The sequence below is a fragment of the Gasterosteus aculeatus genome, chromosome 11 (genome assembly GCF_964276395.1).
Source record: "Gasterosteus aculeatus chromosome 11, fGasAcu3.hap1.1, whole genome shotgun sequence".
Classification (NCBI taxonomy): Eukaryota; Metazoa; Chordata; class Actinopteri; order Perciformes; family Gasterosteidae; genus Gasterosteus; species Gasterosteus aculeatus.
The window spans coordinates 5,400,140-5,623,069 of NC_135699.1; the positions used below are offsets into that span (position 1 = coordinate 5,400,140).

General features: G+C 47.2%; 17 protein-coding genes, 1 long non-coding RNA gene and 1 other non-coding gene across 45 annotated transcripts in view; 10 read left to right on the forward strand and 9 right to left on the reverse strand.

The window, feature by feature from the left end:
* Nucleotides 1–1,276: 1,276 nt before the first annotated feature.
* grb2b (growth factor receptor-bound protein 2b) lies at nucleotides 1,277–23,299 on the forward strand. Of its 2 annotated transcripts, none has more exons than XM_040190749.2 (6): nucleotides 1,277–1,808; nucleotides 3,178–3,433; nucleotides 17,628–17,725; nucleotides 19,924–20,046; nucleotides 20,491–20,659; nucleotides 21,097–23,299. In XM_040190749.2, exons 2-6 carry the CDS (start codon nucleotides 3,356–3,358, stop codon nucleotides 21,280–21,282), a joined length of 654 nt encoding a protein of 217 aa, XP_040046683.1. In that variant the 5' UTR covers nucleotides 1,277–1,808; nucleotides 3,178–3,355; the 3' UTR covers nucleotides 21,283–23,299. The 2 variants fall into 2 exon arrangements, with proteins under 2 accessions (XP_040046683.1, XP_040046685.1); XM_040190751.2 differs by lacking the exon at nucleotides 1,277–1,808 and adding an exon at nucleotides 2,886–3,060.
* A 1,912-nt stretch (nucleotides 23,300–25,211) lies between these two features.
* Nucleotides 25,212–25,293, reverse strand: trnas-aga (transfer RNA serine (anticodon AGA)). Its single transcript has one exon. It is a non-coding gene; the product is annotated as a tRNA-Ser (tRNA).
* Nucleotides 25,294–25,628: 335 nt separating this feature from the next.
* Nucleotides 25,629–48,204, forward strand: bptf (bromodomain PHD finger transcription factor). Of its 6 annotated transcripts, none has more exons than XM_040190497.2 (32): nucleotides 25,666–26,492; nucleotides 27,530–28,352; nucleotides 28,874–29,094; nucleotides 30,239–30,427; nucleotides 31,327–31,503; nucleotides 32,565–32,720; nucleotides 32,830–32,897; nucleotides 33,202–33,554; nucleotides 34,302–34,433; nucleotides 34,792–34,921; nucleotides 35,256–35,391; nucleotides 35,500–35,793; nucleotides 35,876–37,340; nucleotides 37,560–37,684; nucleotides 37,907–38,035; nucleotides 38,191–38,341; nucleotides 38,420–38,543; nucleotides 39,185–39,428; nucleotides 39,888–40,058; nucleotides 40,388–40,521; nucleotides 40,633–40,708; nucleotides 40,808–40,989; nucleotides 41,133–42,093; nucleotides 42,209–43,584; nucleotides 43,671–43,753; nucleotides 43,894–44,119; nucleotides 44,223–44,749; nucleotides 44,833–45,009; nucleotides 45,108–45,300; nucleotides 45,811–45,895; nucleotides 45,984–46,170; nucleotides 46,594–48,204. In XM_040190497.2, the coding sequence occupies exons 1-32, from the start codon at nucleotides 25,982–25,984 to the stop codon at nucleotides 46,607–46,609; spliced, it is 9,822 nt and encodes a 3,273-aa protein (XP_040046431.2). In that variant the 5' UTR covers nucleotides 25,666–25,981; the 3' UTR covers nucleotides 46,610–48,204. The 6 variants fall into 6 exon arrangements, with proteins under 6 accessions (XP_077940721.1, XP_040046433.2, XP_040046431.2 ...); XM_040190496.2 differs by having other exon boundaries at nucleotides 47,442–48,204; XM_078084595.1 differs by lacking the exon at nucleotides 39,888–40,058 and having other exon boundaries at nucleotides 25,629–26,492.
* Nucleotides 48,205–48,514: 310 nt separating this feature from the next.
* Nucleotides 48,515–51,956, forward strand: kpna2 (karyopherin alpha 2 (RAG cohort 1, importin alpha 1)). The gene is made up of 11 exons (XM_040190505.2): nucleotides 48,515–48,884; nucleotides 49,109–49,224; nucleotides 49,322–49,462; nucleotides 49,751–49,839; nucleotides 49,925–50,193; nucleotides 50,286–50,380; nucleotides 50,497–50,760; nucleotides 50,862–51,095; nucleotides 51,203–51,385; nucleotides 51,495–51,644; nucleotides 51,726–51,956. Exons 1-11 carry the CDS (start codon nucleotides 48,767–48,769, stop codon nucleotides 51,813–51,815), a joined length of 1,749 nt encoding a protein of 582 aa, XP_040046439.2. The 5' UTR covers nucleotides 48,515–48,766; the 3' UTR covers nucleotides 51,816–51,956.
* A 621-nt stretch (nucleotides 51,957–52,577) lies between these two features.
* Nucleotides 52,578–91,288, forward strand: smurf2 (SMAD specific E3 ubiquitin protein ligase 2). 2 transcript variants are annotated; one of them, XM_040190501.2, is made up of 19 exons: nucleotides 52,578–53,103; nucleotides 67,222–67,260; nucleotides 68,221–68,329; nucleotides 71,423–71,562; nucleotides 74,999–75,064; nucleotides 75,400–75,484; nucleotides 75,690–75,773; nucleotides 76,723–76,937; nucleotides 78,105–78,189; nucleotides 79,109–79,267; nucleotides 79,362–79,415; nucleotides 83,375–83,576; nucleotides 84,815–84,918; nucleotides 85,173–85,287; nucleotides 85,600–85,778; nucleotides 87,586–87,844; nucleotides 87,968–88,169; nucleotides 88,402–88,477; nucleotides 89,197–91,288. In XM_040190501.2, exons 1-19 carry the CDS (start codon nucleotides 53,052–53,054, stop codon nucleotides 89,294–89,296), a joined length of 2,325 nt encoding a protein of 774 aa, XP_040046435.1. In that variant the 5' UTR covers nucleotides 52,578–53,051; the 3' UTR covers nucleotides 89,297–91,288. The 2 variants fall into 2 exon arrangements, with proteins under 2 accessions (XP_040046435.1, XP_040046436.1); XM_040190502.2 differs by having other exon boundaries at nucleotides 52,654–53,103; nucleotides 71,423–71,556.
* Nucleotides 91,289–92,655: 1,367 nt separating this feature from the next.
* Nucleotides 92,656–98,773, forward strand: ddx5 (DEAD (Asp-Glu-Ala-Asp) box helicase 5). Of its 2 annotated transcripts, none has more exons than XM_040190503.2 (13): nucleotides 92,656–92,902; nucleotides 93,571–93,754; nucleotides 93,879–93,975; nucleotides 94,052–94,185; nucleotides 94,380–94,445; nucleotides 94,792–94,933; nucleotides 95,017–95,177; nucleotides 95,608–95,780; nucleotides 95,873–95,983; nucleotides 96,085–96,146; nucleotides 96,229–96,288; nucleotides 97,572–97,793; nucleotides 98,019–98,773. In XM_040190503.2, exons 1-13 carry the CDS (start codon nucleotides 92,856–92,858, stop codon nucleotides 98,432–98,434), a joined length of 1,875 nt encoding a protein of 624 aa, XP_040046437.1. In that variant the 5' UTR covers nucleotides 92,656–92,855; the 3' UTR covers nucleotides 98,435–98,773. The 2 variants fall into 2 exon arrangements, with proteins under 2 accessions (XP_040046437.1, XP_040046438.1); XM_040190504.2 differs by having other exon boundaries at nucleotides 92,666–92,902; nucleotides 97,572–97,806.
* A 709-nt stretch (nucleotides 98,774–99,482) lies between these two features.
* Nucleotides 99,483–113,107, forward strand: evplb (envoplakin b). Its single transcript, XM_078084597.1, has 23 exons — nucleotides 99,483–99,753; nucleotides 100,116–101,805; nucleotides 103,497–103,596; nucleotides 103,990–104,144; nucleotides 104,328–104,451; nucleotides 104,544–104,675; nucleotides 104,765–104,806; nucleotides 104,891–105,052; nucleotides 105,217–105,324; nucleotides 105,440–105,535; nucleotides 105,623–105,733; nucleotides 106,493–106,639; nucleotides 106,744–106,898; nucleotides 106,979–107,076; nucleotides 107,202–107,374; nucleotides 107,642–107,820; nucleotides 107,922–108,060; nucleotides 108,196–108,389; nucleotides 108,482–108,632; nucleotides 108,728–108,811; nucleotides 108,900–109,037; nucleotides 109,135–109,227; nucleotides 109,354–113,107. Exons 2-23 carry the CDS (start codon nucleotides 101,765–101,767, stop codon nucleotides 112,834–112,836), a joined length of 6,105 nt encoding a protein of 2,034 aa, XP_077940723.1. The 5' UTR covers nucleotides 99,483–99,753; nucleotides 100,116–101,764; the 3' UTR covers nucleotides 112,837–113,107.
* Nucleotides 113,108–115,738: 2,631 nt separating this feature from the next.
* On the reverse strand, nucleotides 115,739–117,721 carry LOC120827539 (serotonin N-acetyltransferase). Its single transcript, XM_040190506.2, has 4 exons — nucleotides 117,562–117,721; nucleotides 116,874–117,136; nucleotides 116,395–116,549; nucleotides 115,739–116,315 (listed from the first exon to the last, which is right to left on the reverse strand). Exons 2-4 carry the CDS (start codon nucleotides 117,025–117,027, stop codon nucleotides 115,947–115,949), a joined length of 678 nt encoding a protein of 225 aa, XP_040046440.1. The 5' UTR covers nucleotides 117,028–117,136; nucleotides 117,562–117,721; the 3' UTR covers nucleotides 115,739–115,946.
* A 10,750-nt stretch (nucleotides 117,722–128,471) lies between these two features.
* LOC120827814 (myosin-10) lies at nucleotides 128,472–166,554 on the reverse strand. Of its 3 annotated transcripts, none has more exons than XM_078084598.1 (42): nucleotides 166,161–166,554; nucleotides 165,104–165,491; nucleotides 160,688–160,844; nucleotides 149,371–149,398; nucleotides 147,518–147,620; nucleotides 147,129–147,161; nucleotides 145,159–145,251; nucleotides 144,501–144,564; nucleotides 144,263–144,361; nucleotides 143,695–143,838; nucleotides 143,480–143,575; nucleotides 143,028–143,146; nucleotides 142,673–142,825; nucleotides 142,336–142,509; nucleotides 141,924–142,097; nucleotides 140,787–140,901; nucleotides 138,246–138,439; nucleotides 138,004–138,125; nucleotides 137,739–137,808; nucleotides 137,351–137,511; nucleotides 137,151–137,259; nucleotides 136,891–137,022; nucleotides 136,582–136,788; nucleotides 136,349–136,486; nucleotides 136,016–136,139; nucleotides 135,700–135,871; nucleotides 134,903–135,115; nucleotides 134,664–134,808; nucleotides 134,379–134,585; nucleotides 133,872–133,976; nucleotides 133,627–133,779; nucleotides 133,291–133,539; nucleotides 132,972–133,184; nucleotides 132,679–132,891; nucleotides 132,417–132,578; nucleotides 132,210–132,338; nucleotides 131,741–131,829; nucleotides 131,231–131,354; nucleotides 130,909–131,117; nucleotides 130,688–130,796; nucleotides 130,385–130,557; nucleotides 128,472–130,038 (listed from the first exon to the last, which is right to left on the reverse strand). In XM_078084598.1, exons 2-42 carry the CDS (start codon nucleotides 165,446–165,448, stop codon nucleotides 129,885–129,887), a joined length of 5,973 nt encoding a protein of 1,990 aa, XP_077940724.1. In that variant the 5' UTR covers nucleotides 165,449–165,491; nucleotides 166,161–166,554; the 3' UTR covers nucleotides 128,472–129,884. The 3 variants fall into 3 exon arrangements, with proteins under 3 accessions (XP_077940724.1, XP_077940725.1, XP_040046858.2); XM_078084599.1 differs by having other exon boundaries at nucleotides 147,129–147,158; nucleotides 166,161–166,513; XM_040190924.2 differs by lacking the exon at nucleotides 166,161–166,554 and adding an exon at nucleotides 165,678–165,769.
* On the forward strand, nucleotides 129,954–138,228 carry LOC120827815 (uncharacterized). Its single transcript, XR_005713451.2, has 3 exons — nucleotides 129,954–130,065; nucleotides 137,752–137,892; nucleotides 137,986–138,228. It is a non-coding gene; the product is annotated as an uncharacterized LOC120827815 (long non-coding RNA).
* A 276-nt stretch (nucleotides 166,555–166,830) lies between the features above and the next one.
* ddx47 (DEAD (Asp-Glu-Ala-Asp) box polypeptide 47) lies at nucleotides 166,831–172,396 on the reverse strand. Its single transcript, XM_040190826.2, has 12 exons — nucleotides 172,181–172,396; nucleotides 171,905–171,998; nucleotides 171,359–171,547; nucleotides 171,202–171,273; nucleotides 170,921–171,039; nucleotides 170,534–170,605; nucleotides 170,290–170,406; nucleotides 170,069–170,215; nucleotides 169,400–169,537; nucleotides 168,814–168,884; nucleotides 168,574–168,703; nucleotides 166,831–167,162 (listed from the first exon to the last, which is right to left on the reverse strand). The coding sequence occupies exons 1-12, from the start codon at nucleotides 172,310–172,312 to the stop codon at nucleotides 166,953–166,955; spliced, it is 1,491 nt and encodes a 496-aa protein (XP_040046760.2). The 5' UTR covers nucleotides 172,313–172,396; the 3' UTR covers nucleotides 166,831–166,952.
* Nucleotides 172,397–172,558: 162 nt separating this feature from the next.
* Nucleotides 172,559–178,415, reverse strand: wbp11 (WW domain binding protein 11). Its single transcript, XM_040190825.2, has 12 exons — nucleotides 178,185–178,415; nucleotides 177,413–177,499; nucleotides 177,255–177,286; nucleotides 177,066–177,159; nucleotides 176,660–176,856; nucleotides 176,311–176,444; nucleotides 175,935–176,092; nucleotides 175,563–175,799; nucleotides 175,350–175,484; nucleotides 174,967–175,254; nucleotides 173,941–174,126; nucleotides 172,559–173,700 (listed from the first exon to the last, which is right to left on the reverse strand). The coding sequence occupies exons 2-12, from the start codon at nucleotides 177,474–177,476 to the stop codon at nucleotides 173,066–173,068; spliced, it is 2,160 nt and encodes a 719-aa protein (XP_040046759.2). The 5' UTR covers nucleotides 177,477–177,499; nucleotides 178,185–178,415; the 3' UTR covers nucleotides 172,559–173,065.
* A 1,062-nt stretch (nucleotides 178,416–179,477) lies between these two features.
* LOC120827732 (uncharacterized) lies at nucleotides 179,478–181,969 on the forward strand. The gene is made up of 3 exons (XM_040190827.2): nucleotides 179,478–179,815; nucleotides 180,427–180,559; nucleotides 180,855–181,969. The coding sequence occupies exons 1-3, from the start codon at nucleotides 179,751–179,753 to the stop codon at nucleotides 181,452–181,454; spliced, it is 798 nt and encodes a 265-aa protein (XP_040046761.1). The 5' UTR covers nucleotides 179,478–179,750; the 3' UTR covers nucleotides 181,455–181,969.
* Nucleotides 181,970–185,334: 3,365 nt separating this feature from the next.
* LOC120828364 (pleckstrin homology domain-containing family F member 2) lies at nucleotides 185,335–186,875 on the reverse strand. The gene is made up of 2 exons (XM_040191902.2): nucleotides 186,586–186,875; nucleotides 185,335–186,216 (listed from the first exon to the last, which is right to left on the reverse strand). Exons 1-2 carry the CDS (start codon nucleotides 186,821–186,823, stop codon nucleotides 185,648–185,650), a joined length of 807 nt encoding a protein of 268 aa, XP_040047836.2. The 5' UTR covers nucleotides 186,824–186,875; the 3' UTR covers nucleotides 185,335–185,647.
* Nucleotides 186,876–187,657: 782 nt separating this feature from the next.
* bglap (bone gamma-carboxyglutamate (gla) protein) lies at nucleotides 187,658–188,811 on the reverse strand. Its single transcript, XM_040191903.2, is given in 5 exon segments — nucleotides 187,658–187,904; nucleotides 187,995–188,079; nucleotides 188,326–188,367; nucleotides 188,627–188,735; nucleotides 188,737–188,811. Coding segments are annotated over 5 exon segments (399 nt in total). The 5' UTR covers nucleotides 188,797–188,811; the 3' UTR covers nucleotides 187,658–187,801.
* Nucleotides 188,812–191,239: 2,428 nt separating this feature from the next.
* Nucleotides 191,240–193,535, reverse strand: mgp (matrix Gla protein). Of its 2 annotated transcripts, none has more exons than XM_040191905.2 (5): nucleotides 193,350–193,535; nucleotides 192,267–192,364; nucleotides 192,126–192,155; nucleotides 191,847–191,952; nucleotides 191,240–191,724 (listed from the first exon to the last, which is right to left on the reverse strand). In XM_040191905.2, exons 2-5 carry the CDS (start codon nucleotides 192,325–192,327, stop codon nucleotides 191,568–191,570), a joined length of 354 nt encoding a protein of 117 aa, XP_040047839.2. In that variant the 5' UTR covers nucleotides 192,328–192,364; nucleotides 193,350–193,535; the 3' UTR covers nucleotides 191,240–191,567. The 2 variants fall into 2 exon arrangements, with proteins under 2 accessions (XP_040047839.2, XP_040047838.2); XM_040191904.2 differs by having other exon boundaries at nucleotides 192,267–192,361; nucleotides 193,350–193,533.
* An 11,313-nt stretch (nucleotides 193,536–204,848) lies between these two features.
* Nucleotides 204,849–207,144, forward strand: pde6hb (phosphodiesterase 6H, cGMP-specific, cone, gamma, paralog b). The gene is made up of 3 exons (XM_040192051.2): nucleotides 204,849–204,977; nucleotides 205,983–206,140; nucleotides 206,233–207,144. Exons 2-3 carry the CDS (start codon nucleotides 205,998–206,000, stop codon nucleotides 206,348–206,350), a joined length of 261 nt encoding a protein of 86 aa, XP_040047985.1. The 5' UTR covers nucleotides 204,849–204,977; nucleotides 205,983–205,997; the 3' UTR covers nucleotides 206,351–207,144.
* A 2,076-nt stretch (nucleotides 207,145–209,220) lies between these two features.
* Nucleotides 209,221–213,164, forward strand: LOC120828260 (G-protein coupled receptor family C group 5 member D). 4 transcript variants are annotated; one of them, XM_040191736.2, is made up of 4 exons: nucleotides 209,221–209,715; nucleotides 210,330–211,520; nucleotides 212,165–212,217; nucleotides 212,429–213,164. In XM_040191736.2, the coding sequence occupies exons 2-4, from the start codon at nucleotides 210,401–210,403 to the stop codon at nucleotides 212,501–212,503; spliced, it is 1,248 nt and encodes a 415-aa protein (XP_040047670.2). In that variant the 5' UTR covers nucleotides 209,221–209,715; nucleotides 210,330–210,400; the 3' UTR covers nucleotides 212,504–213,164. The 4 variants fall into 4 exon arrangements, with proteins under 4 accessions (XP_040047670.2, XP_040047669.2, XP_040047671.2 ...); XM_040191735.2 differs by having other exon boundaries at nucleotides 209,286–209,722; XM_040191737.2 differs by having other exon boundaries at nucleotides 209,466–209,722; nucleotides 210,352–211,520.
* A 656-nt stretch (nucleotides 213,165–213,820) lies between these two features.
* LOC120828264 (RNA binding protein fox-1 homolog 2) overlaps nucleotides 213,821–222,930 on the reverse strand; it is a 34,512-nt gene continuing 25,402 nt past the window's right edge. For 4 of the 13 annotated variants that reach the window (XM_078084606.1, XM_078084602.1, XM_078084607.1 and 1 more), the window contains 7 exons: nucleotides 221,069–221,156; nucleotides 220,491–220,547; nucleotides 220,046–220,193; nucleotides 219,154–219,196; nucleotides 217,374–217,477; nucleotides 217,008–217,083; nucleotides 213,821–216,801 (listed from right to left, as the gene is read on the reverse strand). In XM_078084606.1, coding sequence (XP_077940732.1) covers nucleotides 216,757–216,801; nucleotides 217,008–217,083; nucleotides 217,374–217,477; nucleotides 219,154–219,196; nucleotides 220,046–220,193; nucleotides 220,491–220,547; nucleotides 221,069–221,156 — 561 coding nt within the window. In that variant the 3' untranslated portion in view covers nucleotides 213,821–216,756. Of the gene's footprint in view, nucleotides 216,802–217,007; nucleotides 217,084–217,373; nucleotides 217,478–218,726; nucleotides 218,770–219,153; nucleotides 219,197–220,045; nucleotides 220,230–220,490; nucleotides 220,548–221,068; nucleotides 221,157–222,930 lie in introns of all 13 variants that reach the window. The other 9 variants (XM_078084604.1, XM_078084600.1, XM_078084605.1 and 6 more) reach the window with 5 other exon arrangements.

Below are 222,930 nucleotides of genomic sequence, written 5' to 3' on the forward strand. Positions count from 1 at the left end.
AAGCTAGAATTTGAATCACTTGACTCCGCATGAGCCATGGATGTTTGTCTTTAATTCTGTCAGAAGCATGCATCTTTATTGCTTGTGTGAAAGTTTAAACATTATATTTTATGGATTGATTTAATTCACAACAGCTTGTTATAAAACCAAGCATGCACTTAAAACACTTTAACGAGAGGATTTTCTATATATTGTTTCTTTTTCCACCCATATGTCGCTTATTGAAACTTTTATATCAGATATACAAAAAAACATAAATAGATACATCGATTATGTAAGGGGATATAACGTGAATTCCATGTAATGCCAGTTTTATTCCCCCCCTCTGTTCTTCTCAAGGTGATGGGGTTACTTGGCGTTTATGATAGCAGAGAAGCAGAGTCCTCCCACTGTGGAAAGCTGAGAATAACAGTGTTTAAGTCAAAGAATTCTGCCATGACGGATGTTTCTGGTTGAAATGAAGCTGTAGCGTACATTCAGTCCTGTAGATAATAGTTGAATGGTTTATTCCTCATACATCTACGGATCACTCCTCCGTCATTGTTTGTGGAGATCACCTGGTCTCTTCTCTCCAATGAGCACAATGAAACAACGTGAGTGGTCGGGATTGTGAACGGTTATAGTGTTAAAATAAATTAAGCTTTGTTTGAAACCTCGTCGAGAACTCTTCACTCGTTTGCCTCGATGGCCTCTCAGGCATGTTAAGACTCTTTGGAAGTCCATCCCAAAAAGCATTGGGTGATCTTTCTCTAAACTAATATCAATAATAATAGGCTACTAATAACAATATTGATGGTTATAACACTTACACAAGTTATCCAACAATGTAACGTACAACTGGTGATGAGATAGTAAAAGGATGATACAATTATCATTTTTAAATGTAGTTGATTTTTCTTTAAGTATTATATTACTTAAAGATATATCTCTATAGTCATGTCATGTACACACCGCTGTTACTCCTGTCCACCAGGAGGCAGCATGGCCTCGTGTTCACGTGTCTCTGTGGCGACGGAAATAAGGGTGAGAATTAGTAGCAGATGTCCAACAAACAAAAAAAGAAGAAAACTGAAAAAGACGAACTTATGTTGGTAAAAGTAGTGGCTTCTTTAGATGGATGGCAGCTAACACACGCAAGGAAGAGACGTGTAAAACAGGCGCAGCTCGTTCGCCGTCAGCACAGTGACTGTATTTAGAATATGAATCCAGAATCTGTCCTTGATGTGATTAGTTTAGAAAGCTGGTGGTGTACAGTTTCACGATGCCCACTTTCTTTCTGATTGAAGCCATCAATCTGATAGCGCCAACCTTGTCCTGCCAAATGTCTTTATTTTCATCTTAACTCAATATTTAATATGGATTGTTTGTGTGTAATTGAATTATCTCAAGATAGATAGATATTCCATAGACAGATAGTTAGTCTGTAGATAAATAGACAGTTCATAGATAGATGAATGGATGACATGAAGAAGCTGCATGCTACTAATATGTAGTATGCCTCTATTAAGTAACTTAAAATAATCACATTAAATAATTCAAAGCGACCCAGCGCAGCGGTTGTGTGGCGGACTGACGGGGAGGAGCTCCAGTCACGACAGCGCCGTGGAAGGAAGCGGAAATCAGCGTCGCTACCCGTAAGCTAGCAGCTACAGGCTCCTCGGACGGGGTGGAAGCGACGCCGCGCGCGCACACACACACACTCACACACACCGTCCGTTGCCTCCGAAGAGGAAGCAGGGAGTGGGTAACTACACGACGGGGTTTCTGTTTGTCACGGGGACGGCGTCAAAAACGGAATATCTCGAGTGGTGAGTGTCCCCTTTGCGGGTTCCCTTCGCGTAAAAGTTGCGTGCTGTTTTCCTCCCACGGCGCAGGCTAACGGCGGCTGACGTTTAGTCAAGTTCAGTTGCGTTAGCCGGGCTAACTGCGCCGCTAAGCTAGCAGCAACAGCTCTCGCTACCAGAGGAGAAGAGGGGGGGGGGGGGGGGGTGTTTTCTTCCCCCTTTTCACGTTTGCCAACGTGAAGCCAGCCCGTAAAGGCCCCGGGCTTTAACGAACACCGCCCGCTGGCTTTAAACGGTAAACGCCGGGTGGCCGAGCAGCTTCACCGTCGGGGCGAACTAACCCGGGGGGGAGTTCGGTATTCACACCCGCAGCGCAGTTATTGTTGTCCGGCCGTTAGCCGGCATGCTAGCCGCGTAGCGCAGGGCGCCGGCTGCTCGCTGGAACGGAATCGATCCTCCTCGCAAACCCGCGTGAAAACGGCGGATACCGCCTGTTAATACTACAAAAATGGCACATTGGTGTGCGTTGAAATCGGAACCAGCTTTGTCAGCGAAGAAACCGGAGCGGGTTATGAATCGGAGAGGGTCGCTGGAGGCTGCTGCCCTCCTCTCCCTTTCTTTGTCGTAACTATCGTCGCTCCTGTCACCGGAGGGGTCGAGGTGTTGACAGCGTGTGTGGCCGTAAACAACGACTCGCATCTCGGGGCTTAACCTGGCCGTTACCGACCGATGTCTCTCCTAGCAAAGAGTACCTTGTGTGTGCTGTGCAGCTCGCAGGTTAACCGATTATTGGTGACGAGACGAGACCCCCCCGGGTCCAAATAGCAAAATCAACAACTCACAATCTGAAAGTTTGCCTTTCTCTTTAGGATAGTTTGCCACACGCGTGTCCCTCTTTGTTTTGGCACCAGTTGAATGGCCTCGTTAGTGAGAACCCATCAGAGCTGCTCAACTTAATGAGATAACGTAGCCTCATCCATTTAACTCAGCAACCGTGGGTTTAGCCGGTGTATCACTGCCTGCTCTGCTTAAGTGGGCTACCGACTTATTCCTGGGTGTTTGGCTGCCGTGATCCTCTTTGGGAATGTCCATTAATTACAGTGAACAGACTACAACACCAGGATCGTACCTTTTCCACAAAGAGTCGCCAGATGTGGGGTCGAGGCTGTCCGCTTCATCACATCACACTGACTACGAAATAACTGTATCACGACTCCGATGAGTCGACTTGACAACAGTCGACAACATGAAGGAAACGTTACGTTCACATTTCAATGTAATCCTGAGAATCCGATCGGACCAAATTCATCATTAATTTGTATTCTTGCCACCTTAATTTCCTTATTCCGTTTATTCCATTGTATTCTTGTCCCACCCGGTTTATTTTTTGCAGGTACCATACTGTGACCTTTATGTGAGGTCCAAGCCCTAAAGGAGCGGGTCATAGACGGGAGGAGAGACTCGGAGGAAAGCATCTGGCCACGCAAGCCCGGGATACGAGTTTTTATTTTTTAATTAAGCCCCTCCCCCCCACCCCCCCACAAGTCAACCACAGCCGAGAGGGTGTCACCATGGAGGCCATCGCCAAATACGATTTCACAGCTACTGCTGAAGATGAGCTTAGTTTCAAGCGTGGGGAAGTCCTCAAGGTAAGTGAAGTCAACCCGCTTCCGTCGCGGCCTGTGTTTATATAGTTAAATTAAACACAAAAAGAATGTCTGTAGCATGAAGCTACAGTGTTACGTGTGATCAGTATGTTTTATGTCATTTATACTTAACATGTTCATACACTTTCTCGCCAGGTGCGTCTGTCAAAAGTAAACACACAAACAAGAAAAAGAACAGGATACGTGCTGTGACCTAAAATCCCAGACATGATGTTACACACAACCATTACCTGCCAACGTGGCAACAGAACAGCGCAATGTTAGTCCTCGATGTTGTGGCTCATTGTGTGGTATTATTCTAATGGACCAATGCTTGTGTAAAAGGCCCAGTGATTTCTTTTCTTTTTTTTTATTCCATTATGAACCATCTGTAAAGTGCTCTCTGTTGAACCCCCAGCTCGTCCAGATCCTCGGGCATGAGAAGCTTATTCAAAGCCCCCATGCTTTCTGGTTGCCTGAAAAGCCTTTTTGTCATCCTGACCTTGATTAGATAGCCAAGATATTAGAAGCCATTTCCCCTGTGCAGTGGTACCTTTTAGATTTAACTGCAATCACCATGATCTCTCTGTCCGGCGTCACAGCGACAATGCGAGCGGAACCAAAAGGCAGAAAAACGCTTCATAGTTTATTCTGGAAATGTGTGTTGCTAAATAGAAGTGTAACGTTAAATATGGATATTGCGTGACTCGGGGATCTCTTTCTTCCTCCTTTGGTGTGATGGTCCTTCCTTAGTATTTATAAGTAAAAAAAGGAACGCTGCTCTTCAGCTTTTGGCTGACTGGCACACAAAGAATAATTAAGAAAAAACTAAATTCTCCAACAAAGCTTGTGCTGCAGCTGGTAATCAGGCCCTGTGCTTCTCTGTCCGTGTTGGCTGTTGTGTAGCTGATGGATGTAATATACTGTGTGTGTTTTTATTTATGTGCAGCTGTCCTGAATGAGTTGACTGTTCTATCAGGGATGAGTGCTGCTTTTTGCTGAATAAGAGATTTGAGCGGGGAGCTTTGGAAAGATTTCTTATCTCACCAGGGGGGCAGAGAGAGAGAGAGAGAGAGTGTGTGAGAAAGAGGAAGAGGGAGCGAGTCAGCTCTGGAAACACTGAGAGCTAAGTCTGAGTACTTATTAAATTTGCATGGTAGAAGAGGAAGCACTGTACTTTTCCCCTAATTTCCACAAGCAGTGGAAAAGCTCAAGCCAGATGGCAGAGTTCCACCCAAATGTAACGTTAATGGGAAATCCCACAAAATCTCCTCCCTAATTGACCGGGTTAATGGAGAGATGTGCCTATTGGTTCCCGGCTAATTAAGACTAAACTGCATTGTATTCTGTGACTTGTGTTTAATACGATCTTGTTTTTAAAAAACACTGATCTCAGTTTGTGTAGACAAGTGATTCATTAAGAAAATAATCAACCGATTAATCAAGAACAAAAGTTAACACTAGTTGCAGTCCTAGACCAACAACGGATAACTCAAACTCAATTATTTGTCAGGATTATCTGATGAATGAAGCTGTACTTTTGGATTCAGCAAAAACAATGGAATCTCATTCATTTCGTAATTACCCAGACATACGGATCCTTTCCTCTTCTCTGCCGACCTCAACGGTTGCAGTTCATGTAAATGGGTGAAGACGTTGGGTATTTCACCCGGCAGCAGCCTGACACGCTGCAGGAGCACAGCTGTAAGAGCACATCTGTAAGAGCTACAGAAACAGCTCAAGTCATTTCTGGGCAGAGGCTGTGAAATGGGGAAGGAACGCCTCGAGCGCGGTGCACATCTCTCTTGAGCTCAATGGTTGGCTGCTCTGCCCACAGGACCTAGTTCGCTTTTTGAGACGGAATGAATTGGGCCCGATGTTTGTCGGACCCCCCTCCGCCCCGCCCCCCTGCCCCTCTTCTTTCATCCTGTTTTTGTTCCTCCTCACAGTAGTCATATGCACCAACCCCCCACTCCCCTCAGGTTAAGTTAAGAGAAACAGGATGGAACAAGCTCCTCTCACTCTAAGATATGCTCTGGCACAGGTTGACCCGAGCCACACCTTATTTAATGTGTAAAATATATATATATATATATAATTAAGGTTCCGTGTTTGCTGACATAACCGCTGTCCAAAGAATAGTAATACAAAACTAAAGCTCCGTTTTGCGTCCCGTCCTGACTGGCGCAGCGTGCCTGTACACAAGGAGCAGTGGTACATCTCTAAAGAACACTTTTCCCCGGGCGCAGTGTGTTGCGATGGCAATACTAAACAGTTCTGCTCGCCGGACAAAGGGGCCCTCTCATGAGAGCGCAAGCCCGTGAACGTAGCGCTCTCTCTACGTCTCCCCCGTCGTGTCCGGTGTCACCGGGCGACAGTGGCCGCGTCGCTAACTCCACGTCCGCTTTAATCCGCCATTCCACGACCTCTCGGCTCTCACTGCGGGGGGCCGACGATGTGGAGCGGTCGCCAGCGTTGCGTTTGCTGTTCGGCAGCGTTTGGTTCTGACATCCGGCCGATCGCCACGCTGCCGGCTTCCCTCCTCGTCTCGATAGCTTTTCCGAAATACCTTTTTATTTTAAATCATCGGTAGTGCTGGTAGCAGTGCTCCACTGGTCTGCCGCTGAGGGGATCAAAAGGTTGTTTCGGGGACATGAAATCCTGCTGTGTCAAACTCTTTCAGAATCCACTGTGCGCTGGCTGGCCTTTATTGCTGCAGAGGAGCATTTAAGAACAGGATGTGCCGGTTTGGTTCAGTACGAAGTATGTTCGTGTCGTATCAGAACTTTCTCCATCACAACTTTTTCTTTTGTGGAATGTGTGCGGATACTAAACATTTTCCCCCCTATTGATGATTGATGAGGTTTTTGTTTTGCTTGTCTTATTCTTTTGTCTTGATTTGAAAATGATTAATCCTTTTTTTCTTAATATGTTAGGAACTTTCATTCACTGTCTATTAATAGATCTATTGGTGCTGTTCGGTACATACAATAAGATTTCCATACGGTATGAATTCCTTATGTACCGTTCATACTGATGTTACGCCGTGAGAACTGATGTTGCTCTATCGGTGGGCGTCGCCCAGCGGTCGGAGCTACTTGTCTTACCCGTGTTGACATTGAGTCATGGTTAAAACTGACAATGAATAACCAACACTCTTTAACTGGGTAAAACACCTCGACACAGCTTGGTGCTTGTGAAACATAAACAATTTGTAACACTAAATGTACATTTATCAAAATGAACGCGCCAAACTGCATGCTGGGTGCAGCTCACAACAAGAAGTAACTCATGAAAACACGGGAAAGAGCGAAACAGGAGGAAAGAGGAGAGACCAGAGATGCACCAACACGACTTGTGCCCAAGAGAGGAGCTGCGTCTGTTTGGAGGGTTTTTGGTTTTGGAAAATCCGACGTTGTGTTGGATCAGAAAACGATTTATTGTAAAGTCTGTCGAGCCTCTGGTGGCTCTAGCAGCACATACCGCCAGAATCTTTCTAAATACCGTGATATGGATTTTTGGCCTAATTTCAGTGCAAGGACCCAGTACATTGCATCCATTAGAGGAAAGGAAGCCTGAGTTGTGCGATGGAGGTGTGTTGTAAGCAGCTTTCGCAACTGTCATTAGTGAGACACCCCGAGCCGCTGACTCACACAGCGGCTTGACCAGACCACTCACATGTGCAGACTTGAGTCACACACAGAGACGTTTAGGGCTCCGGGTTGCCAGTTCTCGAGCGCCATGGCCGTTTAAACGTTTCATGAAATGCATCTCCTCCTGCGTGTCTACATTTTGCTTTTCGTTCTTTTATCAGCAAAAGGCACACCGAGCGGTTCCAACGGCCTTCCTGTTTTTATCTTTACAGGCGTCTTCAAGTACTGTTTTCAACTAGTGTGAAGGCGGAGTTGGATTTCTGTAACAGAAAATTGAAAAGCATCAAAGCGTGTAGCTGAATGTAAAAATCTCTTACAGGGAAAACAGGCAGCGTGTGGGCCCATCGCAAATTTACATAACGCAGACGAGCCCGGATTCACAGAATGATCTCCTGTCATGCATGTAAAAACAAAAAAGGGGAACCTGGTTAGATCTTTCTCTAAATTTAGCTGTGTACTGTGAGATTCACAGTTTTGTGTTCCCTTACTAATGCAGCACAAGAACGCTTTTCTCATGACCTGTAGTGTTCTAAACGCTCAGCGTGACACTGTGAACAATCAATGTAAGTCATTGGTCCTCACGGCGCCGTGTCTCGGCTCACGTATCACATGAGCGAGTTAATCGAGATTGAAGTTTTCTGAAGGAACCATTCGTTTTTTTTTTAAAAAGGCCTCGCAGTCTGACACGTCTAATTTTTTCTGTGTTAGAAAGCAGATCCGGCCCTGAGCACCGTACACTTGTTTTAATTTCCTCCTCCAATAAATAAAGATTAACAGGAGACTGGGGGCAGAGTTAGCTCCTATCAACGGATCTTTGAACTGTGGCCACGTGGCGTGACCTAAGATCTGCCTCCTCCCCCTCGTCCACGCGCTTGGATCATTTGTTAGTTGAGCTCTGTTCAGGTCCGACCTCTGCGTCAAACTTCCATTGCGGCCTCTAATGAAACGGAGGGCCATAAAACCCTTATTCCAAGTCGCCCCAGGAGCAGAATGAGCGCCCGCCAATAGATTACCGATTGAGCCTTTGTGGAGCACGAAGACGCTCTAAGCCTTTTCTTACACTGAACATATCGAGTAATTTGTCAGAAAAAACCCCCCCTCTGAGACCGGAGGAAGAGGTCTCCGGGGTTTTGGGGAAATGAAACTGCTGCAAACAAATGCAACCTACAATTTGATATTTTAGCGTGTGCATATTGCGGTATTCACTATATTGTCCCGTCCTGCTGCCCCAAATGTTTTAACCCTTTTCAAATTGCGCTCAAGGTGTCTGTCCAACTTCCAGCGTGTCCTCCTGTCTGCTGTGCTTCTGGTGCTGATGTCACAGTTTGGCTGTTTTCACATCCTGTTTGAGTCTTCCAAGAGCCAGCAAGTTCCTGTATCTCCCCGGCAAACTTGAGCTAAACTCTACCGCGTGCTCCCACCACAGAAGCACGCAAGCCGGGTCCTTCCCCAAAGCAGAGGTCCCAGTGGTGGCTCTGCTTGCACAAGAACTGCAGCGAATTGATTCTTGCCTCCAAGAACTTGATATATTTAAGTCTCCTTGTGACGGACTTCCTGTTTTCACTCCATATGAAGGAAAATGGAGCTTTTAGCCAGTTGCTTGGACACTTCCTCTCCTGATTGATGGTCCCCTCAGCGCCTATCAGTGCTCCGGGTATTGATTTCCTTTGCCCCATCCACCGGAGCACTGAGGAGAGGAAGAGCTGGATCAGAGCTGCCCTGAGATGCCGGATTGTTTTTAAACAAATCCTAAACCTCAAACTCATAATCCCTTCATTAGAGTCTGAGATCCAAATCCCACTATTGGATTTTTTCATTTTCTGTAATTCTTTCCTGAACACTATTAAGGTCGCCTCCAGCTACTTTTCCCCCCGGCATGGGAACGTCAGCACAACCGTCAACAAGTAGGCCGTGACATTAACGCTGTAAGCTCCGCACTGAGGTTAGGAAGAATGCTAACGCTAACGCTAGCATGTCAGCGGGAAGAAAAGAAGAAGAAATGACGCACAGAGCGGTGCACCGATGCTGAGCGATCTACCGCCGCCTATCACATGACACTGGGCTTTAATTAAGGACTGCGTCTCAGGGGGACGAGGACATTTCTCTATGTCTATGCCCCTTTTTTCTCACTTAAACAGTGTGACCTGTTTTTATGAAGCGCAGCCACAGAACACGTCTGAATTAAAGTTATGCTCCGTGCCACACAAGTCGGGCAACAACAAGTACAGCATTTCAGGCAGGTGTTGCCCTTGTGTACACAATCAGGATATGAGTGGTTTTTCTTTGTTTTTATAAAAGCAAAGCAGCAGTAGCAGCCATGAAGACTAGCACGACGGGGCAGGAGCGGTGACGCCACCACCGGCATGCTGCGGCTCGCAGGGCCAATGGACGGGGCTGCGGAAACTGCAAATATTGCCACAGATCGGTAATGGAGGAGAGTGTGTTTGCACGCTTCTACCTAAAACCTTTCTCCCTTCTCAGCCGCCGTGCCGTGTTGCCGCCTCGACGCGCCTTCGTGCCGGCGACTTCCCGGCAGCTGCCGAGGTGTAATACGTGGTCACTCAGGCCCGGTTCCCTAGAATTGACTCACAGGCGCTTTTGCTGACTGGGTTTGGTGGCCGTCGTTTTCCCGTCCTGTAAGACGTGATTCATCACACTACAGACGGGTAATTACTTTTATGAGGAATTTAAGAGGGGCAATAGGTAGCGGGTAGGTTTTATACTGCGACCCTGCTCACGCCTCGTCGATGGAGAGATTTCGCAGTCACACTTTTTGAATCCCGCCGTGCTAAAGTGACGCTGTACTATTTTACACAACACACTTAGTGTTATATTGTGCTGAGTTTCGGTTGCGGGGGGCATGCGTATGAAACCGATGCATTTGCATTTGTGGCACGTTCAAGTTCGCTGTACTGAACCTGTGAGATGGGGTTTTTATAACCTGGTTGAATATTTATACTGAATATTTGACTAATTTATCACAGAGGCGCTGCATGCAGTTCTGTTTCAGTTCTTTGTTCATGCGCCGAAAGCCGAGCCAGGATCTTGTTTTTTGTTTTTAACTTTCTAAAACCCAAACTGAACCATGTCGAGCGGGATGTTGGGGCACCGCCGGAAAGAGACCTGCTGTTATCTGTGTGATGGTTTTTACACACAATCAAAGCTGAACGCTTCTCGAAGCAAAACTTTTATCTCTCCTCCGTGTTGCCACCAACGCTTTCTGCACACGTTCAACATTATTTCTGACTTTTTTGAGAAATAAAAAGGAAGCGGAAGAAGGAAGATGCAGGTCGGATGACTCATCAAATGTGAAACCCCATTTAAAAAAAACCAAAACTCATTTGTACGTGGGAATGAAAAGACAACTTTCTCCTTCAGTGGATTTGAAGTATCTCAGTCATTTAGCTAGCCAGATAGCGCAGATGGAGGACCGGGCAGTCCACAGAAAAGCTAGCCTGCCTGCGTCTTAGAAAGAGATGCCCTCATTTTATGTAATTTGCCCCTCAGGGGTTTTCCTAAGCTGATCACAAGGAGCCTGATTCTTCAAAGTGTTCCTCTGTCTGCTTCTTCTCTCTTGATCAGTCCTCCGTCACGATTTTATGCCTTTTTTCTTTTTTTTTTGTTCTTCCTCTCCTTCTGGTCCTCGTTCTTGCTGCTCTTCTCGGTATCGGCAGTGTTGAGTCAGAGAGCTGTAATTAGATCACACTCCCTCTCATCTCCGCATCACTCCCTCCTGATGTGCCGTTAAGTCACAGGCGGCTGTATTTAAACCCAGAAAGTTATCCGTTCTCTTTCTTGCGGCTCCACAGTAGATAGAAATACTGCAGTAACCGATAAGTTGTGTTTCTTCACTATACTCTGGAAAGGGGGGCGATCAACGTTTGTCTCAAACCGGCTTCAGATTTTGTGTGCGTTTTGGTTAATCTCTTCAACAACAGCTGGTAAAGCCTCGCGTTGGCATCCATCGGCGATAAGCCCATTCTTAGCGCCAAATAACTGCAGCGGTTTGTCTTTTAATACGCACACGCTTGTCCTAAGCTCTCACATCTGTTTCCTGCACTGACGACTTTGGTCGCTTTTTAAAAACTCAGGTCAGTAGTAGAAAGGGTCCTGAAGATGGCAAAGACTTGCTTCGTCCCATTTTATAATTCTTGATCACATATTTGTTTGATTCCTTTTGAAATGGCAGTGGTCCCTCAATGAAAGGCTGCTGTAGCACACGAGTGTTTTTACCTCATCGTTGGCCGTGACCGTCGCGATGATCACTTGTCTACCTCGTCTGAGGAGCACAGGGGAGCGCTGGGCGTCCAGCTGACCTCCCCTGTGTGGTCTCTGCAGCTACAGTCTCTCAGCCTTCACATGTGGCGATGGCTGGCAGCATTGTTTTAATTACAAGAGAGTTGCAAGCTTTAATTTACTAGAATCCAATGTAATCTCTACCCCGTTGTGTCTTTCTGCTTTCTCGCCTCCCGGATTCCAGCTCTGCAGCTCGCCGGCCGAGAGGAGAGCAGGTCAACCTCATTTTCAGTTTTATTTTACATCCTCAAAAGCGGTTTTGCTAAATCGAGCAGAGGGGGGTCAAATGCGGGTCTGACACCTGCCCTGAATGCGCCGGGGGCTGTTAAATCTGGCTTCCTGTTGACGTCCGACATCCCCGGGCAGCACGGTTACTCATCTTGAGGATAACGCCCTCAAAACTAGAATTGTTACACCAACAAAACTTTGTCCCTCCGGCCCCACATCATATCACGCCTCAACCACACACGCGCGGTGGGCTCTGACAAACGCACACCGATATCTTCAGACATCACCTGGTGGCTCATTGGTGTCGGCTGGAAATCAGCGTTTTAGGGCTCACCAAGCCGCCGCCGCCGCAGCGGTGTTACATTTAGCAGCTATTTTATATTTAGTCTTCAAACGTGATGCCTTTTATCTTTTACTAGCTTTACTATCACTCAATGTTCTTCTTAATTGTGTCTATTTTTAAAACCTTATTATTTGATGAAACGGCTGAAAGGTTGAATGATTAGAAGCGCAGCTTTGCAGTTAATCCGAATCCTCCCGTCTGTGCGCGTATCAGTCCGCACTGCCCAGCATGAAAATATGCGTTAATCCGCTACCTGAACCCAACGTGCAACCTTTACGCTTTACAGAAGGACAGCGAGAGGCGCAAAGCGAGGGGGCGAGAGAGTTTTTTTTAAACGTTTGTTTTTCCACTCAGGCGGTGCGCCTCACCAGCGGCCCGTGGGTCTGATTTAGATAACCGAGCTGCGTCCTGACGTCGTCTGGGTTGTCGCCCGGTGTGCAAATTGCCAGCTCGGTATCTGTTTTAATAACGTCGGCGTGCAGCGCCATCAGGCGTTGTTTCCCCCCCCTCTCCCTCCCCCGAGGTCTTGCTGAAGCTTTTAGCTCGTCTGCCTTTCTATCCGTCTGACCCTCCGCACTCTCAGATTATCTCCCGCTCCGGGGTAATCTCTGCTCCTGATTTAATGCAATCCCATGTAGACCGTGCACACGTGTGCTTTATTTTGCTTCTGTTTTTTTGTTTTTTGTTTTTTTAAGCGCCTCTGTGTTTGGTCTCCTTGCGTCCCGCCGCGCGCCCCGCCTCCGTCCCGTGCTATTCTGTTCTTAGCAATTCGGTGCTTATGCAATCGGGACTTCTTCGGGAGTGTGGTGATTTCCTTTTATCCTCGCACTTAGCGTTTAACAAAGGATTGTGACATTTAGGTGGTGGGGAAGGGATAGTCTGGATTAGAATCTAATCTCGTCAATCATCACTTACACTCGTTTGCTCCGCACTCGGTGTAAACATTAAGCGTTTTAAAAGTAAACATGGGATTACTTCCTGAGCGCCACAGAAAACGTGTATGGACCCAACAGCTTTTTGTTAGAATACAGAATAAATGAAGAGCGATCCCATTATGCTGCAGCGGTGTCGCCGATTAATCAAGTCTGAACTCTGCAGCCCGCTTTATCAGATGGACTTGCACGCCATATTGTACGATTTCATCATTTTAAAGAGACGTACTGAGTAGTTGTGGACCTGCATCCCTCTAGTGAGGGGGGTGTGTGTGTGTGTGTGTGTGTGTGTGTGTGTGTGTGTGTGTGTGTGTGTGTGTGTGTGTGTGTGTGTGTGTGTGTGTGTGTGTGTGTGTGTGTGTGTGTGTGTGTGTGTGTGTGTGTGTGTGTGTGTGTGTGTGTGTGTGTGTGTGTGTGTGTGTGTGTGTGTGTGTGTGTGTGTGTGTGCGTGCGTGCGTGCGTGCGTGCGTGCGTGCGTGCGTGCGTGCGTGTGTGTGTGCGGTGGCAGCTGTGGAGGAGATAATCCGCAGCCTGGACCAAAGCTTCGCAAATAGAAACTCCTCCAACTATTGTGGATTAAAGAGACAAAAAGAAATCTTTACAGAGGGGTGAGAGGGGAGGGGAATGCACACACAGGCAGACTTCAGGCCGACACAATGCTGCGGTTGTCTCCTCTACGGTTAAAAAAGAAGAAGAAAAAAACTGCCAGCCAAGCAAATATTTTGTTCTGCTTTTTCCGCCTGGCCTTCCATTCTTTTCGGTTTTAGAGCCACTGTAAGCATTCCAGTTCAAATGTTCACTCTGAAGGCACGTCGACGAGGACAGATTCTCTGTGAGGAGACGTGTCATCATCCGCTCTAATCTTCAGAATGAGTTTAGCAAAACAATACTTGGCAGGTCGGCTTTCCACCGTTAGGATGTTGCCAAAGTTTAAGTAGATTCTTAAAGCTTTCTGGCAGAGATTTGGTTAATTCACCGTAAAAGGCTAATTGTTGTTGCCTTTGAGTTACTGTACAGATTCAACAGATGAGATCTATGTATGTTTTTTCTTCCCATTTCATTTGCGTATGCCAGACTAAGCAGGGGCTGCTGGGATCGGCATCAATGTTTCACAGTAGTGTATTCAAGTGTGTCCATTAGTTCATTGCACCACAGTCGTGGAAATATTAATACAAGAGCCTGTTTTAATCACAACAACCAGCCTGACATAACGACGAGGGAAGTTTCTGATCGTCTTTTAGCTTTACTGCTGTTGAGTCAATGGTGTCTCTTTTTAGGGAAAGGAGATGTATGCAGTATTTATATCAGGAGTGGAAAACCCTCTCACTTAATGGCGTTCTACGAACACTTATTAATTATTAAGATGTATTACCCAACGTATTCTGCTTATTGACGACATGCTTTAACAGTTTCAGCTCTGGCAGTCGCCGTAGCTAACTTCAGTTTTCTTTGAACAGGCAGAGTAATCCTATTTTATTTTAGCAGATAACATAAATATATTTGCATTATTTGTCAATAGCTGTATACTACTGATACTACTAGACGTCTCAGTGGGGCTCACCGGTGCCAAACAGCTGTTCAGGTGGCCGGCGGTCCTTTTCCACGTCAATGAATGAACGCGTTTGCTCGGGAAGAAAATACAGTGAAACGGCCGGAATCATCCAGAATACTGCGATGTGTATTTTTGGCCGTACGTCTCACTCGATCACATATTTCCAGAGCGCATGAAAGAAACGGCTTGATGTCATTTTAGGCTGCGTTAAAGCCATTTCCTATTTTGTGTTGAGCTGGAAAAGGATGAGTTTGTTTCAGTGCTGCACTCGGCCCCGCTGTCAGCATCGGTGAGACCGGTCGAGCCACCACAACAACACAGCAGGACATGTGAGCATATGTCCCTCTGCTCAAAGGACGTGACCCCAATCTGCTGCACAGTTCTGGCCTGCACTCTATTATTGCAGGCTTGCAAACGGAAGGAAGGCCGAAACATTTAAAAAATAACAAGATTAAAAAAATCGGTACTTAAAATTGAGTAATGATAATTCCCCCTCTGCATCCCACATTGAAAGTTGGATTGGGATTTGCTGAGACAGTGACTCGGTAAATGTCTCTTCAGCATCTCTAGCATCTCATATAAGGTTGTGAGCGCAGCTCTATTATTAACCCTGGTTGTAGACAGGGTAATTATTTAAGGTTACTCCCGTTTGTAAAGAAAGCGACTGGTTGACATGTGTCTCCTCAACGATGATGAGACATGTTGGAGGGAGACGACGTATCAGGAGCATCATCCAGCAGCGCTCCCTTTCTGTTGCATTCACTTTATGACTTTAATCTCTACTTTCCTCTTGCAGGAAATGAAAATGAGAAATGTTCCTTACTTGACGCCAATCTGTCGGGACGAGTTTGTCCAGTCGATGGAGGTCAGAGGTCAGGGGGAAGCTCAACAGCGCTGCTGGAGCCGGGAGGATTTTTTTGAGTGGACGCCAGCCAACAAGTGGGCTTGATCCAAAGTCGTGAGGACGAAGCATAGTCTGATTGCTCGGTGACTTTTCCAGCTACAATATTGTACCAATGTGTGCGTTTTGTACGCATTGGTGTTTCCCCCTCGGCTCCAAGCAGTACGGTTTTATTTGTATATGTTCAATGTAAGCCATTTTTTGTACTTCTCCTGTCCAGTAGCTGTACGAGGTTCTCAAACCGAAGCCGTCCTATTGCTCTGGTCAATGCCCCAAGACTCCATTGACAAAAACATCTGCTCTGAAAAGTCCTTTCAATGCCACAGTCCACTGTGGTGTGTCGCCTCTACAGATACAGAGCAGCCCGGTCAGTCCACTCGTGTGGTTGCGACTTGTCTGCATTCGATGGTCTGCTATGAATTTTTCCACGCGACCCCCAGAGGGTTCGGCCTCACACCGCCGCTAGAGTGGCTGCAGACTCTTTGTCTCGTTAGCCTTCATATCCAATAGACTCCCACAAGGCCAGCTGTTGGTTCTTAAAGGTCGGCGTGCTGTGTCGACACGCGGCCCGGAGGCTGACGCTCTTTGTGTCACGTTGAAGAGCATCAACACACTCGCCAAATGCGGCTCGTCCCATTTCACACACATGCACTCAAATGTCTGCGCTAAACACATGCACATGTATCTAACAACCAGCCACCCACACACAGTCCTCATTTCAACCTACTTTTGTGTTTGGTCGCAGCCTCTCCCTAATCCAGTAATGCAGGTCTTGTGCAGGATCAGCATCTGGGGGGGGCAGGTCGGTGGCAGCTGGCATTCTGCAGGCTCACTGGAGCACAGAGACACTCACCCTGCACGGGGGCCGGTGGGACAGCTGGGGGGGGGGGGAGTGCATCCGCCCACAACGACCACTAAACCATATCATTTATAAAAATACGTTGTCTGTCAAATCTCAGCTGGATCGGGTCGTGTGCCAAATATGTGAGATTTTAAATTCATTCATTCGACGTGTGGTTGTGACGCTGTCCGTCTGACTGGAGGAGAGCGCCAGGAACGAAGCTCAGAGAATCACACGAGTGACGGCTCGCGTGTTTTTCCCTCTTCTGCTGCTTTTCAGTGGGTCCCCCTCCTCCTACCCCAGCGGATATTCAGTGGCCGAGACGATCAAGCAGCCTCCTCTCTGGTTTTGTGCGCAGTCATTCACACGGACGCTGCATGACTCAGTGCTGCTGCTTAGTTTTCCGCAGAAGTTTCTACTCGTCTGTAGTCGTTCCAACACAGATTTTGCATTCCTGTAAGGACCCTTCTTTGGATGATGGGTTTTGTCTTTCAAAGGAATAAATCATCCACAAAATGACTGCGGTTCACGAAGCAATCCCCTAACCCATCAGAATATAAGTTCTCCATTAAAAATGAGGATTGTCTAAATAAAGATGTAAAGAAAATAGTCACACTGTCTTTTTGGGAGGATAATTCCTGTAGTTAAAATCTGGCTCATGTTTCCCTCCACTACGATGTCTGTATTCATGGGAATTTCTTCTATTATAGATTCCCATATCGCCCCGTCTCTACCTCAATAATTCACTGTTTCCTTGACTTCTTGAAGGGGAAAAACAAGAATTCTCATTCCTCAAACCAAAATCCCAAACTGTGGATGACTTGGAGGAAATGAGGACCGTGTTTCAAAACTGCAAACATCAAAACACTGGCTTCTCACACATGCACTCTCACACGCATCATATTCCTTTATTCAGTGGTTTGCTCAGTCACAAACAAAAAGGAAACCATTTCAAGACGATTCCTCCGCTCCCGTCCCATTAACGGTGAGCAGAGGGAGTGTTTTGAAAAGTATGATTCCCCCTTTCTAGTTTTTCAATGGGTTCAAATAAGTAGCATAGCTTTTTTTTTTTCCACCGCTAGATGGGGAAACAAGTGACGAGTGGAACAACTGTCACGTTCCGTTTTATTTAATTTAGAGGAATCGGCTCAAGGTTAACGTCTCCCTGAGCCCGGACGCACACTGGCAGCGCCACACTGTCACAAACGCCGCTCGCACGCAGGCGCTTTATCGGTGCTTTTCTTCAATTCGATTGTTTTTTTTTTTGTAGTTGGCTAATGTTTACCGACCAGCTGTCACACACACACACACACACTCACTCTACGGGCACCGTGTTGAGTGAGAGGAAATGAAAGCTGCATTTAGGAGGTTGGCTGCTCTCCGTTGTTGACATTTGTGCGTGGCACTAACCACTCCTTGTTCCCCTCCTTTTTTTCTTTTGTCAACACCAGGTATTAAATGAAGAGTGCGACCAGAACTGGTACAAGGCAGAGCTAAATGGAAAAGATGGCTTCATTCCCAAGAATTACATAGAGATGAAAGCCCATCCGTAAGTATCCCGCACGCCGGTTTCTCCCTTTGTTTCTTTATGTAAATGTGTCCGTGGAAGTGCGCTGCAGACTGCACGCGAGATGCAAAGTGTTCCACTCCTCTTGTTTTTCGTGTGTGTGGCAGCAGGAACATTTCCTGTGGACCTGTCCTCTGTGTCAGATTCAGCTCTTTATTAATTGGCCCCAGGCCTCAAGCGCTAAATTGAATATTGACCATACAGCATCATTGTTGGGTTGCGATCAAATAGAACTTTTTTTTTTTTTGTTACTGTTGGCCTTGTTTTCCTTGTTTTTCTCTCCCCCCTGCTTCTCTTCTTCTGCCCTTTTGCGGCAGTGCAACAAAATGGAGTCCTGCCACTCTGTTTATGGTGATGGGTAATAACTATACAGCTGTGCCTCATCCATCGCCTTTTGCTCAGTCATCCTATTGACTGCAACGCTCTTTGCAAAATGTTGCATGCCATGTCGCAAATCATCGCGACTATTCGGTAAAAAATGATTGTCATTGTCTTTCTCAACCGGTTATTCTGAGACTGCGTATGTATCAGCCTTAGGGTCTCTCAGGGAGTTGTAGAATTGTCTTACTCGATGGGTAGATGGTGGATGCTGTGATTAGCGGACCGTGTGGCTCGAGACATAATTGAAATATTTAGGTACAAAAGCCGACGTCGTCACCACATTTAAGTCGTGAACTCCACTCCTCAAATCAATTACTACGCTATTATAACTCCTCAAGGTCTGAGGCTCCATCAAAGCGCCTGGCGCTCGTCCCGACCACATCAGAGAGGGAGCATGACAAGACTTTCGCTTTTAGAAGGCTGGGAATGTGCACAGCCTGGCATTTCTACACGAGATGTGATCTGTGGCAGGACAGCATGCCTTGTACCTGACGCTGCGCCCAATCTTTATTCCAGCACCTAAAAAATAAGGCCGCTGGGCGTGTGGGTTCCACCCAGCCGCACGCATGCACTCCTGAACACACACGTGGTAACCTGCTTTCTGCAAGTGCAGATAATGCTCCTGAGCTTTTATTGTGAAAGGGTTGACTACACTGCTGGATCCTAGGAAAAACTACAAATTATAGGCTGCACTGATGTGTGAGAGGTCGGCTAATGCTTGATGGGTCTCCGCTTTAAAGCGCCGGCCCACCCTGGTGCGCCATCGAGTTGCCCTTCTTACCGCCCAGCTATCGCCCAGGCATCGTTCGAGGCGCACCCGTCTTTGGGAATCACAGGAGCGCCTCGCCGAGAGAGATCGGTGCGATTACCTGGTGTCTGGGTTAAATATAGAATTGCAGTAAAAACTGCAGCGACCGGCTGGGAACAGTGGTGACGCTGATGAAGCGGGTGCCTCCTCCCCCCCCTTTGCTCGGCGACAACCCGGAAAAAGCACCAGGCACCCGACCGACGTGCACACGCAGCTGCAGCGTGCAGCACGGCTCTGAGTCCTCTGTTGGGTGGAGAGGCGGAGCAGGGGTGGGGGGGGGAGGTGTGGCTGCGTGCCGTGTCCTTGGGTCCTCTAATGGCCCCCCGCTTTCCCCAAAAAGCACGTGTCAGATCAAGAGGTGGCCGTTTCCTTCGTGTAGCAGCCGAGATGTCATCTTTTGTCTGACAGTACTTTTTAATTATTTATACAAGCTAAGAGCTTCTCCTTCTGCCGTGGTCTCCCATTTGTCCCCCCTCCACCCTCATTCTGCATCCGTCTTAATCACTCTCACTCCTCCTCTGTGTCGGGGAGTGTGAGCAGCACATATGCAACTAGAGATGAATGTTTGCTGCTTTAGAAGTGGCCATTTAAATGTATGGAAGGAGCGACTTTTGAAACGTCGTCTCGGACTCAAAGGTGAACTGAGTAGAAAGATTCAAAGGTCACTGAGCTCACAAAAACACGTTTCGGCAAGAATCTTTTCCGCTAATTTTGAATTTGACACAAATGTCTCAGAGGATGAAATGATAAAGTGACGGCATCGTATAACAGACTCTGCGGCGGAGGAAAGAGCCGCGTGTTGGTGCTCGCTGTCGTGTAGGAAATGACTAATGTACTTCCTGGTCTACGGGTTGACATTGAGCTGGATGGGACCGGCCGATCCAAGTGTCCCAGTGTCTTCTCCCTCCTTTGTCTCATACGCACACTGGTTCCTGTCTGAGGCTCCTTTGGGTCGGCTCGGTCCGTGCTCACGTGTACTTGTCCCCCACAGGTGGTTCTTTGGGAAGATCCCCCGCGCCAAAGCAGAGGAGATGCTAAACAAACAGAGGCACGACGGGGCCTTCCTCATCAGAGAGAGCGAGAGTGCGCCAGGAGACTTCTCCCTCTCCGTGAAGTGAGTAGCGCCGCGTTTTCTATAAATACCGCCCGCCGTCAAGCTCGCGGCAGCGGGCCGTTTCCTAAGCAGTGAGGTTCGGGTTCAACTGTTTCCATACTTGGTCCGTCTGAGTCATCCGCCTGCTTCCTCAATCTCGTGCAGACTCGGTGCCGCCCTCTGGTGGTTCAAGTTTGCCGGTTATGATTTGAATTGTGTGCTTTCGCCCTGCCACTACTTTGTGTTTTAGCTCGCGCACGCAGTTTCCTCTTTATTCATCTTCTTCCCAGAACACCTCAGTTCACAGCAGGTCACATGTTCCGTTGAAGCTAAGTTAGGGATCATAATTACAATTGTATTTAATCTATTTAATCAGCTGAATGTCTGAGATCTCTGTGCCCGTCTAACAGGCTGTTATTGTTAATACCCCCCCCCCCTCTTTTCCTCCCTGTGCCCTCCTTGCAGGTTTGGAAATGACGTCCAGCACTTCAAGGTTCTTCGTGACGGGGCTGGGAAGTATTTCCTCTGGGTGGTGAAGTTCAACTCCCTCAACGAGCTGGTGGACTACCACCGCTCCACCTCCGTCTCTCGCAATCAACAGATCTTTCTGCGAGACATCGAGCAGGTCCCACAGGTAAGAACGGACATCCCTAAGGGTGGTGGGGGGGTTGGGGGCGGCGTGGCTGTGTCGTGGTCTTTTGGGCCGGTCAAAGGGATGGTTCAGCTGTTTTTAAAGTGAGCTTGTATGAGGTACCGTACAACCTACAGTAGGTAGTAGATGCAGCCAGGAGCACCGACCCAAAGACCAAATAGCCGTCGTGTGTGTGCCAATTCCATCCCCGGCATATTCGGCTGAATTTGGATGCAGTGTTTCCTGTTTAGCTATTGGAAGGTGCACCTTGAAGGATTGTTGTACAGATCTCATGACATGACTCAGAAAGTCCTGTAAAAGTTGAATATCTCTATTGTTTTTCTGTCACACATATATAGTGTGTGTGTGTGTGTGTTATATATAGTCATCTGGTCATCACATGAGACCCTTGCTAACGCTCCCTCCTCTCGGCCCCCCAGCATCCCACGTACGTGCAGGCGCTCTTTGACTTCGACCCCCAGGAGGAAGGAGAGCTGGGCTTCCGACGCGGAGACTTCATCCAGGTTCTGGACAACTCCGACCCCAACTGGTGGAAAGGGGGCTGCCACGGCCAGACGGGCATGTTCCCCCGCAACTACGTCACGCCTGTCAATCGGAACATGTAAACAGTAAACAACACACCGTGTAAACGATGACAACAACCACAGAAGCAAAACAACACCACCATCGTCATCCTCATCGTCCTCGATCCCATCAGCCCCAAACAACAACAACAACAATCGCCCCCCTCCTCCCCCATCCAACCGCCCCACCTCGCCCTCCCACCAGAACAGGAGCAGACAGGAAGAACGCAAACGGCCAACAGAGAAATAGAAATAGAGAGAATGAGAGCAGGCGGGATAAATTGGGTGTAGTGGCGTCGCTGTGTCGGCTAAAATCATAAAAAAAACTTTTACTCGTGCCGAGTTTGTCGGCCGGCCCCCGAACGCCTCGGCTGAAGGACGTAGCGCTCTTTGAGGGAGATCTGAGCGCAGAGAAACTAAGAGTAGTGCACCACCTGTGAAGATAACCGACCGATGGTCCCACCGCTGCTTCTGTCTTCTGCTTAACTTCTTAACATTCTGCCCCTTCTTTTGTGGGGTCTTTGTTCTCTCCCTCCCCCACACTTTCTTTCTTTCGTTTTGTTTGTTTTGCCGCATGTTTTAATTACCTAAATGAAATGCCTACCGATAAGTCCTAACTCTGTTTTAAAGAAAAAAAAATGCACCAAAAAAAAGAACAAAAAAAGCTGAAGAAATTGTTTTAAAAATATACAAAAAAGAAGAGAGGAAAAAAAAGATGCAATCTACAGTACTGCAAGTTTCCATGTGTAAGATCCTTGGCACGAGAGCATTGTACATCAGCCCCCGGCTGTATAAATAAATCAACTATAGAGAGAATCCATTTTTTAAGAATATATATTATATATTTGTATGTGTTTGTCTGTTTTACCATCAGAAATTGTATTTTTTTTTTTCATTTGTAAATGATGTTTTCTTTCATAGTCTGGATAAGACATAGTAGCTCTAGGATATGCTGATTTATCTCCTTCTTTCTTTTCCTGAATCTATCTGGGGGCCCTCCAACAACGCAGCACGATATTTCAGCGGTCATAAATTCCATTGGAAGAGGCTTCTCTTGTCGGCGAGCGAAGGTGAAGTTAGTTCTCTGAGAGGAAACCGATCCCGTGAGGAAAGCTGTCGTATGACGCATCCCCGCGTGGAAGGTCAAGCCACCTGTTTTTTGTTCAAAGCCAATGTATTTATTGCAGCCATTTTACTTGGGCAGCGAATGTAGCTGACTCGAGTCCACAGACATTCACACGAGGGGAGCGAGGTCGGAGGACTGAACTACACGAAACGTGCGAAGGATTCCTGCGATGGCCTTCGTTCAGGAGAGGCGCCGCGTGTGTGTGTGTGTGTCTGTCTGTCTGCTTCTGGGGACACGTGCCGGTAGTCCACGTGAATATTCACGGGTGTCCGTCATGAGTACACGCCAACACGCGCACGCACGCCGCTCTCCTCCTCGCTATACCTGCACGTAGCAGAGAGGCCGAGTTCGGAGAATCGCGCCGTGTGCGAAAGTCACCGGTGCAGATTAACAGTTCAGAAAACCGAGAGATTCTTTTTATGCTCAAAGTTGAGGGATCAGCTTCAATGATGTAAACGTTGTTTTGTTTTTGTTTCTCTTCTGTCCAGTGTGGCATGTGGTCAAGCACTTTTCTGTTTTCTCTAAGCATTTTGATTTCTGGTTGTGTGTGTGTGTGTCCTTTGTTCAGTGTTTGTGTTGTCTTTGTGTTCTCTCTGGATAGTGCCTTTCTCTCTGGTGTTTCAGTGTCTCCGACCTGCTACTTTGAGCCCCCCCCTCCCAACCCCCACCCACGCCATTGGGGCCTGCCAGTCCTGCAGTGAGAAACAGTGTATATAAACCAACCCCTCCGATCCAACAATGACCCCCTCACCTCCCCCACTACATCAACCCGCCTCCACAGTTTATCCTCACCACCATGGAACTCTCCTTATTTAAGTGTCTCTCGCCTCGTCTTACCTAATGATACTGGGTTTCTTTTTGTTTTTGCTCTTTTTTATTTTATTTGTTTTTTTGTTTTGTTTTTTCAATTAATAAAATGCAATTATTATAAAATGAGAATTTGTTGTGGTTTATATTTAAGATACAGATTGACGTCCCTCATAGACGAGGAGATGGTGCGCACTTTCTGACCAGGGGTTGAGAAACAAACACAAACTTGGAAGGCATTTTTAGAAACGTTCTCAAAATAATGTTTCTGTTACTGTTGAACACTTTATGGTTTTCGCGTGCTCAAATTAAAAATAAAGGTATGGCGTTTCTGGGTCTGCAAATATAAGCCTGTTAAAATGTTTCATTTATAAGAGGGAAAATGGGTTATTTTCACTTTTAATATGTATTAATTTGCTAAACCTTTTGATGGATTACACTGTGATGGTCACGTGATTAATGAGCGCTTTTGGAGACTTGAGCAGCTCAGCTGTGATCACGAAAGCTGTAAACAAGAATAGAACACACACGTGTGAGGGGGAAAAAAACCGGACCACATCTTTTCTTTTCTCTGCGCATCTAATTTCAAATCGACCCGTGCGTCGATGTCCGCGCGCAACGGAAAAATCCATCCGGAGCGTCACAGCCGCGTCACTCATGAGGAATGCGCTGAAACACGCAGCACACACTCACACACGGAGGATCACGTGTGACCTCCTGACCCCGATGTGGCGGCAAAGCAGGGACCCCGTCCATGTGCTGCATGGACACATTTTGACGCGCATCGATGTCTGCGATGCACATACGGACTCTTCCAGACGTCGTTACATCTCCCACTTTCCAGCCCTCTGCGACGGAGAGAGGATGAGACTTACCAGCCACGTGACCTCTGATGTGCGCGTGTGAGAAACTATGTAAACGTGATACGCGTTACATAACCTGTGAGGCTGCTTTGTTCGCACATCGCACACGTTAGATGTGCAGACAAAGGACGGTAGACTTCCTCGTCCCTCCACAGTGAATCTGTCATATTCTGGTACAAGATAACGTCAAAGGCGTCATTTATGGTACACGACTGCCTCCTACTGGCTGATATCTGCACTACCTGGAAAACAGTAACCATGGTGTCAACTTAAAATGAATGTTCTTAATTTTCTTTTATAACCACATGAATCAGAGACCCAATATGGGAAACAAAGTGCATTATAAATCAGCGGTGGTCACATTTCCTGTTTCATGTTACTATATCATTAAGTAAAAACGACTTCTCAAACAATATATTTGCTTCAATGGAATGCTTGGTCTCCTTTATACAAATATCTGTGTATTATTTTTTATAAATACACAACATATTGTTTTCCACATTAGCTCATGTCTTCCTCTGTCACTCTTATTTCAGGGCAGCTTGTTTTAAAGAGAGCTTTTTAAACACAACATTCTGCCCCTGTGTCTTTATGGAAGAAAGGAACGGGGTATTATAGTAGTTGATATATTTTCCTCCGATGTAAATAATATTTGAATTGCCTGTCTGCGCAAGTGTGCAGTGTTCCAGTGCTTCAGTTTTGATGGATTATTTTGTCATGTAAATAAATGTGACTTGTGACTTTGCTCTTGTCATTGGGTTGATTACATTGATTTGACTAAATGCATTGTCCCTTAATTACGTGCAGTTAGTGTATTTGTAGGTGTCGAGCTTCATGTAACATTCTATTTCACTTTAAACGTTGCGGTGTTATGTGAATAAAAAAGCATAACTTGTAGCTGGGGCGTCATGATGAGGTTATTAGGTCATTCAACGGCAAAGAGGGCCCAGGTAGGAGGTGCACGGCCCGCTGCAAACCGCAGGGGGCGCTGTGACATTAGAGAACACAGTACAGTACTTCACATCATTACGATGGTTATTCATCCGCTTCCAGAAGAACGTCCTTACAAATCATTGCTGACATTTTGCCACTACAGCTCTGTAATAAATGGGTGGAAACTGCTTTGCTAAAATAATGTGTTAAACACCAACAGTTAGAACAGAATAAAAGTTTGACGTTGTCGGCAGGATTCGAACCTGCGCGGGAAGATCCCAATGGATTTCTAGTCCATCGCCTTAACCACTCGGCCACGACAACCGATGAAGATACTTTAAGCATCACAATATTTGACTTGTAAGGATCTTACAGTTTCGCACTGTATTATTGTTATAGGGAACACAGCTCAATAAGGGATCACTAGTGAGGAAAGTCCTGCGTAAAATTGAAACAAGTCAAGATATAAAGAATATTTATTTGTTATAATTGTATCTTGTTTGCATGGCATGATCTGCATTCATTTTCTCTGGTGTTTGCTCCCATTGCTGTTTCCAAGCCCGGAGAAGATGCTACGATCGACCACGATTCATTTCCTGCTAACGCTTCTTATTAAAACTGGAACTGCAGACATACTTCATACGTCAGGAAAAAAAACAGTTGACGCGGTGATATGATGTGAAACTAATTTGAAGTAATTGTCATTTCGCTCATTGTTGCCACAGAGCTGGAAGCAGGGGAACCACGTGACGTCTCTAGTGCGAAGCCTCCTGTTTGTTCAGCCAGAGAGGCAGAGAAGAAGAAAAATGGCGGCTCTAGGCGAACCCGAACGGGACGCCGGGCTAACGTTTTGAGCTTTGAAACCCTAAACAGACCCGAGGGCTCCACGGGGTTCCTGCGCCGTCGCGACCCTCACCGCTCCGGCTTTGTTGGGGGTGCCGATTTCGCTCGCGCTCGAGTCGGTTTAATCCACGCAAAAATTGGGATCGTAAAATAATATTTTTCGCCTATCATGAGAGGGAAAAGGGGCAGGCCGCCAAAACCGCTACAAACCGAGGACTCGTCCCCGGCTACGGCGCGGGGCTTGCGACCTCGGAGGAACCTGAAGCCCCGGTTCAGGGACAGCGGGGACGAGGACGCGGAGAGCCCTACGCGGGAGCCCACCAAGTCGGCGAAGAAGAGGAGAGCGGGAGCCGTCACGTCAACGCGGGGCAGGGGACGAGGTAGAGGCGGAGGCTGTGGAAGAGGAGGCAGAAGGGGCCGCGGAGGAAAGCGGGCGGCTGTGTGCAAAACCGTGGTGTACGACGACCACGAGAGCGACGAGGACGACGACGCCGTCAGTCTGCGGTCGGAGGAGGACGAGTTCGTCGAGGAGGAACCTCAGTCCGAGGAGGACGAGGCCCTCAAAGAGGAGTCCGATTGCCTTGACGATGATGTGCTGGACGAGGACGAGGAGGCGGATGATGCCAGCCACTGCACAGAGAGCAGCTTTCGGAGTCAGAGCACACACGCCAGCACCCCGGGTAAACACACGCCGTGATCGGGCCGGGGGCTCGGTGGTCGCGACGCCCAACGCCGGGGTTGGAAAACGCATCTCGAAATGCTGTTAATGACTGTTTTTAGATCCGTGCAGGAAGCAGTAAGGTTATTGTTCAAAATGGAGAATGCACACTGTATGGACACAGGCCGCAGTCTGCTCGTTAGTGCTACTGCAGGTGGATCGGTAGTTGTGCGGTGCTGTTCGGTGTCTTTGTGTCCATCGGCGTCCGTCCGCACATCGCGACAAATAATGCGCACATATTTAGAGAGTAGCCGCCAACCCCTCTTACTCGCAGTGACGTCCAGTTGCATTTAAGTTCACAACTTCGCTGCTAGCTTGCTAGCGTTAGCAAGTCAGATTAGCTCATGCTCGCGCTGTCACCCTGAGGTCCGGGCGCGAGACAACTGGACACTAAACGTTACGTTCCCATAGTTACCATCAACACCCGCTGCTTTATATATGTCACGGATATATGTAGTATTTTCTGACTGAAACTAATTCAAAACGAACACCAAAGCTAGCTAGCTAGCTAACCTAGCGCCTTGTTAGCACGTCTGTTTTATTTACACTTTGGCGGCTTTCATGTGAGTTTACCGGACAGATAAAGTCTCTAAAGTTCGGTTGAAGTGTCTCTGACTGTGTCACGCACAGAGAAGAGGTTATAACAAGTGGTCTGTCCAACATTTGCATTTAATAGTCTGCTGGACAGTTAATGTTTTGCTAGATGCTGCAGGATGAGGCAGCCTCATTGAGCCAATGGTGACAGTGGCCATGTGTTGAGCCACAGAAGCACACCAACTATGTTCTATTGTTGCTGGATTATGGAGATTTAACCAGCTGTGGGTTTGGGAATCACGCAAATAATGATTTAGAAATCGCCCTCTACACCGTATATGTAGTTACATGTTTCAAAAATATGCTTCCTAAAGATGGGATATCCTCATAAAGGCCTGACATCAGTACAGTATTTTGACTCTGTACCTCAAATTACTTCACTAATATAATATGTGTATCCTACAGGAAAGAAAAAAGTCCGGCCCCCCAGACCACGCACTCCCACCTTCGAGGAGAAGGAGATTCCTCCTCTCGAGCTTCCTGACACTTCCCAGGACCTGCTGGTGCCTAATGACGAGCTGCTCAACGCCGCCTCCATCTACGAGGTGCTGCGTAACTTCAGCACGGTGCTGCGTCTCTCCCCCTTCCGCTTCGAGGACTTCTGTGCAGCACTGGTCGGCCAGGAGCAGTGCACTTTGATAGCGGAGACCCATAACGCCCTCTTGAAGGTCATCCTACGCGAGGAGGACACCTCCAACACCACCTTCGGCCCCGCGGACCTCAAGGACAGCACCAACTCCACCCTGTACTTTATCGACGGCATGACGTGGCCCGAGGTGTTGCGGGCGTACTGCGAGAGCGACAGGGAGTACCATCACGTCCTGCCCTACCAGGAGGTGGATGAGTATCCCTACGGTCCGCTTGAAAGCAAGATCAAGGTGTTACAGTTTTTGGTGGACCAGTTCCTCGCCACCAACATCGCCCGCGAGGAGCTGATGTCCGACGGCAGCATGCAGTACGACGACCACTGCCGCGTGTGCCACCGCCTGGGCGAGCTGCTGTGCTGTGAGACCTGCTTCGCAGTCTACCACCTGGAGTGTGTGAAACCCCCGCTGGAGGAGGTTCCAGAGGACGAGTGGCAGTGTGAGATCTGTGTGGCGCACAAGGTGCCGGGTGTCACGGACAGTGTGACGGAGGTGCAGAAGAACAGGCCCTACATCCGTCAGGAGCCCATTGGATATGACCGGCATCAGAGGAAGTACTGGTTCCTCAACAGGAGGATTATTGTGTAAGTTCCACACGAATGACCTTCCTGTGAGAGCGTCTTCATTCCGTTAATTCGACATTGATAACTGACTTAATAACTATTGTGTTATTTACAAAATGCTACGATTTCCAAGGAAATCTAATTCCAAACACGCTAATCATTTTACACATGTAAAGAGAGTTGTCTTTGTATTACGTAACAATGAACATCAGGTTGACAATTGCCATATAGCAATCTCATCAAGCCTCATCGGACTGAATCATATTTAGGAAATCTGTGACCGTATATTATAAGTTCATTACCGGTTGTTTGAGTAATAGTTGTTAACCTCAATGCACCGTGGGAAATGTACTAATCATCTTACACAACATGGCACCATAGTCAGGAAGCAATAAAAAGTATAAACTATGTACTACAGACGGTTCCCTGTCCTTGACACAAAGTATGATCTTTGACCCCATTATTATTTGTATTGGTCAACAGTACCGCGGTTTGCTGCCGTGTTCAACAATCTCAGAGCATGTTCTGTTCTCACTCCGCAGGGAGGTGGACGGCGAGCAGGACAAGAGACAGATCTGGTACTACAGCACCAAGGCGCAGCTGCAGGAGCTCATGGAGCGCCTGGATCAGCAGTACTGGGAGACGGACCTCCATGCCACGCTGGAGGAGATGAAGGAAGAGGTGCAGGCCCACATGGCCATCACAGAGGACCTCACCAACAAAGCCCGCGGAAACAACAGATCCTACCTCTCTGCTGCCGACGGTACGCATAGAAATATGGATCTGGGATCGTGTCCTTAAGGGTTACCTTCTCAAACGGCGGCGTCAGGCCGCCCCGCTCGGCCGCGATGTCAGTTGAACCACTACAGTCAGCCGCTGCCTTTTGCTTTCCCGCTTCGCTCAGACATCCAGCAACTGTTTTTAGTGCCCTCGGAAAAGCTTTTAATTACCACGGCAGCCGTTTCCGTTGGTGTTTAACATGCGGCCCATATCTAGTTTTGAGTTCTCCTCGCGTGTCACCGAACTTACTGGCGCAGTGTTTTATTCGGTGGGGGGGTTACTTCTGGCATCCTGTTTCAATAGGTGTTCTCTAGCTGTTTTTAGCCGTCGTAGTGCTTTCTTCTCCTTTATCCTAAGTGATTGATTGTTTTTGTTATCTGTTAAGAGCAGGCTGCTGCCAGCGCCTCGCTCCTTCTATGTTTTTAAGATTGCTGTGACGCTTTACCTCTTTGTTCCACAAAAAACTCTGGTTGATGAACATGTTTAGATTATATCTGGAGATTTTGACCTTTTTGAGGAAACCGAAAATCCCTCTTGTTGTAACTTTCCTTTTGTTCACTGATTTATAGATATGCTAGCGCCTAAGGACAAGTTCTCGTTATGTCTGTTATTATATTTCTTGATTTATTTGTAACTTGTTAGGTAAACAGCCGCACTTTTTCGCTGGAACATGTTGGGCACCAGTTGCTGGTTAGAAGGTTTCTTTGACATTTTAGTGCGGAGAGCTGAATCGATTTAGTTAGTTTAGTTAATAACATGACATGACATGTGATAATAAACTGCTAATAAACATCAATTTGAAACTAAACTTTTTATCTTCTCACAATTTTGAAAAAGCAAATAAACGGAGATAATTCAAAATGAATGGGCCTAATTATTATTAATTAAGTAACCCTAATTATTTTTAATTACAGTGTTTGTTGGGGCTATTGGAGTTTACACTCATACTAGTTATTAGTATGAACTGTATCAATGAAAGAATTCAAACTCATTGACATGTAGAGCTAATTATTGTATTTGTCCTCATGTTTGTCTTTCTCCTTCGTTGTTTCTCGTTCAAACTTGGAAAGGCGGGCGCTTATTTTCTTACATTTGAAATAAATAAGTTCTCTTTTTTTCTTCTTCAGACGTGATTGTGGAGCAAATGAAGGTCCGGCGGGAATTGCAGGAAGCAAAGAGGCGACCTGAGGACCCGAAGCAGGAAGCGGGAGCGGGCTGTGTTAAGGCGGCGGGGGAGGACACCGCCGACGTCTCCTCGCCGCTGGACAGCGCAGAGCCCAAAGACACCGAGGACAAGGACAACGCCAGCTCAGCAGGTAAAAGACAACTTTACAGTGCAGCCGGAAATATTTCAGCGCTTCACTCTCTCTACATTTTGTTATGTTACAGAACTATAATATGTGCACAAGTATTCACAGCCTTCGCCGCGACACTCAAAAGTTGAGCCCAGCTGCATCCTGTTTCCACTGGTCATCCTTGAGATGTTTTCCCGGCTTGATTGGAGTCCACCCTGCCGCGTTCAGTTGACATGATTTAGGAAGGCACACACAAGTCCAAGGAACTGCCTGCAGACCGCAGAGTCAGAATTGTGTTGAGGCACAGATCTGGTGAAGGGCACACAGAAAATGTCTGCACTGTTGTGTGTGGCTTCAGGACAAGTGAGAGAATGTCCTTGAGTGGCCCGGCCAGAGCTCTGACTGAGCATCTCTGGAGAGATGTGAAAGTGGCCGTGCACCGACGCTCCCCAACTCACCTGATGGAACATGACATGTTCTGCAGAGACGAATGGGGGAAAAACAGCCCGGTGACAGGTGTCCCCAGCTCGTAGCATCACAGCGTAGAAGACTTGAGGCTGTAATTGTTGTCAAAAGGGCTTCAACAAAGTATTGAGAAAAGGCTGAATACTTATGACCATTTTATATTTTTGTAATAAATCATTTAAAAAAAGGATCAAGCTTTTTCCACTTTGACATTATGTGGAAAATTTGGAGGAAAAAGTAAATTTAATCCATTTTGAAATACGCCTGTAACACAACATGTGGAGAGAGAAGTTCTGTGAGTACTTTCCGGCTGCACTCCATATGCAGAGTTCTGTTCTACTCCACCCGCCATCCCCCTGATGTACCGTCTGAACAGAACACCCAGCAGCGCAGCGAGGACTCTCTGCTAGTTTGACCCCGTTGCTGCTGTCCGTCCTGTGTATGTCACACCACAGCCGCTGCGGCTCCCCCCGCTGCCGAGGACGGCGGCAGCGCGTCCGATCCCAGCACCGGCGACTCAGCCGCTGCCCCTGAAACGGAGCCCATCGGACCCAGCGGCGAGCCGCAGACCGCTCACCCAGGGAGCCAGGAGAGCGGGGAGACCCCTCCGGTGGCAAAGCAGGAGAGGACAGGTACCCTGAGCCGAAGACGCACTCGTGGTCCTCCCCGGCGCCACTTCGCCGGGCAGTAATCGCGTGCCATTCAACTCGCCGCTGCACTTCACGTGGGGCTGCGCGTCCATCTTCATCTGTCTGCTCGTCGGCACTAACCCGTAGCCCCGCCCTTTTCGCCCTGCTCATTGGCCTTGTTGGGTGGATGCATGTTCAGGCGGCACACATGTCAGTGTCTAGACGGCACGGGAAACCTAATCCGCTTCCAGGTCATTTTTTGATTGCCAGAATTGTTAGTGTTTGTTCTGTTTGGACTTCGAGATGATTGTAGGTGTTCCAGCGCTTCTATTTGTTGGCTTGTTTTCTCGTGCCTCTGCCCCGTGTGGGAGGCAGATATATTCTGTAAGACAGAGCCCAGTGTTTTCCCTGCCACCATAACAGCCCCTTTATCCGCATCTCAGTCTATTGAAGGCCTTTTTTCCCGCCATCTGCCTTCCTTGACCCGCTCTCAAGCATGACACTAAAGCTGTTGCATGCGGCGCTTCGGACACTTGCTGCATTCATTTCGTGTCTCGTGTTATGTGTTGTCCACCGCCCTTGAAAATACGCGTCTTTTTGCTAGACGACGTCCCTGGCAGCAGCTTGCACGGCGCGTCTGTCACAACCGCCTCCTTATTCTCAACGCAATTTGTGGGCATTTGGGTCGGTTCCTGCTGCTCAAACAAAAGGCCCGTCTGCCTGGAAGCCCCCCACCTGCTACCTCGTCAACAAAGGGCCGCATATACAGGACTCTCCCTCTCTCTCAACAACTCCAGTGCAGAGCTGCTGTGTTGATTTGGCCAGTGCAGCCAGTGCAGAGCTGGTTTTGCATTTTTGGAGCCTTGCCTGTGTGTAGATGGGTTTGGGTTTACAGGCCAAACTCCGCTAATGAAGCACTTACTCGTCCACCAAAGATTATATCCTGTTCATTCACACGGCGTCCATCTTTGCTCCAAGCACGTTGCTTGCAATTAATGTTGGGTTCACCCGTCTGTCCTGAAGATGTTTCTCCTTTACTGAGTCTTTCCAAACTCATCTCGTAGATGAAGCGGAGCCTACCAGCGAGGACAAGCGGCCGGACGTTTCCCAAGATCGAGCGGAGGCGAGCAGCGGCCAGGATCCAGGCCTCAGGAAACCAGAACAGCCCGACCCGGCTGATCGGTCCTCCCGCTCCTCTTTCACCAGCCAGGATGGGACAGGTAAACACGAGGCCCGTTGCTCCGGTGATAGGTGAACTTGCGCCGGCTCAAGAATTGGCGTCTCTCCCAGTCTCCGTTTGAAACCATTTGTGTCGTCTCTGAATGACAGATGAGTACACCAACAAGGTCCAGCCCGATCAGGAATCGAACAACCAGGCGTCCGCAGGCAGCAAAGAGGTGAGGCGTGTTTTTTTTCCAGCCGCAGTCTGGAACACGAGTGTTTTATTTTGTTGTTTTTATTTAAAAGAAATCAGTTTAAATACGAAATAAAAGTTGAGATCAACCTGTGTTCATAGCACCCTCTACCCTATTTAGGCAGTCAGTTCTTTATGTTGGCATAGATACTGCAACTAAAACCACTTAATACATCACAACGTGAATGTATGTTTCCCTTTTCCAGTGTTAACTGTCAAAAGTTCAGCACATCGCGTTCTTATGTCTCGTAGTTCCGTTGCGTGTAACGTTCCCTCTCCCCTGTCAGTCCTCTCCTGTGAGCTCCGAGGGCGAATCGTCGCGTCTCAGCTTCTTGAAAAGGGACCTGTCGGTGAATTTGAACAACCTGTTCAAGCTGGGTCAGGAGGGTAAATACAGGGTCTACCACAACCAGTACAGCACCAACGTCCTGGCCCTGAACAAACACCAGCACCGAGAGGACCACGACAAGAGGCGCCACCTGTCCCACAAGTTCAGCCTGACCACGGCGGCCGAGTTCAAGTGGAACGGCTCCATCTACGGCTCGCGGAGCCTGACCGTCTCCACCCTGCGTCTCACCATCATCCAGCTGGAGACCAATGTCCCCGGACCATTTATGCATCCGAACTGGGCGTCGCACAGGTACACCTCCTACCAAGTTAATCTGAAGCTCGACTTTATGATTTAGCCGCCAACTAAATATTTTAATAACGTATGCATTTGGTGAGTGATGCTTGCACTGATATGGTGAGACTTTTCTTTTAGCTTTGTGGTGCTTGTGGAAAAATATGCTTCCTTAAGCTGAGAGTATCAGTATCAGCTTGAGAAGGTTAGTTCAGTTTCTCCAAAAGACCTGGTTCCTCCAAAGGGTGAAGCTATCCCGGCTATGGCATCATATTTACCTCATGACAGCATCTTAATCCGGGCAACAAAGCCAAAGTTTGTTTCCCAAATTTTGAAAGCTATTCCTGCAAAGGTCCGTTGTGTGTGGTTAAGCGGTGAGGTCGCAGATTGCATTTGCGATATCCATCGTCTGAGAACTACGGAGGGCTTCAGGGAGCTTGGGGCTGCTGCAGAGACTGAAACATGGCAGCGTGACCCGCTCGTATGCAGAAACAAAGAGCTCATTCTAAGCCAACCAAATTCTTAGTTTCTGGGGATTATGCCCTAAAACAAACGCTAGGAATTGGTATTTAAATTCTACCAATGTACCCCCATCTCAGCCCACCAAGTCCTACATTTGCCTTATTTTAAGGATACAGATTTCATCTATTTTGTTTCTTGGAAACGCGATAATCTAGTTGAAGGTTCTAATATAACAAAGCGCTTGGGGGATAACAGCTGTTGTGCTGTTATTTCTTGTTTTAAACAGTTTGTCTCTTTTTCTAGGACCAACTGGAACAAAGCCGTGCAGATGTGCAGCAAGGCCAGGGAATTTGCTCTGGCATTGGCCATACTGGAGTGTGCCATCAAACCAGTGGTCATGTTGCCTGTGTGGAAAGATTCTCTTGGACACACAAGGTAACGCAGACTAATAGCACCAGTGTACCTTCTCAGTATACATGTTTCATTAAATATCAATAACCCAAACTTTGGTCAAAATGTCTCCAGACAATGCAGTATCTTAAAATAACATAATTAAATTCCTCCCTTAAAATAAAATACCAAATGGAAAAGTATTTCTTGGAAAAAGTACTAGAAAGGCCTTGGATATCCTTTTGTGATTGTCAGTATGAACCCTGGGGCCGAGCTCCTTCTCATGTTTCACTGCTCCAGTGAGAGTTGACCGAACAAGCAGTGAGCTCAATAATAACTTTCCTCTTTCAACGCTCCCCGTGCACCTTGCGTCATGTTAATAGCCTGTGTTTTCTCGCCTCAGGCTGCATCGCATGACGTCCATTGAGCGTGAGGAGAAGGAGAAGGGGAAAAAGCGCGAGAAAAAGCTGGAGGATGAAGAGACGCTGCAACAGGCCACTTGGGTGAAGTACACCATCCCCATCAAGCACCAGGTAAAACTACAGCGCCTCTCCCCTCCGGAGGCCACTGGAGGGGCCAGCGCTTCCCTAAATGCTCATTCAGATGTAGTCAGCTCTTTCACATTAACTAACCCCGACTTTCATCAATAACCTTTAGATAATAATCTGTTTTAGTAGTTTCTTTAGTTTAGCTAACTGTTTGAAGATGTCCCTCTTACTTGCTAATTGTTTGAACCTACTTTTTGCACACTAAATTCCACACACTCCCTGACCCGGGTCTACAAGTCTTTGATGATACTTTTCATGTGTGGTGGTTCTTCCGAGGCCTATTTCATTTTGGGCCTCCCTTCTGTGTTTTTCTACCAAGGTGTGGAAGCAGAAAGGGGAGGAGTACAGAGTGACAGGATATGGAGGCTGGAGTTGGGTCAGTAAGACTCACGTGCCGCGGTTTCTCCCAAAGCTCCCAGGGAACACAAACGTTAACTACCGCAAAGAGCTGGAGGGTAAGGGGCTAAAGTGACAATATTTCCTCAATAAATTCTCCTGCTGTTGACACAAACGGCTCATTTTATGATTTTCATTTTCTCCTCCTTCCCCGGCTGTCGTCGTAGCTAAAATGAGGAAGGAAAATGCAGCAGCTCGTACTAACAAACAGAAAAAGTTGGTGGAAAAAAAGAAGCGGGATGCTGAAAACGCACCGCATGAGGACAGTGAACAAGCATCGGCCACTGCTTCCTCTCAGGGAACTTCATCAGAGGACAACGGCAAACCTGCCACCCCGAAGGAGGAAGACCAACCGATGGAGGAGGAGGAGCAGGGAAAGAGGAAGGAAGAAGAGAAGAGTGATGATGAAAAATTGGAGGTTGATCCTGGCTCAGAAACTGCTGCTCCAAGTGGTGAGAGAGGTAAATCAGTGATTCCTGTTTTTTTCTTTTGGGCCGATGTGTGCTTCCATCATCCACTGACCTCTGTGACTCTTTGTCTTAGATAAAGCTGAAAACAATGACCCCTCCTCGCCCTCTGTGAGGGAAGAACCAATCGAGAACGTCGAACCGCCCAAGGATGAGGCGACCACTGCAAAGACCTACTATGATGTGGTGAACGTCAGCGAGGGCTTCCAGCTGCGGACGGCTTATAAGAAGAAGGTAAAGCCTTCCAAACTGGATGGGCTGTTAGAGCGGCGGGTAAAGCAGTTCACGCTGGAGGAGAAGCAGAGGCTCGAGCGGATGAGACAGGCTGCGCTGCTCTCCAAAACGCCCGCCACAAGGCCTACATCTGGAGTGAAGGCCGAAGGATCCGCGATGGGAAAACAGCAGCCAGCCGTGACCCCGTGTGTCAAAAAGGAGGAGGAGGGACTTCAAGTGAAAGACCATGTCGTTAAACAGCTCAACTTTGAGCCGGGGCAGACGGGGGTGAATGCCGACACGGATGTCAAATCGGAAACCAAGGAACCCGGCCAAAGCGAACGGGCCGAGGTCAATTCTGTGCTGGGGAACTGTGAGGAGACCGTAGCTCACAAAGAAGTGAACGGAGGACCCCCATCGGACCCTGAGCCCAACAGCAAGAACAATTGTATATCCGAGGCAATCGACGTTAAAGAGAAAACCCAGAAACCAGAGGTGGCTCGAGTGGGAGAGAATGCCATGAAACGTGGGTATGAGGAAATGGAGCAAAGTGGTGGACAGAGCTCGCAGGTGGACCAAAGCAAGACCGTGCAGGTGAACGGGAGGACTGGGGAGTCTGAGCCCAACTCGGACCCGGCCGGTCAGGACCACGGTGATCTCAAAGAGCCTGTCAAGTCTCTGATGAATGGAAACCTCTCGCAAAATGAGGTCTCCGACATATGTCACCCGCCTCCCCCAAAAGTCCCCAAATTGGAGAACCACATGAAAGGAGAGTGTCTCGGTAAGGCTGTGGATGTGGCCACGGACAGCGAGGCGACGCTACCCGCTAAGCTTCAATCCTCAAGCCCTTCTTGCCCGAACAGTAATCATGCCGACAATAACGGCAGTACCAAAGGCTTGAAGGCCTCGGACGAAAAGTCCGGTGCGGCGCCTCAAGTGGCATGCGGCGCAGCCTCCTCTGTCCCCGCCCACCCCAGCTCCAAGGCCGTCGTCCCTCAGAGGACAAAGCTTCCCATAGCCGAGCCCAAGACGCTCCCCTCACCCGGCTCCATGACGATTAGTAAGGAGTACACCACCAAAGAGCGGGTCAGCCTTCTCAGGTTCTCCAAATGCAAGAAGACCCGCTCGGGGACGGCCCTGCCGTCCTACCGCAAGTTTGTCACCAAGAGCAGCAAGAAGAGCATCTTCATCCTGCCAAACGACGACCTGAAGAGAATGGCGAGGAGGGCCGGCATCAGAGAGGTGCCCATCTTCAACTACAACGCCAAGCCCGCCCTGGACATATGGCCCTACCCTTCACCTCGGCCCACTTTTGGGATCACTTGGAGGTCGGTGACACAATTAGATATTTTTACACTGTTTGGGGAAAAAAAACATTTAGAACTGTCAATTAGTACATTCACAATAGCCACGTGTGAATCTTTTAATTACTTCAAACAATATTACGATTTGTATACTTCAACATCATATATATATATATATATATATATATATAATCTTTATTGTGCATGTAAATGGAGGTATTCGCTCTGTTACGACCCATTCAGGTACCGTCTGCAGACTGTGAGGTCGCTGGCGGGGGTCAGCCTGATGCTGAGGCTGCTGTGGGCCTGCCTGAGGTGGGACGACATGGCCGTGAAGCCCTCTGCTGCTGTAGGGACGACGCGGAAAGGTGAGGCAAAGCTCTCCACTGACATCTCACCTACTGATCGTTGACTGGCTTCGACTGAGCTTCTCTTTGGGCCTTTCATACCTTTCTTCTCCTTCTTATCAATATTACTATTTTAAAACATTGGCGTGTCCACCTTCCGGCGCTTGTCTGAGTGCCCGTAGTAATTAAAAAATGAATGGCTGCTATTTGAAAGATATTTGTGACAATACGTTTTGTTTTCAGAAACCACGGACACAGATGTCACCACAACAGAGATCATAAAACGGAGAGACGTGGGGCCTTACGGCATCCGCTCAGAGTACTGCATCAGGAAGATCATCTGTCCCCTCGGAAACAGAGACACTCCCAAAGGTAAAAACTAATGTTCCCGAAACAATGAAGGATGTGCAATGAAGAGTGCTGTTCTTTTTACCAAAAGGACCAGGATTGATTCTTGGAAGATTTCTAGCATTCGTTTGAAGTGTCTTTTATTATAACACAGTTGGTTTCTCTTTTCCTGTGAGTAGAAACCCCGACTCCACAGAGGAAAGGCCTGCGCTCAAGCGCCTTGAGGCCAAAGAAGCACGAGCCTGCCAAGCCCACTGGGCCCGTAGCGGTGGAGACTTGGGTGGCTGAAGAGGACCTGGAGCTGTGGGAGATCAGAGCTTTTGCCGAAAGGTGAGGAAGACGCCTCTCAGAAACACTGGGTTAATCTGATCGGGCCTTGGTTCACCCGTTTTTTTCTTGCTATTACAGACTCGAAAGGGAGAAGTCGCAGGGCATCGATCCCTCCAAGTCTGGCGGTAGCCTGAAGACAGCCGAGGAAGTCAAGGCCCATCTGGAGAATCAGCTGAAACAGGCCAGGCTTGCAGCCCAGCAGGTGAGTACACCTCTACACTGGGGCTGTCAAAATTACTCAAAAAGGACGTTCAAATATTCGCTTTAAAAAAAGACAGATATTCGAATATATTCGGTTGCGCATTAGACACGTCAATAACAGGACAAATTAATACAAGACATAACTACTTGTATGGGTAATTCATTTAAGTTTAAACCTATTTAACAACATATTACCTGCACAAAAATAAATAAATTATCTAACTGCCAAGACCGCAGATCTCTCTCTCTCGCACCACCGCGCTCTCTGCGCACATGAATGACAACAATAAACAAATGCAGATGCTGATCAAGAGTTTTGTGCAAGCAATTTAAGGTCGCAATTCTTGTCCCAAATACGTCAGGCTTCATTCAGTGATTCAGCACCGACAGCCGTCTAGCAGCCGTCTAGTCTATTTTATTCGTGCGATATACAGTCAGTAGTCAGGCGCGCGCCCACCCGCAGACAGTCACGCTGCTGTTTTTTTTTTTTTTTTTACATTCGAATAGTTGTTTTCAACTACTATTCGAATATATATTCGAATATAGAATATTCGTTGACAGCCCTACTGTACACACACAGTTATCTGTTCTTCCTGTTTAATTAGATGTGCTATTCTCTAAATGTCTGAAATGTTTTGACAGAAACGTCTGGAGCAGCAGAGACCCAGTACACCCGCCGGCGCTCTCACAACAACCACCACCTCGGCCAGCACTCCCAGCACGCCGGCGTCCATGGGCCAGAGGACCGGTCAGGTCACACCCGGAGCTAAGATGGTCCTGGCCTCCAAACTGGGCTCTCCGGTCTCCTTTCAGCAAGACAAGAACTTCCATCAGTCTTTTGCTTCCTGGATCAAGCAGGGTCAGAACAACAACAACAACAGCTCAGGTATGATTTGAATGATTCATAGCTCATTCTGATTTGAACCAGAAATCCTACATAAAATGTTGAGCGCGTTCTCATCCGTCATGTGGATGAGGAGGACAGAAAAACACATTTTGTCACAAGACACACTTTGATGTTTTTTCATTTTTTGTTTAAACATTGGCACAACTCTGCACAACTGTGTATCTTTTCCACATTAGTAACTGCAATAGGCCTGAATTAAATGACACTGGCTCGTGGTGTCCACTTTCCCCCCTGTTAGAGCTGAATCTTTCATTGCATTTTTTTAAATGGACACAGGAAAGCCTTTGTCTAATCCCAAATTTAAACAATAATCCCAATTTGAAAATACCAGCCACTTGGTTGACTGGAACTCTCCAGTGTACACCACAGCCGTTGGCTGGCTATGGCAGGGGTCCCCGTGGGTACGCGTGACCACAGGTGGCATGGTGTGTCTTGCAGCCTCTGTTGGCTCGGTGACCACCGAGGCTGGCGGCGGCATCGCCGCCTCCGCGCAAACCTTCCAGCTCGCTGGCAGCTCAGTGACGGTGGCTGGTCAGGTCCTCGCCGCCAAACTCCTGCTCGCCGCTAACAGCAAGATTGTCACGCTCAACATGCCCACCGCAGAAGGAGGTAGGGAGCACTGGTGTCATCATCCATTGCCGCTGGTTTGTGCGTACGCGTGCTAAATCCATTGGCGCTGAGCATGGATGATGTTTTTTTTTTTTTTTTTAAACACCGAAGAGCTTTCCTAACTTAAAATTGGGTTTCAGTTTTTATGTTTTATAATCATGTAGTTCTCCCATGAGATGGATTGTGATTTATTTTTTTACTATTGCTTTGGTGCTGTTCCCCACACACGGTGCATGCCTCGTGGCTTCTTGTCATCTTTAACCTGCGTCTCTCTGCATGTATCTCGTGTATATCTGCTTCTTTCCTTACGTAATCCTTCTTCTCGACAGGCGTAGTCCAGCAGAAAGTTGTAGGCATCTTTCCCTCCGGTCCCCCTGCAAACCTTAGGACGTACAGCACACTGCACCCTACGACTGGCAACCTCAACATCAGAGCCAGCACCTCCTCGACCACCCAGCAGCAGGTATTTTGCCTTTCCCCTCATCCTCTTCACTTTAGTCTTCAAGCTAGGGAAAATTAATTAATATTAATGGCAATCAGTAATGATCTGACCTTTTCGGCTCTTGTGTTCCAGGCCGTCACAGCAGGTGGTCAAATGCAGCCTGTCTCAACCCCCACCCCGTCTACCACCGGCACAGCAATGGCCAAAGGTACAGCCTTCGCTCAGCCAGGTGTTCTGTCTGACTGATCATTTCAAATGACTGTCTTCATTCTCTTTTGGCTGAACATTCTTACTCCTCACCCTCTAGGACAACCTCAGCCGGCTGCAACACAGGCGGGTCCTGCCTCTACACCTGTGACTGCGGCTCAGAGGGCAGCTGGTGCTGCTCCTGGACAGTCGCCTGTAGCTTCCTCCCAGCCCAACAGACCACAGCAGGGTCAAGTTAAACTCACTATGGCCCAGCTGATGCAGCTGACACAGGGTGCTCAGGTGAGGGCACATTCATTTTTCTCTAAATGTCCTTTACCTCCCCAATAAAAGATTTTCTTATCATATGATTTTAAGTCTTAAAATGTGTTGCGCTTCTCTGGTTAGCTAAAGACTTCTCTCTTTTTTTCCCCCCAACTCTACAGGGTGGAAACCCAGGTCTGACGGTGGTGATCCAGGGCCAGGGCCAAACCCAGGGACAGCTGCAGATCATCCCGCAAGGCGTAACCGTCATTCCTGTTCCCGGCCAGCAGCTAATGCAGGCGGCCATGCCCAACGGCCAGGTCCAGCGCTTCCTCTTCACTCCCATCTCCTCGTCCTCGTCAGCTGCCCCTGCAGCACCCGCTCAAGCCCCTCAACCCCAAACATCAACAGCGACTCAAGCCACGACCCCTGCGCAAGTCCAGACGACTCCCTCGGGCCCAGCGCCAACCCAAATGCCTGCTCCTGTACCCGCCCCTCTACTCGCCCCTGTACCTCCCCTGGCGCAAATGCCCAGCTTAGCTCCCACAGTCCCTGTGCAAACCCAAGTTACAGCCGCTGCCACCGCTGCACAATCTCAAATATCCACTCCCGTGCCCCCTCTGCCTCAGGTTGCAGCCCAGGCCTCGAGACAAGTTGTATCCTCCGCACCAGCCTCTGTTCCCGCACAACCACAAGTAGCACGATCTGTGCCTTCCCCGGCACAAAATTCGGCTTCAACCCCCACACAAACGCTCACTGCAGGCTCAGTCCCTGCTCAAGCCCCGGCTGCGGCATCCCTCCCGGGACATGTTACGCCTCAAGCCCAGATCCAGACCCATGCCTTCAGCCCCGCCCCTTCGTCTGCCCCGGTCTCAGTCATGCCAGTCGCCCAAGTTGGCGCCACCACAGCCGCCGCTGACTCTTCCCAAATGCCCACTTCTACCTCTCTCCCATCGCCGGTCCAAGTTCCGACGCCAGCTCCTGCTCCCGTCGTAGCTGTGGCGTCCTCCCATATCACTGTCCCGTCCCCGGCCAGAGCTCTCACCCAAATCCAGGCCACAGCCCTGATTCCCCCTCATGCTGCTGTGGCCAACGCTGTGGTCACACCAGTCACCGCCACCTTTACAACACCCTCAGTGCCAGGTAAAGAACCCAAAACAGCACCACACATCGCCAGCATCCTGTCTTTGTCCTTGTCTATATAAGAACGTTGACTCTTTATGCATTGCTTATTGGTACTTCTCTTTCCTTTTTGTAGCTCTGACGGAGCAGAGGGCAGCTCAGCCCCAGGTCTGGACTCCGTCCTCATCTCAAGCTCAGACTCCAGTTCAGCCAGCTCAGCAGGCTGCAGCTCCATTGCAGACACCCGTCCTGGCCACTGTACCCGCCTCTTCGTCAGCTTCCATGCATTCATCCCCCGTTACCCCTCTGCCTCAGGCGGCTCTTCCTCCTCCAGCTCCAGGGCACGTCCAGCACCCTACTGTGGTATCCGTGCAGCAGGTGTCTCAAATCCCAGTCTCTGCAGTGCAGGTTCGTATGGGATTACCAGTCTCTTCTGTCGTTACCGCGGTCAGACCTGCGCAGCCTCAGCTCCAGCCACAAACCCACGCTCAACTTCAGCCGCAGCGGCAGGCCCAGATCCGTGCACAGATTCAGGTCCAACAGACTGCTCACGGCCAAAGCCACCCGCAGGTCCGAGTTCAGCTTCAACCACAACAGCAACCAATCCAGGCCCAAGCGCCGCCCATTGCTCAAAATCAACCTCAGGTGCAGTTTGTGTCCCAAACCCCAAACCAAACGTTGCCCCAGCCCCAGGTCCAGCTTCAAACAAGGGTGCAGCCTCAGTACCATCCGCAGGTACAGGCTTCATTTCAAACACAGTCTCACGCCCTAACCCCAACTCAGCCCCAGGTCACAGCTCAGGCCCAAACTCCGCTACAGCCCCAGATTCAAACCCAACTCCATCCCCAAGTTCAGGTCCAGTTCCAGCAACAAAGCCACGTTCACCCACAACCACAGACCCTACAGCAAGCCCAGGTCCAAACCCAGCCCCAGTTTCAAGTCCAGTCTCAGCAGCTGGCGCAGGTACAGCAGCAGCTTCAGGTCCAACCCCAAGTCCAAGCTAAGCTCCAAGTCCAATTCCAGCCCCAGAGTCAAACTCAAGTTCAAACACAGCCTCAGCTTCAGGTCCAGTCTCCTATCAGGCATCAGCTTATCACCGTTCCAGGCCTCCAGCAGCCTGTCCAGCTGCTCTCGGCTCTGCCACCCCACGTTGCTGCTCAGATCCAAGCCCAGATCCAGGCACAGCAGCAGGGTGGCACGGTTCCCCAGCAGATCAAACTGCAGCTGCCAATCCAGATCCAGCAGACAGGGGGGCAAATCCAGGCCCACCAAATCCAGAACATGGTGACCATACAGACACCAGCAAGCGTCCAGGAGCAGCTCCAACGGTTACAGCAGCAGCAGCAACAACAGCAGCAGCAGCAACAACAACAACAACAACAACAACAGCAGCAGCAGCAGCAGCAGCAACAACAACAAAAACCAAAGAAGAAGAAACACCAGGATGTTAAAAGGGAACAAAAAGAGCAGAATCTGCAGGCCGTTAGCCCCGGGGATGGAATCCAAAAGCAGGTGAGACAAAAAGGGAAAACGTGAGTGATTTATTTCTGAAAGCATCTGAACACTTTTAATATTAACAAAAATGTTTTTGTTGTCAGGTGGCCGTGAAGCAGAACGCCGCGGCGGAGCAGCTGAAACAGAGGAAGAGCCTGGCTGCAGCGGAGCGAGAGGAGAACCAGAGGTCTGGGGCTTAATAAACACTGACATGTAGGGGATGTTGGGACGGCAGTGTCTCCGCTCTCGTGGTCCATGTGTCCTGAACTATAAATGTTTGCAATTGCCTCCCCCGTGAACGCCGATGACGCCCTCCTCTCTTTTCAGAATGATCGTGTGCAACCAGGTGATGAAGTTCATCCTCGACAAGATCGAGAAGGACGAGAAGCAGGCGGCGAAGAAGAAGAAGAAGGAGGAGGTGGTGGAGCAGAAACGCTCCAAGCAGAACGCCACCAAGCTGACGGCGCTGCTCTACAAGCACAAGGAGCAGCTGAAGGCGGAGATCCTGAAGAAGAGGGCCCTGCTGGACAAGGAGCTGCAGCTGCAAGTACAGGTTAGCGCTCGATCTGCCTCCAAGCGAGCGGTGTTGTAAGGTGCAGCGTTTGAGGACGTCAGCGACGCTGAGCATAACATAACATGTGTTGCCTCCTCCTCAGGAGGAGCTGAAGCGGGACCTGGCCAGACTACAAAAAGAGAAGGAGAAGGCCAGAGTGGCCATCACTCAGGCCGCTGCGGCGACAGTCAAGGCGGCCGCGTCTCACTCCTCCCATCCCTCTCACGCCACACATCCCTCTCACGGCCCCCGCGCGGCGACCTCGCCGTCCTCGTCCCACAAACGCAAGAGGGAAGAGGAGCGGGACAAAGAGCGGAGCAAAGACAGGGACAGACACCACGACAAGGACAAGCATCACAACAAGGACAAGAAGCGGGACAGAGACAAGGAACGAGACCGATGTAAGGACCGAGACAAAGAGAGAGACGGGGATCGGGAGAAGGAGCGCGAGCGGGACAGACATCGAGACAAAGACAATGACCATGACAAGGACCTAGACAGAGACAGAGAGATTCACGGAGATTCCATATCCAAACACAAGAAGAAGAAGAAGCTGTCTTCTACCTCAAAGGATCCCAAGAAGGACACCAAATTGTACTGCGTCTGCAAGACGGCCTACGACGAGTCAAAGTAAGTGATGACACACAAGATGCACGAGTGGCGCCACCGCGACAATTTAAGTGAGACACCCACTAACGGCCGTGTTCCCTCAGGTTCTACATCGGGTGCGACCTGTGCTCCAACTGGTTCCACGGCGCGTGCGTCGGCATCACAGAGAAGGAGGCCAAGAAGCTGGAGGACTTTGTGTGCAACGACTGCAAGCGCGGCCAGGAGGGAGCGAGCAACGAGGAGTTGTACTGCATCTGCCGGACGCCGTACGACGAATCGCAGTAAGGCGCCTCGCGCCCGCGGCGCGCCGTCCACGCCGCGCAATGCCAAGCGCTTGGTTAGCGCGCTAAACCGGGCCGTGTTCCACTCTCACCCACAGATTCTACATCGGCTGCGACCGCTGCCAGAACTGGTACCACGGGCGCTGCGTGGGCATCCTGCAGAGCGAGGCCACCCACATCGACGTGTACGTCTGCCCACAGTGTCAGTCGACGGAAGACGCCATGACGGTCCTCACGCCACTCACCGACAAGGACTACGAGGGGTTGAAAAGAATATTACGCTCGTTACAGGTATGGAACCGGTTGGTCAGGATGTCCATTATAAGTCAGAGAAAACAACAAGTGAATATCTGCTTGAACAATGAACGGTAAAGCAACTGGCTTTTTCATGTTACCCTGTTTTGTGTTTATGTGTAACTAGTAGTGGAACTTATGTGGGAAACAAAATCCGTCGGTTTTTAATCCTGCCATTTATAAAAATCCATCATACTTTTAACCATCGATGGTGGAGACTTGGTGTGTGTGAATGAAATTTAAAAGGATGTTGGCGGTAGTATCCTCTTTTTACAGCTTCCCCTCCCCTGTAATGATCTATGTAACCCAGCTGATATTTTAAACTGTTCTCATTGTTTTATAAAAGGTCCGGAACAGTGTAAAAATATATTAAATTCAGGATTTTATTATGCTACAGTTTTTGGGCTTGAGGCGTAACATGTCCCGGGAGGGATGGAGGGCTTGAGGAGGGACTGTTTTTCTGGGATTGAGAGTGTGTTCTGTAAGCGTTTTGTGTTGTTTCATCAGTCTCACAAAATGGCGTGGCCTTTCCTCGAACCCGTGGCTCCCAACGACGCGCCCGATTATTACCGCGTCATCAAGGAGCCAATGGGTAAGAACACATCACAGCCGCTGTTTGTTGAAGATTTTGTCCCGCCTCCTATTTAAAGAACAATCACGTGACTCTCTTTCCCTTGTAGACTTTTCCACAATGGAAACCCGCCTGCAGAAGCGGCATTACCACAAGCTCACCGAGTTTGTGGCCGACGTGACCAAAATCTTCGACAACTGTCGCTATTACAACCCCAACGACACGCCGTTCTTTCAGTGCGCCGAGCAGCTGGAAGCCTTCTTTGTACAGAAGCTCAAAGGTTTCAAAGCGAGCAGGTAAGGCAAGCCCCCACAGACCCCCCCCCCCCCTCACCCTGCTGTGCAGACTCTCCGGCTGTCCCAAGTTCCTCTCCGCGCTGTGAAGCTGCGACTTGGCTGTCATGTTGGTCGCTTTCTTGTTTTATGCAGCTTTGCAGCCCTTCATTCCCTTTTGTTTTATGCCACCAGCATGTGTAGCAGGTGTCATTTTCGCAGTAGAACGTGCGGCGCTCCATGTAGCGTAGAGAAGGCTTTAAACCGTCGCTGTTGCTTCGGCCGCACTAAAACCAACAGCTGTCAAGCTTTAAGACGTCACGTCCGATGTCTTCACAGAACGCCGTGTTACATCTACACCGTGTGTCATCTCGCATTTCTGTCTGTTCACTTGTTTGCTGCATGCCTTTTTGATTTATGCCATCCCATTTTTCTTCTTTCTTGCAGATTGTCAGATTCTTAAGTGGGCCAGTCTAGCTGGAGTCTGGACAGGATGCTGGGGTCTCTAGTAATAATGAAATGGGAACTTTCTATTTCCAGAACAGCAAAAAAAAAAAAATCTGTTGATAAAGAAAACAAAAACACCAATTGTGCTTTCATGTAAAATTCCACCCATTTAACATTTTTTGGTTACCATATTGACATTCAGTCCAATCCCAATGGCAGCCACATTGACATGCATTTACTGATGTATTTGAGGAACAAGCGTTCTCATCATTTCCTTTAAATCTGGCCCTTATTGGTCAGTCCATTGTGTTTTCAGTGAGGTTTTAAATACATTTTAGTTCCTAACTTGTATTTGATTTTCTGTCATGCATCGGAGTTGGATAGGATAAAGCAATGACCTTGCCTGAAATTACAAAAAAAACCATATAAAAAGCTGCATATTTTATTATTAGAGATATTTATGAGAAGTTCTGTATGTTACATCCATTGTTTCGTTTGTTTGAGCTGGTGTTAAGGTGGTTGTCTTGAATGTACATACTTTTTATCATGTACAGCGGTTGTAAGATTTATGTTTGAATGTTTTTACTAAGACTAATGAAGCAAATCCCTTTTTAGATAGTATTATTTTATGGGACTAAAAAAAATGTAATACACAGTTCCTCGCCTCACAAAGCAACCTCAGCTTGTAGTTGTTCCTTCCACTAATAATGGCATTCCCAGTGAATTACACCAACGCGGCTGCAGGACCATCTGCAGACATCTTTGCATCCACTGTCTTTTTGTCGAGATGTCGCAAACTGCGAAGACCTCTCAACTCCCTCCTCCTCCCCTCTCTCCGCATTCTGTAGGTCTCATAACAACAAGCTACAGTGCTCGTCAGCCTCTTAGGAAGCGCCGCACGTTGCTCAGACAAAATGCACTTGAACTGAACTGTAGCCGCGTGACTGCGTCCGCGCCGCCGACGGGCGGTGCAACCAGCACTGCTGCTCTCGCAGAGGTGTTCAGGCAGAGCCGCTCACTTCAGCGCTAAGGGACCTTTTTGTTTAGTTTAGTTTTTTTGGGGGGGACCTGTCGTCATCAAAGGGTACTGTACTGAGGCATTTCAGAACAAAGGTTTACCTCGCAGAAAAAAGACTCTTTATGCTTTCATATTTCCATGTTTATTCCATCACGTCCAATGAGAAATAGAAAATGAAGTAGAATGGAGTTTATCTGAGCATAATGTATCAATGGGTTCTCTTCGAAATTTTGGATATCACAGTGGAACTTTTTTTTTTTTTTTTTTTCCTTTCCCACTTCCCCTCATTGTTTAGTCTGAAGTGGCATGGAAGAGAGTTGTGCTAAATATCTGGACACCAGTAGTCTGCTTGGTTAAACTTCTATAACCTGAAACTATAGTAACATGCTGTTCTGAATGGATTGCTCTGCAGTAGTGGATGACTGAGAAGGATGAAGCAACATATTGGAAGGTCCTGCCCTGTTTGTAAAAAAAGAAAAAAAAGGAAAAAAGAAGAAAAAAAATGTAATTTTGACTTGATTTCTTTTTCTTTTTTTGTATTACATTCGAAGAAATATTGATGTATATGGAACTTAATAAAAATGAAATGTTTATTTTCCTTGTGTGTTTGTGGCAGGTGGAGATTCAACATATAATAACGCTTTAAAAACATAGATGTAAACTATGAGAAAGATTTGCGTGCGCGCGTGCAATTTGTTATCTTAAATCAATTTTTCATATTAATTGAAAAACGGCAGAAATATGTTGGTCTCTAAATATGATTATGCAATTTCCCTATGTTTGAAAACCGGGTTGCCAAAACATCATTGGATGAGGTGGTATAAATAAAAACTCTTTTATCTTGAAAAATATTTTTCAATATTCGATTCCAGGTGTGATGAAATTAAAACTTTGTGACATTCCAGAATAAATGAAAAGAAGACACATGGAACATTTGAAGCCATTTTTTTTAAGTGTTCATCACACCGAGCGCGGAATGCACCGATCCAGGAACAGCTCACCCCGCAGTCTATGGCTGAAAACGGTACAGAGCAGGCCGCAGCACCGACCCAGAGTCAGATTTAACCCAGCATAATCCCGCGCGAGGAGATATCGCGATGGTTCCGCGCGGTGACGACATTTCCTGCGTGTCCTGTGATTTTTTGAAACGGTCCAATGAACGGAGGCGGCCGGATGCTTTTGCTCGAACGGTCCAATCAGGTGGTTTTGTTGCAGGAATTTAAAGCTCCGTGCGGCATTTTCCGGATACCACATCCACTTGAGCGAGGATTAGGTAAGCGCGTGTCAAACGCCCGCACGGTCATACTCAAATTAACGCCGTGTTATTGAATTTGGCGGCGTTTTGACGGTTTTTCCCTGTTGGTGGTGACCGCATTGTGAACCTCGCTGAGCTGTTGGCAGGTTTATTTGAGCGTCAAAGCGACGGCGTGACGTGTTTGTCATCGGCGCGGGCTACTTGTACGTTAGCTAACATCTTAAAACCCTCTTTGTCCGCAGAAATAACTCCGCACGACACGAGGTTTCGCTGCCGCTTCGTCTCCTGGTCGCTTGAAACAATGTCTGAGAACGTGGAACGTCTGAACAAGTTCAAGAACAAAGGCAAAGATGCCAACGTGAGTACTTCGTTGCGTCATGGCGGCTTCGTGTGGCGCCAGTTGCACTTAAAAAAAAAAGGAAGTTAAAAGTTGACTTTGCCTCAAACGAACGCAGGAGCTGCGCCGCAGGAGGGTGGAGGTGAACGTGGAGCTCCGCAAGGCGAAGAAAGATGACCAGATGTTCAAGAGGAGAAATGTGTCTGCGTTTCCCGACGAGGCGACTTCTCCTCTACAGGAAAGGACTCAGAACTGCCTGGTATGCCTCCTTGTTTACATTTATTTTTGTTTGATTCTTTTGAACCGTTTATTTTACATAAAGGTGCACACCACTTACACATATAAAGCGTTGAGGCTTTTTATGGCTTCATCAGTGTATAAATAGACACCTGTGTTTTTTTTAAATCACAACATCTACTGGCCAGTGTTCAAGCAACACAGACCCCACCCTCAAAATACTTGGTTAAAACCAACTCCTAATATGTCTATCGGGGATATTTGGCCAGAACACGTTAGATAATCCAAACTCATTGTTCCCCTTCGGCAGGCCGCCAGACAGTGGACCGTTGAAGAGATCGTCTCTGGTGTGAACGGCAGCGACGTTGAGTCCCAGCTTCAGGCTACGCAGGCTGCCAGGTTAGTGACTATTTAATAACTAGCGCTATCTTAACTATTCACTACTCCCATGGTGACTGACTTTTACCGTACTGCCCGACTGCAGGAAGCTCCTGTCTCGTGACAAGAACCCCCCCATCAACCAGATGATCAGTGCCGGCCTGATCCCCAAGTTTGTCTCCTTCCTGGGGCTGGTCGACTGTCCTCCGATCCAGTTTGAGGCCTCGTGGGCTCTGACCAACATCGCCTCTGGGACATGTGACCAGACCGCTGCGGTGGTGGAGGGCGGGGCCATCCCCGCCTTCATCAGCCTGGTCACCTCGCAGCACCAGCACATCAGCGAGCAAGCGGTGTGGGCCCTTGGAAACATTGCAGGTAACTGGTGATGTTTGTTTATAGAATTTGTCTGGGTTTTCTCGCCACTACTTGGCTGGACGCAAAGTCCTGTAAATGCATTTGTCTTGTAGGTGACGGGTCGGCTCTCAGAGACCGGGTCATTAAACATGGCGCTGTGGCCCCTCTGCTCAGTCTGCTGGCAGTCCCTGACCTGTCTGCATTCAGTGTAAGCATCTCATTCATCCCCCCCTCTGCCCACTAGAGGGTGCTCCAACGCAACCAGCGTGCCGCCTCATCTCAAACTAACACCAGCCCATCTCCTCTACTTTATTTCCTTTGCAGACTGGCTACATGCGGAATGTCACATGGACGCTGTCTAACCTCTGTCGCAACAAGAACCCCTCCCCCCCTATGACCGCGGTACAACAGATCCTACCAGCTCTGGTTCGCCTGCTGCACCATGATGACCGGGAGGTGTTGGCCGACGCGTGTTGGGCAGTTTCCTACCTGACCGATGGCTCTAATGACCGCATCGAGGTGATGGTCCAGACTGGATTGATTCCTCGCCTGGTGAATCTGCTGGGCTTTGAAGAGCTGCCCGTCGTTGTACGTATACAATTCTTCCAGCATGTGCATCTGTGTGCCACATCTGTGGGTTCTTGCAGGCCAAAGAATGACATCCCCTCTTATCCCCCCCTCCCTCTCAGACGCCAGCGCTGCGTGCCATCGGCAACATTGTGACTGGCACAGATGAGCAGACCCAGGCGGTGCTGAATGCCGGGGCCCTGTCCATGTTCCCCCGGCTCCTGTGCCACAAGAAGGCCAACATTCAGAAGGAGGCCGCCTGGACTCTGTCCAACATCACAGCAGGGAAAGACGGCCAAATCCAGGAGGTCATCGACGCAGGCCTCGTACCTTACCTGGTCAACACACTGGTGGAGGTATGTTCGTCTTTGATTGTGTTTGCGCGTTAGCGAGTAAGTCAACACCATGTCAGTCTTAACGTTTTATGTCTGTGGCTCATCATTCTCTTGTCCTTTCTTTGCAGGGTGATTACAAAACTCAGAAGGAGGCAGTGTGGGCAGTTACAAACTTCACCAGTGGGGGCACCGTTGAGCAGGTGGTTTACCTCGTACAAGCCAATGTGCTTGAGCCTCTCCTGAATCTCCTCTCCTCTAAGGACAGTAAAATTGTTCTCGTCATCTTGGATGCCATTACAAATATCTTCATGGTGAGTACTTTCATGGAGGAATACAGATGTGCGTTATCTGTTTTGACGGCTTTGAGTGTAATGGTCCTTGCAGGGATTGAAATGAGTCTATTCTGTGTTTTCCTACCAGGCCGGGGACAAAATTGGAGAGTCAGACAAGCTGGGTCTAATGGTGGAAGAATGCGGCGGACTGGACAAGATTGAGGCGCTGCAGTCTCATGAGAATGAGATGATCTACAAAGCATCCCTCAATCTGATTGAGAAATACTTCTCTGACGAGGTAAGTCGCTTTTTTAAAAATAACTCATTAACTTTTTGTACGCGTTTTTTATTGCATACTTTTGTTTTCTGTTCATTAAAGGACGAGGTGGTGCAGAGTGTGGTTCCAGAAGCTACGGATGACGGTTATGCATTTAATATCAGTGAAAACCAGAACTCTTTCAACTTCTAGATTACCAGTCTAATACTTCTCAAGTTTACTGTCTGTTTCTACTGTTTGTCTTTTCTTCATGTAATTGTTCTTTTGTATGTATTGTACATACCTTTTAATGTGGAAAAATAACATGATTGTAAATAAAGTTGTCGGATCATGTGTTGTGTATATTTTTTATTTTTCCCTGTTAAGTCTACTTTATTGCTTCATTCAAAGTATATTCTAAACAAACAAGATAGTATTTTCAATGGCTTTGGATTTACAGGAGCATCTCTGTAAATCCAAACTTTGTCTTGATTTTTTTTATTTCCTTACTCAAATGTTTTTATAGTTGAGCTTTCTTGGTGAGTGAGCCCATCCAACTGATTTGTAGGCATTTTATGACTAGTAACCACCAATAATGTGCATGCAATAAACACAAAGCACTTTACCTTTTTGAGTAACCTTAATGCTTCATACCCGCAATAATGACATTGTCTTGGAAAACTGGTAAGTTTCAGAATGTGGACGTGCACTTTCTTTTAATGTCTGACAATTTCATATTCGTGGTGGCTCCTTTAGTATTAAACATGTTGGTTCACTGTCAGTATTACGGTTCAATCCACTGTAAATTAGTTGAATCTGATAGGCTCAATTTCCTTTTTATATTCCAAAGAGCCCACTATTGTGACCGGTGTCTGTCAGACTTCTCTAGCTTCTGTACTAAAAGTCCTAAATTGTCATCAAACATGTAAATCTGTACTTACTGAAGCCATCAAAGTGGAAAGCCCATCGCCAGCCCGAGGACAACACTGAGGCCAGTGTGTGAATAACCGAGGTGCCACATGTTGGAGACCCCCCTCCCCTATGACGTCGTGGTCACCGGACAGCTCCCAGCAGCAGCCTCCTGGAGCGGATCCTCACCGGAGGCTCAACAGTTCAGCTGTGCGCGCGCGGCGAGGAGGACCGAGGCTGCGCTCGAGGATGTGAAGACTGACCCCGCGTCGCAAGCGTCGCCCCGGCTGCCCGCCCTCCGAGTCTCCCCCCCGGGAGCTGCCAGTCGTAGTAAATGCACTTTGCTACGCTCGCGATTTCGTTATTTTTTTTTTTGTTTGTAATTGTGAGCGATCGCTATGGCAGTGCGGTTCACATCCGGGCCACAATGCCGTGACTCCATTATTGTCTAAAACTGGCGGAGAGCTTGATAAACCTTATTTTTTTTACTGCTAGCCACACATTTTTATTACGAGTGGTGGAGGCTGGAACCGGGAGGAGATGTCTAACCAAGGAGCCCGGCGGAACGGCCCTGTGAAGCTGCGACTAACAGGTAGCTAGCAATGCTTCTAACCCCCCAAGTATGTTCCTAGACAAACTAGCTAGGAGGATGCGTGTATTTGCTGGATGGGATCGTTCCCATGGGCCATGGAGTTGGCTTTCCGCCGGTTCTTCACCCTTGTGTTCCCACGATTTTGTCAATGGCAGCGATGCATTTTAAGTATTAGCGTTCATTATTTTCTCAGTACAAACTGATACCGGAGGACTGACCGACATACGCGGCTGATTTGGGATATTATGGTTCTTGGACATAGTCCCGACCCAGTGGCTGTCGCCAGTAACCACCACCAGCCATAACACGGGTCCCAAAGTATTCTAGCTAATGTATTGTGCTGCTCTGGCATTTTAAATAGTTGCTATAACTTTAAAGGGACCCAAACGCGTGATAACGTCTCGCACGTCCTCCCAAACCCACACACCATAGACACACAATGACAACACCAGAGAGCTCTCCCACTAACGCTGTCACGCCGCTGTGCCGACACACCGGCTCGGGCAAAGTTGGCTAGCCGACGTTAGCTTAGCCGGCTAGCGCCAAATGAAGCCTTGACGCGAGGAACCATCCTCGGTTGAGATGATGGTTCAGCTCCACAGGTCACCGGTCTGTGTCCCACAGCCGCCCGCTGACCGACAGACAGATGCCTCCTTTGATTGACATTGTGGTTCAAGCCGGTCTCCAATGAGTTGTGACTGCATCCTCTTTAAAAAAAGAACATTCTGCTCTGAGCTCAGACTTGTACAGCATTTTTCCTCCTCCCCAACTCAGCTGTTTGGACTGTGTCTTTTTAGATAAAAGCAGCACACACACAAGTTTAAACGGGAGCCCACTGTTTGACTGGGAGACAGCTGCACTTTTTCGATGTGTATCCAGAGACGGACCAGAAACCAATTCCAGGCATTTTCTTCTGTTTGGAGTGCTCACAAATATATAATTGAGCCAGTGCTGTTTCTGATATGATAAGTGGGAACGGCGAGGAGGGATGACGATGAGCTGGAGATGCGAGACGGCCAAGGACATTTATAAATATATATACATAGTCTGAAGTCGTTCATGGGACAATATGGAATAAGGTGAATTGTACAGAGGGAAAAAATAGGTACCCATCATTCGTGGGATTCATTTTACGTGATGTACAAAGCGTATTTGCAGTGCAAGTTGGAAGAGTAAAAGTTCGCAGCTTGTTGGTTTGCCATCGCCGCCGCCGTCTCCCAGTGGAATGCTGAGACAAACAGCGAGACCACAGACCACCTGCTCCAAAAATGACACAATTTCCCCCTGTGCACGATGTTCTCTCTGTACAGCAGGCTGATTAGACTGCTGCATGGGGAGCCATGGGCCCAGAGAGGGTCCTTGCCACATTGTAGTCCCACGTTGTCATCTGCAGTCGTGTGTCTTCTCTTCTTCTTTTTTTTTGACACCAGGCTGCAGATGAGTTTGTTTCCTGGCAGGATGTGAATGATGAGCTGCTACATTTAAACAGACCCGTGGCTGTTTGTGCTGTAAGCGTCTCTGAACTTGCTTACAACCCCCCCACACCCCCACACTCCCCTCTTGTCCATTTGCACCAGACGTTGCAGATGTTTGCCATCTATAAAACTGGAAAAACACGGCAAGCGGGCTGCTAAAACTAACACTCGGGGTGAAAATTGCCCCTTGACGACCCAAGACGTGTTTCCATTAGGCGGCTCGGCGGATCGCTCCGAAATGACGTGACACAAACAGCTAATGGCACGACACTCACCATCCGCCCGGCCACAAGTTGCATCATTGCGGCCCGGCTCGTTGCTTTTGGTCTAATCATTCGTGAGTCCCGTCGCACGCGGGCGTCATTCGCACCGCTTCCCGTGCAGCCGTAGATTTAACGGCGCCAGCTGAATGCCGAGTCACACCGCTCCCTCTCATCTGATCGCAGGAGTGGGAACGCGTCCTTTTCCATCCGTCACATCGGACTCCTTGAAAAGTCGAGTCATTGACGTTCTGTCAAGAGACGTGCGACGGAATAATATAATAGCTGATGGTTGATGGATTTTCTGCTCCGCTTTCGGATTCTTGACGTTTGTCTGCTCCTTTTTGTGTCTCAGTCAGGAGCTTACGTGTGACTCTGTTGAGCATGTGGTTTGCTCATCTGAATTCTTTGGCGCGGCGCAGACCAGCGAGGAGAGCTATCTCGGAGGGATTCCCCACAACTCCCCATTTGCATTCCCACCTCTTCCTCTGCGTCGGCCCGGTTCTTTCCGACTGTAAGCCTAAAGTAGACACCACCCTCGCGAACCAAGCTTCAAGGCGCTCACTGATTCTTTCTGTGTCCCTGGCCGTCTCTCTCTTTGTGTCGTTCTACAGGATCAGAGCAGGATTTCGTCTTTTTGTTTTTGATGAAATATTTCCTCTTCTTTCAGCTTGTTAGTGGACTGGCAGTTATATCGACACAGATGCTGCTTGAGAATAGAGCAGACTTATTTTGAAGATGCAACAAAGGCCCTGGGGGGGGGGTCACACTGGCCCCTGTGTGGGGCTTTCAGTGAAAGGCTTAGGTCTGTCAGCTTGGTCTGACTAGTCTACAGATTAAGGGTGGGAGGTGGGGGGGGTGTCTTTGGCTGATGGGAAATCAAAGAAGAAACCCCCCACAGCTGGGTACAGATGGGGCTTTGGTTCCTCCATGTGGTTCTCAGGCCGAGCCGTGGTTGTATGGAAGCGATTTGGGTTTTCAGACGGGATTCACGGTAAAACACAGCGGTGAACCTTTCGCTCCAGCAGCTCTCCACGGACGTGCGTTTGGAGCAAACGTTTTCGCTTTAACAAGATGTTAAAGAAAACGAGAGGAAAAAAACTGCGGGATCTTCTGTGTGTGAAGGATTCAATCATCGCCTTTTGTAGACATTTTCCTTCCCAGTCTTCTTTAATTTCAAACTGTTCAATCAATGAATTGACTGGCCGGAGTGGGCTTTCCTGTTGCTCCAGCTGCTGTCCCATGAGCAGAAAGCCCTATTGCGGTGTCTCCGCCTCACCCGCCGCCAGCAACAGCCCTGAGGAGACCAGATGTGGCAGGGGGAGAGCGGCTAGACCCGGACCCAACACTTGTGAGGAGCAGAACAGCCCAGACCCCCCTCTGATCCCCTTTGACACTCCCCTTTTGATAATAAAGTGAAGAAATCCAGTCACTCGGCGGGACGTCCCGCATGTTGCTCGTATTGCCGAGCTCCCAGGGGTTCTGTTGGTGTGGTTTGGTGAGCTTGGCTCTTCCGGCCTGAGCAGAGCTGCTTTGTAAACAACCGATGATATTTTCCGGTCCGTGCACATCCTGTTTCTGTTGGAGCCTGAGAGAATGCCCATCTCTCTGTTTACAGCAGGGTTCGCCCAACCAGGGCCACTTCGTCCAGAGGTTGTAGCTGTAATGATACATGAAAAAAATCCATTGAATCCACATGTTGAGTAAATAATGGTAAATGGTTGAAGGTGTTAGCTGAAAATGAACGGATGATTCAGGACTGCAGAATATGCAATCAGCTGGTCCCGTGAGAAGAGGAAGCTGGTTCTGACTCACCAGCGGCTGATGACTGAACCATTGTGATGGATTAATGCCAGCATTCAAAATGTGTAACATCAGTGCAATGAATTTCATCTAACTACAAATAAATACAGTGAGATACCAATTCCAACCTTTTGTTCTGTTGTTTCCAGCCTCCTGTTGCTCTAAAAGAGCAACCAAACGCCTTGCTTTTTTTCATCTGCGTTTTTTGTAGCCGGTACGCCAGAGGCCGTGGTAAATAAAAGATCCCAAAGAATTGAAGTTAGTACGGTGTATTCAGCCAGGACGCCTCCAGCAGGGCCGTCGGAGGGCAAAGACTGCAGCCGGCGAGTCTTTGGCTTTGGAGACGTGCTAATCCTCCCGGGTGGTTTGGGAAAGTCCTTCTTCAAAGGCCTGTTAACCTGTCTGCGGCGGTTAATGGGTCAGAACTGGATTAGCAGTGAGTGTGAGTGCGGGGAACTCATTCTTGTTATCCCATCTCACAACCTGGCAGTTCTTCGTGCGTCTCGGGCTCTTGTTATTTCTCGCCTATTTCCCAAACTACTTCCCAAACTGCCTTTGAAGTTACAAACTCCACCCGTGGCTACTTTTTTCTATATATATATATTCATTGCAGGCGACTGCATGCATATCCAATGTCTGGCTAGAACCCAGTTAGTCTGCAGTAAACCAAGGACATTTAAAGTTAGCGTGTATCGCATGATACGAAGAAAACCTGCACTGTGTGATAATGTGAAGGCTGCATATGGGAAAGGGTTCTGTAACCGCTATCATTGACTCCAGAGGGAGTTTCAAAAAGTCTTGAAAAACAAAGAGTCTGTGGGAGTGGAGTTTATCGGCCTGCTCAGACGTCGTTGTGATGTGCACCATCGAGTCCTTTGGTGTCAATGTAGTGGAAGGCACCCTCAAAAGTCACAGGGACTTTGCAGCAATGCCCAAACGCCGCGGAGAGGCGATTTTTCAAGCCGCGCTGGCTGCTCTGTGTGATTAGTATGTCAATATAAGGAGAAGTTGACTAGCAACAGACTAGTTTACTCTCTTCACACCTACTGTCCAAAGGCGCCACGACATCCAGTTGGAAGGTCAGCTCAACCTCCGGGTCCCACCATAGGTTCAAGGATTCTGTCCTGGTGTGCGTCCCTCCATGGATACGCCTCCCCAGACTGTCACTGACCCACCAAAAAGAAGCTGAACAATGTTGCAGGAAGCATAGCGTTCTCCTCGGCCTCTCCAGACCATTTCACGTCTATCACAGGTGCTCAGGGCGAACCTGCTCTTTTCTGTGAAGAGCACCAGTGGCAGACATGCCAATTCTGGTGTCACATATTTTTTGTGTGTGTATATTTTATTCTTGATGGAATGAAAGCTATGAGACCTTTGCGTCGCTCGGACGACGTACAGCAAATGGAGAGCTGGAGGTCGCCTATCAGAATGGGGCGGGTTTTGTTCCTTTCCTTTTCAACTCCCGAAAAGAATGCAAGAAATGGAGCCGCTTGAACCAGCTGGTCCTATAGAACTATTTTCTTTTGTTATCGTACTGGTCCCTTTTTCCTCTGATTCGCGGGTATTAGGCTGGTTTCCCCAGCTGGTCATTTATTTTATCGGGGGTGTCTATGATTATTGGCGTCTCCCAGCCGTGTGGCCGGGTGAGATCCCTCAGAAGGTTTTGCGCACAGTGCAATCGGCTCTGACAAATAACCCACATCCCGTGCGACGGTCGGTTCAACCGCTCGGTGCCGAGCCATCTGATGAAGGACGGTAACCTGAGAACAAGCCTCCGACGTGAGGCGCCCCGCTCCACAGCCGGACGAACACGGGTTGATGCAATTAACGCCAACTAACCTCAAACAGATGGAGGGGGTGCGAAAGCCGCAAGACGGCAACAGCTGACTGAAGGCGTCCCCATCCGTGCCTTGGCCCTGGCGTTTGAACAGCTCCTCCGGAGGAGACGAGATCGTAGGAGAGATGTTTATGTTCACACTGGATCACGTTTCAAATGGACAAGTCGGACAAATACACCACAGGATTCCCGACTAGTCCCAAAATATATATATATATATATATATGTATCTGACTGCACATGCATAGAGATGTGATATTTCAACACTCTTGGACCAAAGAATCCAAAATATGTCTGGGGGCCCGCGGGTAGTCCCTATCAATTGTAAGCAGGACATTCTTTAGGAAAACGATCCAGAAGTGTGAGAGCCAGACTGGTGACGGCTCTCACACTGTAATTTTCTGTTACTTCTTTCATTATTAGAGGCGCAGCGCTCAAAGTACTAATTAACTGCCCAGAGCTTAAGGCCACATCAGTGTTCTGGTGGAGATGAATTTTGATGCCACCTTGGTTTCCCACGCATGAATGAAGCCATTGTTCGGCCTTCAGATGAATTAAGAAACAAAGCTACGGCTTGTGATTTCTTTTTTTTTTTCTTTTTTATTCCATCTCAAAGGTCATGTTTGAAGGTCCATATTTTGGGTCAGTCCATATGTTAATACGGCATTTGGCAGATCCCACAGCTTTGATGACATTTGTCTGGACCCCCACGTTAAAAATAACCGCCCCCTGGCGAGCAGAGCTGTGAGAGATGATTTCATTGCAGCCAGGCTAAATTTGGGTCAGACGTGATGACGCGTGTCCTCCAGACGTGCTGTCATCTGATTTAAACATGAGCTGCAGCACGAAAGCCGTGTCCGTGTATAACCATGTGCACCTGCACATGGCGGCATTCTGGTCACGCTTCTTGATCAAGAGTCCAACATTTGGTTTGAGCGAGTTTTCAGTGCTGGTTCCTGTTGATCGTTGCCGAGGATGATGATGGAGGATGGCGCAGGAGAGGTTGTGGATATAAAAGCTTCATCTTTTAGCCGCCTGTTGTTCTAAACTACGTCCAGAACAACGGCTCATTGTGTTTAGTTCTTTTTCAATGACAAATGAGATAATTAGTCGGTTGACAGATCATCAATTCATAGTTCTTCAAGTTAAAGAAAAGTGAAGAAAAGATGCCAAACATTCTCAGCTAATTTGACGTTCTGCTGCCTTCTTTGGATTTTACACATTTGGTTGAACTTCAGACATTACGAGTTGTCTTTACGGTTGTGATGGTTAGAGTGAAGAACACATCAGCCGATATTTCTAAGGAATTTAACTGTATTGGCGTCCATACTCTCAGGAAACAGCTGCAGAAAGTGCAGCTGTGATCTCCGATTGCAGCAGGATTGCTTTCCTGATCCCCCAAAACGCCAAGGGGGGGGGACAGAACCGGGAGGTAATGATGTAACACACCGCCTCCACCTGAAGGAGTGAAATCATTCCTAGAAACGCCTCAGCGAAGAGCCATTACCGGCATGCCACTGGATTCCTGTCAAATAAGTTGGTGCTGTCCCAACATCCCCACCCCTTCTCCATCCAGGCCTTCCTCTGGTCTCCTCCATTACATCAGAGAGGGGCCGAACGGAGCAAAGAAGCTCAGGGAGTCGAGCAGCCACCGTAAAAAAAACACTCCGGGTCCCGGCCTGCGGCCATGCGAGCTTACCGAAGCGCCGACGTCTGCTCGACTTCGCTCGTCTGGACGACTCTCCGTTTGGAACGACGCGGCGCACAGAAGTTGAAAGAGAGGGCGAACGCCCTGCGGCAGGAATGCCGCGAGGAGTCGCCGCGAGGAGTCGCCGCCACAGCGCGGTTTCCCACTATTTGCCGGCCAAAAATAGTTGGGGTGGACTCGGCTATTATGCAATTACCTTGGAGTGTATCGCGCAGGGAAAAAGGTGACGTACGGTGGCTGAAATGTTCTCGCGCCGCAGCTGTTGCCAGCCCCTTTCCTTTCACGGGTGAATGTGTGTGATGAGTTTCCCCTCATGTGCTCAAACAAGGGAGATGAAGTCCTCACGTCACCTTGAGAGAATCTGTTGTATGAGTTGAGTTTGCATGATTTTGTTTTTATTGAAAGAGTCCAGATTAAATGACAGGTGTGTCCTGCAGACCGTGACCGGTAAAGGGTCACGTGTTTGGTCCCGCTTGAAAGATTTTTAATGATGTCATTATGGATGAGGCTGCTGATTGATCATATCATCATTGTCATATTGTTCATAAAATGGCACAAACATGTGCTTGTTGTTTTGTTCCTTTCACCAACAGTCCAAATATAATGTGTTATCCCGCAAGATCTCTACTTCACTAACCAAAGTATTTTTATTTCCCACATCATCATGCCATTTTGAGCATTATTTTCCATCTTTTTCGTCATATTAATGATCATGTCGTCCAACTCTGTCATCAATCGCGTGACCGCCGGGGCTCTAATCTAGTTTCGCAGATTCCACTCGACCGTCCCCCGGCTGTCCGTCCCGTCGGGGTTTGTCCCCGTTCAGCCCAGAGTCATCTGTCACCGAGCGCCATTGAATCTCCACCGTATGAAAGCGTATTTTGGCCGCGCCGCTGTAAACCAATCCCAAACTAAACCCAACTTCGCGGATGTGTCTTTCTCTTGGCCCGCCGCCCAGAGATCAGCGCCGTCGTCCTCGCCGGTCCGTGTGACCGCGTGTTTCTCGAGGACCCTCCTTGCTTCTCCAGCAGGAGCTGGTGATGGATGATGATAGATGGCTTCCCTCCAACGCCATGGAAGGGTGGGGGGGCAAGATGCGTGTCTTCTGTCCTCTTTTTTTTCCCTTTACGGTGAGTCTGTGCAACAGACGTCCCCCGACGTCCTTTAGCGCCAGTGTGTAACAGGAGTCCCGGGATCGTCTGTGTCCGTCGCGGGGATTGTTTGTTAATACGTTTTGCCGGTGGCTTCCTCCTCGCTCAGATTGCTCTTCCTCTTGTCGAGGACACGTGGGGGAAGGACATGGAGCATGTCTTTGAATGACTTTTTTTTTAACGTGGAAAGCAGGGATCAGTCCGGTCAGTTTGTTGAAATGTACCTTCTCTGTTTTCCTCTCACTAGGAAAATGATGCAGAAGGAGATTTCCTTACTCTTTTTTTTTCCATCTCTATTTTATGAATCCTGGAAATTGCAGGTCCCTTTAGAGTTATTTGAAGATTTTCCTGGCAGTTGGTAGTTCCAGGCTCACTCTGCCGCCAACGACTCTAATACCTGCGTTATGTGGCCAGAAGGAATCTTATCAGATTTTCATACTACATAAGTGAATTTGCTGAGATATAAAAAGCCCGAGATGGGGTGTCTACAAATCAATCTGCCCGAAACCACATTTCCACGGTTGGCCCGTGAAGAGTCGGACTCTGTTGAAATCCTACCCCGCTCCCTCACTGCATTCTGCCTGACTGCGGTTAAGGGCCGAGGCTAAGTGGTGTCGCCAGGTCTTTAAAAAGCATCCCACTTTTGTCATGAATGGGAGTAGCTCGCGCGGCAGCCTCTGTGGCTGACGCTCCGAAACCGGCCCTGTAACGACATGCAGTCGTAGCGCAGTCTGTTTGTGGCACCCGGGGACGACCAGCGAGACAGAGGGTTTTTTTTTCCAGGGGTTTGTTATTTGGTGTCAGCTTTCGTGAGATGGCGAGGGTTTTGCTGCACTTCCGCTCGCTTACATCGTCCCCGGAGACGGAAGGCGATATTAAAGCAACCGGAAGCTCAGTGTTTCCCACAGGACTGAGGCCCTTGGTTTCTTTGGGCATAGTTTGTTCATCTACAAATTGAAATTGAAAAGTGGGCCTAATTTCCTTCCTGTGCCGGACTGCTTGTCTGTAACGTTGCAGCGAAGCTCCAGCAGGAGCCTGCAGGACCAGACATCAGCAAGCGCGGCTGTCACGGCAGAAGGATCCGTGATTAGCAGGACGGTTAGAGTGGATCCGCCAGTACAGCCATCGGCACTTGTCATTCAAGGTCCCCCCCTCTAAGGTTTCAAGTCTCCCGGAGGTCGGGAAGGAGGAGGCCTTTTGTTTATAGGAGAACAATGCTGTGCATGAGACCGCACGGCCCCCGGGCCTGCAGTCAAAACAGGGCAGTCAGACGAGCCGTCAGACACGCAGAGGAAAGGTTGGGGGGCCTTGAGGGGGGGGGGAGTGTTCCCAGAAGATGTGTGTGTCAGACTGTCTGGCGGGTCGGGTCAGCGCACTCGACTGGAGGAACCAGGTGGACAGGAAGGGAGGTTCGGATCGGGGTCAACCTGAGCTGGCGGGGTTGAAGATTCCACGCAAGGAGAAGAGCGGCTGATACCCCCCCCCCCCTAATAATAGGTCACGTTTCCAGACAGATTTGACGAAAACAGACCCCCTCCACACCCCCTAAGCGATAGCTACCATGGCAACGTCCCCCACCCCCCCTCCCCTTCGCTCTAGACGTCACGTGACCTCTCCCTCCCCAGGTGTTTGGCTTGCGTCTGGGCTGACTTCATTGATTCGCCTGCACAGTGGGGCTCTTTGTGTGGTCGCTTGTGAGAAACCGGGTCTGTCCGTCCCCCCCCCAAACCCCCACCCCACAGGTGGAGAACTTTGCCCGTTAGTGTCTCGGCTTCTTCCTGCACGGACGGAGCGAAAAAAAACAGCTGAAAACCAGTAGTGATTTATAGAGGTTTTTTAGCTTTGTCTGCTGTCGTCAGGGGGGGGCAGTAATGTGGAAAGCCATTTGGCTAATAAAATGCAGACAGCACACAGACACACAAACACACAACACCCTTTGCTCCTTCTGTGAGCGGCCAGGTTTTATTTCCACTCAGTCAGCGACTAGTCTCCTAGTATTTGAATCGTTAAGTAGATGTGCGTTAAAAAGTCCCCCGTCCCCTTCTTCTGTGCTCCTGTTGAACTTTCGTGGCCGTTTTGCTCATTTATCCTATGAAGTTAACGTTAACAAGAGTCTTGTTTCTTTCTGAAAGTGTGTGGAAATAGCGGCGATATGGATGAGAACAACACAACCCTAACCCATTGACAAATTCAGGGAGCCTAAAATCTGACTGTAGATGGAGGCCCGTAATGCTGGTGCCTTTTGTTTATTGTCTTTATTTATTTTTTTCATGTCCACGGCCGTCTCAGAGCTGCAGGAGGCTGTGCGACTGGAATGAGAAACGCAGGCGACACAGAGAGACCCTTCTCTCGGCTTCGTCTCGATACTCGTTGTCGCTATGGCGACGGAGGATTTTAGATGGGCGGAGGTGATACACGCGGGGTAGGAGTGAGGGGGGGGGGATTTCTTTCCGGACTGTGTGTGAGTGTCTGTCGTTATTGTGACCGAGAAGGAGGAAGTTTGATAATATAAATATTTTTCGAGGCCTGTGGGATAAAATGATATTTCAGGACGTTACCGTAGACCGCAGTAAATTATAATTCAATTTCACTTCTAACATTGCTTATTGTTGATGTTGTCACGCTGTTTGTACTATGACACATTGTGCCCCGATATTAATTGTGAAAGATTTTGGAAAAATGGGTTTGTGCCGACGTGGTTCGAGCATCATTTTGCAGGGTTGATTGTGTGTGTGTGTCTTGACGTTGGTGTATCCCTTCCTTTTTTAAGGTATGGAGAGAGGGAGCACGTAATTACATTTGTCTGTGTGTGTGTGTTTGTGTGTGTGTGTGTGTGTCTTGTCCAATAACGACCAATAAAACACAAATGTACGATGCTGTCCTGTAGGTGCACGCTCGCCCTCTTCCATTTCCCAGGGAAGGCTTTTGGCACCGCAACCCCCTTTCCCATAATCATTTTGGTGCCTTCTGTGTGTGAGGCCATTAGTCAACCATTAATCTCCATCTATTGATGAAATTCTGAAAAGCTTTTGTATCAGGGAACAAAATGTAATGGACGTTAATTCATGTTGGGTCATGCTAGACTTGTCCTTTTGCTTTTGATTTAAATGTTTTCATCATCAGATAAAATAGACCCTTCTCCTTTCATTGTTTCTTTAACTTTCCGCTCTCCTGGCTGCGCGGCCTATGTTCAGATCATCAATTCAGATCATCCTGCTTTAAGTCAAAAACAACATCCTCAGTGAATTTCACAAGCTGGAGGTGCAATTGGGGATTTAGATTCATGCAGACCAATGGAGAAGAGAAGAGGAAGCAGCGACCTCCATCAAACCAAACAGTTTCACAGCAGGGGGACGTGGCGGCCCTCCACAACCCGCAGAATCAGCCGCTCGGCCTTGGGGAGTCAGAGGGGGGGAATCAGGGGAAGTGTACATTGTAAATCGCATCTCCACCGAGCAGGAACCTCAGTGCCGAGAAATGAAGCCCACAAGGTGTAAAGGGGGGGAGAACTGCAGTTCCTTAAAAGGCCACTTGAGGCTTGCTCCTAAAGCGAGTCGATCCCCGTATGCCCCCATGTTAAAATGCTCAACTTTACAGCAGAAATAAACACGTTAACAGCCTGGTACAAACCTATTTAGGATCTCTAGAGCTCATTTCCCCGCCCATGACGACTGTACGGGGGTGAAGACTACTTCTAAATTTGAGCATGGATATGATCTAAACTGTTTTCAGTCGTCGCATAACCCCCCCGGACTGTGGACTCTAAACTGAGCCACAGTTGAGCTCACGTAGCGCGTGTGAACCACCCTGCTGTAGTGCCTTCAATTAAACAGCTTGTATTCTTTGAGTGTCTTCCAGACGTAACGAACAATGTGACCTCCCCGAGCAAACGGATATTTTAGTCAGACTGCCACATAAAGCCGTCTCAGGAGGCCCACATACCTGCGGCTATCATGCCGCTGTGTGTTTTGTGTGCGTTTATAATGACACGGGTTTGTCCTTTTCAGAGGGTAAGGCTGCTGAGGTGGCGGCGCCAAGGTTTGCCTGCGACGCGCAAAGTCACAAACCAACGCTCCCACAGTGCTACATCATCATCATCATCATCATCTATGTATATCATCCTAGCATTTGTATAATGATGCTTTGTTTTCGGCGGCGGGTAACGACAGCCGCATCGTGACAGTTGGATCCTGAGCCTCAGCAACTCCTAATTGGCTTTCCCTGCCACCATTGTCCCCCTCCACCCCCCCCCCACACGTCCCGCTCCGGTGGGTTTCTCTCCATGTTCTGTCGCTGCTATCCGCCTCTTGTGGGAGCCAGGGAGCATAGTGCTCAATGTTTCCCCCCTCTTGAAGCACCATCAAGTCCCCGTTTTCTCAACATCACGAACGCATCGTAGAAAACTCAATGGCCGCCTGACACCTGTTGCCTTAATGTGCACGTGGAGGCGCACATGTTGTGCCTGATTATGAATTAGATAAGTGGAGTTGGAGTAGAGAATGAGTGGTCTTCTTTTTGTCCTCCCTTATCTCGTTTAATGGTGTTCCTTTGATTTAACACTCGTGTGTGTGTGTGTGTGTGTGTGTGTGTGTTCCACGCGGCTGAAACCGGTGATTTGTGTGTTTTACATTTTGCCCACACGTCTCTCATAGAGTCCGTCCTCTTCCCCCCACATGTTTCACGGTGAGCAAAACTTTGCGCTCAGACCTGAAGTGATCAGGATGATCTCTGACATGGTGTGTGTCTGAGTTTGTTTCTTATTGGAATGGAGGGTTGAATGTCCTAAGTCTGCCTCTATGGCTGTGCCTTCTCTGAGCTCTCTCCCCCTGCACAGGGTCGAACAACCGTTATTATTATTTCAACATTACCTAATGTTGATGTAGCTTGTTTTACACAACATAAAGGAAAGCATCAAAGCATCATTATCAAATATAGACACCACTTATCTTTGCTGCGGTCCATGAACTGACTCGTTGTTATGTCTGTACATCGAGCGCTGGAGCTCGACTAGCGCACCATTAAAGGTGTGAAAAGAGCTCTGGTGGCAGCATGACGCCTGTCACATGGCAGCATGACGCCTGTCACATGGCAGCATGACGCCTGTCACATGGCAGCTGCCATCTTCAGACAAGTCTGCTGTCATACAAACAAAGCCCTCCATGGCACGGCCAATGTTGTGTATGGGTGCAATTTGTTGGAAATATAATAAGACAATATTTTGGGAGTAGACTGATCTACTTCTGATTCACTGCTTATGAAAAGCTCTTAATATTTTTGGTGTAGTTACATTTAGATTCACTATGCTGAATAAGCTAAAAGTAAAATAGGAGAAACAATTCAAAAGTAGAAATAGACCAGATTAATTATATATTTTATTTCTGTTCTTTTTTAAATGAATACTCAGACTGTGACTGTAGCTCCAGACGTCCAGGTGTTGACGGAGCTTCTTTATCCGTCCACACATACACAGGGTGTACCGAGCCCCGCCTCATCACCACGGCAACCGCCTCCCTCATTAGGATCAATCCCAGGCTGCTTTTGGAAGTGGGAAGAGAGACCCAACCCCCCCTCTACCCTCTTCTCCCTAGCTCAAAGGCTACATTTTGAAATGACACTTTTTAGATTCAAGTATTTTTATAAGTGTGAATTTCTGTGAAGCTATAGCTAAGGAGTAGTTTACTTATTCTGGTTTGTGTTTTCTGCACCAAAGTTGGCTGTTTTTAATCCTACGTGATTTCTGAACGAGACCAATAATGTCCTGTAGCCAAACAATCACATCCCCACCACTTTTCTAACCTAAAATTCTCAAGTAAAAAAACAACTGCTTTTCATTTTAATGTTAAATTAACACTAAACTATTTCTTTCTTTCTCTCTCTTTTTCAGTCCTGTGTGCCAAAAACCTGGTGAAGAAGGACTTCTTCCGTAAGTATCTGAAAGTCACAACGGTTAATGATCAACTTGTGTTTGTGAGTATATGACACGCGATATGAAGTTGTGCCGCTGAATTTCTTGAACGGCACAATAGGATCCAACAACGATGGATGGTTTTGGAAGCAGGGATTTTGTCCACATTGTTACTTTAACTTCATTCAATTCATACATACTCAATGGTAACGTTTTGCAAAGAGTCATTAAGATGCACTGAATGCATTTTACATTGACGACATCCGTGTCATTGCAGCCACTTTGCATTAGAACACCCAGTTAATTTTCCCCACCAACGACTTTGTAACAGTCGTGTGTTGCGAGTGTTTGGGTGTGTTTGGGTCAGGCTGTCATGGTGAGCGAGCATGTAAAGGCCTTTTGCTCGCTCAGGTGGTTTCTGCGGTGCCCATTCCTGCCATTCCAGCGCGTTGGAGCTGAGCAAACACTCAGTGAGGGAGTTGCTGGAGAGCAGCACTGAAACCGTAGACATCTGTGTGAACTGCATCCATTATGTGCTCGTCTGTTTTGTCAATATGTAGAATAGTTTGGGTGAGTCATTTTGTGTCTAATAATGTAAAACGGCCCAAAGCAGACGCCTTTCCACAAAGCTGTAAGCCAGCTGTTGGCCAGCTGTTGGCCAGCGTCTGGAGGTTGGTATTCGTCCTGATAACCCAGTAATCATTCACTGACTAAGATCTTTCTTCGTTTTTCATTACAACAGATAAAATAAACAAGAGTTGTCTTTGGTAACCATTTTGTGGAAAGTGGCGAGGCGAATTAAGTTGTTTTACCGTGTGTTTAAAAGCACTACTAAGAGGCCAATTGTCCCGCGGCTGAACTACAGCGTTGGGGAGACCACCGCGTCGGTTGAATTCATCGCCATAGCACCACTGCGCTACGCTGTCATTTGATTTGTTGGATGTCGATGTGATTTTTCCCCCCTCTGTCTCCCCGCAGGCCTCCCTGATCCTTTTGCCAAAGTGGTTGTGGACGGCTCGGGGCAATGCCACTCCACAGACACTGTGAGGAACACACTCGACCCCAAGTGGAATCAACACTACGACCTGTGAGTCCCAGACACCAGCTCCTACCTCCCCGGAGCCTTAATCTGATCTAAACAGCAGTTTGAGGCCGCCACCCCTCCTGCTCGGGACCATTACTATGCTTTACAATTTTAACGTTGTTCTTTATTCAATCTCAATGAGTGAGCACACCAGGAAGCAGCGGGCTGTGCCATTAACAGCAACTAAACAGTAACAGATGTAAACAGCTCTTGCATCTGGCCTCTTGTCGATGTTATGTAATGATACAACTTCAGCACCAGCAACGACACTGTGACCGTCCCTGTGAGCCGTGTTCGGAGACACTGAAAAGCAATAGTATTTCCTCCCATCGACTGACACACTTGCATGTCCTGTTGCACTCACATTGCCCTTTTCCCCGGATGGTTTGTCCCTTAAAGGTAAAAAAAGGAGGATAAATAAAAGAGGCACGGTGCGTAAATGTAAATGAGAGAGTTTCCAGTATTCGCCCGGTGTTTATCCGACCGCCATGCGTAGCCAACGAGCGAGGCTGTTAAATTAGCAGCTCATGTCACATTTGACAAGAAGGGAAAAAGTCACGTGCGTATGGTCTGTGCGTATGGTCTGTGCGTATGGTCTGTGCGTCTGGTGTGTGCGTCTGGTGTGTGCGTCTGGAGTGTGCAAGGGGTCGATGGAGAGGAGAGCGCGGACTTGCGGCACCGATTTGTCCCGGCAGCGCCGCGGACTTAGCTGACTGCAGTCTATGTGCAAAGGGTCGGTGCTCCTTCGCCAGGTTAACGTCTTAGCGCCTCCTGCACCGTCTGTGGCAGCAGGACTCTCAGCCGATGTGTTTTATTAGAGGCTAGAAAGCCGTCTGGCCGGCTCACACTTGTTAACTGCAAACACCCGGCGTTCTGACTCCAGCGTGCTGCGTTAAAGCTGTTGGCAGGGACTCTTGTTTTTTCATTTTAATTGTGTATGATGATGTAAAAAGCGCGTTGCCGTGTGTGTTCGTGTGTCCGGGGGTCTAGCCACTCGCAGCCAGATAACTCGCCCGCGAACTGTGACCCTACAGCTTGGTTGCAGGATGCGGTCTGTCTGGCCGCCACGCCTCTCGTCCTGAATCACCAGCAACCACAGGATATGGTTGTAATTAATGAACCGTTGGCATAACAAAGACATACTTGTCAGTATTAATCGTTTTATGATTATAATTAATGTAATTATGTATTTTTTAGAGGAGCTTTACAGTGAGCGTATGGAGGCTCCCTTCAGCGGGCACTCAATTACTTTCAGCAAATTAGGAGTCCTCAAAATACATTGTACCTAACATATAGATATAAAATAATAATAAGATATTTACGCCCACACATCCACCCATTTACCTCACCATCTAAGCTGAATTGCTTTAGAAGTTCCCAGTTCAACAGAACCGCCAGTAATTGCTTCACTAGATCCTTAATGTCACTGTTTACTAGAATGACAGATCTTATGCTCCTCAATCAATTCAACAACATCAGCGCGCTGCGGTCCTGATAAGCCAACATCAGCGCCGGGTCTTCTCTTTGTTGCCGTAATGAACTGTTTTTCTTTTCCTTTGACCGTATGTTCTTGGCATGATAAAGCTGGTACAAACTGTGCCAAAGATGCCGCTCGTATGAATGCAGTCTGCCGTATAAAATGATGTATTTAAAAATCGCCCTTTTCCCCTTTTTATTGCAATTTTCCCATTGTCTCGTGCGCTTTGTGCATGTGCGTGTGTTCTATTGCCTATGACTGGTATTAAAAATGTTCGCCAGACTAATGAATTTTTACTGCGTGGAGGCCGATCCAGAGGACTGGGGTTTGGTTGCAATACTTCCCTCCCTTCACATCTGTCTGACTCTGCAGCGCTCGCTCACATCGCACCCCAGACAGGCGTTTGGCACGGACTCAAAATGTCCAGACGTCTTACTCACAGCCCCATTGTTTCATATCCCTTTTGGTAAGCAGCATGATAATTACAGTGGGATGCACTTCTGCGAACCGTTCAGAGGGTTCGTTTTTAGACTAAAGGAGGGAGGGGCCCCCCCCACAACCCTAGCAGATGTGCCACAACAGATTCACGTGGTGAGATGTTATTACACCCTTGTTCAAGAAGAAGAGGAGAGCATGGAGGAGGTAGGCATGTTTGTGTAGCCACAAAATCAACAAGACATGAGTCAAATCCAACAAGTTAATACTTTGTCCACACGCTTGTCACAGCGTAGCAAGCAACTTTAGTCCGCTCATTGTGTGTTACCCATTTTGCCATTAAAGCATGACGGAATTAGCACTCTAGCTAGCTGACTATGCACAACTAGCTACGATTAGTTACTGAAAATCCACATTGGCTCCGGCTTCCTGTCAGCTTGTTAGCACCGAGCATCTCAGCATGAGCATTAAGCGCAAAGCCGGCGTGTCTCTCATCCGCAGTGATTGACTGAGTGCTTCCTCTTGCCGAGCGACGCTTAGCCACGACGTCTTCAGTGAAGAACGTGGCCTCATGTAGGAAATCCCGTGATTATCCAGTCCATGTGAATACAGTATCGTTTGCAGTGTAGTCAACAAACTTCTCCTGAACAGCTTTAAGAATTATATTACAGCCCTCCATGTTCTACAGCATGATTGATGACTGTATTACCTTTTTCAATTAAGCTGGAATATCCAAAGCTTATCATTCATGCTCCTCATGTATTATATGTAGTATGATTCTAATTTAAAAAGCCTTTCCGCATGTTTTTTTGTCTTCCCATGGTTGCACCGTAGCTACATTTCACGTCATCTCCCCTAACTGCTTGTCTCTTTCTCCCGCTGTGCTACGAATAATGATTCACAGGGTCACAGTCTGCAGGTCTCTGTCTCATACGCAGACGCTCAGGTCAGATTCACAGGTTCACGCGCGCTGGCTGGAAAATCCCCCTCAGTCATCCCACTTTCCTTTTCCCCTTCCGCCTCCACGTCCCGTAATGGGTCACATGCTAAGCTCGGGAGACGTGCTGAGGACGACCTGAGCGAGACTCGTCAGCAGAGCTCTAAACCGCTTTAATATGATCAGCAATTATCTGTGAGCCATTATTGAATATTTCATCCTGTTTCCTCTGTGTCTTCCCTTTCAGATACATAGGAAAATCTGACTCCATCACCATCAGCGTGTGGAATCACAAGAAGATTCACAAGAAGCAAGGAGCCGGGTTCCTGGGCTGCGTCCGCCTCCTGTCCAACGCAATCAACCGCCTTAAAGACACCGGCTGTAAGTGTCAGTATTACTCCATTTCCTACTTACATTTTCAAATCTCTAAGCTGAATGGGATGGTCGCTGCTGATTAACAAAAGGAGCCACTTCCCCGCTGTTTATAAAAATATGAAAATCATTCAGTACGTCTGTCGAGCCTCTAGGATGCAAAGAGCGCATGTTGCCGATTAACCTTAAATCTATACTATTTAAACTATTGCTGATATTTATAATCTTTACATTCCGGCCACTGAAACGACAGCGAAGGCGGTGCATGCGATAGGGAGGGTGTGCTATGCAGCACAAGGTTGGCGGTTCGAATCCCGGCAGCTCCCTATGCCAAGTTGAAGTGTCCCTGAGCAAGACCCCTAACCCCCAATTACTCCACATAAAATGATGTCAAACCATGGGCGTTACGGATAAAAGTGACAGCTGCATGTATAGTAATGTCCTGTAAGTCAAAGTCATCATCGTATCTCATGAGATTCTCATATCTCATCATGATGACTTACAGGACCTGTTTTTCAGTGGCTGACGTGGGCTTCCATACATTAACCTACAACAGATGTAGATGGATTGTGATTCACTGCACTTGTATGTGTATTTCCACCACTTCATAAAATATATGTAACATGCAGTTGAAATACGGTAGTCTGCTATTATTGTAAATTGACAGCTTTAACTGTTTATTCTTGACAATGGCCGTTAATTTACAAGCAAGGGATGGAAATTTAACTGTATGTTACAGTTATTATAACATACTGTAAGATGCCGTTAGAAATGCACCGTAGATTTACATCAATCTGTTACAGTGTACATAACAACTATTATGAACTGAGCCGTCTGCACCCTGATGGTTTGGTAATAACACAGAAAGCGCTCCGTACTCCATGTGTACTTCTAAGCATCAAGTTTGTGTCCTACGACAATAAAAAGCCTAAATAGAAAAGTCTTACAATATAACACCGTAATCATCTTTTTTGAGACGACTGACTGTTTTACTCCAAAGCACTGTGTGTTATCGGGAGGCAAGTGCTTCACGTAAAAGCATTAAAAACATCCAAACGTCAAGCAAGGAGATTTAAACACAGTTAAGAACATTGAAACATAAAAGAAAAACAGTCGTAAAAAAAACCCCTACTAAACCCCCCAATGGTGAATTAAAGGCAGCAGCAAACATAGAAGTCTTTAATCTGGGTTTAAAGGAGCCGAGGGACTCAGCAGACCTGCAGCTTGCTGGGAGTTTGTTCCAGATATGTGGAGCATTAAAAATGAACGCTGCTTCTCCGTGTTTAGTTCCGACTCTGGGAACAGAAAGTAGACCCGTCCCAGACGACCTGCGGGTTCGTTTTAGCTTCATAAAGTATCAGCAGATCACAAATGTCCTCTGGCCCTGAACCATTCACTGCTTTATACACCAAGAGCAGGATTCTGAAGTCAACTGTCGAGGCTGATTCTGTATCTGTCTTGATACGGCTGTTATGGTCTGAATCCTTTATTACGCTTAGATTTCTGACTTGGTTCGTGGTTTTTAACATCCGTGATTGAAGCTGAGCGCTGACGTTCATCCTTGTTTCCAAAAACAATTACATCTTTGTTTAATTGGAGAGAGTTTTGGCACATCCTGTTGTTGACTTGTTCAATGTACTTTCACAGCCCTTGTATTGGATTGTATCGTACTGGTGTTGAAGCTCCAGACACGTTTTTACCTCAGATTCTCTTTCTAAAAATGAAATTCTTGTACCTCAGTTGCAGCACAGTTAATGTTGCCAAATTACACACAAGAGTTGTTTTTTCACTCAAGCAAACGTCAACTTTGTTGATTATTCTCTCTACTGGGTTGGAGAGTTTTGAATTATTAATTGCAGTAATTCAAGCCCTAATTGGAAAACGACGCTGTTATCCTTCAAGCTGGACGTGTTCCCGCTGCGTGATAAGAAGCAGACGTTCTGAACTCCACAGTGCTGCCGTCAGGCCTAATTGACAGAACATAGAGTAGCTCCTTTTGCAGTGTCCTGTCCCCCCTCACTCGATCTGACAGAGGCCAGACCCGTTTGTGTGAGAGGGGTCGACAAGAAGAGCCAATCGACATCGCCCTGCAATTACAGTAGAAATGTCTCATGTCAGAAGCTAACTGGATAAATGACGTGGAGGCTTTAGAAAGAGGCTCCCGCTGAAAGCGTGGCCAGACGGGCATAGCCTCGACCACGCGGGCGGCCCCGCGGCCTTCTGGGAAGGCGAGGGGAAGAATCCCGCCGCGCTTTCTCGAAGCCTCCTGACACTGTTGTCTCCCTGAAGCGACAGCTGCGAGCGGTTTGCGTCTGCACTTCCTCTCTCTCTCTCTCTCTCCTGGCCTCCTCCTCACCCCTCAGTGCTCCCCTTCAGTCTCCTCCGTAGGAACACACACATGCACGCACATAAAATACCATTGCGACTGACCTCCCTATATCTCCGTCTGCTGATCCAGACAACCGGTCATTTCAAGCAGACGTGCATAATTGTAGAGCTATTAAAGTGTAAGCGTAGATTTGTTGTGTTCGCTCTGTTTCTCCTCCCCCGTGACTATTTGTAATTCCTCTGTTTTTCCTGCGCATAGTTCCCCACCACGCGCCGTATAGAGAGGGCATTGGCTTCCCTAAAACCTTTGTGTAGAATTGAGTGTCGACGACTGTCGCATGTAGGCCTTACGACTGCGTTTGCATCTACTTGACACGTCTGCATACTTGTTCTGCATTTTCTGTTCTCTACGTGGCCGCTGACCTCCAGCCGGGCTTGTAGCGGTTTGGCCACCGCCTGTTTTGGTCCGTGTTTAGTCTAGACGGACATCCTGACCTGATCTGCATGACACCCAGACAACAGGGGGCAGATAGTGGCATCTCTCGTGTCTGCAGGCAACTTTTTTCTTTCCTTTTCCTACCAATCTCCTCCAATTCCTCCAATCTCCTCCTTCTTCCTCGCTCTCAAATTCCGCAGACTCTGGTTGAGACAAAGAGTTTCCAGACTTTGGCAGACGTTCATGTCCATGCTAAGACTGGGCAGAATAGTGCGGGCTTTGTACTGAAATTTGTCAAACGTTTGACCTCCTGCATTTGAACTGAAGCCGGCTGTGTAGCGATGCTCGGTGAGATTTTTACAGCCCGTGGCTGCTCCACGAACCAGACCATCTGCTCCAGACCACAGCCGAGCTGAGGTCTGCAGACGGAAGAATGAGGGCCGGATAATGAGGGAGAGAGGAATCGACTGAGTGATGTAAATGATACAGGGCATTTGGGCTTGTCCGGGAAGGTAAAGAAATACCTCCCGAAACATGCTCGCTTGCATGCAAATGTCTTGACACTGATGAATCCTTTTCGTCTGCTGCTCTTTCTCTCATCCTAATTCTCATTTCCTGTGTGTCCTGTGGTGTCGTCTCTTCTTTCCCTCTACGCTCCACCTCCTTCCGTCCTCTTTCTCTCCACAGACCAGAGACTGGACTTGAACAAGCTGAGTCCCAATGACAGTGACACAGTCAGAGGCCAGATAGTGGGTGAGTACAGGCGGGCGCGCCCGACCGAGGAGGCCTTTTCGGTCATCCTTTATGCTCTGACAGAGCTTGTATTGCTCATGGAGCCCCTGGTGTGCATCCACGTTCTAACAACGAGTCCTAACAGCAGGAAAAGATGAAAATGCAACTTTTAAACCTTTTTTTTCTTCCCTTTAACCAGACCCTCCAGGATAGCTCTGATAAAAATGTAGCGCCATTGGTGTTACTCATAAAGATCTATAGCTCCGTTATGTGCTCTGATGAAAGGTGAGCGCCTGCACTGTGATCTGCTGTCTAGTAATGCCGTGTGTGCATCTGTCCGCCATGTGTTGCTGCAGTGAGCCTGCAGTCCAGGGACCGGATAGGCTCCGGAGGCCCTGTGGTCGACTGCAGTCGGCTGTTTGACAACGATCTCCCCGATGGGTGAGCAGGATTTGGGGAGAGATTTTTTTTCTTTTCTTTTCTTTTCTTTTCTGAGAGACGGTTGCAATTCGTAAACAATGAACGCTGCCTTCGGGTGCATACGGAATGTGATATTTGGGGATGCGTGTGGTGGGGTGGGGCACCGGGACAGAGCGCTGCTCCGAGGTTCTGTGGCTGCTTAACCGTGTCTGTTCCCCGCTGGCAGCTGGGAGGAGAGGAGGACGGCGTCCGGGCGGATCCAGTACTTGAACCACATCACACGCACCACACAGTGGGAGAGGCCTACCAGGTGAGTACACTGTGCTGCCCGCAGACACTCTACCCCAAACAGGCCCCGACACCAGACCGCATCTCTGACCCCCAGTGCTCCCAAACTGGATTCGGCTCCTCAAAAAATAAAAAAGGTGGCAGACAGACTGCTGCAGACAGTGTTTAATGATGTGGACGAGCCGGAAATAAAGGCATCTCTTCCCCCACTCTGTCTGTGCCGCTCGTATTTAGCTTCCTTTTATCGCTTCTTCCCAAGCTTGACCTCAGGGCATTCTTAGTGCTTTTGTATTTGATGGTCTGTGCTGCCCTGAATGGATTTTCCAGTTAGCGCCTAAAGACTTCTTAAATGCTTCCCATTGATTTGCTGCCTTATGTTTATAGAGATGACTTTTTCCTTTTAAATCCTATTGTAAAAAAATAGTTTTTTCTCCTTAAAGCCTGCACACACCAGGGTCCTGACGACCTGACGAATACTTGCATGTACATCTTTCGCAATAAAACTACTACGACTACTACAACTACTACAGGGCAGCAATGCAACATTTGCAGCAGTTGTAGTGTTTTTTTTTCAATAAAAGGTTTAAATAAATTCAGCCAGCCAGAGGTCCAAATGCCAGGATCCTATTGACCCAGAGCAGCATCTGGCAGTCTGTCAGAGACAGTTTTTGTACAGCCAGAGCTACTGTCAGCTGTTTTAGTGAGTGGATTTCCGTCTGGTGAAAGCTTGTCTAAAGCTTGTATTGCAAGAAAAGGAGTGTATCTAGTAAGTTCTGCCTTTATCAATGTTGGAAGGAGTAAGTGCTGTGACCCTCTGGGATGTTGTCCATGTATTTGTTGATGCCTTTTGTTCACATAAAGCTCAGAAGAGCTCGTATATAGTGACGTGTAAATGAATCACATAAACAGAACCCGCGGTGTAAAGGTACCACTACATCACCTCGTCTTCCGTTCCCTCTCGCCCCTCTCAGGCCGGCGTCAGAGTACTCTAGCCCCGGCCGGCCGCTCAGCTGCATCGTGGACGAGAACACGCCCGTCAGCACCAACGGGGCCACGCCCACCGCAGTACCGCCGCCCATCAACGGTGAGCAGCGGGTCCCAGAGAGACGGGTCCGCTCCCAGAGACACCGCAACTACATGAGCAGAACCCACCTGCACACGCCCCCGGACCTGCCGGAGGGATATGGTGAGTGGAAAGCCAGCATTATACATCATGAACGTTCATCCTCTTCATCTGACGATGTATTTATTTGTTATTGCTTCTGCCCGCACTAGAGAAGGCGTTGTGTCCTCTATGAAAGACTGCAGCCGTGAATCGAGTCATTGTTGTGATGCCGCTGACACTGGGCTCAGTAAACCAGCTAATCTGTGTCCTCATTCAGTCCAGCGCTGCTGCGATGACGCTGCAGATCCTCACAAGGAGCCGGAAATACTGGCTCCACTTTAGACAATCTAATTGAATTGATCTGGCTGTTAAAGGCTGGCGGCAGCCATTCGCTTCCCCCGCCCCCACCCACCCATTCTGTCTGTTCTCCTGTCTGCACACAGTCCAACAATCAGATGCATTCATGTCAAAGCAAACAGACACACGCGCACAAGCTGCGGTTCTACGCACACCATCCCCAGGGAGTTGTGTTTATCCTCGCTGTGAAATCTGCTGTCGGATTTTGAGCCGGAGCCAGCGAGGCATATCTCTGCTCTCAGCCGCCCAGATTAGGGGGCTCCTAGCCGCTCTAAACTTGTCTGTCTGTCTCTCTCTGTCACTGTCTGTCTCTCCGTCTCTGTCCTCTGCTTTTCTTCATCGTCGGGCAGCTCGCTGCCAAAACCCGTCAGCGCCGCTGGTTCTCCTCATGTTAGGGAGGACGCCAGCCGAGAGATGTCGCCTCCGTGTGTCGAACATCCATCGTGCTCTCCGCTGGGGCTGCCCTGGGTTTGGGTCTGGAGGGCTTGTGTGTACATGCATGTTAAAGCGGGGCGGTGGGTCCAGAGGGACGCCAAAAGGAGCTCTTTGGCAGGCCGTCTCTCGGAAATATCTCTGTCAGGCGCTGAGGAATGAGCTCACCAACTCGAAAGTCTCTTCTCTCCTTCCCATGTTCTTCACCCTGCCGCTCCCCTCCTCCTCCTCCACCTCCCTCCCCCTCGGCTGCCCCTCCCCAGGCTGCCTCTCGGGATCTCTCCTCACAGACCGTCTCCAATCTCCATCTGCGTGATCTCCCATAAACACAATCCGTCTGCATGTGGCACGTGAATTAAACGTGAAAAATGTGACACAGAGGTTTAGGCAACAATGTTGTAATGTCCCATGATTGTATAACCAAATATTTACAGATCACTTGTTATGTCCCCGCTACAGAGCAGAGGACCACGCAGCAAGGCCAAGTGTACTTCCTCCACACTCAGACGGGTGTCAGCACGTGGCATGACCCCAGAGTGCCACGGTATGTCCAGCGCTCGGCCGACGTCTGCGTTGTGTTGCTTTGCTCCTTTCCCAGTCCACCGTACAAACTGTAAAATACATAAAACAACATTTTATAATAAAATGCACACATAAGAAATTGGACTGTCCACAGACGCTTAGTCCGGTTTTTGGTTTCCAGTCCCCTTGTAGTTTGCCGTAAACCTGCAACTGGTTTTGCGTCAACGGGGCTCAGAGCGACTCGCTCCTCCCCTCGGGCGCTCAGCGGCTTCGCTCTGGCACACTTGGCCAACGGCACACGGGTCTCAATCAGCAACACCGAAGGCCCGCGCGCAATCCCAAGTCAGGCATGCGTGTCCTATTTGCTGCCGCATTCCAAAGAAAACGCTCGCGCCCGCAAATGGACGTGTGCTTTACTGCATTCCAGGCGCTATCAATAAAACACGACTGATATCATAATACCTGGCCGCCGCTCGCATTCTAGAGACGATGTTTTTATTGCCCTTGATAGGAAGCCCTTGGTCACGCCACACCTCACCCGGTGCTCCTCGGACAGCTGCAACATTAGCAGGCGGCTTAGCTGCCGAGCTCTCATCGCTTCTCGAGGCTCTGGTCCCTTTTGGCTCGGACCCCCTGAAAGAGAGCAGCGAGCGCCAGCATCGCGGGCCCTGCTGTCATTTCTGGGCCTCAGTGTCTCCGCGGAGTCCAGCTGAAAGGGGTTGCAGGGCAGCAGTAAATAATCTAGATGGGAGTAGGAAGAAAAACAGAATAAAAGTGACTTTCTCAGACATCTCGGAATCCTGAGTCCAGTTAGTCAGTGCTTTTGGTATGGTTTCTACCTAAAATTTCATGTGTGTGCTTTGTCTCTTTCAAGCCGTCCCACCCTACGCTGCCTCTATTTTTCATGTATTTATGCGTTAATTGTGTTTGTTGCATTTCAGAGATCTGAGTAATGTGAACTGTGAGGAACTGGGTCCTCTGCCTCCTGGGTGGGAGATACGGAACACTGCCACCGGGAGGGTCTACTTTGTCGACCACAACAACCGAACCACGCAGTTCACAGACCCGCGCCTCTCCGCCAACCTGCATCTAGTCCTAAAGTGAGTTCTACCGCACCGCTAAACAAGTTCATCCTAAAAGACCAGTGTGTGAAAGCAGAGGAATTTATTTTCTGTCTCTGTTTTGCATCCGTAGTCCAAGTCCAAGCCCCAACGGTTCTCGCGGGGGGATCGAAAATCAGAATGTCAGGTAAGGGCGCGGGCCTCACGCCAGCAGACTGGAACACACACACAAGCACGTCCACAGGCTTCCTCCCTTTGCCTCCCTTCTCTGTTGTTGTTTAACAGCGGCATCCTGTGCCAAGGTGTGCTGACCACCTGTAAGGGTTCAGAGGAGCCAACGCACACAGAAACACACACACACACGCAGTGAACTCCCCCACAGCCCTTTTTTTCCCACACACAAGCTCTAAGTCCTCAGCCCCTGAGAGGTTTTGATCATAAAGACGTTTTAGCACACAATCCGTCACAAAGCCGGCCTTGGCCAGACATCACAAAGCTGAGTGGAAACCGAGCCGGCCGAGTCTGTGACCGAGGAGCGTCCTACCTCCAGGAAACGCCGCATAAATTCGATGCCCAAGTCAATGAATGAGCTTTGTATGCACGTATGTGTGTGTGTGTGTGCGTGTGGGTTCATGTGTTTCAGGTCATGCTGCCGTGCTTGGTACATGCCTGGGTTCACAGAGGCACATGTTCAGGGTCCGATCCCCCGTGCAGCTGTTCAAACACATAGTGTGCGGCGATAGCCGTAGAATTACCCATCGGCCGCTGCCCCACAAAGGTGGAGCTGTGTGCTGGTGCCTTGGTGGGCCTCCTCCGCCTGACCTCATTCCTCCTCCGTGCAGAGAGGGACGGAATGCATCGACAAGGAGATCGGGTTTCCTCCCCCCCCACCCACCCCTCCTCCTGTTCTGATGGATCAAAGAACGTGTTAGGGATTGTTGCATTCATCCGCAGCCCTCTGAAAAGTCTTATAAAAACGTAGCCTGGCACGCCACAATCGTTTTTAATTAAGGAATTTTGTCCAATAGCACAACTTTGCCCAGATGTTTGAAAATTTCTATTACAGATTAGTTCGTTCCGTGCTTTGTTTGCATTGAAGATATCCGCCCTGAGGTGTTACATTTGGACTGTAGAGCGCCGCACGTCTCCCGCTTATTCGAAAACGCCTTGGCCTGAGATTTGTGACGAGTAAGGTTTGTCCTTAGTCTTCCTCAATCCACTTTCATTACATTGACCCTGTAACAGAGGATAGAGCTGCCTTACCGCTAATATGATAGATATTGGAGTGACTTTCTGTCTCGTGACAAAACTCTGGAAAAGATATCAGCCATCATGGATTTCCATCAAGACATCTGCCTTTTATCAAGTCTGGGACTTTAGACATTTTCACCAGTCGTGTGCCGTCATCCCGCAAAAATGTGATATATATGTCCCTCAAAGTTTTAGTTTATGGCTTTTTTATATGCTAAAAACCCTGCCTTGGCACCCAGGCCAGGTTCTCTTTATATATTCCCCCTGAATTTTAGCTGACTGATCAAGGTCCCTTTTCAATGAGTAACTAAATCCTTGTCTGCTTTTAAAATGCGGCTGCAAGTCCGCCCCCCCACCAAACTGTTGCATGAGAGATAATGGCGTCATGTCCCAGACGTTTGTGAGTTGTTGCTAAGCGACTCTTCCCAGCGGTGAGCGTAACATGCACCAGAGTCGTGCTCATCACTCAGGACTCGGGAAGAGAAGACAACGCTCCGGAGCGCCAGAGAAAGAGCAGCAAAGCTGGAGCAGGAATCTTTTGATTTGTAGGTGAAAGTGCAGGGAGAGATGCTCCGTGCCTCCTCCGTCCTCTCCGTCTCTCCCACCCTCTGAGTTGTCTGCCGTGTTTCGGTGCGGTCGGGTGAGTCCCCACCCGCTGAGTCTAGTCTGCAGGAAATAAAGGGATGCGAGAGGAGGTCTCGAGTGTCCCGTGGGGCCCTGGTGAATTTCTGGGATGGCAGGAAGCGATTGAAAAAGCCCACGCTGGATTCTGCTGGGCAGACGCCAGAAACCACACTGCTCATTGTGGCAGAGGAGGATGTGAGGCATCGGGAGGACGGAGTGTGTTCGGTCGTGAAGTGAGCCGACCTAGAGAACAGAAGAGGTGGTTACGGTTCCCGCTGTGTTTGTTTTTGCTCGATTTTATTTTAACCTCGGTACCACTTTAGAGCGTTACGGCCTGCACATCCGAAGCATGTGTACGGCTCCCACTCGCCTCTGGAGTTTCCTGTTTATGACCCCCCCCCCCACCGGAGTGCAAAAGGCCACTGTGCAAGTAATGCTTTAGTGCCGACCCCATAAAGGCCCTTTTGATGCTCCGTGTGTGTTGGGCGCCTCCGAAACACAGCAGGCAGCAAAGAAAGGCGTATTCTTCATCCAATGGCAGAGAGACGGAGACCCCTCTCCTCTATAACAGCAGACGATGTTCACAGCCACACTGCTGATACTGTGATGAGTGAATGCGTCTTTCTTTCTTTCGTTTTACGCACTTATTCACTTCAATTTTCCAAAGAGTTTCTAATGAAGTGCATTCAAAATATACAGAGCAGAAACGACTGAAGAACAAGAACAAAAATCATTAAAACCCCAGCGTACACCAGCTGCTCATCAGCAAACAGCACACCGACACAGTTTGGGACCAGGTGGAGACAACGCTGGCGGAGACCCATAAAGCCAGAAGAGAGATAACATTGGACCCTCGTCCATCAACCATGAATGTTCATCTTACTCAGCAATTGAGGAAAACAAAAAGCAAAACAACTATTTGCAAAACAAATTCTCCATTTTTCAACCTTCAATGTTTATGTCGGTTGTGTTTTCACAACTTGTTTCTGCCGCCCCCGAGTGTCCAAAGAGAATCCCGCCAGATTGAACTGGTCAATTGCGTGAATTCCACTCCAGTCATACGCAAAGATGACGGCGAGTTTCCACTGTGATGGAAGTATGTAAAATACGGCAGAGTGATGTGGAAAAACCAATGCATAATATTTCTTTCTACAGTTAAACAGGTTTAAATCAGATTCTTATTTCTAATTTGTGGTTGAAACTGCAGCTTCTCTCTATCACAGTGCCTGCACTGTTCTCGCTCTCCGTCTCTAAAGACAAAAACTTTTGGACTTGGACAGTGTGCCTCCCCGAGGTCGCCTCGATGACCCTTCATTACCTCAAGTGTACACAATGAGTCAGGCAACACAGGATCTATTTGCAGAGAGTTATTTCCCTCAGTTCTCTTTTGCTGCTCCCCTGTGAGGAAAGACAAACCTTTTGTATAGCACAGTTCAACAACATAAAACCATTAAAAACATCATGCAAAAGAAAAGGAAATTTAAAAGCAATTAAGTAAGAACAGACAATAAAACAGCAAACAAAAATGCCGCCGAGGGACTCTGCCGACCTGGGAGTTTGTTCCAGATATGTGGAGCATTAAAATGAACGCTGCTTCTGCGTGTTTAGTTCTGACTCTGGGAACAGAAAGTAGACTCGTCCAAGACGACTTAAAGGTTTTTAACGGGTCATAAGCAGATCAGAAATCAGTACTTTGGCCCTGAACCATTCAGCAGGATCGAAGTTGATTGATTGTTGGACAGGAAGCCAGTGTAAAGACTTGAGAACTCACCATTGCAGTAGTCAAGTCTACTGAAGATCATCGTTTAAGTTTATCTAAATACAGTTAAGACCAATGTCCTTAAATACTTAATATATATATTAAGTGCTAACATGCGATAGAGATTGAGGTCTGAATCCATAACCACCACCACCTATATTTGTGGCCTGGTTTGTGGTTTTTAACATCAGTGATTGAAGCTCAGCGTTGACTTTCAATCCTTTTTACCAAAAACGATTACTTCTGTTTTATCTTTGTTTAATAGGAGAGAAGTTGTTTATTTGTTCAATGCATTTACTCAGCACTTGGTTTTATAGTCCTGGCTGTGTAGATGTGTGTGTCGTCTGCGTAATTACGATAGCATACTTTTTTTGTGCAAGCACTTTCTTTCTTTTCTCCCTGCTAAGCTTGTTTTTGTTTATTATTGGCACAAATTAACAGTTGCATCCTGTCTCTCTCTCTCTTTTTTCTTTCCCATGCTGCTCTATTCTGCCTCTCGCTTTCTCCGCCAGTCGTCAGAACCAGGTGAAGGATCAGGCCCAGCAGGCTCTGGTGTCCCCCGGTCATCTTCCAGAGGAGGCCGAGTGCCTCACAGTGCCCAAGTACAAGAGGGACCTTGTTCAGAAGCTCAAGATCCTCCGCCAGGAACTGTCCCAGCAGCAGCCTCAGGCGGGCCACTGCCGCATCGAGGTGTCCCGCGAGGAGATCTTTGAGGTGAGGATATGAAAGAAATGGGCTCGGTCATGTCGCCATTTCCTCTGCACGTCAACGGGGGGGGGGGGGGGGGGGGGGTATTAAATGGACAGATACTTTAAACCAAATGGAAATTCAGTCGTCACAGCCAGAGCGTGCATGAAAGTAATTGTATATCAAATGCGTTAACAAAACGGTAGAATATGGTTATTATCTAACATTTGCTCCATTGCACTTTTAATTGTGAAAAGTTATTTATTGACGCGCCCAGGTTATGTTCAAACCTTCTTTTTGTCCACTCCCTTAAAGTCCATTGCCTGTATATAATAGTTTGGCTGTGAGGATGATTTCTCTCTCACACAGTTATCTATGACGTGTGGTAGTCTGGTCAAAACCCAAAGCAGACTACCCTTTTTCTACAAACCACATTCTCTCCGCTGGAGCAGCAACACCTGCAACGGACTGCGTGACCCTCATGAAATATGCGCTGGAATGTGCTGGAACAGACATGTCCGTTAATCTCAGCAAAGACATTTTTGTTGGCTGATCCCAATGAGAGAGAGAGATGGAGCGAGAGAGAGAAAGAGGTGTTTTGGAGGAGATGGGGGGGGGGATTGAGGGGTTGAGGTTAAGCAAGACATAACTGCACAGCGTCTCCAGACCAGCTGAAGCATTACCTCATGGCTGAACAGGCGTGTGTGAGCTGGTGGACCGTCTGACTCGTCCCACTGTGTACTTTTCCGTGGAGATAAGACATTCCCGTTTTCTCCCATTGCACCTCGCCGCGTCTGTCGAGCGAGGCGGAACCTGGCTGTGTTATTACAGCCTTATGGATGGGTGGTTATAACTGCCCCTAATTCACTTTTAATGAACCCCACCCCCGACACTGAGCTGTCTGCACGTGGGTTGGACACTGATGGAGGCGGAGAGATCTCGGCGTCAGAAAACCAATTGGAGACGACTTCTCTGAGACGCCTCATTGCACCAGTCTCATTTCTGTCAAAACTGCTGCAGCAGAGCAACTGTTTTATTTACCTTCCAACTTTATTTTGAATAGCTTCTAACTTCTAGTCAACAGTGTGCCTATCCCTGTAACTAGTACCATTTCCCCAGAGCCAGGACCCCTCCCGTGTAAGCTAATAAAGATGGCTTCCCTTTGAGTTATTCTCCGTTGAGGGGCCACGCTGCAGCACCACAGCAGCACGAGTCCGGTGAACAGCCTTGTTGACGAGGCGCTTTGTTTTGCGTCCGCTCTGCAGGAGTCGTATCGCCAGGTGATGAAGATGAGGCCGAAGGACTTGTGGAAAAGGCTCATGGTGAAGTTCAGAGGGGAGGAGGGGCTCGATTACGGAGGAGTGGCCAGGTAAGAGGCCAGAGCAAAGGAAGAGCACCTAACATCAAACACACTGAGTCTGTAACCACCGGCCCTTTGCTCATGGCGGTCTGCCCCCTAGTGGAGGAAGAGAAAACCACATCTCTCCCCCCATTGCTTTTTTTTTCTGTTTCAGTATTATAAGCGTGTTGTAGACACCCCAGGTTGCATCCTCTGTATCCTGCAGTGTTGTTTCTCCCCTTGCCCCCCCCCTGCCTGACCTCTGTGTGCTGTGCTGCGTGCAGGGAGTGGCTCTATCTACTGTCGCACGAGATGCTGAACCCGTACTACGGCCTGTTCCAGTACTCCCGCGACGACATCTACACGCTGCAGATAAACCCAGACTCCGCCGTCAACCCCGTGAGTGGCAGCCACCCCTGAGACCTTCGCTTGCAACACTGATTGCTTAGTTCATTTCATCTCATCCGTGCTTGTCCGCGTAACGGACACGCCCTCGAGTCGACGGACGTGGATCTCGTGGACAGAATAATACGTGGGCGATGCATCTGTTGTGTTGGGACTGAGCTGCTGGCTTGTTCACCGCTTGTACGGTGTCGGGACGGTCGGCCAGTCAAAGGGGAATCTCAAGCGTTCTTTAAACAGTCCGTTTCCTTCGGTGACTCACCGCTGTCTGCTTCATTTGGAAACCAAAGATGTTTTGTCTACCTGCAGGAGCACTTGTCCTACTTTCACTTTGTTGGCCGTATCATGGGGATGGCGGTGTTCCACGGCCACTACATCGACGGAGGCTTTACTCTTCCCTTCTACAAACAGCTGCTGGGTAAACCCATCACTTTGGACGACATGGAGTCCGTTGACCCTGACCTCCACAACAGCCTCGTGTGGATCCTGTACGTACGACACATGTTTTATTCAATAGCAGCATTGATTTCTCTGTGTGGGGGGAAAAAAGCTGTGCTCTGCATCCCCGTCCACATGTGATATGTGTACAGCACAGAAGTCTTCCCTCTTTTACTGTGCACCAACTGATGATGCTGTTACCCACTGGAAAACCTCCCTCCTGCTCTTGGGTAACAGCGCCCCCCAGGGCCTGAGAATATTCCTTTCATCAGTGCTTCCTGAGCACATGTTGTCAGACCACGTGTAGCCGTGTGGCTTTAATTCCATTATGTTAAAGGGACAACTCAAACCCAAACTCACACATGCATATGTTAAACTGTTACCCGTGTTGCATTAATCAACCTACATTGTTTTGGTGAGAGCTGCTGAGTTTTGGAGATTCACTCCAACATTTTGGACTAACAGGTTCATTAATTAACACCGACAATTATTCTATTGCGCGTAATGCTGTTTTTAATTTTTTTTTTAATTTTGAAAGCCTCTCGCTCACTGACCATAAAGTCACATACAGACAAACTATGGGTCACAGAGGGGGGGGCGGGCAGTATTGGCCTGGGAGGGTTGTCATCGCGCTTCTCAGCCAATGAGGGCGCTCGGGGGGCGGGCCTAAAACTGCTGCCGCTCACAGAGAAGTGGCGGGGACAGTAAAATGGAGGAAGGTAGGAAACTAGTTTCATTTTAAATCGCTAAACGGCGCAGTTGATGGAACAAAGGTCATTTGTAACCAGCGACCCTGAGAGTGTGTGAGGTTTTTTGTGAAGAAAATTCTTCAAAAGAAATCCAGAACAAACATGGACTTCAAATACTAAAAGTTCCCCGCACAATAAATCCCATCAGTGTAACACTTGACCATATATTATTGATTGATAGACTATTAATAGAAGTGTTGATGATGCTCCCTCGTGAAATAGACATGTTTATGCCGGTACCTGTCCAGAAAAGGAAAACATATTTGTAAATGTTAACTTGCTTGATATGATGTTACGATCATAGAGGGTAAAACTTTTTCTATAGCAAACTAGATCAAAGATTAATGCAAATAGCTTTCATTTTATATTTTATTTATTACATTTATTAAAAAAAGAAATTGAACTCGAGTTTTACAAGTAATATTGTAACTGCTACTGTGCATAGGGAATACAGCTGTTTAAAAAGCACCGTATTTGTTTGCACAGGTAAGAGAGCACAGTACATACACAATTCATTGGGATCAAAATCTTTAATTGTTGACTAGCACTAAAAAAAATAATTCAAACGGCAAAGTGTCTTTCCATCAATCATGACCGGATTGAACCACGATAATGCACAGACCTCGTTGTAGCCATAGCCCGACCCTACGGCATAACCATCTCACCGCACAGAAGGAAGCAGCTTACTGCTCGCCCACCCAGCACCACCGAGGAAGCTAAAGTTACATGAGACAAAGAAAAAAGATCCTCCATGAAACTCGCTCTGTTGTTTATCATGAGTAGGTGGGTCGTGATTCACGGACACACACTACTATTGCGTTTTATAAAAGTATTCCTTTGCCGCTCTATGCACAGTACTACAAAATCCTGTTATATCGGAGAAGACCAAGATTACGGCCACTCGCACCAAAATAAATAGCACTACAGGTATGCATTTCTGATTGTTGGGTGAACTATTAATATCACATATTATGTTTTCAACTCGTATTTAACAAACAGGAGCTCATCTTTCTTTTGTTAGAATAAAGAGCCCTTTGTATTTATTAGTTTTTTTTCACCAATAGCGCCTTGTTGTCGTCCTCACACAATCAATCCAATATCTCTCCAGCGACAATGACATCACAGGTGTGCTGGACCACACCTTCTGCGTGGAGCACAACGCCTACGGAGAGATCATCCAGCATGAGCTCAAGCCCAACGGTAAGAGCATCCCCGTCAGCCAGGACACCAAGAAAGAGTACGTGCGGCTCTACGTCAACTGGCGCTTCCTGCGAGGCATCGAGGCCCAATTCCTGGCTCTGCAGAAGGGCTTCAATGAGGTCATCCCCCAACACCTGCTAAAGGCTTTCGATGAGAAGGAGCTCGAGGTAATTTCATTCATCGCCACGTCTATTTGTTTACACACACACGCGCGTCTAGATCGCGATCACAGTACATCGAGTCCGACTTCTTGTAACGGTTTGTGCGCGGCTTCTGTCCTCGACCCGTAGCTGATCGTATGTGGCCTGGGTAAAATCGACATCCACGACTGGAAGTCCAACACGCGCCTCAAGCACTGCACGGCAGAGAGCAACATCGTCAAATGGTTCTGGAAAGCCGTGGAGTCCTTCGACGAGGAGCGCAGAGCCCGCCTGCTGCAGTTCGTCACCGGCTCCTCCAGAGTTCCCCTGCAGGGCTTCAAGGCGCTCCAAGGTAGGAAGACAACTGTCCACGCACACACAGTCCTCCGCACCTCCCTTCAGTTAAAGGGTACAAAACAAGTGTTAGCGCAGTGTCAGCTGCACTTTGGGATTGTTTTGCTTCCCCGTGTCTCCGTGTTCCTCTGACTCGAGATGAACCCCGAGATGAAAAATAGAATAGACAAACGGTTTCTTCACAGCGATGTGGTCCACTTTTACTAAACCAATCGCCTTCATTTGTGCAGGTGCTGCTGGCCCCCGGCTCTTTACCATCCACCAGATCGATGCCAGCCCCAACAACTTGCCCAAAGCCCACACCTGGTGAGGAAACATTTTCAGACTGTTCACACGATGGAGTTAATAGCTGGTACACTAGAAACCGCTTGTCTGTCCGGCTCACTTTAAGCAGATATTCTTATATCCATTTTTTTGATCCTTTTGTTCCTTTCTCCAGCAGGTTATGTATTACCTGAATACAAGATAAACCAGCATCACTGACTTGCATTGATTTTGAATGTACAACTGCTGTCTCAAACATGTTTCAAATGACCACAGGGAATAGTGAATACAGTACAGCATATATATATATATATATATATATATATATATATATATATATATATATATATATAAAAACACTTACATATGCATCTTACTCTATTCTAGATTAGGATTAGACTACAGCCAGAAACAGCGACTTGGCTCCTGAATCAAAGCTTGTTTCTACATTTAAGACCTGAAAATACATGTTGGGCTTTCAATGCTCAACTGGTATTGGAATTCACAAACAAACAGAAGTAAAAAAAAAATTAAAAAAAAAGAAAGAATGAGATTTGAATGTATGAAAAGATCCCAAATGAACACTGTCTGCAGACTACCTAGTTTCCTTAAGCAAACTGTTTAAACAGGAATGATTCTGTCCTAATGTTATTGACCCATACTGTGTTATCATATTATTATGTTTAGAGATATGCAGCGGTGTACTGATTCCAGTCCTCCAACGTGACTTTAAAATCTGTCCCCCTCTTCGCCCCCCCCAGTTTTAACCGGATTGACATTCCTCCCTACGAGCACTACGACAAACTGTACGACAAGTTGCTCACCGCCATCGAGGAGACGTGCGGCTTCGCTGTAGAGTGAGTCCCCGACGCGCCCAGCAACGACCAGAAGCAACGCAGAAGCTCCGCCCCCCCCCCCCCCCCCCCCCCCACCACCACCACCACCACCACCAACCCCGGAGATCTGACGGGGGTTCTTTCACGGTAGCTTCACCCAGGGTCGCCCCCGGGGACGTGTAGCCGAGCTACGGGGGGGGACGCCGACCAGACAGTGTCATCGGACTGTTTTCCTTCTAGAGCCTCCAGCTCTCCTCCACGTCTGTTTTTTATTATTGAAAAGGATCTCTTCAGCTGCTAATAACTATTTACTAACCCGTGGAACCTGCAAAGTCGCTGGCTCTTCCCTTTTTTATACCCGAGGTTCACTTAAACACTAAAAAAAATAAAAAATTACAAAAACTAGACTGTACCCCATGTAGCAACGCTCCGTCCCCCCCAAGACGAACACAAGGACGGTCCACTCTGAAACGACATGAGGACACAAGGCCGCTCCGTCCGCCGGAGCGCCGGGTCATCAGGGGCTCCCACGACCACTTGAGAACACTCCACCTGGAATGCGCGTGCTGTCCGCTGCCTCGCCGGGCGCCACCGACGGGAGCACGCCGTTCCCACCGACCCGTTTCACGCGTTTGACAGTTGGCTTTGTTTGAAAATGTATGAATACATGAATGAATCGCTTGAAATGTGTTATTTTTATATAACATGGGGGGGGGGGAAATAAACAATACAATTCTATATAATATATATAATTTATTGCTGTGATATTCCCCGATCCAGTGTTTCAGAAAAAAACAAGTGTTGCCGGTTACATTTTAGAAGACAATTTGTGAAAGCAAAGTATGCGTGACTGATTTCTACACACACACACTGCAAAGAAAGATGTGTCTTAAAGGGCAAAACGATCTTTGACACACAAAGTCCTTTGAGTGCTTAAATCATTTCAGAATGAAGGAATCTTTTAAATTCTACTGATTTCATTCTGGAGCTGCGCCGATGTTTCCCCTTTTTGTAACACTGTCATTTGTAGCTGGGCTATATTAACGTCACTAGCGTGACACCTCCCACCTTTTTCTAATGGCATTCTGTTTCAGAAGTCCAAAGCTCCATCGTCATCCATTTCATGCCGCCTCCACTTTGTTGTTGAATAAAAGGAAAACCTCTACTACCTTCTAGCCATGTGGTGCTAAACAGCATTAACGCTCGTCTGATATTGGCAACCTCACTCATTGACTTACTACTGCTTAAAGTGCACACTACACTGCTCACTCCTGATTGTGGCCACGAACCACGTTCTCAGGAGACGTCACAATGACCGACGAAGAACGCATTCTGACCATTTGTCTTTCCTGAATGTTAAAGTGTGGTCGTTTTTTCAATAGTTTCGCCCAGCAGCTGACCACAAACATTCGGTAACGGTTGTTTAGGTTGGAAGGGCACCGAATGAGACGACTCACCCCCAACCCAGCCAGAGGGGGATTGTTTTCTACGATAATAATTCTTGAATGTTGCCTCTCCAGCAATCTATCAATCTCCATGACCGTGGACTGTTCTTAAACATTTATCTTTTTTCTTTTCTTCTTTTCTACGTTGACAAGTGCATGCGAAGGAAAGTGTCCTCAGATGGTGCTTTGTACAGTAACAAGATGTGGGTCAGACAACCTGTAATTAATCTCTAACTTAAGTGGGAAAAGAGGAAATGCACACAAGCAGTACGAGTCTGAGCAGACATTCATTGGACCCGGTGAGCCCGCTGACGCTCTACTGTCCGTTTCTACACTTCGCCGCTCAGCATCGCCCCGTAGCTGCCTCTCACGCAACAGCGCGTTACTACGTAAGTGAGTGCAGAGACGCTGCTCTGTTTTTATCGCATGATCCACTAGCAGGACTATATCGCTCATAGCTTACTGATGCAATTTGATGTATGTTAACACTATCATTTTGTAAGAGTATTTTATTTTTGTGTGTAATTAGTTCTAAATAAACTTGCCTTTGTCTAACAATGTGAGGCCTTGTACACGTGTATGTCCTGTGCTTTTTGCCCTCTTTTGTTGTTTCAAATTACACAAAAAGTTGTTTTTTATCTGAATTATTGCTTAGTGCTTAAACAAGTCCTTTGGTCACTTTAGATACATTTGTCTGGTGCCTGTTAGTACTGCGTCGACTGAAAGTAATTATCAATAGGGAGGACAATGGCAATACTCTTTATTTACACCTGATTGTCCCACGTCTCTGACCACCTGTGTCCTCATTGATACCACTCTGGATTAAGACATCTGGCCGATGGCTCACAGGAAAGGCAGAGAAAAGGCGTTTCAATGACAAAAGACTATGCTGAGGAAAAAATGGTTGTCAAGTACACTTTCTATTGTTTGTAGCTCTTCAACTGCATCATAATAGATTCTTGGGAATCGTCTGTCTTCTCTGGACAGACGATTTCTCTAGACTGGAAGGAAAGAAAGACTTCATCAGGTTAATAATGGTTCATTTATTGAGGGTGCCATTATCACTCCTATATAAGTATGTCGAATATGTAGATACATGTACATTACATTACATGTCATTTAGCTGACGCTTTTATCCAAAGCGACGTACAATAAGTACTGTAGCTGTACGAAATCCAAGTTTATGTATTTTTTCTTTACAAATGATTCGCACTTTATTAAATATATAGTCATGGTGTAATGCCGAAATCAGTTTGCGAGTAAAGTCCCTCACTTAAAGTGTCGTATTTTGGGTCGACCATTGAGTTCAGAGGCAGCAAGCTTGACTTATGTGAACAAAACGGCTTTCGATTTTTCCCTCAGACACTTGATGTCAGAATACACACCGGAAACCACTTTAATCTAGTCCTACACTTCTTTCAATTCGCCTGTAAACCCATTCAAAAAGAGGTTAATTGAACTTCACCAACACGGGCCCGATTTGGGGGGAAAATGTAAAAAATAAAAAAGTGGGTTTTTTCATGTATGGGTTGGTCCTGATTACGTCACTTACCGTAATAGATCGCCGCGTTGTTCGAGCCGGATTACCGGTTTCTGTCTCGTACATATCCTTCCACTTGATTTCGCCAACACTCGCTGAAAAATGATTCAAAAGGAATAACCACGATACAACATGAAATCCAAAAGAACGTGCAAAACATGTCGATACATCGATTGTGTAACATTAGTGATTTATTTTGGATAGGCTTTACGGTTACATAAATGCTGACGTGATTAAATAATAACTCACATGTGTTTTCTCTCTGTTGTAATTTAATTTAATTAAGAATATATCTATGTATGGATATATATAGATATAGATACATATATGTTGGCAATCCGTAATTAGTACTCACAGTAAGAGTTATAGTAAGATTAAAAGTACAGTTTCACCGGTCTGCAATGGGTCTATGTTTCCTCTGGGTAGAAACAGTATGGCGCATGGATACATAGGAAGTGGGACTTCCTCTTGCCATATATACCGGCCCTAATTTCTACCTTACCGGCATTACAGCACCACTGCCGGTCGAGGGTTTTTGTCGGCAGTCAAACCACAGAGAAGAGTATTTATCTTTTTTATTTATATAACTCGTTCGTAAAATGCCAGGATATTCCGACAGAGACCGCGGCAGGGATAGAGATAGAGGGTAAGTACCGCTTGTTTTGTTTTAAAAACGTTTCTTCCTCGTGTGTTTTTTTTATTTTTTATAAATGGCTGACAAGAAAAAATAACCGATTGGCGAAATAGTTCTCTATTACGGGAAAAATATGACTGGATATTGTCTGTTTAGTTTCAACCGGCGTCCTACCAATCTGAAAAGCCGTTGGTGTTCGTTAGCGAAACGAGTCGGTTTAACGGGCCCGTTGTCTCTGGCTCAAGGCCTACTTTGGCCTCGTGCCCCCGCGCAGTGGCTGGTCGCTAGCTTCAGGTTAGCATAGCCGCAAGTCGGCCTTCCACTGCCGCGGGTAACTCCCTCCAATACAGAAGATATAATGTACAGCCGACGTATAAACGACAGCCTGCATATTGTGTGTGTATATATATATTTCTTTTTATTACGCCGCACACGTGGCTTCAGGGCTACGCGACGTTGCCACAGCCGGCTAGTCGGCTTTTCGCCATGTGGCAGGCGGCATCAATGCGGATACAAAATGCCGGCTTTTTCCATTGTTCCTCTGCTGGTTGGAAAGTATATGGCAGCCGACGTAGTACATTTTAAGAGCGAATGACGCAGTTAGGAGCGACCTCTTTTTGTCAACATATTCGCGTTCTGGTGTTTTCTATAACTCGACTCGATGGTTAATTTAATTGCAGCTATGGTGGTAGTGGCGGACCCCCTCGCTTTGGAGGGAACCGTGGTGGCGGTGGAGGAGGTGGAGGAGGAAAGTTCGGCAATCCCGGCGAACGGCTGCGGAAGAAACAATGGAACCTCGACGAGCTCCCGAAGTTTGAGAAAAACTTCTACCAACAGCATCCAGATGTTGCCCGCAGGTCTCCGGTACGTAACGCTACCCGTCATGGTACATTAAAGCAACTGTTATGTAACATTAACACGGCCGGAAATGTGCTCGCCACGTGTCGGCGTCATACACCACCGAACTCACCCCTTCGTTCTCTTACAGCAAGACGTTGAAAACTATAGAAGGGCCAAAGTAATCACATTTAAGGGGAGAGACTGTCCAAACCCAATTGCCAAATTCCACGAGGCCGCCTTTCCATGTAAGTTGAAAATACCTTTTGAAATGTATGCAAAGGAGGCATGGTGCATCTTGATTAATTATTTCTCTTTCCTTAGCTTATGTGATGGATGTGATCAACAAATTGAACTGGACTGAACCGACACCCATTCAGGCTCAAGGCTGGCCCCTGGCCCTGAGTGGCAAGGACATGGTCGGCATTGCACAGACTGGTTCAGGCAAGACTCTTTCCGTAAGTAAACTTTTGTTCTCTAACAAATGCGTAAATGCGCCATAGATAAGTCTGCCTTTTTTATAGGCTGGCAGTGCATTTATGACCAAATGTAGAAGTGTGATGCTGGCATTGGCGTGTGTTTTTTACAATGGAAACCTACGGCATAGTGTACAACAAACGCACGTTGTTTGAATGTGTTTTTGTCCCTACAGTATTTGCTGCCTGCAATTGTGCACATCAACCACCAGCCTTTCCTGGAACGTGGAGATGGTCCAATCGTAAGTCCTCATTATTCAATATCACATTTTATCAAAGTGTAAAATTCCCCCTTCTAAAAAGCACTTTCTTTGTCTGGCCAGTGGCTCGGTGAGTTGTCGAAGAAGGGGATATTACTTCATCACTGTGGGTGAGATGGCAGCGTAACTGTGGCTGACTAATCTCAATCAGTGATGAGACAAACTTGTTAGAACACATTTACATTTCTACATTTGGGTTCAGTTTCTACAATTGAGTAAATAGTTTTGATTGCTGACAACCCATACTAAGTATCCGCCTTAGTTGCTGGAACTGAGTGATTGTAAAGCCTTTTGTGCTGACACGTTTATATTGTCCCCCTCCTGACAGTGCTTAGTGTTGGCGCCAACTCGTGAGCTCGCACAGCAGGTGCAACAGGTGGCTGCAGAATATGGCAGAGCTTCTCGCCTGAAGTCTACCTGTATTTATGGCGGCGCACCCAAGGGACCACAGATTCGTGACCTGGAAAGGGGTATTGTAATTTCCCCCTTTTGTTAATAAATCTTGAAAATGCGTCTGGAGAAATGAGTTCTCATGATTAATATTTGCTTGTAGGTGTGGAGATCTGCATTGCCACTCCAGGAAGGCTCATCGACTTCCTCGAGGCAGGAAAAACAAACCTCCGTCGCTGCACTTACCTCGTGCTGGACGAGGCAGACAGAATGCTTGACATGGGCTTTGAGCCGCAGATCCGGAAAATCGTTGACCAAATCAGGGTACATTTTGTTGTTTACTTTGGTACTTCACATGAATTTGTATCGACGTAAGATTCCCCCTTCTAAAAGCACTTTCTTTGTCTGGCCAGTGGCTCGGTGAGTTGTCGAAGAAGGGGATATTACTTCCTCACTGTGGGTGAGATGGCAGCATAACTGTGGCTGACCAATCTCAATCAGTGATGAGACAAACTCGTGTATATGAAACTATCGGTTTATTTCAGTCCTGAGAATAACCCCCTTTTAGTATGATTGCAACACATTAAGATATCCACCCATTTGCTTGTCAGGATCCTGACTTTTTTGCCTTGTACTGTGAGGGCATGGGTTTTGTAAAATTTAGCTAAACTATTTCAGTGGTTTACTTGGCATGTAAAGTTTAACTTTAATGCCAGGTTGGATTTGTTACCTGACGGCAATTTCTTTTTTGTAGCCTGACCGCCAGACTCTGATGTGGAGTGCCACTTGGCCCAAAGAGGTGCGTCAGCTGGCAGAGGACTTCCTGAAGGAGTACGTCCAGATCAATGTTGGGGCCCTGCAGCTCAGTGCTAACCACAACATTCTGCAAATTGTGGATGTCTGTAACGACGGCGAGAAAGAGAACAAGTAAGATTTGTTTAATGGCCTCACTAGAAGTAATGGTTCTTCGCTTCAGAATTTACCATAGACTGTGATTAACTTTAATTTTTTTGTTTCAGACTCATCCGTCTGCTTGAGGAAATCATGAGTGAGAAGGAGAACAAGACCATCATCTTTGTGGAGACAAAGAGGCGCTGTGATGATCTCACCAGGAGGATGAGAAGGGATGGGTAAGTGTTGCCATTAAAAATGTACTCCCCGCATGGCTGTCTTGTGCTGCCCTTACAGAAAAGTTGTCTGTTAAACTGACATGAACCTTTAATTCTTTTAGGTGGCCCGCTATGGGAATCCACGGGGATAAAAGCCAACAGGAAAGAGACTGGGTTCTCAACGGTAAGCCTGGATCACCAGTAGATCCAGTGAGTAAAGTGTTGTATAACTTTAACAAAATTATGTCCCTTATTTTTCCTTCTAGAGTTCAAATATGGAAAAGCTCCGATACTCATTGCTACAGATGTTGCCTCCAGAGGTCTAGGTCAGTATCCTCCCTGAACAGTCTTCTACTGTATTTCAAAAAGAAAGTGCATTTGCTTTCTTTAACTCTTCTGCTTCTTTCTGAGTTTCTCCCCTGACCTGAAGGCGCAGTCTGTATGGCAAGGCCTTGGCATGACAAGCCCAGGTCCCCAGAGGGGGAAGGAGGATTCTTGGAGGTGTCCTGACTGGCGAGGCGCGGGTCTCCCAGTTGTGCAGACATACAGAGGTGACCGGGCCCAGTGCAGCATAACGCGCTGGCCTGCCTAAAAAAGGGGGGGCGAGTTGAGGGCTGGCCACAGTTCCTCCCCCGCACATTCGTCTGTTCTCTGGCAATGGTTTTGACTGCTTCACACACACCCAGGCTCTGTAACTGTCCCAGCTCAAAGCCCAGCTACACTGTCTCCTATTGTCTTGCACGTATGTCTGCAAGCTATTTGAGCCATTTGGAAGGTGCTTTCTGTTGTGTTGACTCGTTGTAAAGCATGGGTGACGTTGCAGTTTCTAAACTTCTGTCTGAGGAGCAGTCTGTCAGATCGATCATACCTTCACCTCTGTAATGACATGGCTACTGGCGCTTTTGGTGACAGTGGGACATGCTAGTTGGACACACGGACAAAATCCAAGCTCACACTCCTCCCTCGCCTGCGTTTCAAAGTCATGTCGAGACCTGCCAACGAGAGACATTATGGTCAAGTGAACACTGGGTCTGGAGAACTCTTGCCGTGGGATGTACTCTTTGTGGGCATCCTGCAAATAGTTTCAGATCGACAGTTTTTTCTTTTTCCCCCACAAGAGACACTGTGCTTTATAGCGCGCATCTCGAGACTGTGACAAAGGGACGTTTACATACTAGTTCAAGCACACTAGGAGGCAGTAGTGTGCAGCCGTACTATATAGCGGCACCTGTCGGTCATTTGACAAAATGTGGGGCGTGTGCTGCAATGGGAATGGACTAGTGAATGCATACTCCAGAAAATGGTAAGACTTCTGATCCCATCTTTCTGAGGGTTGAAGAGAGGCGGGCCTTATTTTATCCCACTGGATTGGAAGCCAATGGAGTGTGCATTGTTCTCTTTTCCCACCGTAGTCTCCCCGGGGAGTAAATGTCTGCCTCTAGTTTTGACCAATGCTAGTATTTGTGGATTTTTTTCCAACCGTTCGTACCTCATGACCGCACTAACATGGCCTTTTTGTTTTTGATCTGGTTGTTGTGGTGGCGCTGGCGCACGTCTATGTGTGCTGTCCTCCTTTTCCTTTATGCCACACCGCAACACAATCTTTCAGATGTTGAAGATGTGAAATTTGTCATCAACTTTGACTACCCGAACAACTCTGAGGACTATATCCACCGCATTGGCCGAACAGCTCGTAGCCAAAAGACAGGCACAGCTTACACCTTCTTCACTCCGAACAACATGAGGCAGGCCAGCGACCTCATCTCTGTGCTCCGCGAGGCCAACCAGGCGATCAACCCCAAGCTCCTCCAAATGGCGGAAGACAGAGGAGGTAAATCTAATTGGTGAGATACAGAAACTGTGCTGTGAATTGCAGCCACACTCCTCTGCTGCTGTCCTTCTGTCTGTCCTGAGAAGTTGCTTGAATTTACCATTATGAACTTCTGTATCTCAAACTTTCTTTGCTTCTGCTTTCATTAACAAAAATATATGCAAACCAATTGCTGCTTTTATTTTATTTTTTAAATGTGTTCTTTTTTCCTTCCCCATTTTTCAGGTCGTTCAAGGGGAGGCAGAGGTGGTGATTATAGAGATGACCGTCGGGATAGGTATTCTGGACGGCGTGACTTTGGCGGTTTTAGGGATCGGGATAATGGCAGAGGGTTTGACAACGGACCAAATAAAGCCTTTGGCACAAATACGCAGAACGGAGGCTATGGGGCCAGCAGCACTAGCAGTGGAAACGGCTTCAGTGGAGGCAGCTACAATGGTAATGGACAGTCCACCTTTAATGCCCCGGCTGCAGCCTTCGGAGGCCAGAATTTCCAGGCCCAACAGTTTGCTCCCCCTAAGGGTGGTGCACAGACTGCTGCGATTCCCCCTTTCCCCTTCCCCCTCCCCCCCGCACCGGCTCCGCAGCAGCATCCTCCACCGCTGGTGCCGTACCCCATGCCTCCCCAGTTCTCTCAGTAAACGCACCACACACTTGAAAGAAGTAATTTATTGCTTTTTTGTCCGCTTTGTTCAACACCTATTACTGATTTTTATTTCTTTTTGTATTGTACACAACAGGGTTACAAACTTCAGCCTCTACCAAGCCTTTTTAAGATCTGCAGTGCAACAGTAGTGTTGCAGTTTTTTTTCCCCCAGAAAACTATTTAATTTGTTACATTCCCGCAGCAGTAATGTTTAGTTCTGTTTTGTACTAGGTAATTACAAATGTATTGGTTTTCATGTGTATCATTGAAAGTGATGTTAAGCTCCTAATTGGAAGTGCACTGCATGATCTTTCAAATAAAACATTAAAATAAATTTGCAATTTGTATTTTTTGATGTACCACACAGCCTCTTTATGATTGAAACTCTTCAGTTTCTGTCCAGCAGACGTCATCCAATGTTTGAAACATTTTAAGTCAGATTGCAATATGGAAATTGGAAACTGCTCAGGATTTGTTCTGTGGGAATAAAGTTGCAAGTCGTCTAAATAACTTGAGGGAGTTGTATCACCAGTTTTTTGTTTCCTAGTAACTGGATTGGTAACATGTTTTCCCTCATGCTGCGCCCTCACTGGTGAAGATCTCATACCTTTATGCTGTAATCCTCCCGTTGGCCAAAATTGCCCATTCACTTCGTACCACGTGTCTAGACTTTAGGTAATTAAAGTGCTTAATGAAAGGGCTTTGCTTCACCATGAGTGGATGGTATTAAATCTCCCAAATAAAAGCTTTAACACTGACCAAGATGTATTTGGTAATGTGTCTTCATTGGCAATAAATGGACGTGTGGTCCTGGAACAAGTGAACGTGAGCATGTACCCTCACTTTGTCAAACTACAATGTAGCTTTCATTTTCAAAAATTACTAGTTTAGAATGTATCTGTGTATGAAGTTGGAGTATTGTTCATATTCCTCTTTTGACCCCAGCTTGTGTACAAAGTAACCTGTTTTCCAAGCATTGTTATTCTGCTGTCTCAAGTATTTGCAGACACTCCCTTCAAAAGGTCTCCTCTGTATAAAAATTTGTTCAAAACCGTAACTAGAGGCGACCTGACTCACTCTGCCCCAAATGTGTGCCTCCCGATGGAAACCGCACCTGCAACACGCGTGTTCTCAAAGTCCTGTTCAGAGGTCATTGCCCGGCGATCAGAGATGGGATCCGCGGTGAACAGTACCTGCTGCTGAGGAGCGCCGTGGGCGCGGCTGGTCTGAGATGCTTTCAGCATATTTACGGACTTGCGGCCTGGAAGTATGTGGAGTGCTCGGCTGTGTACATACTCAAGAGCTCCTCGTTGCGTGAGTCAATCGCTTCTCTATATTTTTCCGCGTCCAAATATGTGACCACCACACCCTGCTGTTGACATAACTATTAAAATAAAACATGTTAAGCTCGTACTTTCATAGACGACTAAAGAGTGAGGAATGTAACACAACTGTTCATGAAACAACTTATTGCTTTTCGTTAATCTAATAGCTGACGAGAGACATTACATTGCACAAGAATTGTAAATTTGAAGAGCCATTGGTTCCTATTTCTGAACTTGTCCTGGATACTGAGCGGAATGCTTCACAATCATTTTGATTTGTTAATGTGAGTTAAACCTTGAAATAAGTGAACGGACATGGACTTTGTGATACTTTTGTGCGTGTGTGTGTAGTTTCACATCGTATCGCTGTGGCTCAGAGGTGGAGCTCGTCTGGTAATTGGATCCTCGCGGGGAGCCGACCTTGGACCAGGCAGCGAGCCCCTCACGCTTTGACGAGGCATCTGAGTCACATCCCGATAAGCAGTGAATGGGTGAGTGTGGACATGTTGTGTACAGAGTCATTTAAAGACCATAAGGCGCAACGTAAGTGCAATGCCATTTACCACTGTGGCTTTGTGTGCCCCCTCCGTTGTCTGTGTGAGGGCCTGATGACCAATATGCGTACAGAGGAACCGTAGGTTGTATTTGTAAGAATCAGAATTAGCTTTATTGGCCACATATGCGCAGACACGTGTACAAGAAAGTAGAACAGAGGCACAAACAATGAACTACAGTGTACAAATATAAATAAATATACAAAAGTGTCTGAATATAAAATGGACACAAAACACAATAATGAAACCGAGGCAATGGTGCGGTGTGAAATTCTCACTCTCTGGACAAAGGTCACGGTGTGGCGAGGAGGACCCTGTATATTCTTCAGCCTCCCCACTCAATCACCAGCACTATCTCCTGTTATCTTCTTCTTTTGTTCCCTCAGACCCGCCCTCTCCCCGCAGGTATGTGTGTGTTGGTTTGAGTAGTAACTCGTCTGGGTGTGCGTCAGACACACCCGCTGCAGCCATTGTCCTCCCTTAAAGGAGTCACATTGTTGGACTGGACCACCCACCTGTGCATGTACGTGTTCCGTGCCAACAATAACACACACACACACACCCTGGCAAGTTTAATGCACTGTAGGTTTACACACTGTCTTTGTTATCAGGTGCCTGTTTTGTTGAGACCTTGGCTTGGAAGCCACGCAGGTCATTTCATACGGTGTGTGTGTGTGTGTGTGTGTTAAGCGCTGTCAGGTGATAGTTATGATAGTTCCGCGTATTAATTAATTAATTGATTAATTAATCACAGTCCTGCCGCACCTGCCAAAAGTTTCATGCTGTGGAAAAACAAGTTACACCGTTTCCTCCGGTGCCTTTGGCCCGGACACTGTCACACTATGTCACCTTTCCAGTGCCGCAACTTGAACGTCGGCTGCGCCCAACTATCCAGTGCACATGTCACCGCGGCTGCTCGATGAGGACTCATACTCTCCGCTTTTTTGTTTTCATTCATAATTCTCCCTCGTCAATGTCAGTCATGTGCGTCACACCCAGGTCTTCGTTCGTGACACCTGAATGAACAGTCGGAGCTAACGCTGCCCGATGATGCTGACACACAGCCGCCCGGCGATGAAGCAGCGTCCTGCCAGGTCATGTGGGGCATGATGGAGGTGATAACAGAGCAGCAGCTGACTCAGATGTTGGAACCACTTCTGTGAGAAAATAACAAACACTACAGCAGGCAAATAAAGTGCAGGTAACTCAGAAAAAACCCTAGAAGGAACAGCTTCAAGAATAGTAAAGCCGGAGGGAGGAGAGCAGAACAGGTCGGCCCGCTCCTCCTCTGCCTTCGCCGAGGACACACCTGCTGGCCTGGGTGGAGCTGAGACAGGTGGACGCTCCTTAACTGGGACGGAGACGAGGGAGAGGAAAGAGGAGAGGAGAGAGTGAGGTTGGAAGAAGCGACGCTTGGACTCCGATTACGACAAACAGACCCTCAAGATGTCGAGCAAACAGGACATCAGTCCTGTAAAGATCAGCAAGTAAGTTCGCTGTGTGTGTGTGTGTGTGTGTGTCTGGTTTCCTATTCCTGTCCCTGGTCTTTCGCTGTGTTTTCTTCCTGAAGGGCAGAGCTGGAATCGGCTTCACGCTGCAGGCAGGCTGTTCTTTTGTACCATCAAACCATTTATGTTTGCGCGGTGTTTCATTTCACGAGTCAGGTGACACATGAAAAAAACCCAATGATCTTCGTGTGAGGAATCCACACATGTGCCTTTCATTCATTCATTCATTCTTACGTGTGGGAGCCTGGGCTTTGGAAGATGAATGAATGAGCCCTTTGCCACGATGCCTCGGGACATTATTGATTATCCCGTCGTCACCTTATTCGACTCCTTGACTCATGCACAACACTTTTTTTTGCTTTCTTTGTTTTCATCAAAATGTACTGCCTCACTAAATCTGTTTTCTTCGGTGAGTGTCGGGACTCTTTAAGCTGAACGATCACCCGGGTGCCTTTAGGGCTCCGATCCAACCGGGACGAGGTGGACAGAGTAGCTTGTTGTCATTGTTGTGCGGAGTTTGAGCTCAGGGGAGTGAGCTGCCTCTCACCGTCATCAATCACGTTTTTATGGAGTTTAACATGGCAATAAATGTGTGGACTTCTAGAGAGCTTGAAATGGTGCAACCTTCCCCTGGCTCCTCTGACTACAGTGACTAATCAGGTTGTTTATCACTGGAGGGAGTGGCAGGGCAGCGTCGCTCTGCTGCCGTAGAGCTGTTTGTCCTTCTAATGGACGTGAGTGAGTCAGTCAGCGCGGAACCTGGTGAATTATTCTTCATTATGGTTCAGTTTGAGTGGAGGAGGCAGTATTCAGCTGTACAAACGCACAGATAACACAAGGAGAAGTCAGTGAAGTCAAAGTACGTAGAAATAATCGGGAATGATGGTGTCAAACAGAGTCATACTCAGCAGATGCCACATGTAATTCTGTTATATATGCCTGTTGCATGTTAATGTCTGGGCAGCAAATATTGAACTGATGATTGCCTTTGTTATGGAAGGAGGAACAGTATCTGGCTAAATGTGAGGAGTCACATTCCATCATTGGGAGTAAAGAAAGCTCTGCTAGAAGTAATCTGCCCCTCCCACCAGCCATTATGCCCCAGCACACCTGTCAGCTGGAAGTCAATGCCACAGATAAGAGCTGAAAGCACTGACAGCATTCCTGACTGCTAATTAGAGGGGGGGACGTGTCCCTCGGGTCCTTATCGGGGCGTGTCTCAGTAAATAGTTGGCTCTAACGTGGCAGGAGGCGTGAACCTCACAAAGAGCACAAACAGGTCCTGAGTGACAAGTCGGGGAAGAGGAGCAACTTTTTCTGTCACTGCCGTGTCGAGTTCAACTGCAAAAGCATTTATTTTTTTTATATGCGCACACATCTCAAACTTAGTTACAGTAACTAACTGTGTTTACTACTGTACCTTTGTACAACTTTGAGGTACTTTATGTCTTGTTCAAATACTTTTTTTCATACATATATTCTCTTAATAAAAATAATTTAGATTCTCCCAAATTACCTGACTGAGTTCTACAGAATGAACTAAATACTAGCTTGAAGGTAGATTTGCCGGTGTACGTATTTAAGTACTAATGCAACCCAACTAAAGTAACAAAAGTACGTACATACATACTCTACTATTTTGACCATTAAATCTCTGCGTTGTTTCCCAGGAGTCAGGCCACCGACCTGGCTGTGGTGGTTGCTCGCATGCAGAATAATGCAGACCAGGTGGAGAAGAATATTCTGCAATCAGAGAAGCTGCTGGCTGTGGTAAGACGTCCATGTTGGACTTATGACGTCACTACGTTGACATTTGAATTTGTGAAAGCCGTCACTATATCGGTAAAACCTCAGAAAAAGACCCCAAAATCTATTATCTAGACCTTGTATTGATCGTATACTACAGAGTGGCAATCCGTTAATTTAAAATAAATGGTATTAAAACAGATTGAAATCACTACTAATGTAATCGGGTCATTAATTGGCATGTTCACCACATAGAGACATGGAACACGACGAGGTGATAAAAACACCAAAACCAGCCTAAATAGGACAGGATCCAATAGAACTAGCAAAGGCTTTTACTTATTTATTTTCTTGCTCCCGGAGATTAAAACACGCTTATAATCTGACCAACACAACATTCCTGTGGCGCCCCTGTAGGACACGGAGCGTGATGCGAAGGAGCAGACGCTCATCCACCAGAAGGCGAACGCAGAAAACCTGGCTCAGGCTGAGGGGCTGCTGAAGGACCTCTTCATGGACGTGGACAAGGCCAAGAGGCTGCAGCACCCGCAGGCCGCCGAGATAGAGAGAGAGTGAGTTCATTCTGTCACGCACAGACACACACGGGCATGCGTCCCGCCAGACACACCTAAAACTCGCTGTGTCGCATACCTTCAAGACAAGTCTGTCAGGGTCATTTTCCACATTCCCCATTTAGGCTCTCCACCCATCTACTAACCAATCGCGGAAATGATTATTTATTTTCTCCTTTTCAGTGTGATGAATCTCCACGACCGCTGGGTGAAGGACTGTGCCGTCTACAGGGAGCTCTACTCCCAGGTGCCCGTTCTGGATACGAAACCAAAGATCGACTGGGGTCCTCTGCTGGAACAAAAACTGGTCGGTTCAAGCTCCGGCGCTCTTTCGTTTTAGCATCTAATCATCCCAACGAGTCGTATATGTTCATTTTTCCGCCATTCCGTGATTTACAGAGACAGTTAAAGGCGGACAGATATGGTCCCAGCCTGACTGATGTAGAGAAGCAGATCGCAGCACACAACATCCTGCACCAGGAGATCGAGGCCTACAGCGCCCAGCTGCAGCCCAGCACCACCAATTCAAAGGTAGCAGCTCAAAACCACACACAATCGCACCACGCTGGACCTCCCCAGGATGAATCCTTCATCCCTTTCTCTCTGGTATTTGTTTGCAGGAGCAGTACGACGCCCTCAAAAAGAAACACGCCGAGCTTTACGTGAGTTGAGTTTGTCTTTGCGCCTGTTGGGTCACTTCCCCGGATGTGTTTATGTGACGTGCATGCACGCCGTGCGTTCTGCAGGAGAGCTCCCGGCGCAGACGCAGCGACCTGGCTTCTCTGTACGAGTACTTGCAGAGCTGCAGCAAGGAGCTGGTCTACCTGTCGGGCCAGCAGGACAGAATCATACAGAGAGACTGGACTGATCGCATGGTCGACCCCCCGGGCGTCCGCATGGAGTATGAGGTGAGGGCGTCCTGCTGGCGAAGCCGGTAGCGACTGATTTAAAATGGGCCCGCTCATCGTGCCGTCTTGGGATCAGAGGAAGTTCAAGCAGAGATGAGATACAGTATCTAATACTAAAACTTGACTGAACCTTTGTCATGTCTCCTACTTATGTTGTTAAACAGAAATTCAAAAGCAACGGACTCCTAGCACATGAGAGTGAGATCAACAAGCTGCAGGGGGAAGGAGATCATCTCGTTAAAACCAAACACCCTGGCAGCTCAACAATAATGGTACATCTTTCCACTGCTTCCGACACACATCTGTATTATAACTGTGATGAATCACCATGCAAAGTGCCATTTGACACCTTATGGTTACAGACTTTAACAGTGACTTTTTCGTCAGGCGCACAGAGATACTGTGCAAAATGAGTGGCAATCCTTCCTCAACTTGTGCATGGCACAGGAAACACACTTGGACAACGTTGAAGAGTACAAGAAGGTAGCGAGCCTCTTCCCCACCACACTGTGACAATATCTCTTTCACTAAATCAGACATCTCTTGAAAGTGACGATTTGTCCAATCCAGTTCCAGCTGGAAGCGGAGACATTGTCCGAGTCCCTGGAGAGGCTCAACTCCGCTATGCACCCAAAGTCGCTTGGTGAGAAGAGCAACCCTCATGTCCTGATGGCACTGGAGGTACAGCTTTTTTTCTAAAGTCAGGGTTTCTGTGCAGCTCTAGAAAGGATCAAATCTGGAAATGTTGTAACTTGCAGCAAAGCTGTGATCTGCGTGTGAAGAATCAGACGAGTTTGTGTAGAATGCTCAGAGAGCCAATCAGGCACTATATTGTTTGTTCTTTTATAGAAAAGAAAACAATAACTTATATTCACTTGGTGATTCGTAATGAGGACGCATGAAAAGGGATGAAAAACTGAATCAAGTACAGCTTTATTTACGTTTGTAAAAGTTCTAACAAATATAATGCAAACGGCAAAAAAAGAGTCACATCCAATCAAATGTCAAATCAAAAAAAAGAACAATTTGTTTGTAATATATACCCCAATATACATACACACAAATGTTCATAGCTCAGATTTGCATTTGTTCTCATCTTTGCATGCATATTCCTTCTTCTTTTTACTGACTCACTTAAATCTGGAAGCATTAATTATGCTGTCTTGAAATCCACCTAATTTCTTTATTTGGGAGCTCAAGTTCTCCCAATCAAGACTATCATTGCAACATACAAAGGGAAAGCTGGGAAAATGTCAATATTAGAGTATGATATATGAGATTTTATACATACAAATGTAATAGGTCTGGTCCATCTCACCATGCGTGTTTCAAAGAAATAACCGCTTCGTTCTTCACACGACTAGATCATGAATTAATGCTGAAGTTGGCATATCCTTGTTTGTTTGCGTTGCTCCTGTGCTAACTCAACAATACCCTCAGGGTGATGAACCGGCAATAAAGAGGAATGAGCAGCGCCTGGCTGCCCTCAGGGAGCTCAGCAGCAACGTCGCGCCACTGAAGTTACGCCGAATGAAGCCCACCAAGACCACCACTGCTCTGGCCCTGTGTGACTGGGCCAATGAAGAGGTCGGTGGTGATCAGTCGTAGGCAGCAGGCTTTGTTACAACAGCGTGATGAAAAACACTCTTGTTGTATCGTCTTTATTTCATCATCTTGTGCGTGTGGTGCAGGACACGGTGAGGCGGGGTGAGGTGCTAAGCCTGAAGTCCAACTCTGACAATAAGAACTGGGAGCTGCAGAGCAGCAGTGGGAAGACCAGAACCCTCCCCGGGGCCTGTTTCATGGTCCCTCCACCCGATGCTGAGGCGCTGGAGAAAGTAAACAGGTACGGAGCGCAAACTCACCACCTGCCCAAATGTCTGTGTGTGGATCTGAAGGAAACATTGTGTGTGTTTGTGTGTTCAGTCTGGACAAAGCGCTGACGGATCTAAAGAAGCGTAGATCTGCACTAATGGCCTCCTTGAAGAACTCCACGGTGGAGGTGGTCCGCCCTCAGAAAGCCGGTGAGGATCAAGAAATCCTCACAGGACAGCATTGTTTTTGGTTTTACTCGGCTACAAGACCACGAAAGAGATTTGGGCTCATCTAACGTTCTAATCGTAGAGTCGTTGTCTTTGCTCGTCCTCAGCCGCTGTTCAAAGTGCTGCAGACAGTCCCAGAGCTGCCGAGCTGGCCAGTGAATTAGACCGGCTCAACAAAGCCCTGGAACAGAGCGAAAAAGAAATCCTGCCTCGACTCCGAGCCCCACTGGACAACCACAACGCCGCCCAAGACCTGGCAGACAGACTGCAGGAGCACGAGGTGAACATGACACTATGATTAAATATGAAGGTTACAGTTTCGTACTCTTCTTCATCATCATCATCATCAATGCTGCTCCTCCACCGATGAAGAGCTACAGATAGAAATGAGTTAGTAACTAAATCTGTAAAAAAAATAAAAACATCTTTTCTCCTTTTTGACATATCAATGTCATTTTGTGTGCGCCCTACATATGCAAATAATCAACAAGGACTAAAGACGTCTTTCTCGAGGTGATCAGTAACGCCATGTGACTTTGTCCTCCAGAAATCTACCAAGACTGTGAGGAAGCTGGAGTCTGAGAAGTCTGCGATCCAGAGAGAGATGGAGCCTATTCTGGCCAAGAAACCTCTGGGACCCATTGCCTCCACACTGCCCCTCAAACTCAGCGCTGCCAACAACAAGATTGATAACATCAACACCCTCCTCAATCTTTATAGCAAAAAGTAAGTTTCTCTTTTCATCGGATTTTTCAATTATTTTTAAAGTATTATCTTCCCGTCATCTTTCCTGATATTACCTGCTATGTTTGTTTCCCGGTAACCAGAGCTACGGCCTCCATGTTCCTGGAGAAGCAGAAGCAGAATGTGGAAGGCATCGTCTCTGGGTTTGAGGGCATGCTTGCTAAAGATGGCGCCATTATGGATCAACCGAACTCCCTCCCGAGTCGCAACCAGCAACTGCAGGTGTTGTACTATATAATGAAACCGAAAACAATCACAGTCACAGTAATCATTTCAGGCTTATATGAGGGGATTCCCCGAAAGGGGTCCAAACCTTTAGATTTCTTTATCGTTGCTTTTGCTCCCTGTGCCAAACAGCTTACACTTAAGGATGTCGCCTCGAAAAAGGATGAGTTGAATAAATTAGGCAGAGAGTTGGAACTGACAGAGCAAGGGGCCAGATCCTTGCAGAAGAGTTTCAATGAGTATTGTCCAGACATCCGCCGCCAGGAGAATGAGGTGAAACGGCTGAGGAACCGTTACACAAATGTCAACAATCAGCTCCAAGACAGGTGAGTAAAACTAGATTCAGGAATGGTTGTCAATTGATTTTTTTTATTTCATTTTTTTACATAAAATTCTCGTTTTTGGTATTTGTCTTTAGGTCTGCTCTCATAAAGGAAGCAACCAATAAAAATCAAGATTTCCAGAATGCTGCTCAGTCACTAGATTTCTTCTTGGTAAATCTTCCCGACAATGCGATCAAACCTACAGACGATGTGGCGCAGATAACAGCCAAGCAAAACTCCCAGATGGTAAATAGATGGATTTCTATCCAAACAACAACCCGTCTCCAACCGTACACACAAACTGACTCACTTCCGCTTGGATTACTTGTCTTGTCAAATAGAAAGTGGTTGCCGACATCAAGAAGAAATCTGGGGATTTAGACCGTGTCAAGTACCTTTCCCAGGATCTGCAGGGTGTTTTGAATGTGAGTTCAAAGAATATGATTCTTCTCATTTACAGTCAATTAGGTATGCACTTCAGATCCTTTAAACTTAATATGCCGTTTCTTATAGGAGTATGCTGTTAAGTCAAACACTTACCGTGGCACTCTGAACGATGACAGTGATGATGTCGATCATGCTGATGACTATGATGAACCAGTCCTAAAGAAACGTCAACCCGCAACTATGGCTCAGGCTGTACAGAGTCAGGTACACTTATAGACAAACACAAAGTAAACTAAGAGCTCCAGGCAAATCTTTGACTTTGCTCTACAATTTCTGATGTTGCCGTCTGCTTACGTTACAGGAACAACAACTACTGAACCTTTTCTCTGAGGTGTCTGCAGAAAACAACCAGCTTCTCAGTCAGTTGGGCACAGCGAAGAACATTAAAGCCATGGTACAATATTAATGAATCCAAGCAACATCGAGAACTCTCAAGAATAGAATAATAACAATAATAGAATAATTCCCGGTGTTTCCTGCAAAAAATAATCCTCTTCTTTGTCCTTTTATTTTTGTGCAGAATCAAGAGAAAGTCAGTCAAGTAGTGGTCAACCAGCAGGTGCAGTTACAGAGCCAGAGAAAGGACCTGGAGGAGAGTGGTAGTCTTAAAAGGGAATTAAATGAGGAGGTTGACAGGCGCCTACATGCTGAAAAAGACCTGGAAACATACCGTAAAAGGTTTGTGTCTCTGAAGAATAGAAGAGGAGTGCAGAGGTTGGAGGAGAAGGAGGTGGTGCAATACTACCGTGACCCTAAGCTGGAAGTGGAAATAAAGTCCTTGAAAAGTCAAATCCAGGATGAAGCATCGAAAAGGTCAAGAAACAATTCAGAGATAGACATTATAAATGATAAGATTGTTAAAGTAGAAAAACAGCTGATGACTATCGAGCCAAAACTGGTGACCAAGCAGCTGACTGAATATGAGAGAGACCCACAGCTTGACAAAGAAGCCACCAAGATGAGAGATGAAATACGCAGGAGGAAACTAGAGCTCCAAACGAGAGATACTGAGGCCGTTCAAGTAAAAACTGAGCTCACGTTTCTGTCTCAGCAGAAACCAAGAATCAGGGAGACGGTTGTTAAGAAAGAAGTGGTGAGGCTTGAGAAGGATCCGGAGATGGTGAAGGCTGTTCTCACTTTACAAAATGGTATCTCGGAGGAGGAACTCCAGTGTCAGTCCCTAAACGATAGTATTTTTAGCACAAGGAGTCAGATAAACACACTGGAGAGGGTCATTCCCACAATCCAACCCAAGATAATCACCAAGATGGTGAAGCAAGTACAGCAAGACAAAGAAATGGTGGAAGAATCAAAGAAACTACAACTAGCCATAGAGGAGGAGAAAGATGAGAATTTGATCTTGATGAAGGAGCTGACCACCTTGCAACAACGTTACAATGAGGTGGACAAGCTCAAGGCTAAAGTCGAGGTCAAGGAGATCATCAATGAGATCTACAGAGTTGATCCAGAGACAGAAGTTGCGCTGGTGCGTCTGAAGAAAGAGCTGCAAGATTGTTGCCGTAACCGCGCAGACCTGGAGACAGACATGAAGACACTGATAGTGACTCTCACTACCCTGCGCGCTCAGAAACCCAAGGTGGAGTTCAAAGAGGTGACCCAGGAGGTGATCAAAGAAGAGAAGAGCCCGGAGGTCACCAGGGAATTGCAAAGGCTGAACAACCAAGTCTCCCGTCTGCTAGTCAACTATGAAACCACCCTGGAGCTGCTGACCCACTTACGTAAAGAACGAGACGAGCTGAAAGCTGAAAAATCCAAGGTGGAGATCAAGCTGGTCAATAGAGAGCTCATCAAATACGAGAATGACCCACTTGTCGAGAAAGAGGCTGACAGACTTCGGAGGAATGTAAGGGAAGAGATTCAACAACGTCGCAATGTGGAGGAGTGTGTCTTTGACCTCCAGAACCAGTACATTCTGCTTGAAAGGCAGAAGCCGGAGGAGAAGATTGTCATGCAGGAAATTGTGCGTCTTCAGAAAGACCCGAAGCAGTTACTGGAGCATGATAAGTTGAACAAGAACCTGGACGATGAAATAAAAAGCCGCAGAAACCTTGAATTAGAGGTCCGGCAGCTCAGAGGCCTTCTTCAAGATAAAGAACAGAGTGTGGCTCAGATGGACGATCGTCAGAAGAAGATTCAAGTTGAGTCAGAGCTAAGGCAGATCAAATCCCGCATTCTGGAACTGGAAAACTCTCCATTGCCTGTTGAGGAAAGGATTGTCGTTGAGGAGGTCCTGAAAGTGGAGAGGGATCATAATCTGGAAAAACTCACCGATGGTGTACGTATCGAGAGGGAGACTGAGATCAACAAAATCAGCAGTCTACAGAGAGAAATCCGCAACCTGAGGGTGAAGTTAGAAATTCTACAAAAGGAGAAGTCAATTGAGAAAGTTGTCTACAGAGAAGTTGTTCGCGTGGAGAAAGACCCGGCAGTGGAGGCTGAAAGGGAACATTTTAGAGAGCTCGTAACACAGGAGAGAAATCTGAGGCGTGACCAGGAGGACAACGTTCAGAGCATTCACCTCCGAATTACTCACCTGCAGTCATCGCAGTCGGTAACTTCTCACGAGGAGACCTCTCTCATCACCAACAGGGATGCTCTGCAGAGAGAGAGGGAGGATTTGCTCCGACAGTTCAAAATGCTGGAGTCCGAAAGACAGACCATCAGCATATCGTTCCAGCAACAGTCAAAGCTGATGAGTGAGAGAAACCAGAATGTACGGCAAAGGGGCATCAAAATGTCCACTGAGATACAGCGGCTGGAGAAGGAAATCCTCAACGAAAAGGACAGAGTACACCAGAGAAATGCACTCATCATGGAGCTGCAAGGCACCATCAAGAATGAGGAACACACTGAGACTCACACCAGGGAGACAAACCTTTCAACAAAGATCACCGTCATGGATCCAGAAACAGGTAGAGACATGTCTCCCTACGATGCCTACTTGCAGGGGCTAATCGATCGCAACCAATACATTCACCTCGCAGAGTTAGAGTGCGACTGGGAGGAAATGACTTCAACTGGTCCGGATGGGGACACAACGATTCTGCAGGATCGTAAAAGTGGGAAGCAGTACTCAGTCAAGGATGCTCTCAGGGATGGTCGCTTGACCCAGTATGACGTGACGCGCTACAAGGATGGGAAAATATCCATTTCTGAGTTCGCCCTCCTCGTTGCAGGGGAAACCAGAAAGCCCACCCTCCCCCCAATAAAGATCCCAAGATCACCCACCCCAGCCAGTCCCTTGAAGTCCATGTCCCCCTCCCTGAGGTCCTCCTATCCCAGCCTCAACGCTCAGCACAGTGGCAGTTTGAACAACCTCAGTTCTTCAGCAGGTGATGAGCATTTCCCAATCTCTGGCATCTTTGACACCACCACTGAAAGCCGCATGTCTGTGCGAAGTGCCCTGACCCGCAAACTCATTGATGCCGACACAGCTCTGAGGCTGCTGGAGGCGCAAGCAGCCTCCGGGGGAATTGTTGATCTCTCCAAGAAGGACAAACTGTCTGTCCACAGTGCAGCTGAACGCGGTCTCATCGACTCGGGTGACATGTACAAGCTTCTGAATGCCCAGAAGGCTTTCACCGGAGTTGAAGATCCCACGACCAAAAACCGTCTCGCGGTGGGACCGGCTGCACAGAAAGGGTACATTCCCAAGGAAAATGCCAGGAGGTACATGGAGGCGCAGTACCTGACCGGTGGGTTTGTGAATCCCTCACAGGCAGGCCGCCTAACTGTCAAAGAAGCTCTCGCCGGTAATATTATTGACAACACAACCGCTGAGGAGCTCCAAAATGAAGCATCCCACAGGAGAGAGCTGGTTGATCCCATTACTAAAGAGAAGATATCGTACAAGCAGGCGATGGATAGGTGTAAGAGAGACGTCAGCACAGGCCTCCTGCTGCTTCCTGCCGCCTCTACCGACGCCGCAACTGCCCCGTCCTACTCAAACTACCGTCTCAGCTCCTCCCACAACAGAATGTAGATGTGAATTTTAGGATGTTTTATTTGCTGCAGCCACTGGTGCTATGGGGTGTGACAGCGCAAAATGATCTACATATATATAAAAAATTACATTTTTTCAATTTATCTTGAGCTGAAAAGCACACTGAAAAACAAACTACTTTTTTGCTAAAGCTGTATATGTGGATCTGCTTATTTTCAATGATATTTTCGCGTTTGCGGTAAAACTGAGGGTAATATTAGTTTTATATGGTGTCTTGTTTTTTAGTGCTTATTAAAGTCAACAAGCCTCATTAATTTGTTCTGTCTTGTTAATTGAAATATCAACAGTGGAATTATTAAAACATGAATCTGCAGTTTTCGTGATAGGCAGTAAGCATTACCACTCATGCAACACTTTCAAAATTCAGCATTATCATGCAAATGTTAGCATTTAGCTCAAAGCACTGCTGTGTAGCCTGACGGAGCTGCTCGCATGTTTGTAGACGCTTGCTGTTAATATTAATATGGATATATACAATTCATGGCACATCTTCCCATTTGGAACCAAAACACAGTGAACCATCTACGGGATCTAATACTTGTGCTGTGCCTAATGTACAATGCTCGTAAACCCCTGCAAGTCATGTGCTTGGAAATTATGGATTAAGGATACAGATTAAAAGTATTTAATGTGTTATGGTAAACAAGGTCAAACCTTCGGTTCTGCAAACTTTCTGGGCTAATAAAAGACTTGGAAATGTAAAGTACTATACGACCGGGACTCACAGAGTGGACTTTTTTAGTAGGCATACGTATCAGTGAATGACCTCCGTAAAGGATCTTCCCAAATGGTCTGACAAAAAGAGGTAGACAGAGGTCCAAAATCCCTTTTTCCTGGCAAGGAGGAGATTCCACTGGTCGACCCCACAGTGGATTTTCCAGTAAACAGTGTTGATGCGGGAATATGTTTGAAGCCTCTCTGCCGGGATGTCTGAATGCCAGATTACCCGGTGACCGAAAGGACTTTGTGGGATTATTGCACATGAGCTTGTCTGGAGGCTGAAGTGGCCCCACTCTGCGTCGAGAGTCGGTAGTGGGGGTTGGGGCCAGAACGTACCACTAAGACTGGAACCAAAACCAAATCATTCTTCCCCAGTCAATCAACAGCAGAGTGATGTCAACGTACGTGTGATGATGTCATCCCGAATAACAAGCTTGCTAAACAGCCGAGAGTGCCCCAGCGCCACATACAGTACGTGGAAACAAAAGGGCCCATTTGCACAGGCCGCTAGCAGAGTGATGGTAATTGGCAGCTCCAGTTTGTTTCCATGGATTGTTATTGTCATAATACGAGACTGCAGTGCAGATGGTTTAGCCCCTGACAATAAAAATGTGCACATTTGTCGCTTATTCATTGTGCTTGTGAATGACGATGGCGAAGCCTCCTCAACGCCTGCCCTGCAATCATGCCGACGCAACATCAATCGGAATTTGAAGCACATTTAAAGCCTGACTCTATTTTCCCTCGTCATACATCAATGTGAAGGACAGATTGATGAAAAGAATATGTTGCGGGGTCAAGGAGACGCTTCATTTGCATGCTTTTATCAACATCAACGCAACACACACATCAACATTAGAACAGAAAGTATGACGTCGATCTGACAATCATCTAAAATACATTTATTAATATTTACTTATTAAAAGGATATTGCTCATCATCGGTTGAATACCTCTGCCAGAGGAAATAGACTCCAGCAGAGATTGCCCAGAAAGCCAACTGTTCAGAGATGCCAGCTGGCAGCATCAGCTTGAAACCAGCGATGCTGCAAGCCATCTTCATTCTGCAAATGTCTGCCTATAACTTCACTTAGATATTGCCGACATAAACCTCCTCTAAGTCTATTTGACAAGTGGGATTAACTAAATGAGTGTCAACCTGAGAGAGAATACAAAGTTAACGCGATGTCCACATACCTCCGAATACCAAGCTGGTGACATCTCTCGTGTTGGTGTACGATGCGTAAAAAGTGGTGAGCCTTGTTCCCGTGTTACTATTACATGTCAATGTTTGATTCAAACAATCATTTTGTCAGTTTATCTCTTGGCTTTAGCGACATGAAAATACATATATAACACATCAAGTCGACTTTAAAGTTGAATTATTTCCATGGTAAGGAAACAATCTTTGTTTTGTGTATTTGGCAATATATATTAGTTGCTGATAACATGAATAGTATTTGCGTCAGACTTCAAACATCTATCCTGCTTGACCAAGTGACTGAAGTTGTTGGTCATTCTTCCAGGTGACCACTAAGTTTGCCCTTCAGAGGAGCGGAGCTGCTCACCCGACACGTTAGTGGATTAGACAGTGACTGTGTCATGGATTAAAGTGCCGCTCAAGAGCACAAGGCTTCCCACTGGCTGACCTCCACATGTACAGTTCAGAACTGAAGACACTCAGAGGACATGGACGTGGAAGTGTTGCGAAGGAATCTCCGATTTGATAACCTCATCCTGTAAAAGTCTTATATTCTGGATCAGACGAAATCGAAATCCTAAATTCTTCGTTGTAAAAAATCTGTATAAAACATTTTATTGAAAACGTGATAATGTGGCAGATATAAACTGTAAAAAAACCGACAACAAAAACATCACAATACAAAGTCTGGATGTGCAGACTAACAGATGAATACCGGCCTCCTGTGTTTACAACACCTAAAGCCCCCTAATAAGAGCTGTGGTTGAGCAGCTAAAGCCTGGTTGCTGACGTCAGTCCATAGTTGTGTGGAGAGCCCAGAAAGGTGCTAAGCAGCTGCAGCTTACCGTCCAAACGTCCACAAGTACAACACAGCATCACTGTAAGTGACAGTAAACAAACTCCACTCCTCCCACAGGTGAGGGAAAAGCACAGGGTGAACAAAGTGGACTAATGAATCACATTTCAGTATAGCACGTTCTTGTTTTTATTGCACACAGCAAAGTAATGTCACAGACGCAGTTTGATATTAGAAGGGGAGAAAAAAAAAGGTTCCAATAAAACAATCAGCAGTCACTCAAGTAGAGAAAAACCCGACACACTCTCCACAGAGAACAACACTAATGCAAGACAGCCGCCTAAAAACACACGGACCGACATCCTGAGCTTGCTCATATGTCGACATGTCCGTCGGTCTTCGCCAGCGGCAGAGTCAAGGGATGCTGAGGGAAGCGGATCGCCTCGCTGTTGCGCCGCATGTACGCGTGGCCGCTGATCGGGTACCACATCTCCGTGAAGGTCAGGTTGGCCACGGTGATGGCGCAGCGGCCCAGCACCTTGAAGCCCGACTTGTGGTAGAAGGGAATGAGGAAGTCCTCGCACATGAGCACTGCGCGGCGCACGTTGGGCAGACAGCGCAGGTACTGCAGGTAGCGCCACATGAGAATGGGCCCTTTGCCCTGCTGCCGGAAGGTGCGGTGCACCGCGAGGATGTGGATGTGGACGGTGGAGCCGCGCGGCTTGTGGAGAATCAGCGCGTCCTGCAGCAAAGCGGTCACACATGGCGATTATCGCGGGCACGTATACGCGTGTGTGTGATATAGCATATCGGCGCCTTACTTCAGTGAGTCTGTCCTTGTCCCAGAGAGAGCCGATGATAAAAGCCACCAGCCGGCCCTCCTCGAACCAGCCCATGGACAGCTCTGGACACAGCGTGAGGAAATGACGCACCTCGTCCAGGTGTAGGGGACACTCACCTGACACGGAGATAAACGCTGGGAGAAAGGGGGGGAGAGACACCATGCCGAAACATTAAGTTGGCACTACTTTTCTGCACTCCAAATGGCCGAATACGCATTTATAAAAAAAATATTGAAAATAGATGTAAAATTACAGAAATCCAATGCGAATACAAGAGAAAATGCACAGCGAGTGAATTAAATGCAAAAAGTTATTAAGAGCTCTCGTATTCGATATCTCCACATGGTTTTACGCAGAGTTCTCCGTGCCGTTCACTCGGTGCAACTTGATAGCGGATTAATAGGCTGCTATTAGCGGACTTCTGCTTCGCTGCGTGACGGACGAGAGTCGCCGCTTACCTTCGCGCTCGATCTCGAAGACGCATATGGCATCCTGCGTGTTGAGCGGTCGGACTTCGCTGGCGGGGAGCGTGTGTCTCCTTTGCATGCCGGGGGAAACCGAAGGTGTAGCCTGCATTGGTTTCATGAAAGGCTGCGAGCCCACGACCGACATCACACGACTTTGCAACCCCCCCCCCCCCCTCCCCTCCCTTGACAAAAAAAAAAAAGATTCTCCTCCTGACGCTTTCTCTCCCGTTCGGCAGGATCAACTCGACCAGGCCCTGAAACGACAACTCAATGGTTTGTCTGCGTATTTATAGGACAGCTTCCCCGACTCTGACTGAGACCCACCAGCTCATTTGCATGTGAATATTTGATGTCAGTAGATAAATGAATGAATGAATGAAGGTCACAACTGCGTGGAGCCATTTACCAAACCCTGTAATTACCCGCGCCCATTGTTGCTGTTTGTTTTTTGTCTCGATAATAACCCTTTTCTATAGAAGCCGGGTTGCACGCGTGCGCTCATTCACAGTTTACAAAGGTTTTAAAAGTGAAGTGCGGCAAAATCACGAGCAACTGCTCAGCGCAATCGCCTAATTAAAAAGTAGCCTATGTATATTTCTCCCCAACCCTTCCTACTTAATTCATAAACATTATGTAAATAACAATTTCCCACACGCATGAAGGGTCCGGGGACACTTACCGCAGGATGTTGACTCCTGTGCTGGCGAGGTTCTGCGACTCTATACCTCGTTTCCTCCACCTCTATCTCACCTGCTCCACCGCACGTTCCTCCCTCGGTTATGAGGTGATTATTACTATGAGTCACATGATGAAGGATTAGACCTTCACAAGTTGTTTCCACAACTCGGCGCATTACCGACACGTTATATCCGCCCTGCCCGAGCACAGCGTGTGCACGAGTGTTTTCCACACAGTGACCTGTTTCCACTAAAGGTGTTATAATATCATAAGCGTGGGATTCAATTTGACAGCCTGGTCGGTCAATGAGAAGTTTATTTAAAATACAGATTCCCATGAATATATTAATCATCCGTTTTACTCTCACCACAATAATCAACCTTTACCTCACCAGGTAAGAGTCTCCTTGTCATCCACAAAAAGTATCTCATTTTGTCCCACATGGAAGGGACACGTTGGTGTGGCCCCGTTGACCCGTGGAGGAGGCTTCATTGAGCCAGATGACAGCTGTCCATCAGGACTGCCCAAACGCACGACTCATTTCAGCCCACAACCGCTGCGTTGGTAAAAAGTTAAGATCAATTAGTCCACTAGACACACGGTTGACAGAACCCAGAGTTTCCTGGTTCTCGGTGTTAGCTTAGCCTCGCTAGCAGCTGGTTCTGGAGCAGCGGGGCTCTCGTTGTGAGGTTGGTATCTTTGAATTGGCCTGATTTTGATTTGTTTCTAACAACCGTACTATTGTTTGTTAGCATGCTAATCGCGAGCTAAACTAAGTTAATTGCCAATTAGCCACCATGCTAGGTGGACCTGGGTTGTCGACACACAAATGCTATTTTAAGATAAATGCTTTTTTAATGTAGTGTTGGTTATTGTGAACAGTTTTACTCCTTATTCTGGTGAATATAATGTGTTTTTTGTTTACTAATAATGTACCAGTTTTTGTACTTCTACTGCAAAGTATCTGGCTCAGCTGGTTGCTATGACGTAGCTTAGCATGAGACACCTCACGTGGAGGACTTCATGTTTCTGTCTCATGTCCAGCAGAGAAGAGCTGACACGTAACCTCCTGGACAACTTGAGTATTTTCATCTGAAATGTTGAAATTTATTCCTTTTATGTTTGATGACCTCTGTCTATATGTAATTGTTATTTTTTTCCATGGTTTTACAGGTGTGCATTTCTCTAAATTGTTTTCATTAGACAAAATACTTAAAACGGACTACCATACGTTGTCTTTGGTCACTCCTTGTGGGCGAGTGGGGAGCACGGCCGTCCTCCAATCAGAGGGTTGTCGGTTCAATCCCAGGCTCTGCTAACCCACATGTCAATGTGTCCTTGGGCAAGACACTTAACCCAACATTGCTCCTGTAGCTGCAACTACAGTGTGTGAATGTTAGTTACTGATGGGCAGGTGTCACTGTGTGTGGTTCTCCTGTCATCAGTGTGTGAATGGGTGTGAATGGGTGAATGATGTCATGGAGTGTTAAAGAGCTTTCAGTGGTCAGAAGACTAGAAAAGCGCTATACAAGTACAGACCATTTACCATCTCCTCAGGCCCTGGAGAAAATGGCAGATGTGGTCCAGATGAGAGGAGGTGATGAATATGACCTCACAACAGCGCTTTATTTTTATTGGTAATCATTTTCCCATCTTTCATTGAAGATCATTGAAGATTAATGTACTTGTCCCCCAATACAGAATAAAGGTCATCTGATGAAGACAATGCACAGGTAAAAATATAGAAAGCCATTTCTGTTTCTTTTTTTTTTTTCATTTCCAGGGGAAATTTTACTTTTTTTGCTGTTTTTTTTTTGTCTGACAGCTGTTGCTGTTATGATGCATGGACACAAAATGATTATGGACATATTGGGTATTTCTTTGTCCATGAGTTCTTGGATGATCCTCCATCATATCTGTCTTATAGTCCGAACAACACCCATAGCTGTGCAGAGAGTTGTGAATGCATTGTGAATATTTCTTATGTCCATGTTCTCCTGGACACATATATATATATTGTATACAACTACATTTTTTGATGTTTAAATGTTTAGCTTTTTTGTTTTGTTTTCCAGTAATCTTTTTTCAACAGGTCATAACCACAAAATCAACTTCCCAAAATTTGATGGAAGACTAACCCTTCACCCCCTCGGATTTAAGAGGTTATTTAATTACATTTTAATGTGTTTTGATAGTGGTTGTTCAATCTCTAAATAAATGGCATAAAAATGAACTGCTCTTTTGTTTTATTTCTCCAGCATACACAACATTGCAGTATCAACACCACAGACAATGTATCACTATCATCATTTTCAGAATAATTGTCATATTGAGGTCTTTTCTGTCACAATGTATTTTTGTAATAGGGTGTAACACGGGCAGGTTCATAATCATTTTCAAAGTGTACATTGGTGTAGATAAGTCAACTTGGATACAATAACTCATATTTCAATATTCATACGGAAGCAAATTATTCTTACGAATAGAAAAACAATATTCAGGTACAGTTCAATTTTAATTTGTAATGCTTTAATGCATTCAGATATTTATTACAACCAACACATTGATGATTTAAAAACCTGCTTCCATGACTATAATAAATATAATTTAATATTGAAATTACATAAATTGCAATAACTTCACCTTTACTCAATAACTTAACCTTTTCATTTGGTTCATCTGTTGTCTTCAAAGGTTCTGTCCGTCCGCTCCACTGGGTCCGGTTCGTTCATTGGTCCGATGGGTGCGTGGACACGGCTGTAACCCACTCGTGGGTTCCAAGGACGCTCTGACTTGCCCTACTCCACCACACTGGTAAACTATTATCACAATAGTATCAATGCACTCATCGACACATTTGCTTTATTTGGTATGTTTTCATCTTCCTGTTTGTGAGTGGTGCTCCCATGAACGCGCTCACGTGAACGCCCCTCGCGCCAGGTGTTAATGAGGAGCGGATCGATCGGGAAGGTGGTATGTCGATGGTTTCCTTATTTGTTTCTTACCAGCCTTTATGTTTAATTAAAACAGCCTGGAAAGGATGTTGTAGACTTATTGCATATTGTAATGCCTCAGTGGAAAGATTTGATGATGTTTCATGTATTCTTTATAGCTTTAAATGCTTAATTGATGATCTAGGAAATTCATTTTCGTAAACGAACAGCTGCTGTTTGTTAAACCACTCGCATCTTTGTCTGTAGAATGTGGACCACTCCTTTTGATTTTAATGCAATTGTTCTATTAACTCCAATGTTAAGAAACCGTAACAAGCGTAGCTGTGAAACACGTTGGTGGACTTGTTGTAGTTTTCAGCTGCTGGCTCACATTCTGATCAACCGGGTTTTAAATAGATGAATCCAGCACTGCGGTCAACTCAGCAGACGCTTGAATCTTAGTGCACGTGTATGCTGATGTTTACGATATTTAACAAGTAACCGGAATAAAAGCAATTTAATCAAAGATTCTGGACAATGACTGAAGTATGTGTGTTCAGGACCATTCTGACAAAAAAGGAATACTTTTACTCTACGAAGTTAGATAATTATCCTGTTTCAACAGGACCATTTCTCAAAGTTTGAACTGCAATAAAAATACTTTTCTCGATAATTCCAGTCAAAGACTAACATACATATGTTAAGAACATCTGACCACTATTGTAAGAAAAGTGAAATATTTCCAATGTACAGATTGAGATTTCTTCAAAGTAAAAGCCTTTAATAAGCCTAGTCTTTATAAGTTTAAAAATACCCTATCTTTTGCATATTTGAAATAATCCCAGGCAAAGACCAATGTCCTCGTGTTAAGGACATCTCTGGCTACTGAGAAGTGTTTTTACTGTACAGATTGAGATTTCGCCAAAGTAAAAGCCCTATTTTTGCAAGTTCAAAAACACAATTTCTTGAAGTTTGAACTGCAATAAATGCAAATTTCTAAATAGTTCCAAGTCATTGCCCAGAATCTTGATTAAACAGCTTTCATTCCTTGTTTAATACCGTAAATGTCATCATATACGTGCACTAACATTCAAGCGTCTGCTGACTTGACTGCAGTCTGTTGTATCACTGTATCAGTTGGTCACTCCGCCATGTTTGGTTCGTGTACTCCACCTCTACGGCTACATGATGGCGCTAAAGAGAAACCTTTTTACTAAATGCTTGGGGCCCAGTGGGTTTCAGTGCAACTGTGTTTCTAAACTAAAGTGTTTCCCATCTTAAAACATATCTCACATTGATGGTTGCTGCATTTAAAATGATACTGAAGTGAAACTGATATAATCTAACTTTATAAAATGATTAATTAATTAGTACATTAATAATAATACATTATATCACATTGTTGAAACATTCATTTGTAAGACATATTTATGTACTTCAATATTGTAGCTGTCAGGAGGACTGTGAAATTGTATATTTTCTAAACGGATTGTTACGTCCTCTTCTAGGGTTGTCTAGGTGGCGCGTGGGGGGGACACAGGTCAGTCCGTTTATAATAAATAGAAACATTTTCAAGCATATGCAAACAGCTGACCAGACATTTCATGTCTGAAAAATAAACAATAATTCGTATGTGGAAATTATTTATTTATCAGGGCCTTTAGTCGGGCGAAAGCCCTATTGTGTTTCAAAGAATTCTTCTTATTTCTCCACTTTAATCACACTTTTGAGGCCTTTATCATATTCAAAAACTCTTGAATTTTGGCGTATGAATCAGAAGTGCGAAAAATGTAGATATTCTTTGGGTTGCGCATTTGGGGATAAAAAAATGTCTCTCTAGCGCCCCCTGGAAGTGCTCCCTCTGGGAAAATGTTTGCCCAGTTTCCCAGATTGCCTTGAAATTTTGCACACTGGTGCTCTTGGATATGCTCTACAAAAAAGTCAATCATGGTATGCAAATGCAACTTGCAAGATTTTCCGCCAATTTGAATTTTGTGAAAAACACGTTTTTGCGAACTCCTCCCAAACGCTGGGTCCAATTCTAACGAAAATTTCCGGAAATCATTATTGGGTAACTGCCAAGTTAAAAAGTTAAAAGCTTGTTTATATCTCATTGGGTTTCGAAGCTATGGACCAATGAAGGTTGTAGGGGGGTGTGGCCTAAAAGTGAAAGACCTATAACTTCCAAAGTAATTGGCTTGTTGTCACCAAATCTCTAGGATATGTTCACATTGAGTTTCTGAGCCTGCCCCTGATTTATTTCAGATCTGAACTCTAGGGGGCGCTGCAGTCGTTCTCTGAAATCTTGCTTGTTTTTTTTCAATTTCCATCGTATTTTGCAAATTGATCCTGACAACTGTGCGGGGAAAAGTTATAAAAATTTTCGTGAAACTACCAGGGCGTGGCTTGACGTTCATTTTGGTCGATTTTGGTCGATTTTCTTAAATAAATAAATAGACGTGACTCTAGGTCGTCTTCAACAAAAAATTGTTACTCCGCCTGTTGTTCTGCCGGTGAATTGCCTTTCACCGCCAGAACAACATTGAATTGCCTCTTTCCTTTTGAGTGTGAACGTTTGCTGACGTATATACATATATAGAAGGGGGGGTAGAGAGGATAGATAGGGTGGGTTAGAGAGGATAGATAGGGTGGGGGGGTACAGAAAGAAGAAGGGTACAGAGGATAGAAAGAGGTGGTGAGGTTGGGTGCCAACTGGAACCAAAAATGGTTCTTTGGAGTGATGCCAGCGGAACCATTTTTGGTTCCATATGTATGTGTGTGTTCCATCTAATAGATAGAATGGTTCTTAAGAAGGTGATGGTTCTGCATTCTAAAGAACCCTTTTTTTCCCACATGTCAATAGACTGTGGGCAAAGCCTATTTTGCCGCCGCCTTTCTCTGCTCTTGTCTTTCATTCTCTGTAATTCTTTCTGGCTGTTTTCTGTCCTCCTGGAAAAGAATCTCCTCTTTTGAGACGGATGTCCACCAGTTCTTCCTGTGCAGATGTCAATTGTTCAAGTTCCTTCAACTTGACCGTTAAGTCTTGAATTGTGTGTGTGTGAACGTTTGCTCCTGTGTCTGTAACTTGCTTTCCAAATCTTTGATTTCTTTTGTGAACGTTTGCTTCTGTTCATCCTTCTCGTTTTTCAAGGTTTGTACAAGCGTTTTTTTTATCCTTCAACTTGTCTTTTAAGTCTTTAATTTCTTGTGTGAACGTTGGATCCTGTGTCTGTAACTTGCCTTTCTCCTTCTCAGCGCTCATTTGTCTCAACTGCCATTCGTGCATATCCCTCTGTTCATCCGTCTTGTTTGACAAGGTTTTAACATTACTTCTGCCAGGTAGGAGCTTGTTCTTCAACTTAGATGTGTGTGGTTTCTCCAGATCGTTGAGTTGAGCCATACAGACGCTGTCTTCAGCATGGAGGTCCTTGTCGGTTTCGGACCGCTGTGTTAAATCAACCGCCTGCATGTTTATTGCTTTTTCAGTTTTGAAACGGTCGACATCGCATTGATTAGACGGTGTTAGCATTCCCCCATCAAAAACATTTCTGGCAGGCAGTAGAATGCTAGGAAATGTACTTCTGTTTCTTTTATACATTGCAATATCCTAGGGTACTAAAAATGTAGTGAGGAAAAATAATCCGTAATAATCAATAATCAGCACTTGAGGTCATGTGACGTGACATCAAAGCACTTCTGAGGCAATAACAACAGGCACATTAGAATGTGATGACATCACAGCTTTGCTCCTATGAGTTATGTCATAGAGGCGTCTCATGACTGGACTATAAGAAATACAAATTGTGAATGTGTGTGTGTGTGTGTGTGTGTGTATGTGTATATATGACAAAAACAAGATGGCGCTAGTGTACATGGCAAGCCGTCTGTCTCCGTTTCGTGTGCTTAGTTTATTGTTTCCTATCGCTCTATTTATCTGTACATTCTGTCAAGATGTCTCTGCTTTACTAGTTTATGATCGCCAAGCACTTATCAACATTCGACTATCTGCTGACTTATTGTCTGAAAGACATGTTTTGGGAGATCACTCGACCTCGAGGATTCCTCCTCTGCTGTCGGATATACCTGAGCACCTGCGCCGCTCACATGCTGCCCTTCCCCGTAAGAAACGCTACAGGCGACGGGGAAAGCGCGGAGGTGTGCTGGTCAGATGCAAGACTTACTTGGCGCTCACCTGTGTGACGTGCCCTGATGGACGCTAGGTTCCTGCTGCCGGGCGCTTGCTGGGGATGAGAGACCGCTGGCTTCGTCCCATTGTCCCTGGCCCACAGGTTATCTCTGAGGGCCACCTTCTCCTGACGGCACCACGGGCCGAGCCAGTACTTGGATCTTCTCCCAGGTATGCTCGGTTCCGCCGAGGTGGTGTGGATTTTTCTAACCTGCGCCCGCTAGATCGTGCGGCGCCTCCAGCCAGTGAGGATCAAACTTTTCGCCTTGCTTTGTTTAATATAGGTCGCTAGCCAACAAGACTTTTCTCCTCAATGACTTCTTCACTTCTCGTGAGTTGGATTTTATGTTCTTAACAGAAACCTGGCTTCGTGATGGCGAGCTCACGCCTTTTTCTGAACTTCTGCCTCCCCGATGTGGCTTCCTCCGCTCCCCTCGGACCACAGGTAGAGGTGGAGGATTGGCCGATGTGTTCAAGTGTGCTTTTCCATGTCGGGAGATTTCGTTTGACAGCTGCTCCAGCTTTGAGCTGCAGCTGTTTGAGGCACATCTTCCAGTGATTGTTTTATGTGCTGTGGTTTATCGACCTCCAAAGTTTAATAAGGATTTCATTCAGGACTTGCCTTGAAATATGATCGCTTTTTGATCGATGATCAATATACATGTTTGCTGCGAATCCAGACCGATGTCTAAGGATTTTCTTGATCTTATTGACTCTTTCAGTCTCACGCAGTCTGTTACTGGCCCGACCCACGAAAAAGGACATGCGTTGGACCTTGTACTGTCATATGGCTTAGATGTTGCCATTAGTGAAATATGCGACACATGCATTTCAGATCACCTACCTGATGTATTTACTATGGGGGTCCCCTGCTCGGACACTTTGTCTGTTTCCCCTGCGTGCTGTGTCCGTGCAATTAATCCTCAAACTGCCTCACGGTTTTTTGATGCTTTGAAAAACTCAGTGCTTTAAATCTTGGTGATTTTCTTAATGTGGAGGAACTCGTCAGCATCTTTGACTCTACTTGTACTGAGATACTGGACTCCACTGAGGGAGAAACGCATAAAACCTCTAAAGAACCTTTGCTGAATGAAAATACCCGCTCTCTCAGACGGGCTTGCAGAACAGCTGAGAGAAAGTGGGAGAAGGACAAACTCCAAGTGTCACTTCAAATTTTAAAAGATTTATTACATAAATACCAGGGAGCAGTTAAATCTGCTAAAACTCATTATTTATCTCCAGTGTTACTGGTTGCTAGTAACACCCAGAGGCCTCAGGTTCTTTTTAAAGTGTTTAACTCACTTATTAATCCTTGTGAAAATGACTGTGCTGTGCCATCCACATTGTTGTGTGAAAACTTCCTGAAACATTTCATAGATAAAATTGCTGGCCTGAGCTTTTCATCCCCTGTTTCTTCCAATGGCCCCTCTGTTACTTTTTCATGACCAGCTGTCTTTCAGCAGTTTGAGCCAGTTTCACTAAACCTTCTTTCTGACATAGTCAAACAGCTTCGTCCCGCTAACTGCCTACTGGATAGTATCCCTGCATGCTTACTTAAAGATGTTTTTAACACTCTTGGGTCCAGTATTTTATCCTTGGTTAACTCATCTCTCAGCTCAGGGTGTGTTCCAGCCGCTTTTAAACATGCTGTTGTGCAACCACTCTTAAAAAAGAAAAATCTGGATCCGTTAGTTTTGTCTAACTTTAGACCTATTTCTAAATGACCCTTTTTATCTAAGGTCTTGGAGAAGGTGTTTTTTAATCAACTTCAATCATTTTTAGATGATGAAAAGTTTCAGTCTGGCTTTAAGCCCCGCCACAGCACTAAAACTGCCCTTCTAAGAGTTTACAACGACCTCCTCTTAGCTGTCAATTCAGGAAATTCTGCTGTTTTAGTGCTCTTAGATTTGACTGCTGCCTTTGACACTGTCAACCACTCTATCCTTTTATCCCGACTCAAGCAAAGTGTTGGCATTACAGGTATAGCCTTAAAATGGTTTGAATCCTACTTGACAGATAGTTTTTCTGTCCACATTGGTAACTGCTCTTCATCTGTTGCCCCTCTGTCCTGTGGGGTCCCCCAAGGTTCCATTTTGGGACCAATGCTATTTTCTCTGTATATGCTGCCCGTAGGGTCCATTTTTAAAAAACACAACATCTCTTTCCATTGTTTTGCTGATGATGTACAAATTTACTTGCCTGTAAAAAAACAATAAGGACACTATCAAGCCGCTGTTAAACTGCTTGAGTGATCTCAAAGTATGGATGGATCAGAATTTTCTCTGTCTTAATGACAATAAGACCGAAGTTGTTGTGTTTGGACGTGATGAACATCTCAGTGCCTGTGTAGATACTCTCAGTATTTTAGGCTTAGTTCTGTTGTCAAAACTAGCTTGTTCCAGCTGAGACTCCTGGCTAAAGTCAAGCCCTACTTGCTACGCAAAGACTTTGAGAGAGTCATGCATGCATTCATTACTTCCCGCTTAGACTACTGCAACTCACTGTATGTTGGGTTGGATCAGTCATCCCTTCGTCGCTTGCAGTTAGTCCAGAACGCAGCAGCTCGACTTTTGACCAGGACTAAAAAACGCGACCACATTACACCGGCTTTGGCCACCCTCCACTGGCTTCCTGTTTGTTTCAGGATTGAATTTAAAATTGTATTAATTGTTTTTAAAAATTTAAATGGGTTGTCGCCTTCCTACTTGTCGGAGCTCTTACATGTCCACACACCTATCAAAGCACTGCGGTCGTCTAATCAGATGCTCCTCGATGTGCCTGGATCCAGGTTAAAAACCAGAGGTGACCGAACCTTTCAGTGGCTGCTCCAAACCTCTGGAATAGTTTACCTATTTACATTTATTTACAAATAAAAAGCTAATTGGACCAAAACCTCTCAAAACATACAACTCCTCCATCATTTCACATGTGATGAAACACATGTAAGAACAGCTCGGACCATTGCAACGTTCAAGTCCCTGCTTAAGACCCACTATTATTCATTGGCTTTTAATTCAACTTTTTAAAGGTGTGTATGTGTGTGTGTGTGTATGTGTATATATATGTATGTATGTGTGTGTATATATACATACATGTACACGTGTGTATGTGTGTGTGTATATATACATACACGTGTGTACGCGTGTGTATACGTGTACGCGTGTGTGTACGCGTGTGTGTACGTGTACGCGTGTGTGTACGTGTACGCGTGTGTGTACGTGTACGCGTGTGTGTACGCGTGTGTATACATGTATACGTGTGTGTGTACGCGTGTGTATACGTGTACGCGTGTGTATACGTGTACGCGTGTGTATACGTGTACGCGTGTGTGTACGCGTGTGTATACATGTATACGTGTGTGTGTACGCGTGTGTATACGTGTACGCGTGTGTATACGTGTACGCGTGTGTGTGTACGCGTGTGTATACATGTATACGTGTGTGTATACATGTATACGTGTGTGTATACATGTATACGTGTGTGTATACGTGTGTGTATACATGTATACGTGTGTGTATACGTGTGTGTATACATGTATACGTGTGTGTATACATGTATACGTGTGTGTATACATGTATACGTGTGTGTATACATGTATACGTGTGTGTGTGTATACGTGTGTGTGTATACGTGTATACGTGTGTGTGTATACGTGTGTGTATACGTGTGTGTGTATACGTGTGTGTGTATACGTGTATACGTGTGTGTATACGTGTGTGTGTATGTACACGTGTATGTATGTGGACACTTTCCTTAACATGTCTCTAGCAAATGAGTTGAAATACACTCGTCTGATCTTTAACAAGGAATTCTATTTCATGTTTATTGTCTTTCTTAAATCAAAATGTTGAAGTTACTATAGATGGCTTATGGATTTGTGTAAAAACTATGAAATATAGAAAGTAACAAATGACAGCACTACTACAGTTTTTCTGAAACAATGGCAGAAATGGTCAAACCTCCCAGGAACTAAACTATTCTATAATGCTGATTTATAAGAAAATAGCAATTTGAGATCCATTTAGTTTCCAGTCTTTGGAAAAATGTTAGTTTGTCATGGCAATCATGTTGGTTGATGCTGATTGGCATTATTCTGCCAATATGATTGCTGATAACTCATTCAACGTAATCATCAAGGACCAATTCCACAGCCTTTAATATATCATATGGCTCCTAATAACTCCAACTGTACATGTCATGATAATTAGCGTAGATACAGCTGATTAATGTGCAATATGGGCATTTTAAAAATGAATTTAAGGTATACTGTATACAATAGCAGAGATATAAATACAGTTTGTCTATTGGATTGCTTTTCAATGATAAGCCATAGCACCCATCTTACAAATACCCCGTGCGGTTTGACATGTCAATCATTGTGGTAACATAGAAACTGTAGCAGGTCATATACAAAGACAGCAAATGCATTTGCCACTAATGGCTCATTACAAACTTATTGAAGTTAGGCAGGGTCCAATATATGAACAGAATATGTTGCATAAATGGGGTTTGAGTTTAAAAAATGAGAAAAAAAAACAAAAGGCACAGAAGTAAGTAAAAGAAAAGGAGGGGGATCGCTGCTTTCAGCTCTCGCACCCAATAATTACAAGTCAATACAGACCTACTGTCATACATCATTAGAGAGGAGCAACGTATAGTAGCGCTGAGGCAAAATGGGCAGCTTACAGTAACTTCTATAATCATATGCAAGCAAACAATCCCAGCACAGGACTGGAGAAAGTAAAGCTGTAACTGCACAGTATTAACATAACAGATAAGCCGGGAACACGGTAAGGTTAATGCAATAATAATAATCAGTTTCTTTCCAATGTTACAACGGTATTGTTTTAGTATTTAGAATTGTAATCATTAGTTTTCCAATCTCTCTGGGTGGGTCGTTTTAGTTGACATATGCAGATGTGCATTTTTTTTAAAGGAAAGCCCTGATATTGGTGATGCAGTTTATACTCAACGTTTGATGGACGTCTATTGTACAGCCCTGCACCTTGAGAGAGGGGGGGATGTAAGGCAGAGCAGTGCTTCTCCCAACTTTAAGTGGCGCGGTAAAGAGCGTTGGGGGGGTCCCGCTGCTGGTGCGTGTTGAGGGTCAGGAGGAAGGAATACAGTTTGGCTGACGTCTGTGTGATGTGGGCAGTCCAAGCATTGCTGTCGGGACTGAGAGGCAGAAGTTGAGGCTTCTTCTTGCTACTCTGGCTGTGGCACCGGAGTCTCATTGGCATTTGTGTCGGTGGTTTTGTTTTCCACCTCCTCATCAGACAGGAGGTCCAAGGAAGTCCCCTCGACCGGAAGAGGGCGCCTGCCCGGCCGACTGGAGGAGAAGCTGATGGGCCCGCCGCGTCTGCAAGGGGACGGAACACAGCAAAAGGTTTCTACTAAATCCCACATTAGATCTGCTTCATTCAGTTGGTACATGGTCCTCCACAGGTGGTTCCACCTCTCCTGGCGTGATCTTAACTACACAAGCCATTGAGAATGGAAAAAGGCGTAACTTCCCCAACTAACAGTCAGAGAGATGCTGATCAACCGTGCAAACTACCGTCTCTCGGTTCTCTGGCTTCGACAGGCGAGCTGCAGTTTAAGTCCGAATGGCATCACTTCATTGTGACCTCAACCTTTTTTAACAACCAAATTCTGAGTACCAAGTACTCCTCTTCTAGCCGAAGGGGAAGGTTGTGGAGAAATACCTGAGGCGGTTCTTGAGTGTGTGAACCTCGCGGCTCAGGCCCTCGCTGGCCTCGGTGGCGTCGTCCAGCTCTCGCTGCAGTTTCCTGCGTGAGGCGTTGGCCCTCGTGGCCTCCTCCTCGGCCTCCTCCAGCTGACGCTTCAGCTGCTTCATGCGAGAGCTAGCCTTCTCCACCTGCACATACACGCACGCAACTGAGAGGTCAAAGGACATCGCCCTCCGGAGTTCCAGGCACAGTGATTGGTGTCTTTGTGGGGCCAAACTCTAATCTCATCTTGGTTAACGTCGACAGCGTCGGACATACTTGTTCTTTAAACTGGTCGGCGTGGCGGCGCTCATCCTCCACTTGCATGCAGATTTCTTTCAGCTTCTTCTCGGTCCTCCTCACGGTCTTGTTGGCTGCTGCTCGCTCCCTTCAGTTCAGCGTCACAGGTAAAAGCCCAGTAAATCATTTTCAATTGGTCTCATATTTTCTTTTCTTTCAACCGTCAGTTTAAACTAGGAGCCAATGCATGGAATTCTCACTTGGCTTCCTGCTCCAGCTGCTCCTCCAGCTGTCCTATCTTGGCCTCCAGGGCAGCGATGGAGGCCTTGAACCTGTTCTTCACAGAACCCTCCAGCTCGCCCAGCTTCGCCCGCAGCTCCTTGTTCTGACGCTCCAGTTGCTGACGAGCATTTTCACTCTTTTGACCGGTGCTGCGCTCCGCACTCAACTCGGTCGTCAGGGTGTCCACCTGAGGAAGAGGAGGAGGCGGAAAGGGACTTAATGCCATTGATCCATTTACAGGCAGTGAATAATTCTTACAAATGGACATGCGATATTAATAGGGCCGATAAAAGACCTCACCTGCATGGTGGTCTTTCTGAAGCGGTCGTTGAGGAGCTCCATGTTTCCCTGTTCCTCCTCCAGCTCTTCCTCCAGCTGGGCGATGCGAGCCTCCAGCCTTCTCTTCTCGTCCATCAGAGCCGACCTGACACACACACACACCGATAAGGAGTTAAAGAAAAAGAGCACGAGGACTCTTTGCAGGTGGAAGTTTCAAGATTTGGTTTATTAAATACTGGTCATAAGTTGAACTAGGGCTGGATTCAAATGATCCTTTCTACTTAGGAACGTGTGTCTCCCATCGCATCATAACTCCCTAGTAAAAGTGGAGTCGTCGGACTCTAAACACCGCTGTCTTTCCCTAACTCCTCATGGATTCTCCTAACCATCTTTCCTTGACTCGTTAGGCGGTAATTGCTTTACTATTTGAATCCAGCCAAAGTCTTCTAGAAGATGATCTAAAGGCCCGAGGAAGAGAAAGGTCTTGAAGTAATGTTTGCCTGTAAATATACATTTTACGATTTAACTTACTTTCCAGATGTGCTGTTTGAGATTTCATCTTGCAGCTCGTCCCGCTCCTGCTCCGCGTGGCGCCGGCCCCTCTCAGATGCTGCCAAGTCCTGTGGGGAAAAAGCGTCAAAGGTCTAAACACAAGTACTTGGTAGATCTTTGTGCTTTCTCGTAATGCCAAGCGTGTATCCTGAATATAGAGTAAATACATAGATCTATCAAACGTAAATGAACACGTTCCAACTAAACTAGTTGGAAGTGACGTGTCTGCACATCACTGTTCTATATCTACTCCTGTCATTAGTAGGACTTTTTCCAGCATTACTCTGCCTCAATATATTAATCATTTACATTGTACGCTGTTCATTCTGTACAGCTGGGAGAGGGAGCCTCCCTCTGTCGCTCTGCCTGAGGTTTGTTCCTATTTTTACATATAGAATAGAATATTGCCACAGATTTTGGGCTTTGCACAAAATGAATTAAATTGTACCTCATGAAGCTGTACAATCTCAGCCTCCAGACTCTTGAGTTTCTTCTCATTTTCCTTGGATATGGCGAAGATATCGTCCCTAGAAGCGCGGGCGTCTTCCAACTCCCGTTGGTAGTCCTTCATTTGGGCCTGCAGCAGAAGAGGTACGGCTTAGAATGACTGCTTGGTGTGGTGGATTGAATGCAAATTCAAACGTCAAATCTGCACCTGTAACTTGCGCAACTGTTTGATGGCTTCGTCCCGAGCCTTGTTGGCTCCTTCTATGTGACCCTCTATGTCCTTCAAATCCATCTCCAGCTTCTTTTTAGCAGCTACAGCCAAACCCCTCTGCTTCCTCTCGTCCTCCAACTCTGCCTCCATCTCTCGCACCTATTGGGCGGTTCGAGGGCCAGCACAAGTTCAAATTAGTGTGGCGGGGTTTTACTGTTGTTCCAGTGTTGTGAACTGAACTGGTTGTGTGATTCTGCACCTGTTTGACCAGCGCTCTCTTCTTCTCTTCGTTCTGGTCGTCCCGACCCTGGAGGTCTCTCTCATACTGGGCCTTCATGGCCTGCATGTTGACCTCCAGACGCAGCTTGGCGTCCTCTGTGCCCTGCAGCTCGTCCTCCAGCTCCTCCAGCTGAGTCTTCATCTCCTCCAGCTGCTGCTCCAGAGTACGCTTGGACTTCTCCAGCTCGTGGACCTGATGAGAAGATTGGTGAGAGGACTGATCAACTTGCCTGAGCGAATCCAAAAACATGTTTTATTGACCCGAGCGCTCACATTCTTGCCCACGTCGTCCTTGGAGCTCATCAGGTCTTCCATTTCAGCGCGAAGCTGCTTGTTAACCCTCTCCAGCTCCTCTTTGGCCTCCAGAGCCTCATCCAGAGCTCGGGTCATGGAGAGAGCTTTGGTCTCCTTCTCCCTGGCCTCTGCTTCAGCACGGTCTCGCTCTTCAGCGTAACGAGCCGAGATGCTCTTCTCCTCAGCCAGCATCTGCAGAGAGCGGATCAGTATTTTATGAACGTATCCATATTAAAAAACAAACAAATGCAAATTGAGCTTCCACACGGAGCGGATATCCCCAACAAAGCACGGCCACCTGGTCAAACTTCTTCTGTTTCTTCTCCAGGCCGGAGACTATCTGTCTCTGGTGATCCAGGTCTACAGTGAGATCGTCCAGCTCCTGCTGCAGGCGAGTCTTTGTCTTCTCCATCTTTTCAAAGCCGACGGTCTTCTCTTCTAGTCGCTGGCTGGCCAGTTCAAAGTCCTTCTGCAGTTTCTTCTTTGTCTCTTCCAGGCCTTCTATTGTTCCAACGTCGTCCTCCAGCTTCTTCTTGCTCTCTAACAGCTAAATAAAAAAAAAAAAATGTTCAGAATAAAAACCAATACGTTTTTTTTAAACGGGGTTTCCTGCAGCGGAGATCAGCTGTCCTACCTGAGCCTGTACGGTCAACATCTGTTTCTCTAGATTCTTGCGTGCCTCCTCATCCTCCTCCTGCTGCTCCTGGAGGGCGCTCCTCTCCTCCTCCAGCTGGCGTATGCGACTGCTGAGGTTTAGTTTCTGACGCGTCTCCTCCTGGAGCAGCTCCTGAAGTTTAGAACAGTATATTCCTGTGGTTAGTGTGGTTGACAGAATGCCCTGTGGATTGATGATGGCTGCTCACGCATGGTGCGTGTCACCTGTGTGTCTTGCAGCTGACTGTCTAGTCCAGCGACATCCTTGGCCATCTTGATTCCCTTCCTTTCTGAATCTTCCAGGATGGCAGACACATTGTCCAGCTCAGTCTGGATTGAGGGGTACAACACGTTATTAATCAGGTTTTTGTAGAATATTTTAATGTTACATTTTTTTAATGAATGGTCCAGCTTTGCCTGCAGCTTTTCACTTAAACTGCACAGTTAAAAAAATGAAATGAAGAGTTAAGAATCTAAATTATTTAAGTATGGCATTGAGGAGTGTCTATGCAAACACTTAATCCCTGGTCACACAATATCGCAGTAAACAGCCTTAGTGGCTTTATGCAAACACTGGAAAATAATGGAAAACAATGCCCATTTTGATGATTTATCTATATCTGGATCCTAATTACTTGTATCATGTTTTGATAGGGTACTAGATGAATAGTAATCATTAATTAATAACGACTACAGGGGCGAGATGCGCTGTGTTTAATCAAATATGTCCACCTGCAGTTTGTGCGCTCGCTCGGCCAGCTCTCCCTTGGCCCGCTCTCCCTCCGTGACTCTGGCCATGAACTCCTGCAGCTGGGCCTCCAGTTTCTTCCGCTTGTGTTCGGACTCGGCCTTTGCCTGCTGCAGGCCCTTGACCTCGCTGGCCAGCTCCTTGTTGGCACTGTCCTGGCTCAGCTTAGCTTTCTCCAAGTTGGCCTTGAACTACATGAACAACAAATATCAGGGCTGTGCCTTTCCCTTTGGTGGGTTGGTATTCCTGTGATTGGGGAGAGGCGTTACCCTCTTGGCCTGCTCCAGATTTTCGGACAGCTCCTCCAAGGCGGTGGAATGCCTCTGTCGCATCTCCTGGATCTGCGCTTCGTGGTTTTTAGTCTCCTCCTCGATTGCCTTCTTCAGCTCTGTAACCTCCTGTTCGCGCTTTGTCCTACAAAGAGTAGGTACAGAACAAAATGTTGACAGGATGAAAAACCATACGGCTAACGGTCTTTGTTGTTATTGTAAAATGCAGTGAGCAGAACCTTAATTCCTGCTGGGCAGCGGTTGTATCAAGAGTGTCCTCGAGTTCAGTCTTCAGGGCCTCGAGCTCTTCGCTCAAGTCCCGCTTGAGTTTCTCAGCTTTACTCCTGGACACTTTCTCTGACTCCAGGTCCTCCTGCAGCTCTGACAGCTGGGCCTGCAGCTCCCTCACCTGCTTCAGAGCGTTGTTCTTCTGGCCGACCTCGTCTTCACCCCTTGGAACAGATTCTCAGAGGTTGGGTACAGTACTGTCATGGTATGACATCCACACATTTGTTTTGGAGTGGATTGTACATGTATATCAGAAATACACAACGCATTTGCCATGTTCAACTTGTGTGTACAGTATATAACACAACACACTTTGGCCGTATCTGTGTAAAATCTCCACTGGGTGGCAGCAGCGAGTTGGATCGTTTTCTTTCAGGGATATTCAATGGACCTCTATGTTGTTAACATCTATTACCTTAATAAGTCTCACTGCTCATTAATACCACACAATGACCATGCAATGCAAACACATTCCAAAGCAGTGAAGACCAGTAAAGAAATGCAGGGTGTCAACTAAAAGCTCAAAGGCAAGTTTTTTCTTTTACAAGACTATAACATCACGGCTGTACACTTATTAAGGAGTGCTGTCAGTCCAATAAAATGCTCAATATAAAACAGGTGCAACCATTTTGTCCAGCTATGCGGCGCTTATCTCAGAGTGACTCAGCTCATGAAGCAGAATCTCTGACGCAATTTCAGATCTCTCAACATCTATATTCGGCCCACACAAATGTTATGCTACGCCTACCTGGCCACCATCATCTGCTGCTCATCATCTTTCTTCCCCAGCAGAGCTTTCAGCTCCTCAGCCTGGGCCTGCAGCTCCACGATCTGGTCCTGGAAGTCTGACGTCTCCCCTTCCAGCTTCCTCTTGGCCTTCTCCAGCTCCTGGCGGGTCTTCTCCTCCTTCTTCAGTCTCTCTAAATTAGAGAAAGAAAGATCTCGTGGTTTTATGAAGCACCAACTCGTGGTTTTATGAAGCACCAAGGGAGGTATTTGTTTTGATGGTTACTTTTTCACTTCACTATTCTATGAAAACTGTTTATTTTACATCGCTCCTTTACCCTCGAGGTCGACCATCATCATCTCCTGCTTGTTCTTGACCTTGCCCAGGTTCTTGGCCTTTTCTTCCTCTTCGGACAGCAACGAGGTCATCTCGTTGACTCGGTCGTCCAACAGCTTCTTTTCCTTAAGGATGGAAATGCAGGAAGGTTGGTGCACAGCCACCTTCTGAATTCAACATCAACATATTCTAACAATCTGAAACTTTTGCCTTTATTTCACCGCTCAGGTGAAGAGGTGAGACGCCCCTTCATCTTTTGTTCAAAATCAACTTTTAGCACCAACTCTTTTCCATCTGCTGAAATGTAGACCTGGAGATTTCCTCGCTATCTCACCTTGAGAAATTTGGAATTCTGGTCTTCTAGGAGCAAAATGTCCTCTTCAAATTTCTTCATTTTGGCCTCTGTTGTCACTTTCTCCAGCTGCAGCTTCTGCCTGGCAGCCTCCTCTTCATCCAGCTGTTCTTCCAGGTCCTACGCAAACAAGAATTTAAACGTAATAGTAAATCTATCTATGTCCAAGAGTGCAAACATTGTTTTTCAGTAACCTGTACGTCAATGGGACAAACCTGGATATGGGACTGCATCTTCTTCTTCTCGTTCTGCACGCCCTGATTCCTCTCCTCTTCTTCCTCCAGCCGGGACTCCAGGTCGTGAAGGATCTCTTCCAGCTCTTGCTTTTTGGAAGCCAGGCGGGCTCTCATCTCCTCAGCTTCTGCAAACAGCTCAGTCTCTGCCTGTAGCTGCTCTGCTAGAATGTTCTTCTCCTCAACCAACTACACATGAAACATGTTAAAACATTTAATTGAGAACCCCAAACAAAGGGTTGGTACGAGTCTAGTTGTGGTGTATATTGCATTGCTGCAGCCGTGACTGACCTGCTGGTGCTTCCTCTCCATCTCCACCAGCTCTCCCTCCACCTTGGTCTGCTTCTCCTTCACCTTGACCAGCTCCTCGTCTTTAGCCTGCATCTCCTCCTCCTGCCTGGTCACCTGCAGCAGAGGCTTCACCTGCGGGTACGAATTAACACGGACGTTTCAGAGAATTATCACTACTGAAGAGATCTGAGATTAGTGACCTTAGCGAGTCAAACAAATGGGATCTGTTGCTCAGATACTGTTGACATCCATGTAGACACCTTGGTGAAGAGTCTCCACCACTGCCAGTGACGAAGCTTCAAGTAGGCAGCGCAGTTCCTCTGGAGAACCTTTAGAGCACTGAGCTGCTGCTGCTTCTTTGCGAAAGCCCTGAAGCATTACAACGAGCGAGGACGAAGACAGAGTGAGACAAATGGACTTTTGTCCTTTTGGAGATTTGCAGTGGTAGATCGACCCTTACTTGCGCGCCAGATACCCCCTGCAGACGGCCTGGAAGTAAATAATGATGTCGGTGATCTTCAGGTCCCTCTCCTCCTCCAAGTGGGCCAGGACTCCGGCCCTGAAGAAAATCTTACTCTGGCCAATACGGAACAGGTTTCCGTCCAGCTCCAGGGCTTTGATCTGTGGGAGACAGGGAGACATTGAAGGAGGATGTATGGAAAAAGGACTACTGGGGGTAATAACAGCTTGGTGTAACTTATTGAGTAAATATTTCTCACATTTTTACTCTTCCTCTTAAATTAGATAAGTAATTGCCTTGTAATAAAATGACAAACAAAGGGGGCTGTTGTATGAAACGTGAGCCGTGTGACAGCAGTCGAGATCATTTCGCTCAGCCAAGTTCTTACCATCCTCTCACAGGCCTGCTTGCCGTCCATGAAACCCTTGGGAATGGCGTTAGGGGTGAGGATCTCATACCTGGAGCAGAGCAGAGAGGGTTTAGCAGAGACGAGGGGACACCGGAAGAATCATCCGCCTTTTATTAACGGCGAAAGGATACTGGTGCGTATGCAGGAGACACTTTAATACAAAACCTCTGTCATAATCTAAATAAGACTTCTTTTTGTCAAGTCAAATTGTGTCTGTGTGTCATAGAATAGTTGAGTGGATGACCTCTGCCTGAACTCCTGGAAGACGATGCGGTTGGGGAAGCCCTGTCTGCAGATGCGAATCCCCTCCAGTACCCCATTACACCTCAGCTGGTCCAGAACCAGGTGCGGGTCCAGTTTACCAGCCTGGAGCAGATGAAGGGGAACATTTAAATGTATGGGGTGAAGGTGCTGGATTGATCGTTAACAAAAATCCACCAGATATATAATAAACTGAACGTGGAGTGGAGCCCTTTGAGAACTCACTCTTTTCTCATGGTTGGGGATGATGCAGCGGACAAAGTTGGGGTTGGTGTTCCTCAGTGTGGCCATCAGCTTGGATAACTGCTCCTTGTACAGCTGTCCCACGGTGCGGAACATGCCCTTCTTGGTCTTGTAGGCGGCGCCAAACGCCGTCTCATTCATGCCTGCCACCTGGTCCAGACCCACGATTCTGTCGACTGGTGTTGACAAACGATATGAAGAGGACGCAGAGATCTTGTGATGCTGGTTTGACTGAATAATGTGGGAAGTACATCAGAGCAAAATGTCGTGCTGTTGACATGAATGTAGAAAAGAGAAAAGCCAATGACTTGTCAGTCTTTTATCTAAATCCAATGTGGAGACTCGGCAGGGCGGGTTGCCAATAAAGGCTGAAGTCTTCAACTGAGCAGGATTTGCTCTTTTCTTGTGTTGTGATAAAGCATGAAGACGGGCGATGGTGTCACACCAGCTGCAACTAGAGACCATCAGCTAGTTTAATTGACATAACATGAGCCTGTTTATCCCCCTAAACCTTAAACATTAGAATACTGCTCAAACATGAAAGCTACCAAACAATTTCTATCAACCGCTGGATCAAACCTGATATAGTGAAGTAACACAGTTAGCAGGTTTATTCTATTGACTTGTTTTCTTTGTTGGTTACAAATAAATCAAAACTAATAGCGTCAAAGGGAATTTTAAAGTTGCGTATCAACGTGAAAAACAAAAGGCGGCATGTGCTTAAATCACAAACAAAACCCGGTTAAGATCTGAACTTTTAAACCCGCAGCTGTCGATTGATGAGTTGGACCAGATATCTGTTGGCAGGTTCCCTCGGATATTCCATTCTCTCAGTTCATCTAAATACCAGAACTAAGTAAGCAACAACATAATTCAATTCGGGATCCTTCATCTGTACACGATCATCTGCCTGTTGAATGCATAAAGATGAAATAGTTTCTTGCCTCATAGAGGGGTGGGTTGCTTTTGACAGTTGCTTTGCACTGATCTCTATTTAGTAGATAGGGGATATTTTGCACTTCTAGGCGTGGTGACGCAATCGGTCCGGTTTCCTCACAGTAGCCCCTTTAGTGAGCCTAAAGACTTCCAAGATGTCCAAGCAAATTTGTTCTAAAAGTTCTGCTATCTCAAATTTTGAGAGATTTTATTTTCCAAAAGGAATGCCTTGTCTGGCAGAATGAGCAACAGTTATCTGATAATCAAGCATGACAGTAAGCCAACGGCACCCATGAACGAATGAAGTGTCTTGTAGTCTTTTTATAGCCATGCAAAGCCAGAGGAGATTTCTCGAAGGGGGTGCACAGTGCAGCCAGGACAGAACACGGCCACCAATGATCCCTCCAGCCCAGAAGATGAAGAGAAGCCAGTGGGACAATGATGGTAACTATGATTCACCTGGAGCTTCATGGAGCCCAGACACATTGTCATAGAAAGAGGCTCTCTGAAACGTCTGAATGTCTACAGAGACACGGACAGAGGAAGAAGACAGGACAGAGAGAGAGAAAAAGTGGGCTTGCAAGCACTTACACCCGCCATTCATACAACCGCTCACTAGCATTAATTTGCTTTAAAGAAAGGAAGACTGAACAGTTTATGCAGAACATTATATTATCAAGTGTTGGGGTTATCAAAGCTGAACATTTGTCAGGAGAAAGATTAGTCCAGAAAGTGGTATATAACCATATTGCTTTCCATTTAACCTGTCTGTGACTCCATAAAATGTCAAATAAAAATAATGACTGTGGAGGCTAACGGAAATATTAGGGGTGTAAAAACAGGAGCAATAAATCTGCCATTCAGCTCAGACAAATTAATGTTTTTGCTGGCAAAACTCATCCCACAAACCATTAAATGCACTGCTGAAAGAAACTCAGAACAGAGAATATATTTCATTTGACAAGAGTCTGTTTCTAGTGTGCTTCATACAGTCTACAGTGGCTCCGTAGGGCTTTATTTAGCTTATGCTTAGATTATTTACTGTGGTTATGATTAGCATGTTCACAGTCTTTGTTTTACAAAGCTAATGTTTTCTAATCCGCCCTAAACACAAAAGTGCAGCTAAGGCTGATGGGAATATTGTTGGGTTTGTAAGATAAATGGGGATAAAACAAAACAAAAGCATTTTGACCTAATTTACTAACTTACAGTTCACCCCAAAGGGAAAATGAACATTACAGCCACATTTCATGGGAATTTATTATGCAGCTGTTGAGAAATGTCTCGCCAAATAACCTTTCAGTGGCACAAAGGGATTCATCGTCTCTGCACCTGAACGCCACAACAAACTTTCATGGCAATCGATCCAATACTTGATAAGAGACATCAGCCCGTACGATAGAAGTGGGCAAACCAACTGGCCGACACGGTCAATGCTTTTAAATGCTTTCTTTTTGTCCCTACAATAATGCACTGATACGGATAAATGCATCTTTATTTACACCACAGACTAAATTGTTAATAACCCTCATTTAGCACAAAGATCAATAAGCTCCTTTACACCAAAAGAGATGGTAAGAGACTTACCGTCCTTCCAGAGCTCAGCCACAAACTTGTCGGTTGACTGGTGCAGCAGCGTGGCCACGTTGTCATTCAGGGGATCCATGTTCTTCATGAGCCATTCATCAGCCTTATAGTCCACCTGGAGAAACACCGTGTGTTCATCGCCAAACACATACAGGCGTAAAGTAAGTCTGCGTAAGATAACTATGTTAAAACAGGTGTGTTTATACACATGTTGTCGTGGGGATGGATTATTTGGGTCAATGTGGTTTGTGTGCTATGTGAACCAACAATAGACACGACGAGTGATAGAAGAGTTCAGGATTTAGGTGACTATTCGGACAAACAGAATAATCATTGTTGGGGTATACCTCGCGTTAAATTGCACTGAAATAAAGACATTATTTGCATATTTCTGAGGGACAGTGCAGTCCGGTGTATTTGGACCAATGTGGATGGCATTAGCCTCTATAACATGATGATGACTTTTACTTGGATGTGTTCCTCAAACATCAGAAAGCAGAACGTAATAAGAAATAGTTCAGACGGCCGGAAACCTGACATGAGGAATGTGAGAATTCCATGTGAGTTTAAGTCCCAATGTGAGGAAAAGCAAACTGGACTGTGTTTGCACTTCCTTTCCCCCTTTTCTGTGAGAAGGTTTATTTAGAGTTTATATATTTCTGATTTCAATTTAAAGCTCCAGGACTGATGCTTTTCACTGTGTCCATATCTACGCACAAGACGGAAAGAAGAGACAGGTAGACGTAGACCAACAACCAGCCCTCTAGGGACGATATCAGCTTGCATGCATCGACTGACAGGCGTCCTGCTTGGAATGCTGGAGAGTATCGCTTTCTCTTTACAGATGGCAGACCGCCGCGCTGAGGTGAAAGTTGAAAAAGCTTGACGTTATGTAACCGCCACGCACCAAGGCCTCAAATCGCACACCAATGTGAACCAGATGTGAGTTTCCTACAGCAGCAGTACGACAACAACTGGGCTATTGTTTTCAGGCAATGACCTGCTCGACTGGGCCTTCAAGGAAGCTAAATCTGTCCCTCCGAGAAAAGGCGTCCAAAAGGCAGAAGGTCCAACAAGGCCACGCTCCCAACGGAGCAGTCTGAATGCGATGCGGCGCCGTGGGCCTGGACGACGTACCTTTCCTGCGTAGTGAATGATGCAGAAGTCAGCTTTGTCCTTGAGCTGTCGCGGCCTCTGAAACTTGGTGTGGGTGCCCTGCTCCTGCAGCACCTTGTCTATAAAGGTCTTGTCCGTTGCCTTTGGAAACCAGCACTCCTCGTCCAGCAGGGCGAGGATACCAGGCGGGTTAGTCTGAGATGGAGAAAAAAGAAAAAAAAACTTGTTTAACACAGGTATTCGTAAGGAGACGCACCGACAGTTAAACAAACACAAACACACACACACACACACACACACACACACACACACACACACACACACACACACACACACACACACACACACACACACACACACACACACACACACACACACACACACACACACACACACACACACACACACACACACACAGAGGGGGAACACTGACCGGCCTCTCAATGAGGTCGATGCAGGGCTGCAGGTCCAGGCCGAAGTCGATGAAGCTCCACTCGATGCCCTCCCTCTGGTACTCCTCCTGCTCCAGGATGAACATGGTGTGGTTGAAGAGCTGCTGCAGCTTCTCGTTGGTGTAGTTGATGCACAGCTGCTCAAACGAGTTCAGCTGAAAGAAGGCGAGAAGCGGAAGATTGTGGGTCCTGGCGCCGTGTTTTCTCGTTTGGTCTTTAGATGCTTTAACAGAACCACTGGATACCGACAGTTAATAAAGAAACAAAGCTACAATTTACACAGTGCGGTTTGAGTCCCGTTAGTATCTAAATCAGCACCTCAAAGATCTCAAAGCCGGCGATATCCAGGATGCCGATGAAAGAGGCCCCCTGGCGTTTGGTCCGGTCCAGGGCCTTGTTGATGCGGTGGACCAGCCAGCGGAACAGACGCTCGTACGTGGCCTTGGCGAGGGCTTCAACGGCAAAGTCAGCCTGGGGAAACAACCAAAGAGGAGTAACTTTAAAAGACTATAATAAATAGCCCGCTAAGTGAGTGAAACGATATGTAAACTTTGTGTTGCTTCAATGTGCAAAAAGTGAGGTAAACTACAGACAGAACAGTATAAAAGCAAAGGTACGAATAAAGATGGAATAGACACATTACTGTCATTGATAGAGTTAAACAGCACCGTACCTGTTCTTTGGTCTGAGCCTTCTGTACGTAGTCCCGGCCCACCTTGATCCTCGGGGTGAGGATTGCTCTGGTGAACTCCATAACGTTCATTCCAAGCAGGTGACAGAGCTTCTGCGCCACTGGAAACACAAAGAAGCAGGAGGCTTGTTACATAAGGCTGGAAATTACATTCCATTTCATACAAAAACAGTTTAACTATTTACAGAATCTGATGGGATTAGGTTCAAATAATTAAAAAAAAAAAAAAATTACTGACAGAAACAATCCTGGATTCTGTTTTAACAAGTTCGGAGCCAAATTGTGGTCGTCCTAGACGGATGACAATCCAAACATTGCAATATACTTATGTATAATATACAGGGGGGACAACAGACATCATCATTTGCTGGATTTGTGAATAGTGCCTTCATGCGAGCGAGGAGGGGTGTGTGTGCTGCATGTTCCATGTTTACCGGTGTTCTCAGGCATGGAGGCCTGATCGGTGTTTCTCTCTTTCTTAAAGACAATGTTGCCAAACTGCAGCACTGCAGAGACCACCTTCAACATGCCTGCAAGGACACGATTTCAAGCATTTCAGCAGAGTTAGGTAATGGCACGGGAAGAGAGGAAACACATAAATTGAATCATAGAAAGCCTTTCAGGGCACATCTGGAAAACAGCTCCTCACAGACAATCTCGTCATGGGAGAAGCTCATGATGTGCATGGCATCCAGCGTCTCCTGGAAGTTATCCTTGTCCTGCTGGCCAGGAATGGTGATGTTACCATTTGACAAGAAACGATAGTTGTTGAAGCCTTCGAGGAGCAGGTCCGCTGCAACAAAAAAAACAACAACATTGTTAAGTAATTGAATGAGCATCCTCTTATCCGTTATATTTGTATACTTTCTGTCTATAGAGCGTATTAGGACCCGGATGCATGTTGATTTCACCCCAAAAGTCATTTATATTGTTAGACGGACTCAATTAAGTGAGGGAGAGATCCGGAGACCTTTTAAATCCACCGGTTCATAAAACACATACTCAATCTCGACACGTTCTGCATCATCATGAAACAATGTACTAACAAGCTTAATTTCTAGTTAACAAGGGTAAAAGATGAGTTGGCCGCCGCTAATTCACACCAGCTTCCTTTAGCCCTCTTTCTCGCCTGAGGCCAACTGGCACAGACTGGAGACCCGGCTGTCCCGGCTCGGGTGCTTTTGGATCATCCTGGTTGCTCTACACGCCACACTCACTTCGGAGGTGCTCCCCGGCTCCTGCCAGCAGGCGGTAGAAGATGTGGAAGGTCCTCTCATCTTTGGCCTGCCTGATGGCTCTCGACTTCTCCAGAAGGTCTGAGAGCAAAGGTTAAGGTAAAATGACAGCATGAAACAACAGGAAACCTCTACTCGGTCATTGTTGCAGGACACGCAGGTCGTTTTTTAGCCCTATTCGTGGCATCTGCTGCTTCAGCCGGTGTCAGAATAAGGATACAAGTTTCAATATTGGCCCCGACGATGTAGCCTGTGACGTCAAAGTTGACTCTGATGAACTTCCCCTGCAGAAAACAAGACACACGTTAAGGTTAAAACCCGTTATTGAACTGGCTGAGACTTCACAGGTTAGAAAACAAACGTCTTTGATATGCAAGTTTCATATGTTTAGTCTCTCATCCAGCACGTCGCATCTTAGTCACATCACGTTCTGTGCAGAAGACGCAGTGAGAGGATCCAGGTCAGCAGGTCAGACAGAATTTCAGGGATGCCTGTGGTTTCCCCGACAGTGAATGTGTGAGTATGTGTGTAGTGGTCTGGGACAGCATGTGATTCATTCAAGACATGGTGGTTAAGCTCGGCCACGCTGTTCAGTCACTGAAAAAGGAAACGCTTACAGCAACATTTTAAAGAAAGAACAACATATTAAAAGTGCAGCTTCAGTCAATTACAAAAATTGTAGATTGTTTAGGAAATTATTATTATTACAAGATATTTGACATTCTTTTGCTTTTTAACAGTTTCTTCAGATCAGATACTTTATATAAATAAGCCACAAAAAGCAGTTTTGGGTTTAGATAATTCACTTTTCTCTGTACACATCTGTTAAGTTGGTTAAATCAAAGATATGACCATATAAACTGGAAAGGTTAACTCACAAAGCGGGACGAGTTGTCATTCTTCACCGTCTTGGCATTGCCAAAAGATTCGAGGATGGGGTTGGCTTGCAGGAGCTGGCGTTCCAGCTCACCCTGTGGAGAAAGACAGAGCGGTAAGAAGCAAAGCACATAATCGCTTTTTGTTAATACAAAATGTCAGTCTGATAGAACATAGACAAGCTGGTCGGGCTTAGATAGAAAGTAAATATCCTTGTTAATATGCTAAACCAATCTCTCAAAGTCAGCAATGTATGGCGGCTCAGTTGGCTCCACTTTAGAGAACGGCAGCACAATGTGATCTTTGTCAGGGACTCAACAGGGCTAGTGGGCCGAGATTACGGAGCAGTCCGACGGAGCTCATGAAACCACAAAGGCAACACAGCGAGTGTGTTTCCACATATGCTCCGAGGTTGCGGTCGCTTTGGATTGATTAGTGAGAGCCTTCGTCCGGTCTGCACATTCCTATGGTTAAGATGATACACCCTATATATAAGAGGGCCGGGGGGTTAGGATGGCGTCCTCCCAAATCTGGAATCCTGGATAGAAATTTGGCTTTTGGAAATCCCCTCTAGCCCGGAAAACCTCAACGTGCTCGCCACATGACGCAACCCCCCCCAAGCAATAGACCCTACGGCACATCAGAGCCCGCTTTGAACGGACTCCGGGACGCTGCCCTGGGACTCCCGGTGACAAGAAAAACCGGACCACAGAGAAACACGGTTCCCGCACAGCAACGTCGCCGCTCCTCACACGTCCATCAGTCCCTCCGACTGGCAACGACGCACAAACCACACAGAATAAACAGGCGGTGCCATTTGTTTTTCTAACTGGGAGAAATGTGAAATATCTGGTTGCCTCTGTGTCTGCTTTACCTCCTCTACACCACCACCCCCCCCCCAGCCCCCCGCCTCCTCCTTCCAGACGTCTGTCCTCCACCTTATGCCTCTACATTCCTCTGGGCCTGCTCAGAGGAAGCCGTAATGCAACGCAGAGGGAAAGCAGCGATACGGTCAGTGAGGCCGGTGGTCAAAGCTACTGAATCGCGGTACGCTAAAGGGTTCAGCCAGATTGTGAGCGCTCAAAGCTGCAGGTCGTATGTTGCAGCGAAGACTTTGCTTCTACGGTTATAGGATGTAAGAGTGGGCACAGAAACAGAGCGTGACAGTCGTGAGATGGCGCAGAGCCCCAGTAGAGAAATAAATGTGAATACTAGAATAATATTATCACAGACAAGGCTATAGAAAGCACCAAAGTTATACAACTTAAACAGAGTTCTAGCTACACACACATGCATCTAGGTTACATCCCCAATGGAAAACCTGCGCCAATAGATGAAATACTTGATCCACTGCCTTCATGTTTCGTCACATGCTGTATAATACAACATATAAAATGTAAAATATGTTCACATTACTGAAATAAACGGGTGACTTTCTAGGGCCGATGAGTCATTTGTCCCCTTCTCTTCTCCATTTCTAGTACATTACCTCTATAAATAAACCCCACGTCTCATGTTTGCTGCAATGGACTTCACTGACCATCAACACTTCATAGCAAAGGTGGCACATTTTCCCTTTAATGCTTGAAAAGCCCTCTTTGGTGTGGTCTCTTCTTCTGCGTTTGACTGACACGGGCTCCTAATAAAACGTCTCAATTCCCAGCTGTCCAAATAAACCCAAAGCAACTGATAAAACAAAAGTGTTTTAGTATCATGCTTTAAGGGCAGATTCAGGGTGCTTCAAATAAACATGTGAAAAGACAAACAAAGGCCCCACGAGGACGAAAGCTTACATCAGGGCATGCATGCACGCACACACACACACACACACACACACACACACACACACACACACACACACACACACACACACACACACACACACACACACACACACACACACACACACACACACACACACACACACACACACACACACACTCTTTTTAAAGAAGCGGGAAGGTACACTTGCCTGGAGCTTGAATGCTTTGGGAGACTCGGGCTGCTTGTTATGGATAAACAAAACGCAAAGGTTAAAACTTGAAGCGCTTTATGTCACAGGAGCCTTCAGGCCTCCAGGAAGCTCGTGGAGCAGAGTAACAGTTTTTTGTACTGATTAAACAAAGGAAAAAGGTAAATCGTATGTTACTGAGCTAGGCTGTGTGTTACCCATGATGTCAAACTATTCCTTAAAGTCACAACAATGATGTGCAGAGTTACTTCACAAATACCAACACGCTCTTTCCGCTGTTCATTTAAGAGGTGAGGAGATGGACTGTCAGCAAGGGTAATTCCAATCTGACGCATAGCAGAGGAGAGGAGGGCACAGATTAGGAGAAGTGTAGGAAGTGGGGCTCTCACAGGAATGTTGTGGTCTTTGCGTCCTTTGTGCGAGGAGGCGACGTGGGCCAGGTACTGGATGACCTTCTTCGTGTTCTCCGTCTTGCCTGCTCCTGATTCACCTCTGAAAACAAAGAGGGGGGTGACGGCATGAATACACACCTGGACGGACGGGAGGCAGCAGAAGTGTGAGGGGAATAAAGGAGGACACTTCTAGCAAATAATGACATCACTCTTTGTGAGCAGTCGTTAAACCAAGAGCTGTGAGCAACAGTTATGAACCCTACGTAGCACAATTCGAAATAACTGGTGTAAGTTGCCCACAACATTGCATGGAACGGACAACTCACCAGGAAACCCCAACCAAAATAACCATAAATAACCGGATTAACCTTGAAACAAGGCGTAACCAAAGAGAAATGGAAGTGTTGGCTGTGTTGTTTTTTTTGGTTCCGTTTACTCCAAAGTTTCCAGGCTTTGCTTTTGGGCCGTCTCTAATGATAGCTGTTGTCCTGACAGAGCCAATCACCAGCTGCCGCAGTCGGGTCCCAGAGCCCAAATAAGCGCGGCCGGTCTGGAAACCAGGCCGGCAGCCCTGCATCCATCTTCATACTGGTGGCTTTAGTGTAGCCGGCTATTAGCTTTGAGACCACTGCAGTCTCAGCTGCCGCACTTGATGGGCGAGTCCTTTAAAGCCCAGCATACAGACATGGCATATATAGGTCAACGTAGATACACATCCCAGTTTGGCTTGATGTCTTCATAGTTTTAGTGTCAGAGTACCTTTCACTGACCGTCCCACAACATTTCTATAGGAAAGATGGGAAGGCGGAAGGTTTAAGGGCTGACGGTTTGCAGGACCCATTACTCTGAATACTGCTGCCTCACATCTTCTCACGACTCTTAAAACTCTTATTAGGGGGCCTTCTAGTACAGGTTCATACTACGTTTGACAATACAGTACAGTGGTGGGAGCCGGGCGTTCAAACCAGACATGTTATTGTGAGCACATCACCGCTTTTGTAATTCTATATATGCTATACTATATATGCTTGTGGTGTTTTAACTGCATTTTTGCAAGTTGATGCAGTATTTTTACTAGAGTTTGACCCGTAAAAAGCTTTTCCTTTGGAGGAAAAGTAGCATCTGACACGGTATCGGGACTGCGTGGTGGTACGTCTTCAATATCAAAGGTAAAGGCAGAAGAACAAAAGGAAAAGATGAGATGGGATCAAAGTGTATTGATCTCAACAGGGAAATTAATCATTAAAGCAGCCCGAGACAAGAAAAATCCACCTGATTGGTTCACCGTACTCTGGTCGACCACACTACCTATCAAAAAGTGACACTGGTAAAATGGCTCCACTGTCCAACAGGAGGTGTTGTGTCGGCATCGGCAGAGCCAACTAAAGCCACATCGAAAAAGAGTGTTGCACTTAATTGCTCTCTGCCAGAGACGACGAAGGCACGCCACCAAACCACACTCATAACTCCCTCAGCGGTGGGTAGAGCCGCTGCAGTGACCCAGCATCCGCAAAGAGCTATTTGAAACCGGTCTTTAAATAAAACAGCAGGACGATGGGAGCCGGCCGACTGACTCTGGGTGAGAGAAACAAGAAGGGAGGAGGAAGCCAGAACAACCAGGAAGACCATCAGAGGTGCTGATCCTGAGGCCTCCTTGTCTACACAGAACACAACCCGACTGAGGTGCAGCTGCGTAACCTTCATCTCCAAAGGGTGTCCTTTACCGGGCCATTGAGCGGCTTCATCAGCAGAACCGGTTACAAAGAACGGATCATCTGTCCGAGCAGAGAAATGACCTCAGGAGAGGCGAGCAGGACGAGTAATAGAAAGCTGAGGGGCGCGGTACTTACGTGCAAAGGATGGATTGGTCCTCACGATCTGTTTGGAGAAAACAGAAAAAACACAGTCAGCATTGATCCATATTCTCACTCTGCAACTATGAGAGACTGTATTTGGTCAAGCCATGACACAATTATTCTTACTGAAACTGGGCACAACAACAGACTGCATACAAGGATTGATATTAAGAAACAAAACTGACAATTATTTTCCCCCAAAACAATTGGAAACACTGAAATATTCCTCCAAGACTCCAAAGGCTCATTAATCCAGAGTGTCACAGCCACCAGCTCATTCCTCAGCCAGATGCCATGCTGAGTTATGACCATAAACCCACACCGAAGCTCTGACACCTTTCAACGCGGAGGGATTCAAGGAGGAGCGACGTCCAGATGACGGGATTAGTTACGCCAACTCAAGTGTGTGACCTCTCCACCCTGAAGGTCCCGCTGGGCACGACAAAGAACCAGGAAGACCAGAGCAGCGAGACGAGGGACACGTCTATCAGCTGACAGAAGCGGATTTAAAAGTGTTATGGTCTTGTAGAGGAGTTGTGTTCGTTCGGTGGAACCCCATCGCTTACTTATCCATTGTTTTCAGCTGTCTTGTCTTAACTCATCCTTTCAGGCTTAAGAGATGCAACAATGCAGCTTCAGCTGAAGACGAAAAATGTCTGTGATACATTTTTCATTCAAACATTTTCCCTTTGCAGCTCTTTAGATCGCCTCGTCCTCCATCATTCTTGAATAAAGCCGGTTCAGCAAAGACTACGATTACCTAGAACCCCTGATGGATTACATAAGTGCAAGAACCACACACTGGAAGGATGAAGCGCTCAGCGGTGGGCTTTGTCCCGGAATAACACATTTGTCTCCTATAACCCGTTAAATCACACCGTGTCGATGTGGGTCCGTTTGCACAGACGGCCAGACAGTCTCTAAGGTGTTTTCTTTCAACAAAGAAAACCTTGTGTTCCCTGCACTTGTGAACCTCCCTTGGGTGACAAAAGCTGGCGACAAAGGAGTTTGGCCCCGTCTATCTGTGTGTGTGTGTGTGTGTGTGTAGTCAGACGATGAAGGCAGACAGGCTCACACACAACTATGCAGGAATAAAACAAATGTATGTTCACTTATGCTGGATGAGGGCTGCTGAAATAACAGGAATGATGGATGAGCTGCCACCTTTGAATCGCAGGTCAAACTTTGATTGCTCTTCCTGTCCGTCCTTCACAGCCACATCAACCAGAAGCTCATCTTTTCACCTAATGCGGATTTTTGGAAGACGCCGGCCTCTAGCATCACTCCATGACATTGTGAGTACGGAAACCAAATACACACCAAGTGAGCGGCCTGTGATCAACTATACGTGATTAAAGAGGGCCGGTGTTCACGTCTGACCTCACGCTCCCCGAAATTACATCCCGACTGCAATCTGTTACAAATGGGAGATCGAAAACAAATGTGCAACCAATTGTGATGTAATAGTTATTTAAAGTGGCAGTCTGGACCTTTTGATGCGGCCCAAATGCCCATGTAGTTAGCTCATGTGTTGCTCTGAAGCCTTGATAAACACCATGGAGCAGATAAGGGGGAAGAACCCGCTGGTGCACATGCTCCATCTCTCTGGCAACAGCAGCGGCCATTTGTTTGGAGTTGTGGCAGCTTGAGCAATAATTGATGCCATGGATCGACCGGCAAATACAAAGGGAAGTTCAGAAGAATGCGTGTAGCGGCAGTGCACAGCGTGAAGATATCCCACGTATCATTATGAAGGAATCTCTGCTCAGTTTGTGAGAGAAGATGACCTCAACCCAATCGTGTTAATTGACCTGATCACTGACATGAAGCGGCTTATTGTTGTTTTCTTCATTGAGGCCAAAGTATGAAAATAAGGTTCGAGACGTGTGTGAGCAAGTGACATGTACACAGTCTGAAGTGGGCAAACAAACACACGGACACACACACACACACACACATATGCGTGTTGGGAATCGTACGTTGTTACATCTCATTGAGTTGTTCATATTTTCGTTACGGTTCACTTTCGCTCTAACGCGATCGGTGCTGTTTGAGTGTGTGTGAGTGTGTGAATCCATCTAATCCGCGCCCCCATCCTCGGCCCTCTTGGCAGCTGCCGCTTCCTCGATCACCACGGCAACTAACTGCCGGGTCATATTTACCCAGGGGGCCATGCCTGGCGTGGGCGAAAGTAGACGCAATCAAACTGGATGTGCTCTTCCTTTCCAGAAGCTCATCACTGCCGCGCTAAGTCTTCACACGCCCGTATGCGTCCCCCCCCCCCCTGCTGTCTCTGTTGACCTCATTTCCGTTTGCCTCCCGTGAAATGGTGGACAGCCCGATCGCACAGACCAGCAGAGAGCGGGAACTTACTGGGAGCAAAATCACTTCCCCACACCGACAGCTGTTTGCAATTTCATCACTTCCCCAGATCTTTTAGCGGCCCCGGTTATTTCCTCCTTAGCAACTCGCAGCCAATCACTTGGAATTTGTTAATACGAGGTGGAAATGAGTTGGCGCTATCAATCACCCACATTGTGCCGGACCACGGCTCTGTTTGAATACAAGATAAAAACAGCGAAGTGAAGTCCAGCGAGGGTGGAACACGTCACTCCTACCGAGCAGCGCGGCCCCTGAGGAGACCCTTATTCTCAGAGCTTGTTGCAGACGTTATGTCGAATGAATAAAGGCTGAAAACACATTACAACACCTGTTCACACAAACGTTAGACTCCCGTGTTAATCCACGGGCCCGCCGGGCTCCCCTTGCTGCTCATAATTTATCCCCCACGAGGATTAGAAAAAAGGAAAAGAAAACCCTCATTCTTCACATTCCAGAGCCCCCCGTCTCGCTCCATATCCACAAAAGCCCCGTTGGTCACAATAACCCCCCCATCATCGACCTCGTTCACCTTGGTATGGCCTCAGTATCGCTCTCATGACTCCCCCTGTCTCACCATTGTTCGGTTTTAATACCCATACATGTAATCTACTGTAAACTATTCACACATTCCTTCTGTGGCGTTTCCCATTCATATTAAAACACATGGTTTCTTATTAACGGATTAAAACCTCGTACCTCACGCTAGGGTAAAAGTAAAAATGTGGGGGGATTTTAGGTGTGATAGTCGAGTAGAGTGGTGGTGCTGGTGTAAAGACACACTTTTTAAATCAGAGTGAGGTATTCTCCGAGCTACACACACATTTTACACAAACTGAAGCACGGCTCACCGCCACGGTAGTGAACAGACAGAACCCTGCAATACGAACGGCACAGTCACAGTAATTCATTTTTTCCGCGGTTCTAACGAGTGAACGAAATGTCTCAGTTAAGCTGCGAGCTGAGAATGTTTGAGGATTCCTAAACTAAACCACCGAGACGTTCCCCTCGTCCTGCTGTTTGGACCGAACCCCGATGTTCAGATACATTCCGAGCACAAGCATCATAATTGAGTTCCATTTATTGCCAATGGTCCTCAGCGACGGGGCTCCGGCTACATGCGGTTCGACCCACTAATCGCCTTCCTTGTTACAAATTGCTGATTCAACGTCAAGTCCGTGCGTGTGGATCGGCCATCTGTCAAACAATCGTAACACTCACACGTATGCTCATTAATCTCATGCTTGTGATAATGATGAATGAAAGGAAAAGTTGACTACAGCGCTCACCCTCTCTCCTGTGAATGTAGTTTTCATTTAAGTAGAAAGGAACTCAGTGACCTCCCCATGTTCATGCAGACACGTTTCAAAGTATAGCGGAAAAAAATGGGAGTCAGCTTAAGGCATGATCTTTTCTTTTAGCCTTTTGGGGTCTCTGAAGCTGCACGTGACACATTTTTTCCACATTGGGGCTCCAGCTCTCACAGTTTGCTTCATAAAAGAAGTCGTAAAAATGCGCACAATGACAAATTCTAGCGTCATGGCAACCACTTCACACACACACAGGGAATCCTGAAGGGCCGCCGGCGAGCAGCCCTCTCGTGACCCGCTCGCTGCACGTGGTGGGATCCCTCACAAATACACAGCAACACTCATTCGTATGTATGCACAGCCGCTCCCTCCACGGTGGAAGATGCTGATTGTACCAACGCAAAGATAACAGACAACTGGAGGCCTGCTTTCCTCATCAAAGCCTGCGGCTGAGGGACACGGCCCAGAGCTACTCGAAAGCAGAGGGACAAAGCTCCAAGTGTGTGTGTGTGTGTGTGTGTGTGTGACAGAGCTCCTTCACATTCCCAGACAGTGGACGCAGCGGGAAGTGTTCTGGTCCGTGGACTCGCTGAACAATAGTAAGCGTCCATCATGAACTAAGACGCTAATTAAACACAGTTAAGCGGCTGGGTGAAGACGAGCAATGAGACGCATCCTCCAACAGCAGCAGTGATAAGATGAGCAGACGCGACACTCAGACACTCAGTGACTTTATCTGTGGAGACGGGAGGCTGAAGGCGGCCGTTACGTTTTAATTCATGGTACAATATTGCTCCTTGAGTGTCCCTTTAAATTGAACGCCGTTATTCCCTTTTCTCCAGGGTCCTCAGAAGGTGAGGCTGAAGTCATTATAATAGGAATAAATACGTTTTACCCCCACAGCATTAAATAGATGAGATATAAAGATGAGAATACACCGGCGGCGAAATCTCATTACAGTGAGCACAAAAATCTGCTAAAACCGTCGACTGTCGGCAGTAAAAAGTTTAATAATCAGTTTATTTATCAGCTGAGGCAAACAACTGCAATATTACCAGATGCTCCGGCTCGTAGACAAAACTCTTTCCAATGAGTACACTGTACTTTTCTATTGCAAGTGGCCATTTGCCACCACTGACTAAACAGCTCAACGGCATTAGTCACTGTAATGCTGCTGAGCCAGCTGCCGGAGAGGCATTCAGGAGCCTACCAGCAGAAGGGCAGACAGCCCCCCGTGTGTGTGTGTGTGTGTGTGTGTGTGTGTGTGTGTGTGTGTGTGTGTGTGTGTGTGTGTGTGTGTGTGTGTGTGTGTGCTGGAATTCATATGCCCCTACCTCCCCTCCCCTCCCCTCCTCACTGGGGCCTCTTGGGTGTGGAACAGGAGTTGTTTTCAGCAGGCTGCTATCGTAACTGATGGGGGGGGGGGGGGGGGGGGCAAGAGGTGGTTTGGGAAACAGCCCAGATTGAACGGTTTTGATGTCTATTACCTTGTGTCATCATAAGATGTAAATAACACACTCCACATTTGTGCCAGTCAGAAACAACGGAAGGAATCAACGGCGCTGACGATGTGAGCGAGCATTTACAGGCAGGGACCAATGGGTGGGGGGCCGCCCCAAATCCCACAGCCGGTCACAGGAAGCGCTTCTGGCACATGTGAATACTTCCCAGGACAGCGCCGAGCGTGCGTGGGGCACTTTAGGGATGTGGCCACCCAGACTGGACGGGAGGGGTGGGAAGGGACCAGATAGGGGAAGGCAAAGGGAAAATGGAGATAGCGGAGGGAAAGCTGCAAGTGGCAAAGCGGTGAAAACAGACGACAGACATGTGAGCTGAGGAGCTATAAATAACATCACGTCACCCGCCTCCAGATGAAAGTGTGCTTCGGTACTTCTGATTCAGTTCTGGGACAGAGACGTCAGCCGGCAGCCGAGATCACAGGCAGATATAGACCCTCATCATTTAGGGGGGGGGATGTGAATGTCCCCACCCTGTCGGAAGTGACAGCAGAGCGTGAGGGAGAACCTCAGGGCGTGTGGAGGGTATTGAGGAGATCCAACACACACACTCACAAAAATACAATGGCTGAACTTCCCCTTATGAGAGCGTTCTGGTCTTGTCTTTGTCTCTCTTTCAGACCACAGGAGCCTGGAGAAAGTCCAAGATGAATTAAAAAAAATGACATGTATTGTAATGAATTATATCAAAGGGAAAAAGAAGAAACGTACTTGCAAAAATATGGAACACAGCGGGATTTTAAATAAAAAACTGCACCCTGCTAATACACAACCACAAGAAGGAAAACATTCTTAGCCTAATCAGAGGATTCCTTGAAATCTAATATATACATTTCCCCGCATCAACTGCCTGTTGCCCCGGAGATACGTGAAAGGTACATGGCGGCACAGCGGAGACGACAGGGAGGAATGGAAACCCATGGCTCCACTGCCCAGGCGGGAGCAGGAGACACCTCAACGCAGCGTGACGGGCCGGACCATCTGTAGCTTGACACTGCTGTAGCGGAGGAGAAGCGGCCGGCGACAGGGAGACGTCATCTACCGGTGGGTCGACCGAGCACAGCGGTCCGGCTGGACAATGGACCAGCAGCTTGGAAATAGCGGGACCCAAAAAGCGGGGGGGTCTATTCTCTGCTCCCGGTGGGGGCATCGTTTATTAATACGGGAGAACAAAATTTATTTGTCCAAATAAAACAAATACGTGTTCTCTCCTCCTACACGTGAGAGTGACTTCGGGTTCAATCAACTCCTGTATGTGTAACATTCGTGGCAATAAGGGGCTTCTGATCCATCGCGGCACAAACCTGTACAGCCTGACGGACAAATGGATGTTTGCTGGTGTGAATGGTGAAATGGAGAAGAAGCATTTGTGCAGGCATTTCATTAACGTTCTGTACGGAACACGAGTTGTAGTGTTGCAGCACCACATCTGTCTGGGTAAAGAGGGAGTGGAGGAAGCCGCAGGACTTTTTATGGCGTCCGTCTGGATCCGACTGCTGTTAAGCAGCACTGACTGTTACCAGACGGCCTGCTGCCGTCGCACCTCATCACGTCCATCCGACTGTCAACAAGGGTTACCTGGTGAGCGTCACACTACCGCTGCTCAAGGGTCAGTGGCTGATTCTAGAGACCCATCAGGCCAGAGTTTTCCCCTCGATATGTGCAGGACCGTGGACGTCGGCGCCGCAGTTACGCACGGCTCCGTTTACGCTGCCGGAGCACGAGCGCTGCACAACAGCGCGCTTTCCAGGGGAGTATAAATAGGCCTCGTGCTGCTGGGTGTTGCCTTTAGGTCAATGAAAGGGGAGAGAAAGCAGTTGCGGCAGAGATATGGCAGTTTCTACCAAGAGGAAACCCGTACGAGTGGGATACTATAAATATATGAACTCATTTGAAATATTGGATAAAAGGTTACAGGGAAGTGAAACTTGTTCACTGCAACAACAACAACAAGTGGAAGTGATTCTATTTGCCGTCTTGGATAAGCAACAAAATTTACGCAATCGTGTTCGGTTTACAGACGCACAAACACACAGGCCATCAGTAGCTCATTAAACAGAGTGTCGGCGTTTTGGGTGTCAGTGAGAGGGGCCGGTCCGGTAACCCTATCCGAGGTGCCGAGGCTTCTGCTATCGATGCTACGAGTCCGTCATGGCAACACTCTCGAAGAACGAGGGCGACACAAGGCAGTACAGACACACAAACCTACCACGGCCGACTATCGACCGCAAACACACACAAAGTCACATGAAGCGGCTCGTACGCGGATGGATTGCAGTAAACTGGGTACCGAGTAGTTGTAATATCGAAAGAATGTTCACAAACATACGGCTGAAGAAAGCCAGGACTCTTCAGTCGCTTTCCATAAAACTGTCCCGTGCACACGCACGACTCCTGACAAACAGCTTCCCCGGTCGCTGACCCGTCCAGGTTGGCTCACACTGCACATGTGGGGAGGAACGTAACCATATATCAGACGTGGTGCATTATCCCCTAACAGAAATATGATTTCATCCTGCATGAACTCCACATGTGTCTGCCATTACAGATGTTGTCTGTGTGGTTCAGTCATGCAACCATCTTGTTTTAAAGCCCCCCCTCCATCGACCCTCCACACCTGTCTTGTCACCCCGCGTGTGCCCTTCAGGCCTCACTGCCCCAACCAGAGACCTCATTTCCTAAGGAAGAGCTCTTCAGCACCAGGCCTCCCCCATTCCCCACATGTCCACTCTCTCACAGAGCACCCTGGTCCCAGCCCCCATCAGACTGCACAAAGCCCCCATTGTGAGGCACAATGCGGGCCGCCCCCTCTGCTCCGTTTCCCCCGTGACTCTGTCCCGTCCGCCCCCTGTTACTTCTGCCGGACTCCATCGCTCTCCGCTATTCTTCTTCACCTTCCGTGCTCGTTTATTCTTCAGTCTCCATTACCAATCCTGTCGATTGTATCTGTAGCGGTCTGCGTGGCCCTCATCCGCCCCCCCATGTCTCTCCCAGCATGGCTCTCCATCTGGTCCCGGGGTTCCAAGACATTTCCCACTAGTCGGACTGCTGTGTTTCCTCCTCGACTCCCTTCTTGCTCTGCTGGTTAGGAGTCGTTTCATATCTACGGGGAGGCTGTGGTCCATGTGGTTCTCACCGCAGGGCTGTTTGTGTTATTTTAACATTTGTTTTAATTAGTGCTGGGCACGTATCGGTTATTAATGCCTCTTATAAGAATCAATGAACTATGCGAACATCAATGTAGCATTTTACATTTATAACCAATAACTACTGAACAGAGACTGATTATGCTGCTTCCGGACAGAAGCAAAGTAAAATGTTTCTGCTGGAACTTGGAAAAAGAAAACAGATTTATTAATGTTGCTTGCTGTTGCGTGCAAGGTGTCTGTTATAATGCAACTTACGCAAATAACACACTGGATAAAACGCTAATACCCAGACAGTGCCAATATATACACAGTTGGTTATTTGATTAAATTATTTTTTAAGTTGACATTTACAGGAAATATTGCAACGGCTACTGTGTAAAGGGAAAAAGCACCATTTATTAAAAAAGTGTCTGCACAAATAAAACTGAGCAATACACTACTTTTGGATTCATTATTTAATTTCACGATTAATTTTTGTGCCTGTTTCTTCAACTGATTATGAGGTCGGTGAAACATCTCAACACTGCAGAAATGCCTACGTCCCTCCACATGTAACGGGAATGGTATTTAATAAAGTGTTAACTAAAAAAACATCTGCTTTTGAATCTGGCAAAGCGAGCAAATACCAGAACACTTAGTGCACACAGGTCTCGTTTCATGATGCCCACGCCGAGAGGACCTGTGAAAGTCATAGTGGGAATACATCCAATTTGCACCCCATAAGTTTGTCATCGCCGTAAGTTAAGTAGAACAATTTAAACAGTTTAAATAGAAAAGTATACAGCGGGCAACCAACGTCACGCCAGCGTTGACCCGTCGCGGTTTACGGTCTCGGCGTTTTGAACCAAATGGGGCTCCTCTTCCTGGTCACAAACCCAGACTTTTAGCCCAATTTCACCTCAAGAATTTTTTTTAAAACTCGAAGTCACCGGTCCACCTCGGTTGGACCGGTGACTTCGGCTCGTGTTCCCAGAGTGAGCCGCATACAATCTTCACCGTCTCCTTACACCACAAGCCCGAAACACGCAGGAAATGTTTGCTATCCACACCGCGCTGTGAGAAATGAGTGGTTTTGCCTTCTATTCACTCATTTCTTTGAACGTGCTGTGCCAACAGGGCCATCCGTGTTTCTTCCAGAATCCTGCCCACGGGAGGGAAGACTGGCATTAAGCTTAAGATAAACCCCAATGCGGTATGTGCAATCTCGCTTTGTCAACTCAAGCCTCAAAATCAAAGATCATCATCAGTTCATGTCGCCCGTTGGAAGAGTGTGCACATGCATGAAACACCCTCGACTCATGTGAACAGAGAGGTCTGCTGCTTTGCCGTGTAGGTGGTATGTGCACGCCGATCTCTGGCATTCTCCCCATGACCAGTTTCTTCAGTGAGCTCTGACGCAGTAAGACTGCTGTCCGGAGCCACCTGCTTCACCCGTCTTCCTGGGAAACAGCCTCGTGAGCCGGGAAACTGACAATTAACTGAAGAAATGCTAAACATGCAAACACAAGTGCTTAAAAAGCAGAGAGCTGCTACACAGTGAGCCTTTTGGTAGTGACCGGCTGAGGGGTGAAAGAAGAGGTTAAACGGCATCCTGACATGAAGGAGTGATGAGAAGGGGGACATTCCACACACTGGTCCGCCAGGGTCTAATGGGGGGTGGCTATTTCGGTCGTGCACAACACGTAGACAGACACACGCACAGGTAACCATGGTGACACACCCCTGCTCGGGGTAATGGGCTGCTCGGTCGACTGTGACGATGACTCAGCTGGTGGAATTTAGCAGAGCGTGGTGTGGAAAGCTGCACAGCGATGACCTCATTCGAAAAAAAAAAAGAGGGGGTGGTGGTGGCACAGGAGAGATGTCCTAGCATCCCGGCCAACATCTCGCATTGTGATAATCGGGCGAGAGGAGTGTGTGCGCCCCATGCAAGTAAGATAAGTACAAGAAAAAGAGAAAAATCAATACATGTGACATTCGCAATACTACAAAAAATACAGAGCCAAAGGACGTGTTGGGAAACGGGCTATTTAAAGAATCAAATCGGGGAGAAACTGAGGCTGTTGTTTCAGGCTTTGACAGTGACGGCACACAGCAGGTTAGAGGATAGAGCTGTCCAAACACAGACAGCAATAAAGAATGTGCTTATAACAGCGGCTCTTCTACATCAGACACAATTAGTCGGATAGAAATATATATATATATATATATATATATATATGTGCGTATATAAATTACAATGAATCCACAACGGATTCACAAAGGAAAGTTTAAGGGTATAGCTGCATTATAATGTTCTTCTCTATAATGTTCTTTGAAAGCAAACACAACATCGTGATGGACGGCTGCACAAATCTGATGTTCTTGAATCGTGCCATCATTGTGAATTGAACTTGTGTGCTTTAAAAAGAAGTTGCGGGAGTTCAGAGAATGAATCTGTTCATGGTTTCGAAAGAAAATGGAAAACAGAGCCAGAGGGTTACATAAGAATAACACTGGCCAATAATACTGAAAGCAAGTTTAGCATGAAGTTCACACATCAACTCTTCTCCTATATGCCCAGCGTTTGCAGCGTGGATGATGATGATGAGCCTCTTGAGACCATTCAATTAGCAATCGACCAGATGGAAGACCTGTCCGATAAGTGAGTCTCCTACTTGACCCCTTCGCTCTCAGACGTAATCAACAATGTCACGTCCCATCTGACCTTGTGACCTTTCACACACTTCACACAGTAAGCTCCTTCGCTATGCAGCTGAACCGCACGCTGCCTGCTAGTGAGCTAAAAGGAACACACACACAGAAAAAAAGCACAACTGCACCCAACGATACCAGTGATGATGACAACTGAAAGGTTACCTAATCACGCTAATGATCCATGAGGTGGCATCATGAAACACTACAATCCACACCACAGATGATCAAGAGGAAAGGTTAAACCAACGCTGCCTCATACCTTGCAGCATGCAGCGGTACGCCGACTCGGAGATGGCGTAGATGTGCGGAGGCATCTCGTGCCTCTTCTTCCCTCTGTACATCTCAATGATGTTCTCCGAGTAGATGGGCAGGTTCTTGTAGGGGTTGATAACCACACAGAACAGGCCAGAGTACGTCTGCAATCAAACATACAAAACAGACAAACATGGTCAACAAAAACGAGTCGCCGCAGTTTAACATTTGAATTGTGATACATTGCATGAATATAAAAACACAGCTGCATGCCATGGCCATCTTTCAAATCCTGTTAGATAAACACACTGTAGGCAGAATCTGAAGGGGGAATCAAGTGAAAACACTCGCTGTTTAAATCTCCATGTCTGCATAACATCAGGGAGGTTAGACCTGCCATTAGCCACTTTTTAGGAGCTTACATCATCATAGAGGGCAGGCAGATACATAGAGACCAGACTGATTACAAAGTCTGACTAGAAACGAAATCAACAAAAAGATTCCTGATAAGAGTTCCAATGAATATTATGCAGACTTGTGTGGCAGCAATAGGCTTTCACTGCAAACCTTCAGCCCACCTCCCGCCTTGTGCGGTTGCATTTGGCCGTGTAATTAGAAAGATTTCCCCCCAGAGAGAGCGTGTGGTGCTAACGCTTCCCGACCGGGGCAGGAATGAGTGAGAAGCCCCAGCGGGCCGATGGTTCGCTCTCATTCTGCAGATGCTGTCGTGGCTTTGCAGAGAACACAGAGACGCTTACTTTGCTCATGGGCATGTTAGGCTAATCCTGGCCGGCGCTACTGGCCCCTCGGTGCGAACTTACGTTTAAGAGTGAACATTAAAAGAAGATGCAGAGTTCAAAGTTCAGAGCATTTTCATAGCAGCAAACATCCATTTGCTGTGTGTAGATGAATATAAACCGTTGTTGGATGAGGTTAACAATCGATTCAGGCCTCTTCTGACTGCTAGCGTGGCTCCTGGAGATCATAAAAGGCAAATGTTCTCTACAGGCTGCTAATGGTCTAATGAAGGGCTGAGCCTCTTTTTCAAAGAAGCTTCAAGTTTCAAAAGCGGTTCATCCCGTTAAACTAGGCAGCCAATAAATAGCATCATACCATAATAAAGTAGTAATGCAGTGATCTGTTCTTATGAAAGCATCAAAGACTGCGACACCTGCTTCATAATTAAAACTACGCCCAAGGCTGAGTCAGGCGCCGTGGGTGACTCAGCAGCCATCGACGGGATCACAAAGGGGCCCAGGGAGCAGACGGCAGGTTGGAACCGTTACATAACAGCTCAGGTAGGGCCATCCGTCAGCAGCTGATGCTCAGTACCGCTGATACGGATAAAAAGAATGCAGAAACAAGACGGCGGGGGAGGAGAGCGAGGCAGACGGGCTGACGGAGCTCCCTCGGGCCCGACCCAGCAGAGCAGCAACAAACAGTGGAGCGGGAGACAGACAGACAGACCGCTGAAATTCTAACTCTCTCCACTCTCTTTTTTTTGCCGAGTCCAATGAAAAATTGATTTCCCCCTTCATCCTGAAACTGGAGCCTCTATAAATAGGGGGTGTTCTGTTCTGCTCCGCCACATGCAGCACTGGGGCAGCTGGACCTTTGGACTGTCTCTGTCCACTCGGGGATTCACGGGGGGTCGTTGTAATTTGCTGCATCACGTCTCTGTACGCACGATGACGGCGATGCATGAAGTAGTCTCCGGCGCCCAAATGGATTTTATTATGAGAGTTTTATTTATTGGTGTTGCTTGAGAATTATAATCTCATCTCTAAATATAACAACAGTGATTGAAAGCGTCATTTGCGACTTGCCAGCTAGCGGGGCAGACGAACAACTCCACGCCCGCCGGGCCCAGTCCCGAGAAAGAGAAGGTGATATTTCCACTGTGAAATCAGATCCAAGGGAGGGGATGCCGTGGCCTAGTAACAGCTGAGCAACACAAGGGCAACAGCAGACACAACAGCCGCCCCCCCTCCCTCCACCCCCCCATCTGTCATCCCCGATCACCCGTACATGCACCTCTCCGGCGCCATCGATCCGCGAGGAGGAGAGGAGACCTCGGCCATTCCCGCTGGAGTGATTTGGTAACGAAGCTGGCGAATAGCTCCGACCGGGCTTTGAAATAGGATCGATGCGCTAAAATGCGCCGCGTTAAATCACGTTGACAGCAGCGGGACGCCCGCTGTTCTCCAGCTTTAACGAGTTGGACATTCTTGCTCCGTGAATTTCAGACCGCGGGGGCCACCGAGGCGTACGCGCTGCAGGGCAGTGGCTTCACACTGAAGTGCGGATCAGGAGCAGCTCTGGTTTCGTAAAACTTGTGGTGACAGTAAAAGCAAATGGACGGTCAAAGGTTACATCGGGGGGCCCCTGCAAATGAGACCACGTGTGGCTTTAACTTGTGTTGAAAGATTTGGGCAGGGAGACGGCACAAGTTGGCTTTGAATCACAGAAAATACCTAAAAATGGTAAAGTCCGGATTGAACAAAGAGGCCGAGGGCCTCGGCGCAGTGGCGTCCATGTCCTCATTGTCCGGGATCAGCGGCGGGAGACAGACGGACGGACGGCCTTATTTTTTGACGTGGAGGAATGCTGAGGCTTTCCAACAGCTGAGACTCACCCAGGGACACAAAGGGCCCGCTTGTGGCCCCGCAGCGCCGCTATTGGCCTGTGAGTCACCGCCGCGGCAGGCCGGGACCCTGAAGCTGCTGCACTACGCGAGTCGGGCTCAGCGGGGCCGACTGACGCCCCCCCCCCCGATGGAGGAAAGAGACACGGAAAGGAGCCGGTATCGCAAAGATGAATCGCTCATAGGCCAGAGGGTTGAAAAAGCAGCGGTGACCCGGTTTCAGAGCCAGACGTGGCTGTTGTTGTTGATAATTACTTTAATATATACATGTGTGTGTATGGGGAGGGGGGGTGGGGGGGGGGGGGGGTGATGGACAAAGAATCTTAACAGATGCTGATCAGTTTATCATTCAGACATGAAGTCTTTCCAACTGGGAACACAGCCTGGGGAGCCGTTATATTATGTCTGCAGTAGATGCAGCTGAGCTCTAGGGGGGTAAGTCAAATACGCTGGAAAACGTTTAGAACATGGCGGGGGGAGGAGAGGGGGAGTGAACAGGGAGATTCTCTCCCTGATAGAAAACCAACACTGTTGGACACATGTTTTCCATTTCTCGTTGCCAGGGGGGGTAAATGGAGAACCAGAAGAATGAAGGAACTGTGACACTCTGGTATTAAGAGAGAAAATGTTAACAGCACCTTTACCGAAGCGTTCTCGTCTTCTAGACCATACGAGTGAACTGAAACGCTCACATGTTCCACTTAAAAGCACGCGCTACGATCCGAACAGGCCGGGACACGGTTTCATCTGTCGGGTAAATCACAAGAGCTACGATTCCCTCTTTGGGTATCAACCAACCCACATTCTATTCCCGGAAAAACATCTCGCTAAATGGGTCAAGATCCCAACTGGGGCACGGCGGAGCAGCTCCATCAGTGGGGGAATTGGACAATGAGGGCAGCGGCGATGCGACGCCACGGACCGCCAACGGACGCCGGCCGTGACCAATGCACGTGTGCGGTTAAGAAACGAGGCGGTTAGCGGCCCGCAGGGACACGGGCGAATGCAAGGACGTGTTTGTTTGGGATTACGTTGTGACCACAGACACCGCAACTTTTACCGTCCTACTCTACAAGCTGAGCACATTTAAAAAACGTTATTCTAACACTGATTTACTGCGCGGTTGTCATGTGATCTGCGCTGTAGCTGCTGGCTCAGGGTCCACTTTTTAGACCGCGACAACGCTTCGGCACCTAAACAGCATTTTAAACAGCGTCTGAATTACTGAGCACGAAAAGACCGGATGGGATCCTAAGTTCTACGCAGTCGGACCGCCCCAAAGACGAGAGGGAGAGAAGTCAAGCGATCAAACGAGGTGCAGAAAGCAGCAGTGCTCACAGCGGAGGCCTTTGGCTTAGGTGAGGGGAAGCTATGGAGGGGGGGCAGGCAGGCAGGGGGGTAACAATCTGTAACCCAGAGGCTCCAGAGACAGACAATCAAGTGGAGGTGAAGGTCTGGCAATGGTTAGAAGACAAGTGAGGTCTGTCACGCACGCCGCGTGGCCATGTGTTCGGTCAGGGTTCATACAGAACAGCAAGAAGCTCAATGCCCCCTCTGTCCCCGAAACGAGGAATTGACGTATCAGATCTCCACTTTGACACCAGAGTGCGAAAGGCAGGCGGGTGTAAGTTAAGGCTCCTGTGCAGGCACGTCATTTTTTAAATTACAACAGCTAGGGGGGGGGGAATTCAATCAGACGACCCTAAAAATCTCTGTGTGGCAACTACACGGGTCACGAGAACACGGGTAACGGGAGGGATCCGGGCCGCAGTCACTCACGTATATGAGCCCAGAGTAGTAGCGGTCCTTCAGGTTGTGCAGCACGGACGCCTCGTTCAGGCAGGTGAGCTCGGCCATGTCCTCCACCTTGCTGAACTTGGGCGGGTTCATCTTCTGGATGTCGTCCTTGCTGATGGTCGCCTTCTTGCCATTCTCGGCCAGCTCCACCAGCACCTCCTCGCCGCGCTCCTCCCGGATGCTGGCCGCCTCGAAGCCGTTGCGCTCCGACGGGATCCACACCAGCTTCTTGGCGGTCCAGTCGGCCTGCGTGGCCGGGTTGTAGACCACGGCCCGGTCCACGAACAGGTACCGCTCCGGGTCCTCTTGCCCACTGCGATGAGACATCTTCTGGGAGGGGGGGGGGGGGTTACCAGAGCAACGTGGGCACCTGGAACAGACAGAGGTGCAGTGATCGGTACCTTAGAATCACAGGTCATGAATTATAAACACCCCCCAGGTGAGTAAGTATAGGACTCATGTCATGCAGAGGACCACGTGACGAGGACTACACGGCGACGCAAATTCAAACTTGGACCACGGCGGCTGTGAGCGTCGGCGTGACGCGGGTCCGCACCGTGGAAATAATGCGCAAGGTGCGCGAGCGTCGCTGCGCTCACGGCGGATGTAACGCGACGCGTCGTCGGTACCAAGATGCTGCGCGATGGAGAATCATCCGGCGCAGAGGACGAACGCAGACCCGCCGCTTCCCCCGCACATCTGCGGTATTAAATAAAGTATGAACTAATGACGTCATAACGCCAGCTCACGACCGTTAACTTTCAAGCTATTCAAAAGATATATTATATAATACACACACATAATACATTAGTAATACCAGCTGCAGCAATGTTCACTACGTTACTTTAATAACGTTCTAATCTGTTAACTCGTCTAGATGGAAAAAGGTCAACTAGGTTGCTGGCTTTTAAAAAGGGGTCTTAACTCACTGGCTAATGTTGCCGAGTCAACAGAAACACCTTCACCTTAGCCGTCATGCCCCCCCGGACCCCCCCCGGACCCCCTCACCGGTCCCGCAGGTTCATAACAGTTCACTTACCTGGTGTGTCGTTAGTCGGTGAAAGCAGCGGTCCGGTTCCTGTTCACGCAGCGGTCAGTGCGATCTCTCGCCCCTCTGCGTGCAAACCGGCTGCTCCTCACTGCTGAATGAAGCGGGGGGGGGGGGGGGGGGGGGGGGTCCTCCGGGTATGCGCCACATGCACAGTGCCACCTCCACGCTGGGGCCCCTCCTCAGCGGAGCGGACTGGACCGAAGCAGCTCCCCGCCGGACCGCGCAGATCGATACCGCCTCACCGTGACGACCCACTACATTCGGGGGGGGGTCGTGCATGTCACGATCTCTGCTAACTCACGGAGGATTTGAGCTTTTGAAAACATTTTCTATCGTGAAAACGTGCATCGCGCGCACCACCTGGACGCAGCGCAGACATAATTGGGCTTTTCCATCCTGCTCTGTGATTGGCTGATAGAAACCAGCCTTCCAAGTTGTGACCCAATTACATGCTTGCAATAGTTAATGATCATTAGTGCAACTGTTGATCACCTGAACCAAAACACTGTGCTCATCTTTTTACTTCCAAATGTTTTTGTTTTAAAAACTAAAACACGTGTCAGCAAAAACAACATCTCCGGCAATCATAACCACTCTTCACAAACGTTTTTTACAGTGTCATTTTATTACAAATGGAAGAAAGTCACAGAGGGGCAGGGAATGCATATGTTCTGTAATTAAATACCTCCTATACTAAATGCTGACATCATGATCAAGTTTTACAACAAAAACAAGAAAAGGCATCTTAGTTTTATGTACAATCGGTTTATGGAGGAGGCTTCAGCGTCCTCCCCTCCAGGCTGCTGCACCCCTCTTCTTCATCCCCCCAGCCCCTCCTCTGCCTCCTCCACCTCGTCCTCCACCTCGTCCTCCCCCACTTCCCTCCCCTCCTCTCACTTTCTTCCTCACACCGCTTGCTTGATCTGTGTCGTCCTGGTCTCCATCTCCACCTCTGGGTCTTTTCCTTTTGTCACCCTGCTCCTTCATTTCCTGTAGAAGAAAGGTTTTTGTAGCCCATGAATTTGGTATTTTTAATATAAAATAGGACTCACAGAAGCATTAGATGAACTCAAATACCCAATTATCAACATCACTTGTACTGTGTGTATGTTCATACCAATAAACCTTTGTGTGCCTTGTATCTATCCCTCACAATATAGATCATCCTATGCATCTTTGAGAGGACATACAAGTCATTGAACAGTATTGCAGCCATTGGGCCTCACTCGACAAATTTGTACTTAATTCTCACTTACGCAGTTTTCACAAAGATTCCGGCATTCACCAATGTTTTCTCATTTGGGATTTGTTCTTAGGTAAGAACAGAATTTACGCACTCTTAAGGCTGGTGCACGCTTCTGCATCTTTACACACCGTCGTGCCGACGCACTCGTTTCAATTCATGGTTCTAAAAGTCTTGCGTGTGTTGCAGAGCAATTCACCGGCAGAACAACAGGCGGAGTAACGTGTTTTGCTGAAGACGACCTAGAGTCACGTCTTTGTGTGTGGAAGTCATTGGTTTGTTTATCATAGACTTTATTGCCCCTGTGCATCGACACTGCTGCTTTTCATAGCATAAACTAGGCTTTACACACAATTGAGAGCTGACATGTTTGCGCAAAATAAGTAGTTAAACTGTTTTTGTCCATTCTAATTTAAAATGGAATATTTCTCTCCTTTATAATTTCGCAACTAATTATTTTACACATAATTATGTCTGACTGTTTTAATAAATACACACTACACTTTCACTTCTGCTGATTTGTAAAGCACTTTGCCATGGTGTATGAAGTGTGCTAGGCCTAAATAAATAGTATAAATTAACTAGCTTTGCTTTGCCTTCAATTCACATCATTTATGTTTGATTGATTCTAATTTCAGATCAAACCATTTCTTTTTTTACTTCATCGGTTCTGCGCCCTTCTCCGGATACAGCATTCACTGCGTGGGTAATCGGTTTTATTTATTTACCGCTTTGCAGCCACTCTTTCTTTGGGAGTCCCCACCCACTTTTTGACATTTCTCTGAGTGTGCACACGGCTCTGCCATCTCAGGCCCTTTTATGGCGATTAACGGTGTGTCAACCTATGCTAAATAGGACCAACGGGGCACGAGCCTTCAATGAAGGACATATGGGGTTCATCTGAGACCGCACCTGCGAACAATTCCGCTGTTTAGCAACACGTCGTGAATCACACGTAGACTTTTCTTAGGAACTTTCTCAAGAACAAATGTAAGAAGTAACGTAGGAAGATATTGGTGAATGAGACGCGTTGCTTCCCAGTGTGTCCTGAAGCGTTAGTTGACTACAGAGGGCCTATAAACAGACGTTTTGCACACTACACTGTCTTTCTATAGATCTGTTGACTTATGAAACACCTGGAAACAAGTCACGACTTACCATCCTGGCAAATCTCTGGGCCTCGCTCACCCTCTCCACCAGCATCATCACCTCCTCCTCCTGCGTTGGGAAGGCGGGAAGCTTCTTCCCAATGAGGGTTTCGATCCGCTGGAAAAGCTCCACGTCATATCTGAGGAAACCAAACGGGTGACCTCGATGCAATGAAGTACTACTGATTTCTTTTCCACTAATAAAATCTCAAGACATTAAAATGGTAGTGTGGCCACAGGCATTTCTTACTGAGTGACGAAAGTGATGGATTTCCCAGACCGCCCGGCTCTGGCTGTTCGTCCCACTCGGTGGATGTAGTCCTATGAGGGAAGACAGATCCAAAGATCCATTTACAATCCACCCAAACTCATTAAATCCAGTGCTGAACACCAGCGCCTAGGAGGCGGTATACCGCTGTGAATTTCTCACATACCAAAAGCACTATACAGGAGGAACAACGAGAGACCAGAGATGCACCAACACAACTTGTGCCCAAGAGAGAAGCTGTGTCTGTTTGGAGGGTTTTTGGTTTTGAAAAATCCGACGTCAGTTACGTTAGATCAGAAAATGATTCATGTTGAGCCCCTGGTAGCAACACTAGCAGCCACAAGAAGCTAACACGCTAACAAGCTAACACAATAACGAGCAAGCCGGCCCAATTACGAGCAAGTTGGCCAGCGAACAGCTGTTGTGGTAGCCGGCGGGGTCAATGAATTAATAGGTTTACTTGAAAAAGCAATACGGTCACGCACCGGGATACCGTCAAAATCTTTCTAAATAGCGTGATATGGATTTATGGCCGTACCGCGCAGCCCTACGGCCAGCACCCACGTACCTTGGAGTGGGTGGGGATGTCGTAGTTGATGACGCAGTCCACGTGAGGAATATCTAGCCCTCTGGACGCCACGTCGGTCGCCAGCAGCACCGATCGAGACTTGGACTTGAACTTGTTCAGCGCGCCGAGGCGTTTGTCCTGGAGGGAGGATCCAGAGTCAATTTGGCGTTCTGCCAAAAAGCTGATTGCAGTATGCGAGTATATGAACGCAGCATATAAAATGTGGTGCTTATAATTACAGTGAGCCAACAACTAGAATAATGGCCAGCAGAGTTTACATCCACGAATCAGTCCAAAGTGTCATCTTGTAATGTGACAATCAGCACAGGAATTATTGTGTTACTTATTATAATGGTAAATTTGTTATCTACAGAATGTCAGCTTCTACAATTCTGTGTAAAAACACGAAACTCATTTTGTTTTGCTGCAGAATGGAGGGGGCAGCTGTGCATTCTGTGCCTTTGCTGTTTAATGCTTACTGACAGCATTAATTGGGTTTGGAAGAAAAGACTCGGCATTAGCAACATTTTTGCAGATTTTTCTCAAATAACAGCAAGAACACAAATAGCTACTTGTTCATTGCACCATCAGCAGTGTAAATAAGTACCAACGTGTGCATAGATTTATTCAAGTTAAAGAAAAGCCAAGGTGTTTGTCCGACGGTCTAACCTGACTCATCTGGCCGTGAAGAGGGATCGCGGTGATGCCGAGGTTCCTTAACAGCAGCGCCACCCGCTGGGCATTGTTACACGTGCCGCAGAAAATCATGAAGGAGTTGCCGGCCAGCTCGTTCAGGATGGATACCAGGTAACAGTCCTGCCACAAACACACACTGTTAGAACCTGGTTGCGGTTTCAGACATTAAAACACGACGGGAGAAGCGGCCCTACCTTGTACTTGGATGGTATGAAAATATAATACTGCTGCAGTTTGTCCACGGTGGAGTATTTGGTGGACACGGCACACTTGACAGGATCTTTCAGAGCTGCTCGCTGCAGCTTCTGGACCTGAAACCAAATGAAAAAACGTCAAAAGTGGTGAAATGACCTGGTGTCAAACCAGAATTCCCGCCAGTCAGTAAAGTCGGGCTGTAACACCACGGGTCACATGCTGCACAGTGATGAATTTTTCTACCTTTTTGGTCATGGTGGCAGAGAACAAGTAGGTGTGCCGCTCTCTGGGAATCACCTTCAAGATTTTATCCACCTGGCAGAAAGAGAGGAAAAACGGTCTTGAATGGAACTCTTAATTAGCGCCTCTGGGTCACATTCCTCCACCAACCGGCCAAGTTGCAGTTTGTGTCATCGGTTCAACCATTCATGTCATAGTATGTCATAAATAGCATGTGACGTCTTGAGTTGTGGCAAACAAAAATGATTTCAAGGTTTTATGAGGTCACATGACTTCCAAATTCGAATCACTTCATCCGGTGACAGATTTAATCCAACCATTGTTTTTTTTCCCCTTTCAGATTAAAGTACAATTCCGGTGGAAACTGTGGCACCGACATAATTCACTCACCTCAGTCTCAAAGTCCATGTTCAGGATTCGGTCTGCTTCGTCCATGACCAAGAACTTCAGCCCTCGTAGGGAGAAGCCCTTAGTGTTCTCCATGTGGTCGATCAACCGACCGGGTGTGGCTGTCACACATTTGGTTCACATCATTAGATTAATAATTAAAACGGAAAATCTTCCGCTTCCATTGTTGAGCGTGACAAGCAGCACATCAGCGCAGAAAATCCAATATACGGAAATGCAGAGAATAACTGATTGACTGAGGACGGTTTGATTTTTGGTCTTACCAATAATAATGTGCGGTTTTTTAGCCAACACCATTGACTGGGACATCATATCGATTCCTCCGACTATGACAGCTGCAACACAGACAGGTTTTAGGCAACAGAACCTGGGAACGTCATCCGCCTTATAACAAGTTATTAACCTTGAATTGGCACTCACCGCACTTGACGCCGATGCTGGAGCCCAGGGCCTCGAACTGCTCCGCGATCTGAAACGCCAGCTCCCTGGTGGGGGTGAGGACGAGGCTGTGGAGCCTCTGGGGCGAAGCCAGCAGGGACTGCAGGATGGGCAGAGCGAAGGCCCCCGTCTTTCCAGAGCCAGTCTCTGCCAGGCCGATGATGTCTTTCCCTGCAGGTACAGATGTGATCTAGGTTATGCGCATTGACAAGTGGACCACAGCAACAACGCACAATTAAGTACACTTTCACACGAGTAACTGCATTTTAATTGAGGATTACCCCCTTCAACATGTATTTTTATATCTACTCCAATACTTTCCTGGGACAGTTTTATATACGCACATGTATTTGGAAGGACGCAGGGCTTTTACTTTGAAAGGAGTACTTATACACTGCTTTTACTTATGCAACACGTCCGAAAGCTTCTTCCACCACCACCACTAATATAGAGGTCATCCATGTGCCAAGTGGCTTCAACATAAACCTTTCCTGATGGAGACAGGACGAAGCCCCTGGGATCACTCACCTTGCAGGGCTACAGGAATCGCTTCTAACTGAATCTTTGTCGGAGTCTTCCATCCCAGCAGATCACACGCCTGACAGAGAACCTCCGTGACACCCTGTGGAAGGCGAAGACACGGCAAACACCTTTGAAAGCGGCCGACATGGTCTTTGACTCACGTTCGACGTAGTTTGGTAACGTTAGCAGGTATTCACGCAGCTAGCTCAGCTAGCACAGAATGCTACGCCGCTTGTTTAGGCGATGAAACGGCGTCACTTCGTCTCTGTGAGATGGACTTACCAACTCCTTGAAGGTCTTCACGGTCACCTCGTTTTCGCCGCCATCAAGCTGTTGGATAACATCCGTACTGCTCGAATCTTGAGGCGTTTCCTCTGTGTTTGGGTTCACGCTTTCCACAGCGTCGTCCGCCATGCTTTTCGCCTCAACGTGTACTCAAGAGCCGCAATGCGCAGATGCGGAAAACCGAGCTCGCGCCGCACTGGATGATGGGAAATGTTGTTCCAACACGGTGAAAGAAACGATCACGCACCAAAGGCACTCCGAAAATCTCCTGTAATATTAAATTACTTGATGTAAAGCCAACCGGCTTGTAGATTTACTAACATATGTGTATAACTACCATGTGTTGCATATATCGTCTCCACATCACACTGAAGCTTGAGGTAAAAAGTATTTATTTCGCAGTAGAGAAAATCGTTCAGACATTTGGACTTTTTGTCAGCGGCCGACAGACACTGCACACCTTTATTTCGATGTTCAACATGTTTCGGAGATGAAATAACAATCATACAAAATGCTTTGGCTGGAAGAAAAGACCAGTTGTAAGTAAAAGAAATGGACTGAAAATGGGGGACAAAAAGCACAAAAATCTCCGGCTGACAATGTTTTCATGGAGTAGTTTTAAGAATTTTGTCATAATTGCAGCCAAAATTATTTTTTACAAATTACAGATGTAATCAAATTTCTGATCAATCAAATTCACACACTCCATGACACAACAAATACAAATCATATGAAGAGGAGCATGGGGAGATCAATGCTGAGTCTAGCAGGTTCTTGTGTTACTGAAAACAAACTAATCTAGCTGACTGCCTTGAAGAAAGCTACCTCTAGAACTCTGCACGGATAACAAACACCCACTGAATGTCGGGCACAAACACCCTCTCAGAGGAGTCCCTCCATCTCCCTCATAAAGGCTTCATACATCTGGTCTTTAGTCTTCACGTTGGACTGAGACACGGCACCCATCTGGGCGTGGTGGACCAAGCCCATGGAAGCAGCTGTCGCCTGATGTTTCTGCCCGTGTCCGCCATCGTCTCCCCTCCGTCCGCCCCCTCGTTTCTCCAGGTGCCCGCCCGTTCCCCCGGCCATGCCTCCGCCCTTGTCCCTGCGCACCCTCAGTGCCGTGGGTACAAAGCGAGTAACCTCCGCCTTGGGATTGATGATCTGAGGTTTGGCAGAGATGGTGGCCCCGCCGGCGCCCGCAGCCAGGCCGCCTCCGCCTCCTGCGACGGAGGTGATGTTGGGCCGCTTTTCGATGGTGGCTGCGTGGTGGTGCCCGGGCGCCGTCCCTGGTGGAGGAGGCATCTGCATGATGCCCGGTCGCATGGACATTGACATGGACGGGGGCCCCATGTTGCCTTGTGACCCGTCCTGGTTGGGCCCCGAGCCTTTTTGTCGCTGGACGATGTTGGGAGGAGCACTGAGCACGTTAGCGTTGAGAGGTGGAGGGAAGAGGGAAAGCGGTGGGGCAAGTTGACGCGGGGGCCCTCCTGCTCTTGGGGGCGGAGGTGGAATACCTGCAAAATTTGTTTTAAAAGAGAAATGCATGACATTCCTCTTCACAACTCCACAGATTTGAAGTATACAAATAACTTTTTACGTCTTTTTGAGTTATACAATAAAATAATGAAATGTTTTCATCACGTTTAGTGAGTGTGTGTTGGTGCATACACAGAAATATGTACAGCATGAACCCAGGCGGTTCACATTGGGATTGGAAGTAGTACACAACCGTGCATGCTCGCACACATGCCTACCTGGTGGAGCAGGGGGAGGGAGTCTGGGAGGGGGTCCTCGCGGTGGGGGGCCTGGTGGGAGACCTGGAGGGGGGCCTGGCGGGGGTCCTGGGGGCCGACCCGGGGGAGGTCCAGGAGGCAGGAGACGAGGCATTGGACCCCTCATGCCTCCAGGCATACCAGGAGGCCTCAGGAACGGTGGAGCACCTGAAGACAGAACGCATCATCTAAAACAGTGTTTCTATAACTTTTTCTTCTGGAATATACTCCTTTAAAAAAAAAAAACCAAAAAACGTTGTGACGCAATTCACAAAAGGCCCTGTATCTTTGAATTGTGAGAACAGCAAAATTGATCGGACCATTTCTGCTGGCATTTAGCCAATTACCTTGAAAAAAAAGATATTGAAGATTTATGTATTGGAGAAATCCCAAATGTGTGTTTAATGTGTTTGTCATTAAATGGACATGTTAAATGTCTATATGAATAAGACCAAATAAATACACTAATGTAGAGTTGTAACTTCTTATTCAGTCTTTTAAGATAATCAAACACTAGCCTTTTATATGCGATCAGTGGTATAATATGACATTTTATTCATAAAATCTATCCAACGTGGTGGTGGCCAATGTGACCTGAAATTTAATCTCAATGGGTTTTTTTTGTTGTGAGGGTATTATTTCACGGTATTATAAAATTATAAATGGTTACTCCACTCAAAACAAGATCAAACTCTTCACTCAGTCAGCAATACTGGGAAACCCATCTTAAAAAATGGCTCTGAATAAGCAGGAAACTACGTGCAGAATGACGTAGTTCACTGGGTTTTAAATCTGTGTATATGCACGCGGTTTGTCACAGTAAAGCAGCTATTGCCAAATAAGGGTCCATGCCAAACGTGACACCAGCGACGTTGCTGAAACAAATCCTAATTAGCTCCTTCCTGAGTCCAAGGGGACTTTGTGCAGTTAAGAGTCAGATAGGTTAAGAGGTTTAGTCGAGTGTTGAGTTCAGAGCATCGCGTTCCAGCTAATAAACGTTAAACCAACCTGGTGGTGGACCTGGAGGCGGGCCAGAGGGTGGACCAGGAGGCCTCATTGGAGGAGCTGGGGGCGGGCCAAGGGGTGGAGGCCCAGTCATCGGCGGACCCTGCAGGTGTGGAGGCCCTTGCTGTCCCACCGGCCCAGACGGAGGGGGTAGGCGCTGATTAGCAATAAGGCGGGGCGGGGCTTCCCCCGGGGGTCCCCTGTCCTCGATGTCCGAGCTGTCAGATTCATCTGTGTATTCCTCCTCTACCTCTTCCTCCTCTTCTTCATCATCATCAGGTACTGACTGACCTGGAGACGGAAAAAAACAACAACAACACAACGGCACGTCATCAGAAACAGTAATTAAAGTCTGCTGGCGTAGCAAGTATGGAGCACTACTGCACCTGCCATCCTCAACATCATAGCCTGCAGTGGGGTAATGGCCTTGGTCTTCTTCACTATCCTCTTCTTCTTCTTCTTTCCTTCACGGATTGCTTCTGGCGGCATGTCAGCGAACCGCACACTGCGACCTACAGTAGCTAAACATGAGAACATTCATCAATAGATGAATAACTCAAAGCCAAAACGTTTTAAAGCAATTTTTAAAGAACACTCACCTGCATGTCTTTCTTTTCTGTCCCTATCCTCCTCCTTTTCCCTCTCATCATCGACCCTGTCCACACTCATTCTCAGGTCTCCGTCTCCTCCTTCCTCTTTCTCGTCTTCGCTGTCCTCCTCGGAGTCGCTTTCGTCGTAGTCCACATCATCCCGATCTCGGTCACTCTCGCTGCCGCTGTCGCGATCTCTTCCCAACTCCATCGGAGAGTCCTTTTCTAAACCGGGAATGGACGGCTCTGTGCAAGAAGACAACAAAGAGAATGAATGAGTAAGGGCCTCAGGCAAAAACACCATTCTGACAGCAAATATTTGTATTGATTTAAAGGAAAACCTGCATTCAGAAATGTTGTCATTAAGGGTTTGTGCGTTACCTGCGTCTGTGCCATGAGCCCGTCGAGCAGGGATGCCGTACAGGGCCAGAACCTGTGGAGGCGGGGGCCCAGGTGGGGGTCCAGGGGGCTTCCTTCCTGGAGGTAAGCGCGGCACACCTGGCACAGTTGCCAAAATCGGCCCAGACAGAAGGCTTTTACTGAGGGATGCAGAAAAACAGAATTCCCACATAGGTGAATGACCTTGGTGGCACAGCGCAACTCTGCAGCATCATTTTGGGCATAAGGTCGTCCCTGTGTTGATTGAGACCCTAAACTCATGTTCACTGAGGTAATAAATCAAGTGAGAAGTAGGACAATTTTTCCTCATACTCAAAACTGGCTTTATTAAGCTTTGTGTGCAGATGTTAATAACTACCCAAAAGTGACGTTTTTCTTCAGGATGGAGGGGGGCTGAGCTCCTGGCAGTGGGATGTCCTGGATGTGGATATTGGAGGGTGCATGAGGCATATCTGGTAGAGGGATACTGTCAACCTCCACTGACTCCGCATTCTGAAAAAGAGCACATAAAACCCAGGTTAGAAAATAGCATCACAAGGTGATGCCAAAAGAACGTGCTCATTCTTAGCAGTGGGCGAAGATTAAAACAAATCTATTTTAACACCTCTGGAGCGTCATGCCTGCCGCATGTTCAAACAAAAGAGTGTACAAATTCTGATCTGTAACAGGGAAGAAAAGGGAATCCAAACAAATATACATAAACACACCTTGACTGAATCAAAATAGAGAGCCAGCTGCCCTCGTTTGGTCTCATAGTCCAACTCAATCTTGCGTAGCTCCTTGTAGGTTTCGGGATTCTCCCTCTCGTAGAGACGGACGATGCGCTCAAACGTCTCGCGTAGCTTCTTCCTCTTGTCCCTCAGCACTTTCTCATTCAACAAGGGCTGCTGGACTGGGTTGAACTCTGTCGACGTTCCACAAAAGCAGAACATTTTAACAAAAACATCAACTTTGGGAATTGATGACCTTTTGTTATCGGTAAACGAACAAACAAAATATAAGGCCATCAGTCGAACTTTGCAGTTAGAATGATTAGGAACATTAGACTTATTTACAGACACGTCAGAAAGTCAGTTGGACAGAAACCTTTATATTTAAATGTAGCCCCCTCACCCATCTCATCCAGCTTCTCCATGTCTCTAATGATCTGTCTGGGGTCCTTCATCTTCAGAACAGCAGCTCGAACCATCATTCGCTGCTTCTTGTTCTATGAAAAATATTAAAAAAGGAAGCAACATTTTATTAACACCACCCCAGTGAAAGCGTAGGTCAAAAGTGGATTCGTTTGAAGACCATTCTTACCTTTTTTAACTCCCTTTTTCTGGCCTCCTTTCCTGAGAGAGAGAAGGGGAACAAGGGGTCGCTAGTTATTCCTCTGGGACTTGAAAACATTGAATTAATAGCTGTGCAGGCGTCATCCAGGAGGCCGGTACCCTCTGTTGGTTATGGTCGGTACTTACTGGCCTGGTCGGTCGGGTTCATGAACTTCCCACTCTTGGTGGAGGAGGTTGAACGTCTCCCCATCTTGCCGGTGCGTCTCCTTCACCCTGCCAAGTAATCGAATACCAGAAATGAAACCATTGAAAGAGAAAGTGCGTCCTAACTGTTGACTGGTACTACATGTAAAAAATGAGCAGAGCCGTCAGTGTCCACGGAGTAAATATAACCATCATCATGGTATATATTTAATCTCATTATCAACCCAAATAGGTTCCTCGAAACCAGATGAGCATCTTTGCGATGGCGGTCCGCTCCTTTGACTTTAATCACGTATGCAAACTCGTTACCTTTTCATTCCTTACATTTACATTGCTAAGACTTAAAACTGGTGCTGCATGTTAAAATAGCATAACTAAGGAAAAGAAGCACTACCGTTGCGCTTCGTTGAATGTTGATAGCGATGGTTAGGGAGGGTTAGTTCCACAACGAAACGCACAGCTAACTTACGAGCAAAGCCCATCTAACGTCTCTCTCTCTCTTAAGATACCACGTATTAACTTGTTCAAACGCAGCAGGGGGCTTATGTGCCGATCGATAATAAAACCGATCGAATGATATATGCGACAGATATCGAACAGGTATATCTGCTCAGAGCGGACCATGCAGCGCTTGGCTGGCAGATGCTAACTGTAGGCTAGCGTCGGGCTAACTGTTGACGTTAGTTTGCTCGGGTAGCTAGCAAGGGCCGCGTTAGCAGCGACAGCGGCAAAGGGGGAGAAGGCTGGACTTTACCTTTAATTCCAGGAAATTCCGTAGAGCGTAACGCCCCACACACGCACCTCTGCGTACGACAATAAAAGTTAAGTGAAAAGTATCGTGTAAGGCTACGCTGTGGAAGATAAATGCAACACCTTCAGGAATGAATGCATGTACAGGCTGCTTTAGCCGGTCGCCATGTTTACTGACGCAGTCAGGCAGGAGGGGCTAATTTACTGACGTCATCAAAAGGGTCGCCGTGGTTTTCTTTTTTTAAAGATTTATTTGATTATATTGACAATCGTAATACAATGTACTCATGGAATGTATCAATAAATGAATCAACAAAAAATAAAACATAACTAACTAAATAGACAATCGAAAATATAGAGATCTAGGAGAGAAATTAACATAATATAATTCATTATTCATCATTATACACATTTATTTATTAAAGTGATTTATTTCTCTTAAAAGTCTTAAAATGTATATTTTGTAGTAGTTGCTATCTTATGGTGTTCACACTATTAGGCTCAGAATCAAAGAGTTTGACACAAAATAGTTGGATAGTTGAAACGAAAAAATACAAATAAGATGGTAATTAAACCCTAGATGTTCAATGTATATGTAGTATTAGGGTTAGGTAGGTAAGTATTTTCAATTAGTAATGGGATGTTATAATTGTTCTATTATCTTCTACTACTATTTTCACAATCACCAGGTAACCACATCCAAAAGCACACCTTTATTTATCCTTTATTTTACTCTAAATGGTATCAGTCATAAAATCGACATCAACACTGAAACTCTGTTAGGAAAACAAGAGAGAATAAACAACACATTTTGGTTTATAACAATAAGCAGAAAGCATGAAAAGATACTACATATACCTGAAATAACCATGAGTGCAAAGTGAATGTGTCAAAGAACAACATTGGTATTTAATTTATTGTTCCCAGATCACAGAATTGAAATTCTTAATTTAATCACCGATGACCTACTGGCGGATACTGTACATTTTGCTGACATCACAATGGATTTGGGATGAAACCAGTTTGTCGTTCGGAAGCTTTACCTTTCAGACAGCGGACCTGATGTTTTAAAAGAGACACCGAAAACACACCAGAATCCAAACGATGAAACATACCCAGGAACTGTAATAAAATAGGAAAAAACAACTGATTAATAACTGATGTTACACACAGAGAGGGAGAGAGTATAACCTCCTGTCTCGTTCTTATTATCTTGTCTTGCCCATCACCCCTCCACACCACCCGGGGGCGGTAAAGCGCCATAAAGCGGCTTTCCAGCCGCCACGGACACGAAGAAGGAGACTTTCTTTCTGCAACCAGAGGAGTCGCTCCCTCATTGGCCTGCGGACAGAATGCGGGTTTAACGCACTTCCGCCTTGGCTTCACTTTCCAGACTCGACCAAATGCCTCGTCCCGCCTGTCACGGGCCGGCGGCGTCTTCGTCTTCTTCTTCTCTTCTCCCACGCGGCCCGTGGGGGTCATCGGTGGTTTCGTCCACGAACTTCAACGCTTTCACGGCGCGGTTTCAGGCCGTTAAAGTTGACCGTCCCAGTTCGGACCGCCGTGTGAGATGTCTTGTTCGGCCTACGGTTGTACCAAAAGACATTGCAAGGGATCGGACGTTAATTTCTTCCGGTAAGTAAAGCGACATTTGGGTCTTTTAAGCTGAAATGAGCATCCCCTATCTGACGTCCTCCCTTAACTTAGCTCGCTCGCTTCTGCGTCTGTTTGTGTGTGAATACACGTTTATTCTACTGTTGACATCAGTGGGGGAGGAGACGCAGCGATGGCGCGTCGCTGCCCCCTGCCGGTCATTGGTGGAACTCCACATGCGGCCTCACTCTGAAGTCCAGTACGACGGCGACTGCCAATTACAGCTGGATTACATTCTGCATGATTATTGTTTTTTTTAGTGAATTGCCCTTTACTCTTATTCCAGAGGAGTCTGCTTGCACGAGGCCTTTCGCTGTGAAAGTTGGTGCATTATGTCATATTCACAGCTTATGCACAACAGCGCTCCCCAAAATTGAATATCTTCCCACCCCCCAGTACCATCAATGTTGCAGTAGAATCTGAGCATATCTCTCCCCATGCAACGTCCTCCATCCGCCCAGGTGTCCATAATACCTACCTCAAGCCTCTGTAGTAAAGAACAGCACAGGATATGATATGCACTTTTCAACACTGTGTTTGTCATAATGCATGAAATCTGAATTTGTGAAACTGTCACTTTTCCCTTCTAACAGGTTTCCTTTTGGCGATAATGTGAGGCTGAACCAGTGGCTGCTGAATGTGAGAAGAAGGAACTGGAGCCCATCTAAAAGTTCACGCCTGTGCAGTACGCACTTCAAGGAGGATCAGTTCTTCATAGACAATGAGGTAGACGGATACATTGTAGTGCACTAAACCAAACACTGACTCTAGAGAGAGCCTTTGGTATCTTTACATTACCTGAAGGCCACGGTAGTTCTCTTCCACGCTTGGAAAGGGCGGCGGGAGTTATAAGTCGAACGGGGTTTTCTTTTGGCTCCAATCTGCAACCTCACCGCTAGATGTCACTGTGTCCCCCACACTGCTCCTTTTAAATTACCACATACAGAATTGATCATGAAGAAAAGAAAGAAATGGTATGTATAACCACTTACCTACTGGTGTCTTCTTTATTCATCTGTAGGGCAAGAGGAGGCTGAAGGAGACTGCTGTGCCTACCATTTTCGTCTTTCAAAACCATTGGTTGATCGAGGATGTGACAAACACGATCACACAGACCAGCCTGCTGAGTTTAAAAACCAACATCGGTGGCGAACCTTATCACAACGTTGTCAATTCGGAGCAAGCGCCTATCGAGGAGGACGACGACACCGCCAACTACGGCGTGGACGGTGTCCTTGACGACGTCCTCGACGACGACGACATCGTCAGGGTGATCGTCGGCGGCGAGGTCGACGAGGTCATTTCCGACGACGATACCGAGGGCTCGACGAGCGTAACGCCACAATCCGCTTTGCATGATCACAGCTACCGGAGTCTGAAACAGGAGCAGATCTACGTGGACACCGACCACAACTACATTGTTTCGGGTTCTCCCAGGACACTGAAACGTAAAGTGGACGCAGTACAAGATCAGCTCATCCTGGCTCACAAAAAGCTCAAGCTAAAGTGTCAGGAGACGAGGCGAATGAAGTCCAGACTCTCGTCCATGAAGAATCTGACCAAGGATCTAAAGAAGAAGTTGAATGCGGTTGAAAAAGCGCTTGCAGCAGTTCACAAGTAACGGAGGTGATGTGCAAAAAGCACCAGGGCTGTGAGCTCAAAGCTACGGGGAAGAAGCTGTTTTCGGAAGTCTTTCCATGTTAAAAGTCTCTTGTGGAGATGCACTGATCGCAATTTTCTTCGCTGAAGTTTTCCTTTTTTGAAGAACTAAACCAGACTAACTATTTATATTATTCCTTATTATTCCTATCACTGTCTCCGAACTGTCCTGAAAATAATGTACAGTCCCGAAGCCTTTAGAGACCTGGAGCTGTAATCCTTCCACAGGATTTTATTTAAAATATTCCCTATATTTTGTTATTTGATGAAGAAAAAATCTTGTCAGTGTTTTTAGCCACGTGTCTTAAGCTGCTCGTAGCCAGGTTTAATATTTGTCATGTTTATTCATAATTAGATAATAAGCTCTACTACTAGAGGGCTCTACTATCTAAATAATAATGCTATAAAAACATATCCTGTAAAGAACTATATTTAATTATGTTTCTCCGCAAGAATACATTTTACATCACAATTGAACACATCACTGTTGTGTCATTTTTTTTTTTGCCCAATACTCTTTTTATTTTTATTAACAAAGCATCACAATCGAGTCCTTCGATGTATCTTGCTGCCAGTTGGAAGACGTCCTCCCTGTAGTCCTTAGACCGCGATGGCGGTTCTATAGTTCTGAAAGGTTTACGCTGTGACAGGAAGATGACGGAGGAGACTCGTCTCCTCCACCTGATCAAGAGCTGATGGTGCAGAGACGAGTGGCACCGTGAGCAGGGCCGAGGCCGCCTCCACCTCGTGCAGTCATCCATTCAGTCCAATCAGCATTCAGCATTTTACTACGCCGACAACTGAATACTAAATGCATCATAATTCAGCTGGGAAAAGGGATACAAAAGTGTCAATCATTCAACTTGACTCCATTCAAAGCTGCAATTGGTTTATTTAATTTAATTTACATATCAGTAAACTGAGTCTTATTAGTAGACTGATTGCTACTGTGATGAACATTTGGAGTCAACTAGGAGAGGGTGGAAATGTTGCCTAAACCTATTTTACCTTTTTTATTTTTGGACTTCACAATGATTTGATTTGATAAACTTATAAACTAAGTATGCTGGAGTGCTAACCAGAGGAAGGACGTTACCCGGTTGAGTCTTAACCCGAGTGGGACTCTGCTGACTGCTACATTAACGCAGTTGTGTTTGTGCATGAAGAGTCCAACAATAAGAGGCACCTGTGTCCTTAATCTCGTCCTGCTTCCTCAGGTCCTCCTTGACCTCGTCCTGCTTCCTCAGGTCCTCCTTATTCTCCTCCTGCTTCCTCAGGTCCTCCTTATTCTCCTCCTGCTTCCTCAGGTCCTCCTTGTTCTCCTCCTGCTTCCTCAGGTCCTCCTTGTTCTCGTCCTGCTTCCTCAGATCCTCCTTGACCTCGTCCTGCTTCCTCAGGTCCTCCTTGACCTCGTCCTGCTTCCTCAGGTCCTCCTTGACCTCTTCCTGCTTCCTCAGGTCCTCCTTGACCTCGTCCTGCTTCCTCAGGTCCTCCTTGACCTCGTCCTGCTTCCTCAGGTCCTCCTTGACCTCTTCCTGCTTCCTCAGGTCCTCCTTGATCTCTTGACCTCTTCCTGCTTCCTCAGGTCCTCCTTGACCTCTTCCTGCTTCCTCAGGTCCTCCATGACCTCTTCCTGCTTCCTCAGGTCCTCCTTGATCTCTTGACCTCTTCCTGCTTCCTCAGGTCCTCCTTGACCTCGTCCTGCTTCCTCAGGTCCTCCTTGATCTCGTCTTGCTTGATCCCGTCAATAGCCTCCCCGCTCCTCGTCTTCTCACGGCAGCTCGACGCGGGGAGGACACGCTGCCGTTGGTGTAACCCCTGTCCTGTGAGGTCTGCGACCTGGAACACGACTTCTTGGCACTTCAAAGAAGCTTGCTTATGGAGTTGGGACCTGTGACATCAGTTGCGAAGTCAACCCTCAACTCGAGGAGACTGTGATCAAATAATGTGGTTGTGCTTGGTTTGATTACTAATGATCAAACGTTGCTGGGAGCAGCAGGTGGAGTAAAGTGAAGCTTCAATAAAGCACATAATCTCCACTAATAAGCAACGGACAGTTTAATGAGCCGGGGCTTCAAGAGAAAACTCGTTCCAGGTGCCGGACAAAGATGTTTCCATTGACCGTTTTAATTTAAGTTTTACCACATAGACCCCAAAAAAGAAACATTTCAGTTTGAGTTAGCAGTTCTCTCAAAATGTGTCCAGGAGTGTCACCGAGCTGCTTCTCCCTCGCTGCAAAAGCCAAATGTGACACTAGGGGGCAGGAACGCCCTTCTGTTACAGTCCAGCAGACTCTGCAATAACAACAACAATAAAAGCTGTCCAGTGCTTGTTTTCCCCCAACTTCACATAATCCAGTTATAAATATTGCTTTCATTCTCGTCTGTAGATATTTAATTGATTTAATGCCAGTCAACTCGACTGCGCATTTTTTTTTACACAACTGCAAATATTTGAAGTTAATGAGATCAAATGGTTTGGGGCACAGGAGCCGTCCCCGAGATCGATCCCCTCTTTAAAAAAACGAGACACGTTTGTTTTGCAACTCAAAGCCCAAAGACAAGTTAGTCCATTATACAATCAGCCTTAAAACATATTACAAGTTTTATTTTGAAAGGTACTTTGGGATAGTGTATTGAGAAAGACAGCTTAGCAATACATGATTAGATTGTTTCAAATAGACACTGTCTAGAGGTCTTGGTGAAAAGTGGGGTTTGGAATAATAAGCGTATTAATCTGTCAGATTTCATGTAACAGTTTCAATTCCAACAATGTTTTCTCTGTTAGTCATCATAGTTTTACACTTTTGGGAGTCAGCTGATTTGAATGGTAGAAGTAATTCTTGGGCCACGGGAACAGATATGAATCAGACTGCATCAACAACACACGCATTATGCAGTTATTATGGCGTATTCATATGAAATAGGAGCTTCAAAAGAGAGACAAGCACAATCACTTTCCCCTGCAGGTTCTCAAAAGGTCAGTATCTGTTGACATACGTCGGATTAATTAACAACACTTGCCTTTTGCGGGAAATCCAACTACCTTTCCGCGTGCGGAGCGGTCAGACAGGTTTGACGACACGTTCTAAGAAACGAGTCGTCCAACGTTGGAAAGAGTTCAGCATCATTGCATTCTTAGCCTGCTTCCTCCATGAAACCCGCTTAGCGATTCTTTTTTTGGCAATTCTCGAAACTCAACAGGTTTTTCTTGTTGACTCATTTGTTCATCAGTAACATATAAACACATTTTTACACATCTGAACACTTTGTCATCCTGACAAAAAAATGTCCAGGTAGACAAATTAGTTTGCATTTTTTTCTTTTTTGTTGTAGAAATTTCATATCAAACTTGACATGAAAATGCCGTAATGAAAAAAATAATATATGAGGAATTCCTAATGAGGTCCTCTGTAGTTATGGAAATGAAGATTTTATAACATTCTATAATATAATATAATAATAATAATAATAATAATAATAATATAAACATTCCACACACACACATCTCCCTCAGTGACTGTACTTCCACCCGGGCTCGACTGCCACACGCCTTCCTCCAGCCACTGAACATTTGCACTGTTATTGTTTATCCATGTCTTACTGTTCATATTGCACAACTATTTCCTACTGTACATATCTATTTATCTATTTATTCACTTATTACACTTTACATATGCACATACTCTGCACTTTTTGCTACTTTGCACTTCTGGTTGGATGTTAAACTGCATTTCGTTGCCTCAGTACTTGTACCCTGTGCAATGACAGTAAAGTTGAATCTAAAGAGAATACAAGATAAATCGGTGCCTCTGACTCAATAATCTCAAGAAACACAAATGCTTTAAGCTTTGAAAGCACTTTATTATTTTTTACATAATTTACAAATTGTTACAATGCAGTTTCATAACGGCATACGCTGTTCTTCTCGACATCCTCTGACATTAAATAATATTTAAGAAGATAATGGTGTGTTCCACAGATCGATAAGTGCCACACAGAATACTCTTTCAAGGTTTTGAACTTTAAACCCGACTGCTGCATTTGCTTCCCTCCCTGAGTGATCTCGGCCCAAAGGCCACCATGCAGTGTTTAAAGCGCCGCCATGCCGATGGCCGCCTCGGCGCGCTGTGGTTTTACTTTGGCCGCTGATTCATCAGCGTTTGGTAAACACGGTGTCCATAGTGTGTGAAGCCAGCCAGCTGTTGTTCAGCGTCACCCCCTCCTCCTCCTCCTCCTCCTCCTCCTCCTCCTCCTCCTCCTCGCTGGACCACGCCTCCTCCGCCTCCTGCGCCACCTGCGCCTCCCCCGGACGGGTCTTCCCCACTTCTCCTTCTTCCCTCCTCTGGTCGCACAGGCGGCACACCCTCAGCAGCTTGGTGGGGTGGATGTGGCTTATCACCGCTCGCTTCGTGGAGCACGCGTTGCACACCAGGAAGCCGCATTTTCGGCAGTGGTGGCGACGCTTGGTCGGGGTGAACTTGTCGAAGCAGCGCATGCACTTGTAGGCCGCCTGGTCGGGGATCCAGACGACGGCAAAGTGGGAACCGGCCGGGCCCCCGCCGCCCCGCTGCAGGTTGGAGCAGCACTCCTCGATGTGCTCCATCCAGGCCCGCTTCTCCTCGTGCGAAGGGGCCGACACGAAGAACGACTTGCGGGGCGTGCGGATCAGCCACTGGTTCCTGGCTCTATCCGTGTCCTCCATGTCCTCCAGCTTGATGCCCTCTGGAATGACAGATAGCAGATGGTCTATAGAACTGAACTCCATAGAGGTTTTGAGCTTTCAGAAGTTCTGGAGGCGAGTCATGAACGAATATAATAATGCCACACACAGCTGGAAATATCGAATGCAGATTTCGGCCCAAACGGGACAAAATCACCTGTACAAAGTTATGGAAAAACACAGACCAGAAATCATATATAATCATATCTTTCACTCTGCAATCGTAAATGCTCCTCACCTTTGAATGCATCATTCCCAGTTTTTTTGAATGCTAAAGCAAAGCGGTCTGTGTCTCTCCCAAACATTCCTTTCATTCTCAGGGTCCGGTTTCATAGTAGTAATCTTCCCACAAGTGAAGACGCAGATCTTACCCAGACTGATGATCTTCTGCTTCTTGTGCCAGCGGCCGTTCAGGATGATGCTGCCGTACACCAGCACGTCGTTGAAGAGGAAGAAAGCCTTGGGCTGCGGCTTGCGTCGACCTTGCTTCATCAGCCGGCCTTGTCCCAACAGAACCCGGCCCGGCTTGAACAGGGACAGCCCCGCCGGGCCGAAGGACTGCTCCACTGCCTGGATGCGGCCGCGGTTCTGCTTGTCCGAAAGGTCCATCGCCGCTGTGAGCAAACGTCTGCAGTGGCACCGGGGTTGCAGATGAGGTTAACAAAGGGCGGGCGGAGCCGAAGCGGTGACGCAGTCGGACTTTCCGTAGATTCTGAAGAACCCGTTGAACAAGAAGTGTTCGCATTGTGTGAGAGAGAGAGCGTGTTGTTGTTTCAGGGGAAAGCAACTGATCACATTTACCGTTCTGACAAGGATACAAGTTTACATGGTAAACAACCACAGCTTACTATTACGCAGGAAACATGTTAAATTCAGCACTCTTATTGGAAATATGCCTCACATCTCTTTACATAGAATGGCAATTACATAATAAATCATACTGTATCGGTCTGCAGCTCTGTGGGGAAGAAGCCTCCTTGAGCGACAGGCCAACATCAACATGCCAACGGCTGCACGATAACGTACCAACACGCTGATATAAAGGAGCCCTGAAGTCTGGAGTTTATTATTTGGAAGAGGCTCCAAAAAAGTATGATTAGGAATACAAAAAAACTCATAGACCATCAAAGAATATGCAGCGATAAAGGTCATTCCTATTTAATCAATAATTCCAGACAGTGACTCGTGTAGGAGATCTCAGATTATTATGAAATAATGAACATTTGTAGCTCATTCCCAGTTTGGGAACCAGTGTGTCAGTCTATCCAGGGTCACAGGTTAAAGAGCACACACACACACACACACACACACACACACACACGGCAGACGTTTATTTGTCTTTATTTAGTATCATCAAACTACTCTACAGGCTAACAGTGATTATAGAATCATAGACACAAGTTTTGTGTCTAAGCTTCCAAATAAATCCCCATGCACATATTACCCCTTTTTTCACTGTTTGCTTTTGTATCCACAAATGTCTGACTTTTTAAATCAGGTTAATAATGTGGACCCACTGGCCCACTTTTTGGAGGCTTGTTAGCTCATATCTCTCTTGGGGTGGAGCCGTTGTCATGTTTCCGGCTGCTAGTAGGGGACCGGCCCGTAGTAGGCGGTGTACGCGGCGATGATCCCATGCGTGTCCATCATGTCCTCACAAGCCAGGTTGGCCTCACACACTTCTGTCAGGCTGAGAGGGACAGAGAGAGGCGGTTATTCACGCGGCTACGGGATGACGCGCTGCATTGAAACGCACCATGTACATGCCGCTGCTTCCTACCTCTCCAGCTGCGTCAGGGACAACTGTCCAGCAGCCCTCCTCTGCCTCGCCACAGCCGAGGCCTGCTGCCTCTCCACAAACAAACCTGCACATGTGCCTTCATGTTTGTAATTGTATAGATACTCAAGACGTCAACCGATCGATACGAATCGAACGCGAATGTGGAGATTCGACATATAACAAATGAACAGTTTATTATTTAAGCAATTTGTCTCCAAATCTCAGAGGTTTTATTGCCAAACTGTGGGAAACATGTGGTTTAGTCATTGAGGCGAAATGAATCAAATACATTACATATTAATGCAACTTTTATCATAAAGCATGATGTTACCCTCCTGAGCGGGGCTGTCTGGCTGGGAGGCGGTGGCGTCATCTGTCAGATAAAGGGGGAGGGGGGGGGATGTGAATAATACTTACATTTTATTTTGTTGCACCATTTTCGATCCAAGAAGAGTCTCATTCCTTTCAAACCAAACCTCTCTTTTCTTAAGCCAACACGAAATCAATCAGCCGGCAAAGACTTTTAGTATCAGTAGTTCTTACTCTGTGTTTGCAGAGCGGCATACTCCAAATAAAGTCACAGAATATGATAAAGAGCTTTGTTTTATCACATACGGTTGTGCAGCTCTTACCGGAAGTCAGACAGATGACGGCCAGCGAGCAGAGAAGCAGGACGGCCAAAGTCTTCATCTCAGCTTCTTCTTTCTTCAGCGTCAGCAGTATCAGGCAGCAAGTGGACTTCAACAGCCTCCTTCTGGTCCTTCCTCTCACGCATATATGCATTTATACACCCTGGATTCATGGATGCGGCCCTCTAAGGGTGCGTGATTGGTTAGGGCATCATATAACACACACCCACGTGGGTGCACAGATACACACCTCCACAAAAAACGATGGATGAAAAACAATTGAAAAAGTTTTTGCCAAAATAAAGTAAACAGATCAAGAAATAAAGGCCTGGTCCCAATAGGAAGGTCTTTTTTAAGCCACGGTGATGAGAAAGCAGATGTGGAGGCGACTGTAAAATGTCAAATACGAGCCACTGGATCTGTCGATCAATGAAAAATATTTGACTGAATGAGAAAGGCTCAAACGCTATAAAAAGAGTAAATGCAGTCAAATAGCATCCCTGGACTCTCCCCTACAGTAATAAATCATTTGATGAAACGTTGGGGATGCAATGCAAGTGTGCGGGCTGGAGAGGTCCCAGCTTTACACCACACACACACACACACATACTTTGACATGCAGTCCATGTAGCAGAGAAAACCATAGCACACAAACTGAAGTGGGGTAAAACCGCCGTGCCACATGGGACATGATTTGAATCCGAGGGCTTTGTGGAGGGGTAATTTGTCCAAACAGAAGAGGAAGGTTTGCCCGTAAAGCGGTGGAAAAAGCCTAAAAGCCATATTAATTAACACTCAACCTATAGAAGACTTCTTTAGTAATATTTGACCACTTAAATAGAGGCACAAACATCTTGTTTTTCTCTATCTTATTTTCTAACTGGAAAGTGAACATTTATGCTGAAGGCCGCATCCGCTGCCACAGAAACATCCTAAAGAACGACGTGAATCCATCATTGGTTCCTGCTCTGCGTGCCCTGTTGCTTTTTCTGACTGAATATTGTGGATTGGTATTCTAGGGGGTGTAATTTGCCTGTCTGGGTCCGTGCCGGTGCCGCGGCGGAGAAAGATTGAACCTCGTAACAACTTGACTTGTGCTGATCGAAGCCATTTGGCAACATGAGCAAAAACAACATCCCGCGCGTCTCTTTGGAGGCCACGCCGCCTGCCGCCTGCCGCGTGGCTGTCTGCAGCAGCGCCGGGGATGCTGCTGCATTCCTCATGAGATTACAAGAAACCACACGTATTTAAACAGCAGGGCTTGTCGGTTTAAAGATGAAATGTAAAGTACATTTCTTATTATATGTGAGAGTGGATTTGAACGTTACATTTCTTAGACAGTCGGCGCACCGTCACCTAACGCAGTGATGAACGTAGTTCTTCGCTATCGACATACGCGGTGATGTGCAGGTTTTGTAACATCTGTGCTGAAGCTAAAGTAGAAGCAAGGTAAAAAAAAAACATTGAAATGACTCAAGGTGAATCTGGAAAAAAGTAAAATTCTTCCACTAACGAACAACAACAACTCAATTTAAGTGGCAGATGAAATATCTGGTAATAGTTATAGATGCGATTCATCTTGTGGTTCTTTGATTGTGATTTTGTCCTCTGCTGCATACAAACCCTCTGAAAGAAGAAAGCTGCAGTGATTTTATTTACAAATGAAACTCCAAAACTCCAAAAGAGGACGGACATTCCCATTTTATCAAATTATGATATGATGTCCACAAAAATGTTGGAATGAATATGGGAACCCAGAACACCTCTAACACTAAATTAACTTGTACCCACGACTCCAAATAACAAAAATCTGGGAACTTGGCGTGATGGAGGAATCCAGCACTTCGAAAAACAAATCTTGAAAAACAAATCTTTAAAATAACTGAAATGGTCCAGTAAAAACTGTCGTTAGTAGAGTGTAAAATGATGTTAAATCTTTGTATAGTTCAAAATGACCCTTGAGTCATGATCTAAACGGAGGAGATGATTTTACACTTGGTTTTATGATGACATTTTTATGATTTTATAATTTATTACTTTTTTTTCTTGTTTCTTTTTTTTGTGTGTTTGTATCCTTATGGTTGAAATGCGCTTATTGTAAGTCGCTTTGATAAAAGCGTCAGCTAATGACATGTAATGTGATGATGATTTGTTTACTTGAGCATGGGCCTACTTCACAAGTACATATTGTACACATTTTTTCCACAAAGTAAAGTTACTTCTTTCTCGCCTCAACCTTTTGTGAGATTCGAGTTTTTCAAATTTTTTACGGGCAACCGCAATTCTGAGTTTGTCCAATAATGAATGAAAGTCAATAATTTATACAGATTTCCAGGCCCATTAATAATATTGTGAGCCGTTGGACTAAACTAAACAATAATCTATTTATTTCATACAACCCTGTTTTTTTGAAGGAGTGAATGGGATTCAGTGGCAGCTAGTGGTGTCGCCTCTACATGTTAATATCCGTAAACATGTAAGGAACATACATTGGCTTGACTTGCTGACCAATTTGCTGCTTCATCTTGAGCAGCCACACATATTAGACGAGTACCGGCCACTCTCTGCAAACACTGAACGTTCTGACACACCCAGGCGACAAAGAAATAAACAGAATTAAGATAAACCCCAATGAAGGGGAGTTTGTTTATTTATTCAAAGCGGGATAAAGAGGTGGATAACGTGAGGAACGGTTAGTAAACACAAAAAACAAATGCCGTGACGTTGGGATATTAGTGGATGATGGTCATCCTGAGATGACACGAGAGAGAGCGCTGGCCCAGGTGGTTCTACACGCCACACTGGTTTACAACATCTGTCTCACGTCTAGGATCCATTTCACATCCACAAGAGGCCACAAAAACAACCACACAAATTATAGAGAAGTTGTGATGTGGTGGGAGACGGACGGCGACTCTGCATTGCACAGACGGACGCTTTGCGTCTAGTACCGACGGGTCACGGCCGGCCTCTGGGGGGGATTGCGGGCGCCGAAGTACCTCTGGAAGGCCTGCTGGAAGCCGTGGCGGTAGGCGTAGAAGCGGCAGGGGGAGTAGTCCTCACAGGTCTCCGCGCGCCTCTCCGCCGGGGACTTCACCTTCCTGGACAAGGTGGAGCAGAGGACAGAGATAGCGAAGGACAGTGAAGGAAGAGGATTGCGTCTTTAGTCACGGCCTCTTTGTGTGAGGTGCTGCGTGTGCATGTCTGCGCTCGTGTCGTCCACCTCATGAAGTTGTAATAGCTGTGGCCGTTGCCCCTGGCCGGCACGTACACGCTCCCCATCTGAGGCGCCATGAACGAGTTGGCTTGGTTTGGAGGCACGAACAGATCTGCGAGCACAAAACGTTACTGGACACAGGCGGAGGTTTGCATCTGATCTGAGGTCAGGGGGTGGGGGTTGTTAGCGAGGGTTAAACACATTACACTGTTTGACAGGCGGCGCCTCGTTAGTTCAGAGGGGGCATGCATGTTTTTCCATGAACGAGAGACAACGTTTAATCACCTTCGACGGATTCTGTGCTTTCATGAGAGTCTACGGGAAAAACATGGAGTCGGGTTAATCATATACGGTGATGAAGGGGACGTTTCATTGGTGTGAATACACAGTGGCTGCTGAGTGACGGATGTCGGTGAGGAGCTGTACCGTAGCAGACGCAGAAGGAGGCGGCGGCACACAGTGCCAGAAGCTGAAGAAGGCTCCTCATCGCGGGGGGGGGCTCGTGTCTCCGCTCGGGGGGGCTGCTGGACAAAGAGGGGAAAGGGGTTTCAGTGACCGGGCATGTGGGAGGGGGCGGTTCCAGATCCGGGCCTGGGGTCTCGTGCATAAACCTGCACACATGTGTCTATGCAGCAGACGACTCACTGAACTCCAGTCAGGTTCTATGGAGGCAGGTATTCACACACACACACACACACACACGCACATCTGCCCTCAGTCCCGTACACACAGTTGCCAAAGGGAGGTGTTTGACACCTGAACAAACGGTAATGCCAGATGTGATTAACGGCCCAACACATGCACACGCACACATACACACACTCTCTGTATTTGCATGCCTGCAGTGCAGAAAAGCTTTCATCCCCATCTTCTGTTTGTGGGATTTGGACTCGATGCTGTTTCAGCAGCCCTTCTTTTTCCACATCAATAGCAGCTTTCATTAAACACACACACACACACACACACACACACACACACACACACACACACACTCAGCACTCATAACATCACACCCTCAAGCATATATTGGCTTGAAGACGTACCCGGACTCAGTGGGCACAGAAACAGAGGGTTTCATATTCACAAAGATTGGCACAGACATCTAGACGTGTGTGTGTGTGTGTGTGTGTGTGTGTGTGTGTGTGTGTGTGCGTGTGTGTGTGTGCGTCAGGTGCTGACGCTGTCAAAGCTGAGAGTTTTTTGTCGGTATTCGCAGGCCTCCTGGGGGTCATTTTCCCCACAGAATGTGCCCACCTCCCTGTAAAAAGCCACAGGCATGTCGCTGGGCCAAACAGAACCGAGCTCCTCACAGATACAGCAGAGCACTGTGGGCACGTTGCACTTAGAGGATTACAAGTTGCAGCAACATACTTACATAACATTAAAAAATGCATCTAATGAGAGCTAATAGATGAAATAAGCAGTTTTGCAAGTTTGACTTTTGAAGAAGACGTGAACGACCTCTACTTTTCCTCATGCCATTCAGATTATTTGTTTGAATGTACTTACCGACAAAGATAAGAATGCAGTCTTGGAAATATCTCTCAGTGTCTGTACTTTTTCTCCGGAGTAATATCCCCCCAAATCCTGACAGTGCGTCTTTTATACTCACCTCTCTCCCCCCACCCCTCCATCTCTACCCACCACCACCTCCCCCCTTAGCCCTCGCCCTCTTTCTCTCTCCTCCCTTCTCACACTATCAGCCCTCTTTTCCATGGTTTAATCACCCCGGGGTATTAGCTCACTCTCTCCCACGCCTTCACCGCAAAATACAGGGGGTAGTGGGGGGGAGTGAGTAGGGGGGTAAACAGAGAAGGCCATGGGGCATCTAACCTGCTTCGTAGCAGGTACGTGGTGATATTCGCTGCTGTTTGCCGGCTTGGCAGCATGAGATGAGAAGCCCGTCCATGCAGACGCAACATGGGCTCCATCCATCATCAAGGGTTGAACAATTCCGTTTGTGCCCAAATGTGCCCAAAACAACGTGTATTAACCCTTTGTTGGCCTACGTACGTTGAACCCACGCGGCGTGAATCACATTTAGCTGAGGCGGAACATCTGGGAGGAGCTGTGTGAAAGCGGACCCTCACCAAACGCAAACAAACCAGAATAGGAGGACGAGCTATACTGGGAATCAGGTGGAACCCAGACAGACGGATAAACATTAACATTAATAGATAAGGGAGCGATTGAGGGAGAAAGCTGCTGCTGCAGTGGTTTGTTTTTAGCGCTGCAGGCCGCAGACACGTTGGGTCTGATGAGGCCGGAACCAATGAGTGGCGGCTCAGCCCTACAGCGCAGATATTAAATATCCATCACAAAGCAGAAGGAGGAAGATGAATGCAGCGGGTGGGGGGGGGGCTGTTCTCAACTTTTCCAAAGGCTTCAGTTAAGTACTTTAAAATCGTTCCTCAAGTCAGAGACAGACGAGAGAAGAAGATGGAGTGGGTGATTGCATGGAAGAAAACAGTCAAGAGGGGTTTTGTTTTCGCTTGTTTATGGCCTCTCTAAGGCCGTGTTTCTGCCGTCGCCTTCTCTCACTTCCTCTCATGCAGTCAGTATGCTGCGCAGACCAGACGCGCTCTCAGCCCTCCCTCGTCTACGGCAGCCAGCAACACAACCAGCATCTGAGAAAGGTTATCAAAACATTAGACGCACATAATCTTGGTTTATTAGTGTTATTAGTGAGCCAGAGGGCGAGATAAAGGATGAATGAGAAACAGAGGACGAAGAAGAAGAAGAAGAAGAAGAAAAAAGCCAGGATGGGACACGGCAAAGGGAGCGTGATGGTTTGTGAGTGACGGGGAGCGTCCGAGCGGTTCATCTGGAGGTGATAGAAGGCCAGTTGAAGCGAGGCAGACGCAGAGTGACCTCGCAGGCGGGTAACGACCGGAGAAGAATTAGCCTTTGGCAGGAGAATCAATGCAGAAGGGGAAGCAAGTGAAAAGTGCTGAATTGGGTAATGGGGTAATGACTGTGCTCATAACGTCTGCAAAAACACACAAACGAACCTGTCTGGGCCGGCTCGTATTTCCCCCCGTGGTGGAGCAGGTGCACCATGTGGCTGCTTTTTGGCTGTTGCTCCGAACACACAGAAACACAACACAACTCCCAGGACAAAATTCAGCCCTAGACTGGCAGGTATTTTTCTTGCTATTTTTACGTCTTAATGTTTCTTTAATGGTCCTTGCTGTGATTCACTTGTTAAAAATTCACTTGGAGGAGGAGTGAGTGACTCAGATAGAAAACATCATGTGAAGGAAGCCGCGTCTGTGGGATGAAGGACAGACATTACTCAGGACTGTCCTCCTCCTCCTCCTCCTCCTCATCTCTGATGGCCCTGAAGTCCTGCGGCTGTGAATTTTGCCATGTGAATGTCAACATGTCAGCGTGGAGATTTATGTGCGTTGCGTAACGCCGGCATTCTGAAGCCCAGACAGATCTGTATCTGTGTGTTTACTTGTTTGTTATTTTGAACAGATGAACAGTGATCTGTTCAAGGGAATGATTTTTTTATTTTTTTCCCTTTTTGCATTTCCCGGCCTCGTCATCACTTACTGACAAAATGCACGGCCCGTGTGGGCGTGAGCTGAATGAGGACTTTGTGCCACTTGTTTTCTAAGGCTCAACCTCTCCTGTGCATCAACACCTCACCAGGCCTCCGTGCCCATGTATGTGCTGAAGGAACACGGAGGACGAAAAGGCAAAACATTAGCATTTTGTCATTGGATGCGCTGCAGCTTGAGTGGAAACATTTGTAAAAAGAGCATTAAAAAGTATGCTTTATGCTGCATAGGATAGCATAGTGTTGCATGGTGCTTCCTCCATTTTTCTTCGAGAAAAGCTGATTAGGTTTCATGGAGCTGTTTGACGTTTCATTAGATACGTTTCGGTGCTTTCTTGCCTGTGGAGAAGGTCAACACCACTCTCATGTGCTGTGAATACTAAGCTGGAGCCAGCAGCTGGTTACGGACTGTACACACATCCTTTGAAGTGAGGAGAGCTCCTGAATCGTTTTTTTATAAAAAATGCTGCAATAAATCAAATGACTCATCCGTTTTATAGAGTCCCACATTACTTACCGCGCTGACGGGACACTTTCTGTGATCTCTCCCTGTGGTAGTGAGGCTCATAACCCACACTGGGATTCCTCTGTGGGCCAACCAGGAAGTTAATGGTAAAAAAAAAAAAAGTCAATGGGATTTTTCCATTTTGTGGAAAACATGACAGATGAATATATTCGTGATACTTTCATGCTTTTTGTTTAAAAAGTCTAAAATGATTTGAATTTGTTTTCAACGCGTCAATGATGGGGGTCAATTTGGAAGAGCAAGCGTGTGTGTGTGTGTGTGTGTGTGTGTGTGTGTGTGTGTTCCTTTGTGTTGAATCTGCCTCCTCTTTTTTCATTTTATGTGCCATTTACTCTTCTGTGATGCCAACTCCAACAAACAGACCTGCAGGGGTTTGGACCCACCTACTGCCGTCAGGAATCTCACACACACACTCACACACGTGCACACACACGTGCACACACACAGACACACACACACACACTGCATCAGATAGCATTCACAAACAAACCGTACAGACAAGTGATCCCAGACAGACTCAGTTTATGAAAATCAGGTCGTGTAGTTTTATGAAAGCACAGCAGATTGCTGGGAGCGATGGGGGTGGTGGTAGGGGGGGGTGAGGGGTGGGGGGGGACCCACAACGATTGTTATGCACGACCACAAACACACTAACTGCAGCCGTCTGTTCATCTTTAAATAAGAAGCAACTCTATACTTTCTCTATTTTCCTTTCTTTACTGCCCTTTACCAAAGTCTCTCATTCCTTCTCCCCTCCGTCTGTCTTATCATCTATACTGCTCTCCATTGTTGCTCTGCATCCCTTCCTCTTGGCTCCGTATACCGGTTAATTATACGAAGCAGTCTTGGGATTTTGGGGGATTCTAAACATAAACGTGGGACTTGGAGCTGACCGAGCTGAACGGATCCAAGCTCTTTTTAAACCGTCACACCAGCATTTTCAAACTGAATGGATAATTCATATCAAGTTCAACTTGGGTGAAGACTTTCTGCCGGGGGGGGTGAACGTAGCTGAACGTGAGCCATGTGGCTCGGTGCTTTTACTTATCCTCCTCTGTCGGAGTATGAAGAGCCCCACAGAGGAGCAATGGTTCACAGATGGTGAACACTCGTTGATTCGGTTTTGCGCCCCAAACATCAGTCACTAGACCACCAGAACTCGACTTTCTAATTTGACCAAGCTCTCCCACTGCCGTACTTAAAAGACTGCTACAGCATGTCCCAGATCATTTGTAATGTCCCTCTTTTCCTTCAGATTGCCAATAAGAAAAGTCCAGCTTGTCCCCGACTCGCCCAACCTCCCCTTTGGCTTCTCTCTCACTCACATTACACGTCGTTTAGCTGACGCTTTTATCCAAAGCGACTTACAATAAGTGCATTTTTCAGGGCAGCACGGATTGAAAACCTAGAGGAGCTGTGTCTCCGAACGAGCAGGGCAGGACATGAGTTTTCTAACGCTGTAATCTGTGCTGAGTAGCCGTTTCCAGAGACAGTTTGATCAAGTTCAAACTCTTGGTTTCTATAGTTCTCATTTTTGGGACACATGAACTTGAGCTAAACCTTTATGTTGGTTTAATTTAAGGTCTAATCCTAATCCTAAATAATAATTTCACTTCAAGATATAGTTTTGTGCAAGGAGGAGGGAAACACATGTGTGTTCTCTTATCTATGCAGGTGTCCCTAAAGGTCAACACGGTGACCTTATCACAGCACACTGCTTACCATTAGCATTTAGCTCAGCCTCACAAAACCTCATAGTCTCTCTATATTGTGGAGGTCAAAGCAGAGGGCAAAGTTTTGTTGCCGAGTTCCTTTGATAAAAGTGTGTCTGCCTCACTGTGGCTGAAGATAGACGCTATATCAAACTATTTACCCGTTGTATAAATCATCAATGAGAGGCGTGCGCAGCGGCACGAGACACGTCACGGGACGCACCCAAAGCATATAAACGAGCTCAGGACCGCGTGGCCTCCAGCAGACGGGCCTCCGTCCTCCCCAGTGTGCATGGAGTGTGTGTCTGTGTGTGTCTGTGTGTGTGATGCTGAGGATGTTAACTATTGAGACACTCTTACCTTCTCTAGTGCGATGTGTGTGCGATATGACACAGCAGCATATATGTATGCGTGTGTGTTTCTCATATGTACGTGCACGTGTTCCAGATGAGTATGTGTAATGTTTTATATATGCGTGTGCATAGGTTTACAGAGTATGTATGTATGTAAGTGTCTCAGTAGTCCTGTACGGCCCCTCCGTGGTGATCTGCTACCTGGGCTGCAACGCCGCTCTGACCAGTGAGACTATTCTGCCCCCTGCAGTTGAAACAGAGTCATTACAAGTTAGGAAAACCCTGTTGTTGACATCATCAACCGTAGTCTGCACAGTCGAAGACAAAGAGAGACTTCCAAATTCTTGAAGACTACTCCTTTTTTTACGTTTTATCTGTGGGCTTCTGTGTGTCTCTCTCTCTCATGCTTGTGGTCTAGGAGCTGTTGCCAATACTGTAATTCTTCACTTAAAGCTTCATTTCCCGTCTCCTCCCCTCCCCTCCCCTCCCCTCTCGCCTCTCGTCTCGCCAAAGCAAACAAAATACCAAACATCAGCACATGAGCAGTCTCCTTATTTCGACACGTTTCGGCCCCTGTTCATTTTAAAATGAGTCTTAAGTGTACTTCAGTTCTCACCATTAGCTCCACGAGAGCATCTCCCTCCCCGCGGGTCCTCTTTCCTTCCATGTGTCTGCACTTACACACCACGAAGCTCAGTGAGAGCCTCGCTGCTCTCCTGCCTCTCTGGAGCTCTGCTGACGCCTCGCTGACTGCCGGAGAGCCGCCAGACTCGTAATGAGAGGCCTGTCAGCGGGAGCGTCCAGCCAGTGGGGGGTGCCCTTCCTTCATCTCCTTTCCTCCCTCCTCTCCTTTCCTCCCTCCTCTCCTTTCCTCCCTGCTCTTTCCTCCAGCACCTGAACATTTCCCCCCTCGGCCCGTGCTGGGACTCGCTCCAGCTTCTTCTGTCTGGCTTTGGTCCATTGGAGGACCTCCTTCTCTTCCCCCGTTCACTGTGGTGTAGAGGGCAACAACACCCAACCGGAGTTGTGTCTCTCACGCTGGGTGTAAACGGCTCGGGCTCATCGGTGCGTCTGCTGAGGTCACAGCGTTTGTTCTGCGTCGGCTCTGCAAGGCTCGCCGTGGGGTCTTTGTTGTGATCCAGCAGCCTCTCACACCCTCGCGTGGGATCTACAACGCGTCTTCCTCCTCCTCCCGGATTTTAATGACCGCCTGAATTGCATTGTTACAGCCTCTGTTAAGTATTAACGAGTGCTTTACTACACTGGGGGCTGGAAACGGGACGCCTTGCTAGCCAAGGAAGTATCCCGCCACACACACACCCACACACACACACACACACACACGACTGTATCATGAAGCGGAGCAGATTGGGAATAGATGAGCTGCGACCACATAAAGGTGTAAACAAGCATCAATCCTGGTCATTAGCAGTAACTCGACTCATGCGGCAAAACAGGTGCTGGGAACCAGCCAAATGTGTGCGTGCGCTGTTGTGTGTAGTGAAAGTGTGTATATACATGTGGCGGTGGTGGGAAATACAATTAAAAAGAGCGTTTCCTTTTCGCGTAGCGTCGAAATGCAGAGATGAAAGCAGCATTTGTGCACCAGGGGAAAGGGGACGGGAGCAGAGATGCTCTCGTCTCGATGCGTGACAGCGCAGAGAGCAACATCACACCACATGCACTCAGAGGGCCAATTTCCCCCCGCTGGTGTGCGAAACCCGAGAGGAGCTCTTGTCGCCCTGAATAACCCTTTGCTTCCTTTATTTGTCCCAAACACAACCTGCTTTTGGCTTTCACCAAGTCACACAAGATTCAAAAAAACATCCTGTATCCGCGCTTAACGCCAACACACACACACACACACACACACACACACACGGAGAGGAACGCTTCAAACAGGAAGAACACCACTTTCTCCCCTGCAATCATGCACTTGACACACACGAGTGTGTGTTACACGTGTGTGCGCATGCGCGCTTGCGTGTATTCCTGTTTCTGGGTTGCCTCGGCTTCTATTAATTGCTGTTGATGCCGTTTCCACTGCTTCCAAGCCCCTGCGAGCGTCATCCAGCTCCTGCGGCCCGTCCTGTGTCACCACAACGTCATTCCCTCTGATTTGGGGATATCCAATTAGCCGCTCCCTCGACGGTGCGATCTAATAAGTGGGCTCCCTTAATGCCGACGGAAGCCTTAAAGCCCGGATTACAGCTTCCCTGGCCTCTCTAACCTTCCCTCCGCCGCTCTGCCACCACTCCGGGCCGTTTGCTCCACGACTACCGCAACGCCGACATCCCAAAGTGTTTCAAACAAAACACTTCCCTCATCAGGTCAGGCGTATTCTCAGTGGTTACCGCCATCAATTTGAGGCCCTCTTGAGTCTGAATGCTCACTGCAGTCCGCCGAGCCCCCAGCCAGGGATCATTTGTTATAGATCCATCCTTGAATAGTTAAACAGAGAGTTTCCTATGCAACTTTAAATAAATATTACATTGGAGAACGTTGGAAGCGGGAATAAAAAGAAATATATATTTATCCACATGCACTATTTATTTAACATAACAACCACGGTCCGGCCTGCACCCGGCGCACAACGTGTCTCTTTGTTTAGTGCGTGTGATTGTGTTCAATTCAAGCCGATGTGATTCTTTCCTCTCCCCGAGATCAAAAGCAATCATCACGCCGGACGCCGCGTCACTTTGGCCCATGCACACGGAAAACCTTTACATCTTCTTGGCAAACAGTCATTGTGAATCGCTTTGTGGTGCAACGTCTGGTAAACATTGGAACACCTGCGAGGTGCAAATATTTCCAACAAGAAATTCTCGGTACGTCCTTGCTTACGTTTATGATTTATATAACACCGGAGCCAGCAAACACTATTTAGCATTTACAGTGCAACATGAATCTCAATGTTCATTCTCCGCTTGTACATTGTGACTACAGCGGCTGCTGGGGAGCGAAACTGCCCACTGTTTTCATTCCTGCGTCGAATGAAGCGCGGCGTATTAATAATTGCACACCCACATACGTGCTGCCGCACATGAAGCTCACAGCTCGGCCCAGTCTGTGAGGCGAGAAATAACAGGATCTTATGGCAGAGAGGCCCTTGGTGTGACGCTTCAGCGTAATCACAGCGATTTCTGAAGTCTTGCAGATAAAGTGGGGGAAGAAGCTTATTTAACATGACACAACATCACAGAAACACTTGTTCTCCCCCCGAGACAAGTGACTTCATGAATGTCTTCTAAATGGTTTGAACCTGACTGATATTTGTGGTACCGCGGACGGACGTGCTGACAGAAATGACCTAAGAAAAGGGGTAAAATTCTTAGCGGAGCTCTTCGAAGGAGGTGGACGGAACTTTTTGGCGAAAAATGTTTTGAGAAAAGGCCTCATTACGACAATCGGTATAAGACCGTGAAATGAGATCCAGGTCAATCTGCCTTTCAGAGAATTCTTCCCAATTAGTTCTGCGCGCTGGCTTCACGCAGGTCTCACAAAAGGATAACTCGTCCATTTCTCAGCACAGTAACAATGTGTCGTTATTCAAGTCAAACTGATAGAAAAAGGCACAAGTCACAGAGAGCAACTTGCTGTTCGTTAGTCGACATGCTGACAAATCACAAGGAACACTAGTTTAGGATAAAACTTCCCTTCAAAGCCTAAAGAAGCTGCCCGTAAGGAAATGTAAACGCACGACATGTTCACACCAATGAGAAAAATCATTAGTTGTATTTGAAGGGAATTTCTTTAAGCCTGCCATGGTTTCAATGGGACGTGAGTGAGATGCCAGCGAGTTCTGGCTGAGATGGAAAGAAAATGATTTACGTAGAATAGAAAGCATGTGTTGTCAAGGCCGAATTTCTAACATCAACGCAACAGAAGAAGCAATGATTTCTTTATAAATAATGTATGTAGCCCGTCTGAAAGCAGCTACAAAGCAGCGTTATTAAGGGGTGTCAAATATGTGGCAGATGAAAAAACAACTAAGCACACAACACTGGAAAATAAAATGGAATAAAAAGATGATCGTTCCAACGAGGCCATAGCTAACAAAAGAAAAGTAACTTCACCAACATGGTCGATCGAACGGAGTGGGAAACCTTTTAAGAGGAGTTTTTTCTAGAAGAGATTGCAAACAGGACTCCATCAACCCCGAGGCTAATCAAGCCTTTTCTTTTGGTCAGATCTGCTACTGGAAAACAGTGTTTACGGAGTCTGGAGGATCAGATTCTCAGATAAAGCATCACACAGTAAACCAGAGCCGGGCTGCCGGAGGAGGTGGGCTCTCGTGTCACATAGTTAAAAGTCTCGCCGCAGTACTTTCGATTTACTGGAGTCCAGAGGTGACTCGCGTGAGACAGGAGCTCCCTATGATGGATCGGCCCACACTCAATCCAATAAAATCCTTTTGGGGTGAAAATAAAAAAGCACATACACAAGAGCATCTGTGCTACATGTAACTGTTTAAAAGGAAGCTTGGGGTCATTCACACAATAATTACCAACCAGCTGTACGTCTGCTCATGCTGCTACAGGAGGTAGGACTATATAGAAATACATGCACACACATATCCATGTACACACATGATGTTTAACATGCACATCTGTTGCACATCGCTTTGTACTCAACGAGCCCTGCAACTGAACGGCAGCACTGGAACCATCTATCTCCCCGCTCACCAGACGGTCTGAGCTCTTTTAAACGTTTAAACGAACATTTGAAGCCTCACCCCACGAAGTCTTTAGAAAAAACGGCAGTGAATCGTCCCTCCAACATGAATCTAATTTCAACACCGAAGAATACTGAAGATATAGCGTGTATTTCCCCTGTAGCGGGTGCAGAGCGGATGGAGGCACAATGAAGGGTGGACTGGAGGCCGGGTGAGTTTGAATGTGTCTGTCTCCTCCGTGACACCTTAAATTCTGTCTCTCAACACGAGACGACTTCAAACGGTTTGCGCAAACGGCGGCGTTTTCCTATTTTTGGGGAGAAATCTACACAGCGACTGTAAATGTGAGTTCAAAGTGACACCAGAGACGGCGGATCAGCGCAGATATCAAAATAAAAAGTGCATTCCCGAGCCGAGGATAGCAGCTGTGGGTGTCTTTGAGCGGGAAGCAGGCCAACCTCCATACATCCCACACAGGCAGGCTCCTGTAAGTCTGCACCCTGTACGCCGGTACTCAGGCCACAGGGCTTCGACCCGTATGCTTTCCTTTGGAAACACACACACACAGGCTGGAATTCATGAGCTTCACGAAAGAACAGATTTATTTGTTAAAATCGCACTTCGCTGGTGTTTGACATGCAGTAAAATGTAGACAATGATGCTTAACACACCCAAGCACATAATGACGCACCGCCTGCGTCACATCGTTCTTCAACAGTAAGTCCCTTCGTTAATCCAATTAGTGGCCGAGGTATTAGCTCAATCCAGCTGAAATAAGACGAATGGGCTGCAAGGCTGATTTATGACCTGCAGTCTGGAGGTGTCAACAACTCACCGTGTACTTAAGTCCAGTTCATTGTTTTTACTGAGGAACTCAGCTTCCTGCAAACAACCCTAGTTTGGCAGCACCGCCGTCACGTTGATGGAGCATGGAGCGTGGTGAACTCGCCCCAACCTCCAGACATATATATATATATATATATATATATATATATATATATATAAAGGTCTGCGTGGTTAAAGAGGACAGCTACTCGCTATCCGCAGCCACAAACCCCACCGTTAAACAGGCTTAGCCTTTGCACCGCGCTGCCTTAGGGCCATGGTGGCGTCAAGACCTCAGCGGATTAATGCGGAGCATTAGCCAATCCCAGACCAGCACACCAATTTCACTATATATTGAAAACGACTCGCTTGCCTCATTCTTCTAAAAGTTGCCATTTTGTAGCCCTTGCTTCCATTTTCACTGGAGTTAATTAATGTCAACGCTACAGACAGAATATATTAAATATGTTGTTGTAATTATGAGCAATTTGCTATCATCCCTCTGATTCCCCCTGATTCTGATTAATTCTGATTCATCTTTTGTCTGAGATTTATCAAGATAGAATTAGTACATATAGGAAATCGAGAATTAAAGAACGGCACGAGGAACTTTCCCCGTGTCTGTGTGGTTACGTTTTGCCGGTCTGTGACCTTCCCTTGGGTTCCAATGAATGGATTGTTGGGTCATTTTAAAAACAGAAATGTCTGCTGAAATACCTTCCCCTTCTTGTCCTCCCGGTAAATCAACAATCTCCACGTGTGAATCAGGAGCAGAGAACTTGGATTCACTACAGAATATATATTAGAATACGCTCTTAAATGTTGAATCCTTGTGGTTTTGGAAGTGATAGGAAGTAAAAAATACCGGTCTATAAAGAGCTCACGCACACATATAACACCACTTTACCATGAAGAGATGTTAGGCAGTTTGCCACTTCGGCTCACAGTCAAAATCAAATCAATGCAAAGCTCCGTCCAAACACATTTTGAGAAATGCAAATCTCCTCCAACACGCCGACATGCAACTGTTATCACAGAGCGAAGATTCATCTGTATTTTACAAACAGAACACATCTGAATACAGAGTTTGTCTTGTGTTTACTGGGGGCTCCGCAGGTGAACGCAGCACCTCACATGGACCTCAGAACACAGCTCAGGCGTGCTGGGCTTTAGAGGGATTAAGCCCCATCAAATCCTTCCAGAAGGGTCTTTGACGTCGTCTACCCATCAGGAGGGAGGGACGCCTGATGGGAACGAGGACAAACGCAGCCAGGAAAAGGGGCGGGGAGGAGCACGCTGACTTCGGCGGAGACGTTTGACCCTTGGCGGGGCCCATGTGACTGGAAAGAGGAGGAGGACTGGATTAGAAATGCATATATAAAAGCGCTGCGCGGTAAACGCGCTTCACAAACTTGGGAAGCACATAAGAAGCAATCTGAGCGGAGATCGGCGGTGGCCTCTCGGGTTATCTGTGACGACAGGTGAGACTTTTACCCATGACCCTTTTTAAACTTTAACCCCAACCGCTATCATAATGTTGCCATGGTAATAATGACTACTTAAAACTGGTACGTTTTTGGCATTAAACTCAAAGACGATGGAAGAATTCAGATGAGGACAGTTAAGAGTTTGGCTGTTTGGAGGTTTTTGATGCAGAAGAATGCATTTCCAGCTGAAGTGCTTGTAGTTAGTTAGTAGAGAAGGAGGACTCCTGAAAGGCTTTAGGAGAAAGTTGAAGGAGCAGACAGGTGTGTGTCTCCTCTACCGCCCGGTGTAAAGAGGATTGACTTTAGGTGCAACAGCCACAGCAGCAGATGGCAGATAAGGCGTTGGGCAGCGGCTCGGCAGATCTGTGCACGTGAGAGCAGGAAGCAGATGTCTGCTCACGGACACTTTGTGAGCCGCACTACGGCCACCTGTTTAGGTTACATTACTCAGTCAAACCGCCTCACCGGGATTACCAATGTCAGAGGAGGGAGGCTGAAAAGAGGAGCTCAGAGAGGATACTGCTTAAGGATGGAGAGGAGAACAGGAAACTACTTTGCGACAGCCCCACTCGAGAGAATGAATGAAATCCACCGATGATGTCGCTGGAATAGTTTGTAATTCAGCGATCAGTATCCTTAATTATCAGACACACCGGCAGCAGAATTTGTGTCAACACTGGAGAGCTGATGAAAGAGTCAGAAGTCCCGCTGCACATCCCCGTTGTCCAAGAAGGGCAATTAGTCTGCTGCGGATCAGAGTGGGATTAGAGCTAAACTGGTTGTTTAAACTAATCTGCATGATCTTTTCTGGCAGTGAGGGCTGGCAGGAAACAGGATTAAGAGAGAGGCAGTGGAGGGAGGGAGAGGCAGGCGGAGGGAGGGAGGGAGAGGCAGGCGGAGGGGCGCAGGGGGGAAAAAAAGAGGACAGGCCGGAGGAAGGAGTCAACTGTGATCTGATCCTGATTTCACTCTTCTTCAAACGCGTCGCCTTTCTTTTAGAGACCCTCAGCAAAAATGAACGCCGCCCCCCCTGCAGGAAGCGCCCTGGGCCCCACTGCAACGATCGCCCCCACCACACCCAAGAAGGGACCACCCAAATTCAAGCAGAGGCAGGCCCGTACATTCAAGAGCAAAGCCCCAAAGCCGGGCCAGAAAGGGTGAGAACCCCCCCCCCCCACCATTTTACACATTTGTAATTAATGCAAACAATCGAATCCGGCCATTCACCTATTTGCTTTCTCTCCTGCAGCTTTGGCGACGACATCCCCGGCATGGAGGGCCTCGGCACAGACATCACAGTGGTTTGCCCTTGGGAAGCCTTCGGCGACATGGAGCTCAGCGACTTGGCCAAATACGGCATCATCTAAACCGGCTGCCTCCCCCCTCTCCTCTGCCCGGTCCTCTCCGCCCTGCCTTCTCTCCGTCCCAGCTCGGCACGCCAGCATAAGACTGCCGGCGAACCCACTAATGCCCTCTCGTCTATCTACCTCATGCCTCACCCCACTGAGAGGAAGGAGGGCATAATCATGTTATTTTTATATGATTATATGATATTTTTTATAGGATATATTTATATATATATAAATACGTGAAATGAGAAGACGAGAAAAAAAACAACCCACTTACCGTGTTCCCTTCTACCGACTCCTACTCCCCGCCCACCCTTCCTTTTTTCGGACCCACAGTCCCCCCACACCCCCAACCCATGGCAATGGACGCGAGCAAAACACTGTCTAGCTGTCTATTAAAATGTAAATATTTTGTTCTCAGCGTTGAACCTTTTCACCATGTCTCCCGTCCTACCTTTTGTACATCCTCCCACACTTGTTTTGAGTTGTCTTTTCTACTCTTCGTGCACAACTGTAACTGTACTGTAAACACCAAGGGATGCAAGGAGAGTGTGTGATATGCTGCAAAGGTGAAAACTACAATGCAGCCTCACGTCATCACGGAGGGTCGACTTCCTTTAATCCCATCCGTCTCGCTTTCTTCCTTCCTCCATCTTTCTCTCTCTCCCTCCATCTCTTTGCTGCTGTCTGAACCCACGTCCTTCAGAGAAAGACAAAGGCATATGCTGTAAGTTATGTGTTGCAAGCACAGAAGATGTACTGTGAATTGGAACGTTCTGATAGGATGCAGTAAAATGTGTATATTTATAGTACTCATGTTGTCTTTTTGGTTTCTCTGGAACATAAAAGTTGCAAAAAAGGAAAGGGAATCATGGGATTTATCCTAAGCAGAGATTTGTTAAATAAACAAAATATAACATAATATCCCTCTCTTAACTCGAATGCTGTTCGAGTACATCTAATAATAATTACAGTTCATCTTGCATTCGACACACTCTAACGTGGCTCTTTGTAGGGCAAGTAAATCAAATCATGGCATGGATCATCTATTGCACTAACTACAAGATCCCTTAAAAATACATTAGACATTTTACTGAACAATGTAGCTTCTACTTTTGAACACACCTTACACAGTGTATATTAACAACAGTCCACAGCTATGCTAGCAGCTCAGTCAGGTAGTATTTGGAAGTAGCACAGCTTTGAGCTAAATGCTAATACCAGCAAGCTTCAGTTAGCACGTTCACCCTGCAGACTATGCGTGTTAGCATGCTAACGTTTGCTGACTAGCATTAAAAAACAGCACACAGCTAATGGGAATGTACTGTATAAGTGCTACATGAACAATTTCTAACCCACTACAATGAGTCACTTGTCTCAAAGTCAATTTGTTCTTAAAATGAGTTTAGTTCTTATTTACTTCACGCTTAATTATATAAGTGGTTTTTCATTTGCGAAGACAATCTTGCTGAACAGCACGTGTGATAATCCATGGAATGGAAAGATTCCAGTGGCATTTCGCCGAGGGAACCAGTGCGATGACAACTTCCAGGTTGCCATACAAAGATTTTGACCCATTTGTGCTGGTGACCAAAGTTACTACCGTTTATTCTGAGGCGGAAATTATTTTGTCATAATAATCCATCCCAAGTGTTGTTAACAACAATTACATTAGGTGGAGCCAAACAGGCATTAACTTGTGTTGTGTTCAAAAATGAAGAAACGCCGGACGGACAGAGGTCATCGCTGATCAAAAGGTTAAAATCAAATGTATTTAATAAGGAGAGATGGCGAACATCTCAGCTGAGGAGCCGCTGGTCTCAGCAGCCAACAGGCCCCAGGTCAGTCCTTTGACCATCCCTAGTGCCCGTCTGTCGCCTCCACCAGCAAACCCAAGAACAATGGTTCCTACAGGTATTTATAACAATGCTTGAAGGTGTGAAAGTTAGTGTCCACACCTCTGGGAGTGGTCTTCTGGTGAGTTCAATGTAACTCGGATTTCGAATGATCCTCAGTCAATATCAGTTGTTGTGCAAGTATTACATGCATGCATTCCAGTTGATTATATTACGAATCGAATACAATCATAACTGCATTGGTATTATTCTATTACAGTTGCAGAATTACAGTGGTTTTACAATATTGTCATTACTTTATTGATTACACAGTTTCAGAATCATGGCTGTATTCTGGTGTACACTCTATGCATTTTTATTAATTTTATGAACCGGATCGTCAATTTGTTTCTAATATCCTACACTTGCTAACTTAAGGTAAAGTCAGGGATCACTAAGTTCAAAATTGATCAGCACTTCATTTAATAGTTGTTAAGAGTTTTGGACCAAAAGCCAACAGAGAAACAAGGTTGGTAGATTAAAGCTCAGAAACCACCAACTACCACGTCACCTCTTCAAACCTCCTTTAACGCCGTCGTCTTTCCCAGACACTGGGGTTCCTACGGTTTCTCTTTCTGAAAAACAATCTGCCCTCAGTGCCGAGTGACAGAGGATTAAACACGCAACGTTATGTTTGAACTCCTCCGGTTTTTAGGTGACAGTCAGGGGGACTCACGGTTTGGTATTAGTACATCAATGGGGTCATATGATACACACTCTTTTACAGAAACTGTATATGCATACAATTGTGCGCTACGGCACGCAAACAACTTGATGATCGAATAGACAGAGCTGTGTTTTCGCAGTGTGACTTTACAGTGGAAGAGAGACTTAAGGTTCGGCCGAACACACCCTATAAACTATTCACGTGTCCCGGCATGACGGGCGGTTATGCGTGGACTTGCAAAAGACAACAGTTGAAAACGCACTCTATTCTTGATGCAACTCCACCCGGGGCGAACTCACCACCTGCAAATATTGTTGCTGTGATTTACCGGTCACCAAGGCGACGGCCGGTCCCGGGCTCCTTATCCCGACGAGGCCGGGATGAGTCAGTTGGACTGCTTTGGTTTCACATGAACTTCTTGCTCACACCCAATCTAGAGCAGGGATGCAAATCCTTATGGAAAATGGATTCATAGCGTCGCTCTACTTCCCTGCGGGTGTTTCTGTGCATCATCCCCCTCCAGGTGCGTGTGTGAGCCCCACCTATACTGAGAGGGAGGGAACCAGCAGGTAGAAGGAGCAGGTTTCTCTGCTCTTACCCAACCTTTTGATGCAAAGAGAACAGCGATCTTCTGTCTCAGACCTCGGTGACTCCATCGCGCTCCACCCGACCTCATCTGGCGCTCTTCCTGTTAGCCGGGGCAGAAATATGGCACCAGCAGAGGAGGAGCAGTGAGCCGCTCGTTTAGTGCAAAGCGTCCAGGCAAAAATCAAGGCTTTTGCCGTGGGATTCGAAAGGCATCGACTCCCATGCCTCAAAAGGTAAAAGGTAAGTTCCACTGTTTTTCTTTATTTGCAATTTTTTGGAGATTGCCTTTGATAGTTTAAGTTAGAATCACCAAACATGTTGTTGCAGAAATACCGACCTGTATAGATGAAGGCCATTACGGGGGCAAAGTTAAGGGCCGGGGTCAATAATTAATTTAGTCATCCAAGAGGTCGCCGTTGATTCTCAGACCAAGGCTTCGGTCACAGGCTGGAAGAAGTAGCAATGAGTCAAGAGTAAATATCTCTCACCTCCCATCTGACCTGCATGTAAACCCTGTATGTTTGTGTGTTTCTTCCTGTCGGTCTGTGGCAGTTTCATGAGCTGAGGCAGCAGAATAGTTACCATTCATGCCTCACATCCATGTCGGGAGTCGTTTTTTTTCCCTCTCAGCGCTGGTCGAACACTCCTCGGCCTTGTTCTGGCATGTTTGTGCACTGCCGCTCCTCCGCTCCTTCACTCATGCTGTCAAACGGCTTTCCTCCCTTTTCTGTTTACCACGCTGGGACCTCTGTGTTCTGCCGTAATCCATTTCAACACGCCCTTTTCAGAGAAAACGCGTGCTTCAGTTTGGCGTTGTTGAAGCATTTTGTGTTTCTTGTCTCAAAAGGAAAATATCTTCTTTATCAAAGGACGTTGAAAAAGGAAGGACAGGATCCCCAAGTTGATTACTGACTAAATATGAAGATGGCCTTTTTATCAGCGATGCACCTTCTCCCTGTGGTCCTCCTCTTCTACGTCCCTCTCACCTGTCTATGCCAGACAGCCAACGGCAACACCAGCAACACCATAACCACCTCCGCTCCCTCTTCAAATGTTACATTCCCAAAGGACGTGCCGGGCTGCGGCAGAGAACTGAACCTCATCTACAGGCACCTGTGCGACCGTCGGGCGGCGTGGGGCATCGTGCTGGAGACGCTGGCCTCCGCGGGCTTCCTGTTCAGCTTGGGTCTCCTCCTGGCCCTGCTGGTCTGGTCCCTGTGGATCTGCACTTCATCGAGGAACCAGCGCGGCAGCATCGGAGGCACGGTGGCCAGCATGACCATGTTCTTTCTGGCCACAGCTGGGATCTTTGCCATCACCTTCTCCTTCATCATCCGCCTCACCCCCGAGACCTGCCCCACCAGGCTCTTCCTCTTCAGCGTGCTCTTCGCCCTGGCCTTCTCCTGCCTGCTGGCTCGCTGCCTTGCTCTGCTGGGCTTCGGGGCGGCCCGCGGCTGGGGGGAGCCCGCCCTGGCCCTGGGGCTCTTCACCGTGCAGGTCATCATCTCCACCCAGTGGCTGATTGTCGTGTTGGTCCGGGACAAGAAGCCCTGCGAGCACAGCCAGGAGGAGTTCGTCATGCTGCAGATCTACGTGCTGTGCCTGCTGGCGATCAGCCTGATCCTCTCGCTGCACTTCCTGCGCCGCTCCTGCTCCACGTACAGCTACAGCTACACGGGGGCCGTCCGCCAGCAGAGCCGAGCACATGCCACCATGCTCTTCCTCACGCTGCTGCTCTCCGCCTGCGTCTGGGTGGTGTGGATAGCGATGCTCGTCAGGGGAAACCCCGAACTGGGCCGGCGGCCTCAATGGGATGACCCGGTGGTCAGCATCGCCTTGGTGACAAATGGCTGGGTGTTACTGATTGGCCACGGGTTGTTCCAGGTGGCCTGGTTCTGCAGGGGGGAGGCCAAGTCCAAGGATATCCCTCTGAGCTTTGCAGGTTGGACCAGCCCCAGTGCAGACATCCCAGGGCTGGCCAGCCAGAAGCACGGGAGAGAAAACGGAAGCTTTGAGAGCGATAGTGACAAGAGCAGAGGTGAGACGCTTTCCTTATTGGACAAGCTGAGAGGTGATCGATTGGAAGGTTGTTAATCGTGCAAAGGGGGGGGACAAGGGATGTAAAAAGGATTAATAGTGCAACCAACCATCAAGTCATTACATGAAAATGTCATGAAATGTCATCCAAAATAGGACAACAGTAGAATAAAAGATATTTAAGGGTGTAATAAACACAAATAAGAGCATTAATGTAATGGCTGATGACTACTATCTAAACATACAGTGGACCAACTCCTCTGTGTGTGTAGCCGGGTCATTGGCGTGCGCTTTAGGTGCATGTGCGTGCATGTGAACGTGTCCACCGCTCTGCGCTGCTCTCCTACGGCGGATACAGCCGATGGCGCCATCACAGCTCGCACGTTCTGTCTGCACCGTTAGCCGCTAGCTAGGCTCAAGTGTGGCCTTGCTGAGAGCCTTTTGAAAGAAATCTGAAATCTCGGATTCAGTACCTGTAATTTCCCAGGTGATAAAGAGTTGACAAAACATCAAGCAGCTGCAGAATAATGGTTTCAGCTCTAGGAAAAATAAAGATAATTACACATAATCACTGTGCCTCTCTGTATGAAGAACAGTGCATAATGGACCGATAACTAGCTGACTGGATCGTGTCTCTCCCCTCAGGCGGGAGGCTTGAGCAATCTCTGCGATCACCCTACGATGGATTCTCTGTGTCAGTGAGTAATGAAGCATTAGGATCAACAATCTGACTTCTCAGGCTCTACAATTAAGAGGCGTGACCTTTTCACTACTGGAGTCAATTATAGCCGTGTCACATTGTAAGGTTAATGAGTGCTCTGTTTATCGGGGCTTATACGAACTGCACTGATGCGATGAGTGTGTGATTCTATGTTTCTGTGTGTGTGTGTGTGTGTGTGTGTGTTTCAGGAAGTTGACACAGAGAGAGATTACACCATTCCGCGCCCGCAGACCACCAACTATCGGGAACCTTATGAATATTAATTAAAAATCACTCACACAAACTGATCGATAACATGAATCCAAACTGCGGGTCACTCATGCACTAATGTGTACCCGGGACATGCTTTTCCTATGTTTTGTTTTCTTGTGCAACTGTAAATATAATAGTATTTTAAATGTGCTACTAGGATTTAAAATATATCACAAAAGTAATTAAAGAGAAGATTAAAAAAACAGACAGAGCAGAATGACTCATCTGCCTGTGGAGGGTGAACGGGTGCAGATTGTCTTTCTTCTGGTGGGAAACCCACATAAAAAGCTTCCCAGAAGAAGGGAGTCTTCATGACCGTGTGCGTGCGTGTGCCTCTGAGATGGCGTGTAATAGCCCCGAGGTGATGGAGGAGGCGTGAAACTGTCACTCTGAAGGTGCCAAACTGTTGAGTGGGGAAGAGGCTTCCGTGAACAACAGAGAGGAGCGAGGGAGATGAGATGGGATGAGATGAGATAGGACACCACAGGAGCCGGGATGGGACCGTGGTAGACTCGTGCCATCACTGCTTAACATCATGCTCAGAGTGTCCTCGCAGGCTCCGCTAAGTTAAAACAGTGGCTGTTTTCTGCCTGCATAAAACACAAGGACGCGCTTTACTCCTTTAACGCCACGTGCTGGTGCTCTAAATAAAAGGATTCATCTGTGAAACGATTGATTGTCATAAAGCCTCGTTTCTCCCACTCAGTCTGCACCGACGGCCCACCGAAAAGCTCCAAACCAGTCAGTGCCCCCCACGGCCCCCACCACACAGCGAGCAGGGTGCGGTACCGCACCTTCACCACCGCGGGGCAGTGTTTAAACACGCCGCGATAAAACCAGTCGGAAGGGACTGCTGAACTTTCACCGTCTGAAGGAAAAGGCCCGAAAACATAACAGCATGCGAGAACTATGATGTCATTTAAGCAGCAGAAGAACATCATCTACATAAGTCAGTTTTGAACTACATTCCGTCGGTTAAGCGGCCTGCAGCGACTCCTTTGACACCCAAAGATCATGATTGCAATAGATGCAATCTTGCCCCCCCCCCCTTCCAATTCTTCTAACCTCGATTGGCCTCTTGTGCATTAAAGCAATTAGCAGGGATATGAGGTTTCCCGCCCATCTACGGCCATTAACTCCAGATGCAATTAAAGATTGTTCCAGATCCTCAAACCCCCCCACCCCCAACCTCGACAGTGATGAGAAAGTTGGGAGTGTTTACCGCCGTTGTTGCCATCCATCATCTGACTCACGCTGGCTGGTGGTGAGGAGGAGGAGGAGGAGGAGGAGGAGGGTGGTGCTGGGTAATAAGAACTCACAGACCAGTATAAAAACCAAACAGTTTATTTATTATATACATTCAATAATAAGAGAATAAACAGAAGGCAGACACACGGATGGCAAAAATAAAACATTGTGAGAAAATACATTTACTTATCGAAAAGAATCACTTGGATAAATGAGCTTTAAAGAGCATGTGACGTTTAACAAAACAAAAATAATCCACATGCAATTCAAACTCGTTCGTGAGATCCCTGTACAAAAAAATAAGAACTCCTACTGCGTTGACTCTGCACAGTGCAGGGGGAGGGAGGAGGGGTGGTGTCATGCTGCGTAGCGCTGCGGCCTCGCTCACCCACTTCAGCTGAGTTTCCTCTCACATTTTGCATCATAATTACCGTTGTGTCATTGTGGTTATTTTTCTTGGGTTTTGTTTTATTGTCATCATAAAAGCAAACCGAGGAGGGTCAGGGGGGTCGGGGTCGGGGGCTGGTGATCAGAGAAGCGGCTACAGAGCGTCGATAACCGGATTGTTTAAAGCAGGACCGAAGCGGCTTCCGTAGAGCGTCACAGGCGCTCGCCTCCCCCCTGCCTCTCTTTGCGGAGGCCCCCCCGGCCCCTCGCATAACATCAGTTTCCTTCCTTCTGCTATGTAAATACAGCCCCCCCTTCTCCTCCTCCTTCTCCTCCTCCAGCACTATGATTTGAATTCATGCACTTAAAATGAAAAAGGTTCTCTGGCTGTCCCCTTTCCTCGCTCACAAAAGCATGCGTAGCAACACTTCTGATAACACTTATAAGGAATAATAAGACACAAAAAAGAGGTAATGCGCGTCAAAAATACTCATTGGACCTACTGCACACGGTTTACACAGTCATACAAAAACATTACCCTCCCCCACCCCCCCCTTTCCCTGCACCGTGTGTGCTGCCCTGAAAAGAAAAAAGACAGCAGGGGACGTTGTCGTCCTGTCAGCTCAGCTTCTCACCTTCACCACCAGTGTCCCTGCACCGAGCCACCCGCGCATTGTCCTGTTGGGAGGGGCCTCCGCTGACGCGGTTGTGCACGTTTGCCTCCTTTTAGGTTGCCAGTAATTCGGCTCTAATGGCAGACGCAACACAAAATATCCGCTCCAGACGTTCTGCTTGTCCCTCAGGATTCCATCTGCTCTGATTTCCCTCGTCTGCAGCAAACGCCTCCGCGCTGCGCTGCACGTTTCGTGCGCTAACTGGAGAGGAAAAAGAAGCCAATAGATGAGCGTCTGTGAACTCAATTCAATTTAACCAGGTTTGTTTGTTTGTTTGCTTGTTTTCTTTCGGAATTCCACAAATTGCTGTTCTCCGCCGTATTTTTGTAGACGCTGCTTCAATAGCCTTTTCCCCAAAGAGCTGTTTCAACTCTGGGCTGAAAGACGCAGCGTCGACCGACAGATTAGTTAAAAATATAACAAAATAAAAAAGGCACACCAAAAAAGAAAAAGAAAAAAAACGAAGATCAACCACAAACTTATGAAATACATCAGGACCAAAAAAAGAATGTGCTTTCTTCAGAAAATCTTTGGAACCAAAAAAGGCAAATAATAGCAACAACAACACAGTGAGAGTATATGGAGACGTGATAAATACGGGGCAGAGACGAGGTGGCTGAGGAGAACTAACACGATCCCAGAGAGCGCGATGACGGATTTAAAAATTCTGAAATGATGTGGTTCATGTGGCGTAACGGCGCCTTAAAACAAATAGGGCTGGGGGGTAAATTCTGGTTGCTTCACAACCCCTTCAGGTGAGCGCATCTCTCCGTGTCCAGCGTATGTTGTGATCCGGTCTGTTGGGAGGGAGCCTGGAAACCGGAGGCGGGAACACCTCGGGGGCCAGGAGGGATCCCGTTTGGCAGATGCTTTGTTCGCCGCCTCGGCTCCACTAAATCTAGTCCATTCGTGTTCGATGGGCTTCTTTGTCCGTCCATCTGTCCCGCTGCGTGGGGGAGGGGAGGCGCTGCACTGGCTTCTCAGAATGGACGCAGCTGGGACAGATGACCTCCCGTGTTAGTGTTGCACTGGTACAGTAAGAGGTGTGTGGACCGGCGAGAAGGACAAAGGAACGCTTCCACCTGGTTTCTATGCAAATTCTTGTCGGTGGCGGCAAAACTAAACAGATGAAGGAAAAACTGAGGTAATGCAGAAAAAATAAATCTTTGTTTTCCTTGTCATTTCCTCCTTTTTGAGATTTTTTTTGCCTTTCCTTTTAAATTTGTAGGGGGGCGGGAAGAATAGATTTTTTTCCCATGCGGTGTTTGTTGTTGCCAGGACAACGGTGGTTTCTGTCGGGCCGGATCGGTCCCGATTCCCTCCGGCTGAATGCCGGCGTATTCCAGCTCAGCAACCCAACGAGAACGATTCCTGCATCTTCTGGATGGAGCCGTCCGTGTGTCCCCACCATGAAGCAGAGCGGGCGCTCCACCTCCACGTAGTGTTTAAAAGAGATCCGTACCTTTGATGGCGACATTCAGAGGAAAATGTACAGTAAACAGAGTACTTGGTGTTTGAATGAGAGTGTTTATATATGGCAGCGTATATATTCTAAGATCAGACGTAGAGGAAAAAAAAAAAAAGGTGAGCGGGATCACTCGGGATCAGCAGTCTCTCTCCTTCCAGGTCCCGTAGTGTTAAAACAGTCCTAAATTGTGCACCCCCCGGAGTTCAAAGTAGCACGGGACAGTCCTGGCAGGTAGGTCCTTGTTCCGCCGTTGAAGAACACGGGGACAAGAGTTCGAGTTGATGGTGTGGCGAATGACTTCCCCTCGCCACGGAGGTAAAGAAGAAACAAACACACGGGTCGCCAATATAGTCCGCCTGCAGAGGAATGGTGCGGGGGGGGTGGACGGGGCGGAGGGGGGGGGGGGTGTTGCTGGACAAAGAGCTTGAAAAAATAGGGTTTTGGAGCGATGTGTGAAATTCCTCCGGATGGGATTTGAGGTTTTCTTTTAGTAAGGAGCAAACCTACTGTACCCTGCCCGGTATAGACTGGCCTGCAAGACACAGAAGGGACAACGGTTACAACTAAATATGAGCCATGTGATATATATATATATATATATATATATATATATATAGATAGATAGATCTATATATATATATATATATATAGATAGATCTATATATACGCTGGATCAGAAGAACAGACAGAAGTGGGCGGGGCTACACAAAAAAATGTATTCATGTCCGTTTTACTCACCATTGCTCCCACTCCGTAGGCGGCGGCGGCCGGGGACAGAGCGTGGTAGGGATCCGTAGTGTACACCCGGCCATAACTAGTAACACAAACACGACACACAAGACGTTACACATTTGTCACACTGTCCTCCATTAACCCCGGTGTTACACGTGAGGGGGCGCTGGGCCTTTTCTGTCGGACGTTACGCTGCATCCGGTTATCCCGCCACATTCAAGTGAAGACTACATTTCACGGTTAAAGTCCGTCCGGCTCTCACTCTGATGTCATGCATTAGTGCCGCGTCACTGAACACGGACGTCCTCCCACACGCAGAGGTGTCTCTCTGGTATCCCAGCCGAGGCATTACGTGTCCCGGGTTCTCCTCACCTGTCGCTGTAGGCAGCGGCTGCGGCGGTTGCTCCGGTTACGGCCGTTGGCTGAGCGTAGCGATACGCGGCGGCGGCGGCGGCAGCAGCAGCGGGGTAGCCTCCCTAAAGACACACACACACACACCAAATATAATTAAGTCACATGGCTGGCAGCAGGGAGACACCCGGGCATATAGAGATGCAGTATACTGACACTTATAATATATTGTGAATATGCAAATATATAATAATAAACATTATTTTTAGAAATACTAAAAAAAAAAAAGAATTATAATTGTATGAAAGCTGAAGCCTATTCATGCGTTCACAACTGAAACACTGATGGGGGGGGGGGGGGGGGGGGGGGGTGTTGGACGCTTTGTCAGTGAGACAGAGAGGAAATTGGACTGTGGCGGTTCTATTTTTACCACTGGGGGTAAACAGTGGAAGACTAAACGTACACACGGTTGAGGCCGCACAGAAAGATCGTTGTCTCTCGTCAGGACAGAAATTAAAGCAGTGACGTCATACTTTGGGAGAAGGCCTACAGTTTGAGGACACCAAAGGAGTGAGACATTTATTACAAACACAACAGCATTTTCTATTGTTTGGGGGGTTTTCACGTCAATTCTGGCAAAAAAGAATCAGAGGAAGATGGAAAAAAAAAAAAGAGTCACATGCACACAAACTCACCCACACAAGCCTATGCTGACTAGTTAAATAAGCTCCTGCACTGAGACCACATGCATGAGCCAAATTAAAGTCCAAACCTATCAAACAGAAACTAAACGGCACCGCGTTTGGACTCGATCGGAACAGAGCACACAGCGAAGCACCCCGGCATCATGAAGGCACAGAGAGGTGCTTTCTGGGTAAATTGGGGGAAAGGGGCCCCCGGTGTGTCCGCATGCAGCAGCGCATGCTCCAGCCACCCTCCCAGCAGGGATGGGAGCGGTTCATCCAGGATGTTCTCCCATCCCGCCGTCGGCCTTCCAGTTTGAAGGAATAATGCAGGAAACCTTTGGTTTAGGATTAACCGTCACGGTTGCATCGGATTTCTATTTTCTACTAGAAACTAGAGTTTCTCCAAATCTAGGCAACCGGACAAAAGAGACCGGCTTCTCTTCAGGAAAAATAAATACATGAAAAACCATGTAGTGGTTTAGTAAACAAAAAACATACAAAGCCCACCCCCACAAACAAAAACAGCGCACTTTTCAGTGAGTTAGAACACTAAAGTGAAGCAAAAAAAACAAAAAAGTTGTTTAAACAACTAAAAGTTGTTCCAGATCAGATGGGGAGGTGATTGATAACCAGAGGAGCTGATAGTGACACGGTGCACACGGTGGGTTTGGTGGTGAGTTGACCCTACCTGAGGCAATCTGGGACTAAGGACTGAGTCCTGAAACACTAGTCTATAGAGAGAACAGAAACAACCGTCGTCAACCCGGATACACAAACACACACACTCTTGTTCAGACACTCGCACACTGTTGCATCCGCCCACAGAGCCGCCTTCATGGTGGTGTTCGACGCGCTCCGTCCTGTCGCTGAGATTTCACGGCCGTCTTTGAATCAACGCGACCCGCTTTGACCCAGCTGGGTTTGGGGCAGGACAAAAATAGACGAATGAATCTGCTTTCGTCGTTCACCTTTACGCGGGCAGCTCTGTGCAGCGCATGACTAGGCGCTCATGCAGAATCAACCCCCCCGGGGGGGAAAAACAGGAGAGCAGCAGGAGGTCGTGAGGGGAGAGCAATACAGAGAGGGTGTGTTTGGTGGGAGGCGAGTTTACTTACATACAAGTCTGCAGCTCCGTAAAACCCATCCTGATACACCACACTGAGAGAAGAAGGAAATGGCAGGGGGGGGGGGGGGGGGGGTGCAAAACGGAGCGGTGCACAGTCCCAAAACCAGAGTGGATGGAGGTCAAAACACAGCGACAAAACAAGAAAAGATGGCATGGGAAAGAGAGAGGGGGGGGGGGGAGAGAAAAGTAGTTATTTCACACCCATGCAGCATGCAGAGAAAATACAACTTCCATGTAAGCTTCTCAGCCAAAAAGCTAAAGCATCAAACGATGGGCTTGTGGTGAAAATACATGGAGCTGGTTGCTCCCGGTTACCACAGAAGGATACTTGGTAGGTTACCCCCCCCCCCCCGCTCATTTAATGTTGTTTAGCTGCATTTGATCATTGTCATACTGAGCCAAATAACAATAACAAATAACAGACTGTGACAGTCGCCCACCATTAGCATCACAGCATCGACGTGCACGGTGCGCAAATCATGAAGTGACAAAAAACAAACGAATACGGGTCACAGCTCATTTAAATAACGGCCACCAAATCTGAGGCTTCTGTGTAAACTGTGCAGTGTGGTTTTCTGTGTGTGTGTCTGTGTGTGTGTGTATTCATGCTAATCTGCGAGTCTATTCAAATGAACCTCTGATGGAAGAATCCCATCAGCGTGTCGACTCGCTGCTCAACGGTTCAATGACCGACCGGCAAGGTGTGAGGTGTGAATAATGCGTGAGCGCGCGAGGCGAGTTAAGCCGCTTCAAAAAGGACCAGGAAAAAAAATGATTGCGGGGGAAACTGGTTATTCGTGAGTTCACTCAATCTCCTCGAGCGCGCGCGCGAAAATCCGGCAACTGCGGCGCAACTGCGGCGCACGAGCGGCGCTTCTTACCCGGGGTAGGTGGGGATGGCGGGCTGAGGCACGGCGGCCCGCACTGCGCTGTAAACGGGCCGGCCCCGCCCCCTCAGGTGGGCGCCGCGGAACGCCGCCGCTGTGGTGGCCGCCGCGGCCGCCGCTGAGGGGTATGGGAACCCTGGGACTGAAGGACGAGAAAGAAGGTGGGTCAGCAGCTGATCTAGAGGAGGAAAAGGTAACGACGCAAGGGGGGTGGGGGAGGTGGTTGGGGTAGGGGGAAAGGACAATGTAAGCAGAAGAAGTCCAGATGAATTAAGGAGGAAAGAAAGAGCGGCGGGGGAACACTCCCGCCGCGGCCTTGAGGGCCCGCTACCAGTAAAGGCATCAATATGAATCAAAGATCGGAATGTGATTAAAGCGGAACGTAGTCCGTGGGCACGGATTTTAAAATGTGGGTGAAGCGGACGGAGGCCGGCCTTACCTGCGTAGATCTCAGGGCCGTACACGGCGCCCATCATGGGACTCAATTTCCACCCGGCTGAAGGTCACACAGAGAGGAAGGGGCACTTAATTATTATGAGCATTCAATCCTACAGTCTTTGCCCCCGCTGCACCGTTACGCCCCCCCCACGCCCTCTCCCGCCCCCCCCCACGCCCTCTCCCGCCCCCCCCGCACCTGACCTCGATTCCGCTAGACGCGCTCAGCAAAGCACTTATGAAGCAGTACGCGTTCCCTGAACTCCTCCAGCACACTGCGCTGTGGCTGCATGAGCATCACGGGGAAATGTTGTTATACGTGACTTCACGGGAATAACCCGTAATAATCACCATCATTAGGATTATTTTGTTCACTATTCTGCAACGATGCTGCCAAGACCGACTGGGGTCAAGTTGACTACACCGCTTTCCTTCAGCTCACATCGCGGCTGGTGGGTGGTGGCAAAAATAACACCACGAAAATAAACACCCTGCAGCCGGTTTGCGGACGGCCTTACATAACGCGGTCCGGCTCCAACTTCTCCCTCCACCCGCTTCCCTGTGTGCGTGTGCGTGTGTTACCGTAGGGCAGCGTGCTCAGGGCCTCTCCGTTCGGGTACGGGCTGACCATTTTCTTGTTGGTCATCACCCTGGCGGTGGCGTTATTCACCTGGGGGACGGAGGAGCAGGAGGTCAGACACACGACGCTCGGGACAACCGAAAAGAGGTGCACAGACGCAGACGCAGGGGCCGATGTGTGCGTGTGTGTGTGTTTTGTTCAGCATGCTGGTGTTTATGCCTCCATCCCTTTGTGTGTACTTATTGTGTAGTTACTGCGTCGGTAAAACCGAGGACTTGTGTCAACATCTAGTTTAAAAGAAAGTATTAAGTGTTGCTGCCTTGCTGACTTTACACTTTTAGAACACCGTCCCTGGTGCTACACCAACGACAACAAACGTAACTCCTGCCACGGCTGCCGACTCTTTCGGTGATTAAACGTGGGGGGAGGGAGGGGGGGGGGCGTTAAGGGGATTTTCCGTCACTATGCAATTAAAAATGCCCACAGATTTGGTGACTCATTGTGGACTCGTTGTGAAGGAGCAGCAGTGCAAAACTGAGCCGCACAGGCGAAAACATTGCGCGTGCTGTTGTTTAGCTCCCTGGATGCGTGTGCGTGCCGGCTGACATTTCGGTCTAATGCCGAGCGTTCAATCCAAGATGGCCGATAATCTCCTCTCTGAGCTTCAAAGGCTCCCACTGCCGTCCCTTCATCTGTCCACGTCTTCCTTTGATGGGTCTTAAGAGAAGGAGATCGGGGCTCCAGTGCCGCATCTGACCGCCAACATTAACGACCTTCTGGCTAAATGAGGAGGGGGGGGGGACGAGGACGGGGGGGCGCTGAGGACTGAGAGTCACACTTCTCCATTTAAGAGCGCATTAAGGCTTCGGCGGCTCCCTCGCTCTCTCAGTGAGTCATATTCTGGGTCCGCGGGGCGTCGTTTCCCTCATTGCGGATGACAAGGTCGCCGGCAAGCGGTTCAATTAGCCTCGCTGGCGGCCGCGACTGACCACGGGTGTCTGAGTGGAAACATTTTCAAATGTAAAGCTAACGGATCGTTTCTTTTTGGACTTTTTCCACAATGAAGTTCTTTGTTGAGCGGTTACGTGCGATGAAGAGTTAAATGGTGCGTCCGTGTGTTCAGCGTGTGTGCACGTGGTTGTGTCATGTGCAATCACTGAAACGGGGGGTAGAAGGTTGACAGGAACACATGCAAATCAACAGAACATGGAGGCAAATCTCAAAGTGTTAATAGTCAAAAATAAGAAAAACATTCAGGCTGTCCTCGTCCCACTTGCCCCTCCCAGTCTGGCCTGAGCAGTAAAACCAGGACAAAATGAAGTCACATTTCCATATGAAACCAAACTTGTGGGGTTTACACAGCCTAAAAAATAAAGTCAAACAAAAATATTTACAAGGGAGAGAAAGGGGGGTGCAAAAAACATCTGTTCGACAAAATCAAGTCATATACCACAGAGATTACACGCAGCCAAATATGGGCGCAACACATGACCAAGAGTGAGTAACGAACCAAAAAACGTAAAAGTTCAGCCAATCAGCAAGCGTCGAATGCAGCATAGAGACCATCCAAACAATCGCAGCACTCCCACATGGAACACGAGACGAAGATGTGACGGATACGCTCAGAGGAAAGGATGCAGGTGAGAGGTAAAGAGACAGAGCCAGTCCATATACAAAAAACTAAACATGGGAACAGAAAGATGGAGTGAAGAGAAAGAGGAAAGGAAAAGAAAAGGTTTACATGAGCAACACAAAAAAAAAGAAAACTATTAACAATTATCGGTTTTCAAAAACAAAACATGAATCCCAAGGTGCATCATTCAAATAAAGCAATTAGATTTGGTGACCATTCTCCTGAAAATCT

Bases quoted from the DNA above. Each gene is read 5' to 3' on its own strand.
- grb2b (XM_040190749.2), top strand. From the start codon at position 3,356: ATGGAGGCCATCGCCAAATACGATTTCACAGCTACTGCTGAAGATGAG. The intron at 17,726-19,923 runs GTAAGTATCCCG...TGTCCCCCACAG, and splicing joins ATAGAGATGAAAGCCCATCC to GTGGTTCTTTGGGAAGATCC. The intron at 20,047-20,490 runs GTGAGTAGCGCC...CCCTCCTTGCAG, and splicing joins GACTTCTCCCTCTCCGTGAA to GTTTGGAAATGACGTCCAGC.
- bptf (XM_040190496.2), top strand. From the start codon at position 25,982: ATGAGAGGGAAAAGGGGCAGGCCGCCAAAACCGCTACAAACCGAGGAC. The intron at 37,341-37,559 runs GTCGGTGACACA...CGACCCATTCAG, and splicing joins ACTTTTGGGATCACTTGGAG to GTACCGTCTGCAGACTGTGA. The intron at 40,522-40,632 runs GTATTTTGCCTT...CTTGTGTTCCAG, and splicing joins CCTCGACCACCCAGCAGCAG to GCCGTCACAGCAGGTGGTCA.
- kpna2 (XM_040190505.2), top strand. From the start codon at position 48,767: ATGAACGGAGGCGGCCGGATGCTTTTGCTCGAACGGTCCAATCAGGTG. The intron at 49,463-49,750 runs GTATGCCTCCTT...CCCCTTCGGCAG, and splicing joins AAAGGACTCAGAACTGCCTG to GCCGCCAGACAGTGGACCGT. The intron at 50,761-50,861 runs GTACGTATACAA...CCTCCCTCTCAG, and splicing joins TTGAAGAGCTGCCCGTCGTT to ACGCCAGCGCTGCGTGCCAT.
- smurf2 (XM_040190501.2), top strand. From the start codon at position 53,052: ATGTCTAACCAAGGAGCCCGGCGGAACGGCCCTGTGAAGCTGCGACTA. The intron at 78,190-79,108 runs GTATGTCCAGCG...GTTGCATTTCAG, and splicing joins CATGACCCCAGAGTGCCACG to AGATCTGAGTAATGTGAACT. The intron at 85,779-87,585 runs GTACGTACGACA...ATATCTCTCCAG, and splicing joins AACAGCCTCGTGTGGATCCT to CGACAATGACATCACAGGTG.
- ddx5 (XM_040190503.2), top strand. From the start codon at position 92,856: ATGCCAGGATATTCCGACAGAGACCGCGGCAGGGATAGAGATAGAGG. The intron at 93,755-93,878 runs GTACGTAACGCT...GTTCTCTTACAG, and splicing joins ATGTTGCCCGCAGGTCTCCG to CAAGACGTTGAAAACTATAG. The intron at 96,289-97,571 runs GTCAGTATCCTC...ACAATCTTTCAG, and splicing joins TGTTGCCTCCAGAGGTCTAG to ATGTTGAAGATGTGAAATTT.
- evplb (XM_078084597.1), top strand. From the start codon at position 101,765: ATGTCGAGCAAACAGGACATCAGTCCTGTAAAGATCAGCAA. The intron at 108,633-108,727 runs GTAAATAGATGG...CTTGTCAAATAG, and splicing joins CCAAGCAAAACTCCCAGATG to AAAGTGGTTGCCGACATCAA. The intron at 109,228-109,353 runs GTACAATATTAA...ATTTTTGTGCAG, and splicing joins CGAAGAACATTAAAGCCATG to AATCAAGAGAAAGTCAGTCA.
- LOC120827539 (XM_040190506.2), bottom strand. From the start codon at position 117,027: ATGTCGGTCGTGGGCTCGCAGCCTTTCATGAAACCAATGCAGGCTACA. The intron at 116,550-116,873 runs GTAAGCGGCGAC...CCTTTCTCCCAG, and splicing joins CTTCGAGATCGAGCGCGAAG to CGTTTATCTCCGTGTCAGGT. The intron at 116,316-116,394 runs GTAAGGCGCCGA...GCTTTGCTGCAG, and splicing joins ACAAGGACAGACTCACTGAA to GACGCGCTGATTCTCCACAA.
- LOC120827814 (XM_078084598.1), bottom strand. From the start codon at position 165,448: ATGTCTCATCGCAGTGGGCAAGAGGACCCGGAGCGGTACCTGTTCGTG. The intron at 132,892-132,971 runs GTGAGCGCTCGG...TCTTCTCATCAG, and splicing joins AGGACGACGTGGGCAAGAAT to GTCCACGAGCTGGAGAAGTC. The intron at 132,579-132,678 runs GTGCAGAATCAC...ACCGCCCAATAG, and splicing joins AGAGAGCGCTGGTCAAACAG to GTGCGAGAGATGGAGGCAGA.
- ddx47 (XM_040190826.2), bottom strand. From the start codon at position 172,312: ATGGCGGACGACGCTGTGGAAAGCGTGAACCCAAACACAGAGGAAACG. The intron at 170,216-170,289 runs GTAGGGCCGCTT...TGTTTGTGGCAG, and splicing joins TCATACCATCCAAGTACAAG to GACTGTTACCTGGTATCCAT. The intron at 167,163-168,573 runs GTAAGTCGTGAC...TTTCTTCTACAG, and splicing joins CCCAGAGATTTGCCAGGATG to GAAATGAAGGAGCAGGGTGA.
- wbp11 (XM_040190825.2), bottom strand. From the start codon at position 177,476: ATGGGGAGACGTTCAACCTCCTCCACCAAGAGTGGGAAGTTCATGAAC. The intron at 177,160-177,254 runs GTAAGAATGGTC...TATTTTTCATAG, and splicing joins GAAAAAGGGAGTTAAAAAAG to AACAAGAAGCAGCGAATGAT. The intron at 174,127-174,966 runs GTTGGTTTAACG...TTCTGTCTTCAG, and splicing joins GCCTCCAGGTCCACCACCAG to GTGCTCCACCGTTCCTGAGG.
- LOC120827732 (XM_040190827.2), top strand. From the start codon at position 179,751: ATGTCTTGTTCGGCCTACGGTTGTACCAAAAGACATTGCAAGGGATCG. The intron at 179,816-180,426 runs GTAAGTAAAGCG...CCCTTCTAACAG, and splicing joins TCGGACGTTAATTTCTTCCG to GTTTCCTTTTGGCGATAATG. The intron at 180,560-180,854 runs GTAGACGGATAC...ATTCATCTGTAG, and splicing joins AGTTCTTCATAGACAATGAG to GGCAAGAGGAGGCTGAAGGA.
- LOC120828364 (XM_040191902.2), bottom strand. From the start codon at position 186,823: ATGGACCTTTCGGACAAGCAGAACCGCGGCCGCATCCAGGCAGTGGAG. The intron at 186,217-186,585 runs GTAAGATCTGCG...CTGTCATTCCAG, and splicing joins GCAGAAGATCATCAGTCTGG to AGGGCATCAAGCTGGAGGAC.
- mgp (XM_040191905.2), bottom strand. From the start codon at position 192,327: ATGAGGAGCCTTCTTCAGCTTCTGGCACTGTGTGCCGCCGCCTCCTTC. The intron at 192,156-192,266 runs GTACAGCTCCTC...TTTTTCCCGTAG, and splicing joins CTCCTTCTGCGTCTGCTACG to ACTCTCATGAAAGCACAGAA. The intron at 191,725-191,846 runs GTGGACGACACG...CACCTTGTCCAG, and splicing joins AGCTATTACAACTTCATGAG to GAAGGTGAAGTCCCCGGCGG.
- pde6hb (XM_040192051.2), top strand. From the start codon at position 205,998: ATGAACGCCGCCCCCCCTGCAGGAAGCGCCCTGGGCCCCACTGCAACG. The intron at 206,141-206,232 runs GTGAGAACCCCC...TCTCTCCTGCAG, and splicing joins CCAAAGCCGGGCCAGAAAGG to CTTTGGCGACGACATCCCCG.
- LOC120828260 (XM_040191736.2), top strand. From the start codon at position 210,401: ATGAAGATGGCCTTTTTATCAGCGATGCACCTTCTCCCTGTGGTCCTC. The intron at 211,521-212,164 runs GTGAGACGCTTT...CTCTCCCCTCAG, and splicing joins CGATAGTGACAAGAGCAGAG to GCGGGAGGCTTGAGCAATCT. The intron at 212,218-212,428 runs GTGAGTAATGAA...TGTGTGTTTCAG, and splicing joins ACGATGGATTCTCTGTGTCA to GAAGTTGACACAGAGAGAGA.